General features: G+C 51.4%; 2 long non-coding RNA genes and 2 other non-coding genes across 6 annotated transcripts; 3 read left to right on the top strand and 1 right to left on the bottom strand.

Annotated features, from left to right (window-relative positions):
• Nucleotides 1-17,832: 17,832 nt before the first annotated feature.
• Nucleotides 17,833-160,101, top strand: LOC100849610 (uncharacterized). 3 transcript variants are annotated; one of them, XR_009491110.1, is made up of 3 exons: nucleotides 17,833-19,228; nucleotides 158,405-158,518; nucleotides 159,894-160,101. It is a non-coding gene; the product is annotated as an uncharacterized lncRNA (long non-coding RNA). The 3 variants fall into 3 exon arrangements; XR_812454.4 differs by lacking the exon at nucleotides 17,833-19,228 and adding an exon at nucleotides 134,591-134,876; XR_238184.5 differs by lacking the exon at nucleotides 17,833-19,228 and adding an exon at nucleotides 155,792-157,889.
• Nucleotides 50,665-50,738, bottom strand: TRNAW-CCA (transfer RNA tryptophan (anticodon CCA)). Its single transcript has one exon. It is a non-coding gene; the product is annotated as a tRNA-Trp (tRNA).
• TRNAY-GUA (transfer RNA tyrosine (anticodon GUA)) lies at nucleotides 123,899-123,971 on the top strand. Its single transcript has one exon. It is a non-coding gene; the product is annotated as a tRNA-Tyr (tRNA).
• Nucleotides 160,102-162,733: 2,632 nt separating the features above from the next.
• LOC132342644 (uncharacterized) lies at nucleotides 162,734-166,166 on the top strand. The gene is made up of 2 exons (XR_009491111.1): nucleotides 162,734-163,704; nucleotides 164,423-166,166. It is a non-coding gene; the product is annotated as an uncharacterized lncRNA (long non-coding RNA).
• The last annotated feature ends 77,627 nt before the right edge of the window (nucleotides 166,167-243,793 follow it).

Raw genomic sequence — 243,793 nt, 5'->3', positions numbered from 1 at the left:
TACATGACCACAGGAAAAACCATAGCCTTGACTAGACGAACCTTTGTTGGCAAAGTAATGTCTCTGCTTTTGAATATGCTATCTAGGTTGGTCATAACTTTCCTTCCAAGGAGTAAGTGTCTTTTAATTTCATGGCTGCAGTCACCATCTGCAGTGATTTTGGAGCCCAGAAAAATAAAGTCTGACACTGTTTCCACTGTTTCCCCATCTATTTCCCATGAAGTGGTGGGACCAGATGCCATGATCTTCGTTTTCTGAATGTTGAGCTTTAAGCCAACTTTTTAGAGGTACTAAAATAGAAAACCTTCCTTTTCTTTTGCTCATGCCTACCCTCTACTGTCTCATTGGACTTCACTTTCAAAACACAGGTTCTAAGATAAAACTGTAATGAATTCCGAGACAATGTGAGCAAAATGTGACAGCCGGTGTGGAGCCCTTCTGACCACAGAGACAGCACATGCCTAAAGCAGATCCTGATCATGCCCATTTCACAGATGAGAAAAAGTGAGGCTCCAGGGAGTGAGATGGCAGGGACTAGAGCCCTGGTATGCTCACTCCAGAGCACTCTCTATTTTTCCCCACCTATGTCCACTCAGCTGGTTTTTAGCTGCCAAACTCCAAAACGTGTTTGAGGCCGTGCTCCCCACGGGGGCTGTTAACACGGACGCAGACCTGACCTGGGAGCTCTGTGACCTTGGACAGGATACGTAGGAACTCTCTGTGCCCACGTCTATTGGCAGAGACAGGCGTAGAGCCCAGAACTCCTGCCCGCTACCCTCAACCAGCAAGGCCTGTATCCCCCTCCGTGTCTGAGGCTTGACGCTGCCATAAAAAATTAAACCGCAGTCCCCCAATGTTCTTGCCGGCTTCTCGGGTCTTATTTTTTTTGGCCGCTAAGGAGACTAATAGATGGCTTGCCACTTGACGTAATCATTAAGGGCTCCGCTGAGCTGTGGGCAGCATTTCCTCCCCTCCTTGGCCGGGCCTGGGGCGTCCAGCCTCTGAGGGTGACAGTGATGGATGGTGTCATCACGGGGCTTGCCCAGGGGGGGAATGAGGGCAGGGGGCGGGCACGGCTCTCTCTCCTGCAGGCTCCTGAGCTATTCATTATGGGAAGGAGGAGCTGATGTGTGGGGATGACGGCTGGTTACCAGAAGGGGCATGAGCAGGACTTCCAAGGGGACCATGGTCCAAGGTGGATGTAAAGACTAGTGTATGGGTGCAAGAAATCAATCTCCCCCCAATAAGCAGATGGGAGGGGGAAGAAAAGGTCATCACAGTAGTAGGTGATCCAAAAATACACCTTAAAACAAAAAATTTTCAAGTTACAAAATTGGTAGAAATTAAAAAATTTAAATGATTAAAAAAATATGATAAATTGGTTGCAAAAATATTCTCACTTCTCTGGTCCTCCCTGTATCTATCCCCTTGGCAATGAGCTTTGTAGTTCTTCCCATCAAGAGACAGAGTCTATGTCTCACCCTCTGAATCAGACTTGGTCATGTGACTTGTTTGGGCCAATAGGATGTGGCAGGCATGATGCAGCGCCCACTCTGAGCCCAGGCCTCAGGAGGCCTTGCAACTTCTGCTTGGTCTCTCGGAACCCTGCTGGCATGCTGTGAACAAGCCTGGGCTGCCTCCTGGAGGATGAGGGACCATGTGGAGCAGAACCAAGCTCCAGACATGTGAGAGTGACCAGTTAAAGCTAATAGAGCCAACCAATGGTGCGGAAGTGGGCCTGGCAGAGCTGCCTAGCTGACATCTAGGTACAAGAGCAGTAGGGATGCTTACTGTTTTGAGCCGTGGAGTTTTGTGGTGGTTTGTTACACAGCAGTAGCTAACTGACACACATCGTGATGCCCAACACTGGCAATGGGTAAGCAGTGGGCAATGGTGGGGCAAAGAGGCTTTATCATGCAACTGTCAGGGGAGCAGTTAGCTAATCTACCCATTAAAGTAACTAAATGTGAACAGGCTTTATAAGTGCAAGGTGATGTTATAATCTTGTGGGCTTGTTATAATCCAGTTTCCTAGTCTGGAAAATGGGGGTGTTAGTCAGTCAGTCGTGTCCAATTCTTTGTGACCTCATGGACTGTAGTCTACCAGGCCTCTCTGTCCATAGGAGTTTCCAGGCAAGAATACTGGAGTGTGTTTCCATTTCCCTCTCCAGGGCATCTTCCTGACCCAGGGGTTGAACCTGGGTTTCCTGCATTGCAGGCAGATTCTTTACCATCTGAGCCACTAGGGAAGCTTGAAAATGGGGAGAATGGGGGTAAGAGTACCCATCTCACAGGTTATTATGGAGACTCGATGACTGGTCAGATGCAAAACATACCACTTGCTACCTAAAAAATGACCCAAAAGATTGGTCGCCTTCTCTGTTAGCATATCCTGGGGACAACACTCAGGAAAGCTTATCTGTGGTCTCAGCTCTGAGGATGCGTTATCTCTGGAAATCCTAAAGCCTTTCTTTCTTGTAGACAAAGATTTATCAACAAGTAGCCCATTGTTTATACTGAACAGGTAGAAACAAATTAAAAGATGAACACAAAGGAAACCGTGGCTGCGTATTTGCTGCTTATTTACTATTTCTCACCGTTGAGTAATTTTGACTAGGGCTGCCTGAATGCATTATGATGTGGCTGCATGCTGAAATGTTGTTCAGCGGTGGAAATCAGCTTTCACAGAGAGTGTATTGACACGATAACCTCCAGGTTGTTAAATGAAAACAGGACCCAGTGACGGAACAGAACTATCACATGATCCCGATTGTTGTACAGCTTCACTTTATATCTCTATAAATCTGTGCAGAGAAAACATATCTGGAAGGAAGCAGACCAAAGTGTTGTCCAGATTTGTCCCTGAGAGTGAAGCTGTGTCTCTCTTTTGTCTTCTTCACATTAACACATTTATTTTGAGTTTCTTCAGTGCCCTGGTGGCTCAGATGGTGATAGCATCTGCCTACAACTCAGGAGACCAGGTTTGACCCGTGGGTCGGGAAGATCCCCTGGAGAAGGCAATGGCACCCCACTCCAGTACTCTTGCCTTGAAAATCCCATGGATGGAGGAGCCCCCTTTTTTTTCAATTCCTCACTGCCTTTTCTAGACCTGGAGGAACCTTGAGACATTATCTAGCTCTACATCCTCAGATGATTTTTTAGAGTTTTCCTTTAAATAATCTTTTATCTCTGAGAAACAAAGAACTATTCATTGTGGGAAAATGAAAAAGTGATCAAAGTACGAAGGAAGAGAAACCACTACCCCCATATTTCTACCATCAGGATAATCAACATTGGCATTTGGGTGTATTTTGCACTCCATATTTCTCTTTACATGGTTGGCCTTGTCCTGAATGTACAGTCTGGTACTGTGCTAGTTTTAGTCATATCGATTAAAGTCCGTGTGGTTCTTAACTTGCCACTGGGATATTCCAAGTGTGGGGATCTCTAATGGATGTGACCCATCCCAGAGGTTTGAGAAGTCCCACGGTTTTGTAGGGAAGGATGGCAAAGGAGGGACTGGGCACCTGAGGCCCCAGACCGACCCCACTCTGAGCCCAAACAATTGTCTCTGACTGCTTTTGATGTTGTGGGGCCCCCTAGAATTTTGATCAAAAGGGAGATTTCCTTGGCTTCAAAAAGGCCAGGCCTGTCATCTAGAGAGGAGGTGTGACTTGCTCAAAGTCTTTCAGCAAATCAGGAGCAGCCCTGAGGCTGGGACCCAGGCTGCCTGCTTCACACGTTCTTTGGACAATCATTAGTGGGCACCAGCTGTATGCCAGCAACTGGGCTGGGTCCTGCAGGATCAGGGCTGAACCAGACTCGGTCTCTGCTCTCCTGAAGCTTCTGTTCCACAAGGGCGGCTGCAAAACCCCGGTTATCAGATGAAGGCCTGAGCAGTTGGAGTTTGTGATTGGAGGGAGGGGAGCTGAAGACAGAGTCAGGTGGAGAAGAGAGAGTGCGGGGGGGAGATGGTCTCGCTGGGAGGTGACCCCTGAGCTGGGGCAGAGGGATGGAAGCAGTGAGAAAGTTGGAGGGGGCGGCAAGGGTGAAGGCCTGGAGGCTGGCTTGGCTGGGTAAGGGCAAGGGCTGGAGGAGACAGGGTCAGATTGCTGGGCAAGGCCAGGACACGCAGGCTGCCATCAGAGGTGAGCAAAGGGTTTCAGTAGGGGAGGGACGTGACCAGATCCACGTTCTGAAAGGTCCTTGGCTGCCGTGGGGCTGTGGCTGGCAGTCTGCCAGCCTCCTGATGCAAGGACCTTCCCCCGCGCCCTCCCTTCTGGCATCCTTGGGGTGGGGGGCGTGACCCCCTAGGTGGGTCCATCAGCTGGGCCACAGGCCAAGGGCCCTGAGCACTTGTTGGGGTGGGGGACCGCCTGCCCCCACTGCAGGGAGTTGGGAACAGCAAATCCCTTCCCTGGCCAAACCAATGCCCTGCCCGCCTGCGAGGCCCTGTGTCACCCCCGCTTCTGGGCATCACCCAGAGCCGGGCTGGCGTATCCCGCTTTGCTTGGCCTCCCAGCGACCCTGTGACCTCAGCGCCAAGCAGGAGGCCTGAGGACCACTGCTCACTGGGCACTCCGGTGAGGCCAGAGCCTGGTCCGTGAGCCTTCTTCTCACCAACTCACATGTGCCCCCCATGCTCAGACTCAGCAGACCCTCGGGGCTGCGAGGTCACTCACCCAGGACCTCACACAGCCCAGCAGCTGGTCGTCACAACAGGTCTCTACAGACCCCACATGCCCTACCTGAGGCTCTGCTTCTCAGTCCCCAGGGAATATTACTATTGGTCAGAGGAAGGGAGATGGAGAAGGGTGTTTCCACCAGTGGGGATGGCATATGCGAAGTCCTAGACAGGAGAGGACATAAATGCGTGGGTTTTTACATTTGTGTTGTTTATTTGGCTGTGTTGAGTCTCAGTTGCGTCATGTGGGGTGTTTCGTTGCGGACTCGGTGCACAGACTTAGTTGCTCCGTGGCATGTAGGATCTTAGTTCCACCACCAGGGATCAAATCCAGGTCCCCTGCATTGCAAGGTGGATTCTTAACCACCGAACCATCAGGCAAGATCTAACGTGTGGTTTTTATTGTAATTTCTTGATTGAGATATAACTCACAAACCACGCAGTTCACCCATTTGAAGCATACAATTCAACAGCTTTTGGTATGTTCATTTCCCTCGTGGCTCAGATAGTAAAGAGTCCACTCGCAAGGAGACCTGCGTTCAGTCTCTGGGTCAGGAAGATCCCCTGGAGAAAGGAATAGCAACCCACTCCAGTATTCTCACCTGGAGAATTCCATGGACAGGGGAGTCTGGCGGGCTACAGTCCGTGGGGTCGCATAGAGTCAGACACAACTGAGTGAGTAATACTTGGTGTGCTCAAGAATGATGCAGTCATTGGCCCAGTGAACTTCAGAACATTTTCATCACCTCAAGAAGAAACTGTACCCCTAGCTCTCCCTACTCCATTCATTCCTTCCTCCCCCAACCCCTGGCAACTGGTCACCGACTTTGTCTCTATAGACTCACCTCTTCTGGATATTTCCTATAAATGAAACCATGCAACGTGATCTTCTGTGTCTGGTTACATTCACACAGCATAAGGTTTTCACGGTTCATCCAAATTGTAGCATGCATCAGTACATCCTTCCTGTTTGTGGCTGAATAATATTCCATCCTATGAATCCGCATCACGTTTGGTTTAGTATTCCTTCAGTGATGGACATACGGCTTATTTCTACCTTCTGACTATTATGAGTAATGCTGCCTTCAACATTCATGTGCATTTTTCTACGTCCACGTGTTTTAATTTCCCTTGGGTGGATGCCCAGTCGGGGAACTGCTGGGTCCTATGGTAAATCTAAGTTGAACTTTTTGTGGATTGTTTTCTGACTTTTGGACTGTATGAGAGAAGTGAGGATGGGATGATTTGAGAGAATAGCATTGAGACATGTATATTTACCATATGTTTTCTGAACTTTCTTTAAAAAGATTTTTTTTTGACGTGGATCATTTTTAAAGTGTTTTTAATTGAATTTTTATAATATTACTTCTGTTGTATGTTTTGGTGTTTTGGCCTCCAGGCATGTGAGATCCTAGCTTCTCTACCAGGGATTGGACTCTCGCCCCCCTACATTGAAAGGTGAAGTCTTAACCACTGGACTCCCAGGGAAGCTCCTGAACTTTGTTTGTAATGGTAGTAAATGTGTGTTTGTGCATGGACATTTGCATTTGTACATGCGTGCTACCTATATAAATACATTTGTTTAGGTGTCTGAGAAGTCCTTGTGTGTATGTGCTGAGTCACTTCAGTTATCTCTGACTCTTTGTGGTCCTATGGACTGTAGCCGCCTAGCATCTTCTGTCCATGGGATTCTCCAGGCAAGAATACTGGAATGGGTTGCCATACCGTCCTCTAAGGGATCTTCCCGACCTGCGTCTCTTGAGTCTCCTGCATTTGCAGGCTGGTTCTTTACCACCAGCATCACCCGGGATGGCAGCTAGTGTGATACTTTCTGTCCTCTGTCCACAGCGGTGTGTGGGTTGGGCGTTCCTGGCAAGGGGATCAAATGGGCACAAGCTGGGAGGTGGGAGTGAGAGAAGTGAGTCCTCTCTTTGCAAAGTGCTGGGAAGGGGCTGGGTCTATTCACGGCAGTCCCCAACACTGGATCACCCTCCCAGCCAGGACCGCCAGATCCATGGCGGCTGATACAAACCTTATGCAAACCTACCCCCTGCTCCCATCAGCCCTGCGGCCCCCAGAGGAGTGGGAAATATTCTCGCTTGGATCTTTGCCTTCATTAATTTCTGAGCCGTAGTACATTACTCATGGATAATTAAGAGTGAGCTATTAATACAACATTTAATATTCAAGTGCAGCGAAGAGGAGAGAACTGTAAGTCATAGAATCCTGTTCGACGAGACACTGCATTTTCACGAGGAGTTTTTTTTTTTTTCTTCCACCTTCCAGGGGCTCAGGAGTGCTTACATCAAAATGTGGGCCCGAGAACTTCGTTTATTGATAGAATACGAACAAGACTTTAAATCACCGGGAGATCCACTGGAAGGGCCTAGTGATGGTCGGGCAGTAATTCCACCCAGAAGTGTAACTGTCTCCGTGAGGCACGTCCAGAGGCAGGGCAGGGCACGCCCGTGCTGTCCTATGCCTGGCAGGGGGATTGATGGCACGAGGGCTGGGCAGAGACAGAGACAAAGGAGGAAACATGTGTCCCTCCACTCGTGGGCAGGGGAGGGAGTGGGACGTGGAGCAGCTGCCTTCTGGCCACCTGCAAACCTTCTTCATCCTGGCCGGAGGCTAAGGCAGCCTGGACTGTCGCTACTCCCTTCCTGCACGTGACCTTGAGGATAAATCTCCTGTATTTCCAGGACCTGGACTGGCGCTCAGTGCAGATGCTTCAGGAGGGCTTGTTGGATAACTGGAGGAATATCAGGGAAGGATGTGAGGCTTCCGCATCCACCCACCCATCCATCCACCCATCCACCTGTGGACTGAACGCTTGTATCCCCCCAAATCCATACACTGAAGCTCTAAACTCCAGTGTGGCTGTATTTGGAGATGGGGCCTCTAAGGAAGTAACACGGGGGTTCCCTGGTGGCTCAGATGGTAAAGAATCTGCCTGCAATGTGGGAAACCTGAGTTCGATCCCTGGGTTGAGAAGATCCCCTGGAGGAGGGCGTGGCAACTCACTCCAGTATTCTTGCCAGGAGAATCCCCATGGCCAGAGGAGCCTGGTGGGCTATAGTCCATGGGGTTGCAAAGAGTGAGACACGACTGAGTGCCTAAGCACAGCACAGCAAGGAAGTAATAAGATTAAATGAGATCACGAGGATAGGGCCTGATTCAATAGGACTGGAGTCCTTCTAAGACGAGAGCCCAGAGACCTCTCTCTGCCCCTGTATGCACAGAGGAAAGGTCCTCCGAGTGCACAGTGAGGAGAAGGGTATAAACCAAGGCCTCACCAGATGCTAAATTGGCTGGAACCTTGATCTTAGACTTCTGGCTTCCAGAGTGATGAGGAAATACATTTCTGTTGTTCAAGGCACCCAGTCTGCAGTATTTTGTCATGGCAGCCCAAGCTGACGGTGCACCTTCCAATCCCTTTTCCTTCTCTCCTCTTTTCTTTCTTTCTCTCCACCTACCTATCCTCCCATCATTTCATTCTTCCATCCATCATCCATCCATCATCTACCCATCCATCCATCATCCATCTATCTATATCTATCCATCCATCCATCCATCTGTCCACCTATTATCCATCCATCCATATCTGTCCACGTATTATCCATCCATCCATCCACTCATTATCCATCCATGCATCCATTACCATTATTCTTTCCTCCCTCCCTCCTTCCTTTCCCTTTCCTTCCTCCATCCAGGAATATCTTGTTAAATCATCCCAAACTTACACTCCAAACTTGATTAAAAAAAAAAAAGTTAAACCAGCTATGTGTTTGCACCATGAGATAGCAAACAAAAATTTAATTTCATTTACCCAAAGAGAACCGATTAAACCCCAGCAGCTGTCCAGGTATCTCGCGCTGCAGAGGCCGGGGCATTGAGGGAGACCTTCCCAGCGGGGAGGTGGGCCTGGAGAAGCCTGGTACCTGGGGGAAGGGCCCCCAGGAGGTCTTCCCCGCAGCCTCTCCCACCTGCTCCACCTCAGCCCCGCCCTGGCTGCCTCTATGCAGATCACCCAGGAGCCTCATTTGCATACCCACCAGCTCATTTCCATATCCCCCAGCTCTGGGTGACAGCAGCCACTTTTGTTTTCAGATGCCATCCTGGGAGTTGCTCCTTCATCCTTCTAACTGGGGAGGGTGGAGGTGGAAAAGAAAGCGGAGTAAAAAAAAGAAAAAGGAAGGGAGAAAACCCCTCAAGACAAAGGAAAGGCACCATCTGGGTAGCAGGAAGAAAATGGCACTGCCTGGGGTTGGAACCCGGGGCGGGGGGCTGGGAGCAGGAACGGGGCACGGGGCCTCGGGGCTGGTTGGAGCCAGAGATGCTAGACCTACCAGCCTCCTTGTTTACTTGGCTCTGGCACCCTGGGCGGGTGACTCTGAGGCTCATGCTTTTGTTTCCCCGTCAGAGAAATGACAGCCTCACACCAGTGTGTTGATGTGGCAGTATGTAGCGGTACTGATCAGCGGCCTGGGGGTTGAGGACCCCGGTCCTAGAGGACTTTTCCCTCCCCGCCTGCAGAGCTGCCCCTGGAGCCCCCTGTCATGACTTACTGGGAGCCAGTGGGACCCCAGCAGTGCCAAGGGCTGGGCGCTGGGGCTGCCCTTTCTCAGTGAGGGGGGCCATGCCCATAGGAGCCCTTGTTTAGGTAGGGCAGGCCTGGTGGGCTACAGTCCGTGGAGTCAAAAAGAACAGGGGCATGCTATGGGGAATGGTATTTGGTCCATGTGAAAGTTAAAGTGTTAGTCACTCTTAGGGGTGTCTGAATCTTTGTGACCCCATGGGCTATATAGCCTGCCAGGCTTCTGTCCATGGAATTCTCCAGGCAAGAAAACTAGAGTGGGTAGCCACTCAATTCTCTAGGGGATCTTCCCAACCCAGGGCTTGAACCTGCATCTCCTGCATTGCAGGCAGATTCTTTACTGTCTGAGCCACCGGGGAAGCCCATTTGGTCCACAGTTAGCTCTACCTGAATTACCTATGATGTTGATGGAGAGAGGGAGAGAGAGAATGTGCGCGCGCGCATGTGTGTGTGTGTGTGTGTGTGTGTGTGTGCAGCAAATTGGGTCCAGAATCCTATGTGAGTCCATATGTTGTGCTTAACGCCTTTGCATGTTCATGTGGGTCATGTGGGTGAGTGTCTGTACACACATAAGCAAGACACACACGGGCACGTCCTTTTTTTATGTATGTGGGCATTGCATGTGAAATGTATGTTCATGATGAGTAGGTCAAACCATCACTTCATGGGAAATAGATGGGGAAACAGTAGAAACAGTGTCAGACTTTCTTTTTTTGGGCTCCAAAATCACTGCAGATGGTGACTGCAGCCATGAAATTAAAAGACGCTTACTCCTTGGAAGGAAATTTATGACCAACCTAGATAGCATATTCAAAAGCAGAGACATTACTTTGCCAACAAAGGTTCGTCTAGTCAAGGCTATGGTTTTTCCAGTGGTCATGTATGGATGTGAGATTTGGACTGTGAAGAAAGTTGAGTGCTGAAGAATGGATGCTTTTGAACTGTGGTGTTGCAGAAGACTCTTGAGAGTCCCTTGGACTGCAAGGAGATCCAACCAGTCCATTCTGAAGGAGATCAGCCCTGGGATTTCTTTGGAAGGAATGATGCTGAAGCTGAAACTCCAGTACTTTGGGCACCTCATGCGAAGAGTTGACTCACTGGAAAATACTCTGATGCTGGGAGGGATTGGGGGCAGGAGGAGAAGGGGACGACAGAGGATGAGATGGCTGGATGGCATCACTGACTCGATGGACCTGAGTCTGGGTGAACTCCAGGAGTTGGTGATGGACAGGGAGGCCTGGCATGCTGCGATCCATGGGGTTGCAAGGAGTCGGATACGACTCAGAGACTGAACTGAACTAAGTAGGTATTTGTAAGGTATAGATTTGTGCTTTCTCTGAACATTTCATATCAGTACTCGTGAACTTAATATCTTAATTCGTGTGGAGATGTTTGTAGGGAGAGATGCTCCTTTTACAAAAAATTATTTGCTTAAAGGGCCAGTAAAGAGGGTCTTTCTCTCTCTGCTTCCCTCTTGGAATCAGGAACAAGGCCCTCCAGGCAGGAGCCAGAGAGCAGAGAGTAGCTCCAGTGACCAGGGCAGGATTGCAAAGCCCTTCGGGCTGGGCGGGCTGGTAACTCTCCAACTGTCTGCAAGGCTGGCTTTGAGAGCCTCTCTCCGGGCCCACCTGGGAACTGCCTTGGTCTGCCGGACTCAGAGGGCCTGGAGAGGTGTCTGAAGTTCTCCCTTTGGCCCCAGTTTTCCTCCCAAGTGTTTTTACTCTGTCCTGAGGTTCACATTGCAGTTGTAAATTTAGCAACAGGCAAAGCCTTGTGTAACCCTGACCGATTCATCTTTCCAACCCTGGCTCTCGTGTGGGACCTGGGGAGTTCTCAGATCCTTTTTGGAAGGGATAGAATTGACATGGTCAGGAGGGGGGTTTCAGAGGAGGTAAGAGACCCTCAAGTCCTCCATCAGATACCCCCAGAACACATTCCATTTCTTAGTCTATTCTCTGCCCACAAGCCTCCAGGTCACATGGTCACTTGCCTCTCTCATGGTCAGATAAAGCTGATACCAAGCCGGACACTTCAGGAGCAGCTGTAAGAGGCAGGTGTGATATGTATGCAACCTGGGAAGGAACTTCCAGCTCTGAGGACCTCGATTTCCCCACATCTCCCTGGTTGCTCTCGGGTAACGTGAAAGTGAGGTGGAAGAAGGGATGTGTGTGATCTGTGATGATCCATGCCTTCTCTTGGGTTTCCCCAGAAGCCCTCGCTCTGGAAATCTTTCTTGATTCATCTGTTTCTGGGTAGGATGTTGTGGAGGGGGTGGCCGTCCAACAAGAAGGGTCTCTTTTGTTCCCAGTGAGCCTGGCGCACAGAAGGTGCTGTGTGAACACGGGTCAACAGATGACACCTTCTAAGGGTGATCTTTCCTGGAACATGGCCCGCCCAAGGTCACGCAGTTGGCGAGGGCCAGCTGGGTAGCTGTTGTCTCTTCTCTGAGGGCGTGACCTCTGGGGGTGACCCGGGCCACCATTGTGTAAGTCCCGGGTGTTGCCCGTCCAGGAGGAGGCGTGGAGGGGGCAGGGATTAGCACCCAGGGCACCGGCCACTCGGGAAGGTCGCCTGCACTCTGAGCGGCCTGGCGCCATGAACAGGGGGCCAGCTGGTTGCTGGAGGGGAGGGACTGGGGGAATCTGACACTGCCGGACACTTGGTCCTGTCACTCCCAGGGGATTTGGTGAGCTGGTGGGAACTTGGTCGGGTACATGATGTGCTGGGTGGCCGGGAGGTGGGGGAGTTGGTACATTCCCTCTGTGAGTCCAGTGCACGACCAGGCACATAGTAGGTGCCTCATCGAGCATTTCTCTACGGATGGAGGAAGAGGAGAGCGCTGGGCGTCCCATCTACAATCCCAGCCAGGCTTCCCCAGCTCCATCTCGGCTCCCACCGCGCTCTCAGAGCTGAAATCCAGAAGACTTGAGAGTCACCCCTGCTTCCTGCACTGGCCACTCTCCACAGGCCACCCATTGCCAAGACCTGACGGGTCCCCCTCCAAACACGCCCGGGCCCGCGCTGGGCTGCCTCCCTGCCTCGCCACCCTCTCTGTCCTCTGCCTCTCTTGTTCCCACCCCTGCCCCTCCTCCCCCGGGAGCAACAGTGAGCCAGGTGCCGTGTCGGTGGTCGGGTCAGCCCCCTGTCTGAAACCTGTGGCATCAAGCCCAGTGCAAACTCTGCCCGCGAGGCCCTCTTCTTCCTGCAGAGCCTCAGTCCCACGGCTCTCAGTTCTGTTCCTTAAATACTCCGAGTGCCACTGAGTTCCTGCTTCAGGTCTATGCTTAAGCCGTTCATTCCTCTGTACGTTCTCAGGGCTGGTTTCCTCTCGTCTGGCAGGTCTCACCAGTATTTGAAGCTTTGTTCTTATCTCCTTGCAGTTCTTTCTTGCAGTCATTAGCTTGACGTTATGTTATAGGGACGTGTCTTGGACAGGATCTGGATGAAGAAGCTGGTGGATGACTGGACGCTTTTCTAAGAGGGGAGAGGCACTCTTCATGAAAACGGTTTGCCAAGTGGTCATCCATTAAACTATCCTGTCTCTCTCCTTCTTGTTCTTCCATCTGCTCACTCACCCATCCACTCATCCATCTGCCCATCCTTCCATCCACCAATCTGTCCATTCACTGCCCACCACCCTTCCATCCATCTACCTGTCTGTCCATCCAGTCTTACACTCATCCATCCATCATCCATCCATCCACATTCTTAGAGTCTCCAAGCAACTGTGTACACTTCTGAGCCACCAAAGGCCTTAGGGACAGAGAAGCCTGGCATCAGAGAACCACAGAACCAAGATCCTGGGTTCCCCGCACCCTAGGACTCTAGAATCTGAGTCCGTTAAATCCCAGACAACAACAGAATATCAGGATTGGAGGGTTTTAGAATTGCACAGAAAGGGGCTGGCTGTGCATGGTTCAGTACCCCACTCCTGTATGGCCACTGCCTTCATTTCACAGTTATTTATTGAGCATCTACTGAGCGCTGAGCACTAGGCCACTCGGGAGAGACCCCTGAACTAAGCCGGCAGCAATCCCTGCCCCAGGGAGGAGGCAGTGGCAATGCACAAGGAGCTGACGTGGCAGGAGAGGAGGCGAGGTCTGCGGATTTAACTCATTACCACCTGTATTACTTACCTAACATTTTCTTTAAGTTGACTCACTTCAAACACACACAGAGATTTCTTAAAAGGGAAGCTTTATCTCGCTGAACATAACAGGAAACCGATATCAGTGGCTGCCAACAGAAGGTGTCTTCAAAAATAAATGCAGTGGGAAGAAAACGCTGTCGTGAGAAACCTGTCTGGATGGCGCTCCCTGCTCTTCCTCGAGATCTCTCGGGCTCTGCACCCCCGTTGTCGTGAAGGGTGGTGGGAGCTGCCAAAGACAGGAAGTTGTAAGGATATAGAGAGGGTGGAGAGGAAAAAGTTACTGTTCAAACTTCCTCTCCCCATACCAGACCATCCTCAGGCCTGGCCTCCGTCCGCCTCTTCTGCCCTGTTCAGCTGTGTGACATGGGCCAGGGTCCTGAACTTCTCTGAGCCTCAAATCTGGAAACAGTCATGATGAAGGCACTTTCCTCCTGGGGCTGTTGCAGGGATTAATTAAAATAGGTGCTTCAGAGGGGCTGAAGGCTTAAACGGTTCGTAACTCCTCCCCCTGCCCCGCCCCCACCGGAAATGTTCCAGGCCTATTCTATCTGGACAGTCTTCCATGCTGCTTGGGAGAGGGTCCGCCTCCCCCTGACCCCTGCCATGGGAGTGGCTCAGGAAGCCTCCTCTGGGCTGAGCCTCTAGGGCAGCAGCTTCAGGCAATTTATGAGGCTACAGCTCCCTGCTCCCTGGTTCCTCCCAGCAGCATGGCTCTCGCCCACCCCCAGCTGTATTTCATGCCCATCAAGATTTAGGGTTCCACCATTTTCCTGTAGGGAAATCAGGCCAAGGGGAATGTTAATGCAGTTTTATCAGCTATATCATGCTCACTTTACTTGGCGGGGGAATTACAGGTGGGGTTGGACAAGTGCTCGGAACAGGCGATAAACTCCTTACGTCTTTATTCCCTGCAAGAAGGGGCTGTGGGGCCAGGCAGACCCCCCGGAGGCCTCGAGTTCAGATGGCTTTGAATCCCTGCGACTCGACCTTCCAAAGGATCCTGAGGCTTAAATCCAGGTGTGACAGATATGGTTTGTTCATTTGTTTATTCATCCACCCATTCATCCATTCATTCATTCATTCAGCAGGTATGTAACCAATGACTTCCCCAGGCCCAGTACTGGGGGTGCAGTGATGCTCAGAACATGGTTTCTGCCCCACTGCAGCTCACTCTTCCGAGGGCAACGGGAAACCCAGGGTGCTGGCAGAGTCCCAAAGAGGGCCTTCACCTAGGCTGGGAAGTCTAGGAAGGCATCCTGATGGAGGCGGTGGGGCATGTGCTTATAAGCTGAGTTATTGAAGGAGAAGGAGGAACATTCGGGGTTGGTGGCTGGGGGTTTGGTTGGGGGTGTGTAGTGGGGAAGGAGGGATGGGGCCGGTGTGTACAAAGTGGGAGGGGACCTCGGGGGAAGCGGCCGGTGCAGAGTGTGAGTGGGGGTGGTGGGGATGACTCTGGGGAGCTGCAGGCAGGGCCTCTGGCTGTGGCGGAGACCGTGTCCCGAGTTCTGTGGGGGCCATGGAGGCAGGGCCAGGAGAGGGGACGTGGTCAACTGCGAGGAGAGGGCTGGGAGGGGTCAGAGGGGGTCTTAGGGAGATGAGCCAGGAGGCCTCAGTAGGGTCCGGCAGAGAGGGGGACCAGGGATGGAGAAAGCCAGACACACCTGCTGAAAACTCTTAGAGGGTGGGACCCTGGGGACCTGGGCTTGGGAGCACAGGGTGTCGGGCTTGGCGGGTCTAAGTCTGGTGGGAGGTCTTGACCTCAGGCTATCGAGGGAGGCCACAGTCGTTCAGGGCATCTGTATTTCTTGGGCCACCCTGACTCGGAGATGACGAACGTCTTCTATGCCAGACAGGCAGACTCCCTGTGGCTCGGTGGGCCCTGCCTCCTATCTACTTTCCCGACAGAGGAGAGAGAGGGTTCACTTCAAAGCACAGGCTCCCGTCCCCCAGCTCCAGGGCGAATGTCAGGTGCGTGGGGGCCCCTGAGCCGTGGGCTGGGGTGGCTGGAATCCCCGAAGGCAGAGGTAACAAAGGGGGTTGTCTTTCTCCATTTTCTCAAGCCACCCTCTGATTTCACCTGGGGTCCTGATGTTTTCCTTTGTATAAGGAAGTTGTTGTGTGTGTGTGTTAGTTGCTCAGTTGTGTCCGACTCTTTGCGACTCGGTGGACTATAGCCCATCAGGCTACTCTGCCATGGGATTTCCCAGGCAAGAATACTTGAGTGGGTTTCCATTCCCTTCTCCAGGGGATCTTCCCGACCCAGGGATCAAACCCAGGTCTCCTGCACTGCAGGCAGATTCTTTACTGTCTGAGCCTGCAGGGGAGTCTTGTATAGGGAAGGCCTTGTTTCTTTCTGCAATGTTTATTCTTTCTTGTGCTTCTTTTCTTTTCTCCATCTTTCCCTCCCTCCTTCCCACTCAATACACATTTACAGAGCCTATATTCCAGGCACCATTCTAGGCTCTGGGGACGCAGCACAGACCTAATCAGGCCAAGATCCCTGGCCTCATGGAGCTTACATTCTAGTAAGGGACACTAAGGAGAAACAAAAAGGTTACAATACATACCATGTCAGATAATCATAAAAATACAGCAGAGGATGCTAGAAGGGAGCCTTGGGGTTTGGCCAGTCCCCCAGCGCCGCCCCCCACCCCCGCACGCAGGAGAACTGCTCTCCTGAGTCGGTTTCATCACTCCCCCACCCCGTTTGCTTCCCCACCACCTACGTGCATATCCACACGTGGTCTACAACGCCGCTTGGCATGTTTTAAAACTTTCTCTACATGCAAGCATCCCATATGTATATTCCGTGATCGCTTTTTTGGCTCGACATCCTCGTTTGAGACTGATCCTTGTTGATACGTGACGCTCCAGTTGCCACGCTGTCACTGCGATAGACTCGTCCACGGTATGAGAATGTCAGTATTCATTGAGTCATCCTCCTGCTGATGGACATTTAGGCTGTTTCCAATTTTTTTTTTTTCCTTCCTCTTACCACCCAAGCTGTAGGAACTCTCTCGTACCCGTCGACATCCCTGGCCTCCGGTGTTCTCTAAAAGAGAAGCACCCGGCGACAGAAAGCCGATAAGATCTGTCAAAGCGCTCAGCGTGCTGCACAATGGCGAGGATGACGATGATACGAAACAGCTCCCAGATCCCGAGTGTTTGTTTCATGCAAGGCCGTTCTGAGCCCTTTAGCCCGCCACCTCTTTTCCTCCTCATACTCCACGAGGCAGATCCCAGTGTGGAGCTCAAGGAACAGACAGAGCTGTGGAGACCAGAGAGGCCAAGCAGCTTCCCAGAGACACCCAGAAAAGCCAGTCCCTTTGCACTGCCTGGTCCGCCTCCCTCCATCACTCCCCTCCACCATATCCCTCAAACACCAACCCCCCCTCCCCTAGCTTGATCCTAACTCTGAGCATCCGCACCGGCTGTTCCCTCTGCCCAGAATGCTCTTCCAGGCTTATCTCCAACCCTGCCTCTCAGGACCCTTCCTGGACTCTTCACTCTTTTTCCTTCCCAGGAATTAACTAGTCATTTGGCTGATGGTCTGTGTCTGTAAGATTCAGGCCAGGCCCCCGGGCCGAGTGTTTTACAATGATGATCTCATTTCAGAGAAGTGAGTGCATGGTCTTCAATTTACAGGCAAGAAGGAGAAGGTGGATCGCAAGCACTGATTACCTTGCCTGGGGTCACACCTCAGGGGCAAGCGGACATGGGATTTGATATAAGATCATCCAGCTCACACCATTCCCACCTTCACTTGTCTCCCCAAACCCTTGAGCACCACAGAATTCATCCACTGAAGCTGGGATGTGACACTTTCATTTCACAAAAGGGAAAACTGAGGCCCCGAGAGGGATCAAGACTTGCCCAGGGTCACACAGGGGGCTGGCATCAAGCAAGGCCAAGCTCTGGTCATCGCCTGGACTCCCAGGCCCCTGGCCACACCAGCCCAGGCTGCATAGCCCCGTCAGAATGTCACATCTCTCTCTTCACACGGGGGGCTGGTGGCCAGGGCTGTGGCTGAGACAGTAACGCTCAGTGGCAGAGTGTGAGAGGTCTGGATCAGAGATGTGTCTGTCACTGTGGCTGGACGCTCAAGGCGGCTCCATTATTCAGGTCATCAGACTGGAGCCACTGGGCGGGAGGGGGTGGGGGTGGCCCGTGCAGCCGGGATGGTCAGCTGGCTGGGCTGCAGGGGGCCGCGGGGCCCTGGGAGCTGTCACCGCTGACTGATGGATGGGGACAGCTTCCAGTTGCCGGCCATCCCCGCCACGAGCCCCGTGGCCATCTCTGCGGCCGCCCACGCCGGCCTCCCGCCCGGTTCCTTGCTTTGAACGTCCACAAGGCCTTTTGTTCTCGCAGCGGGGGCTGGGCCGGCAGTGTTGAGGGGCCCCTTTCAGAGGAAGGAGCCGCCTGCTGGGGCTTCCCCCTGCCCTCGACCCCCACTGTGTTCCTCTAATTACCTGTGGGCAGGAGGGGTCGGCGAGGGGGTCCAGCTGAGCTGTTAGGAATCTGCTCGGAGGTAGGGGGGTGGTGGCAGCTGGAGAAGTCTCAAATTCCAGCCCCCAGATCACAGATGGGAAACTGAGGCTCAGAGAGGGCAACAGCCTTGCTCGAGGTCACACAGCGAGTTAGATGTAGGGCTTGGGCTTGACCTGGGCTTCCCTGGTATCTCAGACAGTAAAGAATACGCCTGCAATGCAGGAGACCTGGATTCAATCCCTGGGTCAGGAAGATCCCCTGGAGAAGGGAATGGCTACCCACTCCAGTATTCTTGCCTACAGAAGTCCATGGACAGAGGAGCCTGGCAGGCTATAGTCCATGGGGTTGTAAAGAGTTGGACATGACTGAGCGACTAACACACACTTGGGTTGGACCCAGGGGCATTTAGGCTTCCAAGGCAAGGGATGGGAAGGAAACTGGCACTTAATATGTTTTGAACACCAGTTATGTGCCAGGCACTTGACACCCGCTCTCTTCTTGAATTAGAAGTTAACCCATTTCGGGTTACCCTCGCTTCCCAGCTCGGTGTCCTCAGGCAGGTCAATTTCCCTCTCTGAGCCCCCTTTCTTCATCTGTGAAATATACTTATTTGTTGAGCGCCTCCAACACTCAGGACCATGAGGAGACGTGGACAGGTGAATCAGTAGGAAGCCCAGGGCACCTGATCAGTGCTGTGGTGGTATAGATGCAAAGGTGGGACATTGAGGGGGGACCCCCGCCCAGCCTGGAGTCAGGAGGGCTCCATGAAAGGCACCACGTCCGAAGATTCTACCCAGAGAGCCACGGGGAGCCACGTGTGGGTTCCGAGAGTTTGGAGAGGATCTCTCAGGCAGGAGGAGCTGAGGCAGAAGCAGGGGTAGCAAGGAGTCTCCTGGGAGGTCCAGACGAGCGGTGACCGCCCTGGGCCCCGGTCCCTCCGTCTTTGTACGGGCTGGACTCCCAGCCAGGGGGCTGCGGACTCCTGGCACAGCCGTAGTTTGGCAGGCCCTCAAAAGCGAACATGGAATCACCCTGGGACCCAGCAATTCCTCGCCTGGGGACTCGCTCACCCAGAGGACTCGTAAACAGAGACTCCAGCGGGGTTCACTCACGTTCACAGCAGCATTATTCACAGGAGCCAAGAGGCGGAAGCAGCCCAAGTGCCCATCACAGATGAAAACAGCACAATACGGGCTGTTCTTCCAGCGGAGTTTGATTCAGACTTCAAAAGGAATGAAGTACTGACAGAGGTGACAACGTGGATGAGCATGGAAAACCCAAAGTAAAAGAAGCCAGACCCAGAAGGACAGGTACCGTGTGCTTCCACTTAAATGTGCTCATCCATAGAGAGAGAGGGTAGACGGTAATAGGGGATGCTGGGAGGAGGGGTGCGGCTAATCGCTCCATGGGAAGTTTCTGTCTGGGGTGTTGAAAACATTTTGGAATTAGCGGTGATGGTTGCACAAGATTATGACATTGTGAATGTACTTAATGTTACTGAATTGCTCACTGAAAATGGTTTTAAATGGTGATCTTAACACTATATATATTTTACAGCAATTTAAAAAATTAATCATACCAAAACTTGTTGAGTTTACACTTCAAATGGGTGAACTGTGTCATATGTGAATGAAAAGCGAAACAAAACGGGTGGGCGCCTTTCTGGGTGGGGGGTCCCCGGACTCCCAGTGAAATAGGTGGCAGGAAGAGCTGCCCACGGGGAGATAAAGGCCACTCAAACCGCACCCAGTTTGGCAAACGGTGGCCGGCCACCACCTCTGAGCCCTTCCCTGTGGATGTATCGTTTTCCCAGAGCCTTCTGAGTGATTCCAGCACCGCTCCTGTGCTGTGTGCCCTTTGGCAAGCCACACAACCTCTCTGTGCCTCAGCTGCCTCAGCTCCATATCAACCCCGTCTGCTGGGGGCTGACTGTGTGCTGGGCACAGGGTCAGGTATGGCTATGAGCTATCTCTTGCAGTCCTCTCTGTCTTTGCAAGGAGGATGTGGAGACCCAGACAGGGTGGGAGCCTTGCCCGGGGGCTCCCAGCCTTGGAGCCTGGTCTGGGGCTGGCCCAGAGCTGGCCCTGGCCCCTTTCTCATTGGCTGCCCCCCCCACCTCGTGCTCCCCGGCCAGCCCACCCCCCACTCCACGTTCCCTCCCCTCCGCTGGTCACGGATTCGGTCCCGTCTGCAAATGATCTCCATGTGTCCAGGATTGGGTTTCTCCTCGTCTGGCCCTGTCCCTCTGGGGACTGAGGCCCCCCGCGGTCCGATGCTGCCGGGGCGGGGCCTCCGCAGCAGCCCCATGGCTCCTCCTGACCCGGGATGGGGCCCAGGCGGGACGAGGTCTGGGCATCTGGTTTAACCATCAGAGCGGGGGCTTGTTTCGGTTTCAGTGACCCATGGAGCCCCTGGGAGAGGGAGAGAGAGCCGACTGGCAAACGGGGGAGCCAGGAGGCAGCAGGGGGCTGGGGAGGGCCGGAACCAAGCAAACAAATACTGGAGCGCTGATGGGGGATCCGGGGCAGGGAGAACGCACTCAGGCTCACACGCGCGCACAGGCACAGATGAAAAGCCACCTTTCACACACCTATTTGCACACCTTCACACACCCATAGCTCCAGCCGTCCAAACGCCTTGCTGTTCTCTATGCATGCCCCTCCCCGCAGTCCAACCTCCAGCCTCCACCCTACCGCTCCTTTCTAATGCCTTCTTTCTTTAAAAAAAATTTATTTGTTTATTTTTGGCTGTGCTGGGTCTTCGTTGCTGCGCGTGGGCTTTCTCTAGCTGTAGCAAGTGGGGGCTACTCTTTGATGCCGTGCGCAGGCTTCTCATTGAGGTGGCTTCTCTTGTGAATCGCGGGCTTCAGAGCCGGGGCTTCAGTAGTTGTGGCACAGGGGCTTAGTTTCTCCACAGCGTGTGGAATCTCAGTTCCCGGGCCAGAGACAGAACCTGCGTCCCCTGCATTGGCAGGCGGGTTCTTAACCGCTGGACCACCAGGGAAGTCCCCTCCAGGCCTTTGCCTGTCCGGCTCCCTCCACCCAAATGCCCTTCTGGGTCATTCCTGCAAATGCCAGCCCTGCAATTTCCAGCACCCAGGCTTCTGGGGACCCTTCCTTGATCTTCATCTTCCCTACCCCGTCCTCCTGAGACCCATGGGCTGGGCGTGTTAGTCACTCAGAAGTGTCTGACTCCTTGCAAACCCATGGACTGTAACCCACCAGGCTCCTGTGTCCATGGAATTTCCCAGGCAAGAATACTGGAATGGGGTGCCATTTCCTTGACTCCCCCTTAATTGTCACTCTGACAATGGCATATAAAGATCTGTAAGGCCCACTTGGTCCCTGCCCAGCTCGGGGCCTCGGGCGTCTCCCAGCCCCTCTCTGCTCTGCAGCCTGGGAAGTGTTTTCCCGCTTGCTTGACCCAGTCCTCTATGCTGGGGGGTAGATTGGGCGGGAAGAGACACTCCCACTTCTCAGAAGGGGAAACGGAGGCTCAGAAAGGCCAGAAATCTTTCTCTTTTTTCTGTTTTCTTCTTTTTTCTTGTTGTGGACCTTTTTAAAGTCTTTATTGAATGTGTTGCAATATTACTTCTGATTTATGTTTTGGTTTTTTGGCCACGAGGCATGTGGGATCTTAGCCCCCCAACCAGGGATCGAACCTGCACCCCTTGCATTGGAAGGTGAAGTCTTAACCACGAGACTGCCATGGGAAGTCCCAAGGCCAGAGACCTTTCTAAAGGAGCAACAGCCAGGCCAGAGCAGGGCTAGGATTCACACTCAGGCTTCCAGTTTTGCCTATTGACCCCACTGCCAGCTGCCACACGGCAGGTATAGCCAAGGCCTGGAGGGTATTGTGGAGCTTGTACCTTGTTAACCTACTCTCGGGCCTCGGCCTCCAGGACCCATCAGAGGAGGCATTAGGGCCGGGAGGGAAAGGGTCACGGAAACTCAGGGATCCATAGACCCTCTGCCTGACTTCCAAGCTGGGTGGTGGCTTTATTTCATCTATCAAATGGGCATCCTATCAGTACCTGCTTTGTAGGTGGTTAGGAGGATGAAAACAAGGTACTAACAAAATGTACTCAGTGCTTAGAACAAGGCCATGGAAACTCTGGCTGTCACAATTATTAGTAATCACCAGCTCGGAGTGGTGTTAGTTAGGCACCGATGCTGCTTTTTAAGCAAAAATCTAGTTCACTGTCACAGGATTTAGGGTTGAGTGTGCCTAAGATGCTGGCCTTGGACTCTCCAAGCCTCAGTTTCTACATCTGTGAAATGGGGACGATGTCACCTGCCTCCCCATTCTTTGGCAACCTAGGAGTCTCAAGTTATTTGGAACCCCCAGGTGACAGGTCTGACCTGACATGGGCTCTTCTGGTCCATCGCTCACCGGAAAGCCCCCACCCCAGGCTTAGGGGGACCAACTTCTCCAGGGAGGGTGAAGGGTGGGGAGTCGTATTCGATTTCAGCATGTGGTTTCTCTTCTTGCAGGGCTGGCCAGCTAGGACCAGCCTGACCCTCCATCTGGACTGAAAATACCCGTGCAAATCCCCCTTGTAGAACATCCAACCTCCTCCCGTTGGGCCTCCCAGGGACACACCAGAGGCTAAAATAAGGCCTGAAGTCAGCAGGAGCCAGTCCTGCCTGCCAGCAGGTCAGCTCAGCCCCTCGGGGGCTCAGTGCTCCCGGCATGGTGGGTTCTGAAATGACAGTCGGCAGGCTAGTGCCATGCTGAGCCCTCTCCCACCTCCGAGGGGTTTTAGGATCCAGGTTCTCTGCTCTGACCCTGAGAGGCAGAGTCAGTGACCCAAGGCGGGGCCTGGCAGTCTGTTCGTTTCAAGGCTCCAAGTGATTCTGTGACCAGCTAGCACTGGGTGTCCACCCTCTATCACCCTGGACACCGATTTGCATTTGTTTATGCTCACCTGTCTCCTTTGCAGCAGCATGGAGACAGGTGAGTGCTGGGCTGGGTCTGAGTTACCTCTACCTGTCTTTCCACTTGGGAGAATGAGTGAATGAATAGATGAATGAGAATATCCAGCTTACCAGAGAAATCTGGACTCTCCTTGCCCTTGACAGCAGGGAGAACTTTGGGACAAATATTGCCCTTGACACCCGAGCTCAGTTTAGAAGTACAAGGAAGCATTTTCTAGATTTGCTTGGAGCCCCCTCCTCCAGGCAGTCTTCCCTAACGCCTTTCCCACTGGCTCCCCCCGTGACCCCTGGGCTTCCCTCTCCTGACTCATGTGTTTCTTTGTTTGTTTCCCTGTCTCCAGCTCCCATTCGGGTCTGGCAGGGAGTAGATAAGCAGTAACTGTTGAATGACCAAGAGGGTGAATGAATGAATGACCACATGACCAAGTTCCTCCCTGCTTTGGCTTCTAATGTGGGAAGTCTTGGAAAAGGCCGCCCTCTCTTGCTTCTTTCTCTCTGCTCCAGTTCTGAGTTCTTGGCACTTTTTCCAGGTTGGGGGCCTTTGCATGTGCTGTTCCTCCTACCTGAGACTCCTTCCTTCTAGTTAGTTTCTCCACCTCCTTCAGAGCGTGGCTTCAGTTCCTCTGCCGTGAGTGTACCTGACGGTACCCGCAAAGCCCCTTGTTCTAACTGAAGCCACTATCTTCGCATCTGAAGTGTGAGCTCCTTTAGGAGATGCCTGTATCTCATGTTTGTTGAACGAATGCACGACTTTGTAGAAAAATCTCAACTGTGGCTCCTTTTAATGTTGGTTCTAAACCATAATATGGCTGAGGGGCCTGGGCCGGGGCCCCCGGCAGGGGGGTGAGTCACGAGGGAAGCAGGTGTAGTCTTGCCAGGCCCAGGAATGCCGGCTGTCAGCCCAGGGCCTCAGGCCGTTTGTCTGCTGAGCAGTGGTTCCGTGGTCTGGGGCTGCACCGGCACTCCCCGAAGCTGAGCTGCCCACCCCTCCCAAGTTCAGAGAGGCACTGCGCTGGCCAGGAGTTGCACAGCACAGGGTGGAGAAGCAGTGGTAAGCTTGCCGAGCATGGCCTCACAGTCGTGCTGGACACAGCTCTGGGCTCCCACATCCCCTCCAGACTCTGAGGAGGAAGTGGAACAGCGTCTGGGAAAGCTCCCGGTAGCTTTACAAACCCACGTGAAAGTCAGGGGTTATTGTCATCATCAAGATGAGCGGCTCCCACTGCCAAGAATGGCCTGACCCATCTTTCTGAGTAATGATGGTGGTGATGACGGTGGTGATGGTGGTGGTGATGGTGGTGACGGTGATGACGGTGGTGATGGTGGTGGTGATGGTGATGGTGATGATGGTGGTGATGGTGGTGATGGGGATGATGGGGATGATGGTGATGATGGTGATGATAGGGATGACGGTGATGATGGCGGTGATGGCGGTGATGGTGATGATTATGGTGATGGTGGTGGTGGTGATGGTGATGATGGTGATGATGGTGGTGATGATGGTGATGGTGGTGATGGTGGTGATGGTGATGGTGATGGTGGTGATGGTGATGATGGTGATTATGGTGATGGTGGTGGTGGTGATGGTGATTATGGTTTTGGTGGTGGTGATGGTGATGACAGTGGTGATGGTGGTGATGATGGTGACGGTGGTGATGGTGGTGATGATGATGGTGGTGATGGTGATGATAGGGATGATGGTGATGATGGTGGTGATGATGGTGATGACAGTGGTGGTGATGGTGGTGATGGTGATGGTGATAGTGTTGGTGGTGGTGATGGTGATGATGGTGATGAGAGGGATGATGGTGATGATGATGGTGATTATGGTGATGGTGATGGTGGTGATGGTGATGACAGTGGTGGTGGTGATGGTGATGATGGTGATGATGACGGTGGTAATGGTGAGGATGATGGTCATGGTGGTGGTGGTGTCGGTGATGATAGTGATGATGGTGATGTTGATGGTGATGATGGTGATGATCTTGATGTTGATGATGGTGATGGTGATGATGATGGTGGTGATGGTGGTGGTGATGGTGATGATGGTGGTAATGATCGTGATGTTGAAGGTGTTGATGGTGATGATGGTGATGATGGTGACGTTGATAGTGATGATGGTGATGACGATAGTGATGACGGTGATGATGATGGTGATGATGGTGATGTTGATTGTGATGACGATGATGGTGATGTTGATGGTGATGACAATGATGGTGATGATGATGGTGATGACAATGGTGCTGATGGTGATGATGATGGTGATGATGGTGATGATGATGTGCTTGCTTGTGCTAAATCGCTTCAGTCATGTCCAACTCTCTGAGACCCCATGGACTGTAGCCCGCCAGGCTCCTCTGTCCTTGTGGGTTCTCCAGGCAAGAATACTGGAGTGGATTGCCATGCCCTCCTCCAGGGGATCTTCCTGACCCAGAGATTGAACCCAGGTGTCTTGCATTGCAGGCAGATGATGGTATATCAGTTGATTAGAACACATGTGTCCCTGGCCAGGTGCTGAGTGCTTGGGAGGAGGAGAAAAACAATATTATAAGGACCATACTCCTGGGCATCTGCAATGTGCCAGACACTCTCCTAATTGTACGTCCTGTATTAACTCACTTAACCCTCTGCATAACCCATTTTACAGATGAGGCAACTGAGGCCCAGAGAGACTAAGGGAGTCTCTTGAGGTCGGCGAGCCAGTAGAGGGTGGAGACGGGATCTGACTCAGGGCCTCTGTGTCCCCGGCAACAGCCCTGGACATCTGGCTCAGCCCACGGTCCCTGCCTTGAGGGGGTGGGGCTCACAGACGCTAAACTCCAGCTCTGTCCCCTCTCCAGTCGTCCTGCTTCCCACTCAGCCGCTGAGGCCGACAACACCCACTTCTCTCGGCCTCACCATCTTCTCCTGAAGCCCAGCCCGACTGGAGATCAGCAGGCCGCCTGGCCAGCGAGGGGCTGGGGGGAGTGGTTCTCTGGCTGGGAGCAGGTGGAGGGCCCGTGCGCAGGGCCTGCTGGCCGCCTGGTTTGTATTTTTAACACCCGGCTCTCGGGCGGTGACAAGGTGTCTGCTAAGTGAGGTAATAGGCAATTGAGTGGGTTCCGCTCTGCCGAGGGCCCTCATAAATCACGTCTGTCAGGGGCCCGTGTCATGGGCCAGGGCAGCGGCCGCGCGTCGGCAATTAGGCAGCCTGCGCTGGTGGCTGGACCGTAGCCCGTTCACCCGGCACCATGTCCCTGGCCGGGGAGGGGAGCTTCCTCCCAACCCCTCTCTAGCTTCCCCGCCCACCCGGCTAGGACTCAAACAGACAAGGATGGGCGGACAATGGAAGGACCAGCCACAGGGTGACAGCAGCCCTGAGGCTCAGGGTACAGAGGTGACCTGGGCCTGTAGTTTCATCTGCCTGGCCTCAATTTCCACATCTGTCAAATGGGTGAGCTCATTCCTGACTGAGGACTAGTAAGTGGAAGGGACAAGGAGGAGGATGCCTCTGAACACAGGGCAGGGTTTTATGAGCGATCACAGTAACGAGCACTTTGATGGCCCTCAGTCAGTGCCCAGGACTATTCATCCCTGCACCGTCCTACTCCACCTTGAAAGCATCCTTTTTTTTGCAGGGGGTGTGTGGGTGCAGGAAAGATGCACAGCAGTTCAAATAGCATTAAGGCAGCTGCTGAGGCAGACTGGCTTTCCTGAAATCATCTGAAGCCCTGTGAGTGAAATACCCCCATCTTATAGATGGGAGAACTGAGGCACTGCTGGGTTAGTAACACAGCTGGTATGATGAGGGGCAAGTCTAGAACCCGGGCATTTGGGCTTCTGAGTCCATGTGCCTCTCTGTGTGGCTCAGCTGGCCAACTGTACAACCTGGTGCTTCTTGAGCGAGTGAGCTCCCCCTTGGGGGAGGTGTGTGAGCAGTGGCTGGGCAGACTTCTCATGGATTAAGGGGAAGGAGGTGGGGGGTCTATATTAGGAAGGAGAATAGAATAGGCCCTCCCTGAGTTCTAAGCTGTCGGAGGCAGCGGTGCTGATGCGGAAACAGACCAGAGAGGGTAAGGAACTTTCCCAAGGTCACACAGCCAGTTGGTAGCAGGTGTGAGATGGAAAGCCTGATGGAGTTTCTCAATTCCACACTGTTGTGCTGGGCAACTGACTTATAAAATTCAGCCCCAAAGGGCACCAAGCCCTCAGGAAACCTAAGTTCCCTCCTGTCTGCAAGGCAGAGTTCTCCTCAAGGCCTGACTATATTCTGGTCTGGGCACCCCACCTTGGCAGCTCAGTCCTGACCCCTAGCCTCCCCCAGCTTCACGCTGCTCATCTGTGAAGTGGACTTTTAGCAGAAACTGCCCCGCAGGGCTGCGAGGTGAGCACTTCTGCTCAGGCACGTTTCTAAGTGGTGTCATGAGAGGTGGTTTTTATTTTATTCTTTTTACGTCACTTGTTTTTCCAAATTTGCATTTCACCCACACAGCAGGTGGCTGGGGTGCTCTGGGGCCTGGAGTATCCCAGAGGAAACAAATCCTTGAGTCTTTTCTTAGGTATGCACACTGGCCCAGAGGGAGGGAGGAAAAATGCCGCGTGGACACACAATTACACACACACAGTCACATACTCTTTTTTTAATTTTATTTTATTTTTAAAATTTACATAATAGTCACATACTCTTATACATAGTCATATACACTTGCACACATTCTGTCTCACACACACACACACGCACACTCCCTCCCTCACAGGCCCATTCACACGAGTTCAGCAAATAGTTCTTAACGCCTCCTGTGTGTCCTCACAGGGGATAACAGGGTAATCCCAGAGAAGTCCCTGCCCTCAGGCAATGTTCCCCCTCAACCTCAACAATATCCCTCGACACCCTTACCCCCGCCCCTATCTATGCAGGAGGTTCCCCCCTAGTCCCGTCATCTCCCCAAGCTTCCACACCCCTCCCGGGGTCCAAAGCTTCCACCCCTGTTTCCTGGGGTGATGGCAGTTGGGTGGGGGATGAGGCAGCATCCCGGGTGGAAACCATGGCAGAGACCCCCATGCAGGCTTCCTCGTGGTCCCCAGATGGGAATCCCATGGCCCCCTCCCCCATGCCCCCTGCCAGTTTGAACCAACCTTTGTGGCGGGAAGGGAGCCCAGGAGGCCCTGGAGAAGGTTCTTCAAAGAAAGCTCCGGCCCGTCTCGGTCTGACCGCATCTGCAGGGGCTCCCCTGGGAGGCAGCACTGGGTCTGGTCAGCATGGGTGCTGTCGGGGGCATCCAGTGGTTCTGAGGGATGAAAGATGCTCCAGTTTGGGGGTGGGTGGGCACTGAGACCCCAGCAAGGCAGTATTTCCTGAATATTTCTCATTCTTTTTGGAGACCAAACACCAAAGTCCAGCGTCCCAGGCTTGTCAGGGGGTCCACCCGGAGCAGAAGCCCCTCCATCCGTCCGCCGAGTAGCCCTGGGTTGGGGTGGGGGCAGAGGGCCCTGGAGACCACCATCTGCGGGCCTGTCTTGGCTGCCTCGCCTCCCTGGGGGTCACCGGCAGCCGGGATCGATGCCGGGCCCAGCTGCCCAGCAGTGCCCCATTATGCACCCTGCCTGGCCTGGCTCTAATTTATTACACTGGGGCGTCTGTGCGGGCCCAGGTGGCAAGGCCTGCACAGCCTCTGGCTCCCTCAAGGCACGGCCTGGCTGGGGACGGGGGAGTGGGGGAAGAAAGGAGGCACGGGCCAGGGGCGTCTGTGAGCCCCAATTAAGCCAGGAGTGGCGCGGCCCAGGCTGCTCCTAATTTGGTTTGGGATAATGAGCTGGGGAAATTGGCTCCTGTCGGCTGGAGTGTAAGCCCCAGCTGGGCTGGGCCCTGGGAATAACCGCTCCCATCCCTGCCTGGTGCGTTGGTAAGGGGCTGGTGGTGGAGCAGGCTCCTGGGGTGGGCACTTCTCTCCACAGGGAGTGAACACTTTCTTCTTTGTGCTGTCCACATTGTCTGTTTTGGGGGGGTGGTGGAAGGTTGCCATTACATCCCCACTTTACAGATGGACAAACTGAGGCTCAGAGAAGGGACATGAAGGAGCCCCTGGCTAGAACTAAGACTTAGACCCAGAGCCTCCCATACAGGTATATATTACCTTACAGTTCCCTCATAGCTCAGTTGGTAAGGAATCTGCTTTCAGTGGAGGAGACCCGGGTTTGATTCCTGGGTTGGGAAGATCCCCTGGAGAAGGAAATGGCAACCCGTCCCAGTATTCTTGCCTGGAAAATCCCATGGACAGAGAAGCCTGGCAGGCTACAGTCCATGGGGTTGCAAGAGTTGGACACGACTTAGCGACTAAACCACCACCACCACAGTTCTAGAGGTCAGAATTCCAAAATGAGTTGTTGTTGTTCAGTCACTCAGTCGTGTCCAACTCTCTGTGACCCCATGGACTGCAGCACACCAGGCTTCCCTGTCCTTCACTATCTCCCGGAGTTTGTTCAAACTCTTGTACATCAAGTCAGTAATGCCATCCAGCCATCTCACCCTCTGTTGCCCTCTTCTTCTCCTGCCCTAAATCTTTACTAGCATCAGGGTTTTTTCCAATGAGTTGGCTCTTCTCATTAAGTGGCCAAAGTATTAGAGTTTCAGCCTCAGCATCAGTCCTCCCAATGAATATTCTGGGTTGATTTTCTTTAGGATTGACTGATTTGATCTCCTTGCTGTCCAAGGAACTCTCAAGAGTCTTCTCCAGCACCACAATTCGAAAGCATCAACTCTTTGGTGCTCAGCCTTCTTTATGATCCAACTCTCACATTCATGACTACTGGAAAAACCATAGCTTTGACAATACAGACCTTTGTTGGCAAAATGATGTGGCTGCTTTTTAATTCACTGTCTGTCACAGCTTTTCTCCAAGAAGCAAGCATCTTTTAATTTCATGGCTGCAGTCACTGTCCGCAGTGCGCCAGCCACAGTGATTTTGGAGCCCAAGAAAATAAAGTCTGTCCCTGTTTCCATGGAGCTGAGATCATGGCATCATCAGGGCTGCATTCATTCAGGACATTTTAGGAGAGAATGGCCTTCCTGGCCTTGTCCAGCTTCTGCAGGTCACTACATTCCTTGGCTTGTGGCTCCTTGTTGCATTTCCAAAGCGCATCACTCTGACCTCCTTCTCTGTTTGACCCTCCCAACTTCCTCTTATGAAGACGCTCATGATGACATTGGGCCCACCCAGAAAATCCAGGATAGTCTTCCCAACTCACGATCCTTAACTTCAGAGTCTCTTTTGACATGTAAGGTAACATATTACAGTTCCCAGGGATTAAGACATGGACATCTCGGGGACGTGGGTAGGGGGCATTATACTGCCTTCCACAACCGCAAGGAAGAAAATAACCACACCACTTTGAACCCAGGTCTGACTTGCTCCAAAATTTGTTTCCACTACTCCCAGACTTCACAAGTCCCTTTCGCATAATTTCTTTCTGAGACTTGGTATCCCTGGATATATATATATATGTGGAGGATCATCTTCTAAGCTGACGTCATTTTGGAGAGTGTGGTACTGTGTTCTGGGAACACAAGTGACTTTGAGTCTCCAAAGGCGTTTGCAAGAAGGAAGTTGTCCCCGTGGCAGTGATGGGGTTTCCTCATCCTTCACTTCACTCCCCGTCTCCTGCCTCTTGGAAAATGGCCTTTAACCCATGCCTCCAAGGTCTTGGGAACGATCTCATACTTTGGTTTCTTAAGACTGAGGAACTCTGGACTTCCCTGATGGTCCAGTGGTTAAGAACCTGCCTGCCAATGCGGGGGACCTGGGTTCGATCCCTGGTCCGGGAACATCCCACGTGCCTCGGGGCAACGAAGGCTGTGTGCCACAACTACTGAGCCTGTGCTCTAGAACCCGGGAACCGCAACTGCTGAGCCCATGTGCCTAGAGACCGTGCTCGGCAACAAGAGAAGTCAGTCAGTGAGAAGCCCACGTAGTGCACCTGGAGAGTAGCCCCCACTCGCCACAGTGAGACAAAGGCTGTGCTCAGCAACGAAGACCCAGCACAGCCCAAAATGAATAAATAAATAAAAGACTGAGAAGCTCCTTAACTTTCTCCTGTCTAGTCTAAATAAATCCACTCGTACCACGTACCCTCCTTCCTTGCTTGGCAAGCGTCCACATGGATAGAATTTATTTCGGAGGGCAATTTGGAAGCAGACATCCAAAGCAGTGTATGTAAACAGGTGGTTATTTATCTCTCTGCTCAGCCCTTTCATCTTTAGGGCTCCCTCTTTAAGAAATCAATGATCACAGTGTCTCAGAAAGATTCAGCTATAAAAGCATGTTCATCTCATCAAGAGAAGAAGCAACCTAACTGCCCAACCACAGGGGACTGGTTAAATGAATAATGCTACATCTTCATGGTGGAATATCATACGACCAACTTGTTGGTTAGCAGAATGTAACAGAAGAAAGTTCCAAGCGGACAAGGTTTTAGTTCTCCCATTCATTTATTTAAATTTTTTTTAAAAAAGTTATTTACTTGACTGTTCCAGGTCTTAACTGTGGCACGCAGGATTGTCTACCTTCATTGTGGTATGGGGAATCTTCACGCGAGCCCTTAGGTGCGGCGTGCGGGATCTAGTTCCCTGACCCCCTGCATTGGGAGCATGGAGTCTTAGCCACTGGACCACCAGAGAAGTCCCTACCCATTCACTTTTAAACTGTTGCATTTCCAGGATCTAAGACAGTGCCTGGCATACAGTAGGCGTTCGATAATTTGTCAGAGGATGAACAAATGGATGAATGCTTAACAACATGGAAAGATCATTTTACGGATGTTAAATTATCCACGTGATCTCATTTTGAATAAATATATAGCACAAATGTATGGAGAACAAGTTTAAAGGTAATAATATGATAAGCTTGGTGATTTCCAGGCTTGATAATTTTAGGTGATTTTCTTTCATGACTTCACAGTTGTATTTTCTAAAGTGTATTCAATAAGTGTATTACATCTGATATTAGAAATAACACATGTTATTTCTTGATGACACTGTGAAATCACATGTGGGTGATGACGAGGCAGCCCTCCAACCCTTCTGATGAAAGGTCTCTACTGCCTAGATTCAAAGTTCTCCAAAGTGAAGAGCTCACATCTTCCAAAACTTAGAGATGACAGCTCCTTGAGAACACGTGGTTTCAAGCCTTAGGAGCCCAGGAACCGTCCAGCTCTGGGTTAATGCTTTGACCGTCAATTCAAAGCTCCATGACCAAGATGTCAAATCTGGAATTTTAATCCATGACAAAGTGGGAGCTTTCTCCTGTTTCACTGTGGAAATTCTGGACTCTGAGTATCAAGGAGCCCGGCCACCCTCACCTGGATGCAGCGTTTAGGATTCATATGGTCCTGGCCTGCATACCCTCTGTGCTGCTGTCAAACCCAGCTTCTCCAAAGGCTGGGACGTCGCAAAGACCCCTGATGTCCTCAAGGGCCCTCCAGGACCCATAGGAGAAGATGCTCTGGGTGGCAGGGATAGGGGGTGGTGGGAAGGGTTAGACCTGGTAATGGCCAGTGGCGCTTTGTAAACAAACAACCTTACTAGTGAAAGGACTTTCGGCCATCAGTGCTTAAAGGGGAGGGGAGGGGAAGGCTTTGTAGGTAGGGGATGGGATGCCGAGGAAATGAAAGAAGTGCTCCCGAGCCCACCCCAGATGAAGGAGTTTTTTTTCCTGTTTGTGGGTATGATCAACTTCATCAGACACACTAGAAATTGTTAAGAAGTAGGAAAAGTCCCTGTCATTGTCTTATTTACTCACTTCTTTATTTTTTGGCCGTGCTGGGTCTCTGTGACTGCGCTGGCTTTTCTCTGGTTCCGGTGAGCGGGTTTCTCATTGCGGTGGCGTCTCTTGTTGCTGAGCACAGGTTCTAGGGTGCTCGTGGGCTTCAGTACTTTCAGCTCCCGGGCTCTAGAGCGCAGGCTGGTAGTTGGGACACTCCGGGCTTCGTTGGTCTGCAGCACGTAGGATCTTCCCGGATCAGGGATTGAAGCCGTGTGTCCTGCATTGGTAGGCAGATTCTTTACCACGGAGCCACTGGGGAAGCCCTGTCCTTGCCTTTTTATTCTTTTCTTTTTTCCTCCCGCTTCTTTCCCACCTTGCAATTAGAATGAACTGCAGTGGTGTCTCCTCCAACTCAGGTTTCACTAAATGGCACGTGGGTCCCGTCACGGGGCCTTCGTAGGAAATCCTCGAGGGCCTTTGGACGATTTACAACAATGTCAGAAACTGGCCCCCGTTTCTAACAGGGGGCCCACACGGTGGCTCCATGGTGACCCTCAGTGAGCCTGCGGGTCCTCGGTGACAGGGTCACAGAAGCGGCATCATCGATTACAGTGCAACAGTTTGCGCTGAGGCCCGAGTGCCAGGGTGGCATGGGAAGAACGTGATTTGGGGTTGGGGAGGCACTCGAGGAAGCCTGAGGGTCACCTCTGTGCATGTGGTTGGGTCCAGAATGCCAGGCTGCCCTCAGGAAGAATCCCAAACATCAGAGACCACCCAGCTGGCCGCCTGTGATGGGGGACACCTGGGTACCTCTGTGGATATCCCCTAGCTGTTCCTGGAATTCTGGGTCCCTGGCTCAGCCAGTGTGCCTAGGGTGATACCCACCCTCCCAGTCAGGGTTCAAGTGGTCACCCTCGACCCTTCCATCCCAGCGCTGGGCGCCCTTCCCACTCCTGAGGAGGGGAAGGAGATAGCTCTCCAGCTTGTCTGTCAGGTTTCAGCAGCGCCAGAGCCTGTGTTATTGGGTTGGAATGGGATGAACTGGTTTCTCTCTAGGAACCAGGAAATTCAAGCCTTGATGCATTGAACGCCAGCGGTGGCTCCACTGCATTTCCTCGCAGAAACACACATTTCCTGTCCTACTCTCCCCTTCCTCCCATTCTGCCTGGCTTGGTTGTTACTCTGATTTTTTTTCTACTTAGCCATGATGCGAAGAAGGCAATGGCACCCCACTCCAGTACTCTTGCCTGGAAAATCCCATGGATGGAGGAGCCTGGAAGGCTGCAGTCCATGGGGTCGCTGAGGGTTGGACACGACTGAGCAACTTCACTTTCACTTTTCACTTTCATGCATTGGAGATGGAAATGGCAACCCGCTCCAGTGTTCTTGCCTGGAGAATCCCAGGGATGGGGGAGCCTGCTGGGCTGCCATCTATGGGGTCGCACAGAGTTGGATACAACTGAAGAGACTTAGCATAGCATAGCCATGATGCGGTGGTTCAAGAAAACGCTTCCAGGACCCCCGAGATCAGACAAGAAGGACTGCCCAGACTTGTGGACACAGTAGGGGAAGGAGACGGTTGGATGGACTGAGAGAGTAGCGGGGAAACACATACACTACCATGTGTAAAAATTAGATAGCTGGTGGGAATCTGCCATACAACTCAGGAAGCTCAAACCCGTGCTTGGTGACAGCCTAGAGGGGGCGGGATGCCTAAGCCTGATTCACGTTGATGTATGGCAGAAACCAACACAATATTGTAAAGCAATTATCCTCCAATTAACAACAAAGAAAAAGAAAAAGAAGGATGGTTCCATCTTGGGCGGGGAACAGAGCGGGGCCTGGAACTGTGCTCTACTTCCTCCCATCTGTACCCTCCGGGGAGGCTGGAGGGACCTTCAGGGTCTGAGGGGAGTCTCATACAGGGAGGAATCACTCTCTCAAACCTCAACAAAGACAACCTTCACCCCTAAATAGAGAAAGCTTAGGAGGAGACCAACCTCCTCGTTGGAGCTGCAGATCATACGTGGCAGGGTTGAAAACCCCTTTGAAGGCCATTCAGCTCATCCTTTGCACCCCCATTGAGCAGATGAAGAAACTGAGGCCACCGGCTCGCAGCCCCCTGGCAGTTGCACGGCCTCACGGGGACCTGGCCCACAGACGGGTGCTGTCACTTCTTAGCCGGGAGGCCTGAGGTCGGGGGGCTCCAGAGGCATCTGACAGCAGCGAGCCGTGGCGGATTTCTGTCACGCTACATAATGGCGGGCAGGTAATAACCCCTCCATTTCTGCCATCTCGGCGCATAATGGGGAGGAAAATGAATTCAAATGTCATTTGCTACAATAAAAGAAAGTATTCTTAGTGCTCACAGCGTTCAGCAGGGCCGAGGCGAGGGCGAAGTGCATTCTCAATGAATCACCTGGTAAAGCAGGAGCGAGGGGATCTCAATTATTTCTTGCCAGCGTCAGCCCGATGCAGCGTAATCACCGAGATTATTTTTACAAGTGAAGCTGAGGACTGCGTGCGTGTGTGCACGTGTGCAACAGTGATGGGGGCCAGGTGTGTGCAAACGGGCGCCTGGGGCACACACGCGTACACACATGTGCACGTGTGTGCCCAGGAGAGAGGGTGAGAGTCGGCTTGTGCACGTGTGCAAGTGCACATGTGACACTCACAGGTATGGGCGTATCATGTGATGTCTCCCCCTCCCCCGGACAGCCAGCCCCACGAGGACCAGATTCCTTCCCAGTGTCACTCACTGAGGTTTCCTTGGTGCCCAGCCTGAGGTCTGGTACACAGTAGGTGCTTAATAAATAACTGTCAACTGCATACACAAGTCACCCAACCCCGCTGCTCCTTCCTCCAGTATCACCCTCAGGTCTGACTGCTTTCTGGCACCTGCTGGCACCCCCCAACCCCCACAGACAAAGCCCCCTCATCTCAACCTCCCTTTCTCCATGGTGGCCCCTGCAAGTCCATGATCCGAACACTGGCTAGGGGGTCTGCTTAAAACTCAAACGGGAGCAAGCCACTCTCCTGATTAAGAAAACAAAACAAAATAAAAACAACCCTGGGGTTCTCCATTATACTTAGAAGTGAAGTGAAATGTCAGTCGTTCAGTCGTGTCTGACTCTCTGCAACCCCATGGACTGCAGCCCACCAGGCTCCTCTGTCCATGGGATTCTCCAGGCAGGAATACTGGAGTGGGTTGCCGTGCCCTCCTCCAGGGGATCTTCCCAAACCAGGGATCTGACCCAGGTGTCCTGATCAAACTTCAGGTAGATTCTTTACTGTCTGAGCCACCAGGGAAGCCCAAATAATACCCAGAACAAAGCCCCAAATCCTCTCTGGAAACTTCCAGGTCTTGAATGGGCTGGGACCTGCCTACCTTATCTCTCACTGCCCCACCCCCTCCCCTCTTCAATTCTTTTGGGGGAGAGGGTGGTGGTGGTTTTTCCTGCCTCAGGACCTTTGTATCTGCTGTTTCCTCTGCTCTCAGCATACCCTGCACCTTCTCGTCCCTTGGGTCCCCCTTAAGTATGGCAAAGCTTCCTGTCCATCTGCCTGCCACATCCCACCCACCCTTTGCTTTTCTCTAGCACAGCTTGGGGTCCTCAGGACATTCATCAGCATCCACGAGGATCTGATGCACTGGTTTCTCTGCTGGACTGTAAGGTCCAGAGGGCAGGGCCTCGTCTGTTTGCAGAGTGTCATGAGCAGCCGGCTCAGCACTGGGCACGTGGCTGGTATGTGTTACCTGTTAGCTGATGACTGGTGAATGGGCTGGGTGTGGGTGCCCTCCTGGGGGTCGGGGGAGGGCAGGCCTGGAAGCCGCCCATCTATTGAGCTGGGAAGAAACACGCTTCCCCAGCTGCCTCGCGTGCTTCCCCACGGCGCCCATTCCACCACTGCGTCTGCACTGTTTCTTACTTCATGTATATTTAAAGGGACTTGCTTTTCATTTCAATTCGAAACTTTCTAACACTGCTTTGAATTGACGACTTGCCGAAAGTGAAAACTCACTCCTGAGTTAGAAGTGCAAGCACATTTCAGACTAGCTGGCCAGGGGTCTTGTCCTCTGGGCCCGGGTTGACAAGTCCCTGTGTTAGATGTTTAAGACCCGGCAGCCTTCGGGTGCAGTTTTCTGTGCCGTTATCAGGAGAGCTGGAAGATGACCACGAGGACTGGCATCGTCCTGCCCTTCAGTGGTGTTTGCCTCGCTGTCTGTGAACAGCCCCCAGCCAGGGGCATCTGAATCCACAGTCCAGTCCCCAGGAAGGCTCTCAGCACATTTCAGCTCCCTCCTGGTCACCCTTGCGACCCCTCAGCATCCTTACATCACACTCCAGGGGGCAACTCTGGGTCTTCGGGGCCAGACTGGGGGCTGCTGGCTCTGGTCTCAGGGCCTCACTTTTCTCTTCCAACTAATGGGGGTTCCCCACCCTGGACCATTTTGCCTGGCTCTCCACCAGCTGTGAGGATGAACGGGGGTCCTGAAGGCCCAGCCCCCATGCCCTGGGGGAGGAGGGGTCTCGGCTGGGGTCTTTCCTGAACCTCCAGCTGCCTCCTGGGACAATGTGGAATTTTTATTTTTCAGTCTTTGTCTGCAAGGGAGAAGTATGGGCCTCTTTACATAATTTTCATTCCATGGGGCCGGGGAAGGGGATCTGCACAGGTGTTCTCAAGAGGGAGGGGGGGAGCTGGGAGCCCCCGGGGCGGCTGTTATTGGCAAGAGGCCAGTGCCTGTTTTTCAGAAGGACAGAGGGAAGGGAGCATGACTGAGCGCCGACTGTCTACTCATCTGTGTTTGAGCTGTCACACAGCCCCCAGCTATTAACTCCTTCCAACAGCCCACAGGCAGGGACTGCTGCCACCCATTTTACAGATCTGGAAACTGAGACTCAGGGAAGGAGCTGAGCTCAAGGTCACACAGCTGGCAAGCGGCAGAGCCAGGCTTGCACCCAGGTCTGTATGGCTCCAAAGCTGTGCCCTTAACTATGGTGCCTTCAGTCTTGTTGTCTTTTTTGCTCAAAGCACTGATAGGAACCTTCATACCCCTTCCATCTGCAGTATGCTCAGCTCCAGTCCCCTGCTGCCTGCTGCAGGTGATCTGAGCCTGAGGATCAGAGAGATTAAGCGGCTGGCCCCAGGTCACACAGCAGGTTGCCAGGGGGCCTGGCGTGAGCCTGGCGTGAGCCTGGCGGGAGCCTGGGAGTAGGGGGCTGAGTCTGAGCTAGCTGAGCTTCCTCTGGGGGGCCCCCTGTCCACTCTCTGCCTTGGGCCCCATCGGGTCTGGGGGCGGTGCCCATGACATTGGCTGGAGCGTCCAGGCCAGTATTTTAGCCAGCCGCCGCTGGGGGTGCGCGCAGTTAATTAGCGGGGCTCAGAAAGTTCATCAATAATAGATCTGGCGGCTGCGGCTGATTGCCGGTGCTCGGCGGGCGGGGAGGGCCCGTAAATCAGCCTGACGGGTCTTGACAACGGCGGCCCCGCGCCACCAGAGCGCCACCTCGAAGCCAGCGCGGGGCAGGGCTGGCGGGGGAAGCGGGTTCCCAGCCTGACCTGGGAAGGGGCCGCCCCCCAGCCCTGCCCGCCCCCTCCCAGGCTCTCTTAGTCTTTGGTCCTTCTCATTCCCCTCCCCACCGTCAGCCCGGTCCCCAGAGGTCCCCTCACTCCCTGCTTGTTCTCCATGCAGCCTCACACTGCAATGATGGGGGGCTGGAGCCCCCTTAGAACTGCAACCCACTCCAGTGTTCTTGCTTGGAGAATCCCAGGGATGGGGGAGCCTGGTGGGCTGCCGTCTATGGGGTTGCACAGAGTCGGACACGACTGAAGCGACTTAGCAGCAGCAGCAGCTGAACCCCTCTACAGTCAGGGTTCAGATCCCCTGGCCAGATCTTGGATGCCTAGACTTCTGCCTCTATGAAACGTAGATTAAATGAGTAACCCTGATGTCAGGTTAATGGCTCACGCACACATAGGCCATGCAGTGCCGGGGACTTGTCACCCACTAGAAATGGGGGTGCCGCTCCCTTTCCCTCCCACCTGGAGCCATACCCAGCACTTGCCACACATGCCTGCACCCCCACCACCTAGCCCTCTGGTTTTCCTGTTCATGAGACATGCCACAGGCATCAGAAATCCACTCATTCATGTGAGCATCATGCACACGTGTGCCTACCCGTGTCAGCTCTACACATGCGTTCTGGCTAACTATGCAAATCATAGTTTGGGGAGAAGGTGTCCTGGCAGAGGAAACAGCATGTGCAAAGGCCCTGGGGTGGGGGGAAAAGATGCATTCAGGGACTATAAGAGACACCTGTGGCTGCTGTGGCCACATTCCTGTTTTTTCCAAAGGGATCTTAGATAAGAGCCTGTTTAGTAACTTCATGTAGGGTGTGACAATCCTTTGCACAATCTTGACAAGTAAATGCTTCTCAGATCCAGGTCTTTCAGCTTGCCTCTGTCCTGCCTTTGACCACAATGTTTTAGCCTCTCCTAATTCAGTGCCTCTTCCCCTGCTCCACTGAGGGGCTCAGTGGGCCCTGTGGCTAAGCCCAGAGCCTTCACTTTTGGTGAGACCTGGGCTGAGGAAGGGCGGGCCAGCAGGGAGGAGGCCAGTCATAAATTTCCAGCGAGTTGCTGCTGGCAGCTCTCTGCCTGTTCTCAGAGGCCATAAAATTTTACTAGAGTGAGAGCTTCTGCCCATGAGTGAAGCCACGCGGGATTAGAGCCCGCCAGGGTGTCGGGCCTCAGGACCTCCATCACCTGCCAGGTTACACCTCCCCAGGCCTCATTCTCTCTGCCTGCCTCCCCAGGAGACTCAGGACTGGCCACCACCTGCCCAGGGCAGAGCACTTTACAGTTTAGGAAGGAATTTCCACCAGCCTCACCAGGAATCTTCCGGACTTCCCAGTGAGCTGCCAGAGCAGAGTCACCAGGTTCCTTTGATAAATGAGGAAACAGGCTCAGAGAGGGTGACTTCACTGCCCAGGGCTACACAGCAGAATAAGTTGGGGTGGCAGACTTGAATCTAGGACTCCTGAGTCCTCTAGCCAAAGAGTGCTTTTTCAGCCTTGGTTTCTTTTTATTTATCCACTCATCCATTCACTCACCCACTCATTCTTTTTGTTTGTTTGAAAATTTAATTTACTAGCTTTGGAGTGAAGATTTATTCACATCTTTTCCTCAAATTTAAATTGATTGAAAAAGTAATATATTCTTATTGTAAAAGATCCAACTACAGATAAATGTCTGCCGCAAAACGCCATCCACTCATTTTCTTTCCAGCTCCCTATCCACCTACTCTCCCGTCCATCCGTCCATCCGTCCATGCATCCTTCCACCCGCCATCCATTCAATAAATACTCGTGAATATTTGCAAAGCACAAAGGTAAATAAAACACAGCCCTGCCTTCAAGGAAACAAACAAACGGTGACAAGGTGATGAGGGAAAGGTCAGTACACACCCCAAAGGCACCGGCTGTTCACAGAACCGTGTGCTCCATGCCGAGGACGGGAGCGTAAACACGGCAATGGGGCCACTGTCCTCCACCATTGCTCTGATACCCCCTTGTGTCTGAGGCTTGCTGTGTGCCAGCAAGTGTGAGACATATCGACAGTCAAGCCACCGATTTGAAGCATGAACCTAACACGTGCCAGGCCTTACTTGGTTGATGTTATTTATTGAGCGTCCCAGCCTCGTGAGGTCTGGGTGTTCTGACTCTGGTTGGGGCACAAGGGAACTGAGGCTGGAGGGATGGAACGGTTGAGGGGTGCAGCGGGAGCCAGGTGGGCTGTGCGGGGCTTGGTCCCAAGGTGGCCGCAAAGCAGAGGCTTCTGGGAAGAGCCTGCGGTGGGCACCCGGCAGGTTCAGCCTGGCTGTGGCCAGCACAGGAAACATCTTTGCCTGGCAAACAGGATGGTCGTTTGCCGTCTGAGCATGGGTGCATGGGTGCGGGGAGGGAGAGGGGCCCAGAATAGCTCCTGCCCTTCCCCTGCCCCTGCTTTCTGCCTGGCCCCCCGCCAGCCCTTCTGCACCCCCATTACCCCGCCCCAGTGCCCATAGCCGGGAACCTTCATGAGTGAGGCATTATCCTCTGAGCCTCCCATGAGCCTGAGTGTGCAGAAGGGAAACAGGCTCAGAGAGGGGAAGTGGCTGGCCTGGCAAGACCCTGCTTCCAGCTCCAGGCCCGGGGCTCTTTTAGGATCTGGAGTGGGGGGAGAAGGAACTGCTTTGGGGGGTCTTCCCTCCCTCTGACAGAGCTGCCATTCGGGCAGATCTAGGTTCCCTTGCTCTGGGTGCCCCCAGCCCTGTTCTCTGCACACCGCTCCCCCAGGTACTACTCCCAGCAAGCTCTCACCCCGGGGAGGAGCCAGGGACAGGCCTTCTGCAGGTATTTCAAAGGCCCTTCCTAAAGGTAGGGACACCAATGAGAGATTCTGGCAGAGTGCAGCTCTGTTCAGGTTCTGGGGTGCACTGACCACCACCCCAAACTGCACCTGTGGTGCCAGGAAGCCCGACCTCGCTTGCTGTGTGATCTTAAGCTGAGCACACAACCACTCTGGGCTTCACGATAGCTCTGGGGTTGGATGTCTTTTCTTGTTCTTGAAATTCCTGATTTTAAGATTCTGTCACCTTCAATATTCTAAGACTCTGGGATTCTCAGACTTGGTCTTTCCAGAATTTTCTCCACCATGTGCACAGTGAGTGTTTCGAGAAGCATCGCAGGGTGAGCTAAGACTCCAGGAGGGCTAACGGTCCCCCAAGGTCACACTTCCTAAGTTTCCCCGCTTCAACCTTGCTCCCATGCCCCAAAGGGGTTTGTACTGTGGCTGGTGGGTCAGCAGGGCTTCCTGAGAAAAGCATAACTCTGTTGATGTGATTGATGTTAAACTAGTTCCTTCTTCCATGACTCTTTCCCAGCAAGGTGTGATCCATTGTGAGAGGGAGGTTCTTTGGAGTCATCCAGCTCTCCTAAAATCCCTGCTCCACTTTTTCAGGCCGTGTGAGCTTGGGTGAATCACTTCATCTTTCTGGGCCTCAGTTTCCTCATCTAACAATGGGGATAATGTGCCCACTTTGCTCCCTTCCCCAGTCTGCAGGGGGAGTGCTGGTGTCACTGGGGGTGTTTCTCTTCTGTGGGAGAGTGGGCCTTGTAAAAGCATTTGCACCAGGGCTACTATTTTGGTGGGGAGAATGGGCATCAGTTGGGCACTGGACAGTCCTGGGAGCCCAGCGAGGGGCCTGAGGTCCCAGGAGGCACCTTGGAGACCCCCAGCCCAGCCTCAAAGGCCCATGTGGGTGTGAACTGCAGAGCTTCTGTGCTGCAGCCGCCTCGAAGCCAGGCGTGAAATCTGGGCGCATGCAGTGCGGCGAAGCAAGGGCTGGGCGGACGCGGACTGTCTTTTGATGTGCTTTTGGGGTGTGTAATTAACTGTAACTGAAATATTATTTGATCTTTTATGTGGAAAATCAAATTTTGTTGTGTCAGACATGAATAAATACACACCGGTCCGTTTCTGCGGCCGCCACAGCTCCTCCCCAGGCCCAGCTCCCCTGCTTCCGCGCCCCACCCCCTTTGCCTTGGTGGAAACATAATTCTCGCCTTTTAAACTTTTTCCCTTTGTCTGGCTGTGAAAGGCCCTATTGTCCTGGGGGAAAAGAGGGGGCTGGGGCCCGAACTGAGGGCTGGGGAGGGGTTGTCCTGCCCATGGACGGGGCTCGGGCTCAGAGACCTGGGCCCTGGGACCCCACGTCTCTGTCTCCAGACATTGGGTGACCTTGGGCAAAGCCTTCAGCGGCCTGAGCCTCAGTTTTCCCACCTGGGTTCTCTCTGGACCCCTTGGGGGGTTGTCATGTTTTATAGATGATGGACCTCATGACTCTGCTAGAGGCATTTGAGGAGTTGGCTGTTGCTTTACACAGAGGTAATGGTCTCTCTGGAGACCCTAAAACCAGTCCCAGTAGGTGATTTGGGTTCTGACCTTTTCCTCCAGTGAGGCCAGTTGAGGATGGGGATGTTGGAAGGGTGGAGGATGCTGTGGGGAGGGGAAGAGCATAGCCTAGTGGTTACCAACCAGCTTTGGAACCAGGCAGCCCTGAGTTCAAGTCGTGCCTCTGCCAATTACCAGCTACGTGACCTCTCTGAGCCTCAGTTTCCTCATCTGGAGAATGGGATGGAAAGCACCTCCCTCGTTGGGCTGGAAAGCACCTTAATCTTTGCACGTTCTGTTCCACCTGCCTTGGGTGCCCTTCCTTCTGCATCCTCCTAGTTGACAGCCATGCATGCATCAGTGATGTTTAACCACCACTTACTTTTAGGGGGGACATTTGCAGACTCATCTGTACTTGGCTTCTTAGGCATTTCCTTGTTCCTCTTCCCCTGCTTTCCCCAGCCCCCGTCTCATGAGGGGGAGCACTTTACTTGCTCTCTATTTGCCTTACTCTCTGCCTTGAGAGTGGAGGAAGACCCCCTCTCCACCCCCCATCAGAGATGCCTCTCATCTTCACAGCTGAATCCCAGGGCCTGGAACAGCATTGGGCACAGAGTGGGTGCTCGGGGAGTGATCACCTTGGTTACACTCTGCAGACTCCATCAGGAACCTCTCCCAGCCCAGACCATGCCCACCAGCCCCCCCGGAAGATGCTTGACCCGTTTCTACAGGGAGCTCTGATGACGGGAGAGGGAATCAGAGATGGCCCAGGTGAAAACACCAGGCCCTGGGCCCCAGCCAAGTCAAACATCCGGGAATTAAAAAAAATAAACAACAAAAAAAAGAGAAGCCGCAATTATTGTCTGAGCCTGTAATATTTACCTGGCTGGGGGGACGAGACGATTTTGAAGAGTGGGCCGTCCCGCTGCTGCTGCCAGCTGGTCTGCCTCCCCTGGAGGTGGGGTGGGGCTGGGGCTGCTCACTTCCCCAGGTGGAAAGGCAGTGAAGAAGCACAAAGAGGCTGCCAGACTTCAGGACCCTCACTGAGCAGTGGGGGAAACCGAGGCCAGCCCAGGGACAGCTTCCTAAGGTTACACAGAGCGGGACAGAGCCCAGACACCCTGCATCCCGTCTTCTACCCGAGCGCGCACCACTCTAAGAACAACACTGAAGAGAAGAACAATAGAAGCATTTGTTGGATCCATCCCAGGTGCTGGGTCTCCGGCCAAAGGCTTTCCACCAGGTGCTTTTATTCTTCCTCGTTTTACAGAGGCCACATCATTATTATTATTCGTGGGTCTCTTTCTCTGTCGAAAAAATTAGAAGTTACATTATGATTGTTGGTCTAAAGATGAAAATATTAATTTTAGATATTAAAACATGATCTTCAGAAAGCCTCCTTCCCCCTTCGGATTTAAAAAAAAAAATGAAAACATTTTAAAATAGTTTTTGAAAAACTAAACCCTAAAACTATTGTGGACCCGAGGCTTTGGGACTATTGAGGCAGGAGGTAGATGAGCCTTCCTTCCCTCCCCCAGGGTAAAGCGATTGGAGATTCATTCCCTGTGGATCGAAACTCTAAGCTGAGAATAGCAGGACAATTAAGGCAAGGAGGGTGGGCCCTGCCCAGACCACATATTTCTTTTCCGGAAGTCAGGGGACCTCCCCCACCACACGTGCGCAGAAAAGGCCTCTTGGAGGCCAAAGGGGAGTTAGGTCAAGGGATGTTCTACCCAGATGCCTTTGTGGTAAAATCCGTCTTGACTTGGGAGGATTGTGAGCTATACCAAATACGGACTGTGAACCAGGCAAATCAAAATGATTGGCCAAGGAAAACCCGGAAGAAATACCCAGTAAAAGTAATTTAAACTGCCACGAGGGTGCGACTCAGGAATTCTCCAAGTCTGCCCGTGCGTGTCTATCCACACGCACTTCTCTTTTTCCCTCTTAAGAAACACTTTACTTGTTTCAGTACCTTCCGTCTTGGTGAGAATTCTTATCCACAAAGCCGAAGGGCCAGGGCCCTGGTTGCTGACCCCTGGTCTTGTGGCTAGGGTCTGGTGCTTTTACCACCAGGACCTGGCCTCAGTCTCTGGCTGGGAACCCAAGCCCCGCTCCATGCCGTTTCAGGCCGAGACCACCTGAGATCACCACCGTGCCTGACGGATAAATTGGTTCTGTGCAGAAGGGAAACTGAGGGGGAGAGAACTGAGTTTCAAAGAGGAATGAGAGACACATCCTGTTAACAAAGGAGCTGGGTAAACCAAGCCCCAGTGAGTGCCTAGGTGGGGGGTTGGGGTGGGAGGTGCGTGCCAGGGTCAGCCCCTCGCGGTCCCCCAGGCTTGCCCCTATCCAGAGCTTCCGCTGCCCCCTTGTTCTCCTGGAGCTGGGCTGTAGCCATGCTGACTGGTGGCCAGTGCCTGTGTGGCCAATCGCCGTCCATAGGGTGATACATCCCCACTGTCCCCAGGAAGTCATTCTTGATTTCTGCAGCTTGGGGACCTTCTGCCCCTGCTTGGACTGTTGGGAGGGGGAGGTTGGGGCAAAAAGCCATTATTGTGACCCCTTAGATCAGCTGCTCCCTGCCTCTGTCACCGTAGGTCAGGACCTCAGGGCTTCCAAAGGCTGGACCACCTGCCCTGGCCAGGAGGGGTGCAGCTGCTTCCCAAACCAGTGATGAGAAAGGGGTTTCCTGCAACCTTCCCTTAACACCAGAGAGAGTCCCTGTTGGGTGCTAATGTGTCTTTAACATTTCTTTCAAAGGTTTGCTAATCTCTCTTTGAAAAGCCTTGTTGAGGGGGAGGGCAGAGAGGGCAGCAGGGTTTGTCTCTAACTCACCAGCATTGTTTTTTATTTTTTTTCATTTTTAGTGTACCTTTTGATTTATGGCATTTAATGTTCATTTCCTATTTAAGGTGGTGATTAAAAGTTTCTTTAAAAATGTTTATTTCTGCAGAAGGAGGAGATCAATTTAGAGAAAAAATACTAAGTAGGTCACCTCAGATAGGAAGGAGGGAGAGGGCAGAAATTAACTTGCAGATACACAAACTGGTGACGTTTGGAAGAGCTGCTGGAGGCCACAAGCACACACTTGTCATTTTGGTATTGACTGCTCAGAGAGGGTCGGTGACTTGCCTGAGGTCACACAGGAAGTGCGTGTCCCTTAGGAGGGACTCAAACTCTAGGTCTTCATAACTCCAAAGCATTTATTTTGGGAGTTGTTCCTATTTAGGGGTGAGGTGGAGCTCAGGACCCCCTTGGTGAGCTGTTCCCACAAAAGAACTTGTGACCATGTAGGCATGGTTCTGCTACAATTTCAGCCAAATCGTGGTGACTGAGGCTCAGAAGCTCTATTCTGCTTACACTCCCACCATGTGACCTCCGTCACCTCCACCCCCAAGTGATGACAAATGTCCTCCCTGACTGTGACTCCATCCCTTCCTGAACACACTCATAGCCTCCAGTGGTTGTCCCAGCTCTGTTCTCTAAGGACCACCGTGGATGTGGGTGGAGCCGGAGGTGGTCGGGGGGACACGTGTCCCTGTCTTGTGTTCACAAGGCCCCAGAGGGCAGTGCAGGGAGGCCGGGCTCCCTTGGTGGAAAGGAGCTCATTCGCACAGCCTGTTCCAGCAGGGCTGCCTGGGCTGGGGAGTGATCGCCCCATCTCTGGGAATATGCAAGCCAAGGCTGGGGGCTTTTTGGGAATTTGCATTCTGGGAGTGAAACTACTTGTAAGCTCCTCCTTCCTCGGCTGACATGTCCCCAGCATGTCCGTGGGGTTGGTTAACATATCTTGGCCACCGGGACCAGGCAGGGCTGGAATGAAGGTTCAGCTTTGCCAGGCCCCACCTCCCCCTGCTTCTCATCCTGACTCTCCTTATCTCCTGGGTCAGTCCAATTCTTCTTTCTAGCACTCACCACCACCCTCCACTCATTATTTCATAGACTGCTCTCATTATCTGCAACTGTGTAACAAACCACCCATAACTGAGTGGTTTAAAACAGCAAGGATCATTTATTTGGCTCCCAACTTTGTCCTCTGGGTAGGACTCAGCAGAAAAGACACCTGTGTGCTCTACATGGGGTTGGCTACAATAGTTTGGAGACTGGAAGTTTCCTTCCTGTCCAAGCTTGCTCACTCTGACCAATGACCGTGTCTGACCGGATGACCGTTGTCTGGGAACTTCTCCTCCCCTCCATGTGGGGTCCTCCATGAACTGCTTGGGCTTCCTCCTAGCATGGTGGCTGGACTCCAGGACGAGTCTCCCCAAAGAACTCGGTGCAACTTGTGATGCTGCTATGACCCCACCTTGGAAGTGACACAGCAAAACTTCAGCCCTACTCTGTAGGTCAGGCTGTCACGAAGGCCTGCCCAGTTTCAGGGAGAAAGGAACAAAAGACTCACCTCTTAAGAGACAGAGGAGATTGTGTGACCCTCTTTGGAAAATATAATCCACTCCATATATGCATTTGCTTCTTCGTTTACTGCCTGTCTCAGAACCACAGGGACCTGGTCTTACTCGCTGCATAGCCTCAGCTTCTTGAAAGTGAAAGTTGCTCAGTCGTGTCCGACTCTTTGTGACCCCATAGACTATACAGTCCATGGAATTCTTCAGGTCAGAATACTGGAGTGGGTAGCCGTTCCCTTCTCCAGGGGATCTTCCCAACTCAGGGATCAAACCCAGGTCTCCCACATTGCAGGCAGATTCTTTACCAGCTGAGCCACAAGGGAAGCCCAAGAATACTGGAGTGGGTAGCCTATCCCTTCTCCAGTGGATCTTCCCGACCCAGGAATTAAACCCAGGTTTCCTGCATCGCATCTTCTTCAAAGTGTCTGACAAGTACTAAATGCTCAGTGGGTTTCCTGGGTGGTGCTAGTGGTTAAGAACCCACCTGCCAATGCAGGAGTCATAAGAGACGCAGGTTCAATCCCTGAGTTGGGAAGATCCCCTGGAGGAGGGATGGCAATCCACTCCAGTATTCCTGCCTGGAGAATCCCATGGACAGAGGAGCCTGGTGGGCTTCATAGGTTCTCACACAGTCGGACACGACGCAAGTGACTTAGCCCAAGTGCTCAATGCATATTTGTTGAATACACAAGTGGAGAAACGAATGAAAAAAGAGGCAGAGATGGAGACAGACAGATAGGTTTGGCAAGATGTGGTCAGGGCTGGGCGGAAGGGAAAGCTGATGTCCACTGGCCCGAAGGCCCGGGCCTCTGGGGGGCTTCAGCTGGGCTTATTACAGGGAGGTGGGAGTACAGCAGGGCTCTACAGCTGGGTGGGGGTTGCCAGCCCAAGCAGGGTGACAGTCAGGGTGAAGAAGCCCGCGTCCATCAGGGACAGGCCCGCCAGCTGGGGCCAGATCCCGCGGTGGCCAGCGGTTGCCGGCCGCCTCCCTCCGCTAACAATTTCCCTGTGGCCAGAGCCTCGGAGACCAAGAGTAATGAAACAGAAGAATGTTGGTGACATTTTTCTAAAGAGGAAAAATGTAGGGTTTCAAGTCAAACTGAAAGACTTATTGGGTTCGCAGCGAGGCTAGAGCTCCCTTTCGAGAACAAACTGCCAGATAAGGGACACGATTGAGTCCCCGGTAATGTTCACTCCGGCCAGCCCAACGCCTGCCGACACTGTTTTGACTACATTGTTCACATTGATTTTCCTCCAGTTCCTCGCAAATGGAGGCTCTGGCGTCTCTGGGGAGCGTCGTCATCGGGGAGGCTGAGGAGGGTCTCCGTGGAGCAAAGCCAAGGGTGCGGGGCACCGGGGCTGCTGGGCTGCAGCCTGGCTGGGTGGGCACAGGCCTGGCACCTGGGAGGGGGGTCACTGACAACACTGATAACTGTACCCAGCACGATTCACCCAACGTTTTCCACGACGCCCCTGAGAAAGTTTCTTTTTCCCTTTCACACACCCCCCATTTTACTTCTGATCCTCCTTAGCAACCCCAGGAGGCTCAGAGAACTAAAGGGACTCGCCCCGTGACACAGGCAACCCAACTCAGCCCAGGTGAGCCAAGGTCTCTGGTTGAAAGCGGGGCCTCCTGGCCAGTCTTGGGGGCTTAGATGCCCAGATTGCAGACTCTTCACGGACCCCCTGTCCCAGTCTCCTCTTGCATACGCCCATCCTTCATCTACTGAGTCATCTGATGACGATGATGTCAGCGTCTTCGTGTTTGTTCTGGAGCGTCTGCTGTGTTTAGCTGTGGACAGCTGATGTCTCGAGCTTAACACACTCCAAACTGAACCCACCGTCCCCTCCCTTCCCTCCTCCATCTCCTCTGGGGGTCGCTGCTCGTCTCCTGAATAGAGGGTCCTAGAGCCTGCCCAGGACTCCTTCCTCCCATCACCCCCCAGACCCTAACAACTATCCCCAAGGTGTGGACAGTTTACCTTCCAAGTCTCCCCTGAGTCCATATGCATCTGCATACCCCCACTGCCCCCAGCCCCTTGAGGCCTCTGCCTTCTGCCTCTACATTGATCTCCCTGGTCCTTCTCCCCGCCGACAGCCCGTCTTCCCCGCGGCAGCCAGAGGCATCGCTGTGAAATGCAGCTCACTCCCTGCTTCACACCCTTCCTCGGTTTCTCAGGAGCCACGGCGTACGTCTGGACCATCAGCACCCACCTCCTCCACAGCCCCCGCCCTCACCTGTGCACCCTCACGACCAAGCCACCTTCCCCTTCCCACCGCTTCTCCTGTGCTTCCGCCTGTCCACTGCGCCCTTTCTGCCTGGAAAGCTACGATGTGTTGGAATGATCTGCTTTCCTGTCCTCCTGTCCCAGGCTGGGAGCTCCTTGGACACTGGGCTGGGCTTTACCCGATTTTGCACCCCTGGCCCCCTGATCCACACCTTGGCACATCACTCAGACTATGCGTTCTCTGAAGGATGGAATGACTCCAGCCTGCTGGTCAACCAAGCCCTCAGAAGAGGCGGTCTCAGGCACAGGGGACTTGCCCAAGTACATGGTAATCCCAGGGGTCTGGAGATCCAGCCTAGGAGTGTTGCTTGCCCACCCATGCAGAGACGGTCTTAGAGGGGATGGCCACCCCTTAGATGTTGGGGCTCTTCATCTGGGAGCATAAGGTTGTTTAGGGGTGATTCTCAGGCAAAGGTGGGTGGAATCTTGTTTGGGGGTGGAGGAGACAACCTTGCCTGGGGAAAGCATTCTTTGGAAGGTGTGGTGGCCTTTGCAAAGGCACAGGGGCCTGAAAGGGAAATCTCTCCAGGCTGGGAGGTGGGAGGTAGCCAATGCTGGGGTTGTCTGAGCCAAGACCAGTGTAGTCTGCCTTCAGAAAGGCAGACTCAGAGATGAGAGGACTTGCCTGTCGTCTTACAGCCGAGCCAGGTTGAAAGCCAGGAATTCTGACTCCGAGTCCAGCTCCTTTCCTTCGGGACCAGCCTTGTGATACATTCTGGGGAGGAAAACGAGATTCTTGGCTGACAAAGAGGCATACGGGGCCAGGTAGGGAGACGCCAGTTCTCAGACCTGTTCAGGTCACCTCAATTTTTCTTGAAGGGTGGGGGTCATAGACGCACAGACGGCAATTTCCTCTTAGGAAATGAGCTGCCATCTAAGGGGAAAAATGTCTAGGGCCGAACGCTTGGAGACTGGACAGGTAGGAAGAGGGGACAAAGGGAGGTGAACCTTGAAAATATCTAGGTCACATCTCCTGCCAGCAGCTGCCCAGCCCTCTGTCCATAGCCAGGTTGGGAAAATGCTTTCTTTCTGATCCCCTTCCAACCCTGTCTTGAAGAACAGGGTGGAGCTGATGTCTGGTCCTTTCATCAGCCGAGGCCCTGATATAATAATGTTAAGAATAAATAATAAATGGTACCATCCATGGAATGCTTGCTCCAAGCCCTGTGTTCATTATGCATTGCCTGTTTTACTTCACTGAATCCTCAGGAGTTAGGAACCGTGGTTCTACCCAATTCACAGATGAGGAAACTGAGGTTCAGTCGTTGTCTGATTTACACCCAGTTCTGCTGGCTTCAGAGCTCTGAGGGTTTTTTTATTTTCTCTTTCAATTTGGCTAGGGTCTTGGTTGTAGCATGCAGGATCTTCCATCTTCATTGTAGGATGTGGGATCTTTAGTTGAATCATGTGAATTCTTAGCCTGAGTATGTGGGATCTAGTTCCCTGACCAGGAATTGAACCTGGGCCCTCCTGCTTTGGGAGCTCAGAGTCTTAGCCACTGGACCACCAGGGAAGTCCCAGCTCTGCAGTATTTAACTGAGTGTTATGGAGAGTCCCAGGTGCCAGGCTCGGTGTCATGTTAGAAGCTGGCCAGCCCCAGCCTCTGTTGGAAGGTGTCTGAGTTCTGTGGTCTGAGAAGGCTGATAAACCACAGTATGCGCCCCTAGATGCTTGGTCTGGGGGGGAGGCAAGGTGGCCCTGTAATGCACCTTACGGAACACTCCCAGGAATGCCTCCCAGGAGCCCCTGGCACTGCACAGCTGGGCAGGGTGCTCTGCACCCCCCAACAGCTCTGGCCCACAGTGGTTTGCAGGATTTGCTTGGTGTCTGTCCCTTCCATTGGATCTGAAATTCAAGAAGGCCAAGATGCATCCCTGGCCCAATCCCTGGTCCCTGTGGGTCCTCCAGTAGTGTGTATTTACTACCATCACACATACACACACATCAGAGCCAGCCGGGGCACGTAGTGGAATAAGCCAGCGTAGGTCATAAGTGGGTCACAGCAGGAAAGCGCTATGAAAAAGTATTATTTTTACACAAGTGAACCATGTTCATTACAGAAATACTAGAGAACGACGACAAACATTAAAAAAATCACCCCTCCACAGTAGCCACTATTACCATTTTGGTAAACAACCCGTCGTGTTTTTTAAGTTATATGCAGGGATGGGGCGCCGTCCAGTTCCACTGGGCACCGTTCATGTTGCGTTCTGAGTGACTGGACTTGTCCAGAGCACAACCTGGACAACTATATATGGCAGCCCTGGGTGTGTGTGTGTGCGTGTGTGTGTGTGTGTGTGTCTTTTGCTATTTGTTCTTTATAGAATTGACACCAAGCAACATATGCTGTTTGAAAAGCTGTGTCTCTCACCAAAAACATCCCGTGATCAATTTTTTTATGTTAACAAATACCTCATTTTAAGTGCGTGCTCAGTCGTGTCCAACTCTTTGCGACTCCACGGACTGTAGCCTGCCAGGCCCCTCTGTTCATGGAATTTTCTGGGAAAGAATACTGAATTAGATTGCCATTTCCTACTCTTGGGCTCTCCTTGAACCAGGGTTTAAACCCGTGTCTCTTGTGTCTCCTTGATTGGCAAGCAAATTCTTATCACTGAGCCGCCTGGGAAATCCAAATGGTTTTTAAAACAATAAGTTAAATTATGAGGCTGTTTTGATTTTATTTAAAACATAGCATGATGAACATGCTTTGGGGACATTTGTATATTTAAGTTCTTGGGATAAATTCTAGGAATTTCAAGCAAGAACATATTTGATGTATGAGTCTTTTGAAACACAAACTGCAAAATTGTTCTCCAGGAGATTTCCAGCAATAATGCAGGGAAGAAAAGGGTTAGTGTAAATTGGATAAAATTGCAGGAGGAGGAAAAAGAGAGGGGATATTGGGCTATTTGATCCACGAGTGGCCTGTAGCTCAGACTCTCTTTAGGAGGTTGAAAGAGGAGCAGTTTGTCAGTGAGAGGTCAGCCTCCTGGCCTATAGCAATAAAGCCACATCATCCCAGCTTCTACCTCAGACTCCAGCCTGAATCTCTGTCTGACTTTGACTAAGTCATTTCCCTCTCTGCAGCCTAGTTTCTCTCCCTGTAAGCTAGTGAGATTGGACTAAATCTCAGTCACTAGCATCCTGTGACTGATTGGTAATTCCTGCCTGGCAGGACTGTGTTGAGTTTCCGAGCTGTCTACACTTGGCAGGAAAGAGCGCTGTGATCAATTAGTAATGTCTGCCATGGGTGTGGGAAGTGAGGTGATGGTACCTTTGCCATGTACTAGCTATTCCAGGACTGGACACTTTTGGAGACTATTAGAGCTCTGAAAAGGAAGGGAATTTTCCCTGCCATTTTGTTTCTCATAGATGTCTAGATTTTGAGAAATGCCTCATTGGGTTAGCCAGGTGCTCTCACCCTGGTCTGTCTTAGGCTGAGTGTGTTGCGGTGTATGTAGCTAAGAGGCAGATGACTTTCAATTTCTGTCTCTCGACCTTACTCAGCATCTCATGACATTGTCTTCAGCCTGTAGAGGGAGGATTGGGAATTTCCTATGATTTCAGTATTCCATTCGGTTTTTATCATTTTAAGGTTCATGCGTTTCTAATTGTTATGAATACCATGGCAAAATTAATAGTTCTATGGTTGGTTTATTACATTTAGTAAAATTATGTGCATGCAGTGTTTGCCAAGAGAAGACGCGGCAGGCTCCTTAATCATGTAAAGATGATAATTTAGTTGTTACACTTGTTGAAATGATGGGATTAATTTTTAAAAAGTTTGCAAACTGGTGGAGAAATGTAAAACATTAATTTAGTCAGACAAGCAAGCCGACAACTGACAAATCCTTTCAGCCAAACCCGGTATGGAGACGCTACAGACCCAGAGTGGGAGGAGATTCATCCAGGACACAATAGACACTTTCAAGGAACTGGGGCTGTGATGTTGGAAAGTGCTGTGTGACTTCTGGGGAGCCACCTTCCCTCTCTGGGCCTTCAATTTTTTTCTATAAAATAATATTAGATCCATGATTTTCAAATCATGTCCTGCAGAAGTCCTAAGGATTCAGAACATGTCCTGCAGGCTAAAAGAAAGGCAGATGGATGAGAATGGCTGAGGTTTCAGTGGAGTGGGTATCATTTTGGAGGAACCTGTCCACATTCCTTTTTCTCTGATTTTACCTTGGGCAATCTCTCTTCCCTCCTTGTCATCAGTTCATGTAGTTCTGAAGAGATTAACCAACCCCTGGCTCCAGATGGTGGCCAGTGACACAGGATGGGCTGGTGAGATCAGCATAATGACCTGACAGTGACTGGTTTGGACCAATCCCATGACTCAACTCTGGCCAATCAGAACCAATAAAACTTTCTCGTGGTACCTTTGCTGGAACTTCAGAATGAGACTCTTTTTCCCTTGGAGTGGCTGAGCCAGGGGATGGGAGATCAGGCTTTGGAGACCATTCTTGATCATGGTTTGGAGAAAAGCCTGTCTGAGAATGAAGCCAATGGAAAGAAAGTGAAAGTGTTAGTTGCTCAGCCGTGTCTGACTCTTTGTGACCCCATGGACTTTCGCCCACCAGGCTCCTCTGTCCATGGAATTCTCCAAGCAAGAATACTGGAGTAGGTAGCCATTCCCTTCTCCAGGGGATCTTCCCAAACCAGGGATGGAACCCGGGTCTCCTGCAGAAAGTAGAACCAAAATACAAAACAGATTCCCAAAGTCATCTTTCAGATCCTGGATCCAGCCATACCTGATGTCTTGGATTTTTTTTTTTTCAGTTGTATGAGCCTATATATTTCTATTTTTGCTTCAGCAAGTTCGAGTTGAGTTTCTGTAGCTTACGACCCAAAGAGCTGCAGCTAATGTGGGACTAGGGCCAAGCTATGTTTATCCATTCTATATGTTGGAATTCCATATAAAAATTTTGTTTGAACAAAAGATTCTGTTGCTAAAAAGTAGGCCTAGGACTCGATGATCCCTAAGGGCCCTTTTAGCTGTGACATCCTGCATCTGCATCGGTGCTGCTGTAGGCGTGCCTGTCCTCGGGTGCATGAAGCAGGTGAGGGCACACGCAGAAGGAGGAGGCTGCCTCTGGGCGAGGTCACCGAGGAGGCACCACTGGCGGTGGGTCTGGAAGGCTTAGTGAGAGTTCTCCAGAGCATAATGGAAAGAATGGAATACAAGGCAGAGGGAAGAGCCTGTGCAGGTGGCCTGGAGGTGTAAAGACTGGGAGGCCTTTAGGGGAAGACTGGAGAACCTGATGTGGCTAAAGCAGGAGGTTTGTGGGTGGTGAGAGGGAGGAGGCTTAAGGAAATGAAGTGGAAAAGCAAAGGGAGACACCTGGGAAGGGTCTCGAGTGTCAGCACGAAGAGTCAGCCAGTGGTTGGCAGGCAGTGGGCAGCCGTGGAACGTTCTCGAGCAGGAGAGAAGCAGGGCCCAGTGGGGGCCGGTTGCTGGGAACGGGACAGACGATGGAAGAGAAATCGGTCTCCCGGGGTGGTTATGCCGAGACTGTCGATGCTTCCGTCTGAGGCAAGAGGCGAGGAGGGGTCTCAGGTCCCCCCTGCCTGCATTCCAGAGCCAGCAGGGCCTCACAGTTCCCAGCCCTGGAATCTGGGCGCTATTTTGAGGAGGGAGGCCTGGGAGGCAGCTTGGTGGAAATTGAGAACGAGTCCTCGACTCTGCTGGCTCCATTTAGCAGGGGTGATTTACGGGAATTTTGCCCTGGTTCCTGGGGGAAACAGATCTTTGACCATGTTGCAGACCTTAATCATTCTCACAAGATCTGAGGGGCCGCGATGGTCCTTTCCTCAGATGCACCATACACGCCGTGTTCCTTTACTCTTCGGGACCTTCACCCTCACTGTTCCATCTTCCTGGATCACCCTTCCCAACTTTTTCTTGCTTGAGGGTAATAGTAACAAAAATGTACTAAGTCACTTCAGTCGTCTCTGACTCTTTGCAACCCCATGGACTGTAGCCCTCCAGGCTCCCCTGTTTATGGGATTTCCAGGGCAAGAATACTGGAGTGGGTTGTCATTTCCTCCTCCAGGGGATCTTCCCAACCCTGGGCTCGAAACTGCGTCTCATGTGTCTCCTGCATTGGCTGGTGGATCCTTTACCACTGAGCCACCTGGGAAGCCCCAGTAATAATAATAGTAACAATACTAGAAGCAGGAGAACCAGCAACCACAAGCACAGCCATAGATGTGTATTGCACACTCACTGTGCACAGGCACATAGCTAAAATCCTCACGTACACCTTCTCAAGAAACTGTCTCAGCAATTGGAAAAGGTAGAAACTTTTAATATCCTGATTTTAGAGAGAAGAAGGCCTAGAGAGATGAAGTCATCTACCTAAGTAAGGTCTATCCCTGAGCAAAGGAGGAGGTGGGATTTGAACCCAGGGCTCTTGGAGAGGGGACAGGCCTTGGATTTGGGGAGGCCTGGCTGGGAATCTGGAAGAGGGGAAGAGTGAAAAGAAGGGAGCAATGACACACAGAGGTGAGGCAAGTGGAAGAGGCGGAGAGAGAAACAAAGATGTTTCTTGGCAGACCTGACTGAGAGAGTTCAAGAAGAAGCAGCAGAACCATGTGCAAAATGGCCACAAGGCTCCAGGTCAAAAGCAAAAGGGAAAGATAGAGACTGGAGAGGAAAGACTTGGGGACTCTGTTAGGAGTGACTGTAGTTGTCCAGTGCACAACCTGGGCAACTGTGAATGGCAACCCTGGATGCGTATATGTCTGTTGGTGTTTATTCTCTATAGAAAGGACACTAAATGACATATGCTGTTTAAAAAGCTGGGAATGGGGGACCCACTGCAGGTGAGTGATGGGGAGCAGTGAACTGCAGCTCCTGGGGACCACAGTCTAGGAAGAGGCAGAGGGCATCAGGAAGAGGTGGAGGCCCATCCTGGCTGCTTCAGCCATCTGAGCCTCCTGGTCTGTATTATTAACCACAGGGGCCATGGAATTATAAGCACCCAGGCATCTTTTCCATGTTCACCTGCACTGAGGTACAGTTTGTAATTCAGAGAGGCTTTGGGGGAAATGGCACCCCACTCCAGTACTCTTGCCTGGAAAATCCCATGGACGGAGGAGCCTGGTAGACTACAGTCCATGGGGTTGCAAAGAGTCAGACACGACTGAGTGACTTCACTTTCACTTTCACTTTGAGACAGGGAGGTCGAGTTGTTGGGGAAAAATCATTTCATTACAAAAAACAAATAAACACAACTTGCAAGGCGTCACGGGCGTGTGGTCTGGGCACCAGGTAAAGTTGACCATGTTCTGCATTCAGCTCTGGTCACGTGTTTCCGTGACGGATCTCCGAGCTCCGTGGGAGGCATTGTCCAAATCAAGTCATCATTTGAGGCCCTTTGGGCTTGGGAGGAGGGGTGGTGCATGTGGCTGATGGTCAATAAACCACCCTGATCCCAATGGGCACAGACACAGGGTGACCTCCAACTGGTGCTGGGGCGAGTGCTAGCGCCAGTCCCATTTTATAGATGAGGAAACTGAGGCTCAGAGATGGCAGGTGGGATTCTGAGCTGCCCTCCTGCTTCACCGGGGGCCTGAGGACTCCAGCCCCTGGTTTCCCATGGTGGTGGGTGCTGTTTGGTTGTTTCAGAAGGAACTCCCTTCCCACTGTCCCCCTCTAGTCCTTTGTGGGTCCCCATTCTGGGTGCAGAGGATGAGATGGTTGAATGGTATCACCGATTCCATGGACATGAACTTGGGCAAACTCTGGGAGGCAGTGAGCGACAGGGAGGCTTGGCATGCTGCAGTCCATGGGGTCGCAAAGAGCTGGGCATGACTTTGCGAATGAAAAACAACAACAAATTCTGGGTGCAGCTAAGAGTTTGAAAGCCACTGTCACCGATGGCTCCAAGGAACCGCAGGCCGTATTTGCTCCCAGGCCTGCCTCTTGCCTAGAGGAGCCCCAGAAGCTGCAAAGCACCGATAAGATGGGGAAAGAGAGAGAGAGAGAGAGGGAGACGGCGAAAGGATGGGAAAGGCTGGCACTAAATTCACAGGAAGAGAAAATAGAATTACATCCATGAACGACAGATATAATGATAATAATAAAATAATAATAGCAGCTGGGCCTTCTCTGAGCACTGTTCACATGGCGAATGCTTTTCACGGGTTCCCTTACTGACTCCAGACGCAAGCCTCAGGAGGCAGTACCTATAGGAACCTGTGGTTTCCAGGGATGTGGTGTCAGTTCTGACGAAGTGGGCTGGGCCAGGTGGGTCCCCTTCCCCCCAGATCTGAGCTGGTTTCTATGGCAAAGAACAGGGAACATGGGCTGCACTCTGACTCTGTGCCCTGTGCAGGGCCAGACCCTTGCCGTGTGATCTCATCTGATTCCGTAACATCCCAGTGAAGTGAGACCAGTATCCCCGTAGACCAAGGCTCAGAGAGGTCAAACGACCTGCGTTAAGACACACAGCGGACAGCAGCAGGCCTGGGGCATAAACACCAGTCTCTCCTTCCCTCAGTCTCTGCCTTCCTTGGTCCTCTGGGCGCCTGTTGACTCCCGCTTCACTAGCCCTCCCGCACCTGCCTCTTGGGGAGTGGCTGAACGGGGCTCCTGGCCCAGGCCCGACACACCCGGGGAGGAAAGTGACCCACTCGGGCTGCTCTTACATGACCTGCCCTGGCCCAGCCTGGCCCAAAGCAAATGTGTGTGATTGATGCCGAAACAAGCCAGTAGGTGTGTTTAATCCTGAGGCTGTGATGACCGCAGCTTCGACCTGATTGATGAGGCTGTCGTGTTTTTATATGAAAATCACTACCTGAACGCACTCCGGTCGTCCTAGTATTGATGGAGTCCAGCCCTTTGCTTGAGAGGCACTGGGAGGAAAGACGAGGCCCAGTTTGTGGCCTCTGGGGATTTCGGTTGAGGCTGCCCGGGCAAGGCAATGCACACGTGTGCGGGTCCCTCCGCAACACGCGTTCACATCTACACACAGGGGGACACCCATGGATGGATGCACTGCAGCACACACGTGAGCGCATTCATACCCGGCTGTGGTGCACACACACCTGCACACACGTTCACAGGGATGCACCCGCCGTGTACGACCATGCACCACCAGCCTTAGCACACGTGTGTCAAACACCCACAGGGGCACACAGCAGGCATGTCAACATGTCCACACACAAGCACCAGGACCCCTACACAATGTGTCCACACTGCGGGCTGCTCACACGCACTCACAGGGGCACGAACGTACACTTGCACACACACACACGCTCCTCTACTGCACGTACACACTCATGCTGTCGCTGTTCAGTCTCCAGGTCATGTCCGATTCTTCATGAGCCCATGGACTGCAGCACGCCAGGCTTCCCTGTCCTTCACCATCTCCCAGAGTTTGCTCAAACTCATGTCGTTTGAGTCAGTGATGCCATCCACCCATCTCATCCTCTGTCGCCCTCTTATCCTGCCTTTAATCTTTCCCAGCTTCAGGGTCGTTTCCAATGAGTGAGCTCTTCGCATCAGGTGGCCAACGTATTGGAGCTTCAGCACACTCAAACACACGTACAATTTGCTTGCCACACCCACACATTGCCGTGGCCCAGGCCTGAAGGCGGGGAGGAGGCTGAATGAGAAGATACAGGGAACCGCAACTGAGTCCTACCTCTCTCCCATCCTACTTGGGTGGTTTCGAGTGGATACTTAACTCTCTGGGGCTCAGTTTTCCCATCTGTCCCCAGGGTGATGTGAGAGCCAGCTTGCAGAGCGGCTGTGGGAAGCAGCATTGATAAAGAGCCTGGCACATAGTAGGGTGGAAGAAATGGGGGCTCTTAGAACCCGTGGCTGGAGCACCAGGACCCGGGCATCTGGCAGGTATCCCTGCCTCTCAGTTCTATTCTTTAGGTCTGATCAGCAGATGCTATGGCTCCTCCCCAGCCAGGTGACCAGGGGCCCTGGGCAGCCTTCGATCCCTGACAGGCTCCCCCAACCCCCCAGCCCCCAGCTCCAGTCCTTCCATCTTGATGCCGGGGGCCCCAAGGCCACGGCACCCGTGGGCAGGTGGCTCTGGGTGTGAGCGCGGGCAGGGCCCAGTAGGGCGTCACCCCAGCACCCAGCCCTCCCGCAGCCACTGGACAGGAGTGGTCCACGGGGAGCTGACACCCTCGTGGGCATGGCCTCCAGCCTCCCGATGGGCAAAGAGAAGGAAGCAGGTCAGCAGGAAACTGTGATGCTGGCCCAAAATTCACACGGGGAGGGTGTCAGGGGTATATTTTGACTATAGTCGGAAGCTGCAGGTTTCGGGCCTGTGAGTGCTGTCCTGACAGATAAATTGGTTGAAATTCAATTGGCTGTGACGAGAGGGCGGGTTTCCTTGACAGCTCTCCAACTGGGATGGCGTGGCTCACGGGATGGAGACTAGCGAGTCTGGGCTTGCGTTATCCGGGCCCTGTCTGGCCATCGGCCACCGTGTCTCCCCAGGCCCCAGCTCAGGGCCGGTGCAGGCCATCCTGGTGTGTGTGTGGAAGACGGGGGACCAGGCGGACAGGTGGGCTCTGTGTGGAGAGACTGCAGTATCCGGCGACCTGGTTGCTGCCTTGCTGTGTGACCTTGTGCAAATCTCTTTCCCTCCTGGGCTTCGGTCTATTTTAGAATGTGACAGCTCACCGTCTCTCTCTTTTTCCTTCCTTCCCTCTCTCCTTTCCGCTTTCTCTGCAGACCCTCCTGGAATTCCTATGCGTCACACACTGTTTTGAGTGCTGAGTACAGCGTTGGGGAAGGACCTGTGTGGCTCTGGGGGTGGGATGAGGGTGCTGGGCGGCAGGTCTGCCCACTGGGGCCTCAGCTTCTGTATCTGTAAAATGGGGGCAATACTGATGGAGTAGCTGCTTTTGCCTCTAATAATCTATGACTACTGAATAGATTTCAAAGGCTCCTGGCATGTTTGACTTCTAGAAGCAGCCAAAGGAGGAGCTTTGAGCTGACCCTCCTCTGAATCCTGGCTCTGCCTCTCCTGGGCCGGTTGACCAAGCTACTCCCAGCCCTTGTTTAATTACCTCCAAGTCTCAGTTTGCTTCATCTGTGAAATGGGCACAGTCTACCAACCATGAAGGGTCATTGTGAGGATTAAACAAAAGGACTGAGCATTTGCCAGAGGGTGGTCTGCATTTCACTGGCAAGCAGGGCAGGAGATGAGCAAAGTTTCAATTTCTCATGTTTATGTATTTGTTTGAATAAATACTAGACACAGATCTAACAAGTGCATCTTACCAATGGTTTCATGGATGTCATTGCTTCAGATGCGGCTGAGGTTGAAACAACAAGGTAATATTTTTTAAGAAAAGATGAATAAATAGTTGGGAGGAGTATTTGGGAAGGCAGACACAGGGAGATGGCCCAGTGGTGTTGGATTCAGAAGCTCGTGTAAAGTAATTAGCACTGTGTGGGGGCGTGGCCAGGGTCCCAGCACGGTCTATGGCTGTGATGATGGTAACGACAGTGATGGTGGTCGTAACGATCTTTGTTGTCGAGGTGATCGTGGCCATCTCCTGTATGACCGGGGGACTGCTCTGACTGGATTGCCGCGTGGCCTCAGGTACGGCTCTCCCCTTCTCTGGGCTGGGACTCACCCACTTAGAGATCCCAGTGGACGACAATGCCCTACAGCGGCTTGCAGCACCCCAGCCTGCCCGTTCTGCAGAGGGGCCTAACGTTAAGGCTTTGTTGAGGCACCTCAGTCCCCAGGTTCCTGGGAAACCTGTGGTATCCCGAGCCAGGCAGAGTCCACGCACGGGAGTGTGTGGTTGAGACTCGGCAGGGCTGGCCTCTGCCTCCCAGCCAGAGGTGACAGGGACACAGCCGTGCTTCTGCCAGACCCCGGTGATTTATGGGCCTGCTCCACGGGCCCCCATGTTTGCACTTTTTCAGCTTGGGAGACAGGGAGGCCAGGAGGGTGACGGGAAGAGGGTGTTTAATGAGGCAGGTAAATATTAGGTGAGCACAGGGGTGATGACCACAGGCTGGGGGCAGGGTGGGAAGCTGTCTCCTGGCTGGGAAGCCTGAAGGAGGGGTCCTGAGCCTGACCGTGTCAGGGGCCCCCGACAGCTGCTTCAACCCCCAGCCCCCAACTCCAGAGCCCGAGTCTGGGCGAGGAGCCCCCTGGATGAGCAACCTCAGCCCTGAAATGGCTTTGACTAAATCAAGTTCTCTTCCCGCCCTCCTTCTCCAAGCAGTGAGCAGAGTGGCTCCCAGGAAGGAGGCTGGACCTAAGGGTCAGAATCTTTTTTTTTTTCTTTCTCTTTTAGTTTTTTATTTTACATTGAAAGAAAAGTGAAAGTGAAGTCGCTCAGTCGTGTCTGACTCTTTGCCACCCCATGGACTCTAACCCGCCAGGCTCCTCTGTCCACAGAATTCCCCAGGCAAGGATACTGGAGTGGGTTGCCATTCCCTTCTCCAGGGGATCTTCCTGACAACCCAGGGATCGAACCCGGGTCTCCCGCATTGCAGGTAGAAGCTTTACCGTCTGAGCCACCAGTGAATCATTAGAGTATAGTTAATTAACAATGTTGTGATAATTCCAGGTGGAGAGCAAAGGGACTCAGCCATACATATACATGTATCCGTTTTCCTCCAAACGCCCCTCCCATCCAGGCTGCCACATGACACTGAGCAGAGTTCCCTGTGCTGTACAGTAGGTCCTGGCTGGTTATCCATTTTAAACAGAGCAGTGTGTACATGTCCATCCCAGTATCCCTAACTCTCTAAGGGTCAGTGTCTTGGATGCAAAGCCCACCTCCCCATCTGCGTGATCCTGGACACGTGAACCTGCCCCTCTGAACCTCAGTTTCCTCCTCAGTCTGTGGTCGTCACCCCTGGGCTCACCTAATATTTACCTGCCTCACTAAACACCCTCTTCCTGGTACCCTCCTGGCCTCCCTGCCTGCCAAGCTGAAAAAGTGCAAACTGGAGTGAATGATGAGGCAGGGCTGAGAGTCTAGAAAGGGTGTCCAGCTTGGATGGATAGGTCAGTGCTTGGCAAGAACGATGCTCAGCGGAGCAGAGAAGAAAGAGCTGGGGCCGTGCGCGGACGAAGCCGGCGAGCTGGCTCTCCAAGCCCACCCCACAGCTGGTCCACGGTAGGTGCTCAACCATGTAGTCTTGAGGCTCAAAGAGCATCTCTCGGGGATCCTCTGAAAGAAGCCACGATGTGATGTGGCTGCAGACAAGGGCGTCCGGGACAGAGACAGAGGCAGGAGGAAGGCTGGAGTGGGCAGAATCTGGGCGTGCTCAGGACACCAAGATGTCGCAGGTGATGAGGAGGTTGGGGAGGGGAGGAGCGGTGGGGGGCAGGTTAGCATTTTCTGTCTCTTCAGTCTCTATGTTTAATTCCTTTATACGCTACCCACGTGTGTAATTTTATATACCTGCGTGAATGTCCTGAGGCGGAGGCATTGCTTTAGCGCTGACAGTTTTATTTCCTTCTTTTTTTTTCTTTCTCTTTGGCTTCCTCCTCCCCTCCTCCCAACTGGGTCACCCAAGTTAACAACCTGGTCTTAATCTCCCCACAACTGTCACGCCTGTCCCCCCCGCGCTCCCATCAGCATCGTCAGCCACGTGCAAACACGCACTTGAGGCTCCGTGATTGATTTCCTTTCACAGCGATGGGACCGTGTTGCAAACACGTCTCTCCGCCTTGCTGTGCTCACTCACAACGTCTCCTGGGCGTCTCCCGAGCTGGTTGGCACAGCTCTGCTCCCTCCCGTCGAGGGCTGTGGAATGTTCTCTGGCACAGAGGCACCCTCGAGCGCTCCCCATTCCCTGGCCAAAGGGCTCTGGTTTGGCTTTGCCTGTCTGATTTTTGGCCGTGACAAAGAACGCTGCGGGCGACATTCTCGAACACGTAGTCTTCAGCACTGTGCATTTGTTTCTGTGGGACAGACTCCCAGGAGGGGTATGTGCTGGTCTGTAAGGTAGGTTTTACATTTTCAGGGATGAAGCATGTGATTGCTTTTCTAAAAGCCTCTGGCCCTTTACATTTTGGGCAGTGATGGTTGACAGGGTATTTTTTTTCCCCTAGTCTAGTGGGTGGGGTGGGGGGCAGGGCAAGGATCTGGTCTTCTCAGGCTCTTTCTGGGTTCAGAGTGAGGAATGGGTTAGAGGTGAGAGGCACTGACCCAGTTCATTATTTGATGAATACCTGCCCGATTGTAAACCCACTGAGGGTAGAGCTTGATCTATCTTGTTCGGTCATGGATTTTGTACATCACCTCCTGTATGTCCCCTCAGCTCCATGCAAAACGGGATCTGAGCATTTTCCAGCCTTTGTTCAGTGTGGTCCAAGGGATGGAGGAAGGAGTGCGAGCTGATGAAGCTCCATATTCCACAGGTTTGTCTGGAGCTGAGATGGGGAGTGAGCTCTGTGTCATTGGAGGCATGCAACCAGATTCTAGACAAATCATTGACATGGCTCCTGGCACCAGTGAGAGGGTTTGACTGAGGGACTTCTAACACCCCTCCCAGCCCTGGGTGTCTGGCACTGCTGCCTGGACCCTGGCCAGGATCCTCTCCCACGGAATTGCCCTGAGCCTGATGGCTCTGGGCCCATTTGTGTTCAGGCTTCCTTGCTCCCAGCGTCACACTGGCTTCTGGCTCCTCAAACCTGTCAGGTTCTGCCAGGCGCCCTGCATGCTCAGCCTCGGAAGGCCCCCCTCCCTGCCTGGCTCCTCCCGGGCCGTCCTGTTTGTGAGGCTGTTGTCTGGGGTTGCCGGGGCAACGCTGGATCCGGGCCCCACTCCGAGCCCACTGACTTTTGGCCCTTTCCACGCTCTTTGGACCCAGCAGCTGCTTCTGTCTCCTGTCTGGGCGGGTCCCTTGGGTGGAAACCCATCGATGTGGCGTCTGCAAGAACCCTGGGCCCGCCCGAGCTCTGGGGTTTTCCCTCTGGCACTGGCCGGGGGACCTTCCTCCCTGCTGCGTTGCTGTTTGGTCGCTAAGTCGTGTCTGACTCTCTGTAGCCCCATGGACTGTAGCCCGCCAGGCTCCTCTGTCCCTGGGATTCTCCAAGCAAGAATACTGGAATGGGTTGCCATTTTCTTCTCCAGGGGATCTTCCCAATCCAGGGATAGAACCCACATCTCCTGCATTGCAGGTGGTCATCTGCTTTGCAGGTGGCTTCTCTACGATTGAGCCATCAGGGAAGCCCCCTGCCCCTCTCCGGCTGTGGATGGTGGAGTAAAAACCCAGGCTCTGCGGCTGGCTGCCTGGGTTCGAATACTGCCCCATTGGCCGTGCCTTAATCCTCTCCTAGCAGATGCTTCTCTTCACAGAGTCTGGACTCTCTCTGCTTCTACCTGAATGTGATGAAGTTTTCTGCTCTGAGGGAACCTGGACGGGCCTGGGTGATGAGGAAGTCCCCTCTGATGAGGGAACAGAGCCCACCACGCCTACCCTGACACTCCCAACCTAGAGACTGTCTTTCTGATTCCTGGCAGAAGGCTGGGTGTCCGTAGTGACCGACGGGCATGCTTATTCCCTGAGATCTCCCACGATCCTGGTAATTCCTCTCCCGCCCATCACCTGACCCTATGTCTAAAGTGGGGCAGGCGTCCCTGAGGCCTTGTCCTTCCAAAGCCCCTCTTCCTCCTGTACCCTGCAGTAGCCTGCATTCCTTTCCCCACCTTCGGTGAGACAAATTTATGAGAGCTGAAAACCTCCCTCCTTCACTAAAGATTCACCATTTCACTTTAGATAGGTCCCATCCCTTCTCTGGGCCCCTGTTTCCCATCAGATCAGTGACTTTATTATTTATTTTTGGCCACGCCGCTCAGCACGTGGGATCTTAGTTCCTGGAACAGGGATCGAAGCTGTGCCCCCTGCATTGGAAGCACCGAGTCTTAACCACTGGACCGCCAGGGAAGTCCCGGATCAGTGATCTCAGAGAAGATGAAATCTTAGGTGGGATAAGTGGGACACGGGTGGGGAATCTCGAAAACTCTACCACGGAGGCGAGGGCAGGGGTCAGGGCTGGGGAGGCAAGAGACTGAGCAGGCAGGGTTTACCATCATCTCGCCAGGCCCAGGGGCCAAGTTTTGTATCCTGACTCCCACCCCGTGGGGCCCTGGGGTCGCCTCTGTAAGTTGAGGGTGCCTCATGGGACCCACCTCTGGGAGGGAGCAGGGAAGGTTAAAGAAGTCTCTGCACCAGGATATTGTGGGCCCAGCAATGGGGGGCGCCTTCCTCTCCTGCACCTGGGCTTCTACACGGAGTGATGGAACCAGGAAGCCTGAGCAGGGCAGGGGGGTGGTTGGGGGGCTGGCAGGGAGGCACCTCCCGGACTCCAGCCCGTGGCTTTAGTTCTGGAGCATCTTCCCTGATGCACACACCCACTCTCTCACACACGGGACATCTCACAGGTCGAGATGGAGACACTGGACGTGGACGCTAGCCGGTGAGCGCACAGCCGGCCCTAGACACACACACACACTCACACTCAGTCAGTTTAGTCATGTCTGACTCTTTGCCACCCTATGGATGGTAGCCGGCCAGACTCTTCTGTCCATGGAAATTTCCAGGCAAGAATACTGGGAGCGGGTTGCTGTGCCCTCCTCCAGGGGACCTTCCCAACCCAGGAATCGAACCTAGGTCTCTGGCATTGCAGGCAGATTCTTCACTGCTGAGCCACCAGGGAAGACCCCGTGTCCCCCCACACATGCATGGTACCCACCACAGCACACATGCGTGTAAGCTGTTGAAAACATACCCAATACACACAGGGCCACACCCACTCCTGGTGCCCGCTGGGGTCCACCCTAGTAGGGCAGACCGAGGCTCAGAGAGGTGGTGGCTGGCTCCTGATTTTGAAGCTGGGAAAGGAATAAGCCAGGATTTGAACCAGACTCCTTTGCCCACTACTCAGGGAGTGTGTCTCCAAACCTCAAACCTTTCTGTACCACCCAATGTCTTGCTCTAGTATTTATCCAATGTCATGTTTCAAATCAACTTTACATTAAGTCACTTAAAAAAGATGTTAGCCTCAGCCTTAGCAACAAGATCCATAACTTTCCGTGACTTAAGGGGTGATATTTTTAAGATGTATTAAAACAAATATTTGAGAATTAAAAATAAATAAAAGGCTTTTATTTATTTATTTTTTTTGCCTGTTTGCCACCTACCACCATCTCTTGGCCACTTTGATGTTTAAAACTCATTTGGGAACTTACTGATCCTGTTCAACCATCTTATTTCATGGAGGCACAGAGAGGGTCAGGAGTTTACCCAAAGCCACACAGCCAGTACAGCTCAGGCCTCCTGCCTCCCAGGTCTGGGGGCATCCCCTACCATGTATGCATCGGGAAAGGCAGAGCTCCCCCCAGGGTGGGTCCTGACTGACTCTGAAATGAGAGCAGGCAGAGATTCACAGACACCAGCTCTGTTCATCCTTGGAGGCATGCCTTCTAGTTCCCATTTAAAAATTATTTTTTATTTTCATATTTTTAATTATTTATTTTCACTTAAAAATTTTTTTAAAGCTTTTATTCTCTATTAGAGTATAGCGTATTTACACTGTTGCTTCAGGCACGCAGCAAAGTGATTCAGTTATACATATACATGTACCTCTTCTTTTTCAAAATCTTTTTCCATTTAGGTTACTACAGAGCAGCAGAATTCCCTGTGCTGGACAGTAGGTCCTTGTTAGTTATCTATTAGTCCCATTTTAAAGTGAAGGGAACTGGGGCTCAGAGAGGTAGAGCAACTCTCCAGAGGGCACACAGCAAGCAAGGAGTGGAGCTGGGATTTGAACCCCGGAACTGGGTGTCGTGTGGCAGAGAGAGTGGCTGAGGATACAAGGACCCGGTGGAAAGAATGCTGCTGCCAGGGGCATTGCTATCAGGGTGGACACGGGCCAGCTGGGGGCCTGCAGTGTTGGGAGCCAAGCCCCCTTCCTTTGCTTCCCAGGCTAAAGTGTAGACGCTGCTGTACCTTGCTGCTTTCTGGAATGGATTTAGTTCACAGCGGCTGTGCTGCAGATGACAAGCTGCATGTTTTTAACTCGGGGAAGAATGTCCTGGCCTTTCAGAGCCTCCCGCCAGCCTGGCCATACCTCCTCGGGACCAGGAATCCGGCTTGCTTCCTGCCTTCAGTAGCCTCGAGTTTTCTCTCTGGCCCCAGCAGCCCCGTCTTCTCAAGTCCAGACGGCAAAAGGTCTTGGGAATTTTTGTAAAACTCTTAAACCTGGCTGTAGGCCAAAGGGAAACAGCTCTGAAAAGGCTGATGCTGTCTGGGAGATGATAGAAATACGGCATTCCTGTAGCAGGCAGTTCTTGAATTTACGGGGGAGCGGCGGACAGACCCACAAGCAAATGGGCCGGCCCTGCCGTGGGGAACGTTGAAGCCCCCAGACACACAGCAGGCAGGAAAGAAAAGAGGACTAATCGTGGCCAGTTGTCCACTCTTGCAGTGGGTTGGTGTTAATCGGTCTCTGTGCATTAACTCAGCAAACCTCACCAGCTGGAGGAGGTAATTGTTTAAGTCAGCCACCCATCATCTCGGATGTAGAGGCTCAGAGGGGTGAAGCGACTGGCCTGAGGTCACACAGCCAGCAAGTGATGGAGCTGGTTTCTGAGCTCAGTCTTACCACTAAGTCACCTGGACATTCATGCGTCCACACACATGCAATCACATGGACACAATACATGCACATAGGCAGACGTGCACGCACACACACACACACACACACACACGTGCACACATGTTCATACTTGCACTCACTCATACACACATTCTGAGACCTGAAACCAAACTGCTCACCTGCCTCGCTGGAGCAGGGCCAGGACTCCATCCCTCAGACCCTGGGAGCATCAGCTTCCTTCCGCCCCTTCCTCCTTCTCTCCCCCAGATGTTTACTGAGGCTCCCGCCAGCCGGCCAGATGTGTGTGACGCCCCAGGATGTCTCAGAGACCCAGAGGCCAAGAAGGCTGCCAGATGACCCCCAGATGTCCCCGTGACACTGCATACAGCCCTGAGTTAGGGGACCCAGACATCCACAAGGGATCCAAGGCAAGGGGGATGCAAGGTCCCCGGGCTCTCACCGGGCAGGGACCAAAGACCAGGGGACTCGGCTTTGTTCCCCAAGTAGGAGCTCTAAGCCTGAGTCCAGCTCAAAACCACTGTGGGCTCAAGGCTGACCCTCTGAGCCTCAGTTTCCACATCTGTGCAATGGGCTCAGCATGGCCAGCTTGGCCACATGAGGGTGTCCTGGGGACTGTTGACACTTAGAAATGGAAAGGATTCCTAACGATCTCCTAGTTCCCAATTTGCAGATGGGGAAAACGAGGCCCGCGATCACGCTGCCAGGCAAATGGCAAAATAGGTCTCAGAAACCAGGTCCTACAAATCTTGGCCAGATAACTTTTTATATTTAACATAACCAGCTCCTGCAGCGGCGACATGTAATAGAACACGGCAATGGAAAGATTGTTCTGTCTTCTCGCTAGCAGGCTTGTTCTGACATTGCCTATCTGCCCCAAGATATTTTTCTCAGGGATTACTGACCAGCAAGACGGAATTTCTCCAAGAAACGTTCAATTGGCCCCAATACTAACACCCTAGATAGAAAATTTCACCCTCGGTTTCCTGTCCAGTTTGGGGGTTTCAGTGGCAAGTCAACAGGGCCAGTGAGCTGTGTTCAGACAGGTCGTGCATCCTGCACAAGGCTGGCCCTCTCCTCAGAAGAAGGCACCTGGGAGGCGGGGCATCACAGTCTCAGGACTGTGGGCTCCTGAGTGAGCCAGAGGTGCGCTCAAATGCCTGTCAAGCCTCTCACCGGCCGGGTGACCTTGGGCACATTGCTTGATCTCTCTGAGCCTCGGTTTTCTCATCTGTAAAATGGGAATGATCACATTTTGTGACACTTCATAGAAATAACAGATGTGCGGTGCTTGGGGAAGATGGTGCTGGAAGCTCTTGGCTCTTGGATGTTAAACCCATGTTGCAGAGAGACAAAGGACGCACCAAGGTAGCCCAGCTTCTTTCAAGGGCAAGTGGCCAGGTCAGAGCCAGGGGCAGGCTGCCCCTTGCCTCGGCTCTGCCTGCAGGCCAGCCTGCTGGATGCTGAGTGACACGGCCCTCCAGGCCTTCCCTCCAGAACTGATGCAGGGTCCTCTGCAGACACCCGCTGGCCTGTCCTAATATCTCTTCTCGACAGGGACCCCTGCGGTTGGCCTCTGTATCACCCACTCAGGCCCAGATCTGTAAAAACCTGATCAGGCTGTTATCTTAAGGATGGTCACTGTGTTTTCCACAAAGGATCCTCTCTGGAATTGGCCTCTGGTTCCCATGGCTGGTGACAGAGCTCTGAGCCGGATTTCAAGGGTGAGGAATAGACAGATGGTGGCAGCCGCAGCCGGGGTGGGGTGTGTGTATGTCCGTGTGTAGTAGTTGCTCAGTCATGTCCAGCTCTTGCAGCACACCAGGCTTCTCTCTTGGTGGGATTTCCCAGGCAAGAATACTGGAGTGAGTTGCCATTCCCTTCTCCAAGGGATCTTCCCGACCAAGGGATACAAACCCAGGGAGGTGGTGGTTGTTATACGTATGCTCTGAGGAAAGGTGCCCCCCGCCCTGGCCCTTCTCCTTCTCTCCTCCTTCAGCAGCCTGCACACCTACTATGTGCACCCTGGGCTTCCCTGATAATCCTGTTACAGACGAGGAAGCCGCAGCTCAGAGGGGGACAGTGCTTTTCCCAAGACCACACAGCACAAGAGCGAACAGTTCTTCTGGACACCCAACTCCGCATCTTGGGCCCCGCTGCCTCTTCTCTTCCCTAATTGTCTCCTCTTCCCTTTGCTGCTTTTTCCCGCTCCTCCTTCCTCCTCTTCCCTTTCTCTCCTCTCTTCCTGTTCTTTCTTTGGAAGTCTCCTGACCCCACCTGCTCTGCTTGTGATGGTCATCATAACACACAAAACAAACAGCAGGAGAGAGTGAAGACTCTTAGCTTTACTTTGTGGCTTTTCCTGAATCCCAGGTCTTGAGCTAAGTCCATCCCGGGGTAACATCCTCTGACACCCTAGGATGTGGGCATGTTATTAGATCACTTTATAGGTAAGGACGGGGGACGTGGAGGAGGAAGCTGGGCAGGGAGGGGCTGGGGTCTGAGTTTTGGTCTAGCTGACAGCCGAGACCCCACACTTCATCTTCGTGTGGCATTAGGCGTCCATCCACCCCCCCACCTTCCCACAAACACGTTTTAAAAATTAAGGTTTAATTTACGAACTATCAAACGCACAAAGTTTAAGCGAGAGCTCGACGCATTTTTACATCCAGATATTGCCTATGACAATACAGAACACGTCCCCAGCACCCTGGAAAGTTCCCTTATGCCCCACTCAGAGTCCATGATCGTAACCCCAGTCAGTGGCCCTGGAGGTAACTGAGCTGGAATCCCTACTGTGTCACTTTGAACAAGTTGCTTCTCCTTGCAGAGCCTCAGTTTCCTGATCTGTACAATGGAGCCACTGTTCCCTCTCTCTTAGGCAGGGACAGAGAAATCCTGTCCTAGAGAAACACAAGCAGAGTAAAGGGGGCTTGTGTTAATATTGTGAATATGCCAGCGCCTCGGGTCCCCTGCCCAATCCCCACAGTCCATGAAGCTGATGCCACCCCCAGGCCCCCCAGCCCTTCTCTGCATCCCCAGACCTCAGCCTAAGAAGAACCCCCCCCTGCCACTAGCCCAAGCCAGGCCTGCTTCTCTGGGGAGAGGAGGCACGGTAGCCCCTGACCCTAGCCGCTGCCCGACCCCCAGACCACAGCCTGCAAGAGGCTAACCCCTCCCTACTGCCCTGTGGCCCGCGCCCCCACCCCGTTGGTTGACGAGGCTGCCCCTGCCCGCACGTATTTTGTATTATAAAATGACTGCCGTCGCCATGGCAACATAAAAGGAGCCGATCTCATTACTGGGTCCTGGACACATTATTTTCTCCAAGGAATTTCTTCTTTTCATTATTTCCCTCCAAAGGTCAGTTATCCTCTCAGGCGGGGCGGGGGGCGGCGGGGGGAGTCCGCGAAAGGTGAGCCGGATTCATGGCAGAATTCCCCTGGCGGAATTTACAATCATTTTGCCTTTTTCCCCTGCTCTAACACCGTCGGAGAGATTTTCTTGCAGCCGAGCGGTTCTCTTTAACCCCTGCAGCCCTGGCAGGCAGGCTGTGCCGGCAGCGAACGGGGCCGTTCCTACTGGGAATCTGTGTCTCCTCCAAACCGTTCCCTGACGCCACCTGACTTTAAGCCCCTAGGACAGGAGAGTCTGGGGTGTGTCCCATTTGCCATGGAGGACCAGGGAAGTGAGGGAGGCTCAGAGATAATCTGTTTTTTTCTCTTAGTCCTCTCCCTGGGGAAAACAAAAAACACCCCAGTCAACAGTCCATAATTGTGATAATAATGACAATTCACATTGCGCTCTGGAATGTGATATGATGAACAAAAATTTGGCGAAGAATGTGGTTTCAGAGGCAGACAGGCCTGGGTTCAAATCCTGGCTCTGCCACTTCTGGGCTGTGTGATTGATCTCGGGCAAGCAGTTCCATGCCTCCGAGTCTTGTCTCTAAAACAAGCCTCGTGCTGGAGTCTACCTTACAGGCATCGGGTGAGGATGGCGTGAGATATGTAAATGTATGTAAATGAGCAAGCAGTGTGTCCGCAACACGGGAAGCAGTAAGTATTGGCAACAAATATCTTGAGGTAGAGGTATACGCCAAATCTTGTATATCCAGTTACTCTGTGTATCGGTTACCTAGTGCTGTGTAATAAATCACCCCGAGATTTAGTAGCTTAAAGCCATGTGTGTGTGTGTGTGTGTGTGTGTGTGTGTGTGAAAACCGTAATGATTATTTATTATCTTTCATGGTTTCTGTGGATCAGGAATGTGGGAGCTGCTGGGTTAAGGCGGTTTTGGCTCAGGATTGCTCTTGCTGGTTGCAGTCAGATGTTTGGGGCTGTCATCTCTGAAGCATTGACTGGGACAGGGAAGTCTAATTCTAAGGTGGCTCATTCATGGTTGGCTGGTTGTCAGGGGTGTCAGTACCTCTGGTCTCCACACGGGTCTGTCCTCAGGGACGCTCGAGCATCCTTATAACATGGTGCTTGGCTTCCCCCAGAAGGAGTGGTCTAAAAGCTAGGATGGCGTTTGTGACCCAGTCTCAGAAGTCACACAGCATTGCACCCACCGGATTGTCTTGATCATGTAGGCTGACTCTGATTCCACGTAGGAGGGCGCTACACTGAGGCATGGCTAGCAGAAACCAAGGATTACTGGGCACCTTCTGGGAGGCTGGCTCCCACACACACTATGCCCTTCACATAGATGATCTAGCTTAATCTTCACAATGAATGTTGGAGGCTGATTTTCACTTTACAGAGGAGGGAATTGAGGCTTAGAGAAGCAAAGTGATTCGTCTAAGTCTTAAAGATGTTACAGTACGATTTCAGGGCTAGTTTCCTGAATCCCACCCATTTCTCATGGACCCACTAGGTCTGTTGGTCAGACTCTGCTGGCCTGAAGGGGTGGAGATCTGTCAGGAAGAGAAAGCTTGAGGCGGCCTCAATCTCTCTTGCAGCTGGCCGGGGCAGAGCAGCACACAGACACTCAACAAGTGAAGCCAGTCAAAACACTCCCTCCTGACGAAGCCAGTGGAATCAGTGTGTTTGTAAAACTGACGGCGTTTTTGTTGACAGGCAGATGTCTATATCACATGGCAACAAATGGCTGGAAGATGCAAAAATGCAGTCAATCATCAGAGATTTTTTTTTCCCCCTCTTCTTTAAAAAATAAAAGCTCTCCAACCACCAAACAGGATGAATGATGTTTGCATCTTGTTTGCAGATCTTTCTCCCTGAGCTAGCAAGTTCCTGGGGCTCCACGTGGAGACCTGGGAGCAGCCCAAGTCAGTTTGAACCAAACAAGGTGGAATTGTCAGGGTCTTCTTGGGAAGAGGGGAGTTATTGACCTGAGGGAGGAAGGGCTGACCTGAGATACACTGATGCTCAAGAGTAGAGAGACCCGGGAGCAGGGATGACAGAACATTAAGCTGGTTGTAAGAGACTGGCTTCGTGGCTCAGTTTGGTTCTGAATGTCTGGCTGGCTTTGTGAAATGTTGTTCAGTGGCTCAGTCATGTCCGACTCTTTGCAACCCCATGGACCGCAGCACACCAGACTTCCCAGTCCATCACTGTCTCCCAGAGTTTGCTCAAACTCACGTCCATTGAGTCAGTGATGCCATCCAACCATCTCATCTTCTGCTGCCCCCTTCTCCTCCTGCCTTCAATCTTTCCCAGCATCAGGGTTTTTTCCAGTGAGTCAGCTCTTCATGTCAGGTGGCCAAAGTATTGGAGCTTCAGCTTCGGCATCATTCCTTCCAATGAATATTCAGGGTTGATTGCCTTTAGGGTTGACTGGTTTGATCTTCTTGCTGTCCAAGAGACTGTCAAGCGTCTTCTCTAGCACCATAGTTCGAAAGCATCAATTCTTCGGCCCTCAGCCTTCTTTATGGTCCAGTTCTCACATCCATACATGACTACTGGAAAAACCATAGCTTTGACTATGTGGACCTTTGTAGCATTTCCCAAACTCTGACGTACTTAGGATCTCCTACAATAGTTGGTAAGAATACAGATGCCCAGGCGCTGGCCCTGCAGGATCTGATTCAGCAGGATAGGGAGGGTGGCCATGGTATCTGTATTTTTAATACATGATTTCACTTCCCAGAGATATTGATGTGGGTGTTTCTGGGGCCACTCTGAAAAACAGAGAGGTGTGGAGGAAAGACTCTGTGCCCACTACTGCCTTGACCAAGCACACTCCTAGTTGTGCATCTGGGCCTAGGTGGGCAAGGTCTCCCGGGCGGCTCAGTGGTAAAGAATCTACCTGCCAATTCAGGATATGCAACAGATGCAGGTTTGATCCCTGGGTCAGGAAGATCTCCTGAAGGAGGAAATGGCCAAGAATCCCAGTATTCTTGCCAGAGAATCCCATGGACAGAGGAGCGTGGCGGGCTACTGTCCAGGGGTCACAAAGAGTTGGATGTGACTGAGTGACTGAGCACAGGACAAGGTTTCCAGGATCCATCTCTGACGCTCTCATAGGCTAGGTCACCCTTGTAACCATCTGCGTCTACCCTCCTCATTTTTTTTCCTGGCTCAGTCTTCAAGAGCCACATAAGGGATGTCTGATGTTTGATTCCTCTGCTTGACACCAGTGTTTCAAATTTGGAAGCTGTCGTTTCCCTCATTCATTCATTCATCTGATGTCTTTTTTTTTTTTCCTTTTTGCCATGCTCCATAGCATGTGAGATCTTAATCCCGGACCAGGGTGTAATCCCTGCCCTCTTGGACTCCACAGTCCAGTGGGGGAGATGGATCAAATGAGTCAAGAGACAAGTGGGTAAAATATCTGGAATTTATAAGTGTCCTAGAAGGGAAAAAAGAAGGGGCTTAGATGGTGCATGAGGGGACAGCAACTGTATACTAGAGGGCTGGTCAGGGAAGACCTCTCCGAGGACAGGGCTCTCAGTCTGAGATCCAAAGATGAGAGAAGGCTGGTTACATGAGAAGTGGAAGAAAGTTACTTCTGGCATGGAGAACAGCATGTGCAAAGGTCCTGGGGCTGGCAAGAGCTGAGAGTAGTCAAGGCATGGGCAGAAGCCCAGTGTGGCTGGAATCAAGTGGGTGAAGGGCCGAGAACATGGGCTGGTCAGGGCCCTGACCACACATGGGCTACAGCAGAGTTTGAGTTGTATTCTGAGTCTGATGGGCAGTTTTTGGAGGGTGTTACAGTTAGAAGTTAAAGGGCTCAAAGGAGACCATTCCTTGGCTTAAATATCTTTTTAAAATTAATTAATTAAATTATTTAATTAAGGCCCTGGCTGCACTGGGTCTTTCTTGCAGCACATGGACTCTTTAGTCTCAGCATGTGGGATCTAGTCCCCTGACCAGGGATTGAACGGGGGTCCCTTGAACTGGGAATGTGGAGTCTTAGCCACTGGACCACCAGAGAAGCCTCTCAAATATCTTTTGGCAGGGAAAGTAATACCATTTTGCCCATTTCCTGGGAAACTTCCAGTAAATGTGTCCGTTTACTATTGAGTATGACTTAGACCTTAGATGCCACCTCCTCCAGGAAGCCTTCCCTGCTTTTGCTCAGGGAACTTCACATGCATTTCTGCCAAAGCATCCATGATGGATATGTGAGTGTACCATGATACACCAACATTTGTGGAACTGTAACCAATGCCCATGTTGCTGGATGGCACACTCCCTGTGGGCTCAACCTCATCTTACGTCTATGTCTCCTCAGAAGTCTCCTTAACCTCCTGTGCCTCAGTTTCCCCTAATGGGCTGTAAGGAAGAGCAGCCTTTGCCAAGCTGGGTTGCTGTGGTACCTGGGTAAGTGGATGCACCAAACTGCTCACCAAGTGCTTGGTACCCAGCGATGCTATCAGGTTGGCTGCACTTCTTACATATGTACTCAGAGGATATCTACTGAGTGAAGGTTTAGGGGGATGCCCCCACTGCACCTGCCAGCCTACCCTCGACAGGAGTTTGGCTCATCAAACACTCCAGCATTGGCTGGGGATGTGTTTAGATTTGCTATCTGGCTGTTCTTTTCATTTCTCACATTCAGTGTTGGCAGGATACACCCATACATACACTCATACACTTTGGGGGTCCAGGTGGGGATTTATGGTGTCCTGGCCCCTTTGAGGAAGAGCCAGAAGGATCTGGGAGAGGGTCTGGGTCAGGGGAGCAGTGATTCCTGGGGTTTTTTTTTTTTAGATTTTTTTTTGATGTGGATCATTTTTAAAGTCTTTATTGAATTTGTTACAATATTGTTTCTGTTTTATGTTTTTTTTTTTTTTTTGGTTTTGAGTCATGTGGGATCTCAGCTCCCCGATCAGGGATCGAACCCACATCCCTTGTACTGGAAGGTGAAATTTTAACCACTGGACTGCCGGGGAAGTCCCACTCCTGGCTCTTGATTTGAAGGAGCAGAGTGTTTCCCTTGGGAGGGGACAGGGTTGCAGAAACACTTAGTTTTCACAGAGCTTGGTACTCTCTATATCCATCTGTCCATCTATTAGACAAATATTCTCTGAGCACTGAGGACCCAGCAGTGAACAATGCAGACGCCGCCCCTGACCTCACAGAGCTGACTTCCCACCCAGGATGGAAAAAAGCCAATGTTTTGTGAGCATCTATAACATACCGGGAGTTATTGACATGGTTTTTCTTCTTGTAACTACCCAGGGTTGGTTTGATCACCTTACTTTCTAACACCAACATGAGAGAATCTGAGAGGTGAGGGCTATTGCCCAAGGTCACCGGCTTGATCACTCTGGAACTTGGACCAGGCTTGTTGGATTTTCCTGCTCATTTCTTCTACAGAGAAAATTATCTTCCTTACCTCCACCTTCTCTTTGGGGAGGACCCCCCTCCGCCCACATTGATCCAGCCCACACAAGATTATCTGCTCGTCAGGAGAGACCCCCGGGTCTGCCTCTTCTTGGAGGAGACCTGTCCTTGCTGAAGGGCAAGTTTCCCACCCGGTAGTCCCAGCTCCGCATACCAGGAGCCCCAAGCTGGTCAGCCGAGGGAAGTAGAGGGTCTTCTATGGGACTACAGACGGGGTTCTGGGTGACATTCCCGGTGGTCCAGTGGTTAAGACTTCACCTTCCAGAGCAGAGGGTGTGAGTTCAATCCCTGGTCTGGGGAGTCAAGATCCCACTTGGCTCGTGGCCAAAAACCAAAACATAAAACAGAAGCAATGTTGTAACAAATTCAATAAAGACTTTAAAAATGGTCCACAGCAACAACAACAACAAAACAAGAAAAACAGTACCTTTAAAACAAAAAACAAGTTGGAGATTGCCATTCTCCCCCTCCCTGTGGTAACCTTAGTCCAGACCTTGAAGGCAGAACCAATGTCTCCTCATCCTGGTTCCCTACAGATCCCACGTGCTGCCTGATTAGTAGCAAGGGCATCGCATAAGGCCATCGGGCAGAACCCATTCCACTATCTTCCCCCTTCTGCACACTGGTTAATCCTCCTCTCCCAGGAAGCCTACACGGATTGCCCCAAGCCCAGGGACCTTACCTTCCTCTCTTTGACTCCAAGGAGCCCAGACCATTTGTAGCACCATCTGTATCACCATCCTTCTCCTTTCCTCCCCCCTCCCCATCTCTCACAGCCAAATATGATTTAAATATCTACTGGGATAAAATGTACAATGGTTAAGGGCATAATCTCTAAGTTAGGAGCGCCTGGGCTTGAACCTCAGCTCTGCCTCTAGGTACATGGCCCTGAACAAGCCCCCTTGCTGCCCTGAGCCTCACTTTCTCCGTCTTTAACATCAGAGGGTAATTCTGAGTACTCCATCTGTTGTTCACTTCCTCAGTCATGTCTGCCTCTTTGCTGCTGCTGCTGCTGCTGAGTCGCTTCAGTCATGTCCGACTCTGTGCCACCCCATAGACAGTAGCCCACCAGTCTCCCCCGTCCCTGGGATTCTCCAGGCAAGAACACTGGAGTGGGTTGCCATTTCCTTCTCCAATGCATGAAAGTGAGAAGTGAAAGTGAAGTCGCTCAGTCGTGTCCGACTCCTAGCGACCCATGGACTGCAGCCCACCAGGCTCCTCCATCCAAGGGATTTTCCAGGCAAGAGTACTGGAGTGGGGTGCCATTGCCTTCTCCGGTCTGCCTCTTTACATCCCCACAAAAGGCAGTGCACCAGGCTTCCCTGTCCTTCACTATCTCCCAGAGTTTGCTCAAACTCATGTCCATGGAGTCGGTGATGGACCCTCTGTCGCCCCCTTCTCCTCCTGTCCTCAATCTTTCCCAGCATCAGGGTCTTTCTCAATGAGTCAGCTCTTCGCATCAGGTGGCCAAAGTATTGGAGTATTCCATAAGATAGAATTTAGACATTTCTCCCATTTTAACTACCAACAGGGAGAAGCCGGGGGACTTTAGAAGCCAGGAAGAAACTTGCTTTCCCAAGCAGGGCTCCTGATGACCGCTGAGAGCAGGTGAAGAGCTGGGAACAATGGCTCTTATTTTGGCATCAGGGGAAACTTTGCAAGAATGCCTATTGCGTATTTACTGCCAAAGAAGGGATCAAGGCACCATGAGAGACAGTTTCATGAGGTGTGTGTCTGGGCCTTTTCTCCTGAGCCCAAGTGTCTCCCCTGTGTAGTCCAAGACATTCTTGGGGCACAGACCTCAGGTTCCTAAGAACTTTTGTTGGATAGGTCTTGTTAACCGCCCTCTGTTCCTTAGTATTCCTGACAGGGCCCATCTGTCTGAGAAGGCCCATTCATCAGGAAGTTGTACCAATAATCCAGATACTTCTTTGGAGTAGGTTTTTTTTTTTTTTGGTTTGTAATGGATGTTGAGAATTTGTTCTCATTAAAGTCCTAAAGTCCATGCCAGAGCAGTCAGCTTACAAAAAACCCCGTGAGTGCTAAAATTTGCTTCTTTTTGATTTAGTCTCTTGCTAGCTTGAAGGACTGGATTTTATAACAGGTCAATTTCAGACCATTTGATATTGATATATGAAGATCCTTAGGGATTACTGAATGCATTTTTCATCCAGCTGCGATAGCATCATATAAGGAAAATGGGATTGACTGTTAAGTACAAATTGAAAAAGACATGGTCATTTAAGATAACTCCTTATCTGTATACAAGGAAATAGTATCAGGGAAATAGACCACCAGTTGACAGAAATAAATTTCACCTTGGACTCCCCCTCCACATGCCTCCTTCACTGCTGTTCACACTTGTCGGGATTATTCAATTATTCTGAGAGCCCTTTCCCGGGGCCCCTTTTAGAGGATGTGTCTTCGAGGAGGATTCCCTGCTGCTTTATTCTAGAAGAAAGTGTTAGATAGGAGGAGCTGGGACCATTCACAGAGCAAGCTTTGGAGAGTTTGGAACGGGTAGCTTCAGTCTGGAATGTCGCAGATCTCCCCAGCAGAGCCCCGGGTGAGCTAAGAGCTGAGAACAATGATTGCATGCTTTTCTTATTCTCCAGGTTCACTCACAAGACCCCTGAAGGGGTCTTTAGCCAAGCAGGACCCCTCTCCAGGTGATATATCCAGCACCAGGAAACTTCCTGAATTGTACCCAAGCAGAGTGGGTTTGAAGGTCACTTGGAAAATGCCTCAGATTTCCAAATATCCCCTTTGCCGTGGGAGTGGCAGCTGGGAGCTTCTGTCTGATCTTCTAGACATCAGCACGTGGACCTGTTTCTGCTCTGGCTTCTCCCCCTTCTCCAATTCCTGGGCTGGAGGCTGGAGAAATGGGGCCCCTGCTTCTCTTGCTTTCTTGGGTTCCCCCTGTGAGGCTGGGCTGGAACCTTCCAAATCAGTGGATTCCTGAGAAGGAGAAGCTTGGGGCAGGTGTCTACCTTGCCCTCAGGTGAGCAGAGGCTGTGTCCCAGCCCTGCTCCCCTCACTCCTCAGTGGGAGTCAACATCAGAGAGTCCCCTTGATTCCACTGAGGAAAGGGCTTTCAGAGCCCCAAAGAAAGCCAGGTGACCTTAGGCCTAAAAGTGAGCCCCAACCCCAAGGCTTCCTGAGGACCTACTATGTGTCAGATGAGCCACTGCCAGGAGACTCTGAGAACGATGTGATGAAAATCAGACCAGTCCCTTTATATGTATGATTTTTGTTAGAACTTACAGCAAGCTAAACATCACCACCCCCAGTTTACAGTTAAGGAGTGTGAGGCTCAAAGACAAAAGGCAACTTGGACAAATCACACAGATTCTGAAAGAATCCATCCACTCATCCCTCTATCTACTCACTCATTTGTCCATCCTCCTATCCTCCCTTCCTTCCTCTCTTCTCCCATCCATCCGTCCTTCCATCCATCCATCCACCCATCTATTCATCTATCCATCCATCTGCCCATCTGCCATCTATCCATGTGTCTGCCTATCCATCTGCCCATCCATCCATCCCTCCCTCCCTCCATCCATCCATCTATCTGGCCATCCATCCATCCATTCATACATCCTTCCATCCATCCATCCCTCCATCCATCCATCCTTCAATTCATCCATCCCTCCATCCATCCATTCATCCATCCTTCCATCCTTCCCTCTCTCCCTCCCTCCATCCATCCATCTATCTGCCCATCCATCCATCCATCCATTCATCCATCTATCTATCCTTCCATCCATCCCTCCCTCCCTCCATCCATCCATCCATCTATCTGCCCATCCATCCATCCATCCATTCATCCATCTATCCATCCTCCCATCCATCCATCCATCCATCTATCTGGTCATCCATCCATTCACACATCCCTCCATCCATCCATCCATCCATCCCTCCCTCTCTCCCTCCATCCATCCATCCATCCATCCATCTGCCCATCCATCCATCCATCTATTCATTCATCCATCTATCCATCCTTCCATCCATCCATCCACCCATCCATCTACCCATCCATCCCTCATCCATCCATTCATCCCTCCATCCCTCCATCCATCCTTGTATCTATCTGCCTATCCATCCATCCATTCATACGTCCTTAAATTCCTCCATCCCTCCATCAATCCATTCATCCATCCATCCCTCCCTCTCTCCCTCCATCCATCCATCTATCTATCTGCCCATCCATCCATCCATCCATCCTTCCATCCATCCATCCATCCACCCACCCATCCATCTATCCATTCATCCATCTATCCATTCATCCTTCCATTATTCATCCATCCTTCCATCCATCTATTCCTCCAGTGTCTTTTAAGTACCTGCCAGGCAATAATCATCCTTAATCATTATAGAAGGGACCCTAGGGATGTTCCCAGGCCCACAGCATCCCAGGTCTGACCATCAGTCACCACAACTGGACCATGCTGGGGGCCCTAGTCTAAACTTGCCAACAGGAAGCAGTGGGAAGGAGGCAAGGGAGTGTCTGCCCCCCAGCATGGGGACCAGGGCTGGGCAGCAGAGCTTCCGTGTGGAAGCGGGGTATGTGGGAAGTGGGGTGGGGAGAGGCTGGTAGGAGTTCATTCCCCCCTCCCAAGAAACCTACATGCAAACTCTTCACCAGCCTGTAATTCCCGTCTACCTGTCAATATGCCTGGGGCATGGAGCCAGTTCTTCCCGAGGCCCATGAATCACAGCACTCGACTTTCTGGTACTAATAAAACGCAGCCTGTCTCAGAGGTGGCCTAGGACTATAGCCATAGGGCCAGTCTGTACAGTGCGGAGCATGGATGGGAAGGGTAGGGGGGTAGTGCAGGTGGCCCTTCTGGGAGCTGGCAGCTTCTCAAGAGGCTCTGAGGGGACTTGCCTGGTGGTCCAGTGGTTGAGAATTCACCTTGCAATGCAGGGAATGTGGGTTCAATTCCCAGTTGGGGAATTAAGATCCCATATGCTGGGGGAGCAACTAAGCACATGTGCCACAATTAGAGTCCCTGCGCCACAAGGGAAGATTTGGCATGATGTGATGAAGATCCCATGTACTGCAACTAAGGCCCGAAGCAGCCAAAGAAATAAATATTAAGGGAAAAGAGGCTCTGGGCCCTCAATGAGGGGGGATCCCAGATCCATCAAAGATGAGTCCTAAATCTGCTCAGAGGCTGGCCGATGACCATGGGGGAATACCCTGTGGGGCAGCATGCTTTCAAAGCATTCATGAGCTCAGCCCCTCTGATGACAAGACTCCTCCCCATCCTGGGCCCCCGCATCTCTCCTGCGATGCTGCCCTGGCTCTGTCCATCCCAGGGACACTGCCTTGGCCATTCTGATAGGGGAGTGATGACATCTCACTGTGGTTTGAATGTGCATTTTCCTAACTGCTAATGATCTCCTGCTCTGGGGTTTTGAAAAATGTGTGGAGCCACGACTGGGTCCCACTGGCCCATTTCGCAGATGAGAAAAAGGGAGGCCCAGGAATTGAAACAGACTTGCCCAGCTGCAGCTGGTAGCCCTCAGGCTTCACCCTGATTCCTGGTCATACCCTCTTAAAAGAGCTCTTTCAAAGGATGCTGGGACTTCCCTGGCAGTCCAATGGTTAAGACTCTGCCTTCCAGTGCAGGCGGGGTTTCGATTCAATCCCTGGTCAGGGAACTAAGCCCCCACAGGCCAAAAAAAAAAAGTTATGCTTGCTTTCACTGGGAGGGGCAGAAGGTGCTCTTCCGATGTTGTAACTGACTGTGTGTGCTGTGTCCCGTCCCTCTGTATTCCTGCCTATCTGGAGAGCTGACAACTGGGGACAGGCGGTCACAACAGAATTTTGCTGGATGGCCATCGGACGACAGCCTGTGACACACCATCTTTACAGACCTGGGGCCCTCGTAAGCCATCCAGATTACAATGCTGGGGTCTGGACAGCGAGGGGGCTGCTGGACACTAATTCCCAGAGGGGGAGAGGACAAGGATGGGTCACTAATCTCCACCCTGAGAAAGACCGGCGGCCACCAGTGAGGTCCGAGGCCAGAGCCGGGCAAGCTGAGCCCCAGGTCAGTCTTAACATCCCCAGAGGTCCCCTCCGGCCTCCACTTGGACCCCTGCCCTCTCTTCCCCACCTCCAAACTATCCGCTCCCCACACAACGTCTTCTCCCCTCCTTGGCCTCCCAGATCTGTTGTGTGTCTCATTTAATCTTATTTTATTGGGGGAGAAAGTCGCATCCAGAAGACCCGGGACGGGTGGAAAAGTGGCATCTGTGAAGAAGGAAGGACGACTGCAAAGAGAACAAACACAAAAAAAATTTTTAAAGCACGGTAATAAATGCTATTCAAAAAGAAAGGAGAAAAGAAAAACTCACCCACAATCTCTGAAAAACACAGCCCATTGAAATGACAAGCCGAAAATCATTTGCTAAGCGCCGAAACTGGCCTCTTTGTCACCCAAATCCCTCTCTTGACAGTTACCTTTCAATCCTGCGATTGTGGGGAAAGGCTGATTTTTATTCAATGTTCTATTCACCCTGCGTATTCATGAAAAGGGGGAAGGAAAAAAAAAAACTTGTAAGAATGGTGTTTAATAGGCTGATGGACAAGCCGTCTGGATCCGCCGGCCGAGCGCCTCTTATCAGTGGCTCACAGTGGGGCTGACGCGGGCGCCCTGTCCCAGCGCGCCTTGGCACACCCACCCAGACTCTCGGCCCCTGCCACCGAAACCCCAGGATGGATGGATTGGCTTTTATCTTTAATATTTTTCGAAAGTGGGGAGCTTGATGATCTTTTCTCCTTACTAGGGAGGAGGGGACAGGACATGACCTCTCCCCGTGAGTCAGACGTGCATTAATTGAGCACCTACTATGGGCCGAGGGCCGTGCTGGATGCTGGGTATGGCACAAACGAGGCAGTGTCCCCAGGCTGGGGCAGAGACTGGCAAACCAGGCATTTTTCCTGAGCTGGGTCAGGTGTCAGAAAAGGTCAGGGTGGCCCTCACTAACTCCGAGGAAATCGTGTACCCCAAATCGTTTTCTCACATGCCCTCAAGGCGGAGGCCCCAGGCTCACCCCAGCAGGCTGGGTTTAGGCATCACTGTGCCTGGCGGATTGCAGGAGGTGGGGACAGAGGAACTTTCCTGATCAGTTCTGTTCTGAGGCCATGGGGGATGCTAAGACTATACAGGTGGGATCCTGACCCTGGTTTGAATCTTGACTCTTCCACGCACTTCCTGCAGGCTTTGGGCGAGTCCATCCTCTTCTCTGAGCCACTGTCTCTTAACCTGTCACTTGGGGGGTGGTGACATCACTGAAGTCAAGTCATTGGGAGGATTACCGATTCAATGTTTACGGCTCTGCTCCCAGATTTGCATGCCGAAGCCCTGAGCTCCAGGGTTTGGAAAACTTTACCCTCTCCCGTCTTAGGCCGCCCTTCCTCCCTTCCTCTGTTCATTTCTTGGTTTTCTGTCATGGATTAAACTGGCGGAGTTTAAGAAGGAGAATGTTTGTGACAAGGAAACTGGCTCCCTGGCTGGGTGGGGAGCTCCCCGTCACTGCAGGGCTGTAAGTGGAAGCTGGACAGCAACTTGGCGAGGATGTTCTGGTGATGTGGGGATGGGCCACAAGGGTTTGAGGGGCCCATACCTGCTGGCCAGCCTGCTTGCCCAGACTGAAAACTGGGTGTGCACTGGCCAGGCCTGTTTTGTCCCCCACGTGCCATGCCCAGCTCTCAGGCCCCATACCCTGGGTCACCCTGGAATCCTCTCCACCCACATTCAGCCCTTTGGCGAACCCCAACAACTCTGCCTTTAAAACGCCCCAAGCCCTCCAGCTCCCTTCCATTGCCCCTTCATCTGCAGTGGCCCGTTCGCTCGGCTCGCTGCTTCTCCCTGGGGCCCCTTCAGCTTTTCCTCTTCACAGAGCGCAGTGCAGCCTGGAGTCTGTTTGTCCGATCCCCTGGGTCTGCTCTGTCCTTTGCAGTGGCTTCCACCGTGGAGCCCTTCTCAGAACCCCACCCCTGTCATAGCATCTCCTACCTGGCCCCACGCTAGTCCCTCCACGCTTCTACTCTGGAACTCTTGCTGTTTCTTGAACATGCCAGCTGTGTTCCCTTTGGTCAGGCTAGTCCCTCTGCCTGGGACACAGTCTCTCTGGTCCCCACAGGGCTGCCCTCTCTCCATCTGGGCTTCTGCTGAAAGCATTCTCTCCTTCCCTGATACTGCCCATGCCCCCAACACTATCTAACCCCTCCTCTGGCTCAACTTCCCTGCTCGGAACGTGTCACCACTTCATACTATATATTTGTCTGATCCATCTTCATCTGCCTCCCGTGCTGGCTGTGAGAGCAGGGGCTGTGTCCACCTGGCTGCCATGGTGTCTCCAGATGGACTCGGGTGGCCTCCCCCACTGTAGTGGGGATCATCTCTGAACCTCATCCCAGGACTTGTATCCTCCAACCTCCTGATTCAGAACACAGGGTTATTGCATCCTTTCCCCGTGTCTTCTGAAAACCAGCATGTCCTAGGCAGCAATGACAAGTAACAGCCACTGCTGATCCTGATCAATCACTCAGTCACTCAACAAACACCTAAGACAGGTATCAGGCAGGCCATGGACGAATGTATGGAACTCAACTACGAAAATGACAGATACAGAGCTGACATTTTTAATGGAGAAAGAGAGATAAGAAAAAATTAGATTAATTTAAGTGATGATATCAGGGATGATGAAGAAATACAGATGACCAAGGGGACAGTCAGGGCAGACTTCTTGGAGGTGGCATCAGAAGTGGAGAAGGCTGTGCTGTCAGGGGACAGGCGGGGGTGCTGCTGAGGCAAGGGAAGCAGGAGCCAGATGGTAAAGAAGCCTCACCCATGTGAGGCACTGCAGGGGACCTCGGATACTTTTAAGAAGAACTTAACACAACCATAAATTTGAGTGGGTGCCCAGGGAATGCCAAATGGATGAAAGAATGAATGAGCTATTTCAGTTGGTGAACAAGCACCACTTCAACCTCATGGTCCATTGGGGTTCAGGGTCCTGCCCTCTTTTATCCACCTCCTGCAAATCAACCTCACCTGGCAGGTGACCCTCTTTGAAAGATACAGCCTGCATCATTTTGGAGGCGGGCATTGTCTTCTGCTAATGCCTCAACTTCACAGCCAGGATGAGCTCGGCCCCAGAGGTGTCTCTTAGGAAGCTAAGCAGAAAACCCTCCTGGGACAGAGGAGGTACTCGCTCCCAGCCTCCCTGGAATCGAGTGATCATCCAGACAGTCATTCGTGTTTTGGGTCCCCCTCGGCCCCCTTCCCTCCCCTCCCCTCCGCTGTGATAACTGACAACACGGATTTTAATATATTCACATTGGCAGAGCTATTTGCATTCAGAAGCAATTATGAGGCAAGACACAGACTCCTCAGGGGGGGTTGTGGAGTTGGGGGAGGATATGCCAATACTCTTGAGGGGTGGGGGTCTATGGGAAATGTGGTCCAGGCTGGGCTGAGCTCTGTACCCCTGCTTTCCAGACATCAATGTCTGGGCTGGGACACCACCCTCTCCCCAACTCTGAGTTGGAATTGAACTGGATTACTTTGTTCATCCCAGGATGGGGAGAGGTGCGGGTAATGGTTAAAAGGGGGCCAGGACAGTGTTTTTCCAGCTCCCACTATTTGTCAGTCTGTGTGTCAGGCCCTTGGGAGTTTACATTTTTGTGGAACACTTAGACAAGAACAAATTAACACCTAAATAAACAAGAGCACACTGGAAAAAGTGTGGCATGAGACACCACATAGATGAAGTGACAACCCTTGGGAGTGTTTCCCTGGATACTGTACAGAAGGGGGGTGGGGAAAGTTGATTGCAAAAATGTGCCCAGTCTTCCACTGTTCCCTGTAGCCATTTCCCCTCTCAGTGCATTTTTGCATCTCAATCCCTCAAGAGCGGCTTCTATTTCCTACCCCTGCAATCTGGGCTTGGTCATGGGACTTGCTTTGGTCAGTAGGATGTGGTATCAGCAATATAGGACCAGCTCCAACCAGAGGCCTCCAGGGACCTTGCACATTTCTGCTTCCTGTCTTGGAACCCTGCTACCATCTTAAGTATGAGCCTGGACCCTCTGCTGGAGGTTGGAAGTCTGACAGAGCAGAGAAAAGCCATCCCAGTCAAGGTCAGCCTAGACAAGACAGAACACAGCTGATCTGCTGGCTGACCTCAAATACAGTGATCATTTTATCAGTCCAGATCAGTAGGACTACCCACGTAACCTGCTGACGTATGGGTTAAACAAATGCCTGCTGTTTGAAGCCATGAGATTTGAGATGTTTTGTTATGCAGCTGTAGCTAACTGATGCAAAAGGTCCCTCTGAATAGCATTTCATCTGAGATCCAAAAGATAAGAGATGCAGTGAGATAGCTAACCCTCAATGAAGGAAAAACTTAAACTCCTTCTAGAAAGAAGTATTTCCAATTGTGGAAAGGCAATGAACGAACCCCTAAGCTAACAATGAGCTTAAAGTCTCCCCCACAACGGATTAGCCCACCCTGGAGGCTGGTGGTGAAAGTCCAGAACCCGTCCTGATTAACCCATACCAACTCTCACCCCCACTGTTGAGGAGGGCGAGCCTTTTAGTTCATTCTCTCCAGAGAATGAATATGGTCTTTGCACTTGTTATCCTTTCTGCCTGGGACTCTTGTTGTCTAACAGTCTGGCCAGCCTCCTCTTGTTTAAAAATTCCATTTTTGAATCAGTATCACATTCAGGATCAAGACCATCAAGGTATAGAACATGCTGAGAAGCTCCCTCCCAGTGCTGTCCTCCAGCCTCCAAGGCCCCTCCTCCCAGGCAAACCATGCATTCAATTGGCATGAGTCCTTTCCAAGGCATTGTTTGCAAATGTACTCAAATACTTAAGAAGATTACATGTGATGTCTTTTCCACAAAATCTGCTATACTCAGCGTGTCTTTCTTCACTTTCCATGACTTGGAAATTTTCCATGTCAGCAAATAAAGGGCCTCTGCGTTCATTTTATGCAGCTGTATAGTATTCCATGGTGTCATTGCATCATCATCTATGTATCTAGTCCCTACTGATGGACATCTGGGTTGTCTCCATTACTTAAAATGTTCATAGGGTAACCTTATACAGCTATGTGTGCATATGGGAGAAACTCTCTAGCGTAAATGCCAATTTACTGTATCGATAGATTTTATCTAATTATTCCCCATAGGGGATGCCAATGGACACCCTTCCGCCAGAATATGAGAAAAGCCTGGCTGACCCCTCATCGTATTTAAGATTATGAACAGCTGTCATCTCCTCCAGGAAGGCTTCTCAGACCTTGCATTCAGCTCATTAGCCTCAACAGGGTCCCAGCCTAAGTGCCAAGTTGGTGGCACCCTATACTGCAGTGGTCTATTTCCTTTTTTGTCCCCATCATCAGACTGGGAGCTCCCTGAGACCAACCTTTATTTATTAAAAAGTCCTCAGGCCCACTCAGGTCCCAGCACAGGGCTGAGGTCTGAGTAAACACCAGTTTCCTTTTTTTATGCCCCAGGGGCTGGGGTCCCCAGGGTGGGCTACCTCTGTTTACCCCTTGGCTACAGTGCCTCAGGGTAGAGGTTCAGCCTCTGCCCCTGACACTTGCAGGCCACCCTGTGTGCTGGCACTGAGCCCCTTCCCCCAGCGCTGGGGCCTCCGCCCTCTCCCTTGAACAAATAATAATTGTTAGAAAAAGGCCGGTGGATAAATTATTATCCTGACCCTCATTCCAGTGCAAAAAACTTTTGCTAGCTGCCAAGCGAAAAGTCAAAATTTGCATTTAAATAGAAAACGTTAGGCCAGCTGAACAGGGAGGCCAGTGCCCCCAAGAGACCCCTCCCAGACGGATGGGGAACGAAGTCACCCACCCCTCCCCAGGAACCCAGCAAGCGGCAGGGGAAACCTTCAGGGTCTGAGTCGAACTGATTTTTTTCTGTGGTTTGTGGCCCCTTGGGGTCTACTCTTTCCAGTTCCTGCCAAGGTTCTGCAAAGGCCTTGTGGTCCAGCCAGATAGACCTCTTTGATGCCCTCTATTCAACCCACCATGAGCCTGAGTCTCCTTTCTCCCGCCCCACAGTAAGCAGGTAACCACAAACATTAAGGGCAGGTAGAGAGTTCGTGGGTCACATGAAACAGAATGTTTAGAGCACGGTTCTAGAGCTGTACAGGCAGGGCTGGGGGCTTGGCTATTTGCTAAAACGTAGCTTCTCTGAGCCTCAGTTCCTCTGTTTGCCAGTGATAGATAATAATGCCTTCTTGGCTAGGAACATCCCTGGTGGTCCAGGGGCTTAAGACTCCATGCTCCCAATGCAAGGGGCCCAGGTTTGATCCCTGGTCAGGGAACTAGATCCCACGTGCCGCAACTAAGAGTTTCCACGCCACAGCTAAAGATCCCACGTGACAGAACGAAGACCCGGCGTGGCCAAATAAATAATAAAATAAATAAAAATTAAAAGTTGAGTTACTTTATTTTTATTATTTATTTATTTTTGACCATGCCATGGGGCATGAGGGATCTTAGTTTCTGGAACCAGGATCAAACCCATACCCCGTGCTGTGATAGTGCTGAGTCTCAACCATTGGACCGCCAGGGAAGTCCTCTGGGAACAGATTTCTAAGTCGAGGCAGCAGCATGGGTGAAGCTCTAAGAAGAGAGAGAAGCTGAGTGTCCAAGGAATGGCCTGGACCCCAGAGGGGCTGGTCGGATGGCAGGTGGGGAGGCAGGGAGGAGGGAAGTGGGAGGAGGGCAGGGCTGGGTCAGGAAGGCCTGTGGGACTTCGTCTCAGGAGGACGAGATCAGAGCCCCGGAAGCCAGGGTCCTGGGGAGCCCTATGCCAGGAGGGGAAGCAGGAGCTCTGGAGTGCCCGTTACGGTCAAGGAGAGATGCTTAACATCCCCCCCGCCCCGGGGGGCAGGACGGACCTTGTGAGAGACCCACAAACTAGCCGAGTCCCACGGAAAGGTTAATGAGGCCCCCCTTGTCCCTCACTAAAGTCGCTTCACACATTTACAGCATACCAGTCAAACCAATTAGCTGTGAAAGTGTCACAGGGCCTGCATTTGATTGGATTCTGGTCAACTCGGAATTGCTTAAATAACGTCTGCTCGGAAACGCGAAAGAGCCGCATGTGGAGTGGGATGCGCAGCACTGGGTGATCCCTAGAGGCCCGCGATACAGAGAGGAGTGTGGGGCTGGGCTGGGGGCCTTGGCCGAGCTTCTGCGAGAAGGACTGTCCAGAAAGGGGCGGGGGGGTGGGGATGGTTTCTCATAATCTTTATGCTCCCAGTGGTCTCGACTCTCCCGCATCATTAGAATCATCCTGGGAACTTAAAAAAAAAAAAAAATATATATATATATCCTTGGCATCTGGTGGGTAGAGGGTGCTGAACATTCTACAATGCACAGGACAGCCTTACCAAAAAGATATATCCGGTTCTAAAGATCCATAGTGCTGAGGTTAAGAGATCCTCCTCTAGTCTAATCCACCCATTAGACAGATAAGGAAACTGAGGCCCAGACTGGCTGCTGAGGTGTGTCTGGGATCATACAGGGAATACATGCAGGGTCGGGCAAGCAGGAGGACCATGAACTTCTGTCTCTGGACCGTGTGCCTGATACTAGGCCTCGGGCTATGGCTTAGAGATCAGATTGTTCCATCAGATTCTGTAGGGCCAAGTTGATCAGGTTGAATTCTGGGGGCTTGGCCTCACCCAGACTAGGGTTTGTCTGAGGGCCTGTACAACTTCTAGGAATTGCTCATCTTCCCCTGGGCAAACCCCTGACAGAGTCCATCTCTTTAGCAGAAGTTAGTGAAAGTGTTAATTGTTCAGTTGTGTCCGACTCTGCGACCCCATGGACTGTAGCCTACCAGGCTCCTCTGTCCATGGAATTCTCCAGGCAAAAAGTGGGTTGCCATTCTCTTCTCCAGGGGTCTGAGAAAGACTCAGTTCTGCACCCCCGGTCTTGGACCACTGACGGTCTGTCCATTCGTCCATTCATCCATCCCATGGCAGTAATGCGAGCCGTGTGCAGGGCTGGGGGACTAGGCTAATTTCGGGCTTGGGGAAGGCCAGGCAGAGATTAGCCCACAGTGAGGAGTGGCGGCAGGCGGGCGTCTGGGGCCAGGATGGTACCTGATTAGTTAAATTGCCAGCACCTGCTTGCTTTTATTGCAAACATAAACACGGCCGTGCAGACCATCCCTGGCCAGCCTAATGCGTTCCTCGTTTAGCCACATCTGCAAGGTTTTCGGGGTTGGGCAGTGCGGAGACTCAGGCCTGGACAAAACAGGGAGGCAGACGGGTTTGGGTGAAAAGACGCCGGATTAGGAATCAGGGGAGGGAATTTACACTCGGCGAGGCCTCCTCTGTAGCAGGCACTGCGTGAGGCCTTTATATCCCCGTGCAAAGCTGTCGGGCCCTCAGAACGCTCCTGTGAAATATTATGACTTTTCTGATTGAGACTCAGAGCAGTTAAGCAATGTCCTCCAAGTGATCCAGCCGGGAGGTAGCCTCTGTGGAATCTGAACCCATGCTTCCCACCCCTTAAGCCCCTGCTTTTTCCGCTCACTGGGTGTAGGGACCCCGGGGGTTCCTGCTGCAATTTACTGAATTTTGTATCTGCGGCACGCGGTTATGCTGGCAGTGGCACGTGTGTTCAGGGAAGGACAGCACAGTTTCCAGGCCTCCAGACAGTTTGCTAGGGGACCACAGGCTTCCTCTCCCCGTGCCTCAGTTTCCACAACTGTAAAATGGACATCTAGTCGCCCGCCTTCTGCTATTAAACTCCAGGGCAAAGAGGTGAGAGTTGTGAGAGTTAGGCCTTTGACTGTGTCTGAGGTCAAGTCCAGCGTGCCAGCTGAAATCACCTACTTGGGCTCCTCGGAGCTTCATTACACAGGGTGGTGCTGCCCCATCCCCACGGACATGCAGGACCCCGCCAGGCACAGGCAGTATTGACTCTAGCCATCGCCCAGCGATGGGCCGACAAGAGAAACGGCCGAGGAAACCCTTTCAAATTAACTCTGTCTCCATCACCGGTGTTTTTATTAAGATAAACTATTTGGGGGGTGTTTTTATTAAGATAAACTATTTAGGGGGATGTTTGCCGAAGACAGCCCTCCTTGCCTGCGGAAGGTCAGAGGGTCGGTTGGAGGGAAGCGTGCACTTGTCGTTCAAAAGCTTGGGGCGCTTCTCTCGCGCTCAAATGCGCGTCTCTTCCCCTTGGTGACAGATGCTTCAAGCCTGTGACATGTTTTGTCAGAATTCCATTTGCCAGCGTGGCTTCAGCCTCATTCTTGGCAGATGCGGACGACAGGGGAGAGGTACGAGTCTAAATTCCCTTCTGCGGTCCTTGAAAATGAAGTGGTAGTACTTTTCCACCACCAACACCGAGTTTCACCCAAGGCGGAGAAAGCAAAATGTGCCTTAGAGCCCATGAGAAGGGCACATGTACATTCACCATCCATCCATCCATCCAACTCTGCCTCTCCTTGCTTCTTAAATCACTGGTTTATTAAATGACTCACATCGTCCCTTTATTCATTTCCATCATCACTTTGGTTTTTTTGTTGATAACTTTTTTATTGAAGTATATCTGATGTACAATATTATATAAGCTGAAGGTGTACAATACAGTCATTCACAGATTTTAAAGGTTAAAAATATACTTCATTTATAGTTATTGTGGAATCTAAAAAGTACAACAAACCAGCAAGTCGCACAAAAGAGAGGCAGACTCACCGATACACAGGACAAACTAGGGGGTTCCAGTGGGGAGAGGGGAGGAAGAAGGGTAATACAGAGGTTGTGGGGTGGGTAAGAAGCACCAGCTATTGTCTACAATAAGCTACCCTTTGGGTTTTTCATTGGAATCCTGACTTCTCACGTGTCCCTACGTGCACCAGAGCCTCAGTTTCTACACCTGGGAAATGGGACAATGATAGCCCAGGACAGTACTAGAGCTAAACGGGTTAAGTTGAACACTTGGTTTGCGGGAAGGGGCTGGTGCTGTGAGGGTGGTGATGGAAATGTACTCCATCCCATAAAGGTTAAGTTGCTGCTCACAGCCACACGGTCGGCAAGCACGTCAAGCAGGTGGGATACGAGCCCCGCGGGTCTGCTTCCTTCCCTTTGCTCTGCTCTTCTGCTAAATCTTAGCGCACGTGTCGCCTGGGGCTACAGACCCAGCCCTGGGCCACTGGCCCTGTGTTTGAGCACTGTTGGCCGAGCTCGGATCCAAACTCAGACTCTTTGTATCTCCTCCCCGACCTGTCCGGGGTGGGCTGCCTTCTCTGGGGGCCCCAGCCGTGGGTACCAGCCAGCAGTGCTGCTCATGGCCATCTTTTCCCAAAAGCAACATCAGGTGAAGACCCTCTTGGTCCCAAAGGACCACTTTGCTCTCCAGTCTCAGGCAAGCCCTTCCCTTCTCTCTGGGCCTCAGCTTTCTCCTCTGCACAATGGGTACTTAGGTGGTCCTGGAGCCCCCACTCAGACTCTGAAACTATGAATTTTTTTTTTTTTGGCTGCATGGTGTGGCATGAGGGATCTTAATTCCCAGACGAGGCATCTAACCTGCACTTCCTGCTATGGAAACACAGAGTCCTAACCACTGAACCACCAGGTAATTCTCCAGAAACTATGATTTTTTTTTTTTTTTTGAGTAGAGATAGTAAGTGTCTCTTCATACTGTTTATGGGGTTCTCAAGAGAAGAATACTGAAGTGGTTTGCCATTCCCTTCTCCCTGATGCTAGGAAAGATTGAGGGCAAGAGGAGAGGGAGCCATAGAGGATGAGATGGCTGGATGGCATCGTCAACTCTATGGACATGAGTTTGAGGAAACTCCAGGAGACAGTGAAGGACAGGGAAGCCTGGCGTGCTGCAGTCCACGGGTCTCAAAGAGCCAGACACGACTTAGCAACCGAACAACGACAAAGTGTCATTACAACCCATGGACTTTCTTTCTGGAATGCCCTGGGGGACCTGGCCACACACAGTTGACACCGACCACTGTAGGAGATCCCCCCACCCGCCGCCACCCTTCTGTCCCCAAGCATCTTGCCCTCCATGGAGCCCTGGGTACCTGAATGCACCTCTCCCACCAGAACCCGGAGATTCGTCCCAGATCCCTCATCCAAAGAAGTCACTTGCAAGCATCAAAGACCTTTTCTTCCTCTGGGATCCTCCGAGGATGGTCAACACCTCCGTTTCTTCTGCGCCAAATTCTTTCCTCTTGGCCCGAGGAGCCCCATCAAGCTGGAAATGCCCATTTGCTGTGGGCGACATGTCCCTCACACGAGGGCACAGGAGGGGTGAGGGCAGTGGGGGGAACATATTCATGCATCATGATGGGCTCCTGCTCATGCGAAACGCAGCAAGGGTGAGGGTCGGAGGGAGTGGGGTGTGACCGGCAGAGGGGGAAGCTCTGGGTGATTTTCCTGGTCCTGCTGAAGAGAGGTTTCCTTTGGCTTTGCCAGAGCACGGCCGTCTGCCTACAGAGAGGTGGAGAATTCCTGGGGGTCGTCTCGGCAAATAACAAAGTCAACGGCAGAGGAAAGAACAGCACTTTCCGATATCCAGATTCAGAAGGAGGCTGAAGAAGGGAAGGCGGGAGGGATCAAGTTAGATTCTAAAGAGTCCGACCTCAGCGGGTCCCTGAGGCCCCCGGAGAGGTTGTGGGATCCAGATGTGGACAGGGAAGGTGGGGGGGAGGGGACGCAGGGCAGGGGGGTGGAGGGGGAGGGGAGGCAGGGCAGGGGGTGGGGGAGGTCTGTTCACAATTAGCCTTGATTTTGTGTGATGACATTGAAATTGTGGGCTAACATGAAAGCAGAGTGGTGAGGACATGTCTGTCCGAGCAGCCTGGGGATTAATCCGACGTGAAGGACGCAGGCCGAGGGCTGGCAGCACATGGAAGCAGTTTGCGTGGGTTTTGATGTCCCGCCAGCTGAAGGGGGCTTCGGCGCTCAGGCTGTTAGGGCCCTCCACCCCCCCCAACCCAGCCCAGCCCCCCAAAGCCTGGCCAACTCTGGCCGAGAGGTTAAGTCGAGAGCACGAGAGAAGGTTCTGCCTCCTGCAGGGCCCGCCCAGAGCTGAAACCAGCATGGCGGCCCCGCCCGTCTGCACAAAGCCAGCGGCCAGGGCAGTGCCCGAGGGGCCGCAGAAGGGAGAGTCTGTGAGTTGTTTCCCTGCCTGCAAGCAAGCTCAGTCTCTTCAGTCGTGTCTGACGCTTTGTGACCCCATGGACTGTAGCCCATCAGGCTTCTCTGTCCGTGGGTTCTCCAGGCAAGAATACTGGAGTGGATTGCCATGCCCGCTTCCAGGGGATTTTCCTGACTCAGCAATCGAACCCACGTCTCCTGCATCTCCTGCATTGCAGGCAGATTCTTTACCGCTGAGCCACCGGGGAAGCCCTGAGTTAGTTTCCATATTTCTGATATCACAAGGGTTGGGCTGACGCATATGCTGGGGTGTATGGCAAGCGACAGTCTGGTAACAGGGCTTTGCTGGGATGAACCTTGATGGAGAATCTTAGAATTTTTATGAGGCTGTAAGGGGCCAGGAGAGCAGGTGGGAGTCTGGATCACAGGCTCCAGCTCTGAGGGAACCTGCTCGTTGAGCCTAATCCAGGAAGAAACGTCATTTTGACATCTCCATGCTGCAGTGAGTGTTTGGAATAGAGAGAAAGGCAGAGCCCCAGGTATGATGCCACGTGCCACCCTGTACCATGTGGGTGCCCTTGGACAAGGGAGCCCGTCTCTCCTGAGCCTTGGTTTCCTCATCTGTAAAACGGGAAGAATAATCCACCCTCCTTGAATAAGATCCTTGTGAGACTTGGATACCAAAATGTTTATAATATGTCAGCATCTAATGTGTGTGTGTGTGTGAGTATGTGTGTGTGTGTGTGTGCCTGGTCACTCAGTCGTGTCTGACTCTGCAACCCCATGGACCCAGCCATGCCCCTGTGGGATTTCCCAGGCAAGAATACTGGAGTAAGTTGCCATTTCCTCCTCTAGGGGATCTTCCCGACCCAAGGATGGAACCCACATCTCCTGCATTGGCAGGCAAATTTTTAACCACTGTGCCACCTGGGAAGCCCCTAGCATCTAACAGACACCCAAGAAATAGCCGTCAGGGTTTCCATCTTTATCAGAGACAGTGAGCACGCATAGAGCTGGTGCGATGATCAGTGTTATTATCGATGTCCCGTGTATTAGTATTCTGGAACAGTTGTGTTAACGATGCAGAGCGTGTCTGTGGCTGAAATCAGGACAAGGATTCCTTCCCGTCAGTGCAGACAGTGGCTCTCAGCATCAGCCCTCGGCCCTGCTGTTCGTGACCTGGGGCCCTATCACGTGCCGGCGGGCGGACTGCCAGGCATCTGCAGCCGTCTGGAAGCCCGGAGCCCCACAGATCCGAGCCGAGGGGTGTGTTTCACGCACAGCCTGTGACCCCTGGGGGTCCTTGGGGAGGCAGGAAGGAAAAGGGCTCTGTTTTGGTGGGGGAGGGGTCAGGAGAGGCTCTTTGTGGTGGTGGGGGATGCAGGGGGGAAGGAGTTGATGAAATTTCAGGATGTACCGAGGTCAGTTTCCAGCCGACTCGTCTACGTTAGAGAAAAGTGATCGCCACCCCAAACACGCTTCTTAATGAAGCACAGCCCGTGCTTACAAGCCTTTCCCTTCCTGCCTTTTCCCTGTAGGAGGAAATTCTAAATCCTGAACACAAACGGCCACAGAATTATATTTACATATATTTATATTTTCTATTCACGCATGTTTAGAGAGCTGGAAGCAGGAAGAAATGAAAAAAAAAAAAAAGGCTGAGTTTGATTCTAAATGGAAGTAATGTTTCACACCTGAGCCTCGGACCATGTTCTAAGAGCAGGTGAAGAGAGGTGACGAGTGGTCAAACTCGCCTTAGTTGGTGTTTGGGCTTTTAGTCAATGCAGAACCAAGTCTGTCCTCCTGAGGAGTAGAATTAAATTGTGCAACGGGATAAATATGACAAGATTTGTAGAGGAGAGATGGATGGGAAGAGGGGCATTGGAAGGTGAATTTCATATGGCTGTTAGTGAGTTTGACCTGGCTAGGCTGGGCCACAGGATCTGTGTGTCGGGTCTTAGGGGCTCATTGCTTGACCACATCAGATGCTGAAGATGGCCTTGCTCTAGCTTGCTATGGATGAGGAAGGTGCATGAGAGAAAGCCAACAAGGTCTGCCTCCACGTGGGTAAATCAGAGAAGAGAGAAAACAAGGCAGCTTGGCGATGAGGTCTCAACTCTTCTAGAGGAAGCGAAGATGGTCCCAGGGACCCTGCCCACTAGCATCCAGTCCAAGCCTCTGCTCCAAATCTAAGCAACTCAGGGTGCCTCCTCCTTCTTGGTGGAGGAGACAAGCCAGCGGACGGTGGTGCTGAGAAAGTGTGCGCATCCGCCTCCCGGCAGAAACCTTCAGCGACACGGGTGGTGTCAGTGCAGGGCCCTATAATCCGGGGAAGTGGTCGCCGCAGGCCTTGCTCAGCATCCCATGGAAAAGAGAGGCCCAGACGCCGGAAGCACCGGGGGCGTCGGCCCAGGAAAGGCACCCTGGGAATCTGTCTTCCTGCCCATCAGACTCCACGAGGAAGACCCCTCGGAGACCGTGGGATTCGGAATTGAATTGGAGCTGCCAGGGATGTATTTGAGTAGCCATTTGATGCCCTGCTCTTCTAAGCCATCACACACACGTAGCTGAGTTTAAGCTTCCTCAGAACACAGTGGGGTGTCTGGAGGCCCGGGGGGTGAGGTGCCTTGGCTGAGGTCACTGTGGATCGCTGAAGGGCAAAACAACGCTGGACCCAGGCCTTCCTGACCCAACGATCAAACACTTAAAAAATTGTTTTTACCGAGGTATTTTAATGCCCATGAAATAAACCACGTAATGTTGGCCTGTTGTTGTTGTTTAGTCGATAAGTCGTGCCTGACTCTTTTGCGACCCCACAGACTGTAGATTGCCAGGCTCCTCTGTCCATGGGATTTACCAGGCAAGAATCCTGGGTTGGGTTGCCATTTCTTTCTTCAGGGGATCTTCCCGACCCAGGGACTGAACCTGGATCTCCTGAATTGGCCCATGGACTCTTTACCACTGAGCCACCAGGGAAGCCCAATGTCAGCCTATGATGATCAATAAAGCAAAACAACTCGAGGTGCAAAGTCCAGACTGCAGATTCCAGACTTGTGATCTTTCCAATAATGATAAAATCCATGCTTGTTTAGTTCTTACTATGGATCAGCGACTGTCTTAAGGGCTTCCTGTGTATTAACTCAGTTTAATCCTCATAATAATCCTACGAGGTAGGTACTCATAACTCAGCAGTGGCCACAAGACTGGAAAAGGTCAGTTTTCATTCCAATCCCAAAGAAAGGCAATGCCAAAGAATGCTCAAACTACTGCACAATTGCACTCATCTCACACTCTAGTAAAGTAATGCTCAAAATTCTCCAAGCCAGGCTTCAGCAATACGTGAACCGTGAACTTCCTGATGTTCAAGCTGGTTTTAGAAAAGGCAGAGGAACCAGAGATCAAATTGCCAACATCCGCTGGATCATGGAAAAAACAAGAGAGTTCCAGAAAAACATCTATTTCTGCTTTATTGACTATACCAAAGCCTTTGACTGTGTGGATCACAATAAACTGTGGAAAATCCTGAAAGACATAGGAATACCAGACCACCTGACCTGCCTCTTGAGAAATGTGTATGCAGGTCAGGAAGCAACAGTTAGAACTGGACATGGAATAACAGGCTGGTTCCAAATAGGAAAAGGAGTACGTCAAGGCTGTATATTCTCACCCTGCTTATTTAACTTCTATGCAGAGTACATCATGAGAAACGCTGGACTGGAAGAAACACAAGCTGGAATCAAGATTGCTGGGAGAAATCTCAATAACCTCAGATATGCAGATGACACCACCCTTATGTCAGAAAGTGAAGAGGAACTCAAAAGCCTCTTGATGAAAGTGAAAGTGGAGAGTGAAAAAGTTGGCTTAAAGCTCAACATTCAGAAATCAAAGATCATGGCATCTGGTCCCATCACTTCATGGGAAATAGATGGGGAAACAGTGGAAACAGCGTCAGACTTTATTTTTTGGGGCTCCAAAATCACTGCAGATGGTGACTGCAGCCATGAAATTAAAAGACGCTTACTCCTTGGAAGGAAAGTTATGACCAACCTAGATAGCATATTCAAAAGCAGAGACAAAAGCAGAGACATTACTTTGCCAACAAAGTTTCGTCTAGTCAAGGCTATGGTTTTTCTTGTGGTCGTGTATGGATGTGAGAGTTGGACTGTGAAGAAGGCTGAAGCGCCGAAGAATTGATGCTTTTGAACTGTGGTGTTGGAGAAGACTCTTGAGAGTCCCTTGGACTGCAAGGAGATCTAACCAGTCCATTCTGAAGGAGATCAGCCCTGGGATTTCTTTGGAAGGAGTGATGTTAAAGCTGAAACTCCAGTACTTTGGCCACCTCATGCGAAGAGTTGACTCACTGGAAAAGACTCTGATGCTGGGAGGGATTGGGGGCAGGAGGAGAAGGGGACGACAGAGGATGAGATGGCTGGATGGCATCACTGACTCGATGGACGTGAGTCTGGGTGAACTCCAGGAGTTGGTGATGGACAGGGAGGCCTGGCATGCTGTGATTCATGGGGTCGCAAAGAGTCGGATACGACTGAGCGACTGAACTGAACTGAACTGAACTGATGAAGAAATAGAGGTATGGATGGGGAGGTTAAGACCTCCCATTCAGGAATGATGATTCGTGAGTTTGAACCCAGGTGGTCCCCTTGGTATCTTGTCTGTTCAACCTTCTGCTCAGAGATGCACCACTATCCTCCTGGGGTGTGATTTCCAAGGGACCCTGCATTTTCATTTTGCAGCCTTGCAATTAGGTAGCCAGCCTTGTGTGTAGCAGTTAAGAAAAAGGACTCTGGACTTGGTTCAGGCCCCTTGCTTGGGCCCTGCTCAGCTGGGGACTCTGAGCAATTCACAGCCACTCTCTGAGCCTTCATGTAGCCCTAGTCAGGTACCCAGTGATATGTTTCACTGGGTAGGGGAGACGCCAGCCCTCCCTGGTCCTTTGTTGGTACCGGGTGGGTACCTGAAGCTGGGCGCTGAGCACCTGCCCTGAGCATCCCATAGGGATGCAGGGAGCACGTGAAAGGCTCAGTCCTGTTACACTTGGGCATTCTGGGGTTACGCCCTGAGCCAACTTGATGAAACCCAGCCTCTTAGTGGAGCTCTGATCTCTTTCACCTTGACGTACAAGAATTGAGCTTGTACGTCAAGCGGCTTCTCCGTGATGACTGGCTTAGTCCTGCTGGAGAGCCAACAGCAATAAATACGCCACCAATTTGCTCTCTGAACGTTCTTATTTGCAGCACACCATGCAGAAAAAATATTAACAAAAAACAAACTCCTCACTCATAACAGGCTGACGAGGGCCTCTTTAGAGAGGCATGTTTGCCTGCGTCTCCTCTCTCCTTTTTGTTCTTTCTAAAGAAGCTATCACTGGAGTTAAGCAACCTCTGGTAACATCTCCTGGGGCACTGAGCCAAGAGTGGCGGATGGCTTGGGAGAAGAGGGGCCCTCAAGGGGGACAGGGGAGTGAAGAATCGTCCTAGGGAGCCAGAGGCAGAGGAATGGGGGAGGCTTGTCCACTTGAATGAGGAGAGCCTGGGACCCAGAGAATCGACTTCAATTCATGAAGGGGGATCCGGGGGTCCTGGGTACCAGGAAAGCCACTCCTACTTTCTGGGGCTCAGCTTCCACATCTGTAAAATGGGTTGATTCAATGACCTCTTCCAGCTGCAACACTCTGTATATGCCAGCCCATTCTGTATCCTTTCTGATCTTCTGAGTCCTGATCTAGCAAGGATCTGAGGGCATGGGTACTGTTCTGTAATTCCAGCATTGCCAAGATCCTTGAGACTCCAGAATTCAGTTGTTCTGTTGTTCCCTGACTTGAAGACTCCAGGTACATAGAGGTAGGAAATTGTAATAAGAGTAATGTGAGCTAACATCACCCATGTAGACAATGCCGGCTTTATGGGCACGTGACTCGTGCTGTCACAGAGGGCCTTGAGTTCCATTTAATGCTTAATTGTCACTGACTTGAAATTCACAAATTTTGAACAAGGGTCCCTGCATTTTCATTTTGCACTGGGCCCCACAAAGGACGTAGCCAGTCTCATGGGCGTAGCATTTCAGAGAAAAGACGCTAGAGCAAGAGGACTTTCTTCTGATTCTGCCTCGACCCCTTCCCAGCTGTGGGACTCTGGGCAAGTGACAGCCCCTCTGTGTATTTCACCATGTCCGTGAGTCAGGAGTCCCGACATGGCTTAGTTGAGGCCTCGACTGAGGGTCTCAGAAATGTGCCATCAAAGTGTCACTCTTTGGCTGTGGTCTCACTGAGGGTCAGCTGGGAGAGGTCTGCCTCCAAGATCACTCAGATTGTTCCTAGAATTCATTTCTTCCTGCTTGTAGGATGGAGGGCTTCAGCATGTTGTCAGTCAGAGACCACCTTCAGCTCCTAGACACCATCCACAGTCCCATGCCGTGTGGGCCTCCCAACATAGGGAGCCTACATCATGGCAGCTTGCTTCTCTAAAGCCAGTTTACAAGCTGGAGATTATAGCAAGACGGGCGTTACAGTCCTGTAGGTAATTATATACATTGTGTCAACTTTGCTGTATTTTACCGGTTAGAAGCAAGTTAGGGGTCCCACTCACACTCCAGGAGAGGGTACTGTGCAGAAGAAAAATATTAGAAGGTATGGATCTTGGGATGGGGGCACCCTAGAGTCTGTTACCACGTGGTTCATTCATTCATTCATTCAACTAGCTCTTACTGATGGCTTGCTCTCTACCAGGCATGGAGGCAAACACACTGAGCAAGACGGATGAAGCCCCAGACCTTGGAAAAGTATGGAGAAAGGGAAGGATGGGCCAGCGCCTGACTTAGCGGGTGGGGGAGGGCGGACCCAGCTCTAACCCTGCTGCCAGTCTTCTGACTTGACCCTGGCCCACCTGGGCCTCCCTGGGCTCTTCTGTCCAGTGGAATGCGTGCCACAGAGCCCTCCTTGACTCAGAGGCGAGATGAGCTCGGTCATCGCTGTGAGAATATGTTGAGCGAGTGTATCGTGTCCCACATTAGCTGTGGTACCAACTCACCCTCACCACAGCCCACCCCTAGGAACTGTGAGCCTGCTCTCAGCCGCGATTCCATTCTGTCACCCACGAGGATACATATGCAAATAGGCTCTGGAAAGAGTCAAAGGAGTGACTTTGGGGTGCCCTGGGTGTGGAAAGAAGAAGGGGACAGAGAAGGGAGGTGCTTGAGTGGAGATCCACTCTGGGGCCCGACTCTCGCTCTTTGAGAACTTGATCTGGACTCAAATGTCTCCACATGCTGGTGCATTCATACCTGTACAGCCATTTGAGACCCCACGTGCAAGAGGGCCTGATGCGTGGTTTAACGCTCCATTATTGCCATCTTGCTGTTTTTGATAATTTTTGAGCCTGGAGCCCTGCATTTCATTTTGCACTGAGTTCTCCCAAACTGTGTAGCCAGTCCAGTGGCCATGAGACCTTGGACAAGCCACTTAAGCCCCTGTGGCTAATCCCTGCTTTGGAAAGAGAGATAACCAGATCATCCTAAACTCAAAGATCACTGCAACAACGATAACCTCACCGGCAGAAATAATGACTCTAAGCTGCATGAACAGAACCCGGGCTTGTCCCTGGCTCTGGGCTAAGTGCTTGAGTGCTTGAGTGATTTCACTTCCTGCCCCCGTTATTCCACCACGAAGGAACTATTGTCACGTCCATTATACAGATGAGGAAACTGAGGCTCAGAGTGGCAGAGTCGTCAGCGGAAGTCTGGAGTGGAGCCGTGAATGCAACACGATTAGAGCCGCCTCTGATCCTGGCTCTGCTGCTGCTGCTCTGAGGGTCTGCAGAGCGCAATAGGTGCGCCCCCCAACCCCACACACCCCCGACCCTGCACCGCTTCCTTCCTGGACACAGCTATCTACAAGTAACATTTCCCCTACCCAGCTGTCTCCCCTCTTTCCTTTCTGAACCTGGAGCATGAACAGTATTTTCAACAAGCCGTCCAGAGAACAAACTGTCTCTAAGGAGGAGGAAGGCTTTGTTTCTCTCCATCCCCTTCCCCAGCACCGCCCCCCACCTCCAGCCTCCTCAGCAGACTCCAGCCAAGACCTGAACGATTTCAGCTGCTTTGGCAAGAGATAGTGAGAGCAGGGGCTGGTCTGGGTGTAGAGTAAGGGCCCGGGGGAGGGGGGGGGGGGATGGGGGTGGGGCCTGCGGCGGTGGGGGCGGGGCTTGTGGGGACGGCGCATCCTCCTTGGAGACTCCAGGAAGAACACCTGGGGCAGGTGGTTGTGGCGGGGGGCCCACGCAGACGCCCTCTTTTACGGTGCCCTGAGATGCGGAGGGGCTGCAAGTTGCTCCCTGCCCACCTCACCAGCTGGAGGGCATGGAGCGAGAAGACCCGCCCCCAAGTCCAGCCTCCGCCAGTTGGCTGGGTGACCTCACTGCAAGGCCCTCCCCTCTTTGGGCCTCAGTTTCCTCTTCAGAAAACAGAGCGAGTGGGCGCATCTTTCTTCTCCGGCAGGCCGTTGACATGAAAACCGAAGAGGAAAATGGAGAAACCACACTATCGGTAAATCAATACCTTCCCCTCGCCGCCTTCTGCGCGCTGGCCTTGACCTGGGGCCCGGCCCTGTCCTCAGCCTGGGCCGCTGCCTACGAAGTTGAGGTGACTGAACTTCCAAGGCTGAGAAGCGACCCGCTGGAAGCGCCATCACCCTGGACTGTAGGCTCCCCGAAGGCAGGCACGATGCCTGGCCTGGCTCCCTCCTGGCTTCTAGCGTGGAACCTGCTGTAGGGCTGGTACTCAATGAATATTTGTGAAATCAACGACTCAGAGACCCTCTAGGTAGGACCATGAGAACACTGGCCAAGAGAGAACTAGCCTGGGAGTCAAGGAACGTGGTTTTGAAACCTGACTGTGTCTCCCGTTCTCAGTCTTTGAGCTTGGGCTGGTCCACTTCCCCGCTCTGGGCCTCAGTGTCCTCACCTGTAGAATGGGGGCACTGGAGTAGCTGAAACTGAAACCCTCTCCAGCTCTACTGGGCCTGAGGTTGCTGTCATCAGCCAGAGAAACCAGCCTTGGAAGGGGACACCAGACAGCTCCTTTCTGTCTGTCCCAGGAGAGGTAATCAAGGCGTTCTCCATTTTCATTTGTGAAATTGCGAGGGACGTCTGGGCATGCAGGGAATATGCATTGTCCCTGGAGCCTGACCTCTGGCCTCTGATCGATCAAGATGTATTTTCAATGCACATTTCCTGGCAGAAGAGCTTGGAGCACACTGCACTGGTCCCAGCCCCCCAGCCGCTCCGTCCAGAGCTCTGTGAATGTGCACTCCACCTCCCTGAACCAGGCCTGGAGTGGCCCATGCACGTTGGTCCAGATGGTCGAGTAGACCTCGGAAGAGAGTCTGGGGGCTCTAGGAGGACAGGCGCCAGGGCTCTGGGCTCTGGCGTGTGGACCCCACCTTGGCCTGTTGGCTCCCAGGCTATGGGCCTCTGTCCCTACACTCCCTTACAAGGCTGGATCCACCACTGATCACGAGGCCGGGCTGTCCTCCATTCTACATTGCTTGCTAGAAAAGTCCTACCACTATTATTAATGATAATAACTAACTTGGATTGGGGGCTTCCCAGGTGGCGCTGGTGGTAAAGAACAGGCTTCCCGATGCAGGAGACGTAAGAGAGACGGATTCAATCCCTGGGTCAGGAAGATCCCCTGGAGGAGGGCATGGCACCCACTCCAGTATTCTTGCCTGGAGAATCCCATGGACAGAGGAGCCTGGCGGGCTACAATCCATAGGCTCGCACTGAGTTGGACATGAATGACTAAAGTGACTTAGCACACATGCGCAATGTGGATTGAGCGCCTGCTGAGTGCTCAGTCTTTTATAAAATACTCCAACTTAGAAGGGAGGGGTTAAGAGCATGGGGCTTTGGTTTCAGGAAGGCTCAGGGTCCAGGTCCCACTTAATGGTTCTTACAAGTCTTTGAACAAGTCCCGCTAGTGTTTTAAGTCCCCAGAACCAAGCACAACTGCATTCAAACCTCAACCTTCCACTTAGCTCCTTGCCTGACCTCGAGCACAAGCCTTCAATCCTCGGTGCCCCAGCTTCCTCATCTGTGAAATGGGTATAAAAACATTTGAGGGTTTCGTGCACACAGAGTGCTTGCCATGTTGCCTGGCTGCAGGAAACACTCAAAAGCACCCCACCCATGAATACTTTTGTCTTTTTCTAGTCACTCCCGGCCTTCGGCAGGTTTGAGTTACTGGCATCTTGACTTGCAAGGTCCCCCGTTCTTGAACTTCACTGGAGCAGAGTTGTGTGTGCCCTTTGTTGCCTGGTTTCTTTGGCTCACACTGCATGTTTGAGAGTCGCCCCTGTGATTGTGGATATTAGTAGTGTGTTCGTTTCATGGTGGGGAGTTCTCAGTTCTTTGAATCTCCCAGAGTCTGTGCTCCGTCCATTACTGATGGGCATCTGGGTAGTTTCTGGTCTGGGGTTATTAAGAAGAGTGGGCTGCTAGCATCTGCCTGTGGGTCTCTGGGACCCACGGGCAGCTCTTTGTCCAGTTTCAGCAGATCTTGCTGAACAGCCCCTTAGGGTGCACCAAGGATCCACTTCCATTTTTAATTTTTTTTTTTTTTTGAAATTGAAGTGAAATTTACATAACATAAAGTTCACTATTTTAATGTGAACACTTTGGTGGCATTTCGTATATTCATAGTGTGATACAACCACCACCTCTGTCTAGTCCAAAACACTGTTTTCACCCTAAAATTAAACCCTGTACCCCTGATACAGTCTGGAGGTTAAACTCTGCATTCTCCCTTCCCACCCAGCCCCTGGCAACCATCAATCTGTTCTATATCTCTATGGATTTACCTATTCTTATTATTTCATATCAGTGGAATCATACAATACATGGCCTGTTGCTTCTGGCTTATTTCACTCAGCATCATACTTGGAGCACGTATCAACACTCTGTTCCTTTTAACGACTGAGTAATATTCCATTGAATGAATGTATGACATTCCGTTTATCCTTTCATCAGTTTATGTATTCTTAGAAAGACTCTTGCTGTGGGGGCAGGTTTAGTGCCAATAACAAAAAATCTCCCTCTCTCCCACCCCTTCCCCAGATAACCATGGTCAATGGACCAGTGTCCTGAACACACACACACACACGTCAGACGCACGCACACGTGGCCTAATGACAGAAGTGAGAGGCTGCTGGATGTCTTGTGTTGCAGCTGGCTTTGGTCCCCTCCCTTCACAGTCCCTGGAAAGAAGGTGGCAGCTCTATATACTCTCCGCTGGAAATCTGCTAGGTGGTGGCTCCATTCAGGGCCCCAGCTCATACATGGCTGGAACACTCTCCACGTCCCCTGACTTTGGGGACAAAGGGGTCTCTGCTGGGGAGGAGAGGGGTCCTCTCCTGGGACGCCCTTGTCCTTTCCTCTCTCCCCTCTTGACTTTGAACGATGCCAACCCAGACTGTGCTGCTCTGGGAATTTCAGCAAAGCATCACTCAACCCTCACTTCTTTCTATAAAAACCGCTCTATTCTTCAGTGATTCCTCAGGGCTATATCTCCTTGGTCTGTGACTTTTAAAATCATTTTCTCCCCCTTTTGGCCCAGCTGGCCCTCCCCGCTGGCTCACAAAGCTTTCTAAAATCCTCAAGAATAAGATGCAGACTGGAGGGGAGAGCAGGAGGGGAGGGGTCTGGGTAGGGGGGCCTGGGGGGTGGGTGGTGCTGGGAGCCCGGCTGGAGCAGGCCAAATTCTTCAGAGGTTGGATTTCCTCCAGGTCGGCTTCCCGTGGTGTCTCTCCACCTAAAGAAAACAAACTGAAATCCAGTCCAGGCAGCCACCTCCTGGGGTCCTTTCACCTGGAGGAGGATGGTGCAGACTGCTCCCTGGGAAGGCAGCTGCGGCCAGGAGCTGGGGCAGGGAAGGGGTGGTGGTGTCCTGTGACCCCCACGGTGCCTCCAGACTCTCAGCTGGGGACTCAGTACAGGGTGAAGCCAGAGACGGGGGACAGGCCAGTCCATGGCATGGGACCCCTTGTACTTGCCCAGAACTCCGTGCTCCAAAGGGCCCCACGCTTTGTTTCATGCTCTGCCACTGTTATCGTGAAATTCTTTTTTTTTTTAATTAATTTATGTATTTGGCTGTGCCAGGTTTCAGTTGCGGAATCCTTGTCGTGGTGCTCGGACTCTCTAGCTGTGGCGCTTGGGCTCTCTAGTTGTGGCACACGGGCTCAGTTGCTCCGTGGCATGTGGGATCCTAGTTCCCTGACCAGAGATTGAACCAGTGTCCCTTGTATTGCTATACGACTTCTCAACCACTGGACTGGCAGGAAGTCCCCTGAAAATCTTAATACATTTTCAAACAAGGAATGCCGCGTTTGCATGTTGCCCTGAGCCCAGCAATCACGCCACCTTTCTTTTTTTCTTTCCTGGGGGCTTTAGTCACAGCCTTAGCCAGGCCACCTTGGGCCTGGCACATTCCCTCTATGAGCCTCAGTTTTCCCAACTGCAAAATGGGGGGACCCAGTTACAACTGGCTGTATGGAATGACTTTTGGGTGCACGACCATCCCTACCCCAAATCTGTTCTTTTGAACTCCTCAGATCCTGGGCCAGTGGCATCAGCTTCACCTGGAAACTTGTTAGAAATGTAATTTCTTGGGTCCACTTAGACCTTCTGACTCAGATACTCTGAGCGTGGACCCAGCAGTCTGTGTTGTAACAAGCCTTCCCAGGGAGTACAGACGTTGACAGCCTCTGCTGAACCATGGGATCCCAGCCTGGGAACTGAAGTCTCCTCCTGCATCTGGATAACCACCTTGTGACCCTAACCGATTTCCTTCCCGTCTAGGTCTCAGCTTCCTCATCTGTAAAATGGGCAAGTCAGATCTACCTTGCCAGTGGCCTTGTGGACAGTCAGTTTAAAGCATTCCAAGCACAGATCAGTTTTAAACCACTTATAGGGAATAAGGAAATGAATGACTCTGACCCCTCTGGTTACCTGTGTGGGCTGTCTGCACTGACTTTGGCACCTGCAGGTCACCTCTCCCTTGGTGCAGACTGGAGGCTTCTCTAACCTCTAGACAAGGATTTTGTTTGTTTGTTTTTGGCAACTGGTAAATGATGAGGGTGGTGGAGAGAAAGCTGGACTTTTGAGTCCTTTTTTTCTTCTTTAAAGAGAAATGCAATTGGGCACATTTAAAAACTTCTCTGAGCCTCAGTTTCTTCATCTGTAAAATGGGGAGAGAATTAACCTCCTTTCAGAGTTGTCATGCAGATACGTGAAATAATGTACAGGAAGGAAGGGCTCCGTGCAGGGACTGGGGTGCAAGTGTGGATCAAGAAGATATGCATATGATTACTATTACTAAAAGATCAATCATCAAGTCCCGCCTGCCCTTGTGTTAAAGGGGTAGAGATCCGGAGTTAGAATCCCCTTCCTCTTAGAGTCATATGAGCAAGAGAGCATGAAAGTAGAGACACAAAGATGCTGAGACCCCTGTGGGCCGCCCCTGCCCACCCAAGGTCTCCCTCCATCCTCACAGAGGCCCCCAGGAAGGCCGGGCACCCACGATGCTACAGTCCCAGGAAAAGGCTGCAGTCAACCAGCCAGGAGGAACAGACCAGTCTTAGCTGCTGTCAGCCTAACTCTTGCCAGATTCCCCCTGAATGGGGGCTGGTGGGGGGGGCTATGTGGATGGTTTGATGCCTGCATTTCAAGGGTACCACCACTCTCAGAGTCAATGGAGGTTGCAAAGATGACCCCAGAGTGAGCTGGTCCTACAGCAGAGCGATGGAGGAGAGTCCATGGGGCGAGGGGGTGGGCGGGGAGCAAGGCCTGGGGAGGCTGAGTGTCCAGGAGGTCAGCTGGTGGCCCTGGGGCCTCCACTCTCAGCGGGAACAGGTTGGGATGATAAAGATGGAGGGAGGGAAGGGGGAACAGGGGAGGCAGAGTCCCTAGGACTTGAGGGCAGGGGTGAAGGGGTTAGGGGAGGGAGACACAAAGGCAGCCCTGGGGGAGGGGAGGGCAGGAGGAGGGGCCTGGCTCCCCATGTGTTTTGAGTTCGGGGCTGGCTGAAGCTCTGAGCCCTGTTTGCTTTGGAAGGGCCTCCAGTTAACTCCTTCCTGCCCGGCGGGGCACCCGAGGCTGGTTGGAGATGGAGGGGCTTGGATGCTGAGAGGTGGTGGCCAGGCAGGGAGGCTCAGGCTCATTTTTCATACCCGGTGATCCAGGGGGTGCTGGGGTGATGGCAACAAGGACCCCCAACCAGGGCTGGGACTGGGCACCTCCCTAAACTGTGTGCCCTGCACACCTCGCTGGTCTCACTTTGGTCCTGCTCTGGTCCACACACAAGCTCAAATCTCTGCCCATGCTGTGCAAACTCACCTACATGTAGTCACACTCATTTTCTCTTCTGGTCTGCATCACACTCCCCAAGGGATGGGGAAACTGAGGCTTGGAGGGGCGTAGCGACTTGCCCTCAGTCACTCTGTAAGTGGCTGAGCCATTTAAACTCAGGTCTCTTGGGCATCAGGGGCTGATTTAAAAAATCCACCCCCTCCTCCACCCTGGAGTGTGGCCATGGGTCCTACTGGAGGCCCAGAGGGGCTGGGTCCTCATCCCCTTCTCCCACCTTCCTTCTGTTGGGGTCAGGCCACCACTCCCTAGTCTTTTGTCCACACTTTGCTGGAGCTCATCCTCTGCAGTGAATCTTTGAGCTAGAAAAATTGCAATGCAGACTTGGGGCTTGGAGGAGTACATGGAGGGGGACCCTCCACCCTGGAAGGCCTCAGGGACAGGGGGACCCCGGTGGCTATCTTTTTGCACATTTAAAATTTTATTTTCATATTAACAGATTGAAAAGAGGTGACTGAGGCCTCAGTGCTGTAACAACAAGAGCTAATATTTAAGAAGAGTCTACTATGTGCTAGGGTCCACCATCCCCATTTCACAGATGCACAAACAGAGGCTCCAAAATGTGCTGCTGTTCAGCCCAACTCTCTTGTGGCCAAGCTGGAGTTTGGGCCTCAGATGGGCTAGATCATTAGTAACTCCTGCAGCTGCATCCCACATTTTGGGTTTTTCCTGGCACCCCTGGGACTTCTTAGCAGCTCTGCATGGGGTTTGATGGAGTCAAGGTTTGTTGATTGAACCATGACACAGAAGGGCCTATGGCTGAAGGTTTTTCTTCTTCTGTTTGGGTGATTCTCAAGGTTACCACTGGTAGTTACTGAAGCTCAAGAGGGACTGGATTATAGAGTTCTTCCCCCTTCTGATCTCAAAATCATAGTTTTCCTTGCCTCTGAAAAACAGCTCTGAGGGCTTTGCTGTTTGAAGAGAACTGAGAAGGGCTTTTTTTTTTTTTTTTCCTTTCTTTCTTTTTAACTTTTTGACCACACTGTGTGGCATGCAGGATCTTAGTTTCCCAGCCAGGGATCGAACCCCTGCAGTGGAAGCACTGAGTCTTAACCACTGGACAGCCATGGCAGTCCCAAGAATGGCGTTCTTAACCCGTAAGAAACAGCATGATCTGGGGAAAAGAATCCTTTCTCGGGAGTCAGGTGCCATGGACTCCTGTTCTGAGCTCCTCTTCTGTAGCTTTGGGCAAGGTGGTCAAGATCTCTGGACTTGGGGGGTTCCCCTTCCAATAACTGGAGGACCCTCACTTCAAGGAAAGAACACATCTTGAAGAGCCTGCTGAAGTTTGGAATAGAGTCCAGTTTGCGCGCTTGGAAGCGTGTCCGGGAACCTTGGGGCAGGAGGGCCCTCGTGAGTCTTCCTGAATCTCTTTGGCCTCAGTTTCCTTCTCTGAACATTGAGGCAACAGTTCCCGCCCAAATAGGGCTGGTGAGCAAATGAATGGAGGGCCCCTGGCACGGACTGGTAGCCAGCAGGCGTGCAGAGACTCCGAGCAATCAGCTAAATGGCGTTTCTCCAGCTGTTAGGGCAGGAAGGTTCTTAAAGAATCTCGGTCTTACTTTGTGGTGGGGGAGACAGGCTCAGTGTGGCAGGGACTCTTCACGGACTCAGAGGGATGAGGCACAGTGTCCGGGCCGACATGCCCGTCTCCTAAGTCTCAGCCCCTCAGTCTCATACCCCACCAGGCTGGAGCCCCTAAAGGAGGATGAGGAAGACGCTCAGTGACATCCACACCATCGCACACTTAGCTCGTGTTCGTGAAACCTCATCTCATTGTGACAACACCCTACAAGGTGGGTGCTGTGGTTACTGCCATTTCACAGGAATGTGCTCTGAGGCTTGGAGGTCTAAAGTGGCAGGACATTTGGGTAGTGGGACTCCGCTAATTGCTGCAGTGGATCGGCAGCCACTCTCAGCCTTTCCCTTGCCTGGAACAAATCCATTGGAAGGCCAGGGAGGGAGGGTGATGTCACTAGAATCCACACTCAGTGGAAACGAAAAGGACCTAAGTCAGTTGTGAGTGTCAGCACTTGGACGGTTACTGGCAGCAAAAGTCTCAGGATGTAGTTCACAGCCAAGGGTACCAGGGTGGGCCTTAGGCATCAGCTTCTGCTAAAAGTCAGAAACGATGCTGTTGACTGCAGGGTCCCAGAGCCATGGGAGGGGTCTTTGGGAAAAGCTTTGGGGCGTATAGAACAGCAATACCGACTGCGAGGTGGGCTTCTCTGTGACCTCAGCGGCGTCACTCGGCTTCCTCCGGTCTTCATCTTGTCATTTGTGAAATGAAAGGGTTTGCATCTAATAATAACCCAAGTTCCCTTCTGACTCCAGGGCCCTGGACAGGGTAGCCTATATGTTGGTTAAGAGAATGGGTGTCGGAATTTAGCAGATCTGGGCTTAAGTCCAGATGAAAAACCCATCCTCTAAGAGGCTTAAGCGAAACAAGTCAAGACATATTAAAAAAAAAAAAAGAAAGAAAGAAAACATACACACCAAAAAATAGGGGGAGTGGGGAATGAAAAAATACTGGCTGCAGTAATTGGCATCAGCTTCAGGAATGGATTGATCCAGATACTCAAATGGGGTCACCAGGGCTCCATTTCTCTGCCTCTCTAGCCTTATGCTGTTTTGACATCAATCAATATGAATGAATATAAAGTGAAATTAGAATTATTGTGTCCCGGCCCATTAATTCCAATTCTATTCCCCTCCCCAGAGATCAATTCATTCAATACCTTGATTTGTCCTTCCAGATCTTTTCTGAAGTGTTTTCATCTATTTCCCACAGTCCCCAGCATAGTTTAGCTTTAACTTTTTTTCTCATACACGAGACTGTGCTCTACATGTGATCATTACATTTGACTGAGCCACTTTTTGTCCACCTGATATCTACATACTCCCCCAGCTTGCTTGCTTTTGCTGGAGCAACTGATCTTCAGCCAAAGGACAGTGCACCCTAGAGTGGCCCTTGATGCCCATTCTTCCCGTGCACAAGTGATTGTGTGTGTGTGCACGTGTGTGAGTGTGCAAACGCTCAGTCGTGTCCAACTCTTTGTCTTCCCATGGACTGTAGCCTGTCAGAATCCTCTGTCCAGAGAATTTTCCAGGCAAGAATACTGGAGTGGGTTGCTATTTCCTTCTCTAAGTGATGACGGGGCCGCAGTATAAGAGAGTATACTTACACTGGTGGACTCAACCTGGATCCCTGAGTCCCTGTGTTGAGGGAGCTCTCCTGGAGGGACTGAACTTCCATCAAACTTTGTGTGAACAAGAAATGAACCATTTTTTGTAGTAAGCCCCTGAAGTTCTGGGGCATATTTGTTATCGCTGCATAACCTGACCTATGCCAACTAACATGTCACGTTCAGCTCACTTGCTCAGTCGTGTCTGGCTCTTTGTGGCCCCATGGACTGCAGCATGCCAGGCTTCCCTGTCCTTCACAAACTCATGTCCATTGATGGTATTGGTGATGACATCCAACCATCTCATCCTCTGTCATCCCCTTCTGCTCCTGCCTTCAGTCTTTCCCAGGATCAGGGTCTTTTCTAAAGAATCAGCTCTTTGCATCAGGTGGCCAAAGTTTTTGGAGCTTCAGCTTCAGCATCAATCCTTCTGGTGAATATGCAGGATTGATATCTTTAGGATTGACTAGTTTGATCTGTTTGTAGTCCAAGGAACTCTCAAGAGTCTTCTCCAACACCACAGTTCAAAAGCATCAATTCTTCAGTGCTCAGCTTTCTTTATGGTCCAACCCTCACATCATGACTACTGGAAAAAACAGCTTTGACTAGAGGGGCCTTTGTCAGCAAAGGAATGTCTCTGCCAGGTTGTCTAGGTTGGTCATAGCTTTTCCTCCAAGGAGCAAGCATCTTTTAATTTCATGGCTGCAGTCACCATCTGCAGTGATTTTGGAGCCCAAGAAAATAAAGTCTCTCTCACTGTTTCCAGTGGTTCCCTGTTTATTTGCCATGAAGTGATAGAACCGGTTGCCATGATCTTCATTTTTTGAATGTTGAGCTTTAAGCCAGGTTTTTCACTCTCCTTTTTCACTTTTATCAAGAGGATCTTTAGTTCCTCTTCACTTTCTGCCATAAGGGTAATGTCATCTGCCATGTCTGAGGTTATCGATATTTCTCCTGGCAATCTTGATTCCAGCTTGTGTTTCATCCAGCCCTGCATTTCTCATGATGTACTCTGCACATAAGTTAAATAAGCAGGGTGACAATATACAGCCTTGACGTACTCCTTTCCCAATTTGGAAAAAGTCCATTATTCCATGTCTGGTTCTAACTGTTGCTTCTTGACCTGCATACAGATTTCTCAGAAGGCAGGTCAGGTGGTCTGGTATTCCCATCTCTTTCAGAATTTTCCTCAGTTTGTTGTGATCCACACAGTCAAAGGCTTTAGCATAGTCAATGAAGCAGAAGTAGATGTTCTCTGGAACTCTCTTGCTTTTTCCATGATCCAACGGATGTTGGCAATTTGATCTCTGATTCCTCTGTCTTTTCTAAATCCAGCTTGAACATCTGGAAGTTCTCAGTCCACCTACTGTTGAAGCCTGGCTTGGAGAATTTTGACCTTTACTATGCTAGAGTGTGAGATAAATGCAATTGTGCAGTAGTTTGAGCATTCTTTGGCATTGCCTTTCTTTGGGATTGGAATGCAAACTGACCTTTTCCAGTCCTGTGGCCACTGCTGAGTTTTCCAAATTTGCTGGCATATTTGTGATACTTTCACAGCATCATCTTTCAGGATTTGGAATAGCTCAACTGGAATTCCATCACCTCCACTAGCTTTGTTCATAGTGCTGCTTCCTAAGGCCCACTTGACTTCACACTCCAGGATGTCTGGCTCCAGGTGAGTGATCATACCATCGTGGCCATCTGGGTCATGAAGATCTTTTTTGTATAGTTCTTCTTAATATCTTCGGTTCTGTTAGGCCCATACCATTTCTGTCACTTTCTTTATTTTGTGGACATCTTTCCCTGCCCTGACTCGTAGATCGTGCTCCCTCTTTTTAATATCTGCCTAATGTCCACAGCTCCCGCAGCATGGCTTCACCTTGACTTATTTGACCTGTCCTCATTAAGTGGTTTGTCAGTTGTTTCCATATTTTTTGCTATTACACACGATGGTGTGTTACCATCAAGGCTACTATGATAGCCTTGTGTATCCTTACACATTTTTGTGCACGTTGATTGCTGGGTCAGTGGACATGTGTTATTTGCTGTTGTTCAGTCGCCAAGTCCTGACCGACTCTTTGTGACCCCATGGACTGCAGCACACCAGACTCCTCTGTCCTTCTCTCTGTCCTGGAGTTTGCCCAAATTCATGTCTGTTGAGTTGGTGGTGCTATCCAACCATCTCATCCCCTGTCTTCCCGTTCTCCTCCTGCCTTCAGTCTTTCCCAGCATCGGGGTCTTTTCCAATGAGTTGGCTCTTTGCATCAGGTGGCCAGAGTATTGAAACTTCAGCTTCAGCATCAGTCCTTCCAATGAATATTCAGGGTTGATCTCCTTTAGGATGGACTGTTTTGATCTCCTCCAGTGAATATGTACATTTAACATTTCTGTAGATATTGCCACATGACTCTCCCCCCACACACAAAAATAATACTGGGTCTTACTCCCTCAGTGGTTTTTGAGAGGGCCTGTTTGCTCTGTCTTTAATATAATATCCCGAATGAAGGATACCTCTGATCTTTTCATTTTTGTCAATGTGGTAGAAGAGGGTGTCTCATAGCATGTTTTTTTCTTTTTTTTGTAGAGTTGATTTTTCCAGCTATCCTGGAGGCATCCCCCTACTTGTTTGGGAAAGAAAGAGATTCCACCTCTCAGAGATAGGCACTGGACACACACAGATCCGCAGGGACCGGGAAGTGAGACAGAGATGGAGGTGATGAGAGATGCTGAGATGCAGGTATAAATGTAGATTCCAAGGCTCTTATATGGTGGAGCTGGAGACACCCAAAGAAGAGAGAGACAGAGCACAATGCACCCATCTCCTCCTCAGCTTCCCACACCAGCTCCCCTATCAGTCTCACTCAGCTCAGGTCCTGAAGCTGGACTCCCATCACCTCTGTGGCCGATAACAGGGGGACCAGCCAGCATCTGGATGTGGGCTGGGTCTGGGGAGAATGGTTGGCTCCATTCCTGTTGGCCTGAAGTCACGAGCCTGGCTTGTTTGTGTCGTTCTGCGTGCTTCTTCCCCGTATCTTGGTGGTTTTGGCTCTGAAGCAGCCCCTTCCCAGCCAGGGAGGAGATAACCGCACTCAGTCTGGGCCTCTGGGGGCACTGGGAAGGATGTCAGGAAATAGCCAGAGCGTTACACACCTCCCCGCCCTCCGCTGTCCCGTCTCATCTTCCTAAAGTGTGGAAAAAGAACGTGGCTGCTGAGGGAGCCTTGAACATTTGGAGTTGCTTCCTGTTTTCTCTCCAATTAATCCTTTTCCCTGAGACGCCATCTCTGGGCCTGTCGAACCCTGTCTTCTGGAGGGTGTGTCCTGCATGTCTACACTGGCCCATGCAGATGTGCATACTTGTGTACTCCGGCTTCAGCGAGCCAGTTGACAAACAGGCCTCAGGAACCCTCAAGATGGACCCCTTTTCTTTTTAAAATCTTGCAGCCTCCCAAGAAAGAGAGGAGTCATCCAAATGCCTCTTCTTCCAGGAAGCCTTCCCAGATACCACAGTAACCCTCTTTGTTTCATTCATGTCTTCACCTACAGTGTTGAATGCAGGACCCAGTAGCATATAGAGGAAATCAATGATTGAATCGGGGCTACCCTTCTGTCATAGAACTGGAAGCAACTGTGGTCCAGAGAGGATAAAGGGCTTGCTGCAAGTCCTGCAGAGGGTCCGTGGCAGAGTGAAAAAGTGGAACTTAGCGTTCCTGGAGCCCTCGTGCAAAGTTGATCTTAGGATATTCAAAGAAACTGACAAATATCAAACAATGACTTCACATATTTATTTCTTGCTGCTGCTGCTAAGTCACTTCAGTCGTGTCCGACTCTGTACGACCCCATAGACGGCAGCCCACCAGGCTCCCCCGTCCCTGGGATTCTCCAGGCAAGAACACTGGAGTGGGTTGCCATTTCCTTCTCCAATGCATGAAAGTGAAAAGTGAAAGTGAAGTCGCTCAGTCGTATCTGACTCTTAGCGACCCCATGGACTGCAGCCTACCAGGCTCCTCCATCCATGGGATTTTCCAGGCAAGAGTACTGGAGTGGGGTGCCATTGCCTTCTCCATTTACTTCTTAGGAACAATCTATTAAAGAATAAAAGAGCCATTATTTCTCCAACATCGTTGGTGGAGAAACTGAAGTGGTAGAAGTTTAGAGCTGGCCCAGTGGCATGCTACGGATGATCCAGGATTTGACAGTCAAGTTTCCCAAAACTGGTTATTTTGTTCAGGAGCCTGGATGGCAGGACAGAGCTGCCAGGCCATGGTGCCCAGGCTGCAAACAGAACTTTCTGTCTTGGTGTTAACAGCAATTACTGGTTGATCCCAGGTGGCCCTGTCAATGGAAAACGGAAGAAACGTGAAGAGGTTCCCAGAGGGATGGGGAGCCCATTACAGCTGCATTGAGGGCCACACCTGCTGTGAATCCCCAGTCCTCCTTGTGCCCTCTCTTCTGGGTGATACCCATGGGCTTGTGCACACCCACACACTCTCACACACATGCACACATGTGGATGGGCACCCCTAGGCTGGAGGACTTTGGAACCCAGACCTCATCTTTATCTCCGGGGTCATTTGGTGATCTCTCCAATCACAATTGCTCCCCTGGTAGCTCAGATGATAAAGAATTTGCCTGCAATGCAGCAGAGCCTGGTTTGATCCCTGGGTAGGGAGGATCCCCTGGAGAAGGCAATGGCAACCCACTGCAGTATTCTTGCCTGGAGAATCCCATGGATAGACCATGGGGTCGCAAAGAGTTGGACATGAATTGTGAGCGATTAACCCAACTGATAGCAGTTACTTTCACCTGTAAAAGGGGGTGAAATTCCTATGGATGAGTTAAGGATGCGGTGTGTGCCATGTCCCACTGGTCCCTAACATCAGCTGGAGTCGCTGTGTGACTGTAATGTTACCCCATCCCCCTCTCTCCTCGATTGGGTCTGTTCCACCCTTCCCTCTTAGGAAGCTTGCTCACTGCACTGCACATTCTCCTAGGAGACCCGAGTGGTCCAGTTCGTCCTTCCCAGCCAGATGCTGTAAGTCTCTGACCAGCGAGTGAGCGATTCACTTTAGATGATGCTACTGCTTTTGCCCAATCAGTGTGACCAGGGGCAGGTTGCATGACCCCAAACAAAGGACTGCTTAGGGAGGTAGAGGGGGCGGCTGAGGATCCTCCTAGAAATGGATGAGGGTGGTCTGGCTCCCTGAAACGAGCCAGGAGCAGCCAGGGAAAAGCAGAGGCTCAAACCCTGCTCCGTCATTTGGGTGCCTTTGGACAAGTCCCCGGAATGAAGCTCTTTGGCATCAGTTTCCAGGCAGCATAATAATTCCCAGCTCCAGCGTGTACATCGAGCTGCAGAATGCAAGCCAGGCTGTTGGCACAGGCTTGGCCCCAGGTAGACTGTCAGTACACATCCATTCCCTTTGACTCATCCAAGGGGTTCTGGTATGGAGGGCTTTGGACTACCTCCTCTCAATCCTTTATGGAAGACAACTTGCCCAACACCGACAGCCACTTGGACCCAGAGGCTTCATCTAATTTTAAGTCCCAGTGAGCCACTGATTTATTTTGGTCCCTGAACTGTTGCTCGGCACCTGTTGGCATCTTGGAATGCAAAGTCCTTCTAATTTTAAGCGCCCGCAGGGGCAGGTCTAAATTTAGATGGCTCTTACTCTGGGGGCTCTCCCAAGGGATGCAGTCTCTGTCTTTTGGAGCGCCTGGGGCGAGGCAGGTACAGATCGAGCTGGTGATGTGTCTCAGAGGGACTCACGCAGCTCGTTCCCACACATTAATGGCTATTTCTTCAGATCTTTTCTTTTGGCGGGTTTTGTACCAAGCCAAGCACTTTTCATGTAGCGTCAGATTTGCTTTTCCCTTCTAGCTCAGATCGGCTGACACTTCCTGAGTGCTGACTATGTGCTCAGTGCTGGGGATGCCCACAGGAATCTGATCCAGCCCCGCCTATGGAGCCCTCACGGTCCAGCGCTCACGGGCAAGTCAAGAACGGTTACGATGCAGTGTGATCAGGGGCCCGTGTGGTGCCTGGCACCCAGCTGTCTTTGAAGAAACATCTGGCAAATGAATGAAAGCAATTCTCACGAAACAGACAAGACAAAGTTGCTGCAAGAAGGCACATTCCAGTTCTCCTTAGGGCATTTGGAGAAGGTTGACTGGAGGAAAACTTATACTCCAAGCTAGGTCTTGAAATAGAGAAAGTGTTTCTCCTCATGGAAAAGGAAGGAGGATGTGGCTTGTACTGGGGACCCCACCTGTACCCCCTTGGCACACCAGCCCCATCCGATGGCTAGCACCAAAGGTTCTTTGTCTGAGGGTTTGGCCACTAGTGTCTGCTCTGCCCTCTCTAGGGGCAGGCAAGAAGGGGCTGAGAATTAATAACCCTGGGAAGCCCTCAACCACTGACATACAGGAGCTGGTGCATCACCACCCCAGCTCCCTCCCGTCTTAGGCAGGATACCCCTGAGGCATGTGTCTATAGAAGCTCTAATGCTCCCTGGAGAGATGGAGACCCTGGTGGTACCTGCCCGTGATAACACATCCTTTACAGATGCCTCCTTCTCTCGCTCTTCTGCTCCTCAACAAGGGTTACCTTGCACTTTCCAAGCAAACGACTCATCTCAAAGCCTGCCTCTGGGGGATCCGAAGACAGTGGAATAGTTAGTGAAAACTTTTTTTTAAAGAAGAGCTACAACTAGAGAGTCCATGCACCGCAGTGAAGGATCCTGCATGCCATGACTAGACTCAACACAGCCAAAGAAATAAACAAGATAGGGTAGCTATTACCCCAAATTTAAAAAAAAAAAAAAGCAGGACAGTTGGGGATGGTGAACAAGCCACATTCCTGAAAAGTGATGCGGGACCCACGTCAGTGATTAGCATTGGACTCCGTCATCACTGGTCATCCCCATTCTGGTTTGGATCAACCCAGTGGGGGAATATCATTATTCTCATGTTGCAGACAAAGACTCCAGTGCCTAGAGGAGGGCGGTGACTTGCCCAGAAACACAGAGCTGGTGGGCCGTAGAGTGCAAACTGGAGGCCAGGAGGCCATGGTTGCAGGCCCGGCATAGTTCCACACCCAACTTGCCAGATGGCTTTCGGGTCCCGTGACTCAGTTTCTCCATGTGTCACTTTATGGTGTTGTGGAGTGGCCTGCAACGCCTGTGGGCAGATGAATGCCCTCTGTCCCTCAGCCGCAAACCACCTCCATCCCTCGGGGCAGCTGCCAAGCCCCGTGGTCCCCTGGAGTGAGGTGGGGGACAGCGAAGAGAGAGTGTGTGTGTGTTGGGAGGGGTCCACGTTGGTGCAGATAACTCAGCCCTGCTGGGTTGGGCCTGGGTGCTTGCACAGTCCTCTCTGAGGTGCTTAGACAGTGATGTCTCCACTGAGGGGATCAGATCTGGAGGAAGGCGTGTCTTGGACTGATCACCTGGCAAGATCAAATTCAGCTTCTCCTTGCATACCTCCTTCCGATGCTCCTGTTCTAGGGACCGACAGTGCTGGGAACCCCTTCTTTCTCCCTGGAGGAAATCTGCTCTTCTCCAGCGACAGCCGTTTGAATTCCTGCTTCATTAGGTCAGGGCTTCCCTGATGGTTCAGACAGTAAAGAATCTGCCTGAAATGCAGGAGACCCAGGTTCGATCCCTGGGTTTGGGAAGATCTAGAAAAGGGCATGGCAACCCACTCCAGTATTTTGCCTGGAGCATTCCACGGACAGAGGATCCTAGTGGGCTATAGTCCATGGAGTCGCAAAGAGTCAGACACCACTGAGCAACTGACCCTACTTCTCAAAGGCCAAGAACATGCATTTAGAGACCGAGGCTGCTGGTCTGGGAACCACACTTTGAGAACTGGGCAGGATGAACGCACATCCTTGTGAGCCGAATGGTGTCTTCGATGTCCTGCTGTGCCCTCTCCTTTTCCCCAAGGTCCATAAGGCCCCAAGGGTTTTTGGAGGGGCTGGCAAACCCAGAAGAAGGGCCCAGAGCATTGCCCTGAGTTGGCTTTGAACAAATTCAGACGCGGCACAGGTGAGATGACTTAGAACGTCTGGGATCAATATATCTATGGAGACTAGGGGCACAGGGCTGGGGGGCGGTGGGGGTCAAGGTGACAGCTCCCGGAAGCCTCCGCTGTGCCCCCCCCCCCACCTACCCACCAGGTCCCAGGATTCGCCCTGCCTCTGCCAGGCTGTTCTGATATATGGGCTCTCCCCTGAGTGCCTCCCCACTTGCAGTTGGTAAACAAAGCCTTTATTTCCTGGGCCGGTAGGGGAAAATTTCAGGCCTTTATAATTAAGTGTCCCGGTGAAGGGCAGCTGCCGAATTCTGGCGCTGGGTGCCCGTCAGGTGGTGATGGATGGCCACAACACATCATTCCAGCGCCAGCCCGGCTGTGAGCTATGGGGGTCGTAATTCACCGCAGGGCCGGCTGATCTTCACTGTACAGGTGCACGGGAAGCTTGGGCTCTGGCTAGGGACGGGGGCGAAGAGAGGACTGGGCTGGCCGGGGGGGCTCCCCTGACCTCTCATGGTGCAGAAGAGGAAGTCAAGGGGCCAGAGAAAGCTGGGGTGAGCCCCCGTGTCTCATCTCTTCTGCCTGCTATAGACGTCCCCGTCTACCTCATCACTCTGGGAGAAAATCAGAAGCCAAACTTGATTCCACCCTTTTCCTTACCTCTAACCCATCAGCGACATTCCTATTGCTTCTGCCTTTAGACGGCTGTGGATTTCCTCTACTTCTCTCCATCATGGCCACCATCCTCATCCCAGCCACCTCCTCTGTCCCTTGCGATGTCCTCCCACTGTTGGGGGGATGTCATTCCCCACCCCTGAAGGAGATGGGCAGCTTGCTTTGGTCAATAGAATGGAACAGAAGTAAAACAGCCTATCAGTTCTAAGTCTGAGCCCCAAGAAGCCTCACAGCTCCTGCTTCTCTCTTGCCCTCCCACCATCACTACGAGAAGGGGACCACCAGGCTAGTCCCCCAAGTCTAAGGAGGAGGAGGAATGTGTGGAGCAATGCTTCTTCAGCCTGATGTAGAGCACCCTCAGACACCATCTGACCCCCAGAGTGTGAGCTATAATAATTGATGGTACTTCCTACACTCCACTAAGTTTAGGGCTTGTTTGTTATGCAGCCGTAGCTGGCTGATACATACAGCCCACCGCTACTATATGATTGAGCCCTTCTGACCTCTTCAATCTCATCTTAAGCTATCCTCCGTGATTATTGCTCTTTCTTGCCTCAGAGCCCTTGCCCATGCAGTGCCGTCTACCTGGTTCTTTTGTTCCCACACTTTAAGTCTCAGTATAAATAACAGCTTCTTAGAGATACTCCTCTTGACCCCTTCAAGAGCAGGCTTTCCAGCTCATTGCTCTCTGTTTCAGTTTCTTGTTTACGTCTTTTGAGAAACTCGAAACGCTTCCTTGGTACTGTGTTTTTTCTCTCCCACTGTCTCCCCAGCCCCCTTGGTTTTTTCTGTTTCCTTCTCTGTACTGCTGGCCTGATGATGACAGGGGCCGAGTCTTGAGATCTCGCTCATTTGCAGCTGTGCCCCTGGCACTGAGCTCATTGCCTGGACTTGGCCGGTGCTCAGTCAGTTGTTGTTCAGTCGCTCAGTCGTGTCTGATTCTTTGCAACCCCGTGGACTGCAGCACGCCAGGCTTCCCTGTCCTTCACTATCTCCCAGAGCTTGCTCAAACTCATGTCCATTGAGTCAATGATGCCGTCCAACCATCTCATCCTCTGTCACCCTCTTCTCCTCTTGGCCTCAATCTTTCCCAGCATCAGGGTCTTTTCCAGGGAGTCAGCTCTTTCTATCAGGAGGCCAAAGTATTAGAGCTTCAGCAACAGTCCTTCCAATGAATGTTCAGGGTTGGTTTCTTTTAGGATGGACTGGTTTGATCTCCTTGCAGTCCAAGGGACTCTCAAGAGTCTACTCCAACACCACAATTCGCAAACATTAGTTCTTCGGCGCTCAGCTTTCTTTATGGTTCAACTCTCACATCCATACGCAACTACTGGAAAAACCACAGCTTTGACTCTACGGACCTTTGTTGTTAAAATGTTATCTCCACTTTTTAACATGCTGTCTGGGTTTGTCGTAGCTGTCCTTCCAAGGAGCAAGCATCTTTAAATTTCATCTTCCAATTTCCTTTGATTTCGCTCAGTCAGTACTGTTGATTAAATGTTGTCTTGATGTGCTACAGTGTTTGCAAAGTAGCCCTGGGCTAGAACCAGGTCTTGGTGGCTTGTCCATCAGTTCCTGTCTCTGGCTGACAAAGGCTTTGTATTTATATAAGGTGCATCAGTGCTGTGTGATGGGAAACCCAGAGCTGCTGAAGAGGGCAAACCTGGACACAGGAAGGGGCAGTTGTGCGTGGGCTCCACGAGGCAGGGCAGGGACACGAGCATCAGGTCCCTGGGGTTCACGCCAAACCTGGCCCAGCACAATCTCCATAGCTGTTGTGCGGCCAGCAGATGAAGGAAGGAGCTTCCTAACTCAGGGCTCAGATGGACCCCAGGGGCCCGTGAACCTTTGAATTGGTGAGCACTTTGCAGAAGTCGCAGCTCTAGGCTGTGACTCAGGACAGGCCCTGTGGGTCACTCATACTCTCCTGGGCTTCACAGAGTTCATGAGGTCTGGTTCCTGCAGACCTTTCCAGAGCCTTTAATATGCTAATGCACACTGGGACACCCAGAGGGGGTTTAGAATGCCTTTGTTGCCCAGCAATATTGACCAGGGAACTCTTTAATGAGGGGTCATTTTGTGGATTCCTGGTCTGCAGAACACTCTAGCCTGGAATAGGGTCAGGAATTATGACCTTCCTGGCCGTATCTAGTCCTCAGCGATTTTTCATTTGGCCCACAGAGGGTTTAGAAGGTCAGCAACTCTTACTTTAAACAGAGAAAATTCTAAGAAGAAGTGGGTACTGTGGGCGCACATTTCTGCCTGGCAGTAGCGCCTAGAGGTTGGAGTGGTACTCTACAGTTGGCCCCAGTCCCCATCACTCCCCACTGTCTTGCATTCTGATTTTATGCATTTCCCTTCCTTCTTAGGCTCTAATCCTTCTGATATGTTACCTGTGGCCCAGGATGTCATGTGCAGCCCAGAAAGCTGGCCTTTGCCCAGAAGGAGAGTATGAATGTCCAAATCTCCTGACTGGTTGGCACATTTCCTAGGGGAAAGGCTCTGAGCCTGTCTGGAGAGAGAAGATGCTCCAACGACAGCCCCGCCCTGGGTGGGACAAAGGGAAGGAGATAAAGCGATTTCTTTTCAGAGGTCTTTGGGCTATGGGGTAGAGGGGGTTGAGGGGGGTTGAGGGCAGGTGGGAGGGGATGGGACCTGGAACCAGCTCGCATTTCCCCAGCAGCTTGTTGTTTAGCCTCCTCCTTGCCTGCAGCTTCCCTGGTGGCTCAGACGGTAAAGCGTCAGCCTGTAATGCAGGAGACCCAGGTTCGATCCCTGGGTCAGGAAGATCCCCTGGAGAAGGAAATGGCAACCCACTCCAGTATTCTTGCCTGGAGAATTCTATGGATTGAAGAGCCTAGTAGGCTACAGTCCATGGACTCATAGAGTCGGACATGGCTGAGCGATTTCACTTCTTCATTTCTTATCTGGGGGTGGGGAGAAGGGGTGGGGGTGGGGCTTCCCTGGTGGCTCAGATGGTAAAGAATCTGCCTGCAATCCAGGAAGTGAAAGTGAAAGTCGCTCAGTCCAACTCTTTGCAATTGTATGGTCCATGGAATTCTCCAGGCCAGAATACTGCAGTGGGTAGCCTTTCCATTCTCCAGGGGATCTTTCCAACCCAGGGATCGAACCCAGGTCTCCCACATTGACCAGCTGACCCACAAGGGAAGCCCAAGAATACTGGAGTGGGTAACCTATCCCTTCTCCAGCGGATCTTCCCAACCCAGGAATCGAACTGGGGTCTCCTGAATTGCAGGCAGATTCTTTACCAACTGTGAGCTATCAGGGAAGCCCCAATGCAGGAAACTCAGGTCCAATCCCTGAGGCGGAAGATCTCCCGGAGAAAGAGAATGGTTACCCACTGCAGTATTCTTGCCTAGAGAATTTCATGGACAGAGGAACCTGGCAGGCTGCAGTCTGTGTTGTTGCAAAGAGTCGGGCATGACTGAGCAACCAATACAACACACACTTGTCTGAGAGGTCTAAGCTGGGGTCCTAGCAGTCCAGGTGAGGGGAGTCCTGGGAAGGTCAGGGCTGCCCCTGCTGATGTGGGGGCCTGGGCCTGGTATAACACTGGGAACAAGCGTTTGGGTCAAATTCCACAGTCTGCATGGCCAGAAGTGCTCACTGGAGGGGGACAGTTATTACTCTTATGATCTGTTAATAGCATGACCAGAGCTATAATCTGGAGGGACAGGCCCCATGTCCTCGGAACTAGGTCCAGCCTTTATGTGCACAAGACCGGTGGTTTTCCATGTGGGCCCTGGCCTGCCAGCATCAGTATGACTGAACGAGCCCGCATAGTCGGGGGCCCAGGGGCTGAGGAGCCCCGTAGGCCCGTCTGGTCGAGTTCATTTCACCCACAACACACCTTGGTGGCCAGGTGCTGCCACGGCCTTGATCTTACAGATGAGAGACACCTGGGGACACGGAGAGGCAAACTACATGCCGTGAGGTCTTGAACCCAGGCTGGTTCCAACCCCAAGCCCCAGGTTGGGCCCCAGTAGTCACAGAAATTCCCCTACTGGCAATGCATCTTCTGATTGCTCATCCCAGGCTGGTCAGTGAGGACGCTGAGGAGCAAGGGAACAATCTGACCTCAGACACGAGATCAAGGGCTGGAGAGACTGCCGGTATGGTTCCACGGGGCAGGACTAGAGTCCAGTCTCTGAACCCTACCTCAGTGCCTTGAATGGAGACCCAGAATTTCACAAGAGGGAGCCCCATGGGTTCGTGAGGGCCTACTGTGAGTCAGAAGGTGAAGTCGCTCTGTCATGTCCGACTCTTTACAACCCCATGGACTGTAGCCTACCAGGCTCCTCCCTCCATGGGATTCTCCAGGCAAGAGTACTGGAGTGGGTTGACATTTCCTTCGCCAAGGGATCTTCCTGACCCAGGGATCAAACCCCAGTCTCCCGCATTCCAGGCAGACGCTTTAACCTCTGAGCCACCAGGGAAGCCCTAGTGAGTCAGAAACTCTTCACTATATCTGCAATCCAATGATTGTACCCATTGTACAGATGCCAAAACTGAGGCAAGGCAAAATGGCTTGCTGGAGGTCTCATGGAAGCAGACCTCCTGAGACCCCAGTGCCCTGCAGGGAAACTCTTTCCCCCACCTCCCTCCCACTCAAAAGACCACGATGCCCCAGGTAAGGTCTTGCATGGCTGAACCTTTGCTCACATGGTTCCCTCCACCTGGAGGACCTTTCTCTTCTTAGTCTCGTGGGTCAGCTCCTTTCCATCCTTCAATAGCCAGACCACATGACCCATTGGCTCTGCGGCCTCTGTGATGCTCCTCAAAGCAGGACAAGCTCCTGAATGGGCTCAGCCTCCTGCTTCCTACCCCGGGGAGGGCCCTCAGTGAAGCCCTGTTTCCAGGGGCTCAGGTGAGGGAGGGTCAGCTCTCCCCACTCCTAAGTCACCCTGTGCTTCCGTCCCCCATGACGTCACATGTCCTCCCAGGCCAGAAGCTCTGTGTGGGGTGCCCGGCCAGGTTTGCTCTGCCCCTTACCCCCACCGGGTGCCCTTCTTTCCTGGAACCCCTTCCTTTGCTCAGTGCCCAGGGCTGCGTCTGAGCCAGGCTGAGGGCGGCTCCGTGAATGGCCACCCTGTCTGGGCCGCCTGCGCCCCCTCATCCTGGGCCATGTGGTCATGTCCTGTATGGGGCTTAGGTAATGGGGTGGCAGGAGGTGGCACAGGGACCCCAGCGAGGAGGCTGGCCTGGCCCAGCTGTGAGATGAGCAGTCTTTTCCAGGCCCTGCTGGGCGGCAATTCCTCCCACCACTGGCCCAGCTGCCAATGCAAACATGAGGGCTCTTCTTTTCAGGGCTCTGGCTGTTGAAATGGGGGTCCGGAGGTGGTACCTGGGGCTCCTTTCACATGGCCTGCGAGCGGTTAACTCTTTGCACCCTGCCCTGGCTTTGCAGCTGGGTCGCCACAGAGGAGCAAGTGGATGCCGGTGACTCTGTTTCCCCCAGAGCTCCCGTCTGGGACCCTGGTGAGGTCACAGTGTATGCACAGGGCTCTGTGCTTCTTCCCCCTCCTCACTCAGCAGAGGGGGAAGCCGAGGCCCAGGAAGGAGGAGGTGGGCTTCTGTGGGTTCTGGGGGCTCCACTGTCTATCCCCTTTCTGGTCTGTGCTTTGGGTCTGGAAGCATGAGCTGTGGACACAGCTGAGCTGTTAGAGACCATCAGGGGTCATCCTGCCAGTGGGGAAACTGAGGCCCAGAGGGGAGAGACGACTCACCTGGGGCCCTGCTGCTGGTCGGCTGCGGGGCTGGGAAGATGATAACAGTGATGATAATAGGCAATTGTTCTCCTGCTTACCATGTGCCAGGCCCTGAGTGATTTATGTTTATTAACTCATCTCATCCTTACCTTAACCCCAAGAGGTAAGAACTTCTTAGTATCCCCATTTGACAGATGAGCAAATAAAGGCACAGAGAGGCTAAGCCACTTACTGAATGTCACACAGCTCATCCATAGCCGACCCAGGATGTGATCCTCTGAGACAGGGCTTCCAGCAGCTCCCCCTGCCTCCTGCCTAACACCTTTCTCACCTGAGTCCTGGTTCTCTCTGAACCTCAGAATCCTCATCTGTTGAGTGGGAATGAGAATTCCTGTCCTCCCTGCCTTGGGAAGCTGCTCAGAAGAGCCAGGGAGCTCTCATGAAGGAAGGAAAAACATGTTGCAAACTATGAAGGGCTGTGGACCAGGCTGCGGTGGGCTGTGCCATTCATTTGCATATATGTGTGAGGCTGATTTTCAGGGTGTTGCCTTCACACTCCCTGATATGCTAGGCCAGCGTTAGAATCTCCCAGGGCCCTTTTTCACAGTGCTAATCCTGACAGCCACCTAGAGCCGGAGTCCACTTCACAGCCACAGAGTCCTCCCATCAGCTCAACTTTGGAACTGCGATGGTCCCTGCTGGCAGAGGCTCAGAAGTAGCTGGTGGGGAAACTGCTGAAACAGAAGTGGTCCAGAGCGTCTGGGAAGCACCAGCTCCTGGTGGAAGGAGCTTCCAAGTGGGGTGATAGACACACAGGTAGGAACTGAGGTCGTTGCTTTGGTCCAGGAGTGGGAGGACTGGCTTGATCAGGAACAGTTTTGTTGGGCGGGAAGATGCAGTGAGTCCAGGGACCCTGAGGGTGGCTGGCGGTATAGCCTCCCTCTAAAAGCACTGGGAAGGGGGTCCCGTGGTTAGTGAGCCAGGCCAGGCCCCGGGCGCTGTGCAGAAGCAAAGATCACACACGTGCCACGATACGAGGAAGGAGCCCCAGGCCAGGGCTGACCTCTGTGGGGTCTTCCTATCATTTCCAACCTTGAGAATGTCACTGGAGGCAATCAGACAGTGTACATGTCCTGGGGAGGCGGGGTCTCAGATCCCGGGAGGAGCCATCATCCCATTTTTCCTCCCAAGCACTGGAGCTTGGTTCCTGAGGGTTTGCAGGAGAGGTGAGTTTGAAACATCTCATTGTTGGGGGACACCCTAGGCCACGTGGTTCTGCGGGAGGCGGGAAGCGAGAGGGGACCAGATGTCTCCCAAATGGAGCAAAGAAGATTGTCGTTGCTTCTGCCAGCTCAGCGCTGTTCCCAGGGGAGTTGGTACCCTCAGTAGACCCCTGGGACAGGCTGATGGGCAAACGGGCTCATCAAGGCAGAAGTGGCCTCCCTCAGAGCCTGTTTGAGAGCCTGGGTCTGGAAGGCACAGCATCAGCAGCCTGCCTGGAGAGTTATCAGGATGATGAAATTGCCCCAAGAGGGTAGATGGCCCAACACGTCTCCCCGGCGTTCCGTCCCCTTGTTCCCCATCCTGCCCGGGAATTTGTGGGGATTTGCTGCCTAAGGAGGGCGAGGAGATGAGGCTTCCTGGACCGTCCTGCCCCTGGTGTGACCCCACAGTCACACCCCTGTGAATTCACCTTGCATCACGTGCTGCTGTGATACTTCCCACTCACCCTGCTAGGCCGAGCCGAGGCCAGAACTCGTGGGCTGCGAATGCTTATTCTCTGTAGGGAGAAAGGCAACCTTTCTTTCTGCATTTCTTAACTTTTTAGGCACACCCCCTCCTCCCATTTTCTATAGTGGAATGATGCTTCTGACCCACCTTGAAGGGCTGGACCAAGGCATCCGGTCAAAGTGCCCCCTGGAGAAGGTGAGTGCGGAGCACGGGGGGCTGGGTATAAGGTGATGCTAAGGGTTCATTCACTGACGCGTGGTGTGTGGCCCAGGCCTCAGTTTCCCCCTGGAAAGAGCATTTCGACAAACGGTGCTCTGAGTCTCCATTTGAGCCCCTCCACCGTGCAAGGCCAGCCCTTCCTCCTGGGTCTGGGTCCCCCCTGCCCCCACCGGGCCCTCGTCTGCTCAGCCCCCGTCCCTCAGTCTTCCCTGCCTCCAGTCACCATCTCAGAGCATCTGGTCTGTGCGTGGCCTCGCCCGGTGTCACCATCTGAGTGGATGGCCCAGATCCAGGGCCAGATCCCAGTTGACATCGAGGAAATAGGCCCAGAGAGGTATAGACAGCTGTCCAAGGCCGCCCAGCCATCGATAGCCAAGCGTGGACTTGTCCACGACAGCCCGGTCCTCATCTATTCCCCCGTTGCAAATGGTCATGAAAAATACCCAGCTTTCACCATGGCTCATCACTTGTGCTTCCAGTTGGACATTTGGGGGCAAAACTCAACAGACCAAACCAACATTGAGAAAAAAAAAAATGTCACAGCTAAACCTCCCTCCTCTGTTCCTCCCAGACCTGGGGGTTCTTTCTGGGCGTATCTGTAGGAGGTGGGGGGCCAGCGAGAGAGGAGGGGTCACCCTACGACTCTTTGTGACTCAGGGGAGCGTTTCTGAGGCCCCTGTGCACCCCCCCAGGACCCCTCCCCTTTCTCAGGTCTCCGGGCAGGGCCAAGGGGGGCCTGGGCTCTTGTCAATGCATCTTAGCAATCGGAATGTGCCCTCTGACCCCGCCTTCGCCTCCCCGTGAGTTACAGAGAAGGTTCTTTTTTCCAAACCGCTGCCCCTCGGCCTTCTGGAAACAAATGACGCTTGATTCAGTCTGTGTGTGGCTTGAAAAGCCACTGTTTGGGGGGTTACTTTGGAAAAAAAAAGTCTTCGGAACCCCTGCAAGGTTGGAAGGACTTTTCTTTTCGGCCGAGAGGATCCAACTGGTGCTTGGAATGCGATGTCTGGGAGGGGGCAAGAGGATCCGACCTGTCTGGGGGCCAGAAAGGAGACCCCCTCCACCGAGCTGCCCACCTGATAGCCCCAGATTGGGTTTCTCACCGACTTTTCATTGTCTCCCAAGTCAGAGCTCCCTTGGGGGCTGGAGGGCCCTGGTGACTTAGAAGGGCAGGGGCTACGTTTTCTAGAATGCAAAGAAGCCTTGGAAGAGGAGGAAAACAGGGGTGGGGGAAACAGCGGGCTTGAAAAGTCAGAGGCAGCTGAGAGCCTCAGGCTTTCCCCTTGTCTAGAAACTGCAGCTGAGAGCCTCAGGCTTTCCCCTTGTCTAGAAACTAGAGACGTTTCTGCAGCAGGAAATGAGTCTTTCTCAGCTGTCCCTCCCCTCCCACCCAGGCACACCTGTCCTGGCCACCCCCACCCGCAGCCCCTCATCTCAGCAGCGTTCCTTGGGAGTCCATGGGCTCCAGGGGTAAGGGGCCCCTCTATGGGCATCATTCTTCTACCTTAAATTATATGAAGCCAGGATCCAACCATCCTTAATTCCAGAGCGGGGCTCAGCAAACTTATCTGTAAGTGAAGTGGAGCCGCTCAGCTGTGTCCGACTCTTTGTGACCCCATGGACTATACAGTCCGTGGAATTCTCCAGGCCAGAATACTGGAGTGGGTAGCCTTTCCCTTCTCCAGGGGATCTTTCCAACCCAGGGATCGAACCCAGGTGTCCCACATCGCAGGCAGATTCTTTGCCAGCTGAGCCACAATCTGTAAAAGGCCAGTTAATCTATTCGGTTTCGGAGTGTCTATATTACTCAGCTCTGCCACTAGAACATGGAAGGAGTCAAAGACAATATGTAACAGGACGGGGGTGGCTGTGTTCCAATAAAACTTTAATTTTTAAACAACAGGTGTTGGGGGACTTCCCTGGTAGTCCATTGGTTAAGACTTTCCAATTCCAGTGCCGCCTCTGCAGGGGGCACAGGTTAGATCTCTGGCCGAGGAACTCAGATTCCACGTTTCACATGCGGCTGTGGCTTAAAACAGAATAGAATGTAATAAACTGATAGCTCTGTTAAAACCAAACAGAACGAAACAGGCGGTAGGCTGGATTTGGCACTCGGTGGGCGGTGGTGTGCCAACCTCCGGAGTAGATGCTTGGGTCACAGTCCTTGGGGTGGGCGTGTCTGAGTCCAGAATGAGAATATGATTGGGTCAAAGATGGTAGACGGTCAAAGTGAATGAATGAAAGTTGGGATTTAGGATTGGGAGGCCTGGGTTCTAGTTCCGTCTCTGAGGCATGACTGCTGTGTGACCCTGGGTCACTCACTTCCCCTCTCTGAGCCCCAGTTTCCTCCTTTGTTAAATACCTACTCTTAGCAATGATGGCTTAGCAATGCCTGGTGCATGGTGGGACCTCAGCAAAGGCTGTGTGTGTGCTCAGGCGTGTCCAGCTCTTTTGTGACCCCATGGACGGTGTAGCATGTCAGGCTCCTCTGTCCATGGAGTTCTCCAGGCAAGAATTCTGGAGTGAGTTGCCATTTCATCCTCCAGGGGAATCTTCCTGAGCCAGGGATCAAACCCATATCTCCTGTGTCTCCTGCATTGCTGGTGGATTTTCTTTACCCACTGAGCCATCAGGGAAGCTCTGGACTGCTTGAGTGGGCCCTAAATCCAAGGACAAACATCTTTATAACAGACACAGAGAAAAGGAGGCCAGGTGAAGATGGAGACAGAGGGATGCTGACGTGAGTCCAGGAGCACCTGGAACCCCCAGAAGCTTGAAGAGGACAGAAGGATCCTCCCCTGGAGACTGTGGGGGCATCGCTGCCCTGCCAGCTCCTTGATTTCAGATGTCCAGCCTCTAAAACTGTGAGAGATTACGTTTGTGTTATTGTAAGCCACACAGTTTGTTAAGACAGCCAGAAGACAGTAATACAGGGCCCCGCCCAGCAGTAGAGGGTCATCCAGGCCACACAGACATGGATGGGTCAGGCTGTCTGGGGAGCTATAAACATCCCCACCTGGAGAAGATGTGGAATCTGAGCAGGAAGCCCCCCGCCTAGAATTTTCTGAGATACAACCTGAGGCCAGAGAGGGATGAGCTCTTCCCAGGCATCTAGCCCACAGCGGCAGGTTGGCGATGAGGACTCGGGGCTCCTCGGCCGGTGACTCCTCCTGCGTTCACAGCCTCAGGTGAAACTCCCTCGTTTGTTTGGACACCTCCTTGTCCTGGCCCTTGACCTCCATCAGGATGGCTCGTGGGTGAACGTGAGGTGGGCAGGGCCACTCGGCGCTAAAGCCACCCCTGGACAGCTGCCAGGACCCCAGACAGGGTCATCGGTCATCCCACTGTCCCTCGTGTCTGCCAGGACCCCCCTTGGAGAGTGGACAGGCCTGAGGGGCTGACACTGGGCCCTGGGTTCAAGTTTCAGCTTGGTTGGTGTGACCTTGGAGAGCACGGTGAGGAACAGGAGTCTTGCATTTAAGGCTGCCTGCAAGATGCCTTGCCTGGTGTCAGGCCTCACTAAATAGAAACTGTGGTCATCACTGTTAGTGTGGTCACTATTACGGTCATCTCCGCTTCCGCTGGTTCCCCTCTCACGCTGCCATCGCTGAGACTCACTTGTTTTTATTTTGCCAAGTGCCTGCCCACCCTGCCATTCTAGGAAAGATCAGTAAGAACCTGGCTATCAGGACACCTGGGTATTAACTCTAGCTTCATTCTCGATTTGCTGGGTGGCATTGGACACATTCATGACCCTCTCTGAACTTTTTCTTGAAACTTTTCATTTCGAAATGAGAAGCTGTGAAAAGAATACAGAGAGTCCTGTGGACCCTTCACCCAGCTTCCCCCAGTGCTGACACCTTACAATCAGGAAACCGACCTTAGTACAAGCTGTTAACTAGACCTTGGGACCTTACTGAAGATCTTCCCTGGTGGCTCAGATGGTAAAGAATCTGCCTTCAATGCAGAAGACCCGGGTTCGATCCCTGGGTCAGGAAGATCCCCTGGAGGAGGGCATGGCAACCCACACCAGTATTCTTGCCTGGAGAATCCCTTGCCCACAGAGGAGCCTGGTGGGCTACAGCCCATGGGGTTGCAAAGAGTTGGACACGACTGAGTGACTAACACTTACTTACCGAGTTTTCATTGGTTTGTACATGAATGTGTGAATGGAGTTCTGTGCAACTTGCTCTCACGTATGGACACCCAAGCTACGATAAACCTAGACAGGGTGTTGAAAAGCAGAGACATCACTTTGCTGACAAAGGTCTGTATAGTCAAAGCTATGGTTTTTTTCCTGTGCCAAAAAATTGATGCTTTTGAATTGTGGTGCTAGAGAAGACTCTTGATAGTCCCTTGGACAGCCAGATCAAACCAGTCATTCCTAAAGGAAATCAACACTGAATATTCATTGGAAGGACTGTTGCTGAAGCTGAAGCTCCAGTACTTTGGCCACCTGATGCGAAGAGCCGACTCATTGGAAAAAGACCCTGATGCTGGGAAAGATTGAGGGTGGGAGGAGCAGGGAACAACAGAGAACGAGATGGTTGGATGGCATCGCTGACTCAATGGGCATGAGTTTGAGCAAGCTCTGGGAGATGGTGAAGGATAAGGAAGCCTGGCATGCTGCAGTCCATGGGTTCGCAAACAGTCAGACATGACTTAATGACTGAACAACAACGATGGATACCCAGGCCCACCCCTTCCCCCACCCCCACAGTCAAGATGATCCATCCCCATGCAGGAGCTCTGTGTGACCCCCTGTTAGGGATGGGCCCTTCCTGACCTTCTTCCAGTCCCCAGGCCACCCTCATCTGTGCTCCAACGCTGTAGTTTCATCATTTCAAGAATGCCGCACAAACTGTCCTCTCTGAACTTTGGATTTCTGTTCTCAAACATTCCTCTTTAAAGGTGCCACGGCCCTCTGTGAGGCTGTAGGATGCCATCGGATGAGCTTGCATCCTTGTCCACAGCACAGCAGGGCTGTGAGACAGATGGGGACACTGAGGACCAGCAAGAGAAACCAAGCCACATAGCCAGCCGCCCGCAAGCCCGGCTGGCTCCCTCTCTGTTCCCAAGGACCCTGTCAGCCCGGTGAAAATGCAAACAAACAACCCGACCAGGTGACAGGCCCTCAGACGGCCCCGCTGACCTCCCGCCCGCCTGGTTCCGTGGGTGGCGTCTGGTTTCTGGGTGTTCCCTCCCGGGTGTGGGGTGTGGGTTCCTCCCCGCTCACCACGGTTTTCTCAGATGCTTACTCCCTGAGGGTCCAGTAGGAAAATCGAGATGCTGGTGCCAGTTTGGAGAGAGCTGACAGGTAGGACCGTGCCCATCCGGGTCCAGGTGAGCTGGGGCCACCAGGCTGGCCACAGACAGGCCACTCAAACTCGGGGCGCTGGGCGAAGGCTCAGACGCGAATGTCAATAAACGCCGCTGTCGGAGAGCTGACCCACGCCCTCCCTGGAATTAAGAGCTTATTCATAACTCTCTCCCACCACCAAAACACACTTTGGAGAGGGTTAAAGTAAATAGCGCCGCTTAACCTGACCTCCTCGGGGTTCGTGGCCCTGCCCGGGTCCTGCCACTCAGAGGGGAAATTTGGCACCTCACCCCCAGACCGCTTGGACCACCCCCAAAGTCTCCCCCCTTAGAGAAATAATCAGATCATCTCCACAGTCCAGCAGCGGTGGGGTGAGGGGGGTGCTGAGAGTGGGGGTGCGGGTGGTGATGGATGGGGCTGGAGAGGAGGTGACAGGCCACTATTGATTGAGGGCGCACTGAGGAAACTGGATCCCATTCCGAGAGCAGTGGGAAGCTCTGGAAAGGGTTTTAAGTGGGGGGATGATGTGAGATGATTTATGTTTTTGAAAATATTGCTCTGGCCGCCGTGTGGAGAATTGACTGCAGAGGGCGGGCGTGGGAGCTGGGAGGCTATGGAAGGCGCTCGTGGAGGAGGTGACGGTGGATTGCGCAGGGTGAGAGCTCAGGAGATGGAAGGAGGTGGCCAGACCCAGGTGAGGCGACCGCGGGCGTAGGGTGGGAGACTCACCTCTTGTGAGAGGCAGATGACGGATGGGGGTCCTTGATGGGGGGGGGGGCGGTGGAATCAAGCCCCAGTGCCGTGCAGTTGTGTTGTCCAAGCTGGCCATGAATCTGCTGGGTGGAGTTTAACGAGCCACTGGCTACGCCAATGTGGAAATCCAGGAAGCTTCCAGCCTGGGATGGGGACTGAGCCCCTCAGCCTGAAGATGGCCTTCAGTTCCAATGCCCAGGGGATTACCTGGACAGTGAACAAAGCGTGAATGACTTCTAGGGCTTCCGTGTCAGGTAGGTGGGACAGCTGGTGGAGGAGATCCATGCCAAGGCACCTCAGACCTGGAGAGGATGATTCAAGAGGGACAGAAAGGGGCTTCCGTGTCAGGCAGGTGGGACAGCTGGTGGAGGAGATCCACGCCAAGGCACCTCGGACCTGGAGAGGATGATTCAAGAGGGACAGAAAGGTCCTTAGTACCCAGTAGGATGACAGAGGATGCAATGGTTGGATGGCATCACCAACTCAAATGGACGTGAGTTTGAGCAAAATCTGGGAGATGGTGAAGGACAGGGAAGCCTGGCGGGCTGCAGTCCATGGGGTCACAAAGAGTCGCACACGACTGAGCCACTGAACAGCAATAACCCAGTGTCTGTGAGGGGTCTAGCCAGGTGAGGTCTGGAAAGATCCTGTATGATTCAACAGCATGGTACTCTTGATGACCCCATACTAGAGCATATTCAGGCGGATGGTAGAAGCAGGAAACCCACTACAGCAACGACAATCACAAAGGAGCCCAGAAACAGACTTCTGTGCCTCGGGAAACTTCGTACGTGATGGAGAAAGCGTTACCGGTCAGTGGAAAAGAGGTTGGGCCATCTATAAAAGAAGGCTGGTGGGTATTATCCATCACGAGAAAGGAATGAGCTATCAAACCATGAAAAGACATGGAGGAAACGCACATGCATATGACTAGGTGAAAGAAGCCTATCTGAAAAAGCTTCATACTGTATGATTCCAACTCTATGACATTCTGGGAAAAAAGCAAAACTATGGAGACAGTAAAAAGTGGTTGCCAGGAACTGGAGGGGGGTGATGAACAGGCAGAGCATCGAGGATTTTTCAGGGCAGTGGAAGCACTTTGGATGATATCATAACGATGGGTACATATCATTATGCTAAGTCTGCTAAGTCGCTTCAGTCGTGTCCGGCTCTGTGCAACCCCATAGACGGCAGCCCACCAGGCTCCACTGTCCCTGGGGTTCTCCAGGCAAGAACACTGGAGTGGGTTGCCATTTATACATTGGTCCAAAAAAATGGGCTTGCTGGGTAGCTCAGCTGGTAAAGAATCCGCCTGCAATGCAGGAGACACGGGCTCAATTCCTGGGTTGGGAAGTTCCCCTGGAGAAGGGAAAGGCTACCCACTCCAGTATTCTGGCCTGGAGAATTCCATGGACTGTATGTATAGTCCATGGGGTTGCAAAGAGTTGGACACGACTGCGCGACTTTCACTTTCCAAACAAATAGAACATACACCACCAAGACTGAGCTGCTAGAACGTAAACCGTGGGCCTTGGTAGATGATGACATGTCATTGCTGGTGCATCAGTTCTAACAAAGGTGCCCTTTGGGTGGGGGGATGTTGAGAATGAGGGAAGCGATGCATACGGGGGTATTTATGAAAATTTTTTATGAAATTTTATGAAAAAAATTTATGAAAGATCTCTGTATTTCCCCCTAAGTTTTGCTGTGAACCTAAGTCACTCTAAAAATAGAAAGTTTTAACCAAAGAGTACTGGCAAATGATGGGCAACGTGCACAAGATAGCCTCAGACGATGCCGTGATCCCGCCTCCTGATTTTCAGGTCCTTGCGCAGCCCCTGCCTCTTGAGTGTGGGCAGGACTGGCAACCTAATTTCTAACCGACAGAATACAGCAAAGGGGATGGACGTCACTGCTCCCATCACCTTACATCACCTAAGACTCTGTCTTACTGGGGGTCTGTCTCTCTCTCTCCCACTCTCTCTTTCTTTCCATAGCTGGCTTTGAGGAGACAAGCTGCCATGAATCCTACAGCTACGATCCTTTCCCCCAGCTACCACAAGTTTGATGAACTTCTATTTAAATTGAAGTCCCCATGTTTGGCTAGACGTGAATTCTGCCAACAACTTGAGGAGCTTGAAATGGATCATGCCCTAGTCAAGCCTCTGGATGAGAACTCAGCCCCAGTCAACTCCGTGACTATGGCATTGGGTCAGACTCTAAGTAGAGGCTCTTGCTAAGCTGTGTCCAGACTGTAGACCCAAAGAAACTGTGAGAGAATAAATGTGTGCTGTTTTAAATCACCAATTTTGTGCACAACTTTATCATGCAGTGTTGACAGCTAATATAAACAATATTAAATTAGATACCAAACTGCATAGCACAATACAAACAAATAAATTCAAGATGCAGTAATGATCTAAATACAAATAGGGGAAAAAATTAAATTACAAATGGAAATATAAGATGTCTTTATAACCCTGGGATAAGAGATTTCTTATCATAGCACAGAAAACAAACCTTAAAGAAAGAGTGTATAAATTTGACTGCCTTAAAATTAAAAACTTCTTTTCAATCAAAGTCATCATAAGTAAGTTAACAGAGTAGACAAAACTAGAAAACAATTTTGTTGTTCTTTAATCACTAAGTGATGTCCAGCTCTTTTGTGGCCCCATGGACTGTAGCTTTCCAGGCTCCTCTGTCCATGGGATTTCCCAGGCAAGAATACTGGAGTGGGTTTCCTTCTTCCAGATAGCTTTTCCAGAGGATCTTCCCAATGCAGGGATAAAACCTGCATTGCAGGCAGATTCTTTATCACTGAGCCACCTGGGAAGCCCAGAAAGCAATATCTGAGCACATATAACTAAAAGAGAATTGAATCCATAATATGTAAAGAGCACTTGCAAATCAAAAAGAATGACACCAATTAGCCAGGAGAAAAATAGGCAATAGGTACAACCAGACAGTTCTCAAAAGAGAAAACCCAAATGACCGATTGTCATGGAAGACGTTTAACTTCACCAGTAATCAGGAAATACAAATGGAAAGAACCGTAAGAGGCCACCCATCTGCTTAACAGAAAATTTAAAACTTGAGAATACCAAGTGTCAATGAGCCCGCAGAGCAGCCAGGCCTCTCCCGGGCCGCTGGTGGGAGTGTGAGTTGGTACAAGTGTCTTGGAGAGCTATCTGGGAGCATCTAGTCAAGTTAAAGCTTTGTGACTTGACTGAACTATTGCTTCCTGGTGAATATTCTCTAGAAACATTAGCCTGTTGCCCGGAGGAATATGTCCCAAGATGTTCATCACAATGTTTTTAGTAACACACTCCTCAAGATGAGAACTAAACAACAGGCTGCTTATGCAGTAGAATACTATAGTTTGGTGAATATGAACTAGTGTGATGCTGATTTGGGGGTAAAAAAAAAGCAAGTTGCAGAATGATGTATAGAATAATTTACCATGTATACAAAGTATTAAAATGTGAAAAATATGCTATGTATCACTTGGGGATCCATATATAGTAAAAGCATAAAAACATGAATGGGAAGGATAAATACTGAGATGTAAACATTCGAGACAGTGGGTAAACTCAACAGAGGAAAAGGGGAAAACAGATCCGTAACATCTAATTACATAAAAAAAAGATCAGAAGCAGATATGACAAAAATGTAGACATTCGATAAAGCTGATGGGTGGTGAGTATGCAGTGTTCACTGTGTGACTCTCTAAAGTTGAGTGGTTCTACGCTGTAGTCTCTTGCCAAACATGGGCCTTCAATGTAAATAGAAGTTCATTGAACTTATGGTTGCTGGGGGAAGGATGCGGGGAAGGGATAGTTAGGGAGTTTGGGATGGACATGGACACACTGCTCTATTTAAAATGGATAGCCAACAAGGACCTACTGCATAGCACAGGGAGCTCTGCCCAAGATCGTGTGACAGCCTGGATGGGAGGGGCGTTTGGGAGAGAATGGATACATGCGTACGTATGGCTGAGTCCCTTCCCTATTCACCTGAAGCTATCACAGCATTGGTCATCGGCTGGCTATACCCCAATACAAAATAAAAAGTTTAAAATTAAATACGTAGAAGTTCACTAAAAGTAAACGAAATTAAAAATTTTATTTTCAGTAAATTGCTCAGTCACCCCGGCCACGTTTCAGGGGCTCGACAGGCAGATGTGGCTCATGGATCTCATACTGGACGATGCAGATAAGAGAGCATTCCCATTATCATAGAACCTTCTTTTGGACGGTGCTGTTCTAGAAGGTTCTGTGTGCTTTTCATATCTCAGAATGATTTCTTAAAAGCCAGGACTGGAAGGTGAATAAAGGAGGTAGGGAGGGTTCTTTGGAAGAGTTTGGAGAAAAGGAGGAAGACGGCTAAAGAGCTGGAGGACACGGGGGTTCAGAGGAATTGATGGAGAAGGGGTTGTGGGGTCTTTATCTGTTGCATTGAGAGACGCCCTTGAATGCTGATGAAAACAGTCAATAGAGCTGGGAGTTCAAGGCTGGCTTGTGGGGCTGGGACTGGGGACAGTGGAAGGGGTGAGGCAGGGAGGGGGAGGTGGCCACTGTCCCCAGCGGTCCTCCGAGGCCCCTACCTGGAGTCCCTCTCCGAGGACTCTCACCCGGCACCCTTCCAGGCTCCAGGCGGTGGAGATAAATAACTCCTGCCATGCCTGTCACAGATATTTGAAAAACATATTAATCACTTTAACAAATATTAGCTCAGAACAGCAATAAACAGTCTCTAGAATCTCCTCTTTGCGGCTGTATCACAATGAAAAATATGCTAATATGGGTGCCTAATTGATTGTGTTTGAATAACTTCCTTTATGACAATAAGAGTTGGAGCTGGCATCACTCAGAGTCGTAAACGGCGTCTCCCCAACCCGGAACGCCTCCACTCTGTTCCCGCAGAGTCACCCTCTGGGGAAAATGTCTCCGAATCAACAAAACAGTAGAACTCTTGGCTGCCCATCTACAAAGACCTTTCTGAAGACCCCAAAGGGGCTGGCATTTGGGCTGTGGCTCCAATGAGCCATCAGCTCACACACAAGCATCTCCTTTAATCTTCATGGTACTTCTACAAAGTCAAGATTACAGTCCTATTTCACAGAAGGGAAAACTGAGGATATAAGAGGTGAAGAGAACTTACCCAGGGTTCCTGAGTGATGTGGCCAGAATTCTCCTGCAGGCTTGTGAGTCTGCAGCCTGTGTACACTGTCTTCACTCTCAAGCCAGGAGAAACCTCTAGAAACATCCCATGGCAAACTACTCGATATTAATCCCACAATTCTCTGTTCAATTGGATGGGCAGCTGGGCCAGGTGATTCTCAAATGTCCTGTGGTGCCCGGCACAAATAATCACCCTGGCGGTTGTGTGGGGTCTTCTCTCCCCTCACACACACACCTCCTGCAATCAACAATGTTGTTTCTTCTCCCTTAATTCCTTCCCTTGGTTAAATGCATTCTGGACACCTGTGCCATGCACAGGATCAGAGGATTCCTGGGGTGATGAAGCCATTAAGTGCTTCTCCCAAATAGTTCCCGAATCCTCTCATCCTTCCTTCTTTCTGTCTGCACATCCCTCAGCAGCTTACGGCTGCCGCTGTAACCTCTAGACTTGCTCGAGTTCAGTTCCTCTTCTCCATCCTTGCTGCCTTGCAAGCGAGTCCAGGCTGCAGCATCTGCCACCTGGGCTCTGGTTGCACCCCCTGAGGCCCCAGTGGGTGGAGGGGGGCTTGGATCCTGTTGCAGCTCCAGCCCCCAAAAGGGACAGCATCTAGGTCCCTACCTAAGGAGGGATGATGCTTTGGTTATGGACTGGCGAACATTTTCTGCAAAGGGCCAGATAGTAAATATTTTCAGCCTTGTGAGCACAGGGTCTCTGTAGTAACTCCTCGACAGCTGTTGTGACCAGAAGGAGATCGGAGACAATCCATACATGAAGGACATGCCTCCCTTCCAATAAAACTTTATTTATGGGTGCTGGAGTTTGAATTTGATAAAATGTTTATGTGCCACGAATTATTCTTCTGTGAGTTTCTTTATAAACCATTTAAAAATAGTTAATGAAGGTTATCCTTTTAAGCCTTCGGACCATACAAAAAAAGGGCTATGAACTGGATTTGACTGACCTTTGTTCTGATTGATTTATCTTTCCTTTAAAACAAAGGCTTTTTTTTTTTTTTTTTTAAGTTTTCTGGCTTATGCTTGAGGTGATGCTGGCGTGGCCACTGTGATGAAGCAGGTTGGGTACAGGAGGGGGTTTTTAATGAGCAGAAAGGGCTGACCAAACATCAGGGTGATGTTGGGAAGGATGTGACCAGTAGGCTTTGGGAGCTGGGAATGTTCTGGGTCTTGAGCTGGGTGTTGGTTACAAGGGGTGTTGACTTGGTGAAAATTCACCAAGCCGGACTCTGAGGATGGATGTGCTCTTTTATACAGAAAAAGTAAAGAACAGAAGGGCTGATGCCATCCTGTGCTGGTGGGGTGCTGGGCACACAGGGGCTCCCACGCCATGCTGGGGAGAGTGTGAAGTCTGCCCCCTCTGTGGAGCAGAGAAGCAAAACAATGGCCCATCTCACACACGCCCAGGGCGTTCTCACCCTTGTGTACCAAGATCCATGTGCAAGACTTTCGTGTCAGTCCCTTCTCCAGGGGATCTTCCCAACCCAGGTATCGAACCCAGGTCTCCTGCATTGCAGGCGGATTCTTTACCAGCTGAGCTATCAGGGAAGCCCAGTAGGAAGACTAGGAAAGCTTCAGTGCAGCTTCACTGAATAAAGGATGTTGCTTCTCTAGACAGAGTACCACAGTCACTGAGAGGAAGGCAGGGGCTGGTCTTGGGACAGGATCATCTCCAGGTGCCACAAAAAAAAAAAAAAAAAAAATGGGATGGGTGTGAAAAAAAATCAAGCAGATACACACATACACATGTGCAAATGCTTTCCTCTACAAGCAAGGACAGTTTTCTGGAAAGATACACAAGAGATCTGGATACGGCTGCGGGCTCAGCGTGGAAGGCTGAATGTACCTGTCCTTAGGGCTGTTTGGTTTTCTGTGCTTGCTTGTGTCCCGGGGACTTTACATTAAGGACAGAAGACAAGTGAAAAAAATCAGGGCGATGGTTTCCCATACGCTGGGTATCTACTAATCCCCCAATATTTCCCAAGCCCCTAATGAATCTTCAGGCCCATCCCAGGGGGCCCCCTGGAGAACTTGAGACAGCCCAGCTGCTCTGCAGACCCAGCGCGTCCCTCGTTGGTCCGAGGGGTGCGGCAAGACTGGCTGGCCGACTGAACAATGGGCAGGACAAAGAAGCCTTTATGCCTTCTCTCCTGCCCCAGCAGAGCCCCAGGGCCGGCCTCTTCAGTTACAGCCCCTGAGGGCTTTCGCTCTCAGCCGGTTAAGCCCCAGGGTAAATGCTCTCCAGGATCACCTGGCAGGCATGGGGGAGGGTCTCCCCAGTGTTGGAGTCTCGTCCGCACCCCACCACCCGCCGATTTCTCACGTCAGCCTCCAAGGTCCTGTCAGCTCCTTGATGGCTGGGTCCGAGGCCAGCCAGTTGGCTGGAATCCGGGACACGGGCTGGGTGACCTGGGCCAGTGGATCTGCCTTGCTAAGCCTCAGTTTCTTCATCTGGAAGATGGGATGAAAGTCGCGTCCACCTCCTCCGCAGCTGGTAGGGAAGATTCGGTAAGATCATTTGTGTGAGCTCCTGGCTCAAGAAACGGCCCTCTTGTCTGGAGAATGAAAAAAAAAAAAAAGGTGCAGCTGCGTTGGAAAAGAGTCCAGCGGTTCCTCAAACAATGACGTCTGGAGTTACCGTGTGATCCGGCAGTTCCATTCCCAGGCATTCACCGGAGAGAGATGAACACATATGTCCACACAAAAAAACTGCAAATGAATGTTCATAGCAGCGTTATTCGCCACAGCCCGAAAGTGCAAATGACCCACCTGCACCTCGAGAGAAAGAGATAAATCCAGTGGGGGTCCAGGCACACGGTGGACTACTATTCAGCCGTGAAAAGGGACACAGCGTTGACAAAGGCTGCAATGTGGGGGAACCCTGGATACGTGACGCTAAGGGAAAGAATCCAGACACACAAAAATCGCGTCTTTTATCCCTCTCTTTCAGTGAAAGGTCCAGAGTTGGGAAAGCTCTGCTCAGCTTTCCTCTTCAGCTGGCAAGTGGAAGTAACTATTGCTGCTCAGTACGTGGTGGTGAAGTTTGAAACAGATGTCGGAATGGTTGCAGGTAGTGGGTGCTTATTGAATGTCACACAGGGAGGGAGAAAGAGAGACATTCAGTACTTTTATTTTGGCAGCATCATTTTTTTTTTTAAACCTCAGATCCACCCAAGTCTAAAGAAGGAATGGATGGGGCAGAAGAGCATAAGTCCTAGAGTTGTCTCCAGGATAGCAGAGTGGTACCTGGGTGAGGAGGGTAGGAGGAGGGAGACTCTTTCTTTTTTCAGCAGTTGTGTTGAGATATAACTCGCTTACCATACAATTCGCCTTATGGGTACAATTCAGTGTTTTAAATATACTGACAGACTGGGAGTCTGGACCAATCAGTGCCCTGAAGGGAGACTCTTCAGTATACAGTCGGCCAGCCACCTGTGGGTCCTGCATCCAACCACGGTTCCACCAACCTCAGATAGAAAATATTCAGGAAAAAGAATTCCAATAAATGCCAGTAAAAAGCAAGACTAGGATTTGCTCTTTGCAGGCACCTATTCACATAGCGTTCCTGTTGTCTTTATAACTATTTCCATAGTATTGACATTGTGTTCACTTCAGTCGCTCAGTTGTGTCTTTGCGACTCTTTGCGACCCCATGAATCGCAGCACGCCAGGCCTCCCTACCCATCACCAACTCCCGCAGTTCACCCAGACTCACGTCCATCGAGTCAGTGATGCCATCCAGCCATCTCATCCTCTGTCGTCCCCTTCTCCTCCTGCCCCCAATCCCTCCCAGCATCAGAGTCTTTTCCAATAAGTCAACTCTTCGCATGAGGTGGCCAAAGTACTGGAGTTTCAGCTTTAGCATCATTCCTTCCAAAGAAATCCCAGGGCTGATCTCCTTCAGAATGGACTGGTTGGATCTCCTTGCAGTCCAAGGGACTCTCAAGAGTCTTCTCCAACACCACAGTTCAAAAGCATCAAGTTTTCGGCACTCAGCTTTCTTCACAGTCCAACTCTCACATCCATACATGACCACAGGAAAAACCATAGCCTTGACTAGACGAACCTTTGTTGGCAAAGTAATGTCTCTGCTTTTGAATATGCTATCTAGGTTGGTCATAACTTTCCTTCCAAGGAGTAAGCATCTTTTAATTTCATGGCTGCAGTCACCATCTGCAGTGATTTTGGAGCCCCAAAAAATAAAGTCTGACACTGTTTCCACTGTTTCCCCATCTATTTCCCATGAAGTGATGGGACCAGATGCCATGATCTTTGATTTCTGAATGTTGAGCTTTAAGCCAACTTTTTCACTCTCCTCTTTCGCTTTCATCAAGAGGCTCTTTAGTTCCTTTTCACTTTCTGCCATAAGGGTGGTGTCATCTGCATATCTGAGGTTATTGAGATTTCTCCCAGCTATCTTGATTCCAGATTGTGCTTCATCCAGCCCTGCATTTCACATGGTGTACTTTGCATAGAAGTTAAATAAGCAGGGTGAGAATATACAGCCTTGACGTACTCCTTTTCCTATTTGGAACCAGTCTGTTATTCCATGTCCAGTTCTAACTGTTGCTTCCTGACCTGCATACAAATTTCTCAAGAGGCAGGTCAGGTGGTCTGGTATTCTCATCTCTTTCAGAATTTTCCACAGTTTATTGTGATCCACACAGTCAAAGGCTTTGGCATAGTCAATAAAGCAGAAATAGATGTTTTTCTGGAACTCTCTTGCTTTTTCCATGATCCAGCAGATGTTGGCAATTTGATCTCTGGTTCCTCTGCCTTTTCTAAAACCAGCTTGAACATCAGGAAGTTCACGGTTCACGTATTGCTGAAGCCTGGCTTGGAGAATTTTGAGCATTACTTGACTAGCGTGGGAGGTGAGTGCAATTGTGCCGTAGTTTGAGCATTCTTTGGCATTGCCTTTCTTTGGGATTGGAATGAAAACTGACCTTTTCCAGTCCTGTGGCCACTGCTGAGTTTTCCAAATTTGCTGGCATATTTGTGATACTTTCACAGCATCATCTTTCAGGATTTGGAATAGCTCAATTGGAATTCATCACCTCCACTAGCTTTGTTCATAGTGATGCTTTCTGAGGCCCACTTGACTTCACATTCCAGGATGTCTGGCTCTAGGTCAGTGATCACATCATCGTGATTATCTTGGTCATGAAGATCTTTTTTGTACAGTTCTTCTGTGTATTCTTGCCACCTCTTCTTAATATCTTCTGCTTCTGTTAGGTCCATACCATTTCTGTCCTATATCGAGCCCATCTTTGCATGAAATGCTCCCTTGGTATCTCTAATCTTCTTGAAGAGATCTCTAGTCTTTCCCATTCTGTTGTTTTCCTCTATTTCTTTGCATTGATCACTGAGGAAGGCTTTCTTATCTCTCCTTGCTATTATTTGGAACTCTGCATTCAGATGCTTATATCTTTCCTTTTCTCCTTTGCTTTTCGCTTCTCTTATTTTCACAGCTATTTGTAAGGCCTCCCCAGACAGCCATTTTGCTTTTTTGCATTTCTTTTCCATGGGGATGGTCTTGATCCCTGTCTCCTGTACAATGTCACGAGCCTCATTCCATAGTTCATCAGGCACTCTATCTATCAGATCTAGGCCCTTAAATCTATTTCTCACTTCCACTGTATAATCATAAGGGATTTGATTTAGGTCATACCTGAATGGTCTAGTGGTTTTCCCTACTTTCTTCAATTTAAGTGTGAATTTGGTGACATTGTGTTAGGTAGCATTAAAAAATCCAGGAATAATTAAAAAGATGGGCATAGGTTATAGGCAAACACTATGTCCATTTTCTGTAAAAAAAACCCTTGAGTATCCGTGGATTTTGGTGCCTATGGGAGTCTGGACAAATCAATGCCCTGCAAATACTGAGGAATAACTGTACTAATAGACTTTTTAGTATACATCCTTTTGAATTATGAACCGTAATAGTATATCCCTTGCTCAACTGCAAAAAATCAAACCGAAGCAAAACAATCCAACACAAGCAAGAACAGTGAACGTGTTAGTCACTCAGTCGTGTCTGACTGTGAAACAATGGACTGTAGCTCACCAGGCTCCTCTGTCCATGGGATTGTCCAGGCAAGAATACTGGAGTGGGTAGCCATTCCCTTCTCCAGGAGATCTTCCCAACCCAGGGATCAAACCTGGGGCTCCTGCATTGCAGGTGGCTTCTTCACTGTCTGAGCCACCAGGAAAGCCCCAACAGGAACAGTGGCTCAGGTTAATTTGAATGCTCCCGCTGTGAGGATGTACATTTTGGAACAACCTCTCAAATATGCTTTCCTTTGCTGGACTCATTGTCTGACTTAGGGATCCTTGCACGCTCAGTGGGTCCCCTGTTGGTCTTTGGAGAAGCCTCCAACCTGAATTGGGAGTTCAAGGCTCCTCACTGCTTTGAGAAGACACAGGTAATGGGAGGTCCCTCTGACAATCAGACAATGGATAAATGGATCTAGGTGCCTGCCAGAGAGCCTGGGGGCTGGGTGGGTACCTCTCCAAAAAAAGTCCTTCCCACCATCATTTATCTACATTTTTACCAGGTAAGGGATCATTGCCCAGGTCTGTTTACTCTGCTGGCCTCTGGTTTCTCTCAGTAGGAGCTGGGTCTCAGAGCTCGTCCTGGAGGACAAGGGTCTGTGTATCCGCTGATGGAAGAAATGGGTGGGGGCCCCAACAAGTTGGACCAGAAAGAAGGCTGAGCACCAAAGAACTGATGCTTTCGAATTGTGCTGCTGGAGAAGACTCTTGAGAGTCCCTTGGACTGCAAGGAGATCAAACCAGCCAATCCTATAGGAAATCAACCCTGAATATTCCTTGGAAGGACTGATGCTAAAGATGAAGCTCCAATACTTTGGCCACCTGATGCGAAGAGCTGACTCATTGGAAAAGACCCTGATGCTGGGAAAGATTGAGGCCAAGAGGAAAAGGAGATGATGGAGAATTAGATGGTTGGATGGCATCACTGACTTAATGGACATGAATTTGAGCAAACTCCAGGAGATAGTGATGGACAGGGAAGCCCGGTGTGCTACAGTCCATAGGGTTGCAAAGAGTTGGACACGACTTAGCGACTGAATGACAACAAGCAAGTTAGTGACTATGGAGCCGAGGGAAGCGGAGGGTCCAGGGGGCCACAGTCACAACCCCGAGGTGCAGGAAGGGTGTGGGGCCCACGGGGTGGCACTTTGGGTCTTGGGACAACCTGGGCAGAGTCAGCTGAGGTCCTGGGACAAGCTGAGCTCAGGCTCCCAAATAAAGGATGTCCTTGACGCCTCCTGACTGCCCTTCCTGCCTCCCCAAGGACCTACCCGGCGCTGGCACTGCAGCTGCTCTGCCCACCTCCCCACTGCAGGCCCAGTCCAGGCCATCATCTTTGCTCATCTCTGTTAAGAGATGGTCCTTCTTGGTCGGCTCCGATCAGCATCCATGCAGCAGCCATAGGTGTTTAAAAGTCTGACCCTGCCACCTCTAGCTTTCAGCCTTCCACCCTGCTCCTACCCCAGGCTGCCTCCAGGCCCGGCTATTTGGCTTCTGCTGTGACCTCACTTCTCCCCAGCCTCCTCCATGCATCCTGACTCTCCTCGGGGCAACTCCATTTGTCCTTCCCAGGCCTCCCACTCAGGAGGGTGTGCAGGCCTCCCGCTCAGGAGGGTTTGCAGCCCTCCCCATGTTGCTCAAGTCTCTCTTTACCTGCCTGCCTCCCACGAGGGCAGGGTCCCGGCCTGTCTTGTTCATAAGCAGCACTAGCACGGGAACAGTGCAACCTCAGGGGCTCAGTAAGTGTTGGCTGGATTAACCATAGCCTGGCCCCCAGTCCCAGAGTGCCTTGAGGGGAGCAGACTGAGGCCAAAGGGGTCTGGAGAGAACTGATGACTAAGCAGCTACTGTGCGCTGGGTCTGCTCCTGTCTGTCTGCATGTGTCCCCTTGTTGGATCCTGACGTCGACTTTGCGAGGGGGCCTGATCTTGTCTCTACTTCCCAGTTGATGAAACAGAGGCCGAAGGGAAGTCAAGTCTACAACTCTGCTCTGTATTGTGAAAGCCAGGAGAGGTAGACCAGGATCTGAACCCAGAGCCAGGGCTAATTCTGGAGCTGGTTCTCTTGGATCTAGAAGCCAGTTGCTTGGATTTGTGGCCCCCTCTTGACCTCTTACCAGTGAGCCATTTCCCTGGTCCAGGTCTCAACTTCCTCATTTGTAATGAGGGGGTGGAACCAATGTCTGCAAGTGATGGAAGGAAGTCACAGGTGAGTGCAGTGTAAATGGCAAAGCTCCGAGGACAGGCCGGGGCTAGTATTCCTAGCTGAGTGAGCGTGGCAGACACCGCTGATGCTCACCCACTACCCCTTGGCTCTCATCTTTCCTATGCTGGCCCACCCCATGTCTTCTAAATGCCAGTCCTTCCCTAATGAAGTTGATACTGACCAGGGGGCTTGGCCTTCCCCCATCAACAGAAATCAACTAAAGGCCAGTCAATCCTAAAGGAAATCAACCCTGACTATTCATTAGAGGGACTGATGCTGAAGCTTCAATACTTTGGCCACCTGATGCGAAGAGCCGACTCATTGGAAAAGACCCTGATGCTGGCAAAGATGGAAGGCAGGAGAAGAAAGGGGCAACAGAGGATGAGATGGTTGGAGGGCATTGCTGACTCAATGCATATGAATTTGAGCAAGCTTTGGGCGATTGTGAAGGACAGGGAAGCCTGGTGTGCTGCAGTCCTTGGAGTCACAAAGAGTGGACACAACTGAGCGACTGAATAACAATAAGTCCAGATGAGAAATTCAGGCAAGGCTTCCAGGGGCTCATGTGCCAGCTGCAGAGGGAGCTAAAACAAGTAACTCAGGTTCCTTGCTTGCTTCCGGAGGAGGGGGGCAAGCTCAGTCTTCTATGGGGTGAGGGTGAGTCCAGGGGTTGGCTGGAGGGGTGTCTGAGGTGGTTTGACCACTCCTTTGTAATGGTGAGTGCAGATGGCATGAACAATACCCCGCTTTTGCTCCCAACACCCAGCTTTGTTTTTTTTTTTTTTGTTCCTGGCTCTTCAGAAATGACAGCAGGGCATTTTTTTCTTCCTTTTTTGATATCTTTTGATCCAGAATTTGCCCCAACTGTGCCGGCACACAGTCCCGTGTAGTTTCTCTGAATTGTGTAGCTTGAGGAGACGTGCATCCAGGGGCAAGCTTTGCCGCCCTGCAGCAAAGAGGCCCAGGTCCCAGGCCGGTCTCATGGGGACAGAGGTTAACACACCAGGGGAGTACCCCTCGGCCAATGGCAGACCCTACGGGAGATGGAGGATCAGTACCCCAGCTCCCCCTTCCCTTGGGTGAGACACTCCTAGGCGTGGTTCAAGGTCTCCCAGAGGTCCCCAGGGGGCTGGAGCCCCAGTCACTTCTTCTAACTTCTTCCTTGCTTCTCCCCCAAACCCTCTTATATCCTTTGCACCACCATGCTTGTCAGCAGAGGTGTGCTTTTGGGGCAGCCCACCCTGGACGGGCAGGAGAGACATGCTCCTTTGAAACAAGACCCAGAGCTTTGCTTCTAGGTTTCCTGTAAAGCCCTCCCTCACCCCCTAATCAGGGCATCATGGCGGGGGAAGCATCCTGCATTTGTTACCTGGAGGAGGGAATGATGCTTCTGGGGCATGAGGAGGGACGATCACTTCACAGGTCAGAACCTCAAATATAAGCAATTCATTGGGAAGAACTGGTGACCCATGACCCACCCCACCCCCAACGAGACAGAGACCTCCTGCCCCACCCCCCACACCCCAAGCCCCACCCCCACACCCCACCACCCCGTGAGGCCGCCAGAAAAGAAGAGAAGCCGGAGGTCACCCCATGACAGGAGTCACACGGCAGGTGCGATCAGAACCGAGCTCGGGTGGCTTTGGTCCCGCAAGTTCAGTGACAGGAAACCAACATTTGTGCTCTGCAGACTTGAGTTCAGGCCAAGAGATTCTTGCTATTATTTGGAGAGAAGCTTGCCTGCCTGACTCACTTACAAAGCACTCTCTCCCTCCCTACACCCCCAGGCTCTTTCTCGCTGCACTTTCCCCTCACCTGGCTCTGACTCACCTTGCTCCTTCTGGCCTGGAGGCCCCAGGGTGTTTTCTGGAGCCCAGCCCTTCTGGGGAAGGAGACACCTGAGGGGGACACCTGGCTTGGGGGTGGTGTCTCTCCCTCCAGACAGGAAAAGGTGCTGCACGTTGGGATTAGCCTGAGTGGGTTGGGCTGCCAGGGAGCCAGAGGCTGGCTGCAGGGTCTGGGGAGGCACTACTGGAGGGGGCTATTTAGCCAGGCTCTGCTGTGTGACCCTGGGGAAGTCAGAGCCTCCCTCTGAGCTCTGTCTCTGCAGAGTGAAGGGCTTAAGATTGGTCTTCTGTCTCCTGATCTAAATATGCTTTGATTCTGGAGCAGCTGGGCTTTCAGTGTCAGAAAGACCCCTGAGCTTCCTCCCTCCCTTCCTCTGTCCCTTCCTTCATCCCCCTGCTCCTCCCCCGCCCACACCTGGCCTCACTCAGGATGCTGAAGGCACAGGGAGCATCCGCACTGGCCCTGCCTTAGGGGCCCACTGTGGCAGCGGACAGATGTGTTAAGAGCCGGTTGCATGAGAAGGCAGGAAGGGCATGTTACCAATGACCTGCACCTCTGCCCGAGCCCCTCTTTGGTGCCAGGTGCTGGGCACGCCTTACTGCACTGAGTCTCAGAGCCTCCCCAGAGTCAGCGTCCTTTGTCATCTCCACTTTCCAGGTGAAGAAACCGACCAGTGAGAGATGAGGGTCCCACATGTAAGAAGGGAGGCTTGGGATTGTTCTAGTTTTTTAAGATTTTTTTTTTTTTTTGATGTGGACCATTTTTAAAGTCTTTGTTGAATTTGATACCATTCTGTTTCTGTTTTATGTTTTAGTTTTTTGGCTGCGAGACGTGTGAGATCTTAGTTCCCCGACTAGGGATTGAACCCACACCCCCTGCATTGGAAGGCAAAGTCTTAACAATTGGACTATCAGCGATGTCCCGGGATCGAGGTTTGAATCAGGCCTACCAGGCCCAAGGCCCACACTCAGAATGACCAGTTTTGTTTCATTTTACCATAGGAGATAGCAGGAGCCTTGAGCACCAGGAGAGAAGGCTGCCTACCCAGCTCTGCTGGGGAGCAGAGGGGAAAAGGGCACAGACGTTCTCCGCCCAAGGATCCCAAAGCTCTTAGTTGCCTTGTCTCTCTCACCCTCTAGACAGACGAAACTTGGAGAGCCAACATTTGTCACAATTACGTGACAGCCATACTAGCTGATAATCCCTGATGAAGAGCCTCCTTAGCTCTGATTGGTGGGCTTCAAAAGGGTTTTTCATACTGTTCATGGGGTTCTCAAGGCAAGAATACTGAAGTGGCTTGCCATTCCCTTCTCCAGTGGACCATGTTTTGTCAGAACTCTCCACAATGACCCTTCCGTCTTGGGTGGTCCTACACGGCATGGCTCATAGTTTCATTGAGTTAGACAATCCTGGAATGCGAAGTCAAGTGGGCCTTAGGATGCATCACTACGAACAAAGCTAGTGGAGGTGATGGAATTCCAGTTGAGCTATTTCAAATCCTAAACGATGATGCTGTGAAAGTGCTGCACTCAATATGCCAGCACATTTGGAAAACTAAGCAGTGGCCACAGGACTGGAAATGGTCAGTTTTCAATCCAATCCCAAAGAAAGGCAATGCCAAAGAATGTTCAAACTACCACACAATTGTACTCATCTCACACGCTAGCAAAATAATGCTCAAAATTCTCCAAGCCAGGCTTCAACAGTACGTGGACCGTGAACTTCCAGATGTTCAAGCTGGATTTAGAAAAGGCAGAGGAACCAGAGATCAAATTGCCAACATCCGTTGGATAATCAAAAAAGCAAGAAAGTTCCAGAAAAACATCTCAGTTCAGTTCAGTTCAGTTGCTCAGTCATGTCCAACTCTTTGCGACCCCATGAATTGCAGCACGCCAGGCCTCCCTGACCATCACCAACTCCCGGAGTTCACTCAGACTCACATCCATCAAGTCAGTGAAAAACATGTACTTCTGCTTTATTGCCTATGCCAAAGCCTTTGACTGTGTGGATCACAACAAACTGGAAAATTCTTCCAAGAGATGGGAATACCAGACCACCTGACCTGCCTACTGAGAAATCTGTATGCAGGTCAAGAAGCAACAGTTAGAACTGGACATGGAGCAACCGACTGGTTCCAAATAGGAAAATGAGTACTTCAAGGCTATATATTGTCACCTTGCTTATTTAAGTTATATGCAAAGTACATCATGCGAAATGCAGGGCTGGATGAAGCACAATCTGGAATCAAGATAGCTGGGAGAAATATCAATAACCTCAGATATGCAGATGACACCACCCTTATGGCAGAAAGAAAATAGAGCTAAAGAGCCTCTTGATGAAAGTGAAAGAGGAGAGTGGAAAAGTTGGCCTAAAATTCAACATTCAGAAAACTAAAATCATGGCATCCGGTCCCATCATGTCATGGCAAATAGAAGGGGAAACAATGGAAATAGTGAGTGACTTTATTTTGGGGGGGCTCCAACATCACTGCAGATAGTGATTGCAGCCATGAAATTAAAAGATATTTGCTCCTTGAAAGAACAGTTATGACCAATCTAGACAGCATATTAAAAAGCAGAGACATTGTTTTGCCAACAAACGTCCATCTAGTCAAAGCTATGGTTTTTCCAGTAGTCATGCATGGATGTGAGAGTTGGACTATAAAGAAAGCTGGGTGCTAAAGAATTGATGCTTTTGAACTGTGGTGTTGGAGAAGACTCTTGAGAGTCTCTTGGACTGCAAGGAGATCCAACCAGTCCATCCTAAAGGAAATCCATCCTGAATATTCATTGGAAGGACTGATGCTGAAGCTGAAACTCCAATACTTTGGCCACCTGATGGGAAGAACTGACTCATTGGAAAAGAATCTGATGCTGGGAAAGATTGAAGGTGGGAGGAGAAGGGGATGACAGAGGATGAGATGGTTGGATGGCATCACTGACTTGATGGACATGAGGTTGAGCAAGCTCTGGCAGTTGGTGATGGACAGGGAAGCCTGGCATGCTGCAGTCCATGGAGTTGCAAAGAGTTGGACATGACTGAGTGAATGGGCTGGACTGGACTGAACTGAACTGACCCTAAGGGTTTGATCCTGACCAATCTCTGTAGTACAGAGGAATGGGCTTTGCTGATTGGCTGGTTATGGGGGATGGGCTTAAGTCCTGGCACTGGTGGGCGGGGCTAGTACTTTCCAGTCCACGCTGAGAGTCAGGGAAGGGCATTGCACATCAAGGTCCTCTTAACAGAGGAGGTAAGAACAGAGACATCCCCTAATCCAGCATTTAGGAAAATCAGCTCATTACTCCCCACAAGTGACCCTGAGTTATAGAGAGGCTAAGAGACTCACCCAAGGTCACACAGCTCCTAAGTGGCCGTGCTGGAGTTTGAACCCTAAAAGTCAGGCTCTGGCGTCTGTGTTTTTAACTGCAGTGCTATGCTGCTACTGCTGCTAAGTCGCTTCAGTCGTGTCCGACTCTGTGCGACCCCATGGACTGCAGCCTACCAGGCTTTTCTGTCCATGGGATTCCCCAGGCAAGAATACTGGAGTGGGTTGCCATTTCCTTCTCCAATGCATGAAAGTGGAAAGTGAAAGTGAAGTCGTTCAGTCGTGTCTGACTCTTAGCGACCCCATGGACTGCAGCCTACCAGGCTCCTCCATCCATGGGATTTTCTGGGCAACAGTACTGAAGTGGGGTGCCATTTGGTGCCTCTCAAAATAAAGCTCAGAGCTTGAATCAATAGATCCTGTTTGGAAGTGGGGAGTGGGGGAAGGAGGTGGGAGGTGGTGATACTTTGAGGTTACCAAACTCCTGCACGTTAGCGTCCTTCCCACCCCCAGAAACCTGACCATTGTTTCACAGATGATAAAGGTGGCCAAACCTGGCTGGCTTCTGTCGTTCACACTTGGCTCCGTGGTTACCGGCAGTGGGATCGCCACGGCCTTAAGAAACGGATCTTAATCGCACCCGTTGCAGCCCCAGCTGCCGCTTGTCAGCTCTGCACAGGGGACCCGCTTTGGGCAGTGTCTGCAGAAGTTCAAGTAGCTTCTTGAGGACACGTCTTAGAGAGGGACCTCAGGGTCAATTGCCCAGGTTTCTTGACTGTGTGGGGTGGATTGAGGGGGAGGATGGTGGTTTAGAATACCAATCTGCCGGCATTAGCATTCTTTGTCCTCTTGAGAAGATGTCTCTTGCTTTCCTGTGTCTAATTTTGTTGCAGCTTAAATATCCAAGAGATGTCCCTAAACAAGTATTTTTAAACCCAAATGTCCTTTCAGAGGCCTTGGCTAAATGCACTCTGGAAATAACTCCAGAACCAACTTTTTTGTTTATTTCCCTTCTTTGCTCTTGTTCCTCCCTCCCGGTCCACCATCTGGCCTTGAATAAACCTATATTATGCATTTACTCTTTGTTAGCACCCCATGTTAACATCCCAGGGAGACACAATGAACTTGCCCTTGGCTTAAAGGAGCTCTAATCTTTTTGGAGGAGACAGAGTAGCAATCACCATGTAGTGGGAGCCCTTGAGGGCAGGAGGAAAGGAGGTCACCCCTGCTGGGAGGATTTTAAGATTGAGTGTGGGGAAGGGAAGGCACCCTGAGCAGAGGACACAGCACAGGGAAAAGCAGAGAGGTGTGCAGAAGTCAAAGTTCATGAGCATCACGTGGTTTGGTTGTACAGACAGGGAGTCTCAGGAGTCATAGCCAAGCCATTGAGAGCTGTATTGTGGCCGAAGGAGGAGAGTGTGTGTTCCAGGGCCAAGAGGACACTGGACTAGGAGTCCAGAGACACAGTCCAGGCTCTCTATGTTAAGGATGCCTTGGTGAGTCAGGGTGCCTCTCTGAACCTCGATCTCTTCCTCTATAAGAGCAGACGCGTGTTCAGTTGACCTTTAAAGCACTTTGTGACTCAAACATCTGATGTATTTCAGTGATGTTCCTTTCCTTGTCCTTCCTGGAATCCCTCCCCAGCTCAAGCATCCAGCAAAGGCCTTGACTCCCCAGGCCTCATCTGGTTCCAGAGATAAGTGGTTCTTCCTCATCCTGGTGGGTCTATCTACTGAAGCTTTGAGGGGTGCTCCTGGGGTGTCATTGCATACCACCTAATTGATTTTGATTTTAGTTCCACAGCCGTGCTGTAATTATGAAAGCCTGCTGCAATTATCAAAACACAGCTCCAAATATTTCATTATTAAAATACCCCTATGGTCTATTATTAATTCATTAGATAAATTTGGATTATATGACGCAATAATTAATGTGCAGGCATGAACCTGGGGAGCTTGGCCACTGTGAGTCATGTGACAACTGAAGGAAGAAATGGAAAGCTGGGAGAATGAGGGTGGAGATGGGAGAGAAAGGAATAAACAAGAGGAAAAACAGGTGCTTATGGAGGGTTAATCACCAGTTGCCCTCTGACATTCATTTAACCATCCGTTCAATCAACATTTATTGCTGGTCTACTCCATACTCAGAATTTCGAGTACCTCACCATCCAAGTATTAATGGTTATGGGATGGTTTCTGGGGTTTTCTTTCATCCATCTGTATATTCATCTACCCATCTATTCACCATTCTATGCATCCATCCACCCACCCACCCGTCTACCACCCAATCCACCGATCCACTCTCCTATCCATCCTTCCATTCACCTACCCATCCACCGTCCCATCCCTCCATCCAGCCAGCCACCACTCATCCATCCATCCTGATGGATTCCACCAGGACATGTTGGTTCAGTTCAGCAAAGTTTTCTAGAATACCTGTGTGCCAAGGCTCTGTGTCAGGAACCAGTGGTCCCTAACTTGATAAATCAAGAAGCGGCCTGATGTGTGCAGAGATCTAACGGCAGATAATCTAGAAGGTGAGAGCACGGAGAGCCAGGGGACACTGAAGCCGTGGAAATCAGCAGCAGTCATATCACGGAGGGTCTCAATGGTCAGATGAAGGAGGTTAGATGTTTCTTGAGGTTCCTGAGGGCCATGGGAGGATTTGTCACTAGAAAGTGGCATAACGAAAGGTTATGGGAAATGCATGGCTCTGGTTACTGTGCTGAGGATGGGCTGGGAGGGGTTAGCTCAGAGGTCAGGACCTGTTGAGAAAGTTGTTGCTGGCATGTAGGGGAGAGATCCAGAGGGCCTCATAGGAAAGCATGGCTTTTCTACTTGCTTGCTGTGTGATCTTGAGTAAGTTACCTAACTTCTCTGTGCCTCTGGAAAAAGAGAATCATAGTAGTTCCCTTCTCACAGGGTTGGATGAGGTGACCCAAAACAGTGTTTGGAATGGTGCCTAATGCATAACAGCTCCTATTGGGATGGCGGGGTGGTGGTGGGTGGGAATGATGATGCTCCTCGACCTCTGATCTCTCGGGACTCAGTTTCCTTATGTGTAAAACATATCACCACCGTGTGTTTAAAGGGTTGTCTGGGGATTCAACGGTTTGATACACACCATGTGCTAGATAGAATAGAGACCGGCCGGAACGGAATTCCAAGGAATCCGCTATGAAATCCAAGGATCCAGTTGCAAAATGAAAACGCCAGGCTTCCTGTTCAAAATTACGTATGAACTTGAAGACGGCAACAGCAGAGCTTCACATCGAGCGCAGGCCCCTTCACGTCAACTTGACAGGTCGACAAAGGGGAAATTCCAGGCAAAGGGAACAGCTTGTACGAAGGCTCGCACGGGCCCTGGAACAGAGAATCTGAAGCTGGGGTTGTTTCGGAAAATGAAAGCCCATGGCCGTCATGATCCCAGGATATTTGCAGGATGCCTCAGACACACGATGCCTGTCCTAATCCTCCATCCCTCAGTTTGGGCGGGGGCCCAGCTGGACCAAGTGTGCCCCTGGACCAAGTCCCCAGAGACTTGCACTGAGTTTTCCAAGGATGCGCAGCCTGTTTGGGGGCAGGGCCTGAGCTGGAGCCAGTTGTTCAGGGCCCTTCACTAGAACCCCCTCTGCCTCTAGGCGCTCCGCAGACATCAGGAGTGGAAACAATTCAGAGACATTTGGAAAAAAAAAAAACCCAAAACCCAAGCTGGCTTGTCGTTTCTGTCACTGTCATACTTCAGAAAGATCTACTGGGGGCAATCAGAGAAGAATAGGTCTGTAAAACTCAGCGTTTCCCTATTAGCTTTCAAAAGTTTTGCACAACATACTTTATGTGTGTTTATAGAAAAGAGAAAAAAAAAAAAAACCAAGACCCACATTGATTGAAAAAATGTGTTGTTATTGAAAGGGCCGAGTTGAACTCTCTGCAGAGCGTGGTGCTCGACAAGACTTGGAAGGCGAAGATTTCACATAAATAGTTGTGCCGAGTTGTTATGGCAACTGAAATTTGAAAAGTAAATAGGTTTAGGGGAAATATTTTCCCTTGTCTCTGGAGGAGTTTTCTGTTGCGGATCATTTGCAAAAGGAGGAGTTACTTCGATGCCCAGTGGATTTGGTGTATGTTGTTGAAGGACAGACGTGTGGGGTTCCTGTGCTGGGGGCGGTCTCCGTGCCCATGGGGCAGCTGCTTTCCTTTCATCAAGTAGGGGTTGAGATGGGTGGCAGGGTCACGCACGCTGTGTGGCCGTGCACCAATGACTTGCCCTCTCTGGGCGTCCACTTTTCTCTCTATAGAATAGTTTGGTGGAAACGCACAGTCATACAGGTGAGTACCTATTGTTTTGGGGATAGGCACCTACTTGTGGGTTGGACCATCACCACAGGGTACTGGGGTAGGTGTGTGTGCTCCACTCCATTGGTAAGAATTGGGGAAATAGGCTCAGGGCAGAAGAGAGGCTTGCCGGCCATAACACAGCAGCCAATGCAATGCTTGCATTCCTGCCCAGAGTATCTTCTTCTGCCATGTTCCTGAGCAGCCTTGCTCACGAAAGCTGGCAGCTGGCTCATCGTGGTGAGACCCCAACGACCACCCATCTCCGGGGAGCCCTGGCCAGCAGCCATTCACCCGTGGGAGCCTTGTGAGGGCTGGAGACACTCCTGGGTGGAATCAGGGTGGATCCCAGGACACAGCACAACCCCTCCTATTTGCAGAGAGGCCCCGGGTCCTCTGATTCTCCCCTCTCCACAGTGGGGACACCCTGCTTCAAATGGGGAAGGGCCCGCTGGCTTTGGAGGAGGCAGCAATGAAGAATGATTACTCTCACATTCTTGTCTCCTCAGAGAAGAGCTGTACATGCCCCATGGCATATAAGCCTCATGGCAGCAGAGACCAGGTTGGCGCTGGGTACATTGACTCCATTCGTGGTTGCTGACCGAGGCGCAGAGCAGTAAAAGGTGTGTGTGTGTGGGGGGGGGCGGGGAGCATGTCTTCAAGTCACGTGGCTGGCAAGTGAGGCTTCTTCTGATGTCCTGAGTGGCCTGGCACTGGGGTGAGTGCCCAGGAATGTAATGAGCGCCCCGCCCCCGGGGGCATTCAAGCTCATAGGTTGGACTTGGGAGAAGGTTCTGTAAGCAGGAGGCTAAACTGGATGACTCCAAAATATTCCCAAAGAGCTTGGAACATGGGCCATGTGCACATGTGTGTGTGTGAGCGTGCGTGCATGTGTGTAAGCATGCATGTCTGTGTGTGCATGGTTCATTGTGTCCACATGTCTTCATTTGTGCGTGTCTGTGCTTGCACGTGTCCACACGTGTGCCTGTGTGTACACTCACACGTATGTGCTCTTGTGCGTCCACACGCATGCCTCTATGTGTGTACGTGTGGAGTCACCTGCAAAAACTCCCCCTTTTCTACTACTTGTGTCTGGACCACCTGGTCCTTGGCTGGGCCCTCAGGTCACTGTGGATTTGAGGACCCAGCACCTGGGGTGGGGCGGGCGTGGGGCCGTGAGGACTGTCTTAAGGGCTGGGACGACGAAGCCACCCGATTTGAATCCTGCCCTTTTCTGTCTGGGAGGCTGTGGCTTGAGCAGGGTAGCCCCTAAATCCCAGTCCCCAGCAGGGAGCTGGGACACTGTCAGGGCATGCCTGCCGGGTCATGGCCAAGGTTCAGTGACGTCTGTCTGCCTGGCCCACTTGCCCCTCTCCCCAGGCTGGCGTCCTCAACACGTCTGCCTCCGCCGCCGTTGATGGCACCAGATGCTCGGGGCCAGCACAGACACACTCCCCAAAACCCAGAGACAGCCAGCTCCAGCTCTTCCCAGAAGAGGCCAGGCCTGGCTCCCCCAGTGGGGATCTAAAAACACACCATGGGCTGGGGGGTCCTATTTGGGGAGCCCCCTGGGCTCATTGGGAGCCTCTTATTCAGGAAGGGTGACTTTGATAAACTGAAGTTCTGAATTGTTTTTCAAAAATGCAAAAGGAAAGGAGAGAGACGGACATGGAGACAGAGAGACGTAGGTATCCATCTCTATGTATGTATGTATGTGTGTGTGTCTCTCTCCTTCCATGTCTGCCTCTCAGAGTCAAGACGGGAAATGAACATATTCCCAACAGCTCGGGGTGAGCTTTATTGGAAACTGATCGGAGGTTGGCCTCCAAGAATCCAGAACCAGCCCTGTCCCTGGCCAGCTGGGTGACCTTGGGGAGGCTGTCCCCCTCCAACCCTGGACTTTCTCGTCTTCTGCTTCACAACATGAGGATGGAGGGAAGGCAGGGTGCCTGGGATGTTGCAAAATGTCACCTGAATATATTTGCTCCTTCTTACCAGGTCTGGAAGCCTCCAAAGATAATCCTCCCGTAGGTGGGTTCCAGGCTGCCTTGAGAGACCACCTGAACCCCCACCCCCACGAATAATAAGGGCAGCATCGCCTATGAGTCACCTACACTGAATGTGTTTGTTCCCTCTTACTGATGGAACTTGCAATTTTTGGCTGGGTACGTGGCCTCCCAAAATAAAGACTGTATTTCTCAACCTCCCTTGTGACTACATTTTGGTCAACAAGAGGCAAACAGAGTGATGTGGAAAGAGTTTCAGGGAAACCTCTTTAAAACATCGTGGGTGGGCACCCTGTTGCCTTTTCCTCTTCTGTGCCAATTTCCTGCTGGCTGGAAGGTGGACATGATGGCTGACGCTCATGCAGCCGTATTGGACTGTGAAGACAAAGTTCCATACAGGGAGTCTCCCTCTGGACTTCTGTTATATCAGCGAGAAACAGCCTATCTTGTTGAAGCCACTGTTATTTGACTTCTCTCTCAGTCGGTCTTAACCCTAATGGATAGAATAGGAAAAAGGTAATTTCTCTTATCTGGTCTCCTCTTCTAGGATGATGGAATTTGGGCTGCTCAGCATTGGCAGAAACTGGAAAAGTCTACTTATCTTGAAGTGGATAGTCTGGCAGAAAAATACTGTCAACAGCCGTGTTCGTAGTCCAGTATTAATAACGACAATAAATGCAGTGCTATTTATCGAAGCACTCACTCTGACCCAAAGTCATACAGAGGCGGGGCCCAGATCCACACCCACACTGTGCCAGGCCGACGCCAAGACCCGCGGGTTTCTCCACTTGCATTCACGCCCTTTCTTAGGCCAATGTTTCCCAGCGTGTCACGGGTCACACTGACCGCAGTGGGCCTTTGCCTGGCTCACAGTGGGTCTATGACGTTGCAGCCAGCCCCAGGTCCACGGCCTTCTGACTTAGCACTGACCCCCTCTCCGCCTCCCGTCAGCCGCTTGGATCCACATTTGCCTCCCTCGCCAGGCTCTCTGCTCCTCGGGGGAGGAAAGAAGCACTTTGTGTTTTTATTTCCAGCTGAGAGCCTAGCACACAGTGGGTGCTCGGGGAGGTCTGATCGTGGACCCAGAGTCCTGTGTCCAGCTGGAGGCAGGACATGGAGTGGCACAGAGTGGGTCCCTTGCCGGCAGCTCTGACCATACGTTCATTCTCCAAGCATCGGAGTCAATGAGCATCTGTGTGTTCTCCAGGAGGGGACCTGAGCGTGGAGAAGAAGGGCAGGGGCACGGAGAACTGGGGCGCGGGGCAGTGCAGGGGCTAGACAGAGGGCAGGACAGGGGTGGGGGCCACAGGGCCTGGCCAGAGCGCGCTGGGCCAAATGCCCCGGGGCTCCACCGCCCTTCCCCAGGGGGCCCGGCCTTCCAGGAAACCAGACCAGTGCACGGCAGGCTGACAGGTCTCTCCAAGCAGAGAAGCTGCTGGCAGAGAGTGAGTTCTACTCACCCCGGGGTCTCTGCACAGTCCCTCAGGCGGACAGAAGCAACCACACCGCGGTCCCTTCTTTCCCTGGAAGTCAAGAGCATGGGCTCTGAACTTGGATGCAAATCCTGACTCTGCCACCCTTGGCTCATGTCCTTGGGCAGCCGACCTTTCTCTGAGCCTCGGTTTCCTCACCTGTCACGTGACGTGGAATCTCAGCTGCAAGAGAGCAAGTCACCCCTCTCTTTGTGCAGACCAGGGCTTCCCAGACTTCGCCGGGGAACTTATTAAATGAGACAGCGGGTCAGGGGCAGAGTCTGAGCTTCTGCATCTCTAATGAGGGGATGCCCAGGTTGCAGGTCCGTCCAGGGACCGCACTTTGAGTAGCGAGGCTACCAATGATCAGCCAAGTCCCGCCTGCTGCCTGCTTTTGTAAATAAAGATTTTAGGGACACAGCCACCCATTGTCTACACAAACGGGGTTGAGGGGGCAACGGAGACCCTGTGGGTGGCAAAGCTGAAAGCGTTTACTCTAGGGTCTTTTCACAGCCCAGGTTGGCTGACCCCTAGGTGGGATGTTGATCGCAGGAACGAGGAGGTGGGTTGGGGCGTCCCCTCTGCGTCCACCATGGGGATATTTCTGGCTGTGAGCTGCCCTCCGTGGGCATCTCCTCCTGACTCAGGAAGACCCCTCCCCTCGGCTGAGACAGCTAGAAAGCGGGAGGCAGGCAGAAGGCTCAGAAGGAGGAAAAGCTGGAAGAGAAAGTCACTCCAGAAAGCCCTTCCCCACCAGCCCCAGGGCCCCTCCAGCCCGCCCCACTTCCCCGCACCCCCCGACCTCGGAGAGAGGCCAGCGCTGCCCTTGCAGGCCCGGCTCCAGGAAGCTCATCTCAGGATGCACAGTCGGGTTGCATCCAATTTCCCCGGCCTCCTCATCAAAATGAGAAATCTGAGGCCCGGGCAGCCACGGAGAGCTGATAACACTCTCCCAGGTGAACCTTCCCACTTATCACCGTCGGGGTCACCTCTGTCTCGAAAGACTTGTTTTCTTAAAAAAAAAAATTAAAAAATAAAAGATTCCCTGGGATGTGTGATGGGGTTGGCGGTGATGGGGGCGGGGAGGGGGAAAGGGAAGGATAAAAAGAGACGAGGCACACTTATTTTTCCAGACTTGAGGGAGGCAGGTATGCCCCGCTCCCTGCTCCCCCTCCCCAACTGAGTCGGGGGGGCACCAAACTCAGGATTCGGGGAGGAGGGGCATGTAGGATTATTTAGATGGTGGGGCGGGGGGTCTCTCCACGTGGCAACAGTTGCCACGAGGTAGCTCAGACTCCGCCCAGGTTTGTTTGGCCAACAAAGCAGGGCTTGTACAGGAAGCAGGGTGACCGGCGGCAGTGAAGGGGCCGTTCTAAGCCCCCTCTTGCCCCTGCCCTCTTGCCGGCAGCCTGCGGGTCCTCACCTGCCTCGTCACGCTGGCCTCTCCCTGGTCTCTCTCAGCTGCAGGCTCCCTGTCCCCTGGTTTTCCACCCCTGGGTCTCCTTGTCTCTCTCCTTTGTCTCTGTGCCTCGGTGTCCCCGCGTCCCTCTGGCTGTCCCTGTCTCCGGTGGTTTGTGTCGCCCCCCTCTACCCACTCCCGGCCATTCCCTCCCTCCTGGCTCTTCTCCCCCTCTCGTCTCTCCTGTCTCTCGTCTCTCTCTCTGTCTCTTGTCTCCCTCCCGCTCAATGCTCCTCTCTCCCTCCGTGTCTCTGTCTTCCTCATCTCTGTCCGTTTCCCCATCCTCTGTCTGGGCATCTCCCCTCCTGTGTTTTCGTCTCCTCTCCCCTCCTGTGTCTGCCTCCTCCATCTCCTCACTCATTTGGAAGAAACTTTCTCTCCACTGGCCTCTCTGCTTTCCCACGCCACGGGGCTGGACCCTGCAGACCCCAGTACGGACTCTCTCTGATGCTCGGGGGTCCCCACCCTGCCCTGCAAGGTCTGAGGAGTGCCTTAGCCTGCCAGAGCCGCCCCCGTCCCAGGTCCCAGGATGCCTCCACCCCAGGACTCTGCCTGGTGAAGGGACAAGTGTCGCAAAGGGGACCAGAGTCCCCAGGAGTGAGGGTGGACCCGAGGGATGGGAGGGAAGACAGAGCTTCTGGTGGCAGGAGAGTTGGGAGGCCCAGAGTTAAGTCAGATGGGCTCAGAGACCCATGAGACACACGCAAGTACCAACTGCCTGGTAAAGGGGCAAGAACTGATCGCTTAGGGCTCAAATCCTGGCTGTGCCATGTACCAACTGGGAGACCGTGAGCAAGTCATTTTATCTTTTTGGATCTCATTTCCTCATCTGCAAAGTGGGGATCACAATAATACCTGCCTCGTGAATCAATGTGAGCATGGGAATTATTCAAATTGTGTAACACTCTTAGAACACCCCCTGACACACAGGAGGCATTCTATGAATATTAGCTTTTGTTATTATTATTGGGGCTTCCCTGGTGGCTCAGATGGTAAAAAATCTGCCTGTAATAGAGGAGACCCGGCTTCAATCCCTGGGTTGGGAAGATCCCCTGGAGAAGGGAAAGGCTACCCACTCCAGTATTCTTACTTGGAGTGTTCCATGGACAGAGGAGTCTGGTGGGTTACAGTCCATAGGGATTATTTAAATTGTGTAATACTCTTAGAACACCCCCTGACATATAGTAGGCATTCAATAAATATTAACTTTTGTTATTATTATAGGGTAATCACAAGACAGGGGAGTTCCTATATTCTGATGTGAGATCAGAGAGAAGGGCATTTTAGCTGGGGTCTTGAGTGTTGAGTAAGAGTTTTCTTCCCCCCTCTCCGTGCCCCATTCTTTCTCTTTTCACTGTTTCTATGCAACAAAGAGTACTCAGGTCATAAGAAATGTTTTTCCTTCTCCTTGCTGCCTGGGATAGCTGCTCAGCCCTAAGGTTTGCCACACACCCTTTATTCACACTGCCTGAATTCGAATCCTGGTTACCCAGAGTTCTCAGCTTAGTATGCCATTCCTCTCTTCTATTGCTATATAACCAGCCACCCCAAAACTGAGTGTTAAAGCAACACCATTTATTTTGTTCACAGATCTGCAATCTGGGAAGAGCTCAGCGGGACAGCTTCTCTCTGCTCCACTTGGCATCATCTATAGTGACTCAAAGGCTGGGGGCTGGAACCATCCACAGTCTCCTTTGCTCACACGTCTGACAGTTCATGCTGGCTCTTGGCTGGGAGCTCAGCTGGGGCTGGAACATCAAACGTGTGCCCTCTCCATGTGGCTTGGGCTTCCTTACAACATGGTGGCCGGGTTCCAAGGATGAGTGCCCCGAGAGAGGGAGGGCCAGGTGGAAGCTGAGTCATCCTTTGTAACCTAGCCTTAGAGGTCATGCGGCGTCTCCTGCTATATTCTGTTCGCTGCAGCATTTACAAAAGGCCGTCCAAATCCAAGGAGAGGAGAGCTAGATTCCACCTTTTTGTTGGGAGCAGGCAGGGTCAATGAATTTGCTGCCATGTTTTAAAGCCACCGCACAGCCTCTGCTCTGGGGTCACTGAATGCACTTCTTGGGTCCCGAGTGCACTCCTTGAACCAGTCCTTCTTGTTGCGGAAGGGGATGTTGTGACTGTCCAGGCCTGGGTCACACCCAGATTTCTGGGGCCAGTGTGCACATTGGCGGGGAGGCGGGAGCGGGGCAGGGAGGGTGAGTCTGTAACTGCAGCCAGGCTAGAGCCACATGCAACGAGAGGCTGAGATTTCTCCAGAGAAGGGAGGGTGGGAAAACAAAAACAACATATGTCCTCTTTGGAGAATAAACAAATAAACACTCAAGGACATTATTACCCAGGGTGATAAATGCTCTGTCGGCAAAAGACAGGAGGCTCCAAAGAGCAGTTCACGCTGAAGCAGGCTGTGGGGATGAAGCCTTGGACGGATGGTCAGGGACAGCCATCAGGGCAGTGATCTACACTGAGGCTGGAAGGGTGTGAGGGAGCCAGTGGGTGGAGGGCGTTTCAGGCCCACAATTTAGCCTGTGCAAAGGCCCTGTGGTCCAGAAGCTTGGCATATTCAAGGACGTGAGTAGTCATGTGGCTGGAGCAGGGTGAGTGGGTTGGGGGTGTGTCAGAGGTGAGTCCCAATCACAATGTGTCTCAAAGGCTACCCATGGCCAAGAGTTTGGGAGCGAAGGTGCTGGTGAGGTCAAGCTCAAGTTTACACATTGCTTGTTAGTCGCTCAGTCGTGTCTGACTCCTTTGCAACCCCATGGACTGTAGCCCATCAGGCTCCTCTGTCCATGGGATTCTCCAGGCAAGGATACTGGAGTGGGTTTCCATGCCCTCCTCCAGGGGATCTTCCACACCCAGGGATCAAACCTGCATCTCTTATGTCTCCTCCACTGGCAGGCAGATTCTTTACCATGGGGCCATCATGCCCCAAATGCTTGGCAAGGAGTTATTTAATAACAAGGTACCTCTTCCAAGGCTGTTGGTTCCTTTCCCCACTTCCTTTTGGCCCCTCGCTGAGATTCTTCTCTAAAATCACTACCCGTGTGGATGTGACATTTCCTGCACCCCACGTTACCCAACATCTTTCCCGTGACTCCCTCTTCCTCCAGCTTCCTGCGGCCGCTCCACCCGCTCCATCTGCCGTTAGTCATCGGAGCCCCGCCGATCCCGCTGAACCCGAGACACGCGTGACGTCAACAGGTGGCGGCCGGAAGGCGATTCCTCCGCAGCCGCCGCCCACGCTGCCTGCAGCGCGTCCATGGCTCCCTGGCGCACTCAGTCCGTCCAATTTAAATAAACAAATCCCCCAAACAGGGCCCTGTAATAGAAACGCTGACAGGCCCTTATCTACAGCGTCTCGGGGTGTGCACGGGTCCATGATAATTTGGGCCTCGCCGAGGCGGAGGAGTTATTGCAATTGTGCTGCGTCTATGACAGTTTAATCAGATCTTGAAAATCAGGGGCATTACACTGTGCACCTGCTCATGGATACAAAAAGGAGGGAAAAATGACTGGTGGAGTTTTCTATTACAGGTTTTTTTTTTTTAATACCCAGGCAGGACCCCACCATTCCACTCCCCCACTCGCCTAGGGGTATAATTCACTGCATGTGTGTGTGAGGGTGGTGAGCAAGAGAAGGGGGAACTAGAGTTCTTCTGAATGATGATAAGTATGAGGGAGGGCATCCATCCCACGAGTTTCTTTTGTCTACACTGGCTGAATCTGGGGATGATGCGATGTGTCTGGGATATGACGCAAGACACACCCGGGTTTGAGCTGTTTGTTTCTCTGCCTCCCTCCCTCTCCCCTTCTGTCCTTGCCTTTCCTCCCCTTCCCTCCCCTCTCTCCAGGGTCATTTGTTGGCCAGGTCCTAGGCACAGGATGCGGTAAAGATCCCAGAGTATCCAGGCTCTGCCTTCAAAGAAACAGCAAGTATGGTCAGCGAGAAACAGCTGTTCATCAAATGTCTTAACTTGGTTCCTAAGAAAGCGGGACTCGAGACACAGACTTAGATAAGATGTATTCGGAGTTGATTACAGGAAGCAGGGGTGAGGGAACTGAGGCTGAGATGGAGAGGAAGAAAATCCCATCGAAGGGTGTATTACTGGTCCCGGAACCACTGAGGGTGTGGCATCACACACCTGGGACAGCTCCCACACTTGGACGACGGTGGACTTCCTGGAAGAAGTGGCGTACGAGATGAAATCTGACAGCTGTAGGCAACAGGGTGGGGTTGGGGGAGGAGGAAAGAGCATTTCGGGAAGGCAGAATAGCACACACTAAGACCCAGAGGCAAGAAGAAGTGTGGTGCTTTGGAGGACTGAAGCCATATGACTGACTGATCAGCGGCAATAGAAAGAGGGCGCTGCTGGCCTTGGCCTGGGGACAGTCCCTCCGTTGCAGGATGGGATGTGTCTGCCCAGCCACGCCATGCAAGCTGTTGAGTGCGGCGCACAGGAGCATGCGCTGAGATGTCTGCACCCAGCACAGGACAGGAGACTCCCAGCTCCTCGGTGCTTTCTCCCCCTCCCACAAGCCAGGCTCTTACATAAACAGGGCTTTCCAGAACCCCCTCCAGCTCTGACCCCCCCCAGCATGCCACCCCCCACTGAGATCTTGTCTCAAGTGTTTCCTTAATTAGGTTTCTCAGTCTCAATCCAGGAGAGCTCTGCCAGAAAGATCCTGGGGTTCAGCACCTTTCATTTTCAGTAGATGACTCCCTGGGGGGCAGGGTATCCAGTCATTCACACCTTGGTGTGAACCGGGCTGAAAGCTGTGAATGTGCTAAATGCTAAAGGCAAGTGGCCAACTTAGTGGCCTGATCAGTCAAGAGAGCTAGGCTGCCCTCTCCCAGGCTGGAGGGCGGAGGGAAGCTGGAGGTAGGGGGACGGCAGAGGGGATAGAACCAGAGACCCCACTCTCTTCCTCTGTCTGCCCCGCCCTTTTCCCCTTTGTGTAATTGGCAAGTTGGGCTATGAAACCCTGAAGACTTGGCACCTTGGAGCCCCAAATGGGATTTGTATGTCACCTAGCACCAGCATGGTACCCGGCAGGTAGCAATCACCAAATACGTATCAGACAAACAGGTAGATGGGCAGATGGACGGACAGATGGACAAACAGCTGACTGGATGAATACGTCTGTGGTTGGATGAGCAGCTGTACCAGGACATCACTGATCAGACTCTGGTGAAACTCTTCGGGGCTGGTGGTTCGCATCCCAGAACCCAGGGCCAGGGTGCTTGTGTTTCAAGCCTGTTTTCCAAGTGGGCTCCCAGCTCCAGGATCTGTAGAGCATCCTATTTTGCCTCTGAGGCACTTGGGAGAATCCTGGAATAGGGATGGTTCTGTATCCCAGGCTACCGGGTGTTGAGTGGCCGTGACATGTCCTCAAGTGCAAGGAATACGGCAAGGACCTCCTGTTCTGTTGGATGGTGGGATGGGGGATGGGAGGACCTAAAACATGGGTGGGAAACCAGGCTTATTCACACTGTGGTCATCCCAGGAACGTCCCAGAGAGGCCCTAGGGCTCCAGAAACAGAGTTTGGATAGACTTGGAGAGAAGGTGAAGGACTTCTCTCTCACTAGAAAATCTTGGGGGTTTTCACTCTTCACTTAGCTGTTTCTTTGATGTCCCTTCTCAGCATTCGCTCATTCGCCTGTTTATTTTTTCACGCACCCATCTTTTATCCATCCAACTATCCTTCTACCCAGCCTCCTGACTACCTGTCCGCCCATGTACCCACTCACCCATCTTTCTATCCACTATCTAACTCAAAAATGGCTTTGGAAGTCCTTGCTGCCCCCTTGAAGGACTGAAGCAGTGGGTCCTTACCATATTGTGGCCAGTAGTTAGGGAGCAGCGGGACCTGCCCAGGGGAACTTGTCCAAAGTTAACAGCCAGCCTCGATTCTAGTAAATTCTGACACTGTCTCATTTCTGCTGGCTTCAAGGGGGCTGCAAAGTCACCCTCGAATCCCTCAATGTCATTCAGCTGGCCATTCCTATGAACCACAATGAAGGTGAGGAGATATGATCAAAGGACTTTCCTCTCCCATAGAAATAATCATGGTTAACCATCTTTACCTCCTCAATTTACAAACCTGGAAAGTGAGGCTCAGAGGAGAGTTGCACCCTGCTAAAGACCACCGAATGTGATGTGACTGGGCTCCCCGGCCTGGAACTCCGAGTTCCCATCTCCCCACTCCCAACCCCAATTAGGTACTGTCTGAAATATCTGTGAAATAGGTACAGTTAAAACTGGATATCTGTGAGTAAAACATATCTTTTCCTATAGAAAGTGGCAAGTTGCTTTAATGAAGATAGGAAACCTAATTCGAGTACGGAGCCATGAAAGAGAGCATTTATCCAGCTCCTACTGTATTTTGGGGCTCCAAAATCAGTGCAGATGGTGACTGCAGCCATGAAATTAAAAGATGCTTGCTCCTTGGAAGAAAAGCTATGACCAACCTAGAGAGCATATTAAAAAGCAGAGACATTACTTTACCAACAAAAGTCCATCAGTCAAAGCTATGGTTTTTCCAGTAGTCATGTATGGATGTGAGAGTTGACCTATAAAGAAAGCTGAGTGCTGAAAATTGATGCTTTTGAACTGTGGTGTTGGAGAAGACTCTTGAGAGTCCCCTGGCCAGCAAGGAGATCCAATAGTGCATCCTAAAGGAAATCAGTCCTGAATACTCATTGGAAGGACTGATGCTGAAGCTGAAGCTCCAATACTTTGGCCACCTGATGCGAAGAACCGACTCACTGGAAAAGACCCTGATGCTGGGAAAGATTGAAAGCGGGAGGAGAAGAGGACGACAGAAGATGAGATGGTTGGATGGCATCACCAACGTGATGGACATGAGTTTGCATATGCTCCCGAAGTTGGTGATGAGCAGGGAAGCCTGGCATACTGCAGTCCATGGGGTAGCAAAAAATCAGACATGACTGAGCGACTGAACTGAACTGTATACCAGGATGGTTCTGACATATATAAGAACATTCTTCAACCTTTCCGAGGTGGGGATGCTCTGCACATTTTACAGATGGGGAAAGAAACTCAGAGAGGTCAGCAGGCTTCACAGAGCTTCGAGGGCCAGGCCGAGGATGCGGACCCAGGCCAGGCCTGGTCTGGAGACCACATTCTTGCCATTTCTCCCCTTCACCCTGAGCTGCTCAGCCTGGGGCTCCTCTAAACACTGCTGAGTCTTTGACTGACTCATAAATCCAGGCACAAGAGATAAAGTGTTGTGGAGGGTCTGGAGACAAGTAGTGGTTCACACGCCTGCTGATTCTGTAACAACACCGACGCCTTCTGTTTTCCGAGCACTTGTGGGTGCCCAGCACAACCCGAGCTATTGCACTTACTAGTCCTGAGTGTGACCCTCATTTTACCCGTGAGAAACCCGAGGCCCGGAGAAGGAAGGCCTTGCAGCAAGGAGGAGGCAAAGCCAGGATCTGAACCCACACCGCTGACGCCCGTCTTCTTCCTGGCTATCCTCAGTGGGAACACCCCATCCCTGGGGCCCTAAAGAAAGGCCTCATCTCTAAATCTTCCCTTGCTGGGATGCAGGAGACAGCTGGGACGTGATGCAGCTCCCAGACAGATGAGCAGCATTATCGGACCTTCACGGCGCTAATAACCGTGCCGGCACGTGGAGCAGGCCCGGAAGATGGATGGTGTCTCTGGCCTTCCCCGCCACGTCCAGCCCTGTCTCCAACCTTCCTTTGGGGAATGTGGCCTTTGGTTGGAGGCTGCTCCGGCCCCTCTGTCATATCCAGGGAGGGCACTTGACCTTGGCCAAAGCCTTCTCCCCATGGTGCAGCAGAGAAAAGTGAGTCCCCGCTAATTCAGAAGGGCGTTACCCAAGGATGAGAACCAGCTAGGAGGCACCGTCATGTTAGGTCCAGGAGAACCAGCAGTCTACCGAGGGCCTGGCATTTAAGTAAAACAACATTGATGAAAAAACTCTAGTTGCAACAGAGAGACTTTGACCAGAAACTCCGACAGTCAGAGCCTTGTGAGATCACCAGGGAAACCAGTGATGCTGGCTCTCTTCCCATTTTGCAGATGTGAAAACAGAGGCTCAGCCTCAGGAGTCGTTTGCTGAGGACACAAGAGTGCAAGAAGTGGAGACTGAGTAGGAATCCAAGCCCAGCTGAGCCCAGCCTCTTGTATTTTCATCGGCCACATGTGCTGCCTCTCTCCTAGTGGTTTGATCTCCAATGACCTCCTTGACCTTGAACTCTCTGTGCTAAAAGTGAAGCTCAGAGGGTGCATGGTGGGGTGAATACAGTCAGCCCTTGAATCCACACATCTGCAGATTCAACTCACTTTGGGTTATAAATGTTTGGGAGAAAAGAAATTGCAGAAAGTTCCAAAAAGCATGATGATACAATGATTTGCATCATATGGGCATTGTATTAGGGATTATAAGTGATCTAGAGATGATGGAGAAGACTCTTGAGGTCCCTTGGACTGCAAGGAGATCAAACCAGTCAATCCTATAGGCAATCAACCCTGAATATTCATTGGAAGGACAGATGCAGAAGCTGAAACCCCAATACTTTGGCCACCTGATGTGAAGAACTGACTCATTGGAAAAGACCCTGATGCTGGGAAAGACTGAGGGCAGGAGGAGAAGGGGACAAAGGGATGACAGAGGATGAGATGGTTGGATGGCATCATCGACTCAATGGACATGAGTTTGAACAAACTCGGGGAGATAGTGAAGAACAGGGAAGCCTGGTGTGCTGCAGTCCATGGGGTCACAAAGAGTCGGACATGACTGAGCGACTGAGCTGAACTGAGAGATGATTTAAGTATTCCAGAGGATGTACCATAGGTTATATACAAATGCTGCACCATTTTATATAAATCCGGGGAACTTGTTCATCTGGGGATTTTGGTACCAGCCAGGGCACCCTGGAACCAATGCCCCAGGGATACTGAGGAATGACTGTATTTCTGGTTAAAAGTAGTAGTATTGGCAGTGACTGCTTACTGAGCACTCACCCTGAGCCTGGTAGGGTCAGTGCCTCCAGAGTCTATGAATGGAGTCTTATCATCCCCAGTTTGTAGATGAGGGACCCGAGGTGGCCCTCCCTGCCTCCCAGAGAAGCACGTTCATGCTTCTCCCCACTTTTGCTTCTTGCTTGTGTGGGCAGATCCAGGCTTGGGGCCTCCTGGGGGGAGACCCGACCCAGGCGTTCTCGAGGGGCCCCTCTCCCCCACGGCCCATCTGTGGTTCTGGAAGCCGGCAGCCAGATGTTTGGTGTCCACGAAGCAGGCTCCAGCTGTGGCCCTGGATGCTGAGGACCTCCTTGGCTGACCCCATGAGTCTGGGAGGGGTGCTTTCTGTGACGGGGTTCAGCCTGCGGTCGAGGGTGGGCTGGGAAAGCATTTGTGCAGGGGTGCGTGCTTGCAGGAACCTTCTGGGTCCTTCTTCTGGGGCTGGGGAGATCCCCCAGACCCGCGTTCTCCAGTCTGCCCAATGCCCATGCCCGTGGGGGTCACCCTGGGGTTGGCTTCCTGGGGCCAAGCAGGAGGTCCCAGCTGGGGCCCCAGTCACCTGGTGGGTGTGTAAGGTGGGGTCAGACCACTGGGATTATCTGTCTCCCGCTGCTTGTCTGAACCAAGGGGCCTGGACGCTGGCCCAGGACAGCCGGCCCCTTACTCAGCCTTCCCCAGACTCCCCCAGCCTGAGGTCCCAAGAAAGGCATGTCCCCTCCCAGTGCCATAGCATTTGCATCTGTAAAATGGGCCCATGGATAGTGCCTGCCTTGGGGGTTATATGGGGCTTTCCCGGTGGCTCAGTGGTAAAGAATCCGCCTGCCATGCAGGAGACCTAGGGGACAAAAGTTCTATCCCTGAGTCAGAAAGATCCCTTGGAGGAGGGCATGGCAGCCCACTCCAGTATTCTTGTCTGGAGAATCCCATGGACAGAGGAGCTTGGCGGACTACAGTCCATGGGGTCACAAAGAGTCGGACACGACCGAGCGACTAAACAACAAGGGGGCTAAGTGAGGTGGGGACCTCAGCACTCGGTCCACACTGAGTGAGTAGAGGTACAGCCTGATGGGAGAGCCTGCCCGTTGAGGGTGGCTCTCTGCTCCTGGGGGAGAGGGTGTGGGTGGCATCTGTTGGCTCTGTTGTGATTTTTGGGGTGCTGATGGCACTCGTTGGCCAGCCCTCTGAACTGGGGGCTGGTACCTGGGATTTTCAAATCCACCATGATCACAGCTCACTGTGCCTGGGAGTTACTCGGAGAGTGGGTTAAAATTCAGACTCTGACTGAGCAGGCCTGACTCTCTGATTTGCAGGGCCCAGGGCCAAATGGCGACGTGAGATCCTGGTCCAGAAATTGTTGAAAAGAATTTCAAGATGTCGACGGCGGAGCCCGTAAGTTAAACATACGGGCTGCATGGATCTGAGAAGCTGCCCTGGGATCTGCATTTCTAGTAAGCTCCAGGGGAGGCGGCGGCTGCTGGCCTGGGGTTGCAGTTGGAGGAGCTGGGTTTGGGGTGTCAGCGGCAGCCCTGTGAAGTGAAAGTCACTCAGTCGTGTCCGACTCCTTGGGACCCCATGGACTATGCAGTCCATGTGATTCTCCAGGCCAGAATCCTGGAGTAGGTAGCTTTTCCCTTCTCCAGGGAATGTTTACAACCCAGGGATTGAACCCAGGTCTCCCTCATTGCGGTCAGATTCTTTACCAGCTGAGCCACCAGGGAAGCCCAGGAATACTGGAGTGGTTGACCTGTCCCTTCTCTAGCGGATCTTCCCAACCCAGGAATCAAACCAGGGTCTCCTGCATTGCAGGCAGATTCTTTACCACCTGAGCTATCAGGGCAGCCCTGAGGGGCATTCAAAGCTCAGCTGCTCGTCAGTTTTGGTCCTCCGCCATGCGCTGTGCACTCGGGCAACCAGTCTGGCCTCTCTGGACCTCAGTCTACCCAGCTAGAAGGTGAGGGGGTCAGATGGGGTGGCCTGGAAGCTTCCCTCTGGCATGCTGTCCCCCCCATGAAGCCCCCAACTCGTAGACCCCCAAACCCCCGACCAGAATCAAATCACCACAGTCACCTCGTCCATTCAGCCCAGCTGGGAGTGACTTTTAAACAAAGCCCACGTTCCTTCCCAGCCTATCAGTTCCCCACATTTTCAAGCCCACCACCACGCCTGCAATTTCCTTGCCAAGTCAGTGTCTCAGGGCAAACAAATGGTGAAACCCTGGCAAATAAATAAGCAAATCCCCGCCACACCCCACATGTGTCCCACCGTGCTCCAGCATCTTCCAGAACAAGCGTTCTGGTGACCATGCTGAGACACCAGGGGCCCAGCTGTGGGGGAGGCGGGAGTTGGTGGGAGGGGGAGTGGGTAGGGCCTGGAGAGGGCTACTGGAATTAAACACGTCCGACCCCGCCCCCAAGAAAGAGCAGCCGACTTTAATCCCAAATGGGAGATGGGGAGGGTTTTGCCTTCGAAGGCTCCCAGTGGACCTTTGTCGTGAAGACAACACGCGCTGTACGTGGCGAAGGTGGCTTTTAGAACTATTAGAAAGTGGGTGTGCTGGGAATGGTAGGGGGGAGGGGGTGGCCAGGACGACGGGAAAATTAAAATTCCGCTCCTGCCGAAGGTTCCTGGGCTCCTGTTCGCCGCGCGAGCATCGATCTGTTCCAGCACTTGACTTTCAACCATGACAAAACTGTGGGCAAATTAATTGTTCTCCAGGATATTAAGCATCAGACTCCATTAATCCTTTCTGAGCGAGATGCTCGCTGAATACTAATCGGGAGGGTTCCGAGCTGCCACGGGGTGTTTTTCCTGCCCACCGAGGCCCCACTGGGTCCCGCCTTCCGCTGCCTCCTCTGGGTGTGGGTACCAGAGGCTGAGCCCCCGCCACCCCCCCGGATCTCCCTTTGTGGTGGAGGACAGACTGGGGACAGGTGGGCCTGACCTGAACTTCCCCTCCCCCACCTGGGCGTCTTCTTCCCCAGGAAGCGGGGTTGGTGGGGGGTGGGCGGGGGGAGGACTGGTAGCAAGATTGTTTTATGCAAATTCCAATATCTGTATGCAGGCGCGGCCCTGAGGATGAACGCAAGAAATAATTACTAAATTATGCACGTTGAGTTGGTTTTCCTGAATCTGGAGCCCTTTTTAAAAGAAGAAGCGAAAACGCAGAGACACAAGAGTGTGAAACAGACAAACCCCCCGTGGTCCTGGTCCTGGTCACCCGGTGGATGGGGTGGCCTGCTGCTCTGAGTGGGGGTCCCCCTGTGGATTTGGAGCGGGCTGGAGAGAAAGGGACCGGGGTCAGGAGTCAAGGTTCTGGACTCTAGGCTGCCACCCGATGGCAAAGAGCCCTTGAGAGAGTTTCTTCCCTTCCTGGGGCCTCGGTTTCCTCATCTGTGGAAGGGGAGGAAGGCACAAGGTCTGATGATGCTGGAGGACACTCCTTGAGGTCAGGAAGGACCCTGGCGACCTCCATTGACCTGCGGATCCCCCGCCTCTTTGCCAATGTCAACATCCTTCTTATTCCAGTAAGGTTTCTTACAGTCAGCTACAGACACTTTGGGGTTTCCCAAGTAGCTGAGATGGTAAAGAATCTTCCTGCAATGCAGGAGACCTGAGTTTGATCCCTGGGTCAGGAAGATCCCCTGGAGAAGGAAATGGAAACCCACTCCGATATTCTTGCCTGGAGAATTCCATAGACAGAGAAGCCTGGCAGGCTACAGTCCCTGGGATCACAAAGAGTCAGACACAACTGAGCGACTAACACACACATCTCCGGATGTTTCAGAATTATAGTCCCGTGTTGATGACTGCAGCTCAGAGCAGAAGAGGGACCGAGCCCACATCACATCCTGCAGGAGCCAAAAGGGGGACGAGATGGCATATCTGTACCCCCATCCTGCGACAATTCTAGCCCCTTCCCACCCCGGGCTGCCTCTTCCAGGTAGCTGCCGCACCTGCTTGCTTCCCTCCCACGTGGAGAGCTCCGTCTTGCACCAAGCCGGGGACCATTCTCTCCTCCTGCAGTCTCCACTCTGCCTGGAGCGTCCTGAACGCACAGGACTCACCTGGGACCAGACTCCAACTTTGAGATGCTCAGATCTCATCCGCAAACGAGGCTCGAACCACCCCTGCCCATCTTGAAGTGATTTGTGCTGCGCGCTTTTCACTCGCTCATCCTTTGGGCCTCTTACAACTGCTCCGTGAGGGGGTCCTATTGTGCTCCTGTTTTCTGGTTTAGGAAACAGTCTCAGAGAGCCCAAGCCACTTGCTCAAGGTCACACAGCAAGTCTAGGACAGTACTGGGCTTCAAATGTGCATCTGCCCGACTTCAGAGCGCACCGGTTACCCGATGTATGGAGCTTATCTTCCGTTCCACTTTCCCTCTGCTGTCCCAGGCCATGGAGAGGCTTTCCTCGCTCCCCGCACCCCCTTCTGGCTCCACTGCTCCCCATTTCCCCAAAATGCCTTCTCTGACCGCGATGGGCACAGAGAAAAGCACGCCAGCCACTTGGTAACTGAACGGATATTTATGCCCGTGCAAACACCACACAAGCCTTCTGCATGATTTGAAGCCAAATGCACTGTGACTTAATTAATGCACATGTAACACACGAGAATATTACACCTATTAGGACTCACAGACAATTAACACTCCCGGGCCAGTGCTGCCATCACGTCCTATGGGAAAGGCTCCGACATCACCCTGGCGTTGAGTCGGTAGCTCAGAGTTACGCCTCTCCCCACCTGTGCTCCAGTCCACTTCACCCTGGACTTTCTCTCTCGCCCTTTTATTTATTTCAGTTTGTTTTTGTTTTTTTCAGCCTTACTGAGATGTAACTGACAGATAGCATTGTATAAGTTTAAGGTGTACAACATAATAATTTGATACATGTATATACTGCAAAATGATTACCACCGTAAATTTAGTTAACACATCCACCACTTCATCTAGTTACACCTTTTTTCTTGTCTTCTCGTTCCCTTTTATTTTAGACTTTTTGGCATTTAATCTCCCAGCTTCAGCAATTTGGAATCATTACATGTTAAAAATCATTACCTGTAAAACGTGACATTATATGTTATATTTTTGTTGTTCTTGTTTAGTCGCTAAGTTGTGTCTGACTCTTTGCGACCCCACGGACTGTAGCCTACCAGGCTCCTCTGTCCACGAGACTTCCCAGGCAAGAATACTGGAGTGTGTTGGCCTTTCCTTCTCCAAGGGATCTTCCTGATCCAGGGATCAAACTCGCATTTCCTGCATTAGCAGGCAGATTCTTTAGCACTGAGCCATACATATTTTAAAAGTTCCAATTTGGAAGTATGTTGTGCGTAAAAGTTTCAATACTGCTGGGATTAATGGGTCATCAAAATATTTAATTTCCTCCTTCCTCAAGCCTCAAGAGACTTTCTTGTTTGACTGCTTATAAGAGAGAGAAAAAAGCCACCTCTTCCAGGGAGCATCCCTTGATTGCTTCACCCCTTTTGAATACTTTTCTCCACTGTTACCCTCCAGCACTTGATCTTATAGGCTCCAGGAGGGCTTTATCTTCCCCGCTCCCTGCCCCAAGAACCTCAGCTCTCCTGGTTGTGAAATGATGTCTGGAAGACTTTTCTACCTGTTCTTTGGGGCTGCAGGGAAGAAGCAGCAAGATGTGGGCATTATGTAAGGCTGAAGCTGAGTGTGATGCAGTGTCCCCTCTGTGCATTCATCTTTCCATCTGTCAAATGGGCATTCCACTCCCTTCCTAGAAAGCTTGGCTTGAGTGTTAAAGGATCTGTCATCACATGTGAAAAAGCCAAGCCTGATGCTCAGTGCTGGGATAAATGACCTCTGGCCTGGAATATGGCGTGTGTCAGCCTTCCCCTAGCCCTTCCACAGCATTTGTCGGGCAGCTAGGTTGTGCAAGGGGCGATGATGGAAATTGTTAGACGCGACTCCCCACTTCAGGAGGCTTCCAGTCTAGTTGAGGCCCACCAACAAATACATGGAGGATCGTGGCTCATGATACAGGTTAAGAAAGAACTATCTGATGACAAGGTCACGGTCTCTCTCTTGGGCTGGTCAGGGAGGCCTTCGTGGAGGAGATGCCCTTGAAGAGCAAGGAGGAGTTGACAGGGGACAAGGGGGATGAACAGACTTGCGTGTGAGGTTAGTGCCCCACCTTCCCATGCCTGGAGCCTCCCCGCCCCCCCCCCCCCACCGCCACCAACACACACACACACACACACAAGCTGTCAGGGTAGCCGCAGGTTCAGTTTGGTCTGGACGTGGGGCAGGAGAGAAGTATTGGGGAAGGACTGCCCCTCCCCCAGGGGAAGCAGCCTCACCTGAAGGCAGGTGGGGGCTGGGATACAAACGCCCCACCTTCTGGGCCATTGGGTGGATGACCCTGAGATGCGTGTTCTACGCAATCTCCCGGCACACCAGAGCCCCAGGTGCCCGCGGTGGAAACCTGCTCACTGATGCGTCTTGATTTGACTGCCAGAGCTTCATCCTTTCCTACCTCAACTCCTCCATCTCCTCAGATGCTTCTTGGGATCTGTTCTCAGATAAACACCCTGGAGTGCTTACTGCAGAGTCTGTGGCTAACACCTTCCATGCAAAGACCCTCGAAGGTCAGGAGGTGGCAGGTACCCCATCTTGAGGTACCCCGAGAATCTTCCCAAGAGACCCCTTCCCTCAGTGGTCCCCAGGCCCCACCTGCCCAGGCTAACGGAATTAGGAGGGTCCCCAGAGCTGCCCATCAGATCCCTCGCCAGACACTTTCAAAAAGGATTAAATAAATACGTCCAGTGGGAGGGGGAGCCCCGGCTCTCACTGCCCGCTGGCGGGAAATTAAATAATGTTCATTTCTGCCTCTGTGAGCCGGAACAAGGCTGGCTGAGCTGCAGGGCTGGGCCGGGAGGCGGCTGCGATTGGCAGCTCGTGGCAAGCCCTAAATCAGAGGAGCCGATGAAATTTCTAATAGCAGGAGCGCGACTGGCATCGGCGTATAAATAAAGTTCCCCTCTTGAAAGGCAGCTTATTCCAGCCTTGCCGCCAAGGATATTAAGCCTGGAGGACTGGCGGCTGCGGCCAGGCTGGACCCAGGCCAGAAGCCAGCTGGGTCCGGGAGGCGCGAGTCCTTCAGGAGGTTCTGCTGCTCCTGAAACATTGCCTGGAGTGGAGCCCCCCCGGCGTGCCCGGACCCGAACTGGGTGGGCATGTGTTTGCAACAGGAGCATGTTAATTTGCAGAGCAGGTTTTATCATTCCCATTGCTCAGATGGGTAAACTAAGCCTCAAAAGAATTAGGTGTCCTGCCCAAGGTCATAGGTGGCTCAGCAGTAAAGCACTGGCCTGTGGTGCAGGAGACATGGGTTTAATCCCTGGGTCTGGGATATCACCTGTAGGAGGAAATGGCAACCCACTCCAGTATTCTTGCCTGGAGAATCCCATGGACAGAGGAGCCTGACAGGCTACCGTCCACGGGGTCGTAGAGAGTCATACACGACTGAACACGTCACATGCAGCCCAAGGTCATATAGCCGGTAATTGGTCGCTTTGTGTCAGTAGGGTGGGAGTGAGGGCAGGATTCAAAGCCAGGTCTAATTCCACAATCCCTCACAGATGTAAGTGAAGTCGCTCACTTGTGTCTGATTCCTTGTGACCCCATGGACTGCAGCCTACCAGGCTCCTCCATCCATGGGATTTTCCAGGCAAGAGTACTGGAGTGGGTTGCCATTTCCTTCTCCAGAGGATCTTCCCGACCCAGGGATCGAACCCTGATCTCCTGCATTGTGAGCAGACGCTTTACCATCTGAGCCATCAGGGAAGTCCTTCATAGATGTAAAATGGGCCCCAAACACCCTCCCTGGGATCTGGAGCCACTTCCTAGGCTGGTCTCACCCTGCCTCTCTGTTCTACAACCAGGCTGCTCCTTGTAGAGGTGAGCCACCTCATACCTGCTCCCAGGGACCCATGGTCCAGTGGGGTGGGGGACAGACATCTCTACAGATAACCCTCATGATCGCTTCAAGCTGGCCCCAGTCTAGTTGAGTGATTGAACCCATGTGGTCTGGAACCAGCGGCCAGGGACTGAATCTTGTCTCCACCACACTGGCCATGCGGCCTTGAGCAAGTTACCTAATCTGTCTGGACTTCCTCAGGTGTAGAACGGGGAGAATGATTGATGTGAGAATCAAACTGGATGATTCGTGTAGAGAGCTTGGCACTGGCTTGGCATAAGTGCCTCCTAAGCATGTGTTTTATTTTTCACTAACCATTCATTCATCCATTCATCCAACCATCCATGCATCCATCCATCCACTCACACATCTATCCATCCATCCATCCACCCACCCATCCATCCATCCTTTCATCCACCCATCCATCCACCCATCCATTCATTTGCTATTATGGCTAAAGTGCCTGGCACATAATTGGTGCCCTATATATATTCAATATCTTATAATTAGACAAGCCACTATATTGCTGGGTACTATGGGCTCTGTGGCAGGGGAAATTTTCTATTTCTTCATAAAGGGATTGTTCAGGGTTATACTCATGCAATCTGTGACTCCAGTGGGCTGAGATCCAGAGAGGACTTCCCTAGCAGGAGTCACCTCCCCTAGGGCCGATGGGTGAGGGGAAGGGCCTTCCAGGCAAAGGCGGTGAAGCGGGGAGAAACGGCAGGAGAAGTCCTGTGAGCCTCTCTGTGGGCCAGGCTCTAGGGCAGGTCACGACACTAGAAGGAGGACGTGAGAGGGCTCAGGTCCTGCCTGCCCATTTTACAGATGGGCAAACTGAGGCCTGGGAGTCACCCGAGAGAGAGGAAAGTCAGAGCCAGGGTGGATCTTGGGTTTGCCACCTTCCAGCCCGGTGCTTTTCTCCTAGGAGGAAGAGCTCCCTCCAGCTGGAAGATGTCTAGGCCATCAGCCAAGCAGGGTGCAGGTCCCAGCTCAAGTAGATTCTCCCCACAGCCCCAGGAAGGAGGCACACGGGTCCATTTCACAAGGCAGGAAGCTAGGACTCGGTGGATTCAGCACAGCTGTCGGTGAAGGAGCTGGGATTCAAACCAGGAGCAAATGCTGGAATCTGGGTTCGTGCCCTTGTGCTCTCCTACCTGGGAAGGAGGTGGACAGACAGCAGGGTGTGGACCGTGGGGACAGTGCTGGCGGGCCGGTTTCCACTCTGTCCTGCTTGGGCCGGGAGGGTCTCGGGCCGCCGCTGCCCCTCGCCCTCCCTTTGTCCCTGCACTATTGTCTGCTGATCCTGGTTCCATTTCAGAATCTGACTTCACAGGGCTCCAGGCCCTTTTGTGCAGCCTGCAAAGCCCTTTTCTTTGTGATTATAATTTTTTTTCATTCTTTCTTTCTTTTTTTTTCTTTCCTTCTGGAATCCAGAAATCTCTTGACAGGAAAATCGGTGCTTGAGCTTGGAGAAGTTTGTTTCCTCTTCCATGCGAAAGCCATTACGGGGCTGTCCGGGCCGGAGCCCACGCATGTGTGCACACAGACGGTCCAACTCCCTTCCCCGCACCCTGGAAAAGTGTGTCCAGCTGTCAGGCTGGAGCCGGCCCGGCCGGGGGTAATGCAAACCAGGCAGCCCGGGAAGCCCATTCTTTAATCAGGACTTGAGCTCCCCCAACCCCAGCCCCAGCCCCAGCCCCAGCCCTGCATCCTCAGGTGTTTGGTCTTTCACTTGGGGCAGGGGCTCCTTCGTGGCTGCAGATACAGCCCAAGCCCGGGCCTGGTGGTCCTGGGCTGGAGGGGGTGGTGGGAGGGGTAGGGCGGGGAAGTTTCCTGGCTTCTGCTGAGCTTGGGCTGGCTGATGGGGCAAAGCAGTGCTGATGTGGTGGGAAGGGTGGGCAGAGAGGCAGAGGGTACCCTCTAAAGGTGAGAATGGGGAAGGGGTGCAGGGGAGAGGAAATGGGGGTCTCGGGAGAAAAACAGAGGACAGGGCGAGGATTAAGGAAGGTAGTGGGATGGGAAAGGAAATGGTGAAACGGACAAAGTTAGCCAGAGAGAGGGGAGGGGGCCGAGGAGAGAGAGGGAAGAAAGGAAGAGACAGAAGGGAGGGCAGGTGGACCACTAAACGAGGGAGTGAAAAGGAAAAATGGGCAGGTAACAGAGGAGCAAGTCGTTCTTGTAGCTGCTCAGTCGCTCAGTCGCGTCCGACTCTCCACGACCCCATGGACTGCAGCACGCCAGGCTTCCCTGTCCTTCACTGTCTCCTGGAATTTGCTCAGACTCATGTCCATTGAGTCAGTGGTGCCATCCAACCATCCCATCCTCTGCCGCCCTCTCTCCCTTTGCCTTCAAGTAAGGGGAAAGAAAAGGGGAAAAAAAAGATGTCGAGATTATTTTCCAGAAGTCTAAGGGCAAGTGGATGGACCCTTGGGCCTGGCCTCAGACGGGCCTGGGTTTGAGTCGCTTCCAGACCACGTGACCCTCGTGTATTCTTGCCATGACCCCCCTGCACCCCCCACCCCCACCCGGACCTCAGGCTCCACATCTGTGAAGTCAGCGTGCCAGGGCTGAGGTCTCTGAGCCTTCTCCTGGGGGAGGGTGAAAACCCAGCGGGAATTAGGGGGCGGCTTGTATTCTGTCAGGGACTCGGCCTCTCGCAGCCCCTGAGATGGGAGGATTTCTTGGCCTCGCAAGAACGGGGTTGCAAGTCCTCTGGAGAGAAGTTTGATTTCTGTATTTACTTTGGGGCCGGTCCTGACATCTAGCAGCTAGAGATTAGCTGCTTCCAAGGCCAGTGAGATTGCATCTGTGTGTATGCGTGTGTGTGTATATGTGTGTGTGTGTATGCGTGTGTGTGCGTGTGCGCGTGTGCGTGTGTGCGTGCGTGTGCGTGCGTGTGCGTGCGTGCGTGTGCGTGTGTGCGTATGCGCGCGCGTGCGCGCGTGTGCGTGCGTGCGTGCGTGTGTGTGCGTGCGTGTGCGTGTGCGTGTGTGCGTGCGCGTGTGCGTGTGTGTGCGTGCGTGTGTGTGCGTCTGTGTGTGCGCGTGCGTGTGTGCGTGTGTGCGTGTGTGTGCGTGTGCGTGTGCGCGCGTGTGTGTGTGTGCGTGTGTGTGTGCGCGCGCGTGTGTGTGCACACAGCGTAGTGACGCCCCATCCCAAGACTTCACAGCGCCTATATCCCCTGTGGTCCTGGGGGCTGGACTCTGGACGCAATCAGGAGGCCCAGCCTCAGGCTCCCAAGGTGATTGGTGATGCCCAGGGCCTGCGGTGGCCCAGCCACGCCTCTGCCATCTCCCAAGGGGACCAGCAAAGAGAATCCAGACCCAGGATGGTCCTGAGAGTGAGGAGGGTGGTGAGATGATGGGAAAGGGAGCCTGGGGTCAGATGGAGCTCAAGGCACCATCCCAGCTCTGAGCCCCTCTTCCTCACCTGTGAAAGGGGTGCGGCGTCACCCTGGGGTCTGTCTCATAGGCGCTGACCCCCGCCCTCCTGGGTCCCCGCCCCTGCCGGGCCCTCCGCACCGTCCTGCTTGTGCTGTGTCTCTGCCTCCAGCTGTGGGCCGTGAAGGGGCAGGGGCCACGCCTGCCTGGCTCGCTGGTCACCCAGTGTCCGGCGCGGGGGAGGTGCTGGCCAACATTAGTGCCCTCGTTAATACCTTCCTACTGTGTGCTTCCTCCTGATAATGTTTGCGTCTGCCTTGACCTGGAGGCATCAGCCCCAGGGGGTTTTATCCCAGCCCCTGCACCGTGTCTCTGTGAGACTGGGGGTACAACACCCGGGGCCTCAATTTTCCCATCTGTGAAATGGGTCTGAGTATGCCCATGTTGCCCGCCTCTCCGGGTTGTAGGGAGGCTAAGGGGAAGGGGAGGTCTGTCTGATGTTGGCCGGGTAGCGTGGCAGGCTGGTTTGCAGGAGCACTGGATTGGGAGTCTGGGGGTCTGTGTTCAGACTGGCAACTAAGAGTTGGTGGGATACAGGGTATCAGGTTTCCCACCTGTGACTAGCCCAGCCCGGGGTCCCTGCTCACTCCCAGGTCCCCTGGCTCCTGACTCTGGCTCCACCCCCCAGCTGTCTTTTATTCTCCTATCTACCCACTCTGCTAGGCAGGCTCGTCTCTGTCCCCGCTGCCCCCCCTCCTGCCCCCATTCATCCCTGGTCAGAGGTCATGGTGGGGGAAGGGCCTCCCCAGTCTCCGCTCCTGCCTGCCTGGCAGAGCTTTATCTGTAATCTAACGCCAGCCTCAGGGACAAGGGGTCAGGGGCGCCACTGGAATGAAAGAGGGGGCTGGGAGGGACTCCTGCAAGAAGGAGCTGGGGGGAAGGGAAGCTGGTGGTGGGAGGGTCTGGGCTGCTCCCTCTCTATTCTTTGAAGGCCCCCTGAGGGGTGCACCTCCAACTCCCTGGGCAAGTCATTCATGCTCTCAAAGCCTGTTTCCTCCCCTGTGCAGTAGGGTCAGCAGAGGATCCAATGAGCCCCTGTACTCCTTACACGTCTCTAGGGGTCCTTGGCTCTTACACTCCAACAGCCACTCTTCCTGCCTGCGGGGAACACAGGCTCTGAAAGCTGCTGTTCTAGGCAAGGGGAGGGTGTGCTGGGATTTAAAACCAGTTCTCTGTGTCTCTGGGGCCATGCACGCACTTCTCACGGCAGACCAGTGGAAGTCAAAATCCCAAGCTCAGCTTTCCTGAATTTCCGAAAGGAGAGTGAACTGTCTCCCACTCCTACTCCTCTGCACTGTGGCACCTCTTCCCCGTGGCAGCTTGCAACTTTCTGGAGGAGGTGACAGAATATTTATGAAGGAGTTTCATAGGAGGTGCCAACCTGAAAGAGGCAGAGAAGGGCATCTTTGGTGGTGGGAACAGCACCTACAAAAGCACAGCGTCATGAAATGGGACAGTGTTTGCAGAGAAGGGGTCGGAGTGAGGGAGGCTTGGAGGAGACAGTAGGAGTCCTCGTCTGGAGAGGCGAACCAGACTGGGGTGCATCTCTGGCTGTCGCTGGACACTTTCAAGCAGATTCCCTTTTAGAAAAATCTTCCTGGGGGTGGGGCTGGGAGGATACCCAATTGACGAGGACAAGTCTGGATGGGGGAGACTAGTTCAGAGATAGGTGTCTGTGGGAATAAGCCAAGTGTAAGAGTCAGATGTTCAGGTGAGATGAATCCAAGTCCAGAGATGTTCAGGGCTGGGATTTGCAGCATAGCACCTGTCTGTGGGGAGGGTGAGGAAGAGGGAGAAGTTGAAGGTAAAGCCTAGATCTCTAACTTGGGCAGCTGGGTGGAAGTTGGGGGCATTCCATAAAACGGGGGTCACTGGGCAGTTTCGGGGCAAAGAAAAAGAGTTTAGATGGATCCACGTCACATCTGAGGAGTTGGAGAGTGTATCAGTTACCTATGACCACAATTATGCTGCCTAACAAATAGCTGCTAAAGCTCAGTGGAATTTAGTGATCAATAATTATTCAGCTTGTGTGTCCATGGCACTTAGGGCTCTGAACTGGGCTGGGCTGATCTTCTCTGAGACGGTCCTGGAGGTGTCGGGCTGCCAGCTGATCTAGGTTCGACTCCACACAGCCTATTCTGCTGGCTGGCACCAGCGTGTCCTCACAGCCTCGGCAAAGATGCAGAAAGCCCCATCACACGAGTGCTTTCCAAGCCTCTGCTTGCATCGTGTTTGCTAGCGTTCCGTTGGCCAAAGCAGGTGACTGAGCCCAGAGTCAGAGGGGGAAGGGCTCTGCCAGTCACGTGGTCAAAGCCATGGATACAGATAGGGGGAAAGATGGCAGCCAAGAGGGTGTCCAGAGGACTGTGTGTACCCACCACTTGAGATTTGAGGCTGTGGACTGTGGACTGTCCCTGAAGCCAGGGGAGGGGAGGGGCTGCCCAGACCAGTGTTGTAGCTGAGAGGGGAGCCAGACCTCCTCTTCCTTGACACCTCCCCATCCTCCTCGGCTTCTCATAGAAGAGAAAACCCAGGAGCTCAGACAGCCACGGAGGCCTTGCCTGGCACGCGTGTAGTAGGCATGCGACAAAATACCAGCAGAAGGAGCACAGCCAGGCAGGCTGGGCGATTAACCCCTTGTGGGTCAGCAGGTAGATGCCAGGGCCCATGTGCGTTGTTGGGGGCTACAGAAGCAGAGCTAGCTTAGAGACCCACCCCCAATACCCCCAGCGAGGAAGCGCCCACTCCAGGTCCTGCTTTGAACAAAAATTGGTGGTGCATTTTTAGACCAGAAAGGCATTTGACCTGAGTGAGTTCCCTCATTGTTTCCAAGGCTCTAGACCCTTTTGCTCTGTCTCCTTCCCTCCTCCCAGCAGTCCCAGGAAGAGGCAAACTTGTAAACTGCCAACCCCGCCTCCCGCCCCTCTACAGGCGGAGAGCCTAGAGGAGCTGCAAGGCCCAAGCCCAGACATGCTCCCAGTGGCCGGGGCTGGAGACTGGTGTCCAGGTTGCAATAGTGGTAAAGACCCAGCCTGCCAATGCAGGGAACGTAAGAGACACAGGTTTGATCCCTGGGTCGGGAAGATCCCCTGGAGGAGGGCATGGCACCTCACTCCAGTATTCTTGCCTGGAGAACCCTATGGACAGAGGAGCCTGGCGGGCTATAGTCCATGGGGTCGCAAAGAGCTGGACATGACTGAAACGACTTAACACACAGGCAAGCCGCATGCCCAAGCCTCAGCTCTCCCCACCGCAGCCCCCAGGCCCGCTCTAGGGGGCTTCCTCCTTTATTCTGCGGCACGAAATCTGTGGTTCGGTGACAGGGGAGTGTTTAGTCAGGCAGCTTGCCTGGATGACGACCCCCCACGGAGCCACCCAGCCCTCCCCTCCTCAGCCAAGACTGGTTCCCTTGGAGGGATTTTTTTTTTTTAAGGCAAGAAACAGCAGGAAAATCTCTCTCCCGCTGCTTCTTGTATTTCCTTTATAGTTTCCTTTGTTCTATATTTAATTTTTTGTTTTAAACCCAGTTGAAGAGAGATGGGCGAATCACCGGTGGTTATTGATTTATTATTTATGGCGACGCCTACGTTGCTTTAATCGCGTCTTCTGTCCCTTTCCTATTCTACATAGTTGAAGGACAACCCAAGGAAATCGTCCGAGACATCAGAGGCTCCTGTTTATTTCTATGTGGCAACCTGTTGGAAGAGAGCAAGACTCATTTGCAGGAGGGTGGGCGGGGTGGGAGTGGGTATGCAGGCTCTTGGCTTTGCTCACAGGGTGGAGATGTGACCCTGGGCCTCAGGGGAGCCAGAGGAATGAGCCTGGGGTAACCTCTTCTTGACTTCCCTGGTGGTCCAGTGGCTAAGATTCCACCCTCCCAATGCAGGGACCCAGGTTCCATCCCTGCTTGGGGGATTAGATGCCATGTGTGGCAGCTAAGATCTTGCAGGCTGCGACTAAGACCCGGTGCAGCCAGATTAATAGATAAAATAAAGAACATAATACTTTGGGCTTCCCTGGTGGCTCAGATGGTAAAGACTCTGCCTGCAATGTGGCAGACCCGGGTTCGATCCTTGGGACAGGAAGATCCCCTGGAGAAGGAAATGGCAACCCACTCCAGCGTTCTTACCTGGAGAATTCCACGGATGGAAGAACCTGGTGGGTTATAGTCCATGGGGTCACAAAGAGTTGGACACGACTGAGCGACTAACACACCCTCTCCTTGGTGAGTCGGCAGGGCCTTCAGGCAGCACTGAATGGTGTCACAAGGCTGCTTGTTGATTTCGTGACTAATTGGTCCCCCAAATTCTGTGGCTTCCCCTCCGATTTCTACGAACACCCGGCTCCCTGCCACACCTCCAATAGCACTTAGGCAGAATAGTAACCCTCTTCCAAGATCCTAATACAAATTATAATGATCAACAATGCATGTGCATGCATGCTAAGTCACTCAGTCATGTCCAACTCTTGGTGACCCCATGGACTGTAGCTTGCCAGGCTCCTCTGTCCATGGGGATTCTCCAGGCAAGAATCCTGGACTGCATCAACGTGCCCTCCTCCAGCGGATCTTCCCAACCGAGGGATCAAACCGGAGTATCTAGTGCCCACCCGCACTGGCAGGTGGGTTCTTCACCACTCACACCACCTAGGAAGCCCAGCCATGCATAAGAGCTGATATTTACGGAGAGCCGTGCCGTAGACAAGCGCCAAGTGCTTCATATGAATCGTGTGATTTAGGCTCAGCCCCTTGAGGTGGTGGTGGTGGTTGTTCACTCAGTCATGTCCGACTCTTTGTGACCCCATGGACTGCAGCGCACCAGGCTTCCCTGTCCCTCACCGTCTTTCGGAGCCTGCACAAACTCATGTCCATTGAGTCAGTGATGCCATCCAACCATCTCATCCTCTATCTTCGGCTTCTCCTCCTGCCTTCAATCTTTCCCAGCGTCAGGGTCTTTTCCAGTGAGTTGGCTCTTCGCATCAGGTGGCCAAAGTACTGGAGCTTCAGCTTCAGTCTTTCCAAGGAATATTCAGGGTTGATTTCCTTGAGAATGGACTAGTTTGATCTCCCTTCAGTCCAAGGGACTCTGAAGAGTCTTCTTCAACACCACAGCTCAAAGGCATCTGTTCTTTACAGGTGAAGATACTGAGGCCACATGGAGGTAAGGCACTTGCTCGAGGAAGCAGTGAAGCTGGATAGGAACCTGTCACTGCCTGTGAGGCCTGAGTTCTTACCTGGGGACCATCTACCTCCCAGGACCAGAGCAGCCAGGCAGGAAGGCAGAGGCAGGTTCCCCGATGCAGGAGCCCAGAACCCGTATGCTGGGCTCTGGGACCAAGGGGGCTTCCTCCCCGCTTCCCAGAGTGACGGTGCCACCAGCTTTAGGTCAGGGCCCTGGCATGTGGCTCTCTCTGGGATCCTGCTGTCTGTAGCCGGGGCTTCCTATGCTGGACACCGCAAGGCTGGGCAAACTGCAGCTTCTGATTCTGGCAGAGGACACTTCCAGATGCTATGTAACCAAGAGTGAGTGTGAACACTGGACAGTGTGTGAGTATGTATGTGACTGTGAACACGTGACTGATGGGTGAGCGGAGGCACATACAAGGACAGCAGTCAACAAAGACCCACTGCAGGGAGTTCCCTGGTGGTCCCGTGGCTAAGACTCCACGCTGCCAATGCAGGGGGCCGCGATTCGATCCCCAGTCAGGGGACTCGATCCCGCGTGCTGCAACTAAGGGTTCGCATGCCAAAGTAGAGATCCTGCATGCCGCAACGAGGACAGAAGACCCTGTGTGCTGTGATTGAGACCGGGAGCAGCCAGATAAATACATAAAAAAATAAACATAAAAAAAGGAAAGAAAAGGACCCGCTGCAGTGTCCAAGGAAGCCCCTGATATTGGCTTCTGCTCTGCGCTGCAGGGCACAGGTCCTGGGCTTACCTCAGCCCATTCTCCTCAGCCTGGCATGCAGGGATCTCGCCGCCCAACGCCCTGTCCCTCCCACCGCCACCTTCCCCCGCCGCCCTCTAAACGCCCATCTGCCCCTTCTCACACGACACCTTTTATGTTCCCACCTCCACCGTTTTCCGCTGCCCTTGCCCTCGAAGCTAGCTTCCCCACGGTCTCCTCCTTCCCAAATGCTTTCCGCTCCGCAAAATCCTGTTCAGTTACCACCTCCTCCATGAGATGCCCACGGCGGGATGCTCGCTCTGAGGCTCTCAAAAAACAACCTCCAATACTAAACATGGTCCTCTCGAGGGTAGGATTTTGTCTCTGGTTCACATCTGTGTCCCATGTCTGGGATGCACCCGGCACAGCAGATGTGCTGAAGATAAATTGGATGAATCAGTGAGTAAAATCCCTTTTCTTCCCTGTTGCACCACCAGGAGGTCAGAGACTATTGGAAAAAGGAAGGAGAGGAGGGGCTGGAGTCAACAGATGGGGTTGGAATCCTGGCCTCCCCATCTATTTAAGCTGTAAGACCCTGAGCAAAATACCCTCTCTGAACTGCCCTATTTCTGTGACATGGCAATAATGATACATCCCTGAACAATGGCATGGCATTTGGTCCACACCTTTGGTGTAACGGATGGAGAAGAGCCAGGAGTCAAGAATGCCTCACCTGGAGCAACAAGGGGAGGTTCCAAGCAGGGTCTGCATCTCTTAGAACCGACTGGGCCACGGGACAGCCCCCTAGCCTTGCCAGTGACTGGATTGCACATGTGCTGGAGAAAACAGCGCTGAAAACGGTGATTACAGGCAGCCTATCAATTAGCCGATGTTCAGGAATCCGGTCATAGCCGTCAATCGGTGATTGCCAATCTGCATATTTATTCGGTATCATTAATTATGCATCATGCAGCATTAATCCCCATCATATGCATGTGTGAATGCTGTGGAGCAAGGCTTCGGGTCCTGTCGGTGGGAGGATGCTGGAGCAAGCTGCTGGGATGGCGTGTGTTTGGGGTAGGGGTGGGGGCCGCCTCTCATGTGGCGGCAGCCAACTGGCATGGAGGCAGACTGAGCGCTGTCTTGGCATCAGCTCTGGACGCTGGGTCTGGTCTGGCTCTTTATTGAAATCTGGGGTTGCAAACTGGAGGATGGCAGGACTGATCCAGCCCACAGATGTGGTTTGTTGGCCTGAACGGTAATGAAAAAAGAAAGGGAAATGCTGCATTTAATGTGGATGTGCCTGTTTGCCACAGTCCCCACCCTTCCTTATTGCCTCATATACCACTTACTGGATTCCCTCAGTTTCCGGCCTGGCCCCTGGGGCATTTGAATTGGGCATCTACAGATCATGGTGTCTTCAGCCTTTAAAACATTATTGCCCCCGTAAGGAACCGTTTTAGACATTTCTCCCTACTTGTCCCTTCTCCCTCTGGTGAAATTTTAATACCACAGATATATTGGAAAAGTATTCTTGTTCTGTATGTATAGCTGTGAGATTTTTGTTGCTGTAGTTCCCTGATGGGCAAAGTTCACCCTTGCTGAGAATGCATCCTCTAGGCTATAAGGTTGCAAGCCTGTCTCTTAGTGGCTCCCATGATGGTGGGGTAAGGATGGAAGGGTGGTGTCAAGGAGGTGATTTGATTTGTGTAACTCATTTCTCTTTCATTTTGCACTGGATGAACCCTCCATACATGCCCCAAGCCTCCTCTTACTTCCCCCTAAACTAGCTCCTGATACTGGGAAAGATTGAGAGCAGGAGGAGAAGAGGGCGACAGAGGATGAGATGGTATCATTGACTCAATGGGCACGAGTTTGAGCAAACTTCGGAGATAGTGAAGGACAGGGAAGCCTGGCGTGCTGTGGTCCATGTTGTTGCAGAGTCAGACACGACTGAGTAACTGAACAGCAACAACAAGCTAGCTCCGGGATGTCCATACTCTACTCGTGTGGTCTTGCTGCCCCGACCCGACCCCTACCCAAATACTCAAGGTGCAGGTCAGATGTCCCCTCCACCAGGGTTTGATCAGTTAAAACGGTGAACAATTGATCAGTTAAAACAGTGAACAGTGAACAAGAATTCATGTGAAAAAAAAATTGTACATGAGTATTGTAGTGTCAGAGGGGGAAATCTCTTAGGGAATCACAATTTCTCAACTTGTATTTTGCAAATGAATAAATCGAAGCTCAGAGAGGGCAAGGGATTTGTCCAAACCTGCACAGCAAACCAGGAAGAGGCAATGCCCATGACCAGATTTTGAAGCCAATACTTTCCATCCACCCCATTTACTCACTAAGGCAGGTTTATTCACCTTTGCATCATCTGGGTCTGGCACAGAGACGGTCCTTCTGGAGAGTCATAGAGCACGTCAACACACTAATACATTAAAGGCTCTGACAAGTCCTGCAGGAAACAAGTGATTTTAGTTTCTCATACTGCAGCTTTCTTTGATCTTGTGTTTGATCACAGAGTATAAAACTTCTACATGCCATGTACTCAGGCACCAGAAGATAAAACTACAGTCTTCAACTAGTCCAAACAGGGAACAACACAAAATCTAACACGAGTGAAACAGATAAAGAAATTCCGCTATGCTCATACAGTGGGATGTTGTACAGCAGTGAAAAATGAACGGCCCTTAGCTCCTGGCAACAAGATGGATGCGTCTTGCTGCACAACCTTGAAGGCAAGAAGCCAGACACAAAATAACACTGACGTTATTAGTAAAAATAATAGTAATAATACTATTATTCCATTTACATAAAATCCAGAAACAGGCAATAGGAAACCATGTTTTTCTCTGATCTAAAGAAAACCCAGGAAGTGATGATCATCAGAGTCAGGAGGAGGGGAAGGAGAGGTATGGAAGAGGGGCAAGCAGGTGTTTCTGAGATCTCATTTCTTGTCTGGTACGTAGATGTTTGCTGGATAATTAATCATGAAATTGTGCAAAACTACATTTTCTGTGCTTTGCCGTATGTTAGTTACGTTTCACGATTGAGAGAATAAAGAAGCTTCTGCCGGCTTGGGCTCTAGGGACAGGATGGAGGCTGGGAGACCAGAGGGGAGGCTGCCACAGCCGCCCAGGTATAAGACGATGATCACCTGGACTGGGGGGGTGGGGGCGCAGCTATGGGGACAGAGAGAAGCAGAGGGATTCCCAAGGGACTTAGCAGATAATTTGGTGACTCCCGGTGTGCTCACCGGTGCTTTAGGCTTCTGGCTTTTAACCACACCTTCGAGGACCTCTTTACCACTGTCCTCGGTCATCAGGACGGGGAGGCCAGATGGGGTGCCTGGTGGCGGCAGGACAGGGAGGATGTGGAGAGCATCAGAGAAGCCCACGGAAAGGTAGCCAGGGAAAGAGACAGGGACTGAGTGCAAAGAGAGAGTGGTGAAGAGAGAGGTGCTCAGAGCTGTCAGCATGGGGGCCCCAGGCACCGAGCCCTCCAGGAGCCGTGTTTAGGGGTCGATTTATCAGCCAGCGTGCACAGGTGGGGTGGCGGGCTGGCCGGGATGACCCGTGCCGATGCAGCTGGAGAAGGGGGTGGAGGTCAAGGATGGACCTCACCCGGGCCCCCAGCTCTCCCTGCTCCATCCTTATTTTCTAGCCCCTTCTCTCCCACCCCCTGGGGCCGGCCACAGTGTTTTCTGTCTGGCCGGCCGTGCCTGGCTGTGTTCGGGAACACAGGCCCCTTCAGAGGTGGCCCCCGAGCCAGCCGAGCTGTCCGGGCCCTGACAAACTCTTGAGGGAAGCGGGCGTCGCAGCCCCAGCTGTGTAAATGTTTTTGGTTTTCCTGCTGAGGCTGGGGGTTGAGTCAGCGCCAAGACAAGCCTCGCTTGAGTTTTCTTTGGCAAGGCATCCCGGCTCAGGAATGTCAGGCGAACTTTCCAAATGGGATGGTTTGTCGGTGGGACCTCAGGCTGAAAGCTGAGCCCGGGTACACTCTGCCATCATCTAATTACTGCATCCCAATTAGAGCTGGAGAAGCAGTGGCCCCGGCGGCTCAGATGGGAGCTATTTTCTCTGTTCACCCTCCTCCTGCGGGAGGGGCTGGGGCCCTTCAGGGGGATTTTCCTGTGGGCTCCTCGAGTGGGCATGGGTGTGAAGGTGGCTTTCACCATCCACAGGGTGATGAGCTCTTGGGGACAGGGGTGGGGTGTATTTGTGAAGCTGGGAGAAAAGCCCATGAAATCACCGGGAGGTGTAGGTTTTCCTTCTCGTTATTGAATCCCCCTTGGTTCAAGATAACTTGGACCTTGCTTGGGATATCTTACAGAAGAGGAAACCTAGAGCGGGCCTTCTAAATGCAGAATCCTCCCGGGGCGGGTGAATTACCTAAATGAGCGAAGCTGGCTGGGAGTGAGGCGATATGGAGGGGTGGGGACTGGGGCAGACTGGCGATCTCATCTCCAGGATGGATGCTTCTCGGCTTAGGCTGACCTTGGCTCCGGGTGAATGTGATTCTGATGTGGCTCAAACTTCTAAAGTTCCAAGAGAGACCAAAAAAAAAAATTCTGTATTTTATGTGAAATCCCTCAATCTTGAAATGTTGGCAACTAATTCAATTAGAAAAAAAAAAAATTGAACGGAAGGCCAAACTAAACACGTCTGGGAGCCGAATGGAGCCTCCAGACCACGCATGTGTGACCTCTGGGCTCTAACTTCCTGACCCGTGACTACAAGCCGAGGGGACAGATGGAAACAGCAACCTCAGCCACAACAATAGCAAGAACAAAAGCCTTTGGTCCCTGCTCTGGGCTCACCCGGCGGTGCTGAGCTCTGTCTATGCCGAGCTTTGCTTCATCCTCGTGCCCATCTGCTGGGCAGGTATCACCATGCCCATTTTACAGGTGGGAAGACTCAAGTCCTCAGGAAGGTGTGTATCTCAGGCAAGGTCACACAGTTAACAAGACAGGTGGCAGAGCAAGGATTCCATCCCAGGTCTGTCTGACTCCCAGCCCTGGGCTGAGGCCGTGAGACTTGCTTCTTTTCTGCTATTGTTTCATTCATTCATTCACTCGCTCATTCATTCATCCCTTCTGTCAAGCTTTATTGAGCTCTTACTGTGAGCCAGGCACTGTGCTCAAGGATTCAGTGAAGGCGCAGAGCATGCAGTAAGCGCCCAGGTTACTAGCTCCTATTGTTACTATTATCTGCCTACGTGGGGTGTGTCTTGCGCAGGCTTTGGGGACCTGGAGTGTGGAGGAGATCGTAAAAATACAGGTAATGTGTGGCCTCCTCTTTTTTTAAAAAAACTGAGGTCTAGTTGATTTACATTATTGCGTTAGTTTCAGGTTACAGCCAAGTGATTTAATATATTTATTAAAATAATATATATTATTTACATACAGAACATATGTAGTAAATATATACTCTTTTCATATTCTTTTCCATTATAGGTTATTACAAAATATTGAACATAGTTCCTTGTGCTCTAAAGTAAATCCTTGTTTATCTAGGCTATATATAGTGTGTGTATCTGTTAATTCTCTACTCCTAATTTGTCCCTCACTCCTGTCTTTCCCTTTGGTTACCATAAGTTTGTCTGTTCTCTATGTCTGTGAATCTGTTTCTGTTTTGTAAATAACTTCATTTGTATTTTTTTTTTTTTTAGATTCCACATCTAAGTGATATCAGATGATATTTGACTTCCTCTGTCTGACTTATTTCACTCCCTGTGATCATCTCTAGGTCCATCTGTGTGGCTGAAAATGGCATTATTTCATTCTTTTTAATTAGCCTCTTCTTTTGAAGATGCCCAGCCCCATGGGTCTCAGCTGAATGCTTCCGTTGACTCCATGAATCTGGATTGACTCATCTCTAATCTGTGAAATGGGTACAGTAGGGACCCAATCAGAGTCACTGGGCACGGAAGTTGAGCTCACGGTGGCAAAGCTCTAGACGAGGAGTGCTAGGAAGAGGCCTGGCCCAGCTTGGTCCTCCGAGGGGGCAGCGGCGGTGTTTGTGAAGATGCCTAGTCAATCTGGGAAGCTAGCAGGCGTGGGCCGAAGACAGCCAGCCAGCCCCGCAAAACTGAGGAGGAAAGTCAGGAAGCAAAGGCGGCACCAGCTGAGCCTCTGAGTCTTTCTCTGTGGGGTCAGGGGAGTCTGGACAAAGGTGTCCAGAGCAACCTGACATTTATAATTTGCAAAGTCAAATTCTGCATCCAACTCTCCCCTGCTCTCAAGCGTTCACTGGCTCCCCACAGCCTCCTACATTGCCCACAGGGAGCCCAGGACAAGAGTTCAAACGCGTGGGTACGCGTGAGCCAGGCAGTCTCGGGCTGGGCCCGTTCTTTGCCTGCTCACAGCTTCAGCTCCACAGAGGGAAGGCAGCTTGGGTGGGGTCCAGGTGGAGAGAGTCTAGAACTTGGCCTTCTGGTACAATTACAGGGGGATCCAGGAGTTGAGGATGCCCAGTAGAGAGGCAGGGCTGACCCAAGTGCTGACTTCTTTTTTTGTTCTAATTTTTAAATTTTTGGTTGCACTGGGTCTTCATGGCTGCACTTGGGCTTTCTCTAGTTACGGCAAGCAGGGACCACTTTTCGTTGTGGTGTGTGGTCTTCTCCTTGAAGTGGCTTCTCTTAATGTGGCGCACGGGCTTTTGTCGTCCCACGGCATGCAGGATCTTCCCAGACCAGGGATTGAACCAGTGTCTCCTGCTCTGGCAGGCGGATTCTTAACCACTGGGCCACCAGGGAAGCCCCAAGTCCTGGGTTTTATTTTGGTTCCAATTCGTGACGAGGATTCCTGCTGGAAGCATATACCTTCCTCCCCTTGGGCCACCATGACAGCAATACTAAAGACTGGGGGGCTTATAAAAAAGACATTTCCTTCTCACAGTTCTGGAGCTGAGAAGTCCAAGATCAGGGTGTTGGCATGGTCAGGTTCTGGGGAGAGCCTTCTTCCAGGTTACATACATTTTGCTGTATCCTCACGGAGCTGGGAGGGAGGGCTCCTACATTAATAAAGAGTGTAATCCTATCATGAGGACTGCACCCTCACGAACTCACTGAATCCTAATTACCTTCCAGAGGCACCACCTCCACCTCCTAATACCATCCCAGGGAGGGTAGGGTTTCAATATACAAATTTGGGAGGGTACAAACATTTAGTCCATCACAGAGAATGACATCCCTCAGACTAAGGCATAAACACCCCTCTCCACAAAGACAACTGCAATAACTGATGTTTACTGAGTGTTTATTATACGATATGAGCACAGTGGAACTTCACTAGATCCTTCCACTTGCCCGATTATACCCATTCTACAGAAGGGGAAACTGAGGCTCAGAGTGACATCATGTAGCAGAGGAGTGGTGAAGCTGTATCTTGAACCCAAGTCTGTTTGCATTCGGACCCTGCTTTTCTGAGCACATCCTGTTTACCCACCATCCTCCACAAAACAGATAGTATTGCCATGCCCATTCCACAGTGGGAGAGGAGGCCCGTCCGCAGGCCCATAGCAGTGCAGAGTGAACCAGGATTCAGGTCCTCTTCCTAGCATACTATTCCACAGCCCCAACCCCTCGCCATGGCCGGTTCAACCGATGGTTCCCATCCACCCACTGGATGAGGTGAAAGGCTGATCAGACCTCAGCTCTCCATCCAGCAGGGTCTCTAGGGGGCTCCCTGAAGCCCCTTCCCCCAGGCCAAGGGTGTGCAGGGTAGACTTGCAACCTCTCCCCAGGGGCTGTTCCAGAGCCCGGAGCCCAGCCAGCCTCCAGAGGTGGGTGATTTGGAATCAGAACACATGGCTCTTGCTGGTATGTAATGAGCAGGGAGTGAGCTGGTAGATATGCTAATTTCATTATTCATGTACATAATTACAATCTAGAAGTTGGCAGCTTTCTAGGTAATGACAGGAGGGAAGGCGAAATTTACCTAACTTTTGTAATATATGTGTGGTATTATTTAACTCTTAAATTCAGATCAGGGACTTAATTCATTGCCCATGGATGTGAGGCACCGATGCGGAACTTCACTGTCTCTCCACCCCGTAATCCTCCCTTCCTTCAACAAATATCCACTGTACGCCAGGTCTTGTGCCAGTTTGCGGGTTGCTATGGTGATGGAAGCCCAGTCCCTGCCCTTGGCAGCTCATGGTCCAGGTAACGGATGAGTGAAACAAGAAATTGACACTGTGGTGTGAGCGGGGCAAGATGCTGAAGAGTCAGAGCGGTCTTCCTGGAGGAGGAGACATCAGTGCTGGTCTTGAACGGTGATGCGTAAGAGTTGTCCGTGCTCAGAGAAGAGGAAAGACGTCTGAGATGGGTGGTGGGCGGCGAGGAACAACTTGGGGCAAGGCCAGGGGGTGAAGACAGTGCATCATTTTCAAGGATGATTGGCTGGAAAAATGGGAGGGAGGGCGGGAGTGTGGTTCTGAGACTATAGGCCTCTCCAGATTCAAATCTTAAAAGCAGCCATGCTCAGCCGCACTGGGAATAACAGCCTGCTGGAGGCTGGTGTGTCTGGAGGCCACCACCTCCCCCTTCACTGATAAGGCCTGGGAAAGGGCCAGGGGTGGAGGGCTCTCTGAGGCCCGTTCGGGGGCTGCTGGCCACCCTCGACAGGGCCCCCAGCTGGGGGGAGCAGGACTTGGTGCTGGAAGAGGCCCGAGATGGGCGAGTCTGGGCCCGGGCCTCTGAACTCTGTCCCGGCAAGGGGCCCCGGTCGTCAGCAGCCGTGAACAAAGCCAGCTTTGGGCTTTCCCCCAGCTGCGTGCGGGTCCTGATGGGGGTGTGAAATTTTTGATTAGGGCCAGTTGCGGCCTGCCCCCTCCCCTGCGTGGCTCTTCCTGCCCCCTCCCCACGCTGGGAGCGGGTGGGGGGCCAGCAGGAGCAGCTGCACAAACAGAGGCGCCGGCAGGGGGCCGGCCGGGGTGTGAGATGCCGCCCGTCCGGCAGCCCCGTGCCCCACGCTGGCGCCCATGGACACTTTCCTGGGAGAATCTACGTGTGTGTGTGTTGCACTCGGGTGTGCTTTCCAGCAGCCAGGACGGCGTGGGGGAGGGGTGTGGGGAGAAGGGGGAGGGAAGTTGCCACCTGGGTGTCTGTGTGTGCACGTGTGTGGAGCAAGTGTCAGGATATGGGTATGTCGACTGTGTGTGCACACAAGTGTGTAAAGGCAAATGACTGGGAGCCCACGTGAGCATGGGTGTATGCACTAAACACACACGTATACCTACATGCCCGTGGACAATCGTGCAGACATGCACATACACACACGTGTGCGATGGGGCATGTGTGCACATGTGTGCTCACACTGGCTCATGTGTATAAGAAGTGGATGTGCATGTGACCACACGTGTGATTGTTTTGGTGTGTGTGGGTAAGCTACGTTGTGTGCATGCGCCTGTGTGTGTGTGTGTGTGTGTGGCTTCTGTGTGTGGAAGGCATAGGTGTGTGAGACTGTATTGTCTGTGTGTCATGTGTGAGATTGTGTTGGCCTGTGTGTATGTAAATTATAGTGTGTGTGTGTGTGTGTGTGTGTGTGTGTCTGTGTGCGCGCGCGAGCGCGTGCGTGCTTGCCCTGGAAGAAGGGGCTTCTTTGGAATGTCATGGCAGGTGAAGGTCTGAGTCAGGGTTCCGGGCCCGAGTGACAACCTCATGGACTATCCCTGCCTTCCCGGGTGTCCCCCTGCCCAGTCCTCCTGCTCAGCAGCTGGCATCTCCCCCAAGGCTAGTCCTCCCCCTGGCTAGTCCTCCCCTTGGCTAGTCCTTTGTGGCTGCGTTCCTTTGAGGGAACGGTTTGTTTTCCCTTCCAGTCCATCCTTCTGTAATTGTTTCCATGTATTTCCCTCGGTTTGTAGTTTGCAATCCATCCTCGCGCTCCTCCGCTCCCCCGCCCTGGACCCGGCTCAGTTCTGGGCCTGCAGATGGAGGGCTGGCTGCTGGGCAAGGAGGTGAGGCTAGGTGAGGACTGCTGTGTACCCGGTCCCTTTCCCAGCCACTGGTCTTCTCAAGTCTGCTGGAAAGCTAAGACTTTTACCTGAAATGGCAGAACCCTGGGATTTATTACATCCATTGATTAGGCAACTCGCTTAGGCTCACAGAAGTTGGGCAGCTGACAAAGCCCCCCAGGAACCCCAGCTGGGAAGGGAACGTAGATCTGATATCCTAATCCACCCCATCAATGCCTTCCCCACGGCCTCATGGAGCCATCTCACCGCACTCTTCCTGGCCACCCTTTCTCCATCAAACCTTCCTCTCCAGGAAAGAGGAAAGGATTCAGGATCAGTTTGCAGTTCCCCAGGTTAAAATGGAGACCGAGGAAAATTTATACGAGTTCACTTTCCGCTTCTCTGTGGATCCCTCATCGAGCCTGTAATGTATTCCCCCTTCTTGCTAACACACTTTTTAAAATGTTAATAGACTGTAAATTACTTTTCTTTTTATACTTCTTAAAATAAGCGTTTCCTCTTGTAGATGGCAAGGCGACGCTGGAGTTACGGGCTTGGTTTTATTACTGTCGAGATGAGATGGACTGGAGAGAGCTCATACAGCTTTTATAGGAACTATTTTATTTATAAGAATTTTCCTAATGTCAGATGGATGTGACATGCCTGGTTTCTTTCTGCCCAGCCTTGAGAGAAGAGGGGAATACAGCATGGCTGGGGCCTAGGTCAATATGTCCTTGCCTTGGAAACTCCAGAATTATAGAACGAATCTGTTCTTTACTGGCCCTTTACTGGCCAGTAGTCTTCTAGTTTCTCTTTGTACACTTCTGGTGATGGGAAACTCAGTTTCTTCCAAGACAGTTGGTCTCCAGTGAAAGCTCCAACTCCTTTCCTACTTTAGCATCAGTTACTGGTCCTAGCTCTGCTCTCTGAATTTAGAGAGGAATTCCCCTCCCTCACCCCCAGAACACTTGGGAGCCTCCAGTGGGTTTGATGATGGCCACCATGGCCACCATCCCTTGTTCTGGGTCTTTGTTTTTCTGTATGAAATAGCCCCCTTGGTTTTTTAAATATTTCTCCATCACTTCATCATTTCACTTGCCCTCCAAATCAGATTTTTTTTTCCCTTCAAGGTCAGAAGGACTAGTTTAGCTTCTCTTAGTTATGAACACCAGTGTTTTCCATTAGCACTCCTGGAAAATTCCAATTCTGATCATGTTTGTAAAGATGGCATGCTCTAATGAATTTGGGGAATGCTGGGCTAAGGAAATAGGTTCCTTTGCAGCAGGCCTTATCAGAGCCTTTATATGATGAATACACACACACACACACACACACACACACACGCACACGCACACAGAGCGATCCTCCACAGTGGATACAGTCAGCAGCATATTCCAAGTTCAAATGGCTTGGAACCATAGATTTTTAAAAGACACCTCAGAGAGTTTGTGTGCCCAGAACTATTTGGGAATGCTCTAGGGTGGTGAATTTCAAAGAAAAGGAAAACGCCTGTTGGCTCACAGAAAACCAGTGTGTTGGCTCCGTCTTAACAATTCCCCATGGTGGTGTCTGCTTTACTGTGGCTGCCTCCAAATGGCGCTTGTGGGGGCCGATGCAAGGACGGCAGGTTCTCAGCCCGGCAGCGGGCACCTTACCTCCCCCCGTCGTGTTCAGTTTTCCCATTACTAGCCTTTCAAGGTCACCTTCAGGCTCGGTCCTGTTGGAAAGCTATGGTTTGGGGCAAGTGGGCTTGCCCTCGTGGGACAAGCCGTGTTAGAAAAGGAATCCACTTCTGCCATGTATTATCCATTGGACCTTGGCGATGACTTCACCTCTGTGACATTCAGACTCCTCATCTATGACCTGTGATTCATTTCAGAGCCTTTCTGTGGGGCAGATGGAGCCCAATGTCATGCACAGAGGAAATCCTCAGAAACACCAGTGGCTCATTGACAGCTTTTAAAAGAAGCTCATCTGGTTCCGTCTTCTCCCGAGCATCCTTGCTCCAACCGAGCTGAACTTCCTGCATGGCCTCAAGTATGTCCAAGCCTGCCTCTGCCTCAGGGCCTTTGCACACACTGCCCTTTCTGCTTAGAAGACACTTTCAGGCTGTATCCTCATGGTGCATAAGAGACGTTTGATAAACAGTGCCAGAGTGGCTGTGAGTTAACGGCCCTAACCTATCTTCTCCTCCCTGAGGCCACCCAGCTCATGTCCCTGGGCTGGCAAGCCATTGTCCTGCCTTGAGGGAGCAAGCAGGCCCTTGCTCACACATCCACCCCAAATGCACACTAGATCAGCTCTTAGGAAGCCCTGGGGCAGGGAGAGCGTCGGCTGGGGGTTGGCAGTCACCCACCCTGGCCATCCAGCCCAGCCCACGGCCTCTGCCACGTGCAGGTCATGTGATCAAGGGCAGACTGCTCTCCCTTATCCCCATTGCCCCTGCTGGCCACCGACTGGATCAGTCCTGAACAATTGGCCACAGGCTTGTTTCCTTAAAAGTGATGTTACCTCTAATTATCTCCGACAGCATGTGACGCAGGCTCCTCATTTTCCCTTTTCAGCTCATCAGAGCACGTGTGTGCACCACGGCTGAGATAATTGGATCTTCTTTAAACCAACAGGCTGGGAAGAGGGGGTGGTCTGGCCTCCCCTGGGCTGAGCAGGCCTCCTGACATGACCCCGTGAGGCCTGTCTGGGGCATCTTTAGAGAGCAGGGCAGTGTCTGTGACAGCAAAGGCTCTCCCTACCCAAATGTCACCTGCCATCTGTCTGTCGCATGCCCGATATTCCATCGTTTACTGACGGGACCGCTGGGGTTGAGGACCTGATGGCCGGGGTTCAGATCCCAGCTGGGTTACTTTTGAGCTGTGTGATCCTGGGGAAGTTGCTTAACCTCTCTGTGCCCCTGTAAAACGGAGGCCCTGGTTGTACCTCACGGCTGTATCTAGAACGGTGCCTGGCTTACAGTAGGTGCTGGGTCACTGTGGCTGCTTTCTCTGTCGAGGGGCCTTTTGGAGGGGCGATCATGGGCAGAGTGGGGAAGGGGAGGATCTCTCTCCTTTGGGAATTATATTTTCAAGATAACCTTTTGACCCTTTGGGCTGATGCTTGTGGGAAATGCGTGAATTCAATCGTGGCTGCAGAGAAACATAGAATTCAAAAGACAGAACTTGAGACTGGAAATGGTAAAATACTAAGGATCCCAGGGTATCATCTGGACAAGCCCCCACTCTTTACATATTCAAATGGGGAAACTGAGTCCCAGAGCGAGTGAGAACTTGCCCAGTCACATGGGGAGATGTGATAAACCCAGTGGAAACCTAAGACCTCATGACAATTGTCATGATACCGGAGATCCACTTATGGAGCTTTCTATGTGCAGAGCTGCCTGCACTGTTTTAACTCCCGCCCCAGCCCCATGAGTGAAGTAAGTCTGAGTGCTGTCACCATTCCTTAGATGGGAAAACTGAGTCTCTGGGGGCGGTTCTGAGCAGCGTTTGGCTTGCAAGTGCAGAAGCAGGATTGGTGTGTCCAGAACTGACATTCATATCCACTCAGAGGGGCTTGGAGGATGGAGTGAGGCTGAAGCCCTCTTTTTTATATTTTATTATTATTTTTTCATTTGGCCATGCCATGCAACATGTCATGTGGGATCTTAGTTCCCTGACCAAGGCTCGAACATGTGGCCTTTGAAAGAGCAGAGTCTTTTTTTTTTCAATGTGGACCTCTTATTGAATTTGTTACCATATTGCTTCTGTTTTACGTTTTGATTTTTCGGCCCTGAGGCATGTGGGATCTTAGCTTCCCAACCAGGGATCAAACCCACACCTCCTGTACTGGAAGGTGAAGTGTTAACCACTGGGCCTCTAGGGAATACCCCCGGAACCCCTCTGTAGTTCCACAAAAGACCCCCTGCTTCCTTCAGCTGAAAAGATTGAGGCTCCAGATATGAGGAACCATGACCACCAGGCGGAAACCTTACAAGAACGGGTCTCCTCCAAGGCAGACCTGGGGATCTCTCCAGCCCACACAAGCAGATGCCCTTGTGTCAGCTGGACCGGGCTGGGGTGTCCATCTTCTTCCCCAACATCCCGATGTCTGCTGGGAAGAGCAGGATGCAGCAGGCTGGAGGAACATCGCCTGTCAGCACCTTCCTCCCCACCATACCCTCCTCCAGCGCCTTTGTCCAGACCTGGCCCTATCCACCTCCGAACCACAGATGCCTGCATGTGGAGCACACTGGCCCTCGCGAAAATCCAGCCAGGCTGATCCCTGCGCTGGCTGATGAGCGTCCCCTAATAATTAAACAGGTGTTGGTTTGTTGAACAGGAGAGACCTTTGATGTCAAGGGTAGAACTTTCTGGAGAGAAAACACTTCATTTTCAGAGCAAGTGTGGCTCAGCTGTGCTGAGACTCAAGACATGTTCTGAGCCTCATTCTCGTCTATGAGGCTGCAGGATACGAACCACGGGAGGAGAAGGCAGCATGGATGTGTTCTGTTTCTTGGGCGGTGCAGGGAACTGGACCAAATTCCTGACACCTAAACAAGAGAGAGCAACAACAGCAGCAACAACATCAACAACAGAAAGTGTGCACGCGTGCTAAGTTGCTTCAGTTGTGTAGGATTGTGAGATCCTATGGACTGTAGCCCACCAGGCTCCTCTGTCCATGAGACTCTCCAGGCAAGAGTACTGGAGTGGATTGCCATGCCCGCCTCCAGGGGATCTTCCTGATGTAGGGATCAAACCCGAGTCTCTTGCATCTCCTATACTAGTGCCAACCTGGGAAGCCCAATAATAACAGAATACCTGTTTGTCTATTGAGGGCTCACTATGTACCAGGCACCGTGGCTGCATCTGATATACAGAGTCCTTGGAAGAAGAAATTTTCTACTGTTCCCAGTTTGCAGAAGGGGAAATAAGTTTCAGGAGGTTGGAGATGACGGGAAGGCTTTCCCGAGGAAGTGGTACTCTGCTGGAGTCTGAAGGATGAATTAGATGTAAGTAAGTGAAGAGGGGAAGGAAAACACACTGCAGCCAGCAGGGATGGCACGTGCAAAGGGCCTGTGGTGGACGAAAGCCTGGAGAGGGTGGATAGGAGGAAGCTCCATGTGTCTGGAGGGAGGGGGAGTGTGGGTTAGGGGCGGGGGCTTGTGGGGGCTCATCCCTGTGGTCTAGTTGGGTTTGCGCCTTTATTCTAAGACCTCAGAAGCCATGAAAGCTTTCAAGAAAGATGTGACATGCACAGATCTGGGTTTTTGAAAGCTCCCTCTGGCTACCCAAAACCTGGTGGACAATGGCCTCAGGATGGGAGAGACACACAACGGAGCCTTCATGTCAACCAGTCTTGCCAGGGCAGCCCCAGGGGTGTGGGTGGGTGGTGGCTGAGGCCTCTGCAGCCTGTAGGGAGGCAAGGAGCCAGGAGCCTCCCTCACCCCCGAGCTGGTGGGCTCATTTACATGATCCCGGCTTAATTCTCCCAGGGTATGCAAATATATGCAAACCACGATCCAGGAGAGGCAAAAATAGCAGGGCCCATTAGCATCCCCCACAGGAATATTGTTTTATGCAAACGACATGCTTGGGGCCTGCTGAGTGGGCGGAAATGGAAGATGTCAGGGTGTCCATTCTCCCGGGCTGTGCCGTCCAGGGTCCGGGCCAGGCCCCCGCTGCCGGGGGAGGCTCCAGGGTGCAGGGGCAGGTGGTGAGCGGAGGGCCCTGGCCGCCAAGCATCCAAGGCCCAGGTAGGGTCTCCAGGCTGCCAGGATCCCTGGCCGCAGGGCCAGCCCTGCCCTGCCCTGGCCTCCACCCTCGGACTGTCTCATCTTCCTCCCTCCCAGCTTCCCCATCCAGACTTCCCCTTCCTCTGCTCTCTGCACAGTCTCACCTTCCTCTTGGCTTCTCTCGGATCTCCTTTTCTCGGCTCCTCTCAGCCTCCTCCAGCCCTTCCTTTTCAGTGGCTTTCTCCCTGCCCGACCTCCTGGTCCCTCTCACTTGAGAACTCCCCCTGGGATCCTTCTGGAGCTTGTCTCTCTGGGTCTCCATCTCCAGCTCGTCCCTCTCTGCCGCTGTGACTCTCCGTCCCTTGGTCCTTATCTGTCTCTGAGAACGCCCGCCTCTCCTTATCTCTGTCTCTGTCTGCCTCTCTCTCTTCTGTCTGTCTGTCCTGATAAGCATCTTTCCTTGCCCCTATCTCTCTGGCTCGGCTGGTTCCCCTCTGTTTTGTTTGAATTTGTTCCTCTCTCTCTTTGGCTCTCTTGTTCTCTTTCTGTTGCTGCCTCTTCACTGCCTCTGTTCTCTCTATGGCACCATCTTTCCATGGCTTTTTCTCTGTGGCTCTCACCCCAGCACCTTCTTCCTTTAGGGCACCCTGGAGAGAATTCTCACATAGGCAGCAGCACCCCTGAGCTCATGTCTGGTCCAGGGACTGTGGGGCCATGTGGAGAGATGCAGGGACTCCTCCACATACTTCCAAGCTCCAGTGGGCACCAGACAGTTGGTGGCAGCCCAGTTCAGCCAGCTGTGGAGCCCAATCTGGACAGCTCTGGGTTTGGGGAAGGGGCTTGGTCTTCCCGGAGCCCTGAAAGGATAGATCTGGCCTAGGTCTGGTCATGCTGGACGGGAGTTGCCTGAGACTGGGGTACTAGGGGGAGAGGACAAGAATCAGTGAAATCCTCTCTGGATAGGAGCAAGTCCTGGCAACAGATACTCCCCGGCTGTGTGACCTCTGCAAAGGCCTTCCTCTCTCTGAGCCTCAGTTTCCATCTCTTTAAAATAGGTTGATCCTGGAGTCCAAGCCTCGGCCTTGTGTTGGGACCGGCCAGCTGCACTGACAACATTTAGGACCGGTGGTGCCCAGTAAGTATTATCCACAACTGGTGTTATCATCATCCCTGCCCCTGTAGGTCCACGTGAGCTCTCTGTGCCTCAGTGTCCTCATCTGGAAAATGGGAGAATAGTTCTCATGTCCTTGGGCGGATATGAGATCTGGATGAGATAGTTGCAGACTGGGAACATAGTGTGTGTGTGCGCGCACACGTGTGTATGCATGTGCACGCGCATGTGTGCACGCACACGCATGTATGTGTGTCTCTGTGTGCACACATGTGTGTGAGCACACGTGTGTGCACGTGTGTGTGTGTGTGTGTGTGTGCGCGCACATGTGCTCAGTTGTGTCTGACTCTTTGTGACCCCATGAGCCATAGCCCACCAGGCTCCTCTGTCCATGGGATTGACCAGGGAAGAATACTGGAGTAGGTTGCCATTTTCTCCTCCAAGTGATCTTCCCAACCCAGGGATCCAACCCATATCCCTTGCATCTCCTGCCTTGGCAGGCAGATTCTTTACCACTAGTGCCACCTGGGTACATAGTAGGTGTTCACTAAAAGGCTTTTTTTTTCTTTCTTTCTTCTCAGACTAGCTGTGTGATTTTGGCAAGCTGCCTGTCCCTCTCTGGGCTTTGGTTTCCTTGTCTGAAATGAGGGCAGCACAGAACGCCCTTTGAGACCCGGTTTTGCCTCCTCTGAGGTCTTTTGGGCAATCTCCACTAGACTGGGCTTCCTGGGGCGGCTGCCAGCTGGCGGTGACTCCACAGTGCCACCCAGTGGCCACCCGGGTCACCATGGAGCAGGCTTTGGGGTCTGGGCTGAGGGCAGGGGTGGGTCTGACCTCTGTGACCTTGGCAGAGCCCCCAGGCCCATTACACAGAGGGGAAGAGATCTGCTCAAGGGCACACTGCCAGGAGTTCTGGGTTGTGGTCCTCGAGCTGCCTCAGACTTGCTGGGTGACCCTGGGTCCGTGTATTCCCCTCTCTGAGCCATGCTTTCTTCTCCACATCAGGCCACCGTGGAAGCCTCCTCCGGCAGCCACGTCCTCCATCTTCATGGCTCGTCCAAGCCCACCTTACTTTGATAGTTCATGTTTTTATCAGGCGCCTACTCTGTGCTGTGGATGGGGTAAACAACAACAACAGTAGCCATGACAATTATAGTAAGTCATCATTATTACTGTGAACTTATTCTAGGTCTGACTCTACACTAGGCATCTGATCTGCACCAACGCATTTGATTAACACGAAGTAGACCTTTCTAAGCAGTTTACAGAAATGAACTCGTTTACTTCTTCCAGCAAAGTGAGGCTCAGGGAGAACTGATTTTTGTCATTAAATTCATTCATTCTCTATTTGTTGAGAACCTGCGACGTGCTTAACCCTGGGACCCAGTGGTGAAGAACACAGATTTCACTGTGGCCCCTGTGGGTTTGAAGTTTGGTGGAGAAACACCCAATAAGTAAGGAAAACAGCCAAGAATACAATATTGGAAAATACTGTAAGAGATCTAAAGGAAAAGAACAGGGGACAGTGAGAGAGGAGGAAGCAAGGCAGGAGAATCAGGACGAGGCAGCCTGGGGAAGGTGCTGTTTAAGCTGAGGTTGGATGGAGGATTCGGAACCTGTGAAGAGTGGAGGGTGGAGGCCACAGGAGCCCTCTGTGCAAAGGTCCTGTGGCAGCGACAAGCTTGCCCCATTGAGAAACTGAAAGGAGGCCCTTGACCCCAGGGCCCTCTGTACCTCCAGCTTCCCACTGAGGTTCGTATTGGGGTTCTCAGACTCTGAGAAAATCTCCAGGGAGCTTTAAAGAAAAACCCAGGCCTGGGCAATCCCATGAGACTCTTGGAACCAGCTCAAGTAATTATTTTAATCCTCTGTATGATTCCAACAGGCAGACTGGGGGTCATTCAGACTCCAAGGCTGGGGTCTTGCTAAACTTTGCTGACCCAGTGGCTGGGGAGAAGAGATCTTCTTGAGGACAACATTTAACCCATAATTTTTCCCATGGTAGGCCCAGCTCTGCACCCTGGACAAGTCTCTGTATAGAATCCTAGCTAACCTCACAAATGCCATGCCACCATAATGCTGATGAGTTAATCAGAAGGGCCTCCTGGAGTAATATTTTCACTATAGGAACCTGTACAGAAGACTTGCCTGGTGGTTCAGAAGAAGAAGAATCCACCTGCCAATGCAGGAGACACAGGTTCGATCCCTGGGTCAGGAAGATCCCCTGGAGAAGGAAAGGGTGACCCACTCCAGTGTTCTTGCCTGGAGAATCCCATGGACAGAGGAGCCCGATGGCCTACAGTCCACGGGTCGCAAAGAGTCAGACATGACCGAGTGACTAAACAACCCATTCAGTCTGACCAGCACCTCTAAAGGGTTACCCAGATACAGCAGCCATAGGCAGGCCCCTCTGAGCTGTGCCTAGGACTGTCTGTCTTCCTCTGGCCATTCCTGGCCCCCACGGGACTGCGGGCTGCAGAAGGAGACTCAGGTCACTTCTGGGCTGGGGGACAGAGTGCTGGGATGGACTGGCAATGCCTGCCCTGGGTGCAGCTTGGGGTTCTGCGTAACCGCTGCTGGTTTTCTCTGTCTAGCTCCATTCAGACCTAGCACGTGAGGCCACACCCCCTCCCCTTTAGGGGTGGGGAGGTTCCAAGCCCACTTTATTGCTGGCTGGCTGGGCAGACTAGTGACACATGAATGCTTAGAGCTTTGTTTTCCCATCTGTAAAGTGGGCTCATTGATTATCTTCATTTTCTAGGGCCGACATAAAGAACACCACACACGTGGTGTCTTATACAACAGAAATGTATTTTTTAACTGTTCTGAAGCCTGGAAGTCCAGGATCAAGGTGCCAGCAGGGTCACTGTCTTCTGCGGCCTCTCTCCTTGTCTTGTAGGTGGTTACCTTGTCCCCCTGTCGTCACAGGCTCTGTCCTCTGAGAATGTCTGTGTCCCAATCTCCTCTTCCTATAAGGACCCCAGCACACTGGATTAGGCTCCCCACTCTCATGACCTTCTTTTAGCTTGATTGCTTCTATAATGATCACATCTGTAAATACAGTCTCATTCTGAGCTACTAGGGGTTAGGATTTCAACATGAAAGAAATGTGAGATTTGGGGGGAGGGGAACATATTATGAATTTGTTGGTGGGCACAATTCAGCCCATAACAATGATGGAGCAGGACTTCCCTGGTGGTTCAGTGGCTAAGACTCCATGCTCCTAATGCAGGGGCCCCAGGTTCGATCCTTGATTGGGGAATTAGATCCCACATTCCACAGCCAAGAGTTCGCATGCTGCAGATAAAATCAAAGATCCTGCATGCCATAACTAAGACTCAGTATAGCCAAATAAATATTAATAAAGGAAAGAAATAAAATTTAAAAAACAATGGGGCGTTTGCCTTGTAGGGGAGGTGGTGGCCCTCTGAGCGCTGCCCATTTGTCTGTAGCAAATATCTCGGGAGCAATAGCAATGCATCAGGCCCTCTGCTTTTCCTTCCAGGTGTCTGCTGCTGTGTAATAGACCATCCCAAACTTAGTGGCTTAAAACAATGATATTTATTTTGTTCATGGATCTGTGAGTGGGGCAGACTTCAGCACAGAGAGCTGGTCTCTGCTTCATAGGGTGTCAGCTGAGATGGCTCAAAGTCTGAGAGTGGGGGCTTCGGAAGTCTTGTCCACTCGTACACATGTGGTTGACGTTGGATTGGGGGCTGTAGGCTGAGACCTCAGCTGGGGTCCCTGGGGGAAACGCCTGCCCACGGCCATGTTCTCTCTATGTGTGGTCTGGGCTTCCTCACAGCATGGCTGCCAGGTTCCAAGGGCAACTGCCCACATGACTTTTCACGGCCTCGTCTCAGAGTCCATAAAGCATGTGCCACCTTCTTTCAAGCCCGTGCAGTTGCAAAGACCTGCCCACTTTCAGAGGGAGGGGAAATCAGTCGGCACTTCTTGTTTGGCAAGTTCTGCAAATATTGCTGTTGTCATTTTTGGAAAACACAATTTGCTCTAGTTGCAGCTGAGGCCGGTGAGGCTCAGAGGAGGAGAGAGTCCCCAGGCCCACACTGCATAGGAAGCCCACCCTCCCATCATCCCCAAGGGCCCCTTGGAATGTGTCCACTCCCCGCCCCCCCGGCCGGTGGGGGCTAGCGAGGTGGCCTTCCCTCCCCAGGCCCCACACAAAAGCCTGTGGCTGAGCCTCCATCTGGCTTGTGGGATGGATTTGTCACTGGGAGGGAAGAAAAAAAAAAAAAACGGATTTTCTGCTTATTTTTTCTCAGCTCCTTATTCACATGTTGCCCAGCGGGGAGTAATCAGAGCTCTGTGGTCCTCCTGGCTTGCTTAATTCATCCAAGACCCTCCCTCTCCTCTGTTCCTCCCTGAGTTTCACTCTTCAGGGTTTTGTTCCCCTTGCTCTCTTTCCAGGTCTCTCCCTCTTTCTCCCTGTCTCTCCCTCCTCCACCGCCTCCAGAATGTCCACCCCACTGACCTCCCACATTTCATTTCTGCCCCCTTGAAGGGATTACCCTCCAGGAAGACAGGTTGCTTAGTGCCGGGTACATTTGCTCAGGATTCCTGCCCTGCCCCAGCTTTCAGCCCACCATCCTGCCTCCCAGAAGGAAGCCAGGAAGGAATGTGCGAGCTGCCTTTCCTAGCTTCTTTTATTAAAAAAAATTTTTTTTTTAATTAAGGTGAAATTCGCATGGCATTGAACTAATTGTTTTCAAGTGAACACTTTGGTGGCTTTGTGTCTTTCGCAGTGTGGTGCAACCACCACATCTATCTAGTTCCAGAACACTCTCATCGCTCCAAAATTATCCATCAACGGTTCATTCTTTGGGAGTTCCTTGGTGGTCCAGTGGTTAGGACTGTGGCTGTGGCCCTGATTCAATCCCTGGTCAAGGAACTGAGATCTCACAAGCCAAGTCAAGAGGTAAAAAAAAAAAAAAGGCAAAACAAAACAACCAGCCAACAGTTGATTCTCCATCCCAGCCACCCACCTACCTCTGCCCGGGCATCCACTAACCTACATTCTGCTTCTTTAGATTTCCTTATTTAGCACATTTCATGTGAATGGAATGGCATAACAGATGCCCTTTTGTGTCTGGTTTATTTCCCTTAGCCTGCTGTTTTCCAGATTCATCTACATCATAGCACATGTTAGTACTTCATTCTTTTTTACAGCTGCATAGTATTCCATTGTGTGGCTAGACCATATTGTACTTACCTATTTATCCGTTGATGGACATTTATTTCTACCTTTTGGTGATTGTGAATAATCCCACTATGGACATGGGTGTGCAAGGATTGTTTGAACATCTATTTTCAAATCTTTTGGTTCTATATCTAGGAGTGGAATTGCTGGGTCGTGTGGTGATTCCACGTTGAACTTTTTGAAGACCTGTTAAATTGCCTTATCTTCTTACCGCCCAGACCATAATGACGTCTTTAAGGAATCGTGTTGGCAACCTGAAACCTGTCCACCATCACTGTCCTATCCATTTCTATCTGAGAGTTGGCAGGGAAACCTTGAATCAGGGACGAGCTGTCCAGCAATGAGATCCTAGAAGGGCTGTGGAAGGAGAGACCAGCGTGGTTAGTGGACAAGGCTAGAAGGTCAAGGTCGTGGATTCACTGATTCATTTACCCATCCATTCACTAATTCACTGGTATCATTAATTCACGGGTAAAACATTTACCTAGAACCTGCCATATGCCAGGCCCTGTGCTGGACACTGGGGAGACACGAATAAAATAGATTATACGCTATCAAGGGGATTACAGCCTGGGGGTCGGCAAAATGATCACACAAGTAAGCAGTTAGGAAAGAGTGTAATTCTGTCCCACATGTAGGCTGTTTAAGGTACTGAGGAAGCAGCTGCCTGGGAGGACCAGACAAGGCTCAACAAATGGGCAGCTCTTTAAACCGGGTATTGAAAGACGAGTAGGAGTTCACCCTGAGGCAGGAAGGGACGCTCCAGGCCTAGGGAACAGCATGCATGAAACTGTAGAATCCATAGTTATGGTGAATCTTAGGTATGGCTGGGGCACAAGGTAAATCTGGTGGAAATAATACCGTAATGATTGGTATGCTGTGATAAAATAATCAAAGCCTATTAATAACGTACTAAGGAGCCTGAGTTCTAATCTGAGGGTGGTGGGACACCCTAAAAATATTTAAACTCGAAGGATTAGAGGCAATAAACATAGCTTTCATTTTCCCATCTGTAACCTTGGTGGGTGGAGCAGTCACTTTCCAGAGCATGGCCAGCTGCAGTGGCAGAAGGAAAAAAGAGGGGAGAATCTCAGTTCCAAAGTGACCATGCAAGAAAAATATGACATTGGACACTGAAGGCAGGCCCATGACGCATCTGTCTCTAGGTGGGCAAGGAAGCATAGTCCTACCACGGCCTCAGAGAAGAACAAGACATATGAGGTGGGCAGTGTGAGTGACCACCACGTAGATCCTCTCCGAGTTCCATCTATATTTGCGAAAACAGATTTTGCTCAGGGATGTTCACTGCAGCATTGGTTGCAATAGCCTAAAGCTGGAAGCAACCAAAGGTAAAGAATCCGCCCGCCAGTGCAGAAGATGCAAGAGACACGGGTTTGATCCCTGGGTGGGGGAAGATCCCCTAGAGTAGGAAATGGCAACCCACTCCAGTATTCTTGCCTGAAGAATCCCATGGAGCAAGGAGCTTGGCAGGCTACTGTCCACGCGGTCGCAAAGAGTCGGATGGGACTGAACATGCATGCACCCAGAAACATAAACTACAGAATTTGATTGTTTCTTTTTAAAAAGAAAATAGGTTAATTCCATTTTCTGATCTTCCTCTCCTACCCGCTCCATGGAGAAAAGACTTGGAGTCACATTTCTCTGAAGATGCACAAAGAGCAGTAAATAAGTGTAGCTTCTGAAAAATCAGGGGGAAAAACTGCCACGTCAGTTCTATAAGAAAAAGAATCCCGAAAAACAAACGAGGGTTCCTGCGAGCCGTCCCTCGTGCTGCGGGGATATTCGTCTTGGAAGGCGCCCGACAAGGCCTCCCTCGTCTGCCTCCCGGAACGAGCCTGCCAGGGGAGATGGATCACTCCTGAGATCCCCCCGCACCTCTCACTACATGGGGGTTCAATTAGCCGAATCCATTCCTACATCCCCGGACAGAAAAGCGCAGGGCATCTGTGCAACCTTCCGTCAGGATCTGCAGCCCGCCCATGCGGAGGAAGCAATATATTTTTAAAAATCTTACACGCCTTTTAATTGCTTATGTGTTGATTTCTTGCCCGCCACCCCTTCCCTTGCCCACCCCATCCCCCCAACATCAGACCCTCCTTCCCTGCAAGAATAATGTTCTTGCCGGGAAGCCGCTCAGCTTCACTGAATCACAGGAGAGGGTGTAACTAACTGCTAGTAACAGTGAGGTGGGGTGGGGGGCTTCTCTCTGGGGGGATGTCAGGAGATGGGAGTTGATGGCTGGTGGTACCATGACCTCCATCCTCTCACAGGTGGAAAGACTGTATCCCGGTTACCCTGGAGCCTAGTCATTGGGTTCAGACAATCAAAGTTCAAACCCTGACTCTGCCCAGACACAGGGGTGCAATCATGGGCCGCATGACTCTACTGCCCTGGCCTCACTTTTCTCATCTGAAAAATGGGTATGGATAATGGCAGCTACCTCAAAGGGTATTGTGAGCAATTAGGGATATAGGGACTGTCCAATAAACACTGAAATGTGCTTATTACAAAGCACACTTGTATTTCATGGTAAAGTGACTTTGGGACTTCCTCTGTGGCTCAGGGATAAATAATCCACCTGGCAATGCAGGAGACACGGGTTTGATCCCTGGGTTGGAAAGATCCCTTGCAGAAGGAAATGGTTGCCTGGGAAATCCCACGGACAGAGGAGCCTGGGGGGCTACAGTCGATGGGGTTGCAAAGAGTGGGACACGACTTAGTGACTAAACAACAGAAGTCACTTTGGGCCAGTCTGGCCAGAGATGGAAGTGAGATTTTGCTTTGATAAAATCAAGGACCCCGTCTTAGAAGATTTATATTCAGAAAGACAACAACCAGCTCTGTCTTTCTCCCAAGTCTGATGGATGAGCTTCCTAAAGTGGAAGTAATATTGGGTGAACGACCTCAACTGTTCTTCTTGTAACTTAAATTTCAGTGGAAAAAGAGAAAATGAGCACTGACTGAGGGCCTGAGTGCCAGGTATGGTGCAACTGGTGTGTGTATCGGGGGCTGCAAACCACCCATCTGTTTTGGCGGGATCTGTGGGCTAAAAATAATGTTTTACATTTCTAAATCATTGAAAAAAATCAAAAGAAGAATACTATTCTGTGACACATGAAAATTATCTGAAATTCAAATTTCAGTGTCCAGAAATAAAGTTTTATTGGCACACAGCCACGCCCATTCGCTCACATTTTGTCTGAGGCTGCTTTGACGTTGCAATGGCGGCGTTGAGTAGTTGCCGCAGAGACCATCTGGCCTGCAAAGCTGAAAGTATTTAATATCTGGCCTTTTAGAGAAAACGTTTGCTGACCTCTGGTGTCTGCCGCGGCACTAAGGGCTCAAGGCAACTCTGTGACCATTGTTATTATTGACCCATTTTATAGGTGAATAAACTGAGACTTTGAAAAAAGCCTCTTTTCAAAGTAAGTGATCTGCTGCCAGGGTTGTAGGGAAGGTGGCTATGGAGTGACATCATGATTGTGCCCATTTTGCAGATGAGGAGACCGAGGCCTGTACAGGTAAGGCAACTTGCTAAAAAGCTCTCAGTGAAATAAGGGCAGAGTGGGCACCAGAATCTTGCTCTTAAGACGGGGGCTATTTTTCTTTGCTCCTGCCTCTCTTCCATGGGACGTAAGGTGACTCTCCCAGAGTACCCTTGAGGGGCTGTCACTGATGGATGGCTGGTCCTGCCTCTGGGAGCCCCTGCAAGCTGGGGCCTGAGGCAGGGTTGCTGATGGGTTGGGAGGGGGCAGGGGTTCTGAGCTAGGCTCCCAGGACGGGGGGGTGGGGAGAGAGGAGTTGGAGCTGTGTATTTCCTTCCCAGTTTCCTCCCTGGACCCGTCGTATCTCAGCCTATAGTTGCCACAGAGGAAGCAGGTAGTACTGAGATGCTAGAACACATGTTCTTGTCACCGCTTGGTAAACAGCTAGTCCCTTGTATTGTGAGTTACAGTCTCCAAACACAGGCTCTAAAAAGACAGCTCTCCTGGGAGGAATCACACGATATTTTGGCCTTAAAATGCTTTTCATTTGGGGTCCTCCTCGATGCCCATGTGGAGGGACCCCTCCCTCCAACCCCCTGCACATTGAGATTGATGTGCGAAGCCAGAGAATGCAGCAAACGTGTATTTCCAAGCATACACGTTTTAACAGTGAGGGGAATCTGTTAGGGATACAGGTTCTGGTGTCAGACAGACAGGGTCTGAGTGTGGACTCTGCCTGTGAGCCATTGACCTTCACCTTCTGAGCCTTCTCAGTTTTGTGACCTTGAACTGGTGATGGCACCTATTTCACGCCTGGCGTAAGGAAGAACTGGGGAGCCACCTGCAAAGTGCCACACGTGGGGCTGGGCGTGAGGAATGTACTCATACATGCCTTCTCTGATTATTTGTTGAGCATTTATTCTATGCCCGGGGTGTCATACGTGTGCTCTTTCACCATGATCATGTATGCACGTGCTAAGCCGCTTCAGTCGTGTCGAACTCTTTGCGACCCCATGGACTGGGGCCCGCCAGGCTCCTCTGTCCACGGGATTCTCCAGGCAAAAACACTGGAGTGGGTTGCCATGCCCTCCTCTAGGGGATCTTCCCCACCCAGGGATTGAACCTGCATCTTTTGCATCTCCTGCATTGGCAGGTGGGTTCTTTACCATCAGAACCACCGGGGAAGCCCCTTCATTGTGTTTACATTGGGGCTATTACTCTCCCTGCTCTATAGATGAGACGACTGAGTCTCTCAGGGCCCAAGCAGAAGAGCAGAACTCAGGACCCCAAACCAGGGTTGTGGGTCTGTAAATTCCACCTTTCCTGCACTCCCACCACTTGGATGCTTCCCAGAAGAGTGGGAGTCTCCTGGCTCTTTCTTTCTTATAATTCTCCCTTAGTTTAACAATCTGCATTTCAAAATCATGTCCCCACGTCCCAAGGCCCCCGGGTACCAGGTGTATTTCTCCAAATCCCAATACATAAATACAGTAAATCCATGTGTTTCGGGGATTTTTATGGGCCAGCCTGCCAGAGAAATGGGCTGCTTGCCTCTGAGGGCTGAGCCGACAGAGCGGGTGAGGTAATTAGCTACTGAGTTATGGGGGCCCCTTGAAGTCTGCTTATTGAGAGATCTCAGGTGCCCGCCTCACCTGGGTCCAGATTTACGCGGTGCTCAGTGGCCTTCTCATACAGGCATATCCGTGGGCACACGGACGGAAGGGCAGCCGGGGGCTCTCAGGGAGGAGGGACTTGGAGGTCGAGGAACACCTAGAATGGGGTGTGTCCGAGCCAGGGTGGTAGGGCCTCCTTGGGGAGTCGTCTGGATTCTTCCAGTGGGCTCCTGTCTCACTTTCACACCTGTGATTCCGTTTTGTGCCTCTGATTTAGAGCTATCTCGTGATATCTGTTTGTTCACAGGTCTCTCTCCCCTCTTCATCTCATTCATTCATTCATTCTATAAAGAGATCAGGAAAGCCCCTCATGCCTCAGGGTTGGATATAAAAGGTTCAGGAGGTGAGATAGCCTCTCTTATTAAACCAGGTGCTGGACAAAGAGTTGGTTTGTATCATGTACACTTTTTGCAAGAAAGCAAGTATGCTCACTTAGGGCCACCTTGCTCTGCTCACTGCTTAAATTCTAGGCTATACAGAGTGGATCATGCATGCATGTGTGTGCACACATACCCTCAGACACACGCCAAAACTGAAAGGCTGCCACGCACCAGGTGCTTGTTAGGTGCTCACGACATTCGGGGTTCCTAACTGGTCACTCTCTGGCCTGGGAGGGATGACAGCCCCTCTCGAATCCCTCCCTTTCTCCCCTTCCCACTTAAATCCACCCACCCCCCGCCCCCACCCCCAGCAGCTCAGGATGCGCGGCAGACAGTGAGCAGGTCTGGTCACCCCTCTGTCCTCATCCTCCAGTTCCCGGCCCTCCCAGGGGAGAACCGAGACTCCTAGAATAGTCTACAAGGTCCTGCGTGACTTTCCAAAAATGCTTATTTATTTGGCTGCACCAGGTCTTCATTGCAGGACGTGGGATCTTTAGTTACAACATGCAAACTCGTAGTTGTGGCCTGTGGCATCTAGTTCCCTGACCAGGGATTGAACCCAGGTCCCCTGCATTGGGAGCATGGAGTCTTACCCACTGGACCCCCAGGGAAACCCTGGATCCTTGTGGTTTGAGCTCCTATGACCCACCCTCGCTGGCCAGCCCCAGCCATACTGGAGGGTCTCCTTCCACACCCTGGACTCGGTCTCACCTCAGGGCCTTTGCACGCACCAAGTCAGCTTCCAGGAATGCTGGTGCCCCAGCTAAATGCCTGCCTCCTTCCCTCCTCTCTTTTGAGTCTCTGCTCAGCTCTAATCTCTCTACCCTTCTCTGCCCTACTGCTATTTTATCACTTCAGCCCTTGTCACTGCCTCCCACGACTGACATGTGTTTGTTCCTTGATTATCATCTGTTGCCTCCCCTCCCCGTAGAACTTCTGCTTCATGAGGATCTTTTGTCTCTTTATGTCCCTGCTACTTTTGCAGCACTTGGGTCAGTGACCAGAACGTGATCGATGCTCCATAAACATATCCTTGAATGAATGAACCTATCTTTGCACCCGCAACATCCCGTGCAGTAGCTGGCATTCAGTGGGGGCTAAACAGTTGTTCAACGAAATGTGGAGACGAGTGATACGGAAAATACACTCAGATGGGATAAGTATCGTGAGGCACAGATGACCAGTGAGTCACAGGAGAGTAAGAGTGCCATGGGGGCCCTAGTGGCTGGGGGATCTGTTGGGGGCATTTCCCAAAAGCTTTGATGCTCACGTTGACAGATGAAGGGTGAGCAGGAGTTTGTCAGACTGCTCGTGTGGCGAAAGGGTTCAGGGGAGAGAAACATCGTGTCCCTTAGGAAGACCTGAGAGTGCTGAGTGTCTGTATTTTGCAAGAAGGATGGACGGACCCAGGGCTGAGACAGGGACCCGATCTTTCAGAAACTTGAATGTCAGGCTAGGAATTAGGATTTAGACCTAATGGCCCCGGGGAGACCCTGCAGTGGGATGCTGGAGCGTCTTTTCTTTTTTTTTTAATTTATTTATTTTTTATTGAAGGATCATTGCTTTCAGAATTTTGCTGTTTTCTGTCAAACCTCAACATGAATCAGCCATAGGTATACATGTATCTGATGCTTATGAAGACAGCATAGTAGGAACGGGGCAGCCCAGGAAAGAGACAATAAGGGCTGAACTGAGTTGGTGACATTGGGGACCAATGGGTGGGGATGTTGGGGGGGAAGCAGGGTGGTACAGATGGGATCCTTCCATGGCTGCAGAGACCGTACGTGGAGAGACTAAAATCTCATCGTTGCCAAATCCGCAGGACGCAAAGAAAGCCCGACCACCTGGCTCCAAACTCAATTAACCAGATTTTTAAAAAATTGTAATTGCAGCTCTCATCTCTCCCCCCTCCTTCCTCTTCTGTTAAAAATTTTTATTATATATGCCTTTTGACAGCCAAAGACTCTCAGATGCTTGACGCGCTGTATATTAAGCAGAGTGGCAGCTGTGGTATTGCCAAGCGAAACAAAATACAAAATTTACAGCAGTAAATTCTTCTCTCTTCAGGGTGGTTAATTATCTTAATTACTTTTATTATCTTTTATCTTTTAAGATCCTAAATTGCTTGTTTTTTTGCCTCTCCAGCCAAAGGCGACCACATATCTTTTATTGGTGCACGCTGAGCGAGGAGTCAGACGCTTGTCTTTCTGGTGAGATGTAAAGGAACTTTGATTTCTACCTGACTCCTGCTTGTGATTTTAATTGTGTTAACTCGTGAAAACAAAGTTCTGTGAAATGTCGGAGCAGGAAACACACAGACAGACACGCGCGGACGCGCGCGTGCACACACACTCTCCAAAGCTGACAAATGCCTCCCTTTTCTTTTTTTATATCTCCTCCTCTCTCCCTTGCATTCTTTGTGCGATGTGGAGAAATCCATTTCTCTCCAGCAAATCTTAACTCGGAAGAAAAGAATTACAGGCCTTGCAGACTGTCACACTTTCCCCGGGAAACGGGGAAAGGTGATTTGGTTTGAAATAAATCCGTTCACGGTTAACATTTGAAAGCAAAGGGAAAAAAGGGGGGAAAAAATCACCCGGCACCTAGACCTGGGGATATTTCAAGCTGGGATGGTTTGCGACAGCTCAACCAGCTGAAGATGGAGGGGCTATAGCCTGAGTTGGGGGAGCAGTGGGGGGCGTCCGAGGTCAGGTGCTCAGCAAGTGACTTCATCAAGACTCGATTTTGGAAGAGGTGGCTCAGAGGCCACCATCTGAAGCCAGAGCCTTGGGTCTAGATGTGTCCTAGGCTTTAGAATCATTGTCAGGGGGTAGACAGGATTGCTTCCTCTCTGGCTCAGTAGTAAAGAATCAACCTGCCAATGCAGGAGATGCTGGTTTGATCCCTGGGCCGGGAAGATCCCCTGGAAAAGTGAATGACAACCCTCTCCAGTATTCTTGCCTGGGAAATCCCACGAGCCTGGTGGATTATAGTCCATGGGGTTGAAAAGGGTCAGACACGACTGAGCTATTAAGCACGCATGCAAGAAAAGAGTAGCTCTCTGGGGAAGGCAATGGCACCCCACTCCAGTACTCTTGCCTGGAAAATCCCATGGACGGAGGAGTCTGGTGGGCTGTAGTCCATGGGGTTGCTAAGAGTCGGACACGACTGAGCAACTTCACTTTCACTTTTCATTTTCATGCATTGGAGAAGGAAATGGTAACCCACCCCAGTGTTCTTGCCTGGAGAATCCCAGGGATGGCAGAGCCTGGTGGGCTGCCGTCTATGGGGTCACACAGAGTCGGACACGACGGAAGTGACTTAGCAGCAGCAGCAGCAGAGGGAAGTTTCTTTGAGTTTTGCCTGTGGGCTTGGGGTTGCGTTGCTCCAGGCAACTCTCCAGGGTTGCCCAGCAATGGACCCCAGCCTTGCCTGGGGGGCAGGGCCCCTGCCAGCCCCTTTCCGACCGTCGGCTTCTCTCCCCCACCCTCCGCGTCTCTTGGGCTCACCGCTCAGTGTCTGTGGCGCTTGGTGAGGCCCCCCTCACCCCCGCACAGGAAGTCCCACATCCCACGTGCCCTTTTGGTGCCAGGCAAGCTGGGGCGGTCGGCCACCCTATGTCTCCAGCCTTTCCCTCTCAAGGATTCTCTGGTCCTTTCTCTGTTCCTGTCTCTCCGTCTGGGTCTGTCATTCTGTCTGTCTGTCTCCTACCACCCCCCCTTTCTCGTATCCGCCCCTGCTCCCCCGCAGCATCCCCCCTTCCTTTCCTCTGGACTCCCAACATTGTACTCTTTGGCCAGAAAAGGACGGCATTTGCATCTCCAGAGGGGCTGGTCAGTCGAGTCCAGAGATGGACACATGGCCGGGGGGATGAGGGGAAGCAGGGGAGGACCAGCGGTCTGGGAGGAGAGAGGGTGAACCCCGTGACCTCCAGCCCCCGAGAGAGACTTTCTGAAAGCTCCCAGTTCTGCACACAGGCCTCCTTCCCCACAGACTTCTTTTCCACACTGTGCCACGGAGGGAGGAGTGTGTGTGTCCACGTGCACAGGCTCTGAGTGGAAGGGCCGCTGGAGAGGCCTTTCCCCGGGGGTGGGGAGCCTGACCCTCTCCTGCCAGACACCGCAGTGTGAATCTCTCCAGGCTTTGGGGGGAACCTGCAGCAGGAGACGATGGGGATGAGAAAAGCAGGATTCAGGATGGAAGGGCCAGGGCCGACGCTGACCCTTGAACGTTCTCGGGGGTCACGGCTTGCCCCGTGTGGCTGTTGAACATTTCCATGTGGCTAATGGGACCGAGGGTCTGAATTTTAAATTACGTGAGATTTTAAGGATAGCAAAATCTAAAACCAGATACTCTTTCAGTTATTGGAAACTGTTTAAGTGTACATGGAATAATGTGGCCATGTGAATTTACACTCTCAGATGAACTGGGATGTACCATAAGTGTAAAATACCTTCTGGGTTTCAAGGACTGGGTCCCAAGAATGAGACATTATGTGAAAATTATGTGATGAAACATTTTTCATGTTGGTTGCAGGTTGGAACTATGCTATGGGTTAAGGAGGATATTATTAAATATTATTATTTAATAATATTAAATATTATTAAAATTAATTTCCCGGGTTTTTTTTCTTAAAAAGATGGCTTCTAGAAAGTCTAAATGATTTGCTTGCGTTATGTTCCTCTGGGGTTGTCACTCTAGGACTTGAGGTCTGCCCCTGCCACCAGGGAAGTATTCTCTGACCTCACTGCACTGAGATGTGAAGCCAGCTTTTTGGTGATTGCTTTTAGCCTCTGGACTATTCTCTTACTGTAGAGAAATCCACAATTTTTAGAATGGAAAAAATAATGAAACATCAGACTGGAAATCAACCTTGGATATTCACTGGAAGGACTGATGCTAAAGCTGAAGCTCCAATATTTTGGCCACCTGATCCAAAGAGCCGACTCATTGGAAAAGACTCTGATGCTGGGAAAGACTGAGGACAGGAGGAGAAGGGGATGACCGAGGGTGAGATGGTTGGATGGCATCACCAACTCAATGGATATGAATTTGAGCAAATTCAGGGAGATAGTGAAGGACAGAGGGGCCCGGTGTGCTGCAGTCGAAAAGAGTCCGACACGACTTAGCAACTGAACGATGACAACGACAGAATGGAAATGTTAGTTTCAAGCCCCAACCCCCACTCACCCATCCCCCACTCCATTCCTGCTACTCCTTGGGGATTAGACTGCGGAGGGTGATGTCTGTCTGGATTAGGAGTCGTTTTTATTATACTTCTGTTTGTAAATTTTTATTTTTTTAATTAAAAAATTTGATTTTGTGTTGGAGTATAGTTGATTAGCGATGTTGTATTTCCGGTGTGCAGCCGAGTGACTCACGCATATCCATGTACCTGTTCTTTCTCAAGTTATTTTCCCATTTAGGTTTTTACAGAATATTGAGATTATGGATATTCTCTAAGGGCCTACAGTGGGTCCTAGTCAGTTCCCTATTTTAAATGTAGCAGTGTGTATATGTCCAGACTTCGAGGCCTTTAGGTTTTTCCTCTGACTCTGGCTGGCGGCTCTGTGTTAGGGCTGGCTGGGTGGTTCCCCGGGCTGGTAGGACTTTGCTAGGATGGCTGTAGCTCCCTGAGGAAGCAGAAGGGGGTGGATCTGGCTCCCACGTAGATACGCTCGGCCATGCAGGAGGCTGACGTGTAGCTCAGACAATATTCTTCCTATGTGTCAGGCACCAGCTGGGCAGAGTGGGGCCTCTGACACTTCCCGGTGTTGGAGGGGAGACAGACATTGACCAAACACCTGTGTTGCTAAGTGTGCTTGGCTACATCCTTTATCCTATCTAATCGTCGCTCCGCGGCCATAGGGTGAGGCTCATGCTCTCCCGTTTCATAGAAGAGCCTGCGGTCAGAGTGGCGGAATACTTGCACGTGGTGTACGCAAGCTGGAGCTGGGGCTGCAACTGGGGCTTGAGTGGCTCCAGAGTCCCGTAAACCCCTCCTCTGAGCTGCCTCCCAAATGCTCCCAGAGAGGTCGGGGTTGGAGGTGACCCCTGCCCTCTATGACCTCGCCTTCTTCCAGTCCTGCCTTCTCACCAAGCTGCCTCGCTTCCCTTCATAACACACCCCGAATCCATCATCCCTACTTCTAATCGAAACCCACCGCAAACCAACATGTATTTTTAGTCTGCACCACCTCTTGGGATAATGAATCTCATATGTTTACTTCCCACTGAGTAAAGCACTACAGCACTTTAATTTTTTCCTAAAATGCCTTGGAGCGTCCCCATGAGATGGAGGGGAGGGGAGGGGCTGCGCTGATTAAGCTTTTCCTCCGTCAGGGAATTCAGTCTCTCTGAGGGCTGGCCCCGCCAGGGAGCCCTTTAGACCTGAGTCGGCATCTTCAACATCCCCTCCACCAGGGTGTGTGCGGTGGTACGCGAGAGACTTTGCCAAGCTTCCTTTGCCCACTGTACGTGGGGAACAAGGAGACTGATCCTGCAGAGTATGGGTACCACTGAAGGGGCTGCCTGCGGTGGAGAGCAGAAGGAAGCCCCTCTGAACTGTCCACCTTTGGCATGGTGGAGTTTCTCAGACACAGGTGGGGTGAGAGAGGCATGGGGTGGGAGCCCTGTTTCTAGTCCCTGAGCTGTAGAGTGTTTAGAGCGCCGGCCAGTGTCCTTGTAGCGGCCCGGCTACCTCTCTGTCCTTGCCCTCCCAGATCTCCCTTGCTCACTCTGCTCCAGCCCCACTCACCTCTTCCAAGCCATGCATATTCCTGCCCCAGGGCCTCTGCACTGGCTGCTCTTCTGCCTGAAACTCTCTTCCTTGCAATAAATGCCTCAATACCTCCCCCTGTTCCTTCCAGCTGTTCTTCAAATGTCAACTTCTCCATGAAGCAACCTGGACGATTCTATTGAAAAATCAAAACCCCTCCCTCTGGTCCTTTAATTTCCCCTATTTTTCCCTGCCATTTTTTTTTCTATAGCATACAGCACCTTCTATCAAACTCTATTTGCCATCACTTCATGGCATATAGATGGGGAAACAATGGAATCGGTGACAGACTTTATTTTCTTGGGCTCCAAAATCACTGCAGACGGTGACTGCAGCCATGAAATTAAAAGATGCTTACTCCTTGGAAGAAAGGCTATGACCAACCTAGACAGCATATTAAGAAGAAGAGACATCACTTTACCAACAAAGGTCCGTCTAGTCAAAGCTATGGTTTTCCTAGTAGTCATGTATGGATGTGAGAGTTGGACCATAAAGAGGCTGAATGCTGAAGAATTGATGCTTTCAAACTGTGGTGTTAGAGAAGACTCTTGAGAATCCCCTGGACCGCAAGGAGATCAAACCAGTCAATTCTAAAGGAAATCAACCCTGAATATTCATTGGAAGGACTGATGCTGAAGCTGAAACTCCAATATGTTGGCCACCTGATGTAAAGAGCCAACTCATTGGAAAAGACCCTGATGCTGGGAAAGATTGAAGGCAGGAGGAGAAGGGGACGACAGAGGATGAGATAGTTGGGTAGCATCACCGACTCAATGGACATGAATTTGAGCAAGCTCCGGGAGTTGGTGATGGACAGGGAAGCCTGGCGTGCTGCAGTCCATGGGGTCGCAAAGAGTCGGACACGACTTAGTGACTGAAAACAACAATCACACTCTATAACCTATCTACTTATGAGGTTCATTTTGTCTGCCTCCGCAAGGGCAGGAATTTTTCTCTGTGTTGCTGCCTGCTGTATCCTCAACACCCACGTTGCTGCTGGACACACATCAGGTTCTCAATAGATGTGAAATAGATGTGAAATGAATGCATCGTCTTTATTCTCAGCTTCCCAAGTGGTGTTTGCAGGCTGGTAAATGTTATTATGCCACGAAAGCAACAGTGAGAGTGCGGCTGGGGGGAAATGTCCACGGTCAAGTGCATTTTGTAATAAACTGATGTCTTAGAAGAGAGCCTTGCACTGCACAGGATGCATCGGACTCATATCCAGGTGGTCCTTGCTGGGAAAAGCCAAGCTCGATTCACCCACCCATCCTCTTCATAGGTCAGGAAACTGAGGGTCTCGGTCTCTGAGTCTTGACCCAGATCTCTGACTTTCTAATAGCTCTGCCTCTTTCTCCATGCCCACCCTGTCTCTCTGGTCCTGCCCACCCCGTTCAAAGAGGGATTCTCAAAGATCTCATGTGGATGGCCAAAGTCTGTAGAAAAGGGGGGTCCTCCCACAGCACGTGCAGGAGCCCTGACAAATGTGAGTCACAGACCCTTGGATTCAGGGGTAGCTTCCTTTATTAATGTGTGGCCCAGATTTGGGGGGCTATTTCTTTAAGAGAGATTTGTAACTTTTTTTAATGCACAAAACTGAACGGACTATTGCTCACCAGGCTCCTCTGCCTGTGGAATTTTCCAGGCGAGAATACTGCAGTGGGTGGCTATTTCCTCCTCCGGGTGATCTTCCTGATCCAGGTATTGAATCCAAGTCTCTTGCATCTCCTGCATTGGCAGGAGGATTCTTTACCACCAGTGCCACATGAGATGCTCTACAAAATTGAATGACCTTGGATTAAAAATAATCTCTGTCGTGAAAATAATTTCTCTTGTGAAAATAATCATGACACTGATCTATGCTGACTAATACTTAGGCTGACTCTGAAGGCTTTACACCTTGATTTTGTTAAGTTCCCCGTGATGGTCTCACAAGGCATGAATGAGCCCATTTTATAGATGAGGAGACCGAGTTTCAGAGGAGATGGTTTACCTAACGTCACAGGATTGGTGAATGGAGGAGCAGGAATCCAGCCTAGCCTAGTCTATCCTGGCCTATTCTGGAGACTAAGATTTCTACCTCTGTGTGCAAATGGGGCTAAATGATGAAAAAAACCTCTATAATTCTTAGCAGAGAAGAATAGACTATGGTAAACCCTTCCCCCTTCCCTCCAAAGCAAAACAAACAAGATGCCTTAATTTCCATTTCCAGCAATGTAACCAGAGGCTATTTTATTGTTTTATGGTTTTATCTGGAGTCTTTGCCCCATGCCTTTCTTTCCTTTTTTTTTTGTGCTTGACACATTTGCTATGTAATTTTGTCTTTTTTCCTTTTCAATTACTATTATGTTACAATTATGTTTCCATGTTGTTACTCATTTTTGTAAACATTTCAATGGCTGCATAATATTCTGCCTTCAGATAAGTCATAATTCATTTTTCATTTTCCCTTGGGTAGACATTTAGGTCAATGCCCATTTGGGGGCTCATATGCAATGGTACAGGGAGCACTGTTGTTTCTCAATCTCAAAGGCATCCCCTTAGGAGCTGGAGCCCAGGGCCAGGGCATGTTTTGGGAAGTTTAGTTGGTTGCCTCACATACTCCGAAGACGCCCTGCCCTCGTGTTGCGTCCCCACCAGGAATGCGCGAGGGGCCCTTCTCACCACGTCCTGATTTTCATGGACAGGTCACCTTAGCAACAACAACAACAACAAATTATTTTTTTTAATTAAAGGCTTTATATGTTATTTGCTTTTATGTCTTTTCCTTTGATTCCCATTGAAGTTGAGCTTTCCGCCTGTGTTTGCCAACCGGGCCCATCTCCACTTTTGTAAAGACTGTGTATGGGAGGAATAGTCTTCAAGTTAGAATTTGAAAAAGGATCACACGCAAGAAATGAAGATGGGGACTAGGAAGCAGGCGGCAGACCCAGAGACTGTCCCTCGAAGTCTGACTTCACTCTCCTCCTTGGATAGAAGCTGGGTATGTGATGCCCTGCAGTGGGTACTGGGTCTAGGGTGGGACAAGAGCTGGGAAGACAAAAATCCAGACAGGGTCCCACACGGAGACGGCCCTTCTGTTGGATGGCTCATCCAGGCTTGTGACCCACCTGCCATCCAGAATCCAGCCCCCTCCTCAGTCCAGGTATAGACAGACACAACCAATAATACTCCACTGTGCTCTGGGCTGTGATGGGTCACTTGGGGGCTAAGGGAATACAGAGCTGGATTCTGGTCCAGACTAGGGGGCTGGAGGTGGTGGGGGAGAGGCAGCCAGCCCAGGAAGCACCTTCCCCCCTCCCTGACCCTCAGCATGAACACCCACTTTTCTGTGCATCAAACACATCCATCTATCCCTGGTAGAGCCTTCACATATGCTCTTCCCTGTGCTTGGAACACTCTTCCTCAGACCCACACAGGGTCCTGACCATGGATGTCACCACCCCCAGGAGGCCACCCTGATTGCTCCTCAGATTCTCCTTTCTGAGACCTTCTCTTCCCTTCACAGCTCTGAGCTGAGTTGAAAATATCCATAAATCCTATATGCCTCCTTGATCCTCTGGGGAGCTTTCAAAAAAAAAAAAAATACTGATGTCTGGACTCCACCCCAGACTAATTAAATAAAGACCTCAGAGGGGTAGGTGGGGGCCTGGGTTTGTGCTAAAAGCTCCCCCGGGGGTTCTAATGTGCAGCCAGGGCTGGAACCAGGGCTGGATGAGGTCACTCGCCTATCGCACATTTATTGCCTGCTCCCCCCACCCTGCAACCAGAGGCTCACAGATGCCAGGAGCCGTGAAGCAAGCCCTGGAGTCTACCGAGCACCTTGCCTGGCACGTCCACCCTCAGTTTGTTTCGAAGGAACCATCTTTCGAAAGAGTTCCTGACACCATTACCATCCAGCCACAGTGTAGTCATGGCCCCATTTTCCAGATTAGGAATCTGAAGGTTGCAAACAGGAAGCGACATGGCCGCAGTTCCTGGGGTGGATCGGAGGAGACTCTCAAGTCGATGTAGGGGTAGGGAGGGGACTGCAGGGAGGGGACCATGCCTGTGTCACTTCAGAGACTGACAAGACTTGAAAAACATGGAAGGGAAATGAGAGAGCTTCACATCTATCTTTTCTGGAAAGAATAAAAAGACTGCATGTCTTTAAGGCAATGAATGTGGAAAGAAAAAAAAAAAAAAGACTAAGTCACCTCATTCTCTGCCCGCTGCTCAGCTTGTCTATATTCCTGTGGCAGCCTGGCCCGCATAAACATTCGGCACACAGCACTTGCAGACACTTTTTAATAGAATCGCTTAAAACAATTAATTACCAGAGTTTTCATTCAAGCTGCAGTGCAAAAGATACGCCGGCAATAAAAGGCATTTATCCGCGGGTTTCTCGAGGCCTGTTTGTTATTAAGATGTAAATTAAATCATCACAGATGTTCCATTTTTTAATCTAGGCCTGGGAAGATCAGGGCCAAGCGTGGCCTAAACGGGTTTATTTCATTATCCGTACATTCATTAGAAACCCACCGTCTTAGTGGATATCATTTTTCTTGGGTGCCTTTCCCCCCCCTCTTCTTAAACAAATTATCAGGATAATTTGTTCATTTCCCTTTCTGTTTGTTCTTAGCGCTCACCAGTCCCGGGGGGTATGGTCCCAGGGCTGCAGGGTGCTGGGAGGCTCCTAGTGGGGTCCCCTGGGGGGTGGTTGCCCCCCCACCCCATATCCCGCCCGGAGGTGGGGAGATGCAGTTTCTTCTTCAGGTGTAGAGTTGGGGGCGAATTGTCCGGAAATTCCTAGAAAATATTTCCCTCCCCTAATCATGCTGCATACCTCATGGTAGCTCAGGTGGTAAAGATTCTGCCTGCAATGCAGGAGACCCGGGTTCAATCCCTGGTCTGGAAGATCCCCAGGAGGAGGGCATGGCAACCCACTCCAGTATTCTTGCCTGGAGAATCCCATGGACAGAGGAGCCTGACGGGCTACAGTCCATGGGGTCGGACACGACCGAGCGACTAATGGTTTTGAATTGTGCTGCACGTGGGTAGGGTTGAAAGCCTCAGCTCCAGCTCATAACCAGTTCAACTCTGAAGTCGGAAGGCACTGTCCCGTGATTAATCACCTCCTCCACATGGCAGAGCCCTCCCTCCCCGCTGGCCACCACCTAAAATTACCCGGCGGCCTCTGCTTCTTTATCTGCTGCCCTCCATCTGGGCTGTCAACCCACTGAGGGTCAGGGCTGAATCAGCTCGCCACTGTGTGGTCAGAGCCCACCCCAGAGCAGGTCCTCAGTTAATAAATAAATGCATCTTAAGGGTTGCTATTAAAATACCCAGCTTGCCGCTCAACACACACAATCTCATTTAACCCCCCAGTAACTTCGAAAAGAGATAGTGTTATCACCCCCATGGTAAACCATGAAGTTGCGGAGAAGGGTAGGGTTTTGCCCAAGGTCATGACTGCCGGGTAGAGGGGTTAGGATGTGAACCCAGGTCCGGCTGCTTCCAATTTCCTGTGATTGAACTCCTTGCTGTCCTACAAGTGGGCACTGGGCATTGAGTCTCAAACTCACCAGCGCGTTTAACACGTCTTTATTTGGTGCCAAGCGCGGTGCGAGGCATGGGAGTGCTCGGCACAGCTCAGGAGGCCCCCAGAAGAGCACAGGCGTTGTTTTGTGACTTGTAGCATCATGCCCTCACCAGCCGGCACGCCTGTTTTGTAGACGTCGCAGCTGACATGCAGCCATAGGATGACTACATGGGCTGAAACTCAGGAGAGGCCACATCATTTGCAGGGTGAACTGCAAATGGACAAATGGGGCCCCTTCTTCAAAATGTATATGAATTTCAGGAGCATGACAGCAGAGCATGAAGCCAAGTGCCAGGGTCACTCTGCGTGACTGCAGAGGTGGCATGCTCACAGAGGTGGTCCTGCAGAGACCCCTCCCCCCAGCTCGGCTGCCCAGTTCTTTCCACCACATACACAAAAGCCAGATAATCCTTGGCAACACAATGTTTAGGCTGTCCCCACCCTGCCTCCTTGACCCACCTGCCTTCCTGCCTTTCCTGTGTCTTCATCCTAGTTATGGTTGAATTAACCCATCAGAGGCTGTGTAACAGTCATCAATGGGAGAGAATCTCCTAATGTGTTCACAGGCTGTCATGTTCTTAGGTCTTGCATTTCTCCAACAGCCAGATGAGGTATAGCCCGTTGTGTAGTGCAGGAACCAGAGGGGGTGAGTGACTTGCTCAAGGTCGCACAGCCAGCAGGTATCAATTCTGTTCTCTGTGTCACCAGGGTCTGTTGGACTTGCTTCTTTTTAACAATAACCTTTTGCAGAAAAGTGAAAGTGTTAGTCACTCAGTCGTGTCTGACTCTTTGCAACCTCATGGACTGTAACTCACCAGGATCCTCTCTCCATGGGATCCTCCAGGCAAGAATACTGGAGTGGGTAGCCATTCCCTTGTCCAGGGGATCTTCCCCACCCAGGGATCGAACCCAGGTCTCCTGCATCGCGGGCAGAGTCTTAACCGTCTGAGTCACCAGGGAGGCCGAAGCCTAGCACAACCACAGAGTAGAACCCCGGGCGATTTGTCGGAGGTGGGAACGGGTGTCTGAGCCTGTCCCCTCCTCCCCCACCCCAGCAGCATCGGGATTAGGAAGAATGTTCTTTTCCAGAGGTACGTTCTTTGCCAAGTGCAAACAGTAAGAGGCTCATGACCTTGCCAGCGCTCCTGAAGATCTCCTCCCGGAAGTCAGAAGGTGTTTGCTGGGCCACTTCGACATTTCAGGCCACCCCCTGGAGTCGGGGCTACAGCAGAATGCTGGGCTCGGGCAAGCCCCTGACTTCACCCAGTGAACCTGGAGCGTGGGAGACCATCAGAGCAGGGGGGCAGCAGAGGGGGGACCCCAAGAGGGGAAGGGCCCCCACCGGGCTGCAGAGAGAAGACCATCCCTCAGAGGCACCAGCCCGGTACCCCCCTCCCGTTCAACAGTGCCCTGTGTACAGGCGCGGCGGCCGCCTGCTGGGAAATGATCGTTTTCTGCTTCCTGCCTGTGCATGGTCTCATGTTTTCATCAAGTCCTGAAGAAAAAGAATGGGAAAATATCGTGGCTTTTATCCCCCACTGCGTGCTGAAGAAATTGCCTTTTTATGAAAGTCCTTTTGCTTTCGCGAGCATTTCACGCACTCCCAAGGCTGGGGGAATCCCTTAAACATCTAGCTTTACAACCCCAAACTGCAGAGACTTTGGGTTGGGAGCGCACAGACCAGGGCTCCAGATCTATCGACACAGGCTGAGTGATCTCGGGCAACTGTCTGGACCTCTCTGAGCCTGTTTCCTCATCCCTGAAACGTGATGGCAATCCCAATCACGTAGGGGCATTATGAGGATTAAATGAGGGGCTGTTTATGAAGCCCCCAGTGTGGCGCCCGGCATACAGCACACTCTCCATACGGGACAATTTGCCACCCACTCACCTCATTTCCCTTTAAGTCATTTTACGACAAAAAATCAATCTCATGAGATTAAAATCTCTCTCTCTCTTTTTTTAACCCATCCCTCCCTCTCCTGATTGGGCACATGCTGAATGTATAAATAGTTGGGAAGAAAAGCTTGGCCACATTCCTGCATAATTGCTCCTCGGAGTTATTAAAGGTAAAACACCAGTCGGAAGACACCTGGCGGCTTCTGCTCACACTTCTCTGGGGGTCGAGGTTGACTCGAGTGTGGCCCGTAAGTGGAGAAGTGTCTGGTGTGGCCCAGCCAAAGGCCTCCATTGTCGTGCAGAGGTCATAGAAGGATTCTCATGTCTTCTCATTGCATTTTTTCTTCTTTTTTTCAAAATTGAGATTCTCACAGTGGTTTGAGTTGTAAGTACGCACACAAACACACATATGCATACACAGACACGACACGTATGTATATGCGAGGCACACACACGCACACTTGTGTACACATATGTGTGCGCTTTATGTATGCACATATACACATCTAGTTTATAACAGGTATGTAATACAGCATATTTTAAACCCTTAAGTAAGATTTTGGTGCACATGGATATCTTTCTCACTGTTCTTAATCAAATGGTTTAGCTTTCGAGACCCCGCGAACGTCAGGTGTTGGATGTACGGAATACGTTTTTAACACAGCAGCAAGAGTCTACTTAAAAAAATACTAAGATTCTTCAGCAGCTAAGAACAAACCAGTGAGTAAAAGCAAAATAGCAAGGAGTAATAAGAAATAAAATTAGACCACATAAGCAGACATTTTCGTAGAATTGTCGTTCCAGACTGTTGTCATTATAGGTTTTGACCATTTGAGGGTACTGCTCCTGAATCATTCTTTTGGTTCATAAATAAAGTCCCATTTGATAGATTTCTTTCGGAGTTCAGAGTAAGGAGCTACTTGGTCAACATTAAGCAAACCTTCTTAGAAAGTTTTTCATCTTGTTTTTTATTTATTTTTGCCACGTGGCATGTGGGATCTTAGTTCCCTGACTAAGGACTGAACCTGAGCTCCCAGCAGTGGAAGCTCAAGTCTTAACCACTGGACAACCAGGAAGTCCCTCATTTTGTTTTAAAAATTAATTTTATTTTGTTTTTTTTTTTTCAGGCCTTCTAGAATGTTTCAAAAAGATTTTACTTCCAATGTCAGAAATTCATTATTTGGGTTAAAATTTTCTTTCTTTTGGATTCTCATAATTATTAGTCCTATGATATGATTCTTTTCACTGTTCTAAAGAAGTTTCAGAAATATTTTCCCCCAAAATAATGGGGTACACATTTTTTTATAAAGCTGGAGACAAGGAGTTGAATTTCTGTTTGCTTTTTAAAGTTCTATTTAGTTGGTGTTTATGGTACAGGTCTTCTGCACCCTGCCACACACAATGCAGTAAGAGATTCGGTAGCAAGGACTCTGCGCCCAAGCATCTTTCTTTGAGGAGATCATCCTGAAGGGGACACATTATGCCTTTGAAGTCATTTGACGTTCACATAACATACATATATTGATATAGAAATAGCATTAACTCTCTGAGAAGCTGGGAGGCTGCCTGCACCATAAGCATGAAATATCCTTTGGCTTCATTTTGGCCCATGGGATGGGATAGGGGCACAGGCAGATGGACTGGGGTGCTGGGCCCAGCTGACTTGGGGACACTCAGGCTTCTGTGCAAAGGGGAAGAGCCAGGCTCCCTCTGCAGCTGCAGCACTGCTTCCGCTCCTCTCTGGGGCCACTGGGGAGCTCGCAGTCAATTTGCAGCCACATTTCAAGACATCTGAATTCCATTCTGAAGGGCAGAGAGGACAAACTCAGGGGTACCTGGGCACCTTAGCACCACCACCACACTACTGTTTGGGTCTCTGGTTTCCCCTGGATCTGTCTGTCACCCACAAGGAGTAACACTCATGAAAAATCCTGAACTTCCCTGGAGGTCCAGCGGTGAAGCCTCCGAGCTTCCACTGCAGGGGCGAAGGGTTCGGTCCCTGGTGCTGCGAAAAAAATAAAAATAAAAATAGAAGCTTGCTGGGGACTTCCTGATCATTCAGCAGTGAAGACTGAGCTTCCAAAATGCAGGGGACGTGGGTTCCATCTTTGGTCAGGGAACTAAGATCCTACATGCTGCGTGGTACGGTCAATAAATAAAAATAAATAAATTCAATGCAAAGAAAACCCTAAGTGTCCCTGACTCTCTCGGTGGGGCTCTGAGAACACTGCTGGCCTCTCTCCCCTTTTTCATCTGTTCGTCTTCCTCCCCCTTCTCTCACCTTTCCCCCTTTCTCTCTCCCGAATCCCATCTCTATTTTATTTCCTCTCCTTTTTCTCTTTCTTTTCCTTTCCATGTCTCTTGTCTCATAATCGTTTCCTTTTTTCCCTTTTCTCTGGCTATTTTGCTCCGCCCTCTCTCTTTCTCTATCCCCTTCCCTCTCCCATCTCCTCTCATCTCTCCACCCTTACTTCCTCTCCTTTTTACCACCCTTTTCTTATATCTTACCTTCTAGCACCTTCTACTTCCTTTTAATGTCCTCACCCTCTGTCACTCTTGGCTGCTCTCTGTTTCCTTCTCCACTTTTCTTTGCCCTGAATCCTACCCCCTCCCAGGTTCCTCTCTGCGTGTGTGCATGTGTGTGTTTGTGTCACAGACACTCCTCCCCGCCCACCCCCCCAACACACACTTCCCAGAGAACAGCGTAGAGAACTCAGGACTCAAACATTTTGTGGCCTTGGTCTGTACTGCAGGCAGTGCCCTTATCAACCTGACAGGCCAAAACAGAAGACCCCAAAACCCAAAGTGAAAAAATACCAGTGCGGCCAAGTCACCCTGATGACGTCACCTGCGTCTGACGCCAGGCGGCTCTCACATCGGGTTTTCTCTAAGGGGGAGTCACCTCCTCTCTTGGGCCTGTCAGTGTCTCAGATGGTTCTTTCCTTCTTTTTTCAGCCGTGCTGTGCAGCGTGCAGAATCTTAGTTCTCCCCTCCGGGAGGCAACCCGCACCCCCGGCATTAGGAGAGCAGGGTCTTAACCACTGGACCGCCAGGGAAGTCCCCGAGATGGTTATGGAGGTGCCAGGAGCCTGGGAACCAAAGGGCCTCTCCGGGCTGCCTGACAGCCCACGTTAAGCAAGGAGACAAAGCTGGTTGGATTTTCCAGGCCTCCTGGGTGGCTGAAGGTCATGTGTTTTGTGATTTCAGAAGATGGGTGGTGGAGAAGGAAATGACAACCCACTCCAGTATTGTTGCCTGGGAAATCCCATGGACAGAGGATCCTGGCGGGTTACAGTCCACGGGGTCACGAGAGACTCGGACACGACTCAGCAACTAAACAACAAGAGATACCAAATCCACGGTTCTTTCAAGGGCGGTTCAGGAATCACACACCTTTACAAGCCATGGGTATTCCAAAACTTCCCGAAACATGAGAGCTACATTTCACAACCTACATTCTTCTCAACACCAAGAGGCTCCAAATAAAAAGAAGAAGAAGATGGGTGGGGCGGAGGCAAATGGTGGGAGGTGGCTGACCCAGATGGAAAGGTGAGCATTTCCCGTGGGGACCATGCCAGAGGCCGGAGACCCAAGCCCCCAGGGCTGGGCTGGGTGAGCAAGCTCCCTGTCCCTCCCACCCTTCTCACATGCAGAGCTGGCAACTCCCCTGCATCCAAGTAGGACCCCCCTCTCCGCCCCAGGGACCTTCCAGGTGTCAGAGAGAAGGGAGAGGTGGGGAAGATGAACCGGCAAGCCTGGTTCTGCCATCTGGGCTCCTTGTCAATTGCCTCATTCATTCCTTCACTTATTCGATAAGCATTCATTAGGTGCCTGTGGTGTACAATGCACTGGGCAGATAGTGAATGATGACGGGGACCCATCACTCAAGTATAGCTGAGCAGATGATTTCAAGAGGGTGAGATCGAGCTTAGCACGTAGATCTGCATGCAGGCTTACCTATGAGCTTACAGTTTACTGAGATCCTGTTACATAGATGATGCTTGCTTCTTAAAAAATATTTATTTTGGGCTGCACTGGGTCTCCGTCGCTGTGCTTGGGCTTTTCTCTAGTTGGGCCAGGGGGGCTACTCTCTTGCTGTGAGCACAGGCTTTCGGTGAGCAAGCTTGGTAGTTATGGGGCACAGGCTTAGTGCTTCCCGGTATGTGGGATCTTCCTGGACCAGGGATCGAACCTGTGTCCCCTGCATTGGCAGGTGGGTTCTTAACTACTGTAACACCAGGGAAGTCCACCATATATGATCTTAACATTAGTTCCAGCATAACCTGCATGAGTGAAAGTCATTCAGTCGTGTCCAACTCTTTGCAACCCCATGGACTATACAGTCCATGGAATTCTCCAGGCCAGAATACTGGATTAGGTAGCCTTTCCCTTCTGCAGGGCATCTTCCCAACCAAGGGATTGAACACAGATCTTACCAGCTGAGCCACAAGGGAAGCCCCAAAATACTGGATTCGGTAGCCTATCCCTTCTCCAGGGGATCTTCCCAACCCAAGAATTGATCCAGGGTCTCTGGTATTGCAAGCGGATTCTTTACCAACTGAGCTATACTAACCTGCATAGTAGGTACAATTATCTAGACACCTGTTGGGTCTACAGCCCTTTCAAGAGAAGAAGGTAGGGGGAGCTCACCTTCTTGCAGGTGCCCTGTTCTGCCATAGCCTGGGGAGGAGCTGGAGGAGTCTGGGCCCTCCTCCTTCTCTTAGATGCTAAACCCTGGAGCTAGCAGCCTGGGTACAACTTTCTCACTTTGTAAAAACCTGTGTTGGCCAAGAAGTCACAAGAGAAGGATAAAAGGCCAAGCGGATTGCTTTATTATCTGAGCTAAAAGGCCCAGTCGGTCAGAGAGCCTTGTTACCTATCAGGTAATTAGCCATCCTGGAAGCCTTCTTTATCCAGGGACTCGGAGAGGAAAAGTCCCCCTTTGTCATGGGGAAGTAGCTGGCTTTCCAGCCAGCAAGCAAATTGCCGGATCAGCGGCTCACACATCTGCTGGGGTAGACCTGCCAGTCAAGAGGTTGAGTACAGACACGTGGTCCCAGGCGATCTGGTTGGCTGGGTCAGTGGGGACTGAATGGGTATCCTAGGCCGGGTAGTCAAAAGTATTGGCAGCCAGGATACAGAGGGGGATTGGGTCCTTTAGGAGGGTGTTGCTTTTGCTCACAGCTCTCCCTGGCTCCTCAAGTCCAGCTGAAGCATCAACAGCCGCACTCTCTCAGAGTGAATGTGCTTTCCCAGGGTGTTTTGCTAAAATGCAGATTCTGATGCGGTAGGTCTGGATGAAGCCACAATTCTGATTTTCAGCAAGCTGCCAAGTGACGAGGATGTTGCTCTCTCATGGACCACACCTTAAGAAGCAGGGCTTAGAGGCTCTCATGCATGGACTGGGAAAGTGGGTCAAAATGGGCTCAGTGCCCAACCATCCTTCATTCTAGGCTCAGAAGCCCCTGTTCCTGGCATCCTGGGCTGCTGGGTGGCCCTTTGGTGCTTTCCTGACCTCCCTGAAGCCCATCACGGTGGAGACCATGCAGTATTGTAAATATTTACTTACTTGTCATGGCTGGGCTCCTCGGGAGGGCTGCTTGGGTCTATACATCATCATCCCATGGTCTAGCATCCCTCAGAAGTGGCACCAAACTTCAGCTGGACTGCACACCCTGCTCTGCCACTGTATCCATGCAGTCCTTCAGCATTCCCAGCTTTCCTTTCCTCGTTAGCCAAATGGGCACAGGAAATGGCAACTTGCATCACCCACTCACCAGCTGGGGGGTACAAATGAGGTCAGGCTGCCCTTTCTCTTTCTTTTTTGCTGACTTTGGTATGAGATTCACTTTATAGAAGGTAAAAGGTACAAATTGCTGGAAACAAATTTCTATATTGCTGGAGAAGATTCTTGAGAGTCCCTTGGATAGCAAGATCAAACCAGTCCATCCTAAAGGAAATCAACCCTGAATATTCATTGGAAGAACTGATGCTGAAGCTGAAACTCCAATACTTTGGCCACCTGTTGTGAAGAGCCACCTCATTGGCAAAGATCATGATGCTCAGAAAGATTGAAGGCAGGAGAAGAAGGGGACAACAGAGGATAAGATGGTTAGATGGACCTCCGACTCAATGGACATGAGTTTGAGCAAGCTCTGGAAGCTGGTGAAGGACAGGGAAGCCTGGGGTGCTGCAGTCCATGGGGTCTCAAAGAGTTGGACATGACTTAGTGACTGAATAACACCTGCCTTCATCATCTTGGGCTGTCATAACAAAATACCCCAAAGGGGGTGGCTTAAACAACAGATCTGTGGGCTGGAAAATTCAAGATCAAAGTGGGGCTGATTCTGTTCCTGGTGAGGACTCTCTTCTTGGCTTGCAGAAGGCCACCCTCTCACATGACCTTTCCTTGGTGCTGTGTTAAAAAACAAAATTTAATTGTGGCGATTTGAAGACCTAATTGGCCTTATTAAATGATTCCCGAATGGGACAGCATCTCATATGACAAGCAAGGAGATGCTCTGTAGGGTTACACATCATGGAGGGCTATCTTAGTAAAGAGCACAGGATGCAGAAGGAAGGTATCAGCCAGTAAAAAAGTGTAAGTTCACTGAAGGAAAGTAAAAATTCAAGTGACTCTTAATTTATTCTTTCCAAAGAGATAAGAGAAGCCTCTAAAGCCAATAAGAGATGCCAAATCTGCTGACACCCTGACCTTGGACTTCCAGGTTCCAGACTGTGGGAAAATTATTTCCCATTGTTTCAGCCCTTCAGTCCACGGTCCTCTGTTACGACAGCCCAGGTTGAGTGATAGGGATGCCCAGGAGGCTGCAGCCCTGCCTCAGAGATGATACTGCTGACCAGCAGGTAGGAGAGCCAGCCCGGGGTCCGGGGTGTCTTCCCCCATCACTCTGAGCCCAGAACATCTGCCTCGGCTCTCTGAGCATCAAAAGATCTGGGTGCCCTGAAGGAGAAAGCTAAAAGGAGCAGACTGTAGCCAGAGGACTCTCTTGGAGGCATCTCACTGCCTCCTTCACCCTTCAGCGCCGGCAAGTTCAAATTACACATCAGCTCCCAGGGCCCACGTCTGTGCAATTCACAGACCTCACGATGGCATCTCATGAATATTCACTGAGCTGCTCAGATATGCATCGGGGAGAGCAAATAATAAAGAGGAGAAAGAAAGAGACAGGGAGAGAGAGACAGAGAGAGGGAGGGTGAGAGAGAGGAGAACCCATCTTCCCCTTTGCATCTCATAGACAGGATAGAGTGGAGGATGCTGGTACAAGGGGAGTCTGGTTTGAGAGCCTGAGCTTTTCCAGGGGGATCCAGGGAACAGCTTCTTGTATAATGAGATTGACTCTTAAAATGAAAGTGCTTGCGCTTGTGCTGCAGCTCAGATTCCCCTGCTGTGCGTTTATTCCCAAGGCTCTAACATTAAGACATCGTACATACAAGCTGGGAGCATTCAATTAGGTTTTCTGTTATTAATCAGTCAATTAAGCCGCAATCTCGGGGATATACATTTTCACTCTTAAAGAGGTGAGGAGCGTGCCAGGGCCCCCAGTCTGGTCTGGAATGCCAGGCTGGTCTGGAGGGAGAGGTTAGGGACCCAAGGATGCCAAGAGGGGAGAGACGATGGGATGGGGTGGCAAGGGCGAGTGGGGCCTCTGGGCAGTGTGGGTCTTTCGGTTCAGGAGGCATCTGGGAGTATGGCCGTTGGAAGTTCTCTTGTGGAAGAAATGACACCGGGAGACCACTCAGGAGGATCACGGGCTGTAGAGTCTGGCCAACTTTGGAATTAGGTCAAAGAAGGCTTGCTATTCTGAGCCTCAGTTTTCCCATCTGTAAAACTGGGAAGTCTAATCCTGGTTCTGGATTTCTCCCTCTTTCATGAGATCTAAGTCCAAACGGCTAATGGGTATGGAAAGTTTCCGTCAGCTATGACATGCTAGATGACACATAAAGAGACACAAGTGGCTGCGACAGACAACAGAAGGACACTTGTGTATAAACAGAACGGGGGCAGCAAGAGCCCCCTTGAATGTGAAAGATGATTATATAGACCGAGGGGCAAATAAACCCCTGTGCTTCAGTTTTTAATTTCTTTGGATGGTTCCAAACAGACACAGGGAAAAGCATATTCTTACCTTGGATAACATCTGCGAGCTCGTTCTAAGGGACGGTTCCTCAGATTCACAGCACCCCCAAAATACGATCAGACTGCAATGACTGAGCAGGATTAAGGGAGGAGGGGGGGAATAAAAAGAGGGTCCTAAAATCTTTTCATTATGGACTCAAATTTTATTTGTATTTATAATGAGTATCAACCAGCAGAAAGCTGTCAATCTGTCGATGACAATGAGCCTTTAAAGGAAACAGATAAGCACAGCTAATAATTAGTACATAAATCAATTGCAAGTAAGCATTTGGATTTGTGATTAGCATACAAGTAATTTGTTGTTTGACATTTTTGAGATTAAGTGTTGGTGTAATTAGCACATAAATCATTTGCACATGGATGTTCCTGAAGTGTCTGGTGTGTAATTACATATAAATCATTTGTACTTGGGGGTTTCTAAGGTGTTTGGTGTGTCAAGGGCACATAAATCATTTGTACATTAGTGTTTTTAAAGTGTTTGTTGTGTAATTAGCACATGGCTTGTTTGCAAATATGTGCTTCAAATTACTTGCTGTGTAATCAGCATAAAAACCATTGGTGCCTAGAATTTTCTAAATTATTTAGTGGACAGTGAGCATGTATTTAATTTGTAAATGAGAACATTGAAAGTGTCTCTTGTAATTAGCACATATACCAGTTGTATATGGGTATGTTTAAGTTGCTTGGTTTGTGATTAGCACACAGATCTTTTTGTGAATGAGCTCTCTTAAGTGATTTAGAATTTGCATAGGAATCATTTATCAATGGGCCTTTGTAGGGTACTTGATTTATAATTAACATATATGCAATTTGTAGATGGGTCTTTAACAACTGCTTGAAAAAAGTTCTTCCTTTCTTAAGAGATACTCTTTTATCCTGCTTACATTTGCTTAGCCGGCTTAATTGCACTGTGGAAAGAAAGAATTTATCAGTTGCTTAAGCTGTATGCCTTCTCACTCACGGAAAGTTCAGAATGCACATCTGTAACCTCAAAATGTTTCATGAGAGTCTGCTGTTAGTTTGTATGAGACTGAAAGACTGGTGCTTCTCTAGAGATTCAGGTCAAACCTCAAAAGTCTCTTTCATTGAGATGAAGGTATCTCTTGTGTTCTAGGAGATCAGAAAGCACTTTGTTCTGGACCAAATAAAAGGAATCTGGCAAAACATAATCATGAGAAACAACAATTTACGAATAAACACAACATTTATCCAAATGAGAAGCCCAACTATTCCCCAAACAATTATGAAGAAAATAGGTCAGGAAGTTAAAATTTTGAGTACTCAGTAGATGCTAGAAATCATCCTAATTGCTACATTAGAGGAGGAATTTCTAGTTAAAATGGTCATCTAATCAGCAACCATCTTTGATTAATGCTGGAACATTTCAATTCCAGCATTAATCAAAGATGCAATTGAAAGAAACATCTTGAGAAAGTATTTGAAATGCAGCATCACATATACACATATGCAATGGTCATGTGCTCATTACAAAAGACATTATAGATAAATTAATGAAGAGGTGACCATGACTAGATGAAATCTGACTTTGCATTCCAAAGGCACATTAAAGAATCCTATAAGAATCTAGACAGGGAAAAAAAAATGAAACATGAAAAAGCATCATTTTATCTTTGAAAGACCATGATCTATCCTCCACAATAATGAATTCTCCCTGAAAGGAATATTAAAAGAAGGAAAGTTGTGGCCCAAGAATTTTATACCCAGCCCAACTGCTTTTAACGTATGAAAACAGCAGAAGGAAACATACACCGAAGGATTTGGAAAATAACGTAGTCTCATGTACCCTTCCGGAAAAAGAAATAATTGAAGAAGTAGTCCAGCCAAGGAAAAGATGAATCAAAATCTAGGACTCAAGAATGTCTACGTGGTGGTGAGAAAGGACTTGCGCATAACCCACTTTTTGGTTTGGACCCAGCAAGAGATTCTCTCTGAATAATGTAGTGAATAGTAAGGCTTGGAGGTTGGTCCTAAGAAGGAAGAGGAGAAGACATACAACTGAGTTGAACTGAACTTACGTTCCTTCCTCTCCAGCCTCAATTTCTCCATCTATCAGAAAGATGAAAATGTGCCAAATGTTCATTTAGGGTGTCTCCAGTCAGAGGGGACTCTCTTCCCTATATTCAGAAAGGTTTGATGATTACACAGCACCCACATTTTGCCAAACCATCTGTAGTGGGTTTTCCCAATCTTTAGTTCTTCATTAACCAGCCTGTAGTATCTGTATCAGGATTGCTGTATTTACTTAATATTTTCCTTTAAATAAATCCATAAACTTTTTAATACACATATTTAATTTTAAATCCATGCATTTTAATTAAATAAAATGAAATTTAATGATTAAAAGTAAACAATTTAAATATTTTATTTAATAAACATATTTATTCCCAAAACTAGTTTATGTAAACATGTTAAATGGAAAACCCTCATCACCAGTCATAAATAGAAGGCAAATGTGAATATAAAAAGAGAAAAATACTGAATTTTGTTATTAACAGGATATACATAGGTTATTTAGTTGTTAGTTTGTATTCATTTTGTCTCTCTCTCTTTTATTTTCACATTTTAGCAACTGAATGTTGCTAAATGTAAATTCATTTTAGCAATTGAAGTTGGGATGGAACTTATTTACAATGAATGGTCTTTTACAATTTATTGGCCTTTTTTTTCTTGCATGAGTGCTAGGTTGTTTCAATTGTGTCCGACTCTTTTGCAGCCCCATGGACTATAGTTTGCCAGGCTCTTCTGTCCATGGGATTCTCCAGACAAGAATACTGGAGTGGGTTGCCATTTCCTTCTCCAGAAGATCTTCCTGACCCAGAGATTGAACCCATGTCTCCTTCAGTAGGATTCTTTACCAGTGAGCCACCTGGGAAGCCCCTTCATCACGTATTCTACTTCATTTTTTAAAACACTTTTTATTTTGTTTTGGGGTATAGCCAATTAACAAACAATCTTGTGACAGTGTCAGGTGAACAGCAAAAGGGACTCAGCTATACATATATATGTACATTCTCTCCCAAACTCCCCTCCCACCCAGGCTGCCACATAACATTGAGCAGAGTTCCATATATAGCACTTTTAAAATATATTAAACAGTACTTTTTCTAAAATGACCATGATCCATTTTATAATGGCAACAAATAACATTATTTTAAAAGGGGGCCAAAATTACTGGATTCAGCTTACCTGAAAGCATTCCATCCCAGACTTCCCAGTTATATGAACAGATTACATGACACATAGTAGAGAAATGCGTTTATATATAGTCACAGATATATATATATATATTTATTAATTTAGTTTGATTTGGATCATATAATTTACAACAGAAAGAGTCCTAATTAATATCTGGTTGGAACCCAGATTGGACTTTATCTCGTTCCAAACTCATGTTCGTCCCTACGTGCCTCTTAGCCTGAACCAAAAGCCTCCTTAATGCAAGTCATTTTCAAAGGTTTTGTTTCCAAACTGGTTCTCTCAGAAAAACAGTCCTGGCGGTTCGACGGGTGGCGTGTAGCCTGGGATGATTCTGGGAAGACAGCCCTCCAGATTAAGTTCCTAGCTGCAGGGGAAAGTGAACTGAGCATGTTTTCTAAACAAGCCTCGACACAGCCTAACCAAGTAGCCCTGCTTTCTTTCTCCTCTTTAGCGCTGACCTCTGTCCCTTCACCCAGAGCTCCGCCATGCACTCAAACCTCATTTGTCCAAATAAAACCTGACTGCTTGCAAGCCAAGGTGAGAGATATAGCTGTGCACATCTTTAAAGCCAAATATTGTATGTGAATATATATATATATATATATATATTATTGGAATACAGTTCTTGCTTTAGAAGCCTCAACTGGAAAAGAAGAAGGGGAAAGTAGATATTTTTTTTGGTGGGGGGAGTGATTCTCTGGCTGTATGGCCTTAGGTAAATGCCTTGCCTTTCCCGAGCCTCTGAAATGGCTCACTATAACCTGCACGGGAAGTTTTGATTACTTGTGAAAAATAGAGGGGCCCACAGACATGCTAATGCATGTGCTCACTCACTTTATCCTCCCATTTCCTTCATTCATTCGGTGAACAAGCCAGGTGGTGAGCTAAGACGGGAAGCCTAATCAGACAGACTTGTATTCAAGTCCCTGTTCTGGGACCTTGGATAGCTCTTCCTGAGTCCTGGAATCTAGGTTGGTTGGTGTTGTTTGTTGCTAAGTTGTGTCCAACTCTTTGTGAACCCTGGGACTATAGCCTGCCAGGCTCCTCTGTCCATGGGTTGGACAAAATTCTGGAGTGGGTTGCCATTTTCTTCACCAGGGGATCTTCTCAACTCAGGGATAGAACCCGTGTCTCCTGTTTGGCAGGCAGGTTCTTTACCGCTGAGCCACCTGGGAAGCCCTTGGTATCTAGGTTACCTGCTCTCTGAGTGTCGGAATTTGAATGAACAGGTGAGGAAAGAAGACATACAGGTGGCAAAGAAGCAGGTGGAAAGATGCTCAACAACCATCATTAAGAAAATGTAAATTCTCCGTCCTTTATGGTAGAGGCTCAGTTGACTCCTAAGCCCCTTGAGGAAGCAAATTTTGCCTCTTTTTGCACATTCATGTCAGTATTCCTGATCTATTAATAGGTTGCTCTCTTTCCGATTCTCTTTTGAACCACCTGTAACAT

Source organism: Bos taurus, chromosome 17 (genome assembly GCF_002263795.3).
Source record: "Bos taurus isolate L1 Dominette 01449 registration number 42190680 breed Hereford chromosome 17, ARS-UCD2.0, whole genome shotgun sequence".
NCBI lineage: Eukaryota > Metazoa > Chordata > Mammalia > Artiodactyla > Bovidae > Bos > Bos taurus.
The sequence above is the reverse complement of the archived record's forward strand: the minus strand, read 5'-3'. Positions and strand labels throughout refer to the sequence as shown.